The following is a 288,358-nucleotide window of genomic DNA, read 5'->3' as shown; positions in this document are numbered from 1 at the left end:
TGGCGGAGGTGCTGCCAGAGTGCCCGTTGGAGGTACGGGCCAAACTCGGCCAAGCCCTTGTGGAGGGCCGGGATGCAGCCAAGTATTCGATCAGGTGTGGGCTCGATACCACCGACTCGCTAGGCAGAGCGATGGCTACGACGGTGGCGGTGAGACGCCACGCCTGGCTGAGATCCGCCAATTTTTCGGCAGATGTCCAGAACACTCTGATGGACATGCCGTTCGATGGCTGTCGCCTCTTTGGCGACAAAGCGGACCACGCGCTTGAGCGCTTTAAGGACTCCAGGGCTACGGCCAAGTCCTTGGGCCTCTCGGACCGCACCAGCAAACGGGTTCCTTTCGCTCCTTTCATGGCCAAGGAAGGGGTGTCCCCACATGTGCCGCCAGCCACTCGCCGCAGACTAGCATCCAGCGCGGCGGCGGCCGTGGAAACCGCCGTGGAGGCGGTCGGGGAAACAGGCGAGGTCAGTCCACACCTTCCCCCGCAGCATCCACCTCTAAACCCTCCTAGTCCGTGCTTTTCGGCCCATGTGACACCAGTGGGAGGCAGGGTTCTCCATCACCACTCTCACTGGCGCACTGTCACTTCAGACAGATGGGTGCTGCAGATCGTCCGGAGGGGCTACTCCCTCCCCTTCGAGACGACTCCTCAAGCCATGCCACCGCAACACCACCGCGTATCGGGGGATCACTTGCGGCTCCTGCAGGAGGAAGTTTCGGCCCTCTTGGTCAAGGGGGCCATCGAGCGCGTTCCTGGGCCAGAAGTAGGACGTGGTTGCTACTCCCACTACTTTCTGGTACCCAAGAAGGGCAAAAGGGGCCTACGCCCTATCTTGGATCTGAGGAACGTCAACGGCTTCCTCCGGAAGGAGAAGTTCAAAATGCTGACTCTGGCTCAGGTCTTAGCTGCCCTAGACCCAGGAGACTGGATGTTAGCGTTGGACTTGCAGGACGCGTATTTCCACATCCCGGTTCTGCCGGCCCATCGGCGTTACCTGCGGTTCACGGTAGGCCACGAGCACTTTCAGTTTACCGTGCTCCCCTTTGGCCTTACCAGCGCCCCACGGGTGTTCACGAAGGTGATGGCGGTGGTCGCAGCTCATCTGCGCAGGTTGGGTATCTCAGTCTTCCCCTACCTCGACGACTGGTTGTTAAAGGCGGGCTCGCCCCAGACAGTCGTCAGCCACCTCCAGACTACGGCGGATCTCCTGCACCAGCTGGGGTTCTTCATCAATGTGCCGAAGTCACACCTGTGTCCCTCTCAGAAGCTCCTTTTCATCGGAGCGGTTCTCGACTCGGCGCAGTTTCGGGTTTACCCGCCCGAACAGCGGGTTCGGGATATACAGGCTCTGATTCCAATCTTCTGGCCTTTATCCCGAGTTTCGGTCAGGTTGACGCTGCTGCTTCTGGGGCTGATGGCCTCCTGCATCCTTCTGGTGCATCGCGCACGGTGTCGGATGCGGGCTCTGCAGTGGGACCTAAAGTTTCAGTGGGCCCAGCATCAGGGCAACCTGTCCGACCATGTCCTGATCTCGGAGGGCACTGCGAGACAGCTGCAGTGGTGGCTCACGGACCGCGATTGGGTCAACGGCAGATCCCTCTCCCTTTCCCAACCGGAGCACGTTGTTGTGACGAACGCGTCCCTCCAGGGCTGGGGAGGCCACATGGGAGAGTCGGAGATCAGAGGCCTCTGGTCTCCGGCGGAGTCCCGGCTCCATATCAACCTTTTGGAGCTGCGGGCGATTCGTCTAGCACTGAAGGCATTCCTCCCGTCTGTCCGAGGGAGTGTAGTGCAGGGGTTCACGGACAACACCACCGCCATGTGGTACTGCAACAAACAGGGCGGGGTGGGGTCGTGGACCCTCTGCCAGGAGGCTCTGCGCCTCTGGCAATGGCTGGAACATCAGGGCGTGACTCTGATGGTTCAACACCTGGCAGCTTCTCTGAACGCCAGGGCGGACGATCTCAGCCGCCGGTGCATGATGGATCATGAATGGCGTCTGAACTTGGACGTGGCGCAAGGTCTCTTTCAGCAGTGGGGAGAGCCTTGGTTAGATCTATTCGCCACCGAAGAGAACGCGCAATGTCATCAGTTCTGCGCGTTGGAATTTCCAAGGCGGCACTCGCTCGGAGACGCTTTTCGTCGCGAGTGGAGTTGCGGTCTGTTGTACGCATTTCCGCCTATACCACTTCTGCCCAGAGTGCTGAAGAAGATCAAGCGCGACCGGGCACAAGTCATCCTTGTGGCTCCGGACTGGGCACGAAGGTACTGGTATCCCGAGCTACTCAGTATGTCAGTCGATCCCCCGGTTCGTCTGCCTCTTCGGGAGGACCTTCTGTCGCAGCAGCAGGGGACGGTCCTCCACCCGAACCTGTCCAGTCTCTACCTCCATGCTTGGAGATTGAGCGGCGACAGTTGAGGCCATTTGACTTGCCTCCTGAAGTCTGTAACATCATTCTGGCAGCCAGGCGTCCCTCCACAAAGTCAGTATACGCCTGCAGGTGGAATAGATTTGTGGGATGGTGCACAGCAAAGGCTGTGGATCCCCTTAATGCCCCCCTTTCCGAGGTTCTCCTCTTTCCTCTCTCTCTTGCCCAGCAGGGCTCTGCTCTGGGCACTGTCAAGGGCTATCTCTCAGCTCTTTCAGCCTTTCTGAGGCTGCCTGATCAACCTTCTTTGTTCAAGTCCCCTATCGTTAATTGATTCCTGAAGGGCATCACCCATACGTTCCCTCCTGTTCCTTTCGTGATGCCTCAGTGGGACTTGAACCTGGTTCTTACGTTTCTGATGTGCGTTCCCTTTGAGCCACTTCACAACTGTCCTCTTCGCCTTCTTTCTTTGAAGACTGCCTTCCTGGTAGCTATCACCTCTGCCAGGAGAGTGAGTGAGCTCCAGGCTCTATCTTGTAAGCCTCCTTTCCTTTCAGTCCATCCGGACAAGGTTGTGTTACGAACAAGGCCCTCCTTCCTACCCAAGGTAGTCACGGCCTTCCACATTGGGCAATCCATCACCTTGCCCACCTTCTTTCCGCCTCCGCACCCCTCGAGAGAGGAAGAGAGGCTCCACCGTCTGGACCCAAAACGTGCCCTCTCATTTTACTTGAATCGCACACAACAGTTCCGGGTGGATGATCAACTCTTTGTTGGATACGCGGGCGCTAAGAAAAGGAAAGCGGTGCACAAGCGGACCATCTCCCGGTGGATCATCTTGTGCATCCAGGCGTGTTACTCCTTGGCTAAGAAGGAACCCCCTGTTGGGCTGAGGGCTCATTCCACTCGAGGCACAGCCACTACAACTGCCTTGGGCCGAGGTGTGCCCTTGCAGGACATTTGCCAGGCGGCTACGTGGGCCTCGCTGCACACGTTTGCAAGACATTATTGCCTGGATAGTCAAGTCCGGAGAGTTGGCTACTTTGGCCGTTCCGTCCTCCAGGACTTTCTGGTGTGATTATTGGTTCGCAGACCCACCACCACGGGGTTGGTATTGCTGGGGTATCTATTCTAAGGTAAGGAATCTATCACTAACGTGTCTCTTTCAGATGCACAAGTTACTACTTGTGTAACGATATATCTGTAAGAGACATTAGTTAGTGATAGATTCCTAACCGACCCACCCATCCTCCCCGTTCTGCGAACCGATATCTAGGGTTACGGTCATCCCCTTTCAGGCCCCTAGTTTCATGGCACCAGTGTTGGTTTTTTGGCATGGCTCTGCGCTTCTGGCGCGGAAAAGCTGTGTCTAAGAACTGACGTCAGCATGCGGAGGCGGCGTCTAAGTACTCCGACGACGTCATCACGGCGCCCACGACACCGACGACGGACGCGGAGCCGCAGACGACGCCTACCGACGCGCAAGGGTACTGCTACGCAAAAGTTTCCGGATCCAGTCTGACGCCTGGGGATATTCTAAGGTAAGGAATCTATCACTAACTAATGTCTCTTACAGATATATCGTTACACAAGTAGTAACTTGTGCGTTAGGGGAAGAGAGCACCTGCACCTAACACTGATAAGCAATGGGAAGGTGCCCAGAGCCCTAAAACCAACAAAAGTAGGTGGGAAAAATGAGGCGAAGGCAAAAAAAATAGGAAAGACCACCCTAAGGCTGACAGGTCTAACATGCGTCCCACCCAGCTGAAAGTGGGGAGAGCTACCCAACCTCTAGGAAGTTCTCATCACTAAGGCGGAAAAACCGGGAGAGACCGTCAGCATTAGCGTGGTCAACTCCGGGTCGATGTTCCACCCGAAAGTCCATCCCCTGTAGGGAAATGGACCACCTTAGCAATTTGGGGTTTTCGCCTCTCATCTGCATGAGCCAGCGAAGGGGTCGGTGGTCGGTCTAAATCAGGAAGTGAGAGCCAAAAAGGTATGGCCTCAACTTCTTCAAGGCCCAGACCACAGCGAAGGCTTCTCGCTCGATGGTACTCCATCGCCGTTCCCGAGGGAGGAGTCTTCTGGAGATGAAGGCCACAGGTTGATCTTGGCCGTCGTCGTTGAGTTGCGATAGCACGGCGCCTGCGCCATGCTGTGAGGCATCCGTCTGCACGATTATTTCTTTCTGGAAGTCAAGAGTGGCCAGCATCGGAGCGGTGCACATCGAGCGCTTCAGTGTTTCAAATGCCTCTTGGCAAGCAGCCACCCAGATCACCTTGCATTGCTGCTTTTTGGACGTCAACTCGGTCAAGGGGGCCACGATGGTGCCATATCCCTTGATGAACCTGCGGTAGTATCCAGTGAGGCTGAGGAAGGCTCGGACCTCAGTTTGGGTCTTGGGGGGCTCCCAGGCCATGATGGTCTCAATTTTGGCCTGGAGGGGTTGCACCTTACCCCCGCCCACCAGGTGTCCCAGGTAGACGACAGATTCCTGTCCAATCTGGCACTTGCTAGCCTTGATGGTCAGGCCAGCACGTTGCAAAGGCTGCAGCACCTCTTGGAGATGCTGCAGATGGGCCTCCCAGGTGCTACTGAAGACAGCTATGTCATCCAGGTACGCCTCTGAGAAGGACTCCAGGCCAGATAGCACTTGGTTCACCAACCGCTGGAAAGTAAAGTGGCCGGAGCATTCTTGAGCCCGAAGGGCATCACTCTGAATTGGAAGTGGCCCTCGGGGGTGGAGAACGCTGTCTTCTCCTTCGCTCCATCCGCCATGGCAATCTGCCAGTACCCTGATGTCAAGTCGATGGTGCTGAGGTACTTGGCTGCTCCCAGTCGGTCAATCAGCTCATCTGCCCGTGGGATCGGGTGAGCGTCTGTCTTGGTGACAGAATTCAACCCCCGATAGTCCACACAGAACCGAAGTTCTGGTGTGGTGCCCGGTGGGGCCGCTTTCGACACCAGCACGACCGGACTAGCCCACGGGCTGCTGGAAGGCTCGATCACTCCCAGCTCCAGCATTTTGGCCACCTCACCCGGGATGCTGTTCTTCACTTTCTCGGACAGCCGGTAAGACTTGGTTTTTACTGGCGGACTGTCCCCTGTGTCCACATCATGGGTACACAGATGTGTAATTCCAGGCGTGAGGGAGAACAACGAGGCGTGCTGCGCCAATACCTGGCGGCAGTCCCTCTGTTGCTCCGGGGTCAAGGATGGGGAGAGGACAACTCCCTCCACTGAACCATCCTTCTCCTGGGCCGCCAGAAGGTCAGGAAGAGGCTCACTCTCCTCCTCCTCGCTCCCATCCGTCACCATGAGGAGTGCAAGCTCCGATCGCTCATGGTGAGGCTTCACGCGGTTGACGTGAAGCACCCGATGGTTCTGACGGGGGTCTTCAAGTCAACGACGTAGGTGGTCTGGCCTCGACGCTCCACAATCTCGTACGGACCAGTCCACCGGTCTTGGAGGGCACTAAGCTCCCCAGGCTCCATGACCCACACCTTCTGTCCAGCGTCCAACTCCACCGTCTGAGCGTTGCGGTCATACCACTCCTTCATGACGGCTTGGCTAGCCTCCAAGTTGTCTGAGGCTTCCATCCACAGCTTGGCCATCTGTCTGCGGAATGCCAGCATGTAGCTGACAGCATCACGGGGAAGCTTCTTCGAAGACTTCTTCCACCCCTCCTTGACAAGACTGAGAAGCCCCCTAACGGGATGGCCATAGAGCAGTTCGAAGGGGCTGAACCCGACTCCCTTCTGTGGTAACTCGCGGTATGCAAACAGCAGGAAAGGGAGGAGGATGTCCCATTTCCGCCTCAAGTCCTCTGGCAGGCTCCGGATCAACCCCTTCAAGGTCTTATTGAAGCGCTCCACGAGCCCGTTAGTCTGGGGGTGGAGAACCGATAGGTCACTCCGCACTCCTTCCACATGGCCTGCATATAGGCCGACATGAAGTTTGTGCCCCTGTCCGACACCACGACCTTGGGGAATCCCACTCTGGTAAATATCCCCATTAGGGCCCGCGCCACCACAGGTGCAGTGACGGTCCTCAGAGGAATAGCCTCTGGGTACCGAGTGGCGTGGTCCACTAACACCAAGATAAACCGTTGTCCCGCAGAGGTCTGAGGGTCCATCGGCCCAACGATGTCGATACCGACCCACTCAAAAGGGGTCCCGACCACCGGGAGCGGTTCCAACGGGGCCTTCACTTTGGTCCCCGTCTTGCCACTTGCCTGGCAAGTCTTGCAGGTCTTGCAGAAGGTGTCAGAGGCAACTCTCATCCTGGGCCAATAAAAATGTGGGACTAGCCTCGCAAAGGTTCTTGTCCTGGCCCAGGTGTCCAGCCAGTTCCAATAAGAAGGCCCGGTAGCATTGGGGGACCACTAAGGCCCTCGAGGATCCATGCACCGGAACCTTAGGCTCACTGTAAAGGAGGCCATCCTCCCAGTACACATGAAAACTGCCGGTCTCCTGATCAGTTGCTTGGGCTTCGGCCTGTCGCCGCATGCCTTCAAGCGTGGGGCCCTCCTTCTGCGCCCGACAGAATTCCTTCCGGGTCGGCCCTCCTTCCACATACCACTCGGCAAGGGTCGGCAAGTCCCCCACGGGGACGACCTCCACCTCCACCGACTCCTGGGGTACCTCCGCAAGCTCACCATCCATCACACGGGGTGTGTACTCCACAACATTCTCAAGACCAGCACTGGGTTGGGCCGTTGTCTCAGGCTCCAACCTGGGTTGAGCTTCCTGCCGGGTAGCCATGGACTGCGTGACTACGCAAGTCCACCCTGGTAACCCCAGCATCTCCGTGTGGGCCTTAAACTCCACTTCCTTCCAGGCGATATGTTCTAGGTCGTTACCCAGCAGACAGTCCACAGGCAGGGCAGGGCAAATTGCAACTCTCAACGGGCCTTGAACTCCTCCCCACTCGAAGGGAACCTGAGCCACGGGATAGTAGCTCAGACTGCCGTCAGCCAACACGGCCGGATGGAACACATCAGGTACTACCTGCTCAGGGGACACCAGCCGCCTCACTACGGTGGTCGTGCTGGCACCTGTGTCCCCCAGAGCATCCACCTCCTCCCCATTGACCTTCACCCTCTGCTGGTACTTAGTAGTATTCGTTGGTAGGGGCGTCACTGAGACCATCTCTTTATCCCCAGGGTAAGTGGGCTTTGGGGTACTGGAATGAGGTGGGGTACCTACTCCTTTCCCAAACTGTCTAGGTTGTGGGCCTCGTGAGAACTCCTTCTTTTTATCTCCCCCCTCTTTCTTCTGGGGGACGCTCTGTCCGCCTTTCAGACCATCTCCCCCGGGGGTTGCCTTGTGCGACACCGGGTACTGACCAAAGTATCCGCCTCCTCCGCAAGCTCACAGGGATCAGTTAGCTTGTGGTCCACCAGATGTTGGCACAGCTCCGGAAAATATTTATCCAAGAGGTGCTCTCTCAGGAAAAGGTTGTACAAGCCCTCATAGTCGTGCACCTCGCTGCCACGCACCCAACCATCCAGAGCCTTGCGGGCGTAATCAAAGAAATCCTCCCAATTCTGTATGGACAGTTTATGGCTGCCACAAAACTTTTGGTGATACCGTTCACGGTTGAGGCCAAACTTTTTAATGAGCGCCTCCTTCATGGGGGAATACCTGAACTGGTCTGCCTTATCCAAGTACAGGAGGGTGTCCCTGACGTTGGGAGGTATATAACGGTACAAGACACCTCCCCAATGTTTCTCGGGCACCCCATGGGCGGTCAAGGCCACTTCATACGCCTCCAACCACCTAGCAATGTCATCCCCCTGGGTGTAGCTTGCTATCACCTCCTTAGGTAACCAAAACCTAGGCTCTTGTTGAGCCCCTGGTACGCTGCCACCATTGGGACTCGCTGGCGCACTCAATTGTAAAGCTCTCAGCTCCAACTCCTTTAGCTGAAGCTTGTGCGCCAACTTCCTTTCCTCCATAGCTAATCTCTCTCTCTCCCTCTCGTGCTCTAAAGTGGCAAGCTCCCACTTCTACTGCCTCTCCTCCCTCCTGTCCTCATACTCCTGCGACGACGCTCTCCCCCTAGATACACTACTCCCTGCCCCGGAACGTCTTCCCGGTAGCACATTGTCAGACACATCAATGTTGAGTAGACCTGGGTCTTCTGGTGTGCCCGCCACCCTAGGTGTACCCTGCCCCTCCTGTCCCCCATCCCCTCTCCCCTCTGGGTGGGCCCTTACCCATGCCCTCAAAGCAGTACTGAGCTCCTCCTTTGCGGCTGTCCGCCCAACAGGCACCCCCATCCCCTGACAAAATTCCCTTGGCTGCACTACTGTGTACTCTTCCAGATCGGCTAGCTGGAACTCCATTTTGCCAGGTGGGGACCCAAATAAATCAAGGGAAAGTTCCTAGGATGTAGGTGACAGGATGAGGTCAACAGGTCTCAATACACTCTGCAGGCTAGACAGTGGGGTCAATTGAGCAAGCTTGTGTGCTAGGTGTCTAGTCTAATTGCAGCGCACTCTGTCCCACTGGAGGGTGCTGTATAGTCACAGGTCCTTGATCCCACCGCTCAGCACCAAATGTAGGATCTGGGTTCGCCAGGTCCCCGGGGGTAGCTTGGCTCGAGCCGGAAGGCACCCGAAAACTTAGGTGTTAAGTGACTAAACAGCACACACATCCACCAGGACAACAAGTGCTCGCAATGAGAGAGACCACACCTTGAGGTTTGATTCAAATAAATAAGCTTTATCTGCATTCAAGCTCATAGGCATTAGAATCACAGTTGAAGTAACTTATGACGTTCTTTAGAAAAACACAACTTGACAGTACTCAGCTATAAATATTTAAATAAATATATATTAGATATTAAATACGGCTTATTAAATAACTGTAGGCCAAATAACAACCTGGCTCTTGGTTAGCACCTGCAAGTAAGCCCTGTTAAGACATTCAAATAACGTTTCTTTAGGCTGGGATGAACATTCTCCTTTAGTAGGAATAAGCAGTGCCTTGAATGAGGGTAAAACATCTCATTACATGTGAAAACATTTCCTTCCATTAACCAACTGTAGCCCCCTTTGTCTAGGAGTTACTCCACATTCCCTCAGGGCGGCAAACAGTACATTAGACCAGATTATTCACTGTAGGAACAGAATTAAACCCTTCAACTGATCAGGGCACATCAGCTAATAGCATTCCCTCTAGCAAGGGGTTACTCGTTTAACTGGGCGGCAGTCACTGAGCCCTCCCCGCGGGGTCTCCAATTAACACAGGGCACCTGCCCAGTCCCAGTACGTTAAGAGGCCCACTAGGGTCAATGAGGCACAATCACAGTCTTCCCTGGGGGGAGGGCGAACTCGGGGCCTCCTCCGGGCCTTCCGCCCTCCTTCCCAGGGGGTACCTTTCTATGTTCGGCCGCTCGGGGCCCTTGCATAGGCTCCATTGGCTGGGGGAGGGCGCCGACTTCTCTTGGAGCCCTCCGGTGGTTCTCAGGCTGAGAGGGCAGTCGGGCTTCCTCACGATGAGTTTTGGGCCGGGGCTTCTCCCGGGTCGGGCCAATCAGGAGCCTCACCGGAGGGGGTGCGGCCGGCCAACCAATCGTGCGGCAGCAGGGGCGCGGCTAATGGCGCGGCGCCCCCGTCAGGTGGGTCGAGATCGCAGTAAACAAAGAGTATTGTACAGAGTTCCCCGGTGGGAGCCAGTGGTTTAGCTCAGGTTAACTTTTCTCTCACTGATTATGAAAGGGTGAGTGCATGGTGTAGACCCTTTTCAGAATATAAGGATACCTCACACAGGTTACCGGCAGGACGACAACTGTCATCCCAACCGATGGCCGTCCAGCGTCATCATTGGTATCCTGCTCCTACGGCAGGCTGGCGGTGCAATGCCCGTCGGGCAGCAAGGGGAGCTGCACTTTGGCGGAGATCTTTTATTCCGAGCCAACGGGTGTATGCGTGTGAGGGGCCTAACAAAGTGCAATAGTGAGCGTGGAGGTGTGTGTATTAAAAAAAGTCAGTAGAGTCCTTGGGGAATATTTTAATGGTCAGGCTCACTGCTTTGTTAAAAGTAAAGGGGTATTAAGGAGTGATGGGCAATGGGACCAATCCTTATTCAACCCTTAGTGTGAATGCGGTCGACATGTTTCTTGCCATAAGGGCAATTCGTCAGGACCTTAGTGCTCATATGATTGCTGGGATCCTCTCAAGTAAGAGGACTCCGGTATACGACCTGGATAGTGTCGCACAGAAAATGGTTCCTTGCGGGGGACCTCCTGGGAACCGTTTGGTTCCTCCTAAAGGTCTCACGAGCTGTCCAGGTGGGGCCAGCAGCGAGTGAGGAGATCCTCAAAAGTCGCTGATGGCAGGCATCTAGGCACCTACCCCTCCCACGAGTACGCCGAAGTCAGGACAGCCAGCCGGGTCGAGATCGCAGCCTCAGGTTTCTTTGGCCTACCGGGGCCTAGCGTGGCCTTCTGGTACGATGCGGCGGCCCTCCTCTGACTCGGAGAGCCGCTGGGGTGATGCAGTTAGCTGTGGGGCCTGGACAGCCTAGCGCCGGGCAGTGGCAGGAATGCGGACGGCGTTCTGAGGGCAGGATCTCAGGCTGTGGCGCTGGCGGCGTCACAGCGGTGACCCGAGCTGATACAGAGAAGCAGGTATGCGACGCTTCCTTTGAGGCAGCGCTTGGGGGCTCGACAGTAGTCTCTGGCGGCGCAGCGCTTCCTTCATGGGCTCAGCCTTCCCCAGGGCTCCGACGGAGTGGACGGGCCAGGGCTTCTCAGGGGCCACAACAGCTCAGGGGGCTAGCGCTGGGATGTGAGAACGCTCAGCCGGCACTTCTCGTCAGACAGTTTTGGGCAGTACAGCGGGCTGAGAGGCACCGCGTAGGAGTGTAGCAGGGCAGTTCTGGCCACAGCGCTGGTAACGCTGCGCCTTGGGGGCGACAGCATTCTATGCAGGTCAGGGGGGAGATGAGGCAAGACCGCGCTGGAGCCACAGGGGCAGGCAGAGGGGGCAGAGATGGCAGAGATGGCACAGCACAGTACCTGGCTGGTCCCCAGTAGTCCTGATTAGCGCAGGGGAGTTTCTTCCTGGCGCTGGTGGGTTTCTGCGCCTTTTTTGGTTGAATATCCTTGGCTTCTTGAGGAGGGGGGGGGGTGAGTTGGAGGCTTTCCCTCAGCAGGTCACTTCAGATGGTTCCTGGGTTCCCCTCCCGCCAGACCAGATCAGTGGGCTAGTTCAGAGTTCCTCACTCTACTTAGAAGGCAGCACCTAAGCCCTGTCACTTCCAGTGGCATAGGTCCCTGACTAGGCCCTACCGCCTAAGTCTCCTGCGTAGGTTCCCCCCATGTCAGTGACGCCTCAACAACTGACTGGGGAAGGGAAAGGGGAAAAGAGCACCTGCACCTAACACTGATAAGCAATGGGAAGGTGCCCAGAGCCCTAAAACCAACAAAAAATAGGTGGGAAAAATGAGGCCAGGGCGAAAAAAAGTAGGAAAGACCACCCTAAGGCTGACAGGTCTAACATTGTCCAATTCAGGGTAAGTGTCAAGACCACTAGCTGATAAAATGCCTTGTAATGGTTGTCCTTGGTCACCATAATCACCTGCATATAAATAGGGGTGGGCGGAATTTGCGTAATCGCGTTACGCGAATCTCTGCGAAACTGTAAAAAATCTCTGCAAACATGCAGAAAGTCCACGAACACGTGGATTTGCTTGTTCGCGATGCTTTTTTACTGTTCGCAATCGCTGTTTGCGTGCTCGGGGGAAAATATCTTGCGAACATGCATTTTGAGAACGTGAACAAAAAATTTCGCGAAGTTGCGTAACGCAGGCTTTTGGGCAATTTTGCGTTATCCGCGGAACACGAAATTACCCAAATTCCGCAAATTACCTGAACGGAACGGAATTTACCACGCAGGCCTACATATGAATAAGGGTCAGGAGGATCCAAGTCCATCCCAAAAGTTCTGCCAACCTTTGGGCCTCCCTTCGTGACCTGTTCTGTTATGTGACTTGGGTTTCGATGCTGGTGGTGGAGGTGGCGACAGTGGATGTGTAAAAGTAACTGTCTGATGCGGTGAGAAGTGTAGTGCAGGGTCAAATGAGTTTGGATCCAGCATTGAGCAGCCCCAGAGCCATAAGCATGAAGTCATGGGTTCTGAAAGTGTGCCACATGATGCTAATGTGTTTAAAAAGATGTAATGCACAGCATTCAGAAAAGCCTCAGAGTGGGATCCTGGAATGGTATTTCGTGAAGGATGGAGCCGGCATCCAATACGCAAGCTGTGAAGGCTCCTCCTCTGACTGTTCTGGAAAAAGAATGGGAGCGTTGCAGGTGGGGGTTGAGATGGTTCCGGGACCAGGTCTGGTGGAGTATCCAGAGCAGAGCCACTCAGAGGGACATGAATTGACTCCATGACCACCAACTTCAGAAGATGAAGATCTTGTGGGAGTCGGAGGGCATCTCGATTTTCTTTTCACTTGAAGAGTGCGAGAAGTATGCCCTGGAGCGAGGTTATGATCACTGCTGAGTACATATTTCCACTCATGCTTGGGCCATGTAGAATGGTGCATGCTTTGGCAGGATTCGCAATTGCGAGATATATGGTGTGACCCAAAGCACCAGAGGCAGATAAATTAGTGGACTGTAATGAACATCTTTCCCTCATAGTCCCTACGTGGTTAAACCCTGATTTCTTTGGTTGAAACATGGTACTGCACAATTACATTTGTCTTTTCTGAGAAAAATTCTTCAGAGCGAGCTAGCTTAGGATCTGCATCAAAGGCTTGTCAAAAGAGAACTGACGTTGTTACACCAGGGTGGGCATTATGTGGCTTTGGTGAAGTCATCTGATGCCACTTCCGGGGCAATACGAAGACAGTTCCCTCCTATCGACGATATCAGAGCTTTGAGGTTTCCGTATCCAGTCTGACACCTTGGATTATTCTACAGGTGATGATTCTGCAGGTAGAAGTGTCCATCAGAAATATACTTTGATAATCTTCTAATATTATTTAATTTTCCAACCAGTTGCAGGCCCCCCAAGTGGGCTTTGCGGACCCTGGGTTAAGTACTGCTGCTGTAGATAGAACAAGTTGAATTATCTTTCAAAGTGTTATATCAAAAACAACAGTACAAGTGTTATATAAAACACAGTAAGAAAGTTACAAAAGCAAGTATTAGTGATCAAACCAAGTACAATTCAACCATAAGAATAATCACTCAAATATTGTTTTATGGGGTACTGGCGCAAGTCACATGTAGAATTTGAAAGCTAATCTCAGAAAATGGTGCAAAACACACAGAACTTGAGGGTGCACTGCGCAATGCCCAATCAGTTGTAGAAATGGGTCAGATACCTTCTCTGCAACCAATCACCCTAGAAAAATGTAATGGTGTTTTTATTTAAGAGGAGACAGTAGTGCTGATAATGACTAAAGTTTAGGGACCACCCGGGAATCCATAGAACTAGGTGGGACCCCTCCCCTGAGGTCCCCCACTCATCATGTAAATATGCATCTTCATGCACACACACAACTTACAATTTGGGTAATCTGAGAAGCAAGTCATAATTTACAACTAGCGTTGTCACCTGGCATTTTTTTACCGACATGAGCAGTATTTTAATGTCCCAACCAGTACAAAAATTAGGAAATCCCCTACAACCTACATATTTTTACCCTTACTTTGAGCATACTTAAACAGTAAATTTGAGCAAAAAAGCACTTTAAAATGTGTTCTAGAGCTGCCTTGATGATCCTTGGCTGATAACTGAAATAAACAACAATAGAGTGGCCACGTAAAAGAATAAAACAGACAATTTTATGTACAGTTGTATTTAAGTATCAAGACCAAGCCTTTGCGGAATCTTGAAACGTGAACAAATGGCTGGTATTTCTCTCTAACGGTGGCATCCCTTCTTACAATACTGACACATCTTCAAGAGACAATACGCAGTCTGCCAACCAAACGTTAGGCGGTATCTAAATGATGCGGTGAAAGAGCTCTCTCTATGTCCGGGTATGTTGTTGCCATTGTTTGATGCACCGCCTGACTTTTGAATTGGTTTTTGTTCTTTTTTTTTCTTTCTTTATAGTTTCATGTTTTCTTTTATTTTAGCATCAGCAAACATCACCACAGGCAGCAAAACAATTGTGTTCTTGTTATTTCGCATTTGTGGAACCTACGTCAAGGTCTTCGCTGTTTAATTTGTTTAGAGAACAAACAAAGATTGCACAAAAATACGGTTTTAATATGGAAATGGATCTCTCCTGTTCATTACTGTCTCAACAGGCAAAGGATAAAGTGTGCTTCTCACCACTGACCTCAATTCAAAGTAACATCACAAACTTCAAAGAAAATGGAAGCTACAACACTTCGAAGACACGAAAGGAGAATACACAGTTACCGGACGACAGCAACAACAACATAATTGAACCTCAGCAGCAGCTATGCTCACAAAACACTTCAACCCCACTATCGTGTCTGCTTACTTCAATCACGACAGGAGACCGCCGAACGTTCAAGGTACCGTTTACTATTATGTTCAAGTCACAGCGTCTATGCAATGTGTCCTATCATGTCCCTGGTCGTTCTCGTCTGCCCCCGCTTCCTTTCCCTGACCGGAGCTGGTGTCCGGTGTCGGCCCCCTCCCACACTCATGCTTAGGGTCCTAGTGCCCACAATCCAGGGCATGACATCTCCCCCTTTGTTGCAAACAAACATTGTCTGACATTACCTCTTTTCACTGACAGAGAATTTAGAGAGAGAGAGAGAGAGAGAGAGAGAGAGGGTGATTCTCTAGATAAACCTGTTCCCCTTTACATTTCTTCGATCAGTCTCTTTGGCCTCTTGCATTTCCTTCTCTGCCTTGTCTCTCCTTTGTCCATTCGTGCACCTTCATCTTGTCTTATTTCCTCTTGCACTGGCGTCTGCTCTTCTTCTTCTTTGACCTTCACTTCCTTGAAGTGTGAGCTGTTTCGTGTGATATTATAACGCCCTGCTGATGCTGTTATCATGGGCCCTTTCACTTCAGTCACCGTAAGCGGATCCTTTGAGAATGGGCTGTCTCACTTCCTCAGCCGCCTCTGCCGCACTACCACTGTGTCTCCTTCTTTTAGTTGCGCCGGGGTGGCATGCCTCCTTGCATCAGCGTATGCTTTAATTTCCACCTTTGCTTCTTCGTCTTTGGCAGCTATGCTGCTTTGCTCCTCTCTTGGTGTCTCTTACATCTGCAGTAGCCTTGACCTGCTCGAGCGTCCTAGCAAGAGCTCAGCGGGGCACCACCCTGTGGAGCTGTGAGGAGTGTTCCAGTAGTCCCTTAGTATCTGGCATAGTGCCTGCCCTACCGATATCTGTGTTATCTTAGCTCGTTGTACAGCCTTCTTGATCGTTCCTATGAATCTTTCTGCCATCCCATTGGTCTGTGTCCACAAAGGTGTTATTTTCCTGTGGTGGATCCCTAGGTATTCCATGAATTTTCTGAATTCCTCTCCAGAGAACGGTGGGCCATTGTCAGTCTTTAGCGTTTGCGGAGAGCCCCATGCTGCAAAAACATCATCCATGACTGGCAGCGTCGCATAAGCTGACTTTGACGCTACTTGCCTTACAATGGGGCGTGGCTTGGACGCCGATCGGGATGGGGGCGTGAGCTCGCAGCTCCGCGCGGAATCCCGCTAATTCTCCTGTTTTCGGTACCCTGGGCGACCCGGAGACGACGCTCCTGCCCTCTGAAGTGTAAGGGGACAGCCGGGCACGATCGGAGAGTCGCTGGGGGACTGCTGGCCCCGAGGAGATCGAGCCGAAGAGACGACCGAGGTGTTGCCGAGAGTGCGAACAAAATGGCGGCGAGGAGACCGGGCGGCCCCGTACTTTCGCTTTGAGCCGAGTTGTCACCAACTGGCAAGAGATCCTGCAATCGGCTGTTCGAAGCACTGGGATCAGCGGTGCTGTGCCCAGAGACCAGGGGACGTTGACCAGCCTCGCCCGGATCTTGGGGACCCTCGCTGGCCGCCGTCCCGGGACCCATCCTTCCCCCCTCAGGCTTCCGAGGGGGTCAGCTGAACGGAGTTCGTCAAGCTGGTCATTGCTTCCGAGGGCATCGGTGGCGACATTGAACACTGCCCGGTGTTAGGGGGCTGGCACTGCGCTAAGAGAGCGGACACCAACGGGCTCCTGGTCCTGTGACGCAGCACCCTGGAATGGCGGCGATCGGGGGGTCGATGGCCGAGGAGCGTGCTGAGGGGGACCCGGCGACATCAACCCGGATGGGCGAGACTCCCTCCCCAGAGCTGGGCCAGGAACAGCGGCTGAACCAGCGTTTGGATGCCATACTCGAGGCGATCACCTCGACTAAGGAGGCGCTACACCAAGACATCGCCCAAGTGGCCACGGGCCTGGGGCTGCTACGAGCGGACCACGCGAAGCTAGCGGACAGGGTCAAGGACCATGATCAACTGTTGCTGGACCTGAAGCCGTCGGTGGTGACCGCGGAACACAGAATCACGGATATATTGGCCCGGTTGGACTCGCTGGAGCGACGGGCGGAGGATGCCGAAGGCCGCAATAGACGGAACAACGTGCAGGTTGTAGGCCTGCCGGAAAAAATCGAGGGGGAGGATGCGGTGGCCTATATGGAGAACTGGTTCCGCACTGTGGTAGCGCCGGAGGGGCTTACTCCTTTTTTCACTCTGGAGCGAGCTCACCGGGTACCTGCTCGCCCGCCGGGGCTTGGCCGCCCCCCACGACCGATGGTGGTGCGGCTCCTCCACTACAAGGACCGGGATCTCCTCATCCAGCGGGCCAGGATGTCGGGCCCATATGAGGTGGAGAACAGTAAGGTCACGATATTCCCGGACTACACCCAGGCGGTCCAGAAGAACAGGGCATCGTTCCTAGCGGTGAAGAAGGAGCTCAGGGAGGAAGGCATCCAGTACTCCTTGCTCTACCCGGCCAAGCTGCGGATCATAATGGATGGCACCACACACTTTTTCCAGTCCCCGGATGAAGTTTGGCAATGGCTGGAGTCGTATAGAGCGGGGACAGACAGATCGCATAAAAGCAGGCGAGATCAACCTAAGCCGCCCCGGGTGAGGCAATCGCAGCGCATCAGGTCCCGCAACAGGCGCCAGCAGGAGAAGCGGGAGGCTCAAATGGCGGCGGAGAAGAGGGATGCACTCGCAGCGACGGCGGCCATTACAGGGTCGCAACAGACTAGTGAACTGGCAGAATCGGACTCTGGCGGGGAAGGCAGCAGGACGGGAGAAGAACTCTCAGAGGCGGAAAGCTCGAAGGGGCCGATAGTGACCCCACAGACATCGGATAGCATATTTTGCGGCTGAGACTGCCTTGGGACTTGATCGTGACTTCATGGTAGGGTGGTATCCTGTTGGTGGTGGGCGGGTTGCCGGGTGGGGGGGCTGAGTGCTTAGTAGGGGATGAAGACGCGGGGCGCGGGCTCCGCTAGCTGGGGTCGGCGGTGACTCACCCCCCTTGGGCCCTTAAGGCCGACTGTGGTGGAGACCACAGGGTAGGAGTGTGGGAAGATGGATCGAGGTTTGGATGGGGGCTGACATTGGGTTCGTCTGCTCTGTCCTGGGGAGTGGGGTTTGGGGAGTTTTTCTGTTCTGGGGGTGTTCGGGGGGGGCAACTGCATTGGGGGGGCTATGAACCTTCGTTATTTGAATCGGACTGCTCGAAGTTGGAATGGGGACATTACCTAATTTGAAATGCCTGACGTGGAATGTCCGGGGGCTGCGAACTATGATAAAACGCCACAAAGTTCATGCATACCTGGTGCGTAGGGGGGTTCAGATAGCTATGCTACAAGAGACTCATCTGACTAAAAAAGAGTGCACTGCCTTGCAGAAAAGATGGCGGGGCCAGGTGTTTGGCACCACTTACTCGGCGTATGCCAGGGGGGTGTTGATCTGGGTGAGGGCGGGGATACCCTTTCAAGTGTTGAATCAGGTGGTGGATCCAGATGGCCGGTTTGTGGCGGTGGAGGGGAGGTTATATGGAAGGGATGTGGTTCTCTGCTGTGTGTATGCACCGAACACTGATCAAGCTCGATATTTTGATGGCCTCTCGGGGTCCTTGGCCTCTTTCCTGGCGGGCCCGATAGTGCTAGGGGGGGACTTCAACTCGATCACGGATGTTGCTTTGGATAGGTCCCATCCCCCCCTGGTGGACTCCCCGGTGTGCAGGTTGGCCGCGCACAGGAAGGACTGGCAGGATAGATGGGGGTTGCTGGATGTCTGGCGGGAGCGGCACAGGGACGCCAGGGATTATTCCTTTTATTCTGCTCTCCATGATCTGCATGTCAGGATCGATTCGGTGCTCTGCGGTGGGTCCCTAGCCCCACTGATCTCTCATACGGAGTACCTGGCTAGGACCATCTCAGATCATAACCCCCTATTGGTGCACATTCAGTGGCAGCGGGAGCGCTCAGCGATACCAACATGGCGGCTTCGGCCAGAGACGCTTGAGGATTCTGTGTTCAGCGATGCGGTCCAGCAAGGCATTGATAGCTATTTCGGAGTGAATGAGGGCACGGCCACGAGTAGGTCCACTGAATGGGATGCAATGAAAGTGGTGGTGAGAGGGGTGTGTTTGGGTAGGTTTTCGAATGCTCGAACGACTGTGTTGAATGCACTCATGAAAGCGGAAGAGACTCTGAGGGACCTGGAGCGCCGCAGGCCGGCTAGGCCGGATTTGCAGACCCGGTTATTGGAAGCAAAGGAAGTGGTTGCCACCGAGACAGAACGTTTACGGTGCCATGACTACAGGCAGTATATCATCAGAGCACATGCGGAAAGGGACAAGGTGGGCACCCTCTTGGCCAGACTAGCTAACCCGGAACTTAGGGGCTGCCCGGTCCTCAGCATTAGTAATGCGCGGGGGGAGATGGTGTACTCCCAGGCAGCGGTACTGGAATATTTTAGGGGGTACTATGAGGAATTGTACCAGAGTCAGCTGGGGGTGGGGGTTCAGGACATTGCGGAATACCTAGGGGAGAGGCAGCTTCCGGTCCTGGACGAGGAAGACGCGAGGGAGTTGGGCGGCCCGATCACGCTTGCAGAAATACGGGTGGCCATCAAACATATGGCCCGTAACAAAACGCCTGGGGTGGACGGACTGCCGATTGAATTTTACCAACAGTATGTGGACAGCTTGGCTCCCAGGCTTCTGGTGGTATACACGGAAGCTTTTGAGGCTGGGGAATTGCCAGGGTCCATGCGAGAGGCCTTGATTGTACCGCTTCTAAAGCCTGGCCGGGATGCAACGGATGTAAGGTCCTATCGCCCGCTATCCATGTTGACGGTGGATTACAAGATTCTGAGCCAAATTCTAGCCACTAGGCTGGCCCCACACATGACGGGCCTGGTACACAGGGACCAGGCCGGGTTTATACCCACGAGGAGCACGGCGCTGAATATTCGCCGCCTAGTGGGAATAATGGACGCCATCTTGGACGGGGAGGGGGCTCCGGCGGCCCTGTCCGTGGACATCGAGAAGGCCTTTGATAGTTTAGAGTGGTCTTTCCTGGATGGAGTGTTGGAGAGGTTTGGCATGGGCGAGGGGTTCCGCAGGTGGACGAGGGTCTTATATACCTCGGCGATGGCGAGGGTGCGTTTGGGCGGTCTGGTGTCTGCGGCGTACCCGGTGGGCAGGGGCACGCGACAGGGGTGTTCCCTATCCCCACTATTGTTTGCTCTGGCGATGGAACCTTTGGCGGTCCATGCGAGGTCGGGTGACAGGTACGCGGGGATAGCCAGCGGCGGGCAGTGGCATTATATATCGCTATATGCGGATGACCTGCTCCTGTACCTCGCTGACACGGCGCGGGCACTGGACGGAGCGATGGACCTGTTGTCGGAGTTTGGCCGGCTATCGGGCCTTAAGGTCAATCGGGCGAAGACTTGTGTGTTTCCACTGAGAGCGGGATCGCCCGACCCCGGCGGCGATTTGGGCGTGATCTGGGAGCCATCTTGTTTCACCTATCTGGGAGTCCGCATCTACCACGCGACTGCGGACCTATTGGAGGGCAACATTGGTCGATGTGTCCGGGCACTGAGGGGCAGCTTGTCCTTCTGGTCGACCCTTCCGCTGACGGTGCTGGGCAGGGTCGCACTTCTAAAAATGGTGGCGCTCCCCCGCTTCCTCTACTATTTCCGGACGCTGCCTGTCTGGATTCCTCAGGGGGTCTTTAGAGACCTGAGGTCCATGATTATCGGCTTCCTATGGGGGCAAGGCCGCCGAAGAGTGGCCCTGAGCACGCTACTTCGCCCCAAGATAGAAGGGGGCATGGCTGTGCCCGATTTCGAGCTGTACTATCTAGCGGCGCAGTTACAGGTCCTTACGCAGAACGTGGCTAGGGTGTTTCGGGGTCCAGAGGAGGACCGGGATCGGGGGATACAACGCCATGTACTGTCCTATATTATCATGCAACAGAGGCTTGAGTTGCGGGGCCTCACTATGGAGGAACGGACACTCCGGCTGTGCTGGCAGAGGAGCCTTCGGAGAGCGAAGGCCTCGCGGCCTTATGCTCCGGAGATCCCGATCGGCATGCTGACGGCCTTGCCGCACGGGGGAGATTGGTCCCCATTGCTGGATTGGGAAGAGGTGGGACTACAGGTAATAGGCGACCTATACATAGACGGGGCTTTGGCGCCGTTCGAAGCGCTCCGGGACCAGTTTGGACTGCCCGACGGGGGGTTCCTCCTGCACGCGGCGGTGGTGGCTGCCATACAGAAGCACTGGAAAGGGGGACTCATGGAACCGACAACGACTATGGCGTGCCAGTATGTGGTAATGGCGGCAGGTACGTTCAAAGCTGTGACGTGCCTCCATAATAGGATGCTGAATGAGGGACTGGAACCGCTCCAGGGGCTCAAGTCTAAATGGGAAGAGAGTGTGGGCCGGCCCATACCGGACACGGCGTGGGGCCATATCCTGCGGCGCACGTGGAAGGGCACGAGAAATGCGCGTTTTCAGCAAGTACATTTCTATGTGCTTCATAGGGCCTACTTAACCCCTGAGAAATTACAGCGGTACTTTCAGGTACCGGATGCCCGATGCCCACGGTGTTCGTCTCTGGGAGCGGACATGGACCATTTGTTCTGGGGGTGCTCGCACTTGGAGGCCTACTGGACGGAGGTAGGGGACCTCCTGAACGATGTGACTGATAGGGAGGTGGAATTCGATATGGCGGCATGCCTGCTGCTCTGGTTCCCGCACACCAAACACACCAAGGTGACAAGCAAATTCATTGATCTGGGCCTGATATTGGCGCAAAGGGAAATATCGTGGCATTGGAAGTCCAGGGGGGGACCCTCACTGCGTAGTTGGAAGAATGAATTGCTGCGGTGGTCTGACTGCGAGAGTGTGCTCCGGATGAGGCAGGCCGTCAAGATGGGGAATGAGAAGGCATTGGATGCGGCACGTGCATGGGAGTTAGTGGTACAGGCCTTGCGTGATTCTATGGTGGAAGATGAGGACGGTGAGACTTAGGCCGATGGACACCGCGGGGCGAACACAAACAGTATCATAACCCGCACTGTGGTGGATCCATCCAACTTGTCGGGACAAGGCATACACCTTAGCAGTTGCCAGGGGGGGGGGGGGGGTTTGGGGGGGTTGGTTAATGGGAGTTTGGGGTGGGTCGGAAGCCACATAGATGGTGGCCCGCCAGGGCACCTTGGTATTAACAGGTTGGTGGGGTACTGCGTGGAGTGAGGAATGGCTGGGGGGAGCGGCCAGGCAGGATAGACATACAGCACCTGGGGCAGGTCCCGACAGGGGCGATACCACTGATTACCACTGGGATGGCTGACGGGAGCAATGTTGAGGGTGGGGGGGTAAAAGCAGATACGTAAAACGACATATCAACCATGGTCCCTATGGGACGTGCACCGTGATGTTTTCCTCTTGAGTGGAGTATTATGCCGCCCGGCCTCCGGGATGCGAGCTGAATGGCTGTGTACGATCTGTGTTTTATTACTGAACGGGGGGATGTCACGAGTGAACTGGCTGACTAATTGTATCCTGTGATTTATAACTCTGCAATAAAAATATATTTAAAAAAAAAAAAAAATACTTGCCTTACAATGTTAATTTGGAGAATTCGTCTATTATCACTAGCAGGTAATTTCCTGTCTCCAGGGGCCCATAGAAGTCGGCTGCCAATTCGGTCCACACCTCCTTCGGTAGTTCCGACATCTGTAATGGCTCCGGCTTGGACAGCTGCCCAGTCACTTGGCAGACATGGCAGTGAGTGACTGCGGCCTCAACCATGTTGTCTAGTCCCGGGAACCACACTTTTTCCCGTAGCATTTTCTTTGTTGCTACCATGCCTCTGTGTGATTCATGCACCAGGTCTACCATCTGTCTCCTCAGTGCCCGGGGCATTACTGTTCTTGTTCCTCTCATCATTATGCCATTTTTGGTGTCTGAGAGCTCTTCATGGATCTTCTTGAATGCCAACATTTTCTCTTTTATTACTCCTTCTTCCAAGATGCTGTTGTTGTTGACATGCCTCCACCTCTGTTGTCTTGTCACCTTCTGGATTGCTTGCATTGTGGGATCTCGTTTCGTTTCTTGCTCCAGTTCTTCCAACGTTATTGATGCCGGAGTGTTGTGCTTCAGTATGAAGTTCAGGTATTCCTCCGCCATTGAGGTTGCCTCAACTGCATGCGGCAGAGGATGTCTTGACATGTAGTCCGCCGGGTTGTGTTCCTTTCCTGGTTTATGTATGATCTTGAAGTTGTAGTCCATTATTCGTATTCCCCACCTCTCTATTCGGGACGGTATTTTTGCATTGGGATTTCCATAGATCGTTACCAGTGCCTGGTGATCTGCAATTATTGTGAACGGTTTCCCGTATATGAACATGTGATAGTACTCGCATGCCCATACTACTGCCAGACTCTCTTTCTCTGGCTGAGAGTATGCCCTTTCAATGTCGGACAGGCTCTTGCTTCCGTAGGCTACTACACACCTTGGTGATTCCTTGCCTGGTCTGTGTTGTGCTAGTATTGCACCCAACCCCACTGGGCTGGCGTCCACCGTCAATTTGGTACAAAGCAACGGATCAAAGTATGCAAGGTGATCTACTGCTGTCACTGCGTGCCTGATCGCTTCAAATTCTTTGCTGCATTCTTCCGTCCATAAAAAGGTCTGGACTTGTTTAGTTAGTTCTCTTAGTGGCGTGCTCATTGTGGCAAAGTCTTTTATGTACCTTGCGCAGTAGCTAGCAAGGCCGAGAAATGACCTCACTTCTACAACATCGCTTGGGTGTTTTGCTTTGTCTAGCGTGTCCACTTTGCTGCGATCTGGTCGCATTCCTTTTTTGGAGAAGATGTGTCCAAAGAACACCAGTTTGTCTCGCCCCAGTTCGCACTTGTCCTCATTTAGCGTCAGCCCTGCCTGCTCCAGTTGGGAGCACACATCTCGCAGTGCCTTGTCATGTTCATCATCTGACTTGCCGAACACCAGAATGTCGTCACTGTAGTTCAGACTGTTTTTCACTGGCCTTGTCATTTGCCGTATTGTTTCTTGGAATATTTCAGCAGCCGATGATATTCCAAAGCTCAGACGTTTGTATCAGAAAAGACCAAGGTGCGTGGAAAACGTTGTGATATATCTGGACTGAGGGTCGAGTTCTAGCTGATCATATCCTTTGCACAGGTCTAGTTTGGAGAAACGTCTTGTGCCTGTTAGGCAACTGATCATATCATCAAGGTGAGGTCTAGGGTGTCTTTCGCGTTCAATTGCTGTGTTCGGTCTTCTCATGTCAACGCAGATGCAAATCTTGGACGTGTTCTTCTTTGGCACTGCCACTATTGGTGACATCCATGGCGTTGGTCCCTAGGCTGGCTCTATGATGTCCTGCTTGAGCAGCGCTTCAATCTCTTCTTCTACCTGCGGTTGCAGGTGTATTGGCACTCGCCGGTGATGTTGAGCTACTGGCTTTACTGCTTCATTGATGTTCAGTGTTATTTGTCGTCCTTTTAACTTCCCTAGTCCCTGGAGGAGTTTGGGATATTCTTTCAGGATGCTTTTCTTCTGTGACATGTTGTATGTCATTTCGAGGAGGCCCATTACCTGCGCTGAGACATTGCTCAATAGGCACGGTGCCGGAATGTCACCTTTCAACACGTGTATTTCTTCCTTTAGCGTTTGGCCTTTGTATGTCAGATTTTCTGTGAATTTTCCCATGTTCGTCACCAGTTTTCTTGACCCCCATGTGAATACCTCAACTTTTGACGGCATCAACACTGGCTTTACTTCCATCTTCTCATATTCCGACACACACATGATATTACATGTTGCTCCGCTGTCTAGCATGAAGCGTGCTTTGTGTGGTCCCACCTCTATGGTCACGAACTCCGTTTTCTTTATTGTATTCTTGTTCACCAGGTGGATGCTTTCTCGATTCCTGCCTTCATCGGTGGGCTTGGCAGCAGTGTCGGACATGAGGTATAGTCGTTCTACCTTTTCTTCTTCCTCTTCTTCTCCTGGCAATATAGATGAGCTTCTGTTTGTTGTTTTGACATGTCTGACATGTCTGCTCGTCGTCATCCGCGGTCTTCCCGGTCTTCCTCTTTCACTTCTGAACTGCAGTCCCAGGCATGCACTGGCAAAATGGTTGCTCCTATTGCATTTCCTGCATGTTTGGCCCATTGCCGGGCACGTGCCATTGTGTGGGAATTCAAGTCCACATCTGTAGCAGGTTGATTCAGATTGCTTCTTTGTCGCCTCTTCATTGTGCCCTTTTTTCCAACTGCTTGTGCGGTTGTTCTCTGCCATGCGGTGTGCCTGTTTGATTCGCCGTTCCTTTCCCCTCTCCATTTGCTTCGCTTGCACTGTTGCTCTTGCCTTGGCCCTTGCCAGTGACAGGATCTTCTCCAGTGAGGTTGGTTCCGTCGGGATTCTCGCTCGGAAGTATGTGTCACGACATCCTTCAATGATGCGCAGGCAAATCGCTTGTTCGTTGTCGTACTTGTCGAATTTGCAGTGAGTTACTAGTTTTCACAGTCTCGTCGCAAAATCATCCAGCGATTCATCCGTGTGTTGAAATGCTATTGTGAAAGTATATCGCTCAAAATCAATGTTTCTCTGTGGATCAAATTTGCTTGTTAGGCATTTTATTAGCCCTTTGCACGTCGACGTCTCATCTTCTGGTAGTGTTACTAGTAGATCGTCTACTTCATCACCCACTAGATTTAGGAAAAGATCCAGTTGTTTAGCCTCTGTCACATCTGTGGCACGCATGTACCTCTCGAATTTTTTAATCCATCGCTCCCTTCGGATCCCTACTTGCGGTTCTGATAGATTGAATGGGAGAGGTCTGCGGTATTGGGCGCTTTGCTTTTCGCTCCTTTCTTCAGTCATCTCTCTTGGCAGACCTTCTACACTTCTTTGCTACGTCTTGCTTTTGTTTGCAGTGTTTTGTGCTTGTTTGTTTTCTCTGTGCTCTTATCGGCACTTTGCTTTTCTGCTCTGTTTGCAGTGTCTTGTGCTTGTTTTGTTTTTCTGTACTCATATTGGCTTTTCTGCTTTCCTTCTTTCTTTTCTTCTATTCTTATTTATATTTATTTCTTTCATCTTTTCTCTGCACTCTTGTTTTTTCCTTCTTTGTATTGCAGTGTCTTGTGCTTTTCTCAGAACTTTCCTTCGTTTTCCATTACACTGCCTGTTCTTAAGATGGCCACCGCAGTTTCCAGCTCTCCTATTGGCTGCTTTTGCCTGATTCTAAGATGGCCTCCGAAATCTCGCATGATTTCAGGGCCAATCCAGGCTTTGCCTTACTTAGAAATGGCCGCCTGATCTTTCTCAGCGTTGATTTGTCAGTTCGCCTGACCTAAAGATGACGGCTCTCGCGCGAATTCACGCATTGTTTCCAGTCTCTCGCACGCGTCTTTGCAAAGTCGGTTTTTCTTCCTACCGGCTCAGACGTTCGTCGCTGCTGTCCCGGGCAGGGTGGGCTCTCGCGCTGTGGCTTCTTTTCTTCTTTTCTTTGTCGGATGTGAACCAGAGTAGGCTCCTGGTCTCGCTTTTCCACCTCAGACGGGCACCGGACACACGTGTAATCTATATCCTGCACCTTCGTCACCAGATGTCGTGTCCACTTACTCCAATCGCGACAGGAGACTGCCGAACGTTCAAGGTACCGTTTATTATTATGTTCAAGTCACAGCGTCTAGGTAATGCATCCTATCATGTCCCTGGTCGTTCTCGTCTGCCCCCGCTTCCTTTCCCTGACCGGAACTGGTGTCCGGTGTCGGCCCCCTCCCACACTCGTACTTAGGGTCCTAGTGCCCATTATCCAAGGCATGACACCCACTGTATTATGAGTCCAGTATCTACTCGAGCTCGGCGGTTAGGGGTAGGTCTGCAAGCAGGGACTCGGAGCGCTGAAGCCAAATTTTAAGGGCTCAACTCTGGAGTACCAGACCGCCGATCCCTCATGTGGCCTCTTATAGAAGACCATTAGGCATAGGAGGATCCACTAAGGTAACTAAATACAACACATATGAGATTAGCATGTTGTTGTTTTCACTTTTGTCCTGAAGAATCGCGGTGACTATAGCCCTAGCGAGAAACATGTTGACCACATGCACCTCTAGCCTCTTCTAGGGTCACACAACCCTAACTAGTAGACACCTAGGAAGCTAGCCCCACCTTTTAACTGTAGCCAGAGGACCCCCAGAATAAAGGTAATTCAGGTACCCCTTGCTACATTTTTAACCAGTTCAATAGGAATACACCATCCTGCCCACATACCCCCACTTCACCAAAAGGCAGTTGGAAAAAGATCTCCGCCAAAGAGCCCCTCTTTGAGGTGAGCCCGTCGGGGGTTGCACCGCCTCCCCGATGAGGAGCAACCGCCGATGATGAAGCATGACACTCTTCGGGGTGTGTGAGGCAATTACATCCAACATAATGGATGCCCCAGGGTACCATTGTAACACCCTTGGTCACGCCAGGTAAATCTTTTCTTAAAAACCTTCCTTAAATTCTCATCTTTTTCCAGGAACAGTGCAGCACCCTCTCCTTTTGTTGGTATCTCTAGTACTTAGTACGGACACTGAGCTGCTACTGGACCTTCCACTACCTTGAGTGGTAAATAGTGTCCTTTCGCCTCCCTCCCTTTGAAAACCTCCAGTAAAACTGAAGCAGAATATTTGCCAGTGTCCATGGAAAAAAATCAGGGAATAAATCGAGGAGAGGCACAGCACATAGTAGATCGATCAGAAAATAGAGTGGGACTTTACAAGGCCCTGGAGGTCATCAATCTAAGAGACAAGCTGCCTAACAGCTCTTGGCAAATTGAAGGGGATGAGCAAAAAAATGGAAAGTCACAATGAAAGGGAACAACTAATCCCCACAGAAAGGCAGTTTGAGGAACAGGGTGCCATCCAAACACAGATGTAACGCAGAATGAGAGTCAGGTGAGTTCAGGAAGGGAGACTGGACTCAATCAGGATCAGGGAAGCACAGACAAATCTCTGAACACTATAACTTCCTTAGTAGAAGACAGGCTGTACACAACTAGAAGGTACACACAAGGCAAGGATAGGACGAAGTGATCAATACGGAGACTAGTGAAACAGATACATGGGCAGTTCTATTAAAAGATGCCCTCACCTATCATTCAAAAAAGCTAGACTTGCAAGTAGATCTTCTAAATACGCATGCAATATTTGTATCGGGGAAAACCACAAAACCTGATGTAAAATCAAAAAACTAGGTGACCTCAACAATATGGTAAAAAAAGTATGGGGAAGCATGGAGTTTCAGGAAGCAATGTGTCTGTGTTCATCAATAATTGACAATCTTGCTAACTTGCCAGCAGTCACGACTAAAATATGCAATGCTTGTGAATATAGCTTTTGAAAGAAGCTGGTGACACACAAAAGGTTTTTGATATGCAGAAGGATGGCGATACATTCCATGTTTTACAACTGCAGAAGCTTACTAACCAACCTGTCAACAAAGACATACAGCAGGACGCGGACATGCAGCTGGATCCTAACGTACAGCAAGACTTACAACTACATCAAACTGCTAAAGGAACCGCAAAACCTGATGTAAAATCAAAGAAGCTGCAATCGCTCCGAACCGCGCTACAAATAATCGATGAGTTCTCTACAAGAGACCAAAATGGAATAAGCCAAATGGCCATCCAAGCAGAAATTCATTGCAGTGCAACTCCAAGCGAAGGGAGTCTAAACATGAAACAGTTAAATAATATAAAAGTTTGGAGCTTATTTATCAATGAGAGACTTTTGCCAAGGTCCTGACAAAGAGAAAGTGAAAGAAACAAAATAAAGCCAGGCTTAAGAAATCAAACTATGCAGCAACCAAACAGCCAGCAGTAAAAAAAATTCCAATTTTAAAGAAAATGAGAAAGCCCGGAAACAGACAGCGACAAAGAGGATGATACCGAGTACAGGTTGAAAGAGGATCACTAAACAACAGGACTTGCCTCGGCAAGCCTGATTAAAGAAGAACTCGACCCGTAAACCTAAGAACGATGTATTAGAACCCATGACACCAAAAGACATTAAAAAGGGCCAAAATATTCCAAGAAACTGGAAGCCTCTGAAGACAATGTGAAACCCAAACAGGGCAGGCCAACCAGGCAATGGAAGAGCAGCAGGAGGATGTGTAAGGGAGGCAGATGCTTTTAATTCCTGAATATCAGGCAAGGGGCCCGCACTACATCCTAAACCATGAAAACATCTTAAGAATGTTGGAATCAAGGGAAATATCAAAGAACATTTCCTTGAACGGCATAGCCTCCCCAGAGACAAACATTACGGCACAACTCTAGTAACACAGACCAGCTAGGATGACAAAAGAAATCCATGCAGAGGGAAACAAATTCAAGAAATGGGGCATACAGCTAATCAAATATGAGGTACCAGGTTAACCACATATATTGGAAGACTGGCCAGTATTTGAAGAGACATTTTCATACTCCAAGGAGAGGGCAGTCTATTCAGTGTTACGGAATGATGTGACAAAAACAATTATAGCAAAAAGTTCAAGACATCAAAGGGCCTCTAACATATCCAACATTGAGGACAGCATGCATAAACTAGACTGGGGGTGGCTCGCAGCAGCATTTCAACAAACACCTAGGAATTGAAAAAAGGCAGTGGGGAGAGTTTCCAAAACAGCATGGATCTGCTGCTCCTGTTGTGCTCATGGAATATTAGAGGTCAAGGACACAAAATGCATAGTATGAGCATAGTAAATGACTGGAAGGGGCACCATATAATTATTCTGCAAGAAACACGGTAAGTAGAGTCTATTCCAATTCCCATCTTCATAGGATACACTAACCCGACACTAAAATTCAAACGGAAAGGTCGCCTGAAGGGAGGGCTGGCAACTTATATCAGTACATCGATCCAGCCTAAATGTGAATTAAGACCATTGGAAGGCCCGGTCATTTTGGTGTTAAGAATGGAAAATTGGAAGGTACCCCACTTGCACTGATAAATGCATACATTCACCCAAATCAGCCTTCAAAGCTAAATTTAGCGGAGAAATTATTAGCTCTAATGGTAGAACTGCAAAAACATCCGGGTACGATTCATCTTGCAATCACACAGAATTTCAATATGAACTTACTCCACTGCCCGCAGAAAGATGAACAACAACTGAACAAAGACCAAATGTATAATGTCCAACCACAGGGGAAGCAACTTCTAACCCGAGCAGATAAGATAGGAGAAAGCTCTCCAATTAAGGTAGCCCGGTTAAGAATACTGAATGGGAGATTTCAAACTGATGCTACACTTGCCGCATCCCACTACTCAGGATAAGCACACACAATATTAGGCTATACAATTACATTCCTCTCCTTTTTTATATATATAATATCAAATGCAATCCAGCAAAGATGTTAAAGTGATCACTTTCTCAAAGAATAGAACTACAAATTGTAAAAAGTCTAATGGGCACACCAGCCTCAATAGTAGGAACGATCTTTCCCATAGATTACAAATGGCTGAAATGTTCTGATAAAAACAATAATGGAATTAGGAATAAAAGCATAAAAACTGATCCAAGACAAGCATGAAGAACTTACCCCACTTGAATATTTGGAAGCCTTTTTGGGGAACTTCATTATAAAAAGCAAATCGAATGAAATAAGGATAACAAGTAACAAAAAACAGGGTACAGAGCAGGAATATCGCCGCAAAAATATCGCCTAACATAAATATCGCCGCAAAAATATCTACAGGAAGAAATATCGATGACAAAAATATCGTCTGACCAAAATATCGACAGACAGGTAAGTAATATCGTTAACATTAATATAGTTGTAATAAATATCGTTTACAAAAACATAGTTTACAATAATATCGTTTTTTAAATAATTATAAGTAATGTAGTGTTTTTAATGATTATTTTTAGTCAAAGTACTATTTTTAGTAGTATATTATTATTTAATAATGTATTTTCAGTTGAATTTAGTATTAATAGTTCCGTAGCGGGTTGTGGGTTTATAGGGGAGTAGGGTGGGAAGTAATTTAAATATAATGAAATAATACATTAATTAATGTTTTAAATGAATATAAATAGTGTAATAAATAATAGTTAATTAATTTCAATTAGTTAATTGAATAATAATTATGTAATTAATTATGTTAATTTTTTAATTATTTTTAGGTGTGTGTACAGGATTTTTTTAGTGAAAATGTTTTTGGGTAAAGGGGTATTTTTAGGGTTCAGGGTCAGTTTTCAGTTTTTGGGTAAAGGGGTATTTTTAGGGTTCAGGGTCAGTTTTCAGTTTTTGGGTAAAGGGGTATTTTTAGGGTTCAGGGTCAGTTTTCAGTTTTTGGGTAAAGGGGTATTTTTAGGGTTCAGGGTCAGTTTTTAGTTTTTGGGTAAAGGGGTATTTTTAGGGTTCAGGGTCAGTTTTCAGTTTTTGGGTAAAGGGGTATTTTTAGGGTTCAGGGTCAGTTTTCAGTTTTTGGGTAAAGGGGTATTTTTAGGGTTCAGGGTCAGTTTTCAGTTTTTGGGTAAAGGGGTATTTTTAGAGTTCAGGGTCAGTTTTTAGTTTTTGGGTAAAGGGGTATTTTTTGGGTTCAGGGTCAGTTTTCAGTTTTTGGGTAAAGGGGTATTTTTAGGGTTCAGGGTCAGTTTTCAGTTTTTGGGTAAAGGGGTATTTTTAGGGTTCAGGGTCAGTTTTCAGTTTTTGGGTAAAGGGGTATTTTTAGGGTTCAGGGTCAGTTTTTAGTTTTTGGGTAAAAGGGTATTTTTTGGGTTCAGGGTCAGTTTTCAGTTTTTGGGTAAAGGGGTTTTTAAATATAATGAAATAATAGATTAATTAATGTTTTAAATGAATATAAATAGTGTAATAAATAATAGTTAATTAATTTCAATTAGTTAATTGAATAATAATTATGTAATTAATTATGTTAATTTTTTAATTAATTTTAGGTGTGTGTACAGGATTTTTTTAGTGAAAATGTTTTTGGGTAAAGGGGTATTTTTAGGGTTCAGGGTCAGTTTTCAGTTTTTGGGTAAAGGGGTATTTTTAGGGTTCAGGGTCAGTTTTCAGTTTTTGGGTAAAGGGGTATTTTTAGGGTTCAGGGTCAGTTTTCAGTTTTTGGGTAAAGGGGTATTTTTAGTGTTCAGGGTCAGTTTTTAGTTTTTGGGTAAAGGGGTATTTTTAGGGTTCAGGGTCAGTTTTCAGTTTTTGGGTAAAGGGGTATTTTTAGGGTTCAGGGTCAGTTTTCAGTTTTTGGGTAAAGGGGTATTTTTAGGGTTCAGGGTCAGTTTTCAGTTTTTGGGTAAAGGGGTATTTTTAGAGTTCAGGGTCAGTTTTTAGTTTTTGGGTAAAGGGGTATTTTTTGGGTTCAGCGTCAGTTTTCAGTTTTTGGGTAAAGGGGTATTTTTAGGGTTCAGGGTCAGTTTTCAGTTTTTGGGTAAAGGGGTATTTTTAGGGTTCAGGGTCAGTTTTCAGTTTTTGGGTAAAGGGGTATTTTTAGGGTTCAGGGTCAGTTTTTAGTTTTTGGGTAAAGGGGTATTTTTTGGGTTCAGGGTCAGTTTTCAGTTTTTGGGTAAAGGGGTTTTTAAATATAATGAAATAATAGATTAATTAATGTTTTAAATAAATATAAATAGTGTAATAAATAATAGTTAATTAATTTTAATTAGTTAATTGAATAATAATTATGTCATTAATTATGTTAATTTTTTAATTAATTTTAGGTGTGTGTACAGGATTTTTTTAGTGAAAATGTTTTTGGGTAAAGGGGTATTTTTAGGGTTCAGGGTCAGTTTTGGGTTTTTGGGTAAAGGGGTATTTTAATTATATATATGTATTATTGTTGTTATATAAAGTAATGTGTAAAATTAATTTATATGTCCACATTTATTAATTTTATAATTAAAAAGTGTAGTAAATTTGTTTGAAATAGTTAAAAAATAAAAGTAATGTAATGTATTTTGTTAATAGTACTTATATTTATTTATTATTTAATGTAATTTTAATTATTTTAAAAAGTCGATATTTTTTACATCTATATTAATTACAACGATATTTTGGAGTCGATATTTATGTACTTACCTGTTTAAGTATAGGGTGTCGATATTTTTGTAAACGATATTTTTGCAACGATATTTATGTCAGCTATATTTTTGTTATCGATATTTTAACACCCTACCAAAAAACAGGCTTCAGCAAAAAATAGTAATGTACTATCACAAGCAGGGCAAACAGCGAAAAGAGAAGCAAACAGAATTTGGAGAACTCTTTGAACTGACCCGCAGATTGAAAACTCTTTCAGGTACAAAGGCAAAGACATAGGAAATTCATTTGGGAGTAAAGGAAACAGAGAGAAGAAATTTTTTGTGCCAAGCTGTTTCACCCCAGTCGAAACACAAACTCGCAAGAAGTTTGCAAGTCCGTCAACCATCTTCAACGGTGCCCAAACAGCCTAATTAATTCTTATATTTCAGAGAACAGCTGGACAAAGTTATTAACTAAACATTTCTTTCTTCATGAGAGTACTAAGGAACAAGACAAAAGCGGAAGAGAGGGGACCTTAAACAAGAATGCGGCCTTATTATGACCAAAACATCAGGGCATAACAACATGGAGCCTCAAGAGCAAGTACCCAAAAAAAGAGCACAATCCTCTGCTCGCAGACCAAACTTTTAAAAATAATTACAGAAGGTCACAGAGATGGGGCACCATGACCAAATAGAGTACCATAAATTGAGCCCCAAATTCAAGACAGGGCAATTGGAATGAGTCTACAATTACATACTACAAGACATAGTGTTACCTTTAGTTTTTTTACTTGCTCGATCAAGAGTTGAAATGTGTTGGCCTGAGCTGATCCATTCTGACTTAGTGGGTGGGATCGGTGTAACCCATTTAATACATATTTCCCGTCGTGCCAAGAGAATTAATACAAAAAGTAGTGCCCTCTGGTCCCTGGAAAGAACTTGATTTGCCGTCTCTTTTACGCATACCCCAAAAATCACTATTGATGTGGTTATCCCCACCATTCCGTCCATAATTTCAGAAATAATGCTACTTACATGATCCCAGAAAAGCTTGATTAAAGGACATTGCCAAAACATATGAACCTCGTTTGCGTTGATGTCACCACACTTCGGGCACTTCCTTGCCACTCCGTCCCCCATTTTAGAAAGTTTCGAAGGTGTCCAGTAAGCCTTGTGGACAGTAAAGAGATGGTTTCTTTTCAGTGGTGCAGCTTTCACACATAACCAAAGTGTAGACATTGATACTTGCCCGAGAGTGTCGATGTCTTCGTCCGGCATGTCCTTCTTCCAGCTTTCTGTAAACGGGATCGCTTTGTTATCTCCAGTTTCTACCAGAAGCCAGTACCAGGCAGCCACCTCCTTTTTGGTTGATCTAGTGGCAATTTGTTTTATTAGGTCCCCGTTTCCTTCTAGCTCCTGTCTGCTTGATCTTGACCAGCCAAGAATTTGCACGTATTTAAATCTTGAAACAGTGTTATTTGTTAGAACAGAAAAACACTGCCAAGGGATTAGATCTTTTTCCATTATTAGGTCTCCCCATTTAACTACGTAACGGTAGAGACAAAATATCCTGCAAACATGCCAGAGTGCCCCGGGAGTTCCAGTTTGGTGTTTCTTGGTTATTGTACGATATGTCCAGCAAAGTCCGTACTTGAAACCAAACTTTTAGAGCAGCAGTGAGAGTCTTCAGCCTAACTTTTTTGTAGAATTTTGGGTGGACAAATTTTAACAGGAATGAATCGGCTTGAGGGATGTAAGGCATAGTTAAAGCTGGAAAAAAAGGAGAGTATGTCTGGGAATTGTTGAGAAGTTGGCTAAGGTTTTTAAGGTGGAAGGCACAATAATAGAGATAAAGATCCGGTGTGGCTATGCCGCCCTTAGATTTTTTCCGCCTAAGTTTCCTTTGATAAATTCTAGAGGTCTTCCTTCCCCAAATAAATGAGGAGGAGAGCCCCTGTACTTTCGTGAACCATACTTTGTGGTATTCTAAGGGGATGGTGTCAAAGAGGAAAGTGAACCTAGGTAGGATCGACATTGTTAGTAGGTTAGACCTACCTATAAATGATAACGGAAATTTTTCCCATGCCTGCAGTTGCTGTTTTACACTGGATAGGGTTTTTTCAAAATTTAATTGAGCTATTTTATCTAATTCCTTTGTTGTTTGGATCCCGAGGTATCTTATTTGCTATTTTACAAGTGTGCTCTTATAGGGGGAATTCCACAACATCAGCTCTGCTGATTAATGGAGTACCTGGATACATTTCCAAAGTTAGTTAACTGTGCCCAAATGTCTGGGAGGGCTTTTTCCACATCTCCTATCAGAATCATTAAATCATCTGCATAGAGCCCTATCTTTTTTTCCCAGCCCATAAAAGTGAAATGTGGAATTGCTTGACATGGTCTTAGTTTACAGCCCAGGGGCTCTATGTAGAGATTAAAAAGGAGAGGCGAGAGGGGGCAACCCTGTCTGGTTCTCCGGAAGATTCTAAATTGCTTTGTTAAACTCCCATTAACAATTATCCTTGCCGAGGGTACCTTATAGAGAGCTTTAACTGCCTCCACAAAGCGGTCCCCCAAATTGAAGCGGTTAAGTACTTCTATTAAGAAGAGCCAATTGACCCTATCAAAGGCCTTGGCAGCGTCGAATGTTAATACTGCCAATGGCATGTTGGTAGGCGGTTGCCAGACCTATTGCCCCTATTCGTTCTTGTGTTAATTCTTTTAGTTGCCTTCTTTTTACAAAACCCTTTTGATCGGGATGAATCATTAGGCCTGCCACTTTATCCAATCTTTTTGTAATAATTTGGGTGTAAATTTTATGATCACTATTTAACAATGAAATAGGCCGATAGGATTCACAGTTTTCCAGATTTTTATTTGGCTTCAAAATTAATGTAATAGTTGCTACATTCCATGATGGTGGTATTTCCTGCTCTTCCTGAAACAATGAGTTAAAAAGTTGACATAAAAATGGTGGTAGCTCGTCTTTCAGAGCAATATAAATTTCATTTGGGATGGCGTCCGGGCTTGATGCTTTCCCCTTTTTTAAAGTTTTAATTGTTTGTATAACTTCCTCTATCATAATCTGGTTACTCAGTTTTTTCTTGTCTGCTGCGGATAAAATGGGAAGTCGGATATCCTAAAAAAAGGTCTCCAACATATCTGGCGAGGGGTTTAAATCTTCAGAGTATAAATCTGAAAAGAAATTTACAAATGCTTCCTCAATAGCCGCATCTTTATCTAAAACTCTCTTAGTAATGGGGCATTTAAGGTTCCTTACTGTGTTTCTGACCAGGTCTGATTTTGTTTTCCATGCCAGAAATTTTCCACACCCCTCCTCATAGTCATGATGGGCAAGTCTGCTTGCCTCCCATTTTTTCTTATTTATTGCTTCTAAGAAGTCTGTTAGCTCATTTTTAGCCAGGGAAAGCTGTTGCCGCGTGACCAGATCAGTTGGTACTTATTCTGCTTTTAAAGGTTTTTGGGCAATTTTAGCTTCTATTTCCCAAAGGCAGATTGGGAAATTAGTAATCCTCTAAAAAAGGCCTTATAAGTATTCCAAATAGTAGTAAGAGCTGCTGAATTATTATTAAGAAACTAGAAACTCTGCTGTGGCACGTCTTAGTGTGTCAATAGTTATGGGTTCAAGAAGTATGACCCGATTCAGAGTCCATCTCCCGGGGGTAACATACTGTGGTATCGTGATTTCTAATGAAATGGCTGAGTGGTCAGATAGGTGTTCAGGGAGGTGGATGATTTTATTTGTATCCCTACAGGTAATACGATCCACCAGAATTCTTGATTGGTGGCCGCATTATGAAAGGTATATTTATCCCCTACCAGCCCCGAAACTTGACGTTTTTCCCCCCAGATGTCTATAAGACCCCCTTCTGTCATTAGGTGTTTGAGTGTTTTGCGAGTTTTTGGGGTAGCCCTGCAGCTCCTGTGGATGTAGTGTCATTTGTGGGATTTAATACCAGATTAAAAACTCCTCCTATTATGATTTGGTTGTTTACGTCAGTCAGTTGAAGAAATAAGGATTGGAGATGGGACGGATCGTCGATGTTTGGTCCATAGTAACTGGCAAAAGTTATCCAGGTAGCTCTAATCTTAGCCCTGACCACTACCCATCTACCATGGGAATCTGCCACTACTTTTCCAATGGTTACCCAGTTGCTCTTCCTAAAGAAAATAGCTACACCTTTTATCGGGGCCGTTTGTGATGAGAAAAAACAATGCTCAATCCATTTATGGTTTTTAAGTATTTCTACCCACTCTTCTTTTAGGAGGTGCGATTCTTGGATTAAGATTATGTCATGGCTAGTGAGGCGCAAAGATTCTAAAATGTTCCTTCTTCTAGCTGGAAATCTGAGCCCATTCACGTTCCAGGATAGAATCCTTAACCCTTGAGAGATAGCCATGGATTACAGAGACAGAAACCAATTTCATGCACTGGCTCAGTCCCAAATATCTCATGTTTCCTGAGCGCACTTTTTAAAAATGAGGACATTTTTTTTTGTTTTTTTCCAAAATTCGCCCCCACCCAGTGAATATAATTTTATTTATGTTATTTATGTTTTGGTGCAAACCCTTAAAACCTCACCCCCCTCCCTCCCTGGGGAACCCTCCCTCTTCTCTAGAGGCGTACTAGACTCCTCTCTCCTTTGGGTTCTCCTCTCCTCGAGTCGAACAGGGAAAACTTAGAAAATATTATGTCTTAGTCTGACAAGCTGTTGATCTGCGAAATCCAGGAAATAACTTCTTCCGGATACTTAAAGTGGAACATTTTGTTCTTCCACATAACCTTCAGGGAGGCAGGGAATTGGAGTTTGGCGATCACACCTAGGCTCTTCAACTCCTGAATCTGCTTACCCAACTCCCACTGCCTATCCTGAGTGGTCCTTGAAATGTCCGATATAATTCGGAAAGACCAGTTCGATTTGGCATTTGCCCCCTTTTTTAACCCTTGTGAGAGAATACCTTCCTTTATAGAGTATGTTTTAAAATTTACTAGTATTTTTATTGGCATTTTCTTTCCCGGTCGTCTGTTAAAGGGGTCTCGGTGAACTCGCTGGATATCGTCTTGTAAAGTCGCTTTCTCAATTTCAGGATGTATGTCGCTTAGGAGATCTATTATGAAAAACCTTATGGCTCCACCTTCGAGATCTTCTGGGATATTTAAAATCCTAATTTTATTCCTCCTGGCACTATTTTCAAGACTCTCCAGTTTGTCAGCAAAAAGTTTGTCTTTTGATTTTAATCTCTTAATCTCCCCCATATTTTCTGGCACTTGCTTTGTGAGGCCCTCCACTGTCGCTTCCACTGCCTCTACTCTCCCCATAACATCATTTATTTTATCTTCCAAAGTCTCACAGGTCCCCTGGATCTTAAGTTGATTTGCCTCAGAGATTGTAAATTTTTCTCTCATCTCTGTGATCAGATTTAGGAGCAAATTCTCTGTCTTCGGGGTAGACCCTGTATCTTGCTCTGTGCAATCGCCCCCTTGATCTTGGACTGGAGGCCTAGGTTGTGAGCTATTTAACTTAGCGTTGAAATCTTGAGTATTATCAGGAGGGAGAGAGATGTTAACAGTTTTAGTGCTGGTGGAATTCTGCACTGCTCCAAGATTTTAATTACTCTGTGGAAAGACCTCGTCATTTTCTAGCCCTGCTAGGACGGAAAAGCTGTTTTCCGAAGATATCATGTTTTCAGTTTGCTCTACAGCCTCCAAATCTCTTCTTGCAGTCATTTTTTTCAGGGGATTTTACATTCAGCTTTGTGGCGTCTAGGTTTACCTGTATATTTTGAGTCTTTTGAGTGTGAGCTTGCACCTTAAAGTAAGTACGAAGGGAAGGAGTAACACGAGTACTTACAGTGCTGGCTCATTTAGTCTTTTTTTTTTACTTACTCTAACAGATTTGTGCACCTCTGTGGGGGTCACTTTTTTTGCTTGTATGGCTTTGGAAATATTTACTCATTGAGAGCTCTCTGTGGGGGACAGACCTTGCCCCCAAATGCCTTTACTTCTGAGGGTGTATCTATTCACAGTACTAATTTAGACAAACCTTTCTCCCCCCCCCACTGTTTAAATCTGCAGATTCTAGAGCTTCTACGGGACTCTTTGCTTTTGCCTGTAATAGAGTAGGAGCTCCAGGGTTACAATCACCAACCTTGATATCTCTCATGGTAGAGCTACAGCTCTCTCTCAGCGCTCAAGCCCCCTTTTTCCTCTTCCTTACCGGTTGCATCTGGGTGAGGGTTTCATTTCTTGGTACACTATTGTCTTGATTGTTCCCGCCTCTCGCTCTCCCCACAGGTTCCCCAAGCGTCAGAGGGCTTCCTGCGTTTGGGAAGCTGATCCTGGACGCGGCCTGACGGGCTCTAGCAATCCCCAATGCTGCCTGCTTCCAAATCCCGCTTTGCAGTGGCGGCTCAACAATCCCAGGAGCCACCGCTGCAGCTCAAACAAGGTTTTGGGATATTTGGGATCGTGGTTTATATCTTTTGCCTCTCTCTAAGCTGGTTTTTCATACTGCCCTTCACTGTTTCGGGCCGACTTTGTCTCTTTTTATTGTGCATGTTTAAGAATAGGAGACCTCTTTTTCCTATGGTCCAATGATTACAAATTGGCTTGTGTCGGCTGAAAGGATAGAAAACTAGACAAGGCTAGATGGAAGTTGCCTACATATAGGAGGAGCCTGGTATTTTTCTATTAAAAACTGCTTTCGTAAAATCATACCCGGGGTCAGACTAACCCTCTTCTTTGAGAAGTGACTGCGCATTTTTTCTTTTTCTTTGCTTCCACCTTGGATAGTGGATTGCAGTCTTTTGATTAAGCCGGCTATATCCTCCAAACCTATGAGCTTTCTTTGTTAAATGAGGACTAATAAAAAAAAAATATATACAAATTTAAAAAAAATTTAAAAAGACATAGTGATACCGGACTTTTGGAAAGGTCAGTTATTAACTCAATTTATAAAGGGGGGCGTTTGTTGGGATCCGAGCAGCAGGCAGAGTCAGCGCCGTGACGGCAACGGCATAGCCCCGTACCTGCCCACCACTCCTGCACCAGTCCGCCGAGCGCCGTGAGGGGAACGGCCAGCGGAAATTTCATTTCCCAGGTGCCCCAGTGGCAGAGGCGCACCTGGGACGTCATAGGCAGCACCCGGAGGCGCAAACAAAGAGCGGAGCGCCGAGCGCTCTGTGAGGGCGTTTGTTGGGATCCGAGCAGCAGGCAGAGTCAGCGCCGTGACGGCAACGGCATAGCCCCGTACCTGCCCACCACTCCTGCACCAGTCCGCCGAGCGCCATGAGGGGAACGGGCAGCGGAAACTTCATTTCCCAGGTGCCCCAGTGGCAGAGGCGTACCTGGGACGTCATAGGCAGCACCCGGAGGCGCAAACAAAGAGCGGAACGCCTCCCGTCCCGTGGGACGTGCGCGGGGGACGCCGGGCTGAGCCCGGGCAGAGGGTGGGCCGTCAGGGGACGACAAGGGACAGGACGGGCCACCCCCCTGAGAAGCATCGTTCAAAATGGGTAAACGCAAACTACAAACTTCTACTAATGGAGGCGATGTTAAAGCTAAAGTCCCACGAAAATCCACCACCTCTGCTAACATTCTGTCCTACCTTACTTCCGCTGTGGGCAAGCTAAATAAAGAAATTGCTAAGACAGAACGGGAGTTGGGATTAGAAAATTCCACCACAGAGATATCGGGGGCTCCCCTGAATGGAAGACAGACTATACCATTGGAGCCCGTGATTTATAATAACCCAAGTAAGGATATCTTACCTCTTCCCATTTCCTTATGCCCTGAGGAGGAAATCCCTGCCAACATTCCAACGGAGTATGGCCCCTCTGAGGAGGTCACAAAATTAGTCCAGAAACGTGGTAAGAGGCAGTCTAAAAGGTACAAAACGCCTATTTTACATCGTCAGAAAAAAGGTTTTTCTGCATCTAGACATTTTAAATCCTCTATGAGAGACATGGTTGAGAGTATACTCACAGAAAAACTGGAAACGATACTGACCCAGATATCAAGTGACATTATTGAAACTTTAAAGGAATGCGTGGCAGAAATTTTGAAAAAATGTGAGCGTATAAATGCATTTATAGCCTCAAAGGATCATTCTCCCCATCTACCTATGGTTTGCCCGACAAATAAACCCCGAGCTCTGCCAACACAGCCTACGGAGGTATCAGGTGAATGTATATCATCACTCCCTCTGATCCTACCCTCCTCACCGATGCTTCATAGTGGCCTAGCATCTAGAGACCAAGTTAAGGGCCCTACGAGTCAGGGGACGGGTATAGCTCCTCGTAGTTCCTCCTCTCCCCAAGACACTTGTATAACAGAGAGGGCTAATAATAAGGGCAGGGGTTTGGGCCACAAACACACTATTAATCATCCCCCAGAGGCCACACCGTATGTAGCTATACTAGTAAATGTACCCCCACTGAAACCTGGAGAGTCTGAGTCCCATGAAGCATTGCTAAGTAATATCAAGGAATGGTGTGATGAAAACTGCACGGGGGAAAAAATCTCTCTGCTAGTATAAACATGGGGAGACAAGTTGGTTGGCTGGGTAATACAAAAAAAAAACCTAAAAGGAGACTGCCTCATTGTGAATTTTAACAGACTTTATGAGGCGTCTCGCCTATTTTGGGATGCCACGGAAATGAATGTTAAGGAGGGAAAAATAAGAGCCCTACCACTTGGCTTCTTTTACCCCCGGCCAGAGCCATCCAGGAGCTGTCTAGGGGAGGGCTGCCCGCAGGCACCGGGAAGAAATCCAGCAAGACACCCGGTCCGCCTAACTACTTGGGCTACCCAAAAATCTGGACTTCTACCAAAAGCTCAAAATCATAGTACATCTGAGTCAAGGGGGGGACTGGCATTATCAAACAGGTTTTCACCCTTATCACACCTGGGTGATATTGATTGACTGACTCAAGAAAGCCCATTAAATCAGTCCAAATGTAACCTATTAAATAAAGAAGGAAGGGGGAAACCTGTAAAATTGATGAGCTGGAATATTGCAGGATTGCGCTCCAAGAGGGATGATAAGGTTTGGCTTGAACCTCTGAGGCAGTATGATGTCGTGGCAATACAAGAAACCTGGGATAGGGAGTGTAATTTTTGGATGAATGGGTTTACCTCATATTTTGTAGCTGCCCGTATATCCACATCAGGGAGAGACAGAGGAGGGCTTATGTTTCTAATCAAGGTCAATATAAAGGGTATAGTGAAGGAGCTTAACACCACCTCACCAAATTATTTAGCACTAGAAGTAACTCTGCCAAATAATAACAAAGCTTTATATATTAACTTCTATAATGCAATTCAGGGAGAGCATCTAAATGAGCACCTCCAATCTTTATCAAACATTTTAATTACAAATAAGGAAGCTCAAACCACTTTTGTTTACGTTATTTTGATGGGAGATTTTAATATTCATTTATGTGATTTAAATTGCCAGTATAGAGCCTATAATTACCCGGATCATTCATCCTACCAGCATTTTGAACACAGTGTAAAGGGGGCTTCCCTGGAAGATCTGCTCTCAGACACAGACCTGTTCGAGCCAGAGTTTGCTGATAAAAAGGAACGGGTTCCCACATATAGTGCTAGGGATAGTGAAACTATCATAGACTATATGTTTATATCTCCTGGCCTGTTAAGTTCAGTTATATTTTATAATGCTATCCAATCTACGTTTAGTGATCATAACCCAGTGGTGTTAGAAGTGGATAATAACTTACTTTGTTTTAACAAAACAGAGACCTCAGAAGCTGTAGATGAGGTTGTAACAAAGGATCAGGGGAGGAGATTAAATACAATCAGATCTAAGGTTGGGAAAGAAGTTGACATCTGTAGTGACCCGCTTAGATTTGGTGGGGATAGTATACCCTCCTATGAAACAATCTGTCAACAGGTCTCAAGAGACCTCACAGTGAAGGTACAACAGAAAACAAAAACGGTGCATGGATGGTTTGACCACAAATGCACAAAAACCCATAGTGAGCTTCTGAAGGCACTTAACAAGAATCCTAGAGATAAGCCTGAAGTATCTCTCTTAAAGAAAAAATATAAAACTACCGTAAAAAAAAAAAGAAAGAAAGATTAAAAAAGAGGCATGGGACTCGTTATACGAGAAAGCCACCCTGAGGAACAGTTCTAAATTTTGGTCAATCGTTAACTCTCCCTTGTTCAATGGTGAAGAAAATGCCCCGTTAGAAGTTAACATCACAGAAAGGGAATGGCTAAACCATTTTGAGAATATTTATGGAAGTAATCTAGAGCTTGATACTTACGTGCCACATTCCAGAGAGGTAATGGGGTTTTCCCCGAGCTTCACTATAAAGGAAGTGCAGAAAACAATAACAGATACGGCTGGACACAAAGCTCCGGGCCCCGACGGGGTACCTTTGGACATGTATAAGGCCAACTCTGACTTCTGGTCAATAATACTCACAAATGTTTTTTAATTTAGCAGCCTGCTCTACCCCTGCCACTTTCCCCACCTCTTGGTCCCGTTCCATTATAATCCCCGTTTTTAAAAAGGGCCAAAGGGGGGACCAAAGATGTTATCGGACAATCTCTTTGATTGATTCCTCAATTAAAATACTGGGGAACGTAATCCTGGCCAGGATAACAGCTTGGGCTACAGAAAATGACATCCTAAGTAACGCCCAAAACGGCTTTAGAGCTGGGAGAGGCACCGAAGATCAGTGCCTAAACCTACATCTTATAATTAATAAATACACAGTTGCGGCTAAAGGTTCAATATTTCTGGCATTTATGGACCTATCCACAGCTTTTGACTTAGTTAATAGGTCAAACCTGTGGATGATGCTTCTGGAGCTAGGACTTGACCAGGCCTTGGTGAATTTTTTGGCTGAACTGCATAGAGACCTGTCTGCATCTATTAGAATGACTCAAGCGGGTAGATGTACGGCTGAGTTTAAATCTTGTTGGGGGGTGCGCCAAGGGTGTATATTGGCGCCAATGCTGTTCACACTATACATAAACTCCCTGGAAGATGCCCTGGTAACTGCAACAGCTGATATTCCGCGTATGGGAGGAACGCCCATCCCTGTACTCCTATACGCGGACGATACAGTGTTATTGGCTAGAACACCAAACGCCCTACAACGACTCCTTAACTTTTTTGGGGAGTTTATGAAAAAATTGGACCTAGTTATTAACACGGAGAAATTGCATGTCATGTCACTAGGGAATAAGAGAAAGTGTTTTAAAACGGTCTCATGCAATGACTCTGTAATATCCAAAGAAAAAGTCTTCACTTACCTAGGGGTCGTGTTTGACGATGGCGGCACATGGGCTCCCCAAGTTCTGAATAAAGTAGCTGCCGTAAGAAGATCCTCGATTCAGAAAAGGGGGTGGTGATGGACAGAGTATCTGAATTAAACAGAACACTCGTCACCATCCCAGCTCAGAACCTGGCTATATGCAAATTAGTCTGTCCCTGGCCCAGGGCATCATGGGAACAGGGCAGACCAAACTACCTGGTGTCGGACTCTCACTTTAGCTAAAGTTAAAAAAATGTGTTTTAGGTGTGAAATTCTTTGCTCATTCGATAACATGCTAGTGTAGCAAAAATCACTTGAAAATAAGTTATGGCGGTGGGCAGGCTGTCAGGAGAAGATGTCATCCACCTTTCCTGCATCTGTATTGCTCTGTGAAAGTAGAAGGTCGCTTCTGCACCAGGGGCCTTCTTAGAAAGGAGCATACGCACATTCAGGGCAGCTGTAGTATCCTGCTTTAGTTCCAGGATCCAATAATGTCTTGTCAATTTGTTGAATTCCTGATGTTTGCAGAGACCACGTTAAGCTCACTCTGCATTGGCAGAGTAGGTGAAAGGTGAACACCTGCAATCTGGGCAATTGAGCCCTAAAAAGACCAATACCCACGTGACAGAACAATCACGGCCTTAATTCAAACTTTACGGTTGATGATTGATGGCTTTCGATACTAGACGTAAAAGGGTCACCTGAGAGATTTGGAATTTCTATCAAAAATCATGTCTCTTTAAAATACTCCTACTGATTGTCAAAAACAAAACTGCTAAATTATATTCTGTTTTAATAAACATAAATGTTTGAACATGTTAAGGACACTAAACACACATTGTTGACAACTTTTATTTTTTGAAAATATGTTTATTATGGTACATTTTTTATACACAGAAAGGTCAATGTTTGTAACAGTTTTAAAGAATTATACAAGTAAATTATTCTCATTCTCATTTGCAGAGCGCACAATATCCCATTGTTATGGCATCACAATGCTTTCATTCTGGGTGACGTTCAAACATTTCTGAGATTTCCATCGCAGAGCAGAGTCTTATACTTTTTTTGTTTGAGGAAACATGGTTACTATGTATGGTCAAGTTGATTTCTACTTCTACTTTGAGGTAAAAAGCAACTGTGTTACCCCTAAACATTTAAATATATATATTACCCCTCTTGTGTTTATGACATGTTTTACCTATTATTAGCGGCTTTGTTACTCTTTCGCATTACAATCCATTGCCAAGGACCGGCTCACACCATCCTCCTCACCCAACATCGTGACTGCATCGCCCCACGGATACAAGATGATACACAGGGACTGGGCCAACAAAAATGGAGGAGGCACCGGCATCATCCACAGGGTGATCTTCCAAATGCTCCACCACTGAGGACAATATCTCTTCTGTCATGGACCAACTCAACTTCCATATCCAAATCCATACGAACACTGCCGTCAGAGGAAGCCTTGCCGACAGACCCCCGGGCCATTGCCCCTGCCTCTGCAATGCCATTTCCGAATTCATCGTCCCCCTAGCAATGGACTGCAAACACTACATCTTCTGTGGTAGGGGATCTCTGAGTATAGTCATAATCTAGTGAATAGTCCCGCCCATGTGCGTGGACCACGGAGCAATCAAAAATAATCTCTTAAGCTGTCTTCTTTGCAGTCCTGCATAGACACTTAAGAGAGAATTCAGACAAATAATGCAGCCTAACATATACAAGGCTACAAAGGCCACCACTTCATCTAAACAGTGAAAAGGATAGCCCACCATGTCCGGTTTTATACTTCTTACCAAGTTTTCCTCACAGGGAAAAACTCCCCTTCACCAAAATTCTTGAAATGATAGAGAGGAAGGGTTGGACAGACAAGCCCCCATAGGCTGCCATTATATGTCTTGAAAAGGGATACCCTTCCTTTAAAAAACCCTCCAAAGACCCCCGGTATCCCAAGATGCACAGCAAAGTCCTTTTACTTTCAGTTCTTTTTTCCGGCTCCTGCTAGCAGGACCCTGGAGCATTGAGCTCTCCCTTTTTAGGGTTTGTCTTCAATTGTTTGCACTTTTAAAGTTTTTAGAGTGTTTCACTCGACGTCTGGGATCTTCCTCTTCCTTCTGCTGTGGTTTTTAGGCAGTTTTGCCCACTCTTTCTATCGAATATGCCTGCTTTATTCGATAAGTGTCCTGAGTGTGCCAGGAAGAAGGCTAAATCGGACCCCCACAGAGTATGCATACTCTGTCTCCCTTCTTCTCATGTCCCAGAAGCCTGTGAGATTTGCCAATCTTTCTCCAGGAGGACCCTGTGTGACAGGGAGAAGATTGGGCTCCAAGGACTGGAGCAGAGGAAACAACATGACCAAGATGGGTCTGGGCATGGAGGAACTTCGTCATCTGCCCGTGCTTCGGCCTCTGGGGGGCTCTCCAGTCAAGATAAGGCCACAAAAAGGCCCAGATCTCCGTCGACGTCGATAGCCTTGACATCGGCATCGAGAGGGATGATCACCATATGCTCTTTGTCAACCCAGGGCTCTGGGTCGAAGTGACGTCGCCGTTCAACGTTGAGGGGACTGGCATCGAGACCTCGGACGAGGTCGACGTCGAGGCCTTCATCGGCGTCGAGACATCAGCGGCATCAAGATGAGTCCAGGAGGCACCGGCACTCGCAGTCGAGGCGACACCGCCGTTCGCCATCGAGATCGACTTGACGTTCGCCGTCGAGGAGAAGAAAGTCGACGTCGAGGGATGTATCGACGTCGAGGAAGGTGACAATTGACGTTGAGGCGGCGATCAAGGGCCAGGACTGTGTCCTCTGCCTCAGTGGTCAGCCTGTCTACTGCATCCACGAGCCCCCGTTCGCGGCTGCGCCGGCGCTCTTATGGTAGGAGGTCGGCCTCAAGAACATCCTCGTCAAGGCCTGCGCAGAAGAAGAGGAGAGTAGTTAGGTCTTCGGACTCTGAATATTCTCAGACCTACTCGCCCTCTAGGCCTAGGACGCCTACACCTCCTCCATTACCTAAGGAGAATCCTCCTCCTACTCCTCCTCCTCCTCCTCATCTTCCGCCTCCTCCTCCACGGGGGCCGCCTCCAAGGTCTCTATCGCTGCCGCGCTTCCCGTCACCTCCTACGAGACCTCCACAGCCGAGGGTTCCGGTTCTGCCTCCGCAGCTTCCGCCCCGCAGATTCCGGCTACTGTACGCCCAGTGGATCGCCCAAGGCCTAGGAGATCTAGGTCACGGTCAAGACGGAGGCACCGATCTTCGACGCGGTCCCGGCATCGTCACCGGAGGGACAGGTCAAGGACCCGTCTTACGGACTCCTCCAGTGCCAGGGAATATTCACCCACCTTATCGGATTCCCCCCATACGAGAGTGTCACCAGTGGATGACATTGTATCGTTAGAGGAGGTGTTGTTGAGAGAGGCAGCAAAGCTAGGGATTACTCTAACGGTCCCCGCACCTTCTACATCGGTGATTTTCGAGACCTTGCATAAGCGGCAGCTGTCTCGACCCTTGTTGCCCTTGGTGCCAGGGCTGGAGGAACCGGCTATGGAGCTTTTCCTGACTCCGGCGTCAATGAAATCCGCTCCTTCCCGGCCGCAGAAAAAGTACAGGCCCCCGGACTCCGAACCAGCATTCCTTCGATCAGACCCGGTGCCGGATTCAATGATCGTCACTGTGGCCAGGAAGCAGCACGCTACTGCCCCATCTTCTACAGTGCCTCCGGATAAGGAGAGCCGTCAGATGGACTCCGCTGGGCGAAAAGTCTGCGGCACAGCTGCTACCTCCATGAAAGCCGCTAGTGCCGCGGCTCTCTTGGGTCGGTATGACCGTACAGCAGTTTCTGGAGCACCTTCCTAGGAGCAAGAGGGAGGACTTCTAGGAAATCATCAATGAAGGCATGATGGGATCCAATCAGGCTATCAGCTCAGCTGCAGATTCCTCTCTCTTGGCGGCTCATGGATACTGCCATGGGATTAATCTGAGACGCCATGCCTGGTTACGCCTGACACCGCTGAAACCATAGGCACAGCAGAGAGTTGCCAACTTGCCCTTCTCTGGGTCCACACTCTTTGGTAAGCATGCGGATGAGGAGATGACCCGCATGAACGCAGAGGCAGAAACCCTGATGGCTGTCGGGTTAGAGAAGCCGAAAGAGCAGAAGAAGACCTTCTGTCCCTTCCAGAGACATTTCGGTGCCCAGGGAAGAGGGCAAGGTCGTCAAGCTGGACAGCAGCACCAACAGCAGCAGCAGTACCAGCGGCGGCCATTCCAGAAGAGCCAGAGGGGCAGAGGCGGCCAACAGTCCTCCTCGACGCCCAAAGGCCCGGCCGGGTCTAGGCCCTGAGGGGTTACTTCCTCCTCGTCCATTACCCGCTCCGGTGAGGGGAAGCATACAACATTACTTGGCAGAGTGGAGAAAAATTACTCCGGACAAGTGGGTGCTGAATATTGTTTGCAATGGATACAGTGTTCGTTTCCTCAGCCCGCCTCCAGCGATTCCACCGGTTTGCTCACAGTTCCAACTGCGCGAGCTCCAAGTGGAGGCCGATACCCTGTTAAGAAAAAGGGTGATAGAAGACGTCCCTCTGTCTCAAAAGGGAAAGGGTCTTTACTTGCGGTTCTTTCTGGTATGCAAGAAGGACAAGAACGAATTCAGGCCCATTCTGGATTTCCGACAAGCAAACAAATGGATTTGCAGGGAAAAGTTTTGCATGCTGTCTTTGCACCAGATTTATCCTCAGCTGCAAAGGGGAGACTGGCTTTGCACAATAGATCTGCAAGATGCGTACTTCCATGTGCCCATTGCACGGAAACACCAAAAGTTCCTGCGCTTTCTAGTCGGCACCAATGACTATCAGAACACCGTACTACTGTTTGGACTGAAGTCTGCACCCAGGACTTTTTCGAAATGCATGGCAGTGGTGGCAGCGCACCTGCAAAAGAACAAGGTGTTTGTCTACCCGTACCTGGACGACTGGCTGATCAAAGCCTCCACCTTCCAGGAAGCGCAACTGCACTTCAACAGGACGGCTGTTCTGTTGAACCAGCTGTGGTTGCACATAAAAATGTCCAAGTCCGTTCCGACGCCTGTCCAGTGCCTGCAGTACTTGGGAGCCTCCATCGATGCTCTTTCAGCAAGCGTGTCTCCTTCGGAGGAGAGACGCTTATCGATCCTTCAGAAGGCTCAGGCTCTCATAGCTGTTCCATCTACAACAGTGAGGACGGTGTCTTCTCTACTGGGGTCGATGGCCTCTTGCATCTTCCTCATGCCACACGCACGCCTCCACATGAGGCCGTTGCAGGAATGTCTGGAGGATCAGTGGGAACAGAAGCGGGGGAGCCTGGACGACAGGATCAAGCTGTCCCTCCACGCTCAACAGTCCCTGAGATGGTGGTGCTCCGCAGAGAATCTCCTCAAGGGGGTTCCATTCCACAAGGACATTCCCATTCAGACTGTCATCATGGATGCTTCTCTCCACGGCTGGGGAGCGCATTCAGACCATCTACAGATCCAGGGAACGTGGTCCCCGGCGGAATCCACACATCACATCAATTTTCTGGAATTCAGAACTGTCCACTTGGCACTGAAGGCCTTTCATCAATCCTACCAGACCAACTCCTTGCTTGTGCAGACGGACAATACGACCACAATGTATTACCTCACCAAGCAGGGGGGCTCGAGATCGCGCACACTGTCACAGGAAGTGCAGGCGATCTGGCATTGGCTGTTAGCCAGGGGAGTGACGATAACGGCTACCCATCTGCCGGGTGTGCAGAATGCTCAGGCGGACGCCCTCAGCAGGCTGGTGCAAGAAAACCACTAGTGGGTTCTAAACGACGAAGTGCTAGGAGACATCTTCGACAGGTGGGGCACTCCGGACATAGATCTGTTTGCCACCGCCGAAAACAGAAAATGCAGAGACTTCGCCTCCAGGTATTACCAATCGGGGACTCTGGGGAAACGCTCTATGGATCAGCTGGTCGAACAGCTTTCTGTATGCTTTTCCACCCATTCCCCTGATTCCGGCGGTACTCATCAAGCTGTCTCAATCCAGAGCATGGATGATCCTCATTGCTCCGTAGTGGCCCCGACAGTGGTGGTTCACGGACCTGCTTCACCGGTCTCTCCTACCCCACGTGCGGCTGCTGTGTCAACCGGACCTTCTCACGAAGTTCGGGGGCAGATGGTGCACCCCATCCTGTCATCATTGAGTTTGGCGGCATGGCTCCTGAGTTAGTGCAATATGGGCACTTGAATCTTCTTGACGATTGCAGGACTATACTTAAGGAAGCTAAGAGACCTTCCACGAGGACTTCCTATGCCTACAAGTGGAAGAGGTTCTGCATCTGGTGTACTTCCAAGAACTATGATCCTACGACCTGCAAGGAAGATGTCATTCGTCCATACCTTCTACATTTGGCTCAGTCTGGCCTTAATGTTCATCTATTAAGGTTCACCTCGCAGCTTTGATTGTGTTTAGGAAATGACCTTCACAGAGATCCTTCTTCCAGATCCCTGTGATTAAAGATTTTCTGTAAGGATTGAAGAAAGTGTTTCCTCCTGTCTGGCGTCCCTTGCCATCATGGGAGCTGAATGCGGTGCTGTCCAGGTTGATGAAAGAGCCTTTTGACCCCATCCATAAGTCTTTTCTGCATCACTTAGACGGCCTTCCTTGTGGCCATTACATCGGCACGCAGGGTGAGTGAAATTCAGGCATTGTGTTGTCAAGAACCTTATACTGTATTTCATGCTGCTACGGTGTGATGCGTACTCACCCTAAGTTCCTTCCTAAGGTGATTTCTGATTTCCATGTCAATCAGACCATAACTTTACCTACATTTTTCCAGAATCCTTCCACTCCAGTGGAAAGGTCTCTTCCTTCCCTGGATGTCAGAAGGGTGTTGAAATTCTACTTGGATAAGGCCAAGGACATTCGTAGGTCAGACCAATTGTTTGTCAATTATGGGTCGGTCAGGACTGGTTTTGCAACCTCAAAACAGACCATCTCTAGGCGGATTGTGTCCTGTATCCAGTTATGTTACCAGAAGGCTAACAAGACCTTAGGAGGTAAGCCTAAGGCTCATTCGACCAGGGGCAAAGCAGCTACAACAGCTTTGCTTCATAATGTTCCGATTGCAGAGATCTGCAGGGCTGCCACTTGGAAGTCGGTTCACCCCTTTGCTAAGCATTACTGTCTGGACTCTGATGCCAGAGCAGATGCTCAGGTTGGGCAGGCTTCATTGAGAAATCTGTTTGCACCGTAGTGGTGTTGTCTGTTTTTCTCCACCGCCGGGATGGCTATTCACTAGATTTTGACTATACACAGAGATCCCCTACTACAGAAGGAGTAGTTTCTTACCTGTAACTCAAGTTCTGTAGTAGGGGTATCTCTGTTATAGTCATAAGCGCCTGCCCTTATCCCCGGTGGAGAAAATGGTACTGTAATGAATGCTACATGCCTTTCTTTATACAGCTTCAAAAATAACTGAAAGTAAAAGGACTTTGCTGTGCATCTTGGGATACCGAGGGTCTCTGTAGAGTTCCTTAAAGGCACGGTATCCCTTTTCAAGACACATAATTGCAGCCTATGGGGGCTTGCCTGTCCAACCCTTCCTCTCTATCATTTCAAGGATTTTGGTGAAGGGGAGTTTTTCCCTGTGAGGAAAACTTGGTAAGAAGTATAAAACCGGACATGGTGGGCTATCCTTTTCACTGTTTAGATGAAGTGGTGGCCTTTGTAGCCTTGTATATGTTAGGCTGCATTGTTGGTCTTAATTCTCTCTTAAGTGTCTATGCAGGACTGCAAAGAAGACAGCTCAAGAGATTATTTTTGATTGCTCCGGGGTCCACGCACATGGGCGGGACTATTCACTAGATTATGACTATAACAGAGATACCCCTACTACAGAACTGGAGTTACAGGTAAGAAACTACTCCTTCCTCTGCGACCTCAACTTCCACCTCGACTACCCCATTGACACCAAGTCCGCCAACCTCTTGGAAAGCATGAGCAACATCGGACTCACGCAACTGGTCACCAGCCCCACACACTGCACAGGACACACCCTGGACCCAATCTTCACAGCCAGTGGTAGTATCAGAATAAGCCACGTCACTGAACTCACCTGGAGTTCCACAGCATTGTCCACTTCTCCATCGCAGGCTCTTGCCTACCCACCCCTACCGTAAATGGAGCAATATGACAGAGACCCAATGGACTGCTGCACTCAACACCACCAGACCTCTCACCACCAGTAACCTATAGCTAGCTGTCCATAACTTCTCCGACTGGATTTCCAGCTGCCCCGACACTATCGCGCTGTGAAAATTACCAGCACCAGGAAACCTTCCAAACACGCCAGTTGGTTCACCCCCGAACTCCACACCTTTAAACTTGAGTATAAGCAACAGGACAGTGGTGCTCCAGTAGGAACCCACTCCGACCTCACCACCTTTACATCTGCCCTCAGCCACTATCACCACTGCCTCATGGAAGCTAAAAAATAAGGTTTAACTACCTGCATCGAATTCACCGCCGATCACATAAAAGCACTCATCTACATCGTCAGAGAATTCTCCTGCCCGTCAGCCACTGAGACCACAATCTGCCCTTCCCAAACCTTCTGCAACTCATTGGTGGACTTTTTCCACAACAAAATAGCAGCTATCTACAGCAACTTCCACCTGCAGCCAACAGACCTCACCCTCCTCCTGAATCACACCAGCAACTCCCACAGCCACCTCACCGAATAAACGCCGCTCATCATGCCAGTCACCACAGCGACCATAACCTGCATGTACCCCGGAGCACTAACAGACCCCTGCCCCACCATGCCTTCAACATGGGACAGAAGGAAATCAGCAGCACTCTTGCCTACGTCCTCAACCTATCCATCACCACAGTCACCTTCCCTGATTCCTGGAAACATGTGGAGGTGAAACACCTCCTGATGAAACCATCCACCAACTCCAACAAGTTCAAGAATTACCACCCCATCTTGCCGCTCCCTTCCCAGCCAAGATCGTGGAGAAAGCGATCAATCGCCACCTCAGAGAATACCTGGAAACATACACCCTTCTCGATGCCACCCAGTTCAGCTTCCACTCCAACCACAGCACTGAGACCGACTTAATAGTTGCAACTGATGACATCAGATCCATCCTCGGCAGTAGAGAGACGGCAGCCCTGATCCTCTTCGACCTATCAGCACTTTTTTACACTGTATCCCACCACACCCTCATCACCAGACTCTACCACATCGGCATCAGAGGAAATGCCCTCAAGAAAATCACCTCCTTCCTCACAGTACACACACACTGAATCTGCCTACCCCCTTTCACCTCAGAAGCCAAGAGCATAATTTGCAGAGTTTCCCAAGGATCCTCCCTCAGCCCCACGCTTTTCAACACCTACATGACTCCACTGGCCAACATCACCCAAGTACTCAACATCATCTCATACGTGGACGACACCCAACTCATCCTCTCACCCAAGGAAGACACCGCCACCACCAGAGTCAACTTTCAGAGCGCCATGACCATCTTTGCCGACTGGGGGAGATCCAACTGCCTGAAGCTGAACACGGATAAGACGGAAGTTCTAACTTCTGGAAGATCATCTCTCCTTGGGACCACACATGGTGGCCCACTGCACTTGGACCCTCACCTACCACCACCAGCCATGACCACAACCATGGCGTCATCCTGGACAGCGATCTCTCCATGAAGTGCTAGGCAAGTACAGTTGCCTCCTCCTGCTTCCACACCCTCTGCATGATGCGGAAGATTTTCAGATGAACCCATGTCATCACCAGGAAAACAGTGACTCATCAGCCAACTGGACTATGGAAATGCTTTTTATGCTGGAACAACTACAAACTATACAAAACGCCTTAACCAGACTCATCCCGACCTCCACAAATGGACCAGCATCACCCCCACCTCTGAAACTCCACTGCCCACCCCATCTTGAAGAGATACCAGTTCAAGCTGCTGACTCATGCCTACAAGGCCTTCCACAACTCCCGACCCTCCTGACTTTCAACCAGGCGACCGGACAACACCCCTTCCCACCTCCCTCGCCTGCGTCACTTGCATCCACCAGAGCTAATGCAGAGGTTTCTCCTCCTCTTGCCTTGTCGCCAAGTCCTGGAACGAACACCCGCTCCACCTCCGAACCTTCCCCTCACTCGCTAACTACCGGAAGGGACTCAAGTCCTGGCTTTTCAACTGAGGCTCTCCATTCCTCAGCACCTGGATACCTCCGGGGTGAGAAGCCGTGCTTTACAAATACAGATTGATTGATTAATTGATTCTTACTTCATGAGGACATAATCAGCAGTGCTCTGCCCCTTTACCTACCCCCCCAGATGGGTCATTGTCAAAATTAAAGCAACTTCTTTAAACCTGTTAAAAACAAATCACACAAACTTCTTGCTTTGGACTGGGGCTGATGTTGCTGTGATGAGTCATGACACACTGCCTGCAATGCTGTTGCACTCCCTAAACCTGCTGCCCATGGGCAGGCCGAGGGTCTACAGTATTTGCCGGGCTGACAATCTCATATCCCTGAAGTCTGTGAGGTCATCCGCTCAGCAAAGATATAGCTTTAAGGACACGTCTCCACCCCCTTATGATGTGGGGCTAAAATTGGCTCTAGGTGTTGTAGACTGTAGCCCTATAGCCCTGGGGGCTTCACATCAATCAGGGAGTGAAGAACATGGTTACCCCAACCTTTCCCAACTCTACCCCACCCTGTGACAAGTTGGGAAAGGGTGGGGCAGAGCTTACAGGCAGACTGGAAGCTGAGAAATCAAGTCCGCACAGGTTGCCATCAGGAATTTTGAAGACACACTGTGAAGACTCGAGGTGTCTCCTTCCCGCTCTGCAGTTATTGCAGGACCATGTGGATGCCATAATTTGCCCCCTGGTTTCTGTGTTTCAGTGGTACTGTCAGCCAGGAGCTGAGGAGCAGACAGGGTGGTACACGCTGCAGGTGCAGTGTCTATGTCGGTGACACCTTGAAGCTTCCCTTCAGTCCTGACAGTTCCCCACAGCCCCTAAACGTGTGAATGGACTTCCACCAAGTGAGGTACGTAAAATAAAAACTTAGCAGCTGGGCCCACCCAGCCACCATTATTTTGAAGTTATCCAGTTTAATAATGTTAATATATTTCTCGACCTCAGAGTGGTGACAGCTGTATTTGCACTGCTGGGGTAATATCCAGCACTTGAGTTACAGGTGACCCAGCAGTGTCCACGGAATCACCTCCTAAACAGTTACCTGTTCCATGCGCAACATAACATAAATGTTGCGGGTGCAGATTTGACCAATAACAATAAGTAAAATGCTTTTTTTTATGGAACAATTAATTGCCAGTGCAGGACCTGAAGTACTGCTTCAGTGATTCAGGAGCTTCAGGGGTTTGTGTTAATTACTGATTGAGTGGAAACTGATAGACATTGAGGAAATGTGAAGAGGAGGAGTCACTGAGCCGCTGTACAGTTGAGCGGTCCGCAAGGAAAGGGCGGCACGGCTGAGCTGCAGACATTCCTGTGGTACTGCCGCCTCTGCTGGTGCTTCAGTCTGGCGTGTGTTGTGTTGTGCGCTATGTCAGCGCCAACACTCCGGTGACTGTGAGGTGGGCCTAACGGGAGGAGCACACTAAATAAAACACGGGAGACAGGAGATAGGACTTACTGACGGGACACGCATCCGTCGCCCAACTGGCGTAAGTTTGCACGTGCCATGCTTTTATTACATGGAGGTGACATGGCCATCACATTATGGATGTGCCTGTTACGTCACAGGCACGACACCACATTCCTCCCCAACAAACATCAAAACAACATAGGCTTCAGACCCCTAACATCGGAGCAACAGTTATATCACGCAGGTTAGGACCATCACGCTTATATTCAGCCAACAACACATTAAGAACAGTCTTACGTGAAATAGTCCTTCAATCTGCTTGACGGTTTAGGATTTCTCCGCAGCAGATACTGGGGCAGGCCTCGATTTTGAGACTCAGTGACGTCAGCTCCGGAAGCAACTTCACAGCGACCAGTCTCAGGATGATCACACGAGAAATCCAGTCCCTCACTATGGACGCCATTTTGCGTAGAGGACCCAGGACTGCCGGATCTACCACTTTCCCCCAGTGGATCCATCTCTGTCACTTCCTCTTGACTCTCCCCATCCGACAATAGAGCACCCGGACTGAACTCAGGCTTAGCCGGGGATAGTGCTGACACCTCTGGATGATATCTCTTGAAGTGGGAGACATTCCTGGCCACAGTCTCTCTGCCTCTGGCTGCAATGATACGAGTGCCTTTGACATTAACCACAGTCCATGGTTTCTTTTCATAGGGCAACTGAAACTTGCCGGTGGCAAGACGATTCCTGAGTAACTCCAAGTCCCCCTTTTCAAACTGCCGGGGCATGGCCTTCCTCCGCTGGCTGACTTGGGCATATGCTTCTCGACGTCGGGCATCAATCCGGGTATCATTCGGCGTCTTCGGCTGCCACTGCGGGTGATGGGGTATTGAATCCATGACCACCCGACCCATGAGCACATGCGCCGGGTCAACACACGTTGTGGTGTGGGGCATTTGTCGGTAGCTTCGGAGAAAAGTAAATATCGCGAGTTCTATTGGCTGCCGCTTGTCGTGGGCAATTCGGATTACTTTATTTAGAGTCCTCATGAATCTCTCCCCTGCCCCATTGGCTTGGGGCCATCTGGGAGTAATTCGGCAGTGACGAATGCCAAGATCTTTGAGGTAGGTGGCCAGCTCTTGCCCCTGGAACAGAGGCCCGTTATTTGTTTGCAGCTCCTGTATTAAACCATGTGCGGCCATGATCTTTTCGATCTTCGGTATTACTTCGGTGGCACTGGGAGATGCTATGATTTTAACCTCAGGATACATAGAATGTTCGTCAATGGCCACAAATGTGTGACGGCCATCGGGAAGGCTGCCAAAATCCAGGCTGACGCAGGACTACGGAGTCGTCGGCCTAGATTCAGCAATGACGGGAACAGGACGGGGCATTTCTCCTGTCACTTGACATGCCGAGCACGAACGGACAGTGGCTTCCACCAGTTTGTCCATCAGGGGGAACCACACTTTTGTTCTGGCGCGGGGCTTAGTCTTCACCATGCCTTGGTGGCCTATGTGTGTGAGCTGTACACACCTATCCGTTAGCGACGTTGGGGTTACCTTTCGGTGTCCCCTCAGGAAACACCCCATCGTGTCTTCAGTGAGCTCCTCCCTGACGTGGTATAGACTCCTGGCCGTGCCAATTCTTATCGGTATATAGAAGATGCATAGAAGGGCAGAGGCTGCCACAACTTTCATACAACAGCTAAGGTACAGCTGTGGTCAAAGGAGCAAAGGAGCACAAAATCACAGGAGCCCAGTAAGAGAGGGGAAGAGGGGCTGCTTTTTGCGAGGCACTGATCGGCCTAAGAAAGGGCTAGGAAGGTTACTACTCTCTGCTGCTGTGAATCAGAAATGGAGCTACAGGAAGACCACTGGGCAAGTCAGAAACCTCGGGGCCCAGTACACCAGCAACTGGCCGGCACTGAGTACCTTGGGGTATTCTCTTCCTTGCTCTCCAGCATCTCTGCCTCCGTGGTGTGCAAGTATCCCCCTCTCTGCAGCTAGGCAAGGCGAACATTTCAGGAGAGGGTTGTGGTGGCGCTAGGAAAAAAATCAACTCTGACTGCCTCAAGTTGCATCAGAGCAGGTGAGGTCCTCTGCCGGTTTTCCTTTCTTATGGATCACTACTGTGAAGGCCACTCGTTGATCTCTTGGTATTGCCCACATGCGCTTTCTCTCGAGATACATATTCAGAAGGTGGGTGTGCTACTTTTGTGGCAGTCATTTTAAGGAGCTCTATTGGGAGGCTATTTGGTGGCTGTTGATCCTCCGAAGATAACGTCGGGACTAGTTGGTCCACTAATAATTCCCTTGATTCCTCTATTGTGGATGAGGCCACAGGGGAGTAGAGTTGTTTGAAGTATTCTGTGAACGCTTCTGTTATGGCCTGTGGATCCCTCCACCATACCCCATCTTCTCCACATATCACCATTATCCAACGATCTGCCCTTTCTGGTATACAAACAAGCTGAGGATGTTGTTTTCTTAAAACACGGAAAATCCCAACTTAATCGCCGAGGTCGAATCTTTGCGCACCCAGTACAAACAAGCACTGGCGTTGCCAATAGGTCTCGCAGTAGGAAAGTTGGAGCTATTACAATTGCAAATAGCAATGCCTTTTATTTTTGTTTTCATTTTAAAAACATAAAGGGCTTTGTCATTTACAAAACCAATAGCTCCAACTTTCCTACTGCGAGACCTATTGTGCACTACACAGTGTGGGTGAAAGTGGCACTGTGTGTGTGTGAGTGGCTTTGAGTGAGTTGCGTTGCATGGGTGAGTGGCGTTGCGTGTGTGAGTGGCGTTGCGTGTGTGAGTGGCGTTGCGTGTGTGAGTGCCGTTGTGTGTGTGAGTGGCGTTGCATGTGTGAGTGGCGTTGCATGTGTGAGTGGCGTTGTATGGGTGAGTGGCATTGCATGGGTGAGAGTGGGCTTGCGTGGGTGTGAGTGGGCTTGCGTGGGTGTGAGTGGCGTTGTGTGTCTGAAAGTGGTGCTGTGTGGGTAAAAGTGGTGCTGTGTGGCTAAAAGTGGCACTGCGTGGGTGTGAGTGACGTGTGGGTGAGTGGCGTTGTGTGGGTGAGTGGCATTCCGTGGGTGAGTAGCGTTGCGTGTGTGAGTGGCGTTGCGTGTGTGAGTGGCGTTGCGTGTGTGAGTGGTGTTGCGTGTGTGAGTGGCGTTGCATGTGTGAGTGGCGGTGCGTGTGTGAGTGGCGTTGCATGTGTGAGTGGCGTTGCATGTGTGAGTGGCATTGCGTGGGTGAGTGGCGTTGCGTGGGTGAGTGATGTTGCGTGGGTGAGTGGCGTTGCGTGTCTGAGTGGCGTTGCGTGTGTGAGTGGCATTGCGTGTGTGAGTGGCGTTGCGTGGATGAGTGGCATTGCGTGGATGAGTGGCGTTGCGTGGATGAGTTGCGTTGTGTGGATGAGTGGCGTTGCGTGGATGAGTGGGGTTGCGTGGATGAGTGGGGTTGCGTGGGTGAGTTGTGTTGCGTGTGTGAGTGGTGTTGCTTGGGTGAGTGGCGTTGCTTGGGTGAGTGTGGCATTGCGTGGGTGATAGTGGGCTTGCGTGGGTGTGAGTGGCGTTGCATGTCTGAAAGTGGTGCTGTGTGGGTGAAAGTGGCACTGCGTGGGTGTGAGTGGCTTTGCGTGAGTGAGTGAGTGAGTGGCGTTGCGTGGGTGAGTGTGGTGTTGCGTGGATGATAGTGGGCTTACGTGGGTGTGAGTGGCGTTGCGTGTCTGTAAGTGTTGCTGTGTGGGTGAAATTGGCACAGAGCCTTTGATGTGGCCTGGCGCAGGAGAAATGCTGCTGCTGCTAATTAAATATAAAAAGTGTTTAGGGACTCACGGCTGCCGAGAGTAACAAGGCAGTGCTGGGAGGGGGGCTGCACACCAACTGAAGTGCTCTGGTTGCACGGCCTGCGGCCGGCCGTGTGAAGTGATAAGACTTTGAAGTACACAGGCATGCTGTGACGGAGGTGTGAGAGGTCTGGCAGGGAACAAATGGCCTGGCTGTGAAGCAGGGGGCGGGGCAGCGCTGGAGAAGCCTGTGGGAGGGTGATTGATGCCTTTGATGTGGGGAGGGAGGAGAGCCTTTTGCGAGCCTGCAGGAGAAATGCTGCCGATGCGCGTACATGTTTAATCACGTGATTCACGTGAACTTAAAGAAAACCGCAGCTGAAAGCCCGTGGTTTGAAGAGGATTTTGCCGACTTGAATTCTCCCCATTTCCCATTCCTGCGGAATGGTAAAGGCGAGACCTAAAAACGAATTAGGCAAGCCAAACTAGACAATGAGGAACTGCGCCAAACCGAACTGTTTAGGGTTCTTAGGCACAAAAATGCAAGACGTTTCTAGATGATCATAAATAGGCTGAATAGTGACTCATCTCTCATTGCGACAAATGGGAACAATGTCACCGCAGAAAAATGGAAAAGAAAAGTTACCACATTATACAAGGTTACTCCCATAAAGTCCAATGAATTGCCAGCCGTAAGCAAACAAAACCTTGCACAACTCTCGTCAACACCAACTGTGGCCATAAACCATCAATATGCAATATCTTTTGACACTAGCAGAATAGCAACATTAATTCGAAAAAGTAGAGGAGACAGCGTGCCAGGCCCCAACGGCATCCCAGTATTAATCTATGAACATGAAATCGATTTTTGGTTGGGTATACTTCAAAATGTATTTAAGAGATGCATAGTTCAGCACACAGTGCCATCATCCTGGCAAGGCTAGATTTTCCATCCTATTTACAAAAAAGGCCCCATCTCCGTCCCAGACAGGTATTGACAAATCGTACTACTGGACATTCGTTACTGCCTGAGATTTACAAGATTGGGCAATTACAAACAACTTGTTCCCTTTTAACCAAACTGGGTTCAGAACACTGGCCGGCACAACAGACAACCTGGTGGCCATAAGGATGCTTGCAACCAGACAAATACAGAAAAAGGAAGAGCTGTTTTTCTGTTTTATAGAATACAGTAAAGCCTTTGACTGAGTCAACCGTCGCTTACTGTGGTCCATACCTACAGCCTGGAAAATCCCAGAGCCAATATTACAAGGTATCATGCTGCTCTACTCCAACACGTGGGCTAGAGTAACATTAGGATGGCACACTGTGGTTTCGGAAACAATCAGCATGGAACAAGAAGTTAAACAGGAGTGCATATTAGCACCCATCCATTTTAATCTGTAGATGAGTGTTTTGGTTCCCCGCATTAAACCAACTTAACAGTCATGCTCCTAAACTTGTCATCCAACACATCTCTTCCCTGCTGTTTGTGGAGGACGTCGTCCTGCTCAGCCAAATGCTGGCAGGGCTTCAAAGACTGCTAGATGCCTTAGATATGCATCGCCTGGCAAATGAGATGAAAATTAACTATGAAAAAACAATATTGTTATCTTCTGCTTGAAAAAGAAAAAACAACATCATTGGCATCTTGACAACTATCGCGAACAAATACAAATACTTGGGCTTATGGTTAGATAAAAAAAAGAAGGAGGTCATTTACTGCATCTGAACTCACTAAAACCAAAACTAGCAGTGTTGCAATGTGCCTTTCGAACAATCTTTAAGAGCACCAACAAGTTCTCTTTTGAAGCACTGTTGAAAATATTCTCTGCCAAATTAGCGCCAACATTGTCATACGGGTCAGCGGCCTACCTGGGGAAACTGGAGGCCTTCTTAAACAGGGCACAGAGTGCAGTGTTCAGGTCTTTATTTCAATCACCAGGCAATAACTCGCCAGCTCAGATCAGGATGGAATTTGCATTACAGGATCAACTGTTTGTACAGATGGACAGCATAATAAAATACCTGCACTCCACAAGATCTGCTGAGCAAGGATCATTGAAAAATCTTATCTGGCTCGAAGTTGCATGCTCCGACAGTGCAAGCCACACAAATGTATGGTCATACGCCCTCTTTGAAGCATTGGTGCAAACTCGCTCAGCGGAGCTGTAGAATTTAAAATGACCACACTTTCAGTTTAAAACAGCCCTGAACAGAAAGGTAAAAATGACATTTCTTAGATCTGACCAAAGAGCACTTACTAGAAGAGAACATGCCCACTGGTCCTTAGCAGTTAAAACAGAAAGGCCAAAAAATATATCAACAAACCATTCTCTTTCTATTACAAAATGAAATACCTGCAGCTTTGGATGGGCTCTTTTGAGTCTTTAGACCTGTAGCCACCATGGGCGGTTAAACCAGAGTCAAAAAGATACCAACTGTGCGGTCTGTTCCAAGAGTCAATAACTCACTTGCTCTGTATATGCCTTATATTCCTGGAAGACCACAGAAGATTGCTCGAATGTCTGTGGGCTAAGGAGGGGACAAAGACATTACCATCTGCCGTCAGTAAAACTGGTGATATTTTTGGAGAGTATTGAGAAGCAGTTAAGAATAAACCCAAAAGCCCAAAATGAAGAAGGGAAGAAACCTTGAATCACAGCAGCCTCAAAGACTACCTTCAAATAGACAGACAGTACTTCTTTTTTTAAGTACTGTTTTTTATCTGAACAGACATAACAGTAATAGTAAGCTAAACACATCTAAAATGTAACCAAAGACTATTTTACCAAGTTTTAATATGTCTGTTGAATTGTATTTTAAATATTTTTAACCGTTGAGGAAACCTATGGATGAACTATGAGATATCTGTTTTATTATCAACACTTATGAAAAATGGTGACAATTAATTTATAACCCCACCTGTTGAGTGCCTTACATGTTTTCCCCACTAGGTGGGTTTCCTGCAACAAGACAACATGTTTGATCCCAATCCACATATCGGTCTCCTGACAGAATCAGTCGGGACACGACGTTTCCAATAAAGTGAAATTAAGGATCTACATGCCTGACATCTGTTGTATGATTTTTAACTACTTGGATTAAGTCGAGGGTGGGTTACCCTACGGAGTGCTTTGTGGGAACGTTGTTTCAGTTCAGACAACACTACTTTGTACATTTAAGATTCACGCCCAGGATCAGAGGGCGATATCCACTTGCATCCTAAGAAGTATTGAAGTGATATAACCAGATAAATGTATAGATTAACTCCTAAGTGCCACAAACACGTGTTCGATTTCTTCATAATGGCAATGATTACCATTCTGCAAAAATGTACTTCTAAATGGAGATATTAAACAGCGTGGCCACCCATGTGGCTGGGATTGAAGGCAAGATTTCTGATTTAAATATTTTCATCAAAAGGGCCGAAAACGAAGCTAGAGCACTAACCCCAAGGTGTACATGCTCTTGAATCCTAGAAAAGCTGAGTACGCTACCAGCCACTCTTGCCAGCTCCTTCAATGATTCAAAAGCCTTTTTTAGGCACCAAACGGATAAAGGAATCACCCCTACATCATACAAGACAGTGTGTTATGGGGGTGGCCTGGAACAGACACAACCTGAAATAACAATGATTAGCTCAAGCATACTCGGTCCTCCTCCAGCAGCTAAACCTTTCCCTGGAACCCCACCACCTCTAAACCTTGGCCAAGAGTCCACAGTAACAGATCATGGGGCAGCCACAAACCAAAAAACAAAAGGAGATGTATGCAACACAAACTCCAGCAGCTGTGTGGACTCAAGTCAGCTTGCCTCAGCAGGCAGTCCCAAAAAGCATTATTGGTAAGCCCAATCAAAGACGACACAGGTACAAGACCTAAAAAAAGAAGACAAAAAAGGAAGTCAAGGATTAAACTCTTCCCTAAAACAAACTGGCTGAAGAACTATGCCATCTTTGGAAACACCACTCCGACACCAGAAAGATATGCAGCCAACTCCCCAGATGAGAAAAGGGGGAGTGCGGGTCATACAACTGTGGACAAACCTCCTTCAACAAAAGCAGCATTAACAGCAGTCGGCCGCTATCCGGCACCTCATGACCCAGAACATACCAGGATAGTGCATGTGGACACCAGCCCTCCCCACACGTTAGAGGGTCAAGATGCAAGGAAAGGGCCAACTACCAATCCCAATCCTCTGCCAGCTAACCAAGTTTAAGAAAACGTAAACAGGAAGACTCGTGGTCTGTTAACTCCAATTACAATGCACGGTGGTCCAAAACCCAAGAAAAGGGTTGCCCCCATCCATGAAATACCGCCAGTAAATCTAGTCAAAGAAATTAATGACGAGGTGGCCCTTGGGTTGCTCCCCTCAGAAATAACAACACCTAACATCTACCCTGGAAGCCTTAACAATGAAAGCTTGGTCCTGAAGAGAACCATTCAAACCAAATCAGTGGAACTATTGGTGGCGCAAAGGTGCAAAGGACTCGCTGGCTCAACTAATCTCCACCAGGGGTCTAAGAGCACACCCTGCGAGATCCCTGAAGCAAGAGACTACAGTGCAACCCTGTTCCACCCGCCTACTGCTCAATAGGAAACAACAATATCCTCAGTCGAGGATACATCATAACGCTGCTGAAGCAGATTCCAGATCCAGCCTGGACAACCTATGCCAACATTGAATAGGTTACAGAGAGACTCAACAAAGGTCACCTGGAGCACACCGAACATGGCGGAAAAGGTACAATGTGAAAGCAACCTCTTCCTAGTTTGTGGCATAAATGTGAAAAAATATCTAGACCCAGGCTACCCGCACCCACTTAGGAGGAAAGAAGGCACTGTGCCAGGGAAAGCAAGCATCCCACTAAAACCGTTCTCAGTGCTGGAAAACGCGCTAGGGGCAAGCCCACACAGCAAGGGAAAAGTGAGTGAATCAGATCCTGTATACCACTCCATGAGCCAGCACTGGAGAGGGTTAGCGACAAGCGAGTGAGAGTGAATTACAAGATCACTAAACAATTCACAACCAGCAAAGTGACATGGGGCAGCCCAAGGAGGCGCCACGGAAGCAGTAACACCTGTTCTCCAACTCTGCTGTTGGAACATACATGCTTCAGCAAGGAAACTCGAAGATCAGGACTTAATCTCCTATATCCAAATGTTTTCGGATGTTGCCTTACAGGGGACCTGGTCTCAAGAACCAATCTCCATCCCAGGATTCTCACATCACGTAACTCCTGCGACTACAAAAATCCAAATTAGAGGTAGCAAAGGGGCCTTGTAATTTACCCATCTACATCATTTAAGATTAGCACAAAGGAGCAAACAACAGACTCAGACAATATCCAAATAACATTTAAAAATGCGGACAGGACCTACAGCTAGCACACGCCTCACAGTGATATTAGTAAACCTGTATTCACCACCAAACTGCAAAGAACATGCAGACATGTTGAAGAAGTTGTGTGATAGCCTCCTCAGACTTGGGGCATCAGATTCGCACTCACTGATTATAGCTAAAGGCGAATTTAACACTCACTTACTAGGCTCCTGACCAACAAGAGATCATCAAGGCACAAGGGCGCCAATGGGACATTCCAGTATAGGCAGACCCAGAGCCTGGGAGGAAGGACCAACTTGAACATCTCGGTCTTCGGGCCCTGAACAGCCATTACTGAGGTGATTTTCCGCCTGCATGTTTTTTCATTCCACCAGCAGTAACTCCTTGATTGATTATTTGTTTGGTTCCCTGCCCTTACTACTACAAGTATGCTCTTTCAAAATGGGGAAAAGAAGAGAGTGGCCACCTGCGCCCAGGGGCTGGAACTCGCCCCTGCCGAGACCGAGATCCCACCAAATGCAGACTTTCTGGCATTAACCTACCTGCCCAAGTTAAGGAGGATGGAACCGGAAGCCGAAAACCTTTTCAAGGTGGGTCATAGCGACAGGAATTATCTGGGAGACATTCATAAAATCCTTCTCCCAACAACATGCCTCAAAAGTCTAGCCCCACATAGCTCCAACATCAGTAGGCCGCCCTGCACAAAATCATAATAAGTGTGTGAGCAGAGAAATCAAAATACTAAAAAGGGAGGTCAATAGAGCCTTGATAGCAGTACGACAGCTACCTCAAAATGAGAATCATTCAAATTGAGCTAAGGCGTAAGATAAAGGAGATAAAACAGGCCATCTGGGGCAAAAAGAGGGAAATCTCAGATTGCTTATGGGCCAAGTTCATCAGGGACACAAAGCTCTATAACACAAATGCATTCTGTCGACCTGTTAACACCCTAATAGACACAGCGCCACCACACCATGGATCAAATCTGTCTGAAGATGCCTGATCCTCCTTCCTTCCTTCTCACTCACTTCAACAACACTACAAATGTATCAGATACATTGGGTGGCCCTGGGGCAGCCTCCGTTGATGAGCATCACCCACCACATCACCCACCACATTCACGCCCATCGTCTCAGAGGAGGTGCGAACCCTAGATGAAACCACTGTTATGTTATGTTATGTTATAAAAATGTATAACATGCACAGCTGCTCAGGAGTGTCCCTGCGTAGAAGCCAAGTAAAAAACAGCAGAGAGCTGAAAGTACCTGCAAATTAAGTGAACAACAGACTTTTTAATCGCTTCCTGAACAATCTGGGGTTTTTAGTGCTCCGTAACTCGTATGGAAGGAAGTTCCAAGCTTCAGCCGCCTTGAAAGATAGGGAGCTGCCTCCTATTCTAAAAAGACGAAAGCGGGGGATCGCTGCCAAACACTGCGAGGCTCAGCGAAGATATCTTCATGGAGAATAGAAACTGAAACGTTTCCTCAGATAGAGCGGGCCAGATCCATGGAGGGCTGCATGGGCCAAAGTGAAGGCTTTAAATTTTACTCTTTGAGCCACTTGGAGCCAATGTAAATCATGCAAATGTTGTATTACGTTCGACCTGCCTGGGATGCCAAGCAAAGCTCTTGCAGCCACATTTTGTATGACTTGGTGTTTCTTAAGCTGGTATCCTGGAAGACCCATGAAAAGTGCATTGGCATAATCAAGGGGAGTGAGAATCAGGGCACGAGTAACCATCTCCTTAGCTGTCCTGGGTAATGGGCAGGAATTTCCTAAGAGATTTCATTGTGTCAAACCACTGACCTGCCAGTTTCTTTATTTGCGTAGAGAACCAAAGGTTCTCATTAAACCAGACCCCCAAGTTCTTGACTGCCTGACCCGTAGAACTGGGTAGGGGGTAGTCAATCGGCCAGAGAGCTTCCCTGAACTGCAGAGGAAAGGATCCAAATAGGAGAACCTCTGACTTATCTTTGTTGCAATTCAGCTGAGCTGATGGTCGCCATTTAAAGACTGCTGTAAGACAGTCTCTGGCTTGGATTGGGGATACATCAGTATCCTTCCAAGTAAAGAGGAGCTGGGTATCATCCGCGTAAGCGATGATCTTTTCTCCCCGGTCCTCTGCAATATAGATCAAGGGGGTAAGATATAGATTAATAAAAAGGAGGGGGCTCAGGGTAGAGCCCTGGGGCACTCCAGTAGTCACCTTTTGAGGGGCGGAGGAAAATTAAGGTAGCCCTACTTGCTGGGATCTATCCTCCAGAAATGAGTTAATCGAGTTCCACGCTAGGCCAGAGACTCCAACTCCACTGTGAAACAGCAGATAACTTAAGCCAGATTCACAGGCGCTCCTGGCCCGAATAGAATCCCCAGGCCATCTATAAAACTAACCCAGCCAAATGGGCTGAGTACATGACCCCTGTATTCACCCATGCTGTGTCAGGCGCCACAATCCCAGCCTCCTGGAAAGAGTCCATCATTTCACCAGTCTTTAAGGGTGACAAAAAGTCAAAACCGAAAAACGACATATTGATTGCCCTTATCAATGACAAGGCGAAGTACTACGCAGATGTTCTACTGGAACAGCTCCTCAACTGGGCTAAAGCTACCTCAATTATCCCGATCAATCATATAGGGTTAAAAAAAAACGGGACTCTAACAAACATCATGGCACTGACCTTTCTGCTTGAAGTCTCATAATCAACCAAACAACCAACCAATCGGTATCTATGCGACACAGATTACAAAGCAGCTTTTGACTGTCACACAAAATCTGCTTTGGGGCAAGCTAAAGAAATTGGATGCACCGCCAGTGCTTCGAAGAGCAATCGTAAGCCTATACACAGACACCTGGGTCAGAGTGAAGCTGAGCAACCGGACTAACCTTTTCAGGGCTATTCCAACATTCTGGAGGCTCAAACAGTGGTGTGTTCTGGCCTGAATGCTTTTTAATCTTTTCTTGGTGGGCCTTTCCTCATCCTTAGCTTCGATCAACTCTCACGCCTCGAAGCTTGGCACTATTCCTTTCTTAAACTTGCTGTATGCCAATGACTTGGTGTTGATCAGCCGGACTAAGGTGGGGATGCAGCGCCTTCTGATGCCACCTACAATTACTCACTAAGAAATGGCCTGACAATGGATACCATGAAAATCAAAATCATTAACTGTTCCAGAAGAACAAGCGGCAAAATCATCTGGTTCCTTGATTCCACAAAGGTCAAAGATGTCACCATTCACAAATATCTTGGTCTGACATTCGACAACAAAGGAAACTTTAAGCTGTATAGGAAGGAAATAAAAAGAAAAGGGCTCGATCAGGCCTCAGGATACTTTTTAGGAACCTGATTGGGTTATCATACAGCCCTATTTTAGAAATTGAAAGGGCGAAGATAGTCCTAACTCTGGCAAATGGAAGCAAATCTACTCTAGGAATGGCCTCAACTACTCTGGACAACACTGTCATCAGAATCTACAGGGTAATATTCCATCTATCCAGCTATACTTTGGCCGCACAGATCAGGCTAGAACTTGGTTTAGCCAAACAATAAATAGCTTGAAGCACATCATTCACCATCATGTGCTATAGGCTCTACTCCGCTGAAAGGAACACCATGAATTACAACATATGGTTGGAGATTAATAAACCTCACTCAGCGGCTGGAAAATATTTTAAATATTCCATTGACCTGCTTGGACTAGCTCAACTATGGTCCACAATGTCCACTCTTGAGTTGTTTCAAAAGACAACCAGTAAAATGTCGAAACTAATTTCATTCCTAGAGGACAAGGCTTCTCTTGAGAACCGCTCCCACACATGGATAGTACTAAATAGCTGCTCACTGCTAAAACTACAACCATACTTGGAGAAGCATTCATTAGTATGATCAAGGGAAGTTTCTAAATCTTCGCCTTGGTGTCGTACCTATTAACGTCCACGCAGCACCCTGGCTAAGGGCAGAAGTAGAAGCTCCATGTAGGTTGTGCGACCAACCAAAAAAAGATGTGATCCACACTTTCTGGCTTGGCAGGTCCAGCTTAAATCTGCACTGCTGCTGGTTTAGGGCCTTGTAGAACCAGGTTGGGGTGCACTCTATCATACTCTATCATACTATAATGGCATGTTTAAACTCTAGGAACCTTAATCAGTCTCTTGAACAGTAAAATATCTTCATTGAGTTGACAAAGCCTTATAGAAAGTACCCTACCAACCTACACAGCTTATTCAGCCATGATTTCTGGTCTCCATTGGAGATAAGGGTAACGTACATCCCTCATTAATCGTAGCACTGAACTTGAATCCCGGCTTACTGTACCTCAGTCACCACTTGCCAAGGTCTCTCCTTTTGCACAAAGCGCTTTGGACTACATGAACCGTCTGTGTGTCAGGTGGAATTAACCGCCAAACCTGTCACACATGTTAAGCCGCCTCTTGCTCATTTGCACAAAGTAGGACTCGATCTTTTAGCCGGGACATTGTTTAGCGAACACTGAGAATTCTCCGCCGCCTATATGCCAATCGAGCTTTTAACATTTTAATGAATTTTATTCATCACTGCATTTAATTTATATTGTAATGATTTTAATTAATCTAAGAAGTGTACTTGAACTTGCTTCAGTGACACAAAAAATATGCGTGATCTGAAAGTGATGTATTATTTTCAAAGTTTCAAGGGAGATTTATTGAGAGTATTATGCAATAGAACATCTACTCCTAACGTCAGAAAGTGAAAATGGCCATATGTACAACAACGTTCTAAGAACCTCGAGGCTATAAAGCTCTACTTCTAAGCCTATATTGAAGTGCTGCTTACATCGGGCGTAGATTGACGTCAAAAACGAGCGGAGAAAAGAATACGTAGCATATTTGAGAAATGTTGTTTTTTGGGACTAGTCGCAGTAACATGGACCAGCAGCTAATACAAGGGCCGCCATAGGGAATGAGATACTATACAGGACTCCCTACAGGTGCAAGTAGTGTAACATGAGCACAGGGGCTTGTATAATCACTCAATGGAGCATGGCACTACATGGGGATTTCGTGTCCCTGGACGCATTCGTGACACTGGATCAGGGCACGGCAGACGGTAATGAGATAGTGTGGGGGCATGTGGCACTTTTTGAGATCCTATAGAACTATACAAGGCACAGCATAGGAGTATTTAGCACTATAGGGGCATATGCCACTTTTGGGTAACATATGACACTCTCTAAGCACTTGACACAATATCTGGAAAAAATGGAAGTTAGTGCGGACATGTGGCATTGTACAGTGGTACTGTACATCATGTCACTTGTACAAAGTAAATGTGAACATGACACGGGACCGAGCTAAGGGCTGTCGAACTGTCGAGAGCAAGTGGAAAACTGCAAGGGTATACACAGCCAAAGAACACTGTTTGAGGTACCTGCCACTGCCAGGGAGCGTGGAGGCTGAGGGGTCTCATGCGGAGTACAACAAATCACCCTAGTATGCGTGGTACTCAAGAAAAGAAGTGTAGGTTGGTGCAGCAAGAAAGAATTTTGAACTGAGATCCAGACTAGGGGGCACTGGTGGTATTAGAAATCAGCAGCCTAGGCATGTGGCAGTGCTGGCGGCGGGCTCCTAAGAACATTTTGGGAGTCATACCCCTTTATTATAATAATAATATATTCAATGGTGTCCAATTCTCCGTAACATATGAGAGACAATATTGACTTTCAATGTACTTTTTGTGCGGCAGTGGGTGATGGTATATAATCCACCTTCATGGCGCTCCTCAGCACAGACAGTGGCATGGACCTGGGATCACTGACAGAATATCGAGGAATGGAATATCGAGCTGCCAAATTATTGAGGTAAAAATATCGAGTGACAGAATATCGACTTCCTATCTACAAACAGGTAAGTACAAACATATTGAATCCCAAATATCTTTGTTAATAATACAGTTTGCTGAAATATCAACTTTTTAAATGTCTTAAAAGTAATCTAAAATTAATTAAATAATAAATATAATTAGGTAAAACATACTTAAAAATAATTTTAAAAGATTACAATTATTAAATAATAAATGAAATGTAAAAAAATAAACATGCATTTTTAATCTTTTTATTTATATATGTATATAAACTTTAATATTAAAAATAGTTAATATTTTTAATTATAAAATGTTAAAAACATAATTTAAAAAAGAATTACACATATATATATAGAAACCTATAACATAAATATAAAATACATTTTATATAATAAGTTAAAACTTTAAAATACATTTTTTTTCAAAATAATATTTTACACTGCATTAAATATTACAATACTGAAAACATTACTATTCCCACTCCAGCGAGTGGTACAGTAGGGAAAGTGTTGGATAGCGGGTGGATACAAATTACTATTCCCACTCCAGCGAGTGGAACAGTAGGGAAAATGTTGGATAGCGGGTGGGTAAAAATTACTATTACTACTCCAGCGAGTGCAACATTAGGGAAAGTGTTGGATAGCGGGTGGGTAAAAATTACTATTCCCACTTCAGTGAGTGCAACAGTAGGGAAAGTGTTGGATAGCTGGTGGGTAAAAATTACTATTCCAACTCCAGTGAGTGCAACAGTCGGGAAAGTGTTGGATAGCCGGACGGTAAAAATTACTATTCCCACTCCAGTGGGTGCAACAGTAGGGAAAGTGTTGGATAGCGGGTGAATAAAAATTACTATTCCCTCTCCAGTGAGTCTAACAGTAAGGAAAGTGTTGGATAATGGGTGGGAATAATGTACTATTCCAACTCCACCAACTGTAACAGTAGAGAAAGTGTTGGAAAGCGGGATGGTGAAAATTAATATTCCCACTCCAGCTAGTGGAACAGTAGGGAAAGTTTTGGATAGCGGGAGGGTAAAAATTATTATTCCCACTCCAGCGAGTGGAACAGTAGGGAAAGTTTTGGATAGCAGGAGGGTAAAAATTACTATTCCCACTCCAGCGAATGCAACAGTAGGGAAAGTGTTGGATAGCAGGTGGGAATAATATAATATTCTCACTCCACCAAGTGTAACAGTAGAGAAAGTGTTGGAAAGTGTAGGGGAATCATTTAGTATACCCACCCCTGCAATATTCAATTCAATATTGCTTTATTCGATTTTGGTTGCAAATCATAAAAGCATACATTACAAACATACATATTTCATAAATACAAATTATTAATTAAACATTTATTATACATTTAAAATACATTATTTACAAGCTAAAAATGTAATTTGATTGGCAACCTGCAAATTGAATTTAGGTATCTAAGCATTATTTATTAAGTCTATAAAATTAGGGTTTCAGTTTGTTCTAATGAGTGCTCAAAGGTTAAGCGGTGGCAGACAACAGATTTAAGGAAATTTGCCACTAAGAAAACCAAACGTTCACCTCGTAACAGTTGTAGAAACAACAATGCTGGACGATATTGTTTAAAACCAGTAGTCCTTAGAAAGGGTACAAGCCATTTTTTTCTAAGGTTATGGTAAAATGTACAAAAAAATAAAATATGGGAAGTGGTTTGCAGTGAGTGCCCATCGCAAGGACAAGGCGGAAGTACTTTTGCCCAATTGTTTCTTGTAGGGTGTTTGACCAATCTATGAAAGGAATTCATTCTAAACCTTACCAGGAGATGTCGTTCGTAACTCGTGGTATTGTAGGTGAGGTATGGCTGTATTGAAGGTTCTGTTTGTATAAGAGGGCATGAGTAACAGAAGGTTTCATAATTTCGTTAGTTAATCTCAGAGCATCTAGGTGAGCCAAACATTTCTTTTTTAGAACCTTTCTCGGTACCTCACTAATTAGGGAAGGATTAGAATAGTATTGGGGCCAGCCCAAATCTCGAAAAAATCTTGCTACATATCGCAGCCACCTTGAGTTACTGGCGTCATCCATTTTTACACAGTCGGAAAGGATTTGTTGGGTAAAAATTGCTTTTTCTGAAGTCCATATCCTGTGCCACAGTAACAATGGTTCAATTCTTGCTAGGTCCGTGATGTATGGGAGACCTAGCTCAATGTGGCAGGCAAGAGTGCCCGTACTACCAGGTACACCAAGTAAATATCTGAGAAACGTGTTTTCCACCCGTTGGATGCTATCGAGTACAACAAAGCCCCAAAGGCCCGCCCCGTACAGAGCCACGGAAAGACATTTGGCTCTGTAAATCTTTAACATTTCCAAGGGTGCTCTCTTCCCCAGCTTTCTGGCAAAATTAGTTAGGGCTGCTGTGGTTCTTAGGAAAAGCAGCTTGCGGGTGTCAACAGCAGCTCTCCATGAGAGTTTGTGGTCAATAGTTATGCCTAGATAGCAGTATTTGTCAGTAGTCGCTATTCTTTCTTTATTGAGGTAAATCCCCCTCATTTTATTTTTGCGACTTGAACCCACCCTCATGACGAAGGTTTTGCTAATATTTATTTTTAAATCCAGACCTGCCATAAACTTTGAGTACCTTATCCAGGTTCTTTTGTAATTCAATTGGAGTGCGAGCTAGTATTACTGTATCGTCCGCATACAGTAATGCGGGGATTGGACGATTTTCCACCATTGGTAGGTCTTGGGAGTTTTCCAGCATCTCTCTTTCCAGCCCATTGGTGTATAGGGTAAAAAGGAGGGGAGCCAGGACACATCCCTGCCTCACGCCTCTTTCTATAGGGAAATCCTCCGTCAACTCTCCTCCTGCTCCATAGCGGACTTTAGCTGTGGCATTAGAGTAGAGTTCTCTCAGGAATTTCACTTCGTTTGGTGGTGCCCCCATATCGGTCAGCAAGGACCAAAGTTTAGAATGGGAGACACAATCAAACGCAGATGATAAATCCACGTAGATCATATACAAGTCACCGCCTTTAATGAAGACATATTTATCAATTAGGAGGGAAAGATTCAAGGCCTGCTCCGTGGTCCCTAGCCCTTGACGAAACCCATATTGTAGGTCTGAGATGATTCTTCCTTCCTCCGCCCAATCTAGCAATAATTCCAAAATGACTCGACCTGCCACTTTGCCAAGGGAGTCTAAAAGCGAGATTGGGCGGTAGCAGGATACAGACCCCCTGTCCCCTTTTTTAAATATGGGAACTAATATAGAACGTGACCAGGATTCCAATAAACCAGCATTACAAGTGGCATTCAGGACTCTTGTGAGAAGGGGGGTCCGTAAGTCCATTTGGGCTTTAAATAAGTCAAATGGAACGCCATCAGGACCTGGCGCCTTTCCACTTTTACTGGCTTTTAAGGCCTGTGCGACTTCTACCATTGTGAATTGGAGGTTAATAGGATAAGGAACCATTGTGAATTGGAGGTTAATAGAATAATTAACATTAATTAACAATTATTTTTTCAAAATTAATTTACCTCCCACCATTTTCACCTATAAATGTCACCTACAATATTGTAAAATATTAATAAATTAACATAATAAATTAACAATTAATTGATTACTAATTACATTTGACAATAACATTATTAACCATAAAATATAAATTAATGCACACAATTAACACTATAAAATAACTTTTGATAAATATTATTAAAAAATTATAGAAATTACATTTAAAAATAAATTACTTCCCACCCTACTCCCCTATCAACCCTTAACCCACTAGTAAAAAAAAGTACACAATCAAAAGATTTACAAATTAATTATTAATAATTAATATCTAAATAATTACTAATGGATTAAACATCCACACAATTAACATAAGTACCAAATAATTATCAATTGTTAATATTCCATTTATAATTAATTAATAATAAATTAATTGACTTAATTAACAATATAAATTATTACATGCTAAGTTATTAATTAATAAAGTAATTAATTAATTTCAATTAAATTACTTCGCACCCTATTCCCCTATAAACCCACAACCCCCTACAGAATTAAATTACGCAAAAAGTAATTAACATATAATTAATGAATTCAAAATAATTCTTAAAAAATATATTTTAATTAAATTACTTCCCACCCTATTCCCCTATAAACCCTCAACCCGCTACAGAATTAAATTACGCAAAAATTAAGTAACATAAAAGTCATTACTCTAAAAAACTTCAAACATACATTACAAAAATAATACATACTTGTAACACATATACTAACACACAGAACACAAAAAAATTGATATTATAAAAAACGATATTTCTTACATGCATGTCAATATTTTTAACCACTATATTTTTGCTAGTCGAGATCCTGTCCACTCGATAATAAAAACTCTATATTTTGTCCACTCGATATTTTAAATTCGATATTATGACTAGTTACCATGGACATGTACATGGATGACTGCGCTGTCAGAGGGAAGTGATAGAAGGCACACAGTGTGTGACGCAATTAATATACAGTGTATTGCCGTGTACTATAATGTTAAGTCATAGTGTAGCTCGCCAAACATTGGGGTTCACAGATACCGTTGATAGGATCCCTATATGTAGCAGATAAAACAAATCCCATATTACATACTCTATAGTGCTTGACATTGAACAGAAAGTGTACATATTGTAGGAAAAAGATACCTCTGCCTCTATGTAGTCTTGGAGAAGACCCACCAACCCATTGGAATTCCGCACCCCATCAGCCATAACTGTAGCGCAGTAGACCTTTTACATCCCTGGTGCCACAATACCTGCTGAACTGTTGGTGCTTACTGTTATGTATCACTGTATACATCAAATCTTTTTGTGTAGTCCTGACATTAGTAAGAGCTCTTTGTAAAGTTTAATGAAGATCTAATCTAAATTGATCATTCCAGACACAGGCTGCTCCCAGTGCTTCTTTCTGCATCCTTTTTAATATATTCATTTGTCTTTCAAAACCAGTTGCTGTCTGCATTTTTTTATATATTACTTTCTCGTTAAAATGTGCACACTAAAAATGCATACAGTGCTAGCAGAACAAATGCCACAAAGTGTTCGCCAGCAGAGCTTTCACCAATCCATTGAGTCATCAATAAATAAAGGACTGCTCTAAATTTGCAATCTGCTATTTATTCCTCTTATTTCAATCTACTAGCTTCCCAAAAAAGGATGTGCCACCCTAAGGTGAAACTCAGTGCCTTCTCCCACCCCATGCTCAATCCCTGTGCAATCCCTGCTCACCACTCTCAAGCTTCACCAGCCGCCACTTCCCAAGGCACTGCTTTGTGAGCTGCAGTGGAAGTAGAGAGAGAGAGAGATGCTCTATTGCCATCAAGTCTGCTCACAGGTCCAGATCATGCTAATGCTTCAAAGTGTTCTTTGTGAACCCACTCTTATATCAAAGTTAAAGTATAGCATGACAGAGTTGAAGTGTGTGGGTCTGGGGTGTAAAAAGAGGCATTATGGAGCGAGACACCAGAAAGGGAAGGAAAGGAGCTATTACAAAGGGAGGGAAATAGCTGGTGGGGGGAAGGAATGGAAGAATGAAGGAAGGCAAAAAAGAATTAAAGAAAGTTGAAGAAAGGAAGTGTGAAAATAAGAAGCAATGAAAGGTATAGAGAGGGTGGAGAAAATGAGGAAAGCATGATGGGAGAACGAAAAGAAAGAAAGTCAGAAAAATACTTAATACAAAGAAGGAAAGGGAAGGAAAAACGAAGACAGTAATGAGGAAGGAAAAGTGGAAGTATGAAGTGAGGTCAAAGAAAGATAAATAAACCGAAGGAAAGGCGAGGAGAGGAATACAGGAAGGCAGAAAGGAGGAATACAGAAGGCAAGGAAGGGGGAAGAAAAAATGAAAAAGGATGAAATAAGATAAGTAAAAAAGATGCACAAACATGTTGAAGGGAAGAAAGAGGAAACAAGAAAGTGTCAAGAGATAGGAAAGTGGTGGTGTAGGAAGATAGGATCCTTCTAGCATGGCTACCCACACTTTTTGCCTGGTGTCAGTGTGTATTAGACTAATCTGACTGTGATCCTGCTAATCAGGACCACAGTCATTGTGCTTGCTCACTAAATTTGTCAATGGTAAGTACTTTGGTACATTCCTAATTGGCAACTGGTGTACCCTTCCAAGTCCAAAGTATATGAAACTAAGGGACCCAGGCCATAGGTACACCAGAGGTCTCCCATGGGCTGCAGCATGTATTATGCCACTGTAGTAAGCTTTCCTGATATTCTTTAAATCCAAAGGGAGACTCAGACCAGAATGTGAAGAAATAAGATATTTATTTTCAGAGAAGGAAAACACACGACTAGCTCCAAAGGCTTCAATAGTTCCAGTGCCTTTTACAATTAAGATTCTGGAATTACTACGACATAACCGAAAATTCATAATATGACATTCTTTAAAAGTGTATACAATAACAACCATTGACAAATAAGTATACATACTACACATCCCCCTCTTTTCCAGAAAAGAAAAAAAATAACATATGAGAACAATGCCATATACAAAAATGAGAAATAAAAAGAAAATTGTCTACATAACTACATTGATTCATTATATAATCACGAAAACGTTGAGGTGCATTTCTAACTCTTGTACAACCATTCAATATATCTCTACCATCTCCTTCCCCTCCATGAGAAGCAAAAGAATGAGGTACAATAGGAGCAGAAATAGCACTTGAATCACCTTCACCAGATGAAGAAGTTGTAGAATTGGAATGACAATTTAAGTCTTGAGAGCTGGGTAAAATAATGTCCGCAACACCAAACCAATCTGAATTTGAACTATCATAACCCTTAGCATCATGTTTATTCTCACAAATGTGGCTGCTTGTTTGTCAGTAATCTTGATTAGAGCATTTTTATTCCACTAACCTCTAACCTCTGTCCTGCAGAGGTACAGCCATATGTGCTACTATAATGACTTACACGGGTGAAAAAAATGTAGATTGACCCTTATTTACTTTCACAGGCTTTCTGATGATGACCCAATTACCTGGAAATACATGTTTATCTGTGACATGCATGTGTTTGTCATAATTCTTTTTGTAACACTCTTGTTTTTTATAACAAAATCTCTAACTTTGTTTACATCAACGGAGTTGTGGGTGGTATTCTCAGTTAACCAAGTAGGACTAAGTTTAGAAGGTGGAGTACGACCTCTCAACAAAATAAAAGGTGATACACCTGTAGTACTATGCGGTGTACAATTGTAATTCCAAATTTTGTGAAACAAAAATGAAGGAATATTTAAACCATTAGCTACAGCTGTTTGTAAAGCATCCTTTAACAAACGGTTAGCTTGTTCCACTAGACAGTTCGAGGAAGGGCTGTACAAAGGGACCAATGTGTGCTTAACATCCAATTTTTTCGAAAACAAGTCTACTTCACGAGCAACAAAATGTGAGCCATTGTCCGTAACTAGCTCATCAGGTGTACCTTCCGTATAAAATAAACGTTGTAAAAATAAATCAACAGAAGTAGCATCAGCTGATTTCACAGAAGAAAAATAAATCAATTTCGAGAAATAATCAATTGCCACAATCAAGTATTTTATTTCTGAATCAAAAACAGAGAATGGACCAGAAAAGTCTACACCTATTTTTTTCCACGCTCTCGTAGGCCATTCTACTGGACAAAGAGGCGCATTGGATGACTTCCAATGTTTGTCTGAACAAAGACATTGAGGACATTGGTTGACATTAATTTTTACTTGATTGTCTATTCCTGGCACCAATAAGTTTGTTTTATTTTGTTCACAGTCGCAGTGGTACCAGGATGTCCCTCATGAGCTAAAGAAATAATGTGATCTCTAATACTTCTAGGAGGTATGAACTTATCTTGGTGCATTAATATATTATTAGAACATGACAACTCAGAAGCTACCTGAGCGAAATTTCTCTCCTCTACAGACAAACTTCTATCCATAGGCCATCCTTGCACTAAAAATTTCTTAACATTATGCAAACAGTCATCTTGTTTAAATTTGCAAATCCATTTATCTTTTGTAATTTTAAAATCTTGAACAGCATCATCGATAGAGAAAACACATTCAAATTCATCGTCTGGACTAACTGAATGTTGACTGGAAAGTGGAATGCGTGACAGATCAATCAATCAATCAAAGACATTTATAGAGCGCACTACCTACCCATAGGGTCTCAAGGCGCGCACGAATATTATTGCCCCCTGGAAGATATTTAATATCAAAATGGAATTCTTCAAGTCTTGCCAGTAATCTGACCAGACGAGAAGATGCCTTGTTAGAAGAACTGTCAGTTAACATATACACTAAAGGTTTATGTTCTGTGAAAAGCTGACATTTTGTACCCCAAATGTACATGAGGAACTTCTCTACAGACCAAGTGCAGGATAAAGCCTCACGCTCTATTGTGCTGTAGTTAAGTTCAGCCGATGATAAAGAACGAGATGCAAATGCTATAGTGCACACTTGTCCATTTACCATTTGACTCAGAACAGCACCAAGACCTTTGGCGCTGGCATCCACCGTTATGATGCTTTGAACACCATACACGAAGGGTCTGATTGCAGGGGCATTGATAATGAGTTTTTTAACAGAATTAAAAGCTTCTTGTTGCTCATCTGTCCATACAAATTTGGCATGTTTTTTCAACAGATTTCTAAAAGGTTGAAAAACCAAAGCATAACCTTTGACAAAGCGAGCATAATATTCACTAAGTCCAAGAAATGCTATTAATGAATCCTTATCTAGTGGAGAAGGAGCACTAATAATAGCATCCAATAATGAAGATTTAGGTTTGATGCCTTCTCATGATAAGTTATGACCTAAATAGTCAACATCTTGTGCCAGAATATTCAGATTTAATGTTAAACCTTCAGACTGTAATGTACTCAAAACGTTTTCTACTAAAACATAATGTTGCTCTTTTGTTTCAGAATGCACTAAAATGTCATCCTGGAAAGCTTGAATACCAGGGCAATTATCAAACATTTTATCCATGAGCCTTTGAAAAATATTAGCAGCCGATGCTAGACCAAAAGGAAGCCTTTTATACATGTAAACACCAAAGGGTGTAATGAAGGTGGTTAATGGTTGAGATTTTACAGACAGAGGAATCTGGTGATAGGCAGAGCATAAGTCAAAGGTGGAAAAAAATGTACTGCTTACCTATTCTGGCTAGCGTGTCATGAATCTTAGGCAAAGGATGAGCATCAATGAAAATAGTACGGTTTAAAACCCTCAAATCCGCACATAGACAAATTTCTCCTGAGCTTTTACGAGCTACCACGGCAGCTGAAACCCATTCTGATGACTCAACTGGACAAATAATATCTTGAGAACGCAACATATCAAGATGCTTCTTAAGGTCATGCAGGTAAACACCAAAGGGTGTAATGAAGGTGGTTAATGGTTGAGATTTTACAGACAGAGGAATCTGGTGATAGGCAGAGCATAAGTCAAAGGTGGAAAAAAATGTACTGCTTACCTGTTCTGGCTAGCATGTCATGAATCTTAGGCAAAGGATGAGCATCAATGAAAATAGTACGGTTTAAAACCCTCAAATCCGCACAAGACAAATTTCTCCTGAGCTTTTACGAGCTACCACAGCAGCTGAAACCCATTCTGATGACTCAACTGGACAAATAATATCTTGAGAACGCAACATATCAAGATGCTTCTTAAGGTCATACAGGACGTACTTTCTGAACGATTGGAAAAACTTTCTCCTTCAACTTTATAACATGTTCAAAAATTTTAACTAACACAATGTTGTCAGTAAACTCTCCTTTGTATTTGTCAAATAATTTACATAATGTAGCATCTTGTGTTTTACTGACACTAATAGATAATATAGGAAAGTCACCAAGAACCACAGGTTCAGGATGGCCAGGTTTCAGCATTATACCTAAACCACCTTGATCACGCCATCCTAGAATATCTCTTCCGTTCAATGCTACATATATTTTAGTGTCGATAATCCTGCCTTTGAAATTGATAGAATCAGGAAAATACCCCTCCATAATAATGTCGTATTCACCAAAAGCCTTGGGGTTAACATCAGTAGGTAGTAACCTAATATTTTGCCACAAGTTGTTAAAAGTTTTTACATCCAGGATTGTGATCGGGGAACCCGAATCTGCCGTAACATCCAAAGAGATAGAGCCAACTAACACATTACAAATGGGCCCCTTAATCTTATTACTCTCGAGAGAATTAATGTGAACAGACAAAGACCAGGATGTGAAGAAATTAGATATTTATTTTCAGAGAAGGAAAACCCACGACTAGCTCCAAAGGCTTCAATAGTTCCAGTGCCTTTTACAATTAAGATTCTGGAATTACTACGACATAACAGAACACTCATAATATGACATTCTTTAAAGGTATATACAATAACAACCATTGACAAATAAGTATACATACTACAGCCACCCATGAGAGACCACTCAAACTGTGACTACAGGCCTGCCATTGCAGCCTGTGTGAGCTGGTGCTAGCACCACTCACAACAGTTATACGTTTCCTTATTTATGAGGTCACTGCACTTAAAACTTATAAGTTACCCCTAAGGTAGGCCTTTTAAATCGTGAAGGTAGTGTGCTTGGTTATAAGTATGAGAGTGCCCTGCATGAGCAGGACACCCCCTACAAACCCCAGAGTCGATCCTTCAGGCTTTGTTGTGCGGTTAGCCATTTTATAAATATAGTGAACATCAACTATATATTAAATGCACCAAAACCGTTTATGTTTGGTATCAAACATGTTGGAATCCTACCCCAACACTGATTCCAGTTTTAGATATAGGATCCCATGTACTGGGGGGATCCTCCTGTATTCCCGGTACCAGCCTTTCAGGGTCTAACAGCACGCTAGTGCTGCTGCCGACCACAGACACAATTCTGCCCTCCTGCTGCTGAGCCAGGCTCGAGCAGGGGAAGGTAGAGCAATAGGTGTCCTGTCACAGGGAGGTGTGACCATCGCCCAGACAGGACTGAGTGTATTGGCCTGGGGTGGGGTGCTTGCCAGCACCCCTAGACTGTTTTGAATGGCACATTAGGTGCCCTCCTTGCATAATCCAGTTGAAACCAGTTCGGGGAGCTGTTGGGTCTCGCTCTGGTGTGAAACTAGACAGAGGACATGGGACTATCCTCCCCTATGTTCAACCCCTCCTCTGGGAGGGATCCCTGAATTGCCCCAACCCATTCCTTTGGGTACTTAAAGGCTTACCTGTGGGCGGTTATTCATATTCATTGTGGGACAAGATTAAGATCCCAAACCACTACTACTTCTACCACTATCTGGGCAGTTTGGACTTCGCTGGACTTCGCTTTGGGAACTGAGACTGCATCTGAGGAGACTCCGGATGCTCCTGGTCTTGTTGTTTTGACAGTCTTCTGCGTTGTCTGTGCCTGTGCTCCATCTAGGTTCTTCTCCTGGTCTGTGGGCATCAAAGACACTGAAGGAATCTCCTTTGGAATGAAGGGGTAATATCCCTGCATCTGCAGGCTCTGCAAGCAAGCTGACCGGTCTGCTGCTCCTGATGTCCTCCAGACTTCGAAAGGCCCAGCAGCACAGGTGTTGGTTCTACAACTCTCTTGAGGCCTGCACTGTCTTCTCGCCGGGTTTGAGGCCAGTATCCCTCATCAGAACCGCTGGAACAGCACCCAAAATTGGACCTTCATCGTTTTCCATGTCTGTTGCTGCTGTCAAGGCTTGTTGGTGCTCCCGCCAGACACCGACCCACTGGTTCTTGACTTCTGACGGGGAACAGCTCGTGAACTGTTCCTGGTCTCCCACAGCATTGCTTGGTCCTCACAGCTGCAGCGACAAGGTCACTGTTAACTCTCTTGCATCTTCCGCCATCAGTGGCCATTGATCATCTGTGCCTTCTGGTCACTCCAGAGTGACATAGACTCTGTCTCCTCTCCTTGCAGATGCTTCTCTCCAAGAATCTATATTTGGATTCCACTGAACTCTTTCACCTTCGTCGCCAGCGGCATCTTCACTGAAGACCTTCATTGTGGTCTATGGTGTTTTCCGGCTTCACTTCGCACCTTTGCACCTGGCTTCCCTGATTTAGATAGCCTGGTTCTTGGGGTATCCACGGGCGGGGTGACTCTCCAACCTTCCATCTTCCACTGGGATTCTTCAGGGTCCTCTGGGAAGATTCCTTCTTCTTCAAAACTGCAACTTGCATTGCGTATGCAGCTGTGTTTCCACTGTGCACATGGCCTCTGTGTGCTTCCTGGGTACTTCCCTTGGGTGGTTCCTTGGGTCCCCAGCTCTTCTAAGCCTTCTGGGTCAAGTGTCGACTTCAGCTGCAGTCCGCATTCCACTTTATTAGTATATGGTTTGGTCTTCCCTTGGAGACCACAGAGTATTTGTGCTACTTAACTGTTCTCTTTTTGAAATATTGGTTGTTTTTTGTTTATATCTCTTCGGGTAGGAGATCTACCAATGTGTTAGTGTGTATAATAAATAGTACTATTTTTGTAACTACACTGTGTTTTTTTTCCTTCATTTTACCTACACTACATTATTAAATGTAAATGTATGTGTCTTGTAAAGCGCACTGCTGCCCTGAGGCATTGTGGCGCTGTAGACCGCTGGGGAACCCGTCCTGGCTATCCCTGTGAGATGGTCCCTACTGGGTATCTCCAAGGTGAAACCAGGCATCCCCGGCGAATGTGGGGGGCCGTTGTAGAGATGAGGCAAGCTAATGCCCAGAGTTGCCGAGTGTGATCCCTGGTTAGAGTAGGCACAGAGGCGAGAATTATCGAGTCCGCTGACCCTGGTCCACGGCCCTGCCGCGTCTGGAATTGAACCCTGGTCCCGGGCCGTTCTCTGCTTCCGGGTCTGCCGCCTCTAACCAGTGAGCCACACCACTTAGTACTGGTAAAACCAGATGCTTGACGCTACTGGACTAAGCCTGAAGGCTGTTCTCCACAGCCACCACTTAGAGTTTTCTATGATTGTATAAGACTACTAAAATCACCATAAGGGTTGTCTAGATTACTGTAGGGTGCTTTACTTACATAAGTGTGCGCCATATACTAAGCCAACCTCCTACATTTGGGAAGCAAAGAATAAGAAAAACTGAGAAGCCAAAGCAAAGAACAAAAGAAGTAGTAGTCAGGAGAAATGAAGCATAGAGAGAGAAGGAGTGAGAAGAAAGAAAAGATAATATGAAGAATTATACTGGCCATCTCTGTTATAATGGTGTCCACAGGAAATGGTGGCCATTTTAGGGATAGCCTCAGAATCCTTGCCTTTATCCAGGCCAACTCAAACTTAGGGGTGATCATCTCTGGTGTCCACCCAAGCATAATAGGGAGATTTATTACATTTATTAGCTTTGAGAAGCATTTGATAAACATTTCTGGCATGTGTTTGCAGTACATGGACATGGACAGTAGAACATGCAAGAATTTGGTCACGTGTGTGGCCAAATGCTGGCATGAGACAATGTTATTTTAAAAATCTACAAGCTTTTGTCTGGGGAGTTTATTTGCCTAGAGTAAAAAGCTGGCATTTGTGGCCAAAAAGTGTCTTCTTTCAGTAAGTGTGAAGCTGATGCTTACACTTTCTTAATATATTTAAAGCTACAAAAATGATTGCACTTTCTTAGTGGAGTGGTGTCGCTCACTGGTTAGAGGTGGCAGACCCGGAAGCAGAGGTCGGCCCGGGACCAGGGTTCGATTCCCGACGCGGCAGGGTCTTGGGCCATGGTCAGCGGACTCGATAGTTCTCGCCTCGGTGTCTACTCCAACCATGGGTCCCACTCAGCAACTCTGGGCAATAGCTTGCTTAATCTCTACTAACAGCCCCATCAGCGCCGGGGATGCTTGTCATCACCTTAGAGATGCCCAGGAGGAACCATCTCACAAGGAAAGCCAGGATGGGTTCCCCAGCGGTATACAGCGCCGGGACGCCCCTTTGCTGGGGCAGCTGTGCGCTTTACAAGTATACGACATTTAACGACATTTAATATATGTAAAGCTGATTTTTGATTGATAGTTACTTTTGAATTAAGGGGGCATTTATTACTGGTAATGTTTCCTTTTTGGTAATGGCCTGTTGCTGTTAGATACCCGGTTACCAGTGAGTCTGCTTTACTTACGTTCATGAATACCACAACGGTTGAATTATCGTGTCCTGCTGGTATCCTCACATTTACACCTGGCTATTCTGAGGTACATTGACTGGAATGGGAATAACATGTGAATTCATTTATATAGCCTGCAAATCCCCATTTTGACTCTTTTCCGCTCCCATTTCCCGCCTATCTTAGCACATAGTAGACACCAGCTGGGTATTGTTGCGAGGCATGGGGGCGGGGAAGGTTTCCAGGGTAAAGCAGGCTGCAGCAAGGCTGTGTGGAGACATCTCTGCTCCCCCATGCCATTGGAAGGGGTTGAGTGGAGACCAGGCCAGCAGACCTTAATCCTGGGTGCAGACACACTCGGCGCCTCCTAATGGTGTGGAGTAGTATCCCTGGATGAGCCCTGCACAGAAGTTACATTTTTGTTTATGAGGCAGTTTAGCACTTTGTCTTGATACACTTACATGGGTGACTCAGGCACAGAGCTCTGGAGATGTACACTTAGAGTTGCAGGAACCAGCATCCTGTTTCCTGTGATCTCAAACAAACTGTGGTCTGCATTTAATTTATTATTTAATTCTGATTGTCCTCGTTGAATGTTCATGGAAAACGAAATCCACTCAAGGTGCCCAAAAATTCTGCTTAATAGTATCAGGCTGTCAAATTATGCATACACCAGAGGAAATGGGACCATGTGAGAGGAGCCCTGAAAGCATTCCATTGGCTCACCTTTACGTCAAAGATCGAGTCCCCAACTCTATGCTTCAGTCATAAATACTTTTTGGTCAAAGCTCCAGGATGACTGAAACGGAGCACCAGCCAGGGAAATGTGGTCAGTCATTACCTCTTCAACCCTTCTTCAATCCAGTACTTATTAGATGAGAAGTATCCACCCAAGCACCACCTGACCTAATTAAAAAAAATCTGGAGGAAACTGGCCTCTGTTCCATAGGGCTCCATGCGGTTTCGCTGACCCACAGATTGGACGCAAAGTCCGGACTTGCCTTCTCTGCTTCTGCTATCATATTTAGACGTCTGAAGGCAGCCGCTCCACAAATATTCCAGCATGTTTTATTTTGACAGGGAAGTGACTCAGTTTCAAAACAAGGAAACTTCACTCATTTATGAGGCCCCCATCCCCAACATGCCTGAGGAAATTTACTTCTACCGGAGCTACGACTCCTGCATCCTCTAATGCCCTCAGGCTCTGAGCTGTCAGCTTAGGACAGCACACGCTTAATTTATATGCTTGAAAGTCACTATTTACAGCAGCAACACAGCTTTATGAGCTTATTTCTCTTTAAAATTCTCGCCCACTAATACCTTCTCTGGCCTCCTGCTCTACCGCCCTCCAGGCCCTCTAGGCCAATTTATGAACGCGCTCCCTACCACCGTCACCAATTTAGCCCTCTCCCCTCCCAACTACACGATTTTAAGTGATCTTAATATTCATTTCGATGACCCCGCAGATAACCAAGCCAATGAACTCGTATCTAATTTATCAGCCTTACAAATTACCCTGCAGGGTAACGCTCCCACTCATATTAAAGGTCATCTTCTGGATGCCGTGTTTAGCAACTCTCGGCTTCTCCAGAGTAACCCCCCGGTATCTCTCACTTGGACCGACCACTCACTAATTCCATTCACCTGGCCCTCCTCCGTCAGTACGTCCTCCTTTAACATCGCAAAGTCACATAACAGGAAATGGCTGAACCTCTGTGCTGGCCAATGGTCCAACCTCCTAGAGACCACCCTACCACCTTTCAATCCAGACCCAGAGAGAGCGAACCTCAACTTCAACCTCTGGATTCTAAACTCCTTAGATACTCTAGCCCCAATGAGAACCACTTATAAGAGATCAAACCGAAGGCCCGCACCATGGTTTTCCCCAAAACTTAAAGAGCTTAAACAAAATTGTAGGAAGCTAGAAAGGAACTGGAGACTGAATACCACAGAAAAAACTAAAGTTAGCCACTGTGAGGCAATAAGGAAATATAAGGAAGAAATAAAAACTGCAGAAGACGCTTTCTATGAAAAAAAGATCTGTGCTGCAGAAAACTCCCCTAAGGAGATTTTCCGGATAGCCAAATCTTTGATCACCTTACCTCAAGAAATCCCTAATCAGGAAGATGCTCCTCCTAGATGCAACAGCCTTGCGGAATTCTTCCATCATAAAAATGAACTTATTACCCGCCCTTTCCATCCTTCCCTGGATGTCGCCGGTAAAACTAACACCAGGAGCCCTCCCTGCTGCTCCCTTGCTGAGTTCCCTCTATTAGATGAGGACTCTTTGAAAGCAATTATACCTAAAGTAACCTCGGGCTCTCCATTGAATCCTGCCCCTCCCCGATTTCTCTCCTTGGTTACTAATACATAAGCCCAGCCATCCTGACCACTATAAATGCCTCAATCTCGGCGGCCACGGTTCCTCTTGCATGGAAACGGGCCTCAGTGAAGACCCTGCTGAAAAAAACCAAACTTGGACCCCACCAACCTGTCTAACTATCGACCCATATCCCTCCTTCCCTGGCTTAGCAAGATAACCGAGAAACACATTAACTTGGTCCTAGTCCAATATCTTGAAACTAACAACCTACTCCATAAGTCTCATACAGGCTTCCGGCCTCGTCAAGGGACAGAGACGGCTCTTCTGGCCGTGACTGAAGAGGCTCGAAGACTTATGGACCAAGGCGGCTCAGCTGCCATCATGTTGTTGGACCTCAGTGCCGCTTTCGATACTGTGGACCACAAGATCCTGCTGAGTCGGTTGGAAAGTCTGGGAGTTAACCAGTCAGCGCTCTCCTGGCTACAATCATTCCTTAAAAACCGGGTTTTTTAGGTGTTTGAAGATAATGTCTTTTCGGACTGCTCCTCCCTGAGCCCCACACTTTTTAATGCCTATATGGCACCTCTGGCCGAGGTTATCCTACCATGTGGAATACAAATAATAACCTATGCCGACGACACCCAACTGGTGGTATCCCTGAACCACCCAGAGGGTTCATCGTGCTCCCTCGGCAGTTGCTTAGAGGCTGTAGCCGATTGGATGAAACTTTCCCATCTAAATCTAAACAACGATAAGACCGAGCTCATGTTTTTGAGCAAATCACTATCCCCCCTATCTTCTCAGGTATGACCGACCTGTTTGAATCCAATGCCCAACCCAAAACAGCATATTAAGAGCCTCGGCATATGGCTTGATAGCTCCCTGTGCTTCAGTCATCAGGCCACCATGTTAGCAGCAATTTGCTATGGCTTGCTTAGGATGCTCAGGAAGATCCTGCCCCTACTTTCCTTCGCCGCCAGAAGAATTATGGTACAGGCCCTGATTTTATCACGCCCTGATTATGGGAATGCACTGTACCTGGGCGCCCCACAGTCCACCCTTCAAAAACTCCAGGTGGCTCAGAATAGTGCAGCCCGCCTTCTGCTCCAAATCCCGTGTAGACAATCCGCCAAACCCGCTTTGAGGACGCTGCACTGGCTCCCCATCCGTGCCAGAGTCCAGTTCAAATTCTTGTGTCACGTCCACAGAGCCATGTGGAAAACCGGCCCAGCCATCTTACATTCTCTTATTACGCCCTATAAACCCCTCAGGAACCTCCGGTCTAGCTCAGCCTTTCTCGCCACTACCAGGAAGGTTCGCCGGGCCAGATGGGGCAGTCGTTCTTTCTCCCTGAATGCTTCCAATTTGTGGAACTCTTTGCCTTTTCCTCTGCGCAGCGAACCCAACATTTTGATCTTTCGCAAGCTCCTCAAGACTCATCTTTTCTGCAATCTCCCTTGATTCCTTCGTCCCTCTTCCGGTAATCCATAAGCACTACGGGGCCTTAGGGTAGAATGCGCTTTATAAATATAATTTTCATTTCATTTCATTTTCATTCCAATTTTCTCTTGTGTGACATTCTTAACTGGAGGCTGAATTCTTACTGTGTACTTTCCAGAGTAGAGTGATAAACGTGGCTCAAATCCACCTGAGCGACTTACCTCACTTATCTATCATTCTCATATAATAATAGCCAGCCGGACAGTGGAGAAGAATTAGTCATGTATTTATTTGGCCATAAGATGGGCCCCGTCAGGTCTACACCCCAGGGAGTGCGCCGAGAGGACTGACCCATCCCATCATGACAATACATTATAACATAGTATGGCAGGGTAAAGCTACGCCCAGACTGGAAAAGTACTGGGCTCAGCAGAGGGTGAACAATGAACTCACACACCAGGCATCTGCACCTGCAAGGGCAACATTATTATCTGTACTCCAAGGCCACGGAGCTGAGACTCTGCTTCTCCAGAGCATGGACACATTTCTGCTCATAAAGGAGGGGGAAAACTGTACCATGAGACATTGGGCTGCAGAGCAAATGTGCGCATCAGAAGTCTCTCTGCCATTGAAAAGCTTCTCTCTCTTATAGAAGAGTGTACAGAAATATCTATTCTGTAAACTTAACCAAGGGAAAGCAATGTACTACAACAGGTCTTCTAACTTAGAAGGCAAAAATAAGACAAAAGCTTACACATTACAGAAACAATTCTATCCAGCTGAAGCTTGCATATTACAAAAATAGCTCAGTGGGTTGCAGCACATGAATAATAAGCTGTAACGGCATATTGGTTAGACACATTAGGCTAACACATTCACAACATCATTAGAACATTCTGCAACCGGAAAATTACTATCTATCAAGTGCAGTACCTGTTTCTGTACCAATTTCATTGCTACCATTGCCTCTCTATTCCAGTCCACATTTAATCAACTGGACACTTTTCTTTTTTACTATCCTGCCTCTCTGGGCTGGAATGGGGAGAACTCACAAAACGCAAAGCGGTAGCAAGTCATTCTCTTTTTCTGAGTCTGTGACTCCACTTCATGTTTTGCGCACACATCAAACAAAGTATTTTCTAACATCAACGGTCACTATCAAACATGCTTCAGAATTTATAAGAGAACGTTTTTCCTCCTCCCATTCTTCTGGCGTCATAGCAAAAAAAAGACTTTGACTCCCTGTGGTTCTGAAATTCTGGACCCTGCTCTAATATGGTTCAGAGGCCCAACGCTCGTGTCACAAAATATCATCGTACCATGATGAATTTGGTGTCTACAGACCGGTAATGATTAGGACATTATCCCTATGCATTTGCGTCTTGATTGAGTGATGCTGTCACCCTTAAATCGTGGTTTCCGTCCCGAACTCTCAGACTCCATTTTGTGAACGGCATCCATCTTGTGGCTTGCCCTCATATAGTCAATTGATTAAGGCCGAGTTTGATCTGAAAGGACACGTCCACCTTAGCTGACTTCCCCATGACCTGGCCGAGCTGACTCCACTGCCTCCAGCTGAACCTGTTCAGGCAGTCCCTCGCCCAGTGGCCGAGTAAGATAGCATCAAGGCACGACATGCCATAAACCATTCACTACATACAAACCATGTTATCCACACGCATACACCTGTCCATGTCTCTTGTTTATGGCCAATTTTACGATGAGGAGGTGCCCGAGTTTATTGGGGTTTCATCGATATCTGATGGTAGTTCTAGGCCGAGCTGGGTAATCTATCACTAACTGTACACACGAAATTATAGGCTGACCGTCATGACTGTGCTTTTCCTTTTGTTTAACAAATATGTATATGGTTGCATCATAAAACAAAGAATTCTTGCCTGAAGTGTAATATTTTGTATAAAAGGAGATGGCTGGTTCTGTAAAAACGAACAGTCTCCTGAGAATCAAGACCCGTGCTGTTGTACTTCTAGGACACTTGTTACTTGGTTGCAGCCAATAAAACTCGATCTCTGACTTCACCTAAAAGACTCTGTGTTTCTGTGGTCCGGAACAGGGAGAACTCAGAGGTCTTCGGGTGTTATCCCATAGCACCACCGGGTTCCTAAAAACCCGGCACCTCAGTTGGCGCCCAACTCGGGGCGGTATCAAGCGGTATCGGTCCAAGCCAGATGTTTGTGAGGAGCTTCGTGTGAAAATTCCAGAGGACGGCCAGCCACTTCAGCGACCCCTGTATGTCGACGTGGTTCCGAAGGTCTTTGCTGCGAGGTTCCCCGCGTCCCGACGGCTACGAAGGACTGCTGCCCTGACTATCGCCCTGTTTTGGACCCAGTGATCCTTGGTAGAGCGAAACGATAGACGAGTCTTCTAGTGACGTCATCGATCTTCAATACTTCAGTTAAGTATAAGTGGAGCGTCTCCCAGTCCTTAGTTTTGTTCTTAGTTTTGGTATCTTTGAGATACACCTTGTTTGGAACTTGCAAGCGCCAAAACCGAGAGATTCGTGCATTCACGAGAACATCGTAATCGATAATCCTTTGAAGTTTGAAGCTAGACTAGTGAGCCAAGATGCCTGGTCTTAGCAGACTTGGAAACTTGTTTTGTCTTGCTTCTAGTAAGGACTCCCGATTAGAGGATTCGTGTCCGGTTCCTCCGATTGAAACTCCAACATATGAGCTCTATATAAAGCACGGAGTAGGTCCTATCACATATAATGAAGTATGGATGAAATACACCAGAAAGGATGGTGTTTTAAAATGGCCCCAATATGGTAGCTTTGACGCAGAAGTTTTAGATAACCTCAAGGTCGAACTTTTTAAGAAGAAAGCCCGGCCGGCGATGTTTGACTCTTTTCGCTTGTGGCGCAAAGAAGCCAAACAGAAAGAAATGAAATTAGCTAAGAAAAATTGAAGAGGTATGTCAATGGTGCAAGCTGCCGTTGCATACAGGGATAATGAGGAAGAGCAAGAGAGTGAACAAATGCTCAGAAGCAAGAAATTAGCAGTAGATAAATGCTACCCAATGTTGCCCCATGAAGGACAAGGTCAAAGGGAACATCCGAGAAAGATCCATTAATGTCCCATTTACTGAATTCACCACCCCCATATACATCGAGTATTACTGCACCCCCGAAGCGTTTTGTTATACCGCGCCCCGGCGCACGAAATGCAGCTCTTGCACAAGCACCAGCTCCTCTTCAGCTGGTTCCTACTTCTCCGGCGCAGCCTTCTCAAGGGCCGCCGCCTTTGCTACATACTCCATCTACTGTTTCTGCGACTTTGCCTACTGCTCCGACTGTTTATCATGATGCTACTTCTGCCACTGCCTCGACTTCCTCTGCCATTGCCTCAACTTCCTCTTTACATCAGCCTGTCTTTTCTGGCACATATGCCTCTCCACAAGCTTCTCCTTCTGTTCAACAGAGGGTGGCAAGTACTGTCACTGGTCTGTTCTCGCCTAAAACGACCCCTAAAACAGGACGTAGACAGTTGCGTAGTCAACTGCCTGATTACGAGGAAAGAGAAGTGCTGAATGAGTTAGCACGCAAATGGGTTACTGATACTGTAAAATATGATGTTCAGTCTGTTATGGAAGTCTTCCGTCAGTGGGATGCACCCACTCAGAGATACGTATTCGAAGAGATGTGTGTATATCTTTGCGAAGATTTGGAGACAAATGATCCAAAACGCAAAATGAAGGAATTATTCTGTATGCGTTTCAAGTTTTATGAAGGCATGATTGTAGGTGCCGATGTTGAACGAGCAATAGATTTGTTGTTATCTTATAGGAGCAAGGGAAACGTTTCTAGATCACTGTATGAGGATGACATGTCAGGTAGGAAAAAGCCGCGACAGTACCCCATGAGAGAGGTTCCTCCAGTTTGGAGGGAAGGTGACGCGAATGCAAATCCACCAATTCCACCACATTTCCAGCATGTATGGGTACATGTCCCCTGGAAAAGATCTGAAGTTTTAGCACTCAAACAAACATTGCCTGATCCCCGTAAAAATCCTGCAGGGTATTATAAGGAGTTATCACAGACTGCAAGCTCATGTATAATGAATTTAGCAGATGTAGACATGTTGTTCGGGAATATTGTCCCACAACCCTTATGGAGCAAGATTCGTCATGCAAATCATGATCAAGAACTAGGTGACACATGGGCTACTATTGCTGCTGCTGATGCTAGACAAGTTGGTGGTTCTAAACGCGAGCCTTTGGTAGCTGAACTTCCTGGTAGAATTATTACCTATATGAAGACTTTAATGCCTGAATTGCGTGTGAATTAGGATAAGTTATCTGCGTGCAAGCAGAAAAAAGATGAGAATGTGTCTGACTTTTTCACGTGATTTGAAGAGACTTTCGTCGATCATAGTGGTCAGGATATGGCTACCGAGGGTGGCCAAAGATTGTTTGTAGACACATTTGTGCATAATCTGCTTCCTGAACTGTGTAACAAATTGAAAGATTCAGAGAGTGCTTTGGCTGTTTCCACGTCAACGCAGATTTTGGCCACAGCCCAGTACTATGAAAATAGGCGCAAAGACGAGCTAGATAAGGCAGACAAAAAGACTAAAGATTTGAAAACTAAAGCCCTTCTCCAGCAAGCCTATCCGCCTCGCACAGCTAGTCAGCCCGATTATCAGCAACCTCAGCAGTATTCGAGAAACTCACAAAGATATGAGTCTTCTCAACAGCGTTTGCCTTATGGTTCGAATCAGTGTGCGTATTGCAAAGAAGAGGGTCATTTCAAGAATAGTTGTCCAGCTCTATCGCGACGTTTGAATGGTGTCTCTGGTTCAAGAGGTAGAGGTGTTCAACAGGCTCCTAGGGGTAGGGGCCGTGGAAATTTCCCCCAGAATACTACTCCTTTCCCGCCTCAGAATTCTATGAACAGCTTTGACCAACAGAATAATGCGTCTTCTAGGACAACTCAGTACTATGCTGATGACTATTACGCAGAAAACGAGAATGAGGGTAATAATTGCTAGGATAGCCATGGACAAAGAGAGGGAGTTGTTTCAGTTCCAGTAGATCAGAATGGACCTTATGTTGAGGTGATTACATCAGGAGTGTCAGAACCTTTTCTGCTGGATACTGGTGCTACGAAAAGTTCTATTATGCACTCAAAACTTCCTGGCGCACCTTTGTCTGGCGAAATGAATGTTTCCGTAGGTTTTTCTGGCGCCCCGGTTAGAAACCCGATTTCTAGTCCTATGCCCCTTTCTGTTGGGCCATGTGAATTAGAAGCACCCCTCATTCTTACAACAGGTTGTGGCAAAAATTTGTTAGGTTTGGATTTGTTGAAGAGATTATATGCGACTTTGTACTGTTCTCCTTCGGGAGTACAACTTACCCTAGGTAAGAAAGTGATTTCCCCAATGTATTTGTCAAAAGAAAATATTCCAACTGAATTGTCATCTCTTCCAGATATACTTTGGGCTACTGGTTCTAATGATGTGGGTCTTTTGGAGATAGCACCATATGTCATAACATTGAGAGCTAACGTTAGGTTGCCACGTATTCCCCAATACAAGATCTCTAGCGAATGTGAAAAAGCTTTGTTAGCGATCGTTTACGATCTGATTGTGAAAGATGTCATTGAAGAGACGACAGGAAACATTTGTAACAGTCCTATATTGCCAGTTTTAAAGCGTACTGATCCGTATCAGCCACCTGTGTACAGATTTGTAATTGATCTCAGAGAAGTGAACAAAATCGTTGTGCCACAGTTTCCAGTTGTTCCCGACATTACTGCCCTATTGACAATGGTTCCAGCTTCAGCCACTTGGTTTTCAGTGATTGATTTGAAGAACGCTTTTTTCAGCATCCCGATTGCTGAGGAGAGCAGGGATATTTTTGGCTTCAATTTAGGAGGACGAAGCTTCCGCTTCAAACGCGCTCCTCAGGGCTACTGTGAAAGTCCATCTATATTTAGTCAAGCTCTGAAATCACAACTTGACACGATTGTTCTACATGATGGTGCAACTCTGATTCAGTATGTAGACGATCTAGTGATCGCTGCAGATACTGAAGAGATTTGCAAGGAAGCCACATTGTCGTTGCTGCGTCATTTATGTGACATGAAGCACAAAGTCTCCCTTTTAAAATTCCAATTTTGTCGACAAGAAGTGACTTACTTAGGTCACATCTTATCGAAGGAGGGAAGGAGACTAACCCCCGAGAGAATACAGGCAATTACGAAATTAGGTGTCCCTAGGACACAGAGAGAAGTGCGTGCTTTTTTTGGCATTACATCATATTGCAGACAATGGATACCAAATTTCTCATTGTTAGCCAAACCTTTGCTGGCACTAATCTGTAAGGATACACCCAATCCTGTGCCTTGGTCTGAAGATTGTCAGAAGAGTTTTCACGAGTTGCGTGATGCGTTGTGTTCGGCTCCTGTGTTGGGCAACCCCGACTACAGTAAACCTTTCACATTATACGTCCATGAGAGGGAAGGTTGTGCATTATCAGTCTTGACACAATCCTTTGGGGCCAAACAGCGTCCATGTGCGTATTTCTCAGCGACTCTAGATCCTGTAGCTAAGGCATTACCAAGTTGCTTGAGGGCCACTGCTGCAGGAGCTGTCTGTATTCGACAGTCTGCTGGGTTAGTAATGAATAACACTCTGATCGTTGAGGTCCCACATGCAGTAGACATTTTACTAAACAGAACGAAGACACAGCACTTAACTAGTGCTCGACTGTCAAGTTATGAACTGACACTATTAGCGAGTCACATTCACATAAAGAGGTGCGATACACTCAACCCCGCCACGTTATTGCCCATTCCAACAGAGACAGATGAGGTCGAAATGCATGATTGCTGTTTTAGGACAGAAGAAGAGACAAAAGGGAGAGTAGACTTATTGGACACTCCCCTTCCTGAATGTTATGATGCTTTATGGGTTGATGGTTCATGTTTCAAGTTGCCAAATGGTGATACGACTGCAGCATATGCGGTGACAACATTACACACGATTGTAGAGACTGAACGCATTCCCCATAATTCCGCGCAAGCAGCCGAGTTAATTGCACTTACAAGAGCGTGTGTGTTGGCAAAAGGAAAGCGAGTGAATGTGTATACTGATAGCCAATACGCCTTTGGCGTGGCTCACAGTTTCGGACGATTGTGGCGTGAACGTGGGTTCCTGACATCGCATGGTGCAAAAATACAGCACGGTCAGTTAGTTAACGAGCTTCTCGAGTCACTGACCTTGCCACTACAAGTTGCGATTGTAAAATGCAGTGCACACAGAAAGATTCAAGATGATGTTGGTCGTGGGAATGCATTTGCAGATGAAGTTGCGAAAGAGACTGCAAGGAACACAATGAGTCGAATATATGTTGTGGGTCCCGCGAGATGGATTGCTGATGTGGGTATGTGTGAGGCGACTGAGAAAGAGGTGAATGAATGGAGAGAAAGCAAGGGTAGATTGGATGCGAATGGTTGTTGGGTCGAATTGTCAGAACATCAAAGATGGCTGTTACCCGATGCATATGTACTTGCAGTGGTAACGATGGCTCATGGGATGGCTCACATCAGTATGAAAGGAATCTGTAAGTTGTTGGCCCCAGTATGGCAGAATAGTGGAATCCCGAAATGCGCAGAGAATGTGGTCAAGAACTGTATGGTGTGTTTAAAATAGAATCCCGGTAGGGGAACTCCAACTCCAGCTGGTCATTTTGCGCCTCCAATGTACCCGTTCGAGGTTTTGCAGCTCGATTTCACCCACATGGAGAGGTGCAACAATCTGAAATACGTGCTTGTTGTTGTTTGCGCCTTCTCCAGGTGGGTGGAAGCGTATCCCCTTAAGGACAACACTGCCTTGTTAACTGCCAAAGCCCTGGTCAAAGAATTCTTCGCTAGGTATGGTATGCCTAGAATTGTCTGGAGTGATAATGGAAGTGAATTCGTGGGACGAGTGATGAAGAGAGTGTGTGAATGTCTAGGCATACACCAGAAGTTCCACGCTGCAAATCACCCCCAATCAGCTGGTTTAGTAGAATGCTACAACGGCACCCTAAAACTCAAACTAGCCAAGATCCAAGCCAGCACAGGTCTTAAATGGCCTGACGCCCTGCCTTTAGCACTCCTATCTACAAGAATGACTGTCCATTCTAGACTGGGACTTAGCCCCCACGAAATCGTGTTCGGGCGCCCAGCAAACATATGGGGAGTGCCAAGGCCCAAGAAACTAAGTGAGATCGAGCACCCTGTACTGCTCGACTATTTGCACGAATTGACAACTAAATTGCGTGTTTTACACCAACAGGTCCACAGCTCCTCTCCACCGGCGTCTGACGATCCAGGCCACGCCATCGAACTTGGTTCCTGGGTCCTAGTCCGGAACTTCAGGCGAACCAAGAACGAGGAGCCTCGCTGGACTGGACCCTTCCAAGTCCTGCTAACTACCCGCTCTGCAGTACGTGTCCACGGAAAAAAACATTGGGTGCACGGCGCCCACTGTAAACGGGTCCCGCTGCCCCTTCCATATGATCGGTGGGTCCAGGACGGCGTCGCCGACTCGGAGTCAGAGCCCGTACCACGCTTTGCACCCTTCAGCGATGCACGTTCGAAAGGAACTGGTACGGAAAAAAAGAGCGACCGAATTCTGCAAGGATCTGTGCCACCGTCAATGCAATTGGACACTACTGAGCCCGAACTACTGTTTGCAGATCACACAGCACCTGGCCGAAACCGCTATAACTTGAGGCCAAGACCTATGACTATGGACAAATAAAAACATTTTTTCCTTTTGATTATACAGCTCTCTCGCCCCAGGAACTTGCTCATTTTTGATTTTTGAACCGCCATCCGGTTCTGCTGCTAGGGTCGCGGTTGACAGTCTGTGGAGTGCAGCTGGAGACGTTTGGGTCAACGGTTCTGGTTGGTCCAAGGGAATTACCCTGGGCTGAACAGAAAGCACTCCTTGGCAGAATAAATCTCCCACCGCGGGCAGCAACTAGAGGATGGAGTTTCTGAGGGTAGAGAGACCTGCTAGATCTACGAACTTCAAAAAAAGACTATGCGCTATAATGGCAAGAAAACAATTCTTAGTCATATGCATTTTAATGTTGTGTAGCATAATAATGTTTTTTATTGGCTATGCTCTGTTCATCTTTCGAGTTACCTTCGTATACAACACTCAGCCCACACCTCCTCCTACTGTTTCCCCGCATTCTTTTCACCCCCTACCTGAACACGAGTCTGCCAGAAGATTAGAATTTGTAAATAATTCATTCGTCCAACTCCTACACCAGCACCAATCTGTAATGAACACTACAAACTGTTGGATATGTGGACTCATGTCACACACCACTGATAAGAGTATCCCGTATTTTGTCCTGCCATTTAGTTATTTTAGTTCTCTGTGGGCTTTCCAGGCCATGTTCCTGTTTTCCCTTGAACCATATGTTCCAGGGAAAAATTCAAACAACAAGGGACTAGTGGCAGGAATCAGAAATATGAGTAGAGATATCGACACAGTTAGAACGACTCCCAAAGATGAATTGATGCCTTACAGCAGATGGAATATAACTCAATCTGGAATTTCCTTGGCTGAGAGTCTGAAAGCAAAGAAATCCTCCCCAGTCTGGATAGTACCCCACCAAGGTCACCTATGTCTGCAGGGAAATGGCAACAACCCTAGAGCCCAGTTAGGGAAAAGTGTCTGTACTGAGACTTATGTTTTCTCCTCTCAGACATCCCCTTCATTCTTAGCGGCTAAGGGTACTTACTTTGTCTGCCATGACAAAGCGTATACATGGTTGCCCCCTGACTTCTCAGGGACATGTTTTATCGCGTTTCTGCTGCCACCCACCTACACGGCCGAGGCAGATTACCATCGGACAAGGACAGTTAGGGGTGTCGTGATTCAAGACGACACTGCGGGTCAAGAGTTTGGAGACTTCGCAAAGGGTTTTCTGCCGTTTTGGGGGCCTATGGTGAACAGCAGGAACCTCCGCCAATTGACGGGGGTAGTTGAATCGGCCGTGATTGAAACGGCTGGTGCCCTTAGCAACTTGACTGCAGAGCTCCAGTCAGACCAACTTATGACTCTTCAAAATAGTGTTGCCCTAGATGTCATACTTGCAGACCGCGGTGGTGTATGTAGAGTGATCCAATGCAGTTGCTGCATTTTCATCCCTGATAATGCCCCGACTGTGTACCAGGCCATCTCCAAACTGCACAAAATCTCTGGTTCCATTCATGTGGACAAAGGGGACTGGTCCTTACTGGGGTGGTTCTGGGAACTGATATCTGCCTGGGGATGGAAAACACTGATATTCGTTGGGATGATCTTAGCCATTCTGTTCCTGTTCTGCCTGTCTGTACAGTGCGCTCCTGCAATATGTGGCCTCTGTGCTACATCATGTGTTGGGAAGCCTGATCAAGGGACGAATTGAGTAACAGGATGATGCTACAGCAGCATCTCCATGACTTCATGAATACAGATTTGGACTCAGATTAGCATGAGTTATTGCCTAATATGAGGGCAAAAGGAGGGTCTGTCGTTCTGAAATTCTGGACCCTGCTCTAATATGGTTCAGAGGCCCAACGCTTGTGTCACAAAATATCATTGTACCATGATGAATTTGGTGTCTACAGACCGGTAATGATTAGGACATTATCCCTATGCATTTGCATTTTGATTGAGTGATACTGTCACCCTTAAATCGTGGTTTCCGTCCCGAACTCTCAGACTCCATTTTGTGAACGGCATCCATCTTGTGGCTTGCCCTCATATAGTCAATTGATTAAGGCCGAGTTTGATCTGAAAGGACACGTCCACCTTAGCTGACTTCCCCATGACCTGGCCGAGCTGACTCCACTGCCTCCAGCTGAACCTGTTCAGGCAGTCCCTCGCCCAGTGGCCGAGTAAGATAGCATCAAGGCACGACATGCCATAAACCATTCACTACATACAAACCATGTTATCCACACGCATACACCTGTCCATGTCTCTTGTTTATGGCCAATTTTACGATGAGGAGGTGTCCGAGTTTATTGGGGTTTCATCGATATCTGATGGTAGTTCTGGGCCGAGCTGGGTAATCTATCACTAACTGTACACACGAAATTATAGGCTGACCGTCATGACTGTGCTTTTCCTTTTGTTTAACAAATATGTATATGGTTGCATCATAAAACAAAGAATTCTTGCCTGAAGTGTAATATTTTGTATAAAAGGAGATGGCTGGTTCTGTAAAAACGAACAGTCTCCTGAGAATCTACGACCCGTGCTCTTCTAGGACACTTGTTACTTGGTTGCAGCCAATAAAACTCGATCTCTGACTTCACCTAGAAGACTCTGTGTTTCTGTGGTCCGGAACAGGGAGAACTCAGAGGTCTTCGGGTGTTATCCCCTGGCACCTCCGGGTTCCTAAAATCCCGGCACCTCATCCCTCACTTAATCACCCACTCATTAGAACCTAGAGGGGGTTATGGAGGAATTACGAGGCTTAAAACCTTTTATGGTTGAAACCGATGCCTCATTACAATGTATTGAGGAAAAATGGTCCTCTCACTACCAACACAACTCAACTTTGGAACAAGGAGTCAGCAATCTTGAAGACTCCACTCCAGACAACTCTCAAATAACTAAAGACACTGCTCACCTTAAAAGACTTACCGAAATAATCTCTGCCTTTTTGGTATTCCAGAAGGTACAGAAATCTCCAACATGGTCACCTTTCTGCAAACGGTGATATCTTCAATTCTACGTCTGTCTTCTGCTTCTCCTCTATCAATTCAACAAGCACACCAATTTGGTCCGCGGACTACATCAGGCCATAACTCTCAGCCCAAAGGGATTGATATCCTTTTCCTTCAAAAAGGTGGGTTCTCTACAATTGTCAGGTCATAAGGTGTTTGTTACACACAACTTTTCTCTCACCAAAGCAGCTCATCAGAAGCAATTCCTGGATCTACACCTTCAACTGCAATCTTTGACCAATATATACAGACTACTTCATCCATGTCTCTTTAAAATCACTTTTAAGGATAAATCCTACTCCTTCAAAGAACGTGCAGACTTACTAATCTACATCAATCAACACAAAACTGAAGCTGTAAATTTAGGGTCTTCTTCTGTTACATGCTGTTCTTTTATAATGTGGTTCTAATGTATATTTGTTTCTATCTTCAATTTAATGTTTGCTCCTATTCAATTATGTATTTACTGTTTCCCCTGTTTTCTCCTTTTTCTAGATAGAATCTTTTGTATATTCCTCGTGTAATAACCCCCATCTTATGTTCCTTCCATACCACCTCAGTCGTCTTCCACAATGTTCCCACTATTGAGTTCAGTTTTCCTTTCTAAAATTCTAATGCCTCATGCACGTATGTGATCAGTGTTGCTTGTATGTTAGCTGGTTCATCATGAATGTTTGCATGTTTTGTATGTATTGTTTTTCGTCTTCTGATCTCGTTTCTACATGTTTTAATATTATTATTAAACTACTTATGTGCCAAAGATGCTTACCCTGTCTCCCAGATGCTCTGCTGTCCCTCCTCCCTCTGGGGATTTTCAGCATTCATGGACCTAGGTCCTTGGAATGCCATATATATGCTTATACAATATCCGGAGGTTATATTCCTCCACCTCTTTTCTTCCATCCTCTTCTTTTTCTCCTTTTTTTACTTGTTTTTCTTTTATCCCCCTACTACCTTGATATGCCTTGCATTTTTCATGAATCAGCAGTTGAATAGGGATTCTCATTGCAATGCAACTTAGAACAGTTAAATGAAATATCAAAGGGCTCAAAAATCTATCAAACCTCAGTGTGTTTTATCTCGCTTAGCTTGATTGAAATGTCACACAGCTTTGTTACAAGAGACACATCTTAATGAATTGGAGGTTTCTAAACAAAAAAAAACAATGGGTTGGTAAAATCTTATTCTCTCCCTCTAGCACAAACAAAAACGGGGCCATTTTTCTTTGCCATAAATCTCTTATAATCACTGCACACTCACAGCATCAAGACACAGAGGGTCGTTAGTTACTAGTCACACTTACAATTGATATTACTTCTCTTACTATCCTCAATCTCTACAGCCCAACTCATCTGTATCCAATTTTTAAGGCAGAACCTTTCTCACACTATATTTGAGCACAACCCGGATAATTTAATAAGGGGAGGTGACTGTAATCAAGTTCCTGACCCTTTTTTGGACAGACATTCCACCTCATGTATTGTTCCCCATGAATCCCACAAGGCTGTCAAAAACCTCCTTTCTCAACACTCTCTCTCAAATTCCTAGAGACTATACAAGCCTGACCTCTTGGTATACTTATTTTGCTCCCCCACTCTCAATCTAGACTTGATTATATTTTCCTTAGTAAAGATGTACTGCAACACATGGCTAATTTAGAGACTGGTTGTATCTTAAATTTGGACCATGTACCAGTGCTAACTGATTTATGCATCCTGTTTAATCGAACTAACACACCCTCCTGAACGATCAATAATTCCTTACTTCCAGATGCATCTTTGCCTGCCTCCTATACTGCTTTCATTGAGGAATACTTGCAATTTAATGACAATGATTAATCACCATTTTCCTCTATTTGGGATGCCTTTGGCTGCCTCAAGAGGATTTATCATAGGTTATGGTCACTCCAAATGGAAGACTGTGCGATAATAATTTGCTGCTATTCTCACACAAATTTGGGGGCCCATTACGATGTCGGGCGGATCGCCACCGCCATGGTGGCGGTGGCGATCCGCCCGACATTCATGCCCACCCGCCACCCATTTCCCCCCTGCCATATTACTCTGGCGGGGGGGACCGCGGCAGACATAAACACCGTCTGCCGCTTTTCCGCCCCAGTCGCCTTGCGGCCGGGGCAGAAAATGTTTAATATGGCGGCGGTGTCTATTAGACATCGTCAGCCATATTATGATTTGCCGCATTGCCGCCACGGAAAGGCATGCGGAGACTCCCTGCAGGGGCCCGTTGCGGGCCCCCTGGGACTCCGGGGGGTGGGGGTGCACATGGGGTACCTATGGTATCCCCCGCATTTCAAAGTGCAACATGGCAGGCACTGCGCGGTGCCTGTCATGTTGTGCTTTGAAATGCACAACGTGCATTTTTACCATTGCGGCGGGCAGCGCTTTCAGCACCGCACGCCGCAATGGTAAAAATACAGGATGCGCCCACCAGTGTGGCGTGTGCATCCTAATGGCCAAGGCGGGACCACCTCTCCTATGGAAGGCGGTCCCGTTTTGCACGGGGATGGCGGGCGGGCAAAGTACACCCGCCATCCTAATGGACCCCTAAGTGCCTCGAACATAATTATTATACTCATAAATCCAGCAAACCAGATCTTGATGCCTTGATTATAGCTAAAGTAGAATTCAATTAGTATACAACCAAAAAAGCTTGTGGTACACTTCTTAAAGTTAACGACAAACATTGCAGTGGTAATAACAGAGTGGTTCTCTTTTAGCGCGTTATTTAAAATGCAGAAGGGAAAAGAGTACTATAAAATCTATTATTGACAACAATGGCGTAAAGATGTTCAGGGAAGCAGCTACTGCAACAGGCTTTGCTTCTCATTATAAGGACGTGCATACTCCAGAATACTCACCATCAGAAGACTCCCTCAATAGTTATTTCTCAAACCTTAAACCTAGAGCATTGCCACTGGCTGATCACACATCAGTAGAACAACTGTTTCAAATGGCAGAACTTTATACAGCCTTACTTTCCCTTTCTAAGGGCAAAGCACCAGGTCCAGATGGCTTCACAGTCAAATCTTATCTCCACTTTGCTAAACTCCTTTTCCTCAAGCTCTTAAAACCACTTAATTATTACAGAACTTCAAACTCCATTTCTGGCTCATTTGCAGAAGCTATGATATGATGAATTTCTTAATAGGGTTGTGTTCTGGACAATTGCAAAAACTATAAAACCATTCCTTAATCAAACAGATTGTAGAATATTTGCCAAAGCTTTAGATCTTTGCTTGATCCCCTTTAAACCTGATCTCATAGATGTACACCAATCTGGCTTCCTTCCCAATAGAAATGTTGCAGATAATTCTCAACTTTTTAAAACATTATTAATAAAGCTTATAAGATCAATGATCATGTAGTCTCACTATCTATAGATGCAGAAAAGGCATGTAATAGGGTAACTGGTGTATCAAAGGCTTTGGAACTAGAACAGCCTTGGTCCGGAATGTTGACACCTTATATCATTGTTATACTGAGTTATAACAAATGGTATTCAATCTCCCTTCTTTCCTCTTTATAAGGGAAGTCGTCAGGGCTGCCCCTTATCTCTCTTATTATTCTTTTTAGCTCTAGAACCTTTTCTTCACATACTAAGGACTTTCCAGTGCATTTATAGGATCCAAAGTTAACAATATGCACATTAAATTTACTGAAAATGCTGACAATATTATTTTATTTATGTCACATCCACATCATTTCCTTCCTGCTTTCTTACACAAACTCAATCTCTACTCTGCTATATCAGGCTATAAACATAATGTAAATAAAACAGAAGTATTACCACTTAATAAATACTGCTCTAAATCTATTATTCTCATGGCAGGCCTCTCCTGGAGTTCTTCCAAAATTAAATGCTTGGGTATATGGTACAGAAACACTCTAAGGACACCCTGAATATTAATTCAAATGTCGTAACAGACAAATTCCTTATTTTCTCAGAGAAATAGTCTCTGTTGCATCTCTTTTTGTAGGGTTCAAGGGTCAAAACACTTCTAAAGACACTGCGGGAATCGGATCTTGGTGTTGTTTTGCCAACCCTTGTGTGGGATAGACTTTGGAGCAAAATACATTCTACCGCTCGCAAAGCCAGTCTCACACAAACAAACTCAAACATTATACTTTTTTTGCGCTAGACTTTTCTATACTCCTGCTCGTCTTTTTAAACTCAAATTTACCCGTCAATATACTTGCTGACGCTACCATACCCAATAATCAAAAGAAGAATGGACACTTGATACTACTTAACCTTTGGTTAAGATGGAACACTCTCATAAACGCGGTGTTGTACGTGCGGTGTATATCTTTCTTCCGCCCCTCACTCGCGTTGAGGCATTTATCATCGAGTGCTCCAACAACGTGCTATATGCCAAGCCTCACCCAGAGGCAACCTCTGGCGCAAGTAGCAGTGTCCAGAGATAAAAAGGGGAAAAGGGGCACCCAGAAAAAACTGATAAAAAACATATACTGCACCAGTGGGGGAATTTTAATGAAAAAGGTGAAGTATTGTTGTTTAAAAAATTGCGGTATTACTGGAGGTCGAGTTAATGGATCTCCTTATACCTTATTAACTACAGCGTCAACATGTTTCTGCTCCATGTCGCCCAGCCGGGTCTACGGAGCATTCGTCAGGACAGTACATAACAAAAATACAAATAACGAAGAAATTACTTGCACAATTTGTGTAGTAATGTGGTTTCAAAATGTTGTTTCAAATGTCGCTTTTTCGGAATTTTTCTGAAAAAAGCTGAAAAGTATTAAGTATTATGGGTGCGTATATAGCACTTTTACAATTTCTCAGCTTTGTGGAGGATTCTATGAAAGAATTAAGTGCAAAAAAAGGGAACTGGGATTGTACTCTGTGGACAAACGTGAATGAAGAACTTCACTCGGAGGACAGTGTCTGGAAACTAGCTCTTAAGTGGCTTATTCTGTCTATTTCGACTGTACGTCTGTATTCTAGTAACAGACTATAATTTGCATATCAAAGATGTAGACAAAAACGGTAAAAAGCTAAGGACTTTGGAAGCAATTAACACGTAAGGGTAAATGGGGCTTTATCCAATATTCATGTGTCTACAAAGTTGTGGCTCGAGAAAGGCTAGTGATTGCCTAAAACAGATGGTGATGTAATTGTTTTTAGAGACAGGTTATTATCTCGCAATGTTCTTACCTCTTTAGATAGCTGTATTAAGCTTCAACAGGCGGCAATAGGACTCTCTGGTCCCAGACTGAAATGAAAAGGTACAAGATGGTATTAAGACGTTCGTCTTACCCGGTAATGTAGAACGCTAAACAGGACAATCGTCCGCCATTCTTACCAGCACGAGGGGAGTTCCCGGGACTTGTGCTGTCTCTGCCCCTGGATGTTAGGTGCTGGTTTCCTGTTGTTGTTATGTGGGAAAGAATAATGAAGCTAGAGAACAGACTACGCGTTCAGTATTCAAAAATCGGCAAATTCAGTTTGCGTTGGAACTTAGTAATTGAAATTAAGTTATTTTCTTTGCCGCGTAGTTTTTAGAAAATATGATGTATAAATCTAAATGTATTGAAAATTACATTTTGTTTGTGTCCAACTAAAAAGTTAGTATGCAGAGGGAAAATTTGAGATGCTCACAATTATTCACTCTTAGAGGGTCAGAAGTAATTCGACTTTTAAAGCCCTTTTGAAGTGTAAACCCGAACCCTTGGATATTAGATTTCTGTTCATTTGATATTTCTGTTTATCATGAAAAATGGTGCCACAGGATATTATCATTAAGCCCAAAAAGGTGAGTTTTTAAACGGTCCACCCATCTCTGCTCCTTTTCAAATAGGATTTTTTCGGCATTCCAAGGTCTGTCTATTAATTTTTCGAGGACTGTCCATCTCAATTCTTCACAATCATGTCCCAAATCGACAAAATGGGAACACAGCTTCGTATTGTTTTTCTTCAGTCTAATGTTACTTTTGTGCTCCCCTATGCGAGTCTTGACTTTTCTACAGGTCATTCCTATGTATTTTTTCTCGCATGGGCACCTGATCATGTATATAACATGGGTCGAATTGCAATTCGTATGTTGTTTTTGAGTCCAATTGAAGGAATCTGTCAATTGGAGGGATTGTGTTGTGGTTGTTAATTTACATACTAGGCATGAGCCACAGGGATGGTGGCCGGTAATAGGTGTCATTTCCATATTTCTCGCGTTAGTAGATTTGGACCTCGGTACAGCAGGGCGGGTATGTACAAGTAAGTCTTTTAAATTTTTTGTTCACTTATTTGCAAAGCGAGGTTTTGGCCAATTGTGTTTTCCGGTACTTAAGATAGACCAATTCTTGTTGATGAGTTTTTGGACTTCATATGTTGCTGGGCAGAAAGTTGTTACGCATGTAACCAGTTCCCGGTTTGGTTCTTTATTATTGATTTGTAAAAGGCAATCCCTGGGCTGTTTTTTTGCTCTTTTGCAACATTTTGAGATAGTGGAAGGTGTGTAGTCTCTTGATTTCAGTTTTGTACACAATTCCTTTGCTTGGACTTTGTAGTCAGTTTTTTTGCTACAATTTCGCTTAAGCCTTAAGAACTGGCTATAAGGTAAATTGTCCCGTAGGGCTTTCGGGTGGTGGCTTTTGTAAGATAAAAGACTGTTTTTTGCTGTGGGCTTTGTGTACGTCTTTGTTTCCAGCTTTCCATTTTCTACAAAAATCGTGAGGTCAAGGAAGTCCAGATGAGTTTTACTCATAGTATAACTGAATTTTAACCACTTGTCCCTCTCGTTTAGCCATTCCATGAAAAGTCTCAGGTCTTGATTAGTGTGCCAAATTAATAGAATATCATCTATGTAACGTTTCCAGTATAAGATACTGGAAACGAACGGGTTGGTCTCATTAAGAACAAACTTGCTCTCAAATTGGCTCACATAAAGGCCCGCAACTGATGGAGCAAAAGCACTGCCCATAGATGTACCATGGCATTGAAGGTATAGGTCGCCGTTGTATTCGAAAAAGTTTTCAGTAAGTGCTAGGCGACAGCACTCCAAGACGAAGTGTCTAGGTGTATTGTGGGTCCTGGACCCACAATACACCTAGACACTTCGTCTTGGAGTGCTTTCCATTTTCTACAAAAATCGTGAGGTCAAGGAAGTCCAGATGAGTTTTACTCATAGTATAAGTGAATTTTAACCACTTGTCCCTCTCGTTTAGCCATTCCATGAAAAGTCTCAGGTCTTGATTAGTGTGCCAAATTAATAGAATATCATCTATGTAACGTTTCCAGTATAAGATACTGGAAACGAACGGGTTGGTCTCATTAAGAACAAACTTGCTCTCAAATTGGCTCACATAAAGGCCCGCAACTGATGGAGCAAAAGCACTGCCCATAGATGTACCATGGCATTGAAGGTATAGGTCGCCGTTGTATTCAAAAAAGTTTTCAGTAAGTGCTAGGCGACAGCACTCCAAGACGAAGTGTCTAGGTGTATTGTGGGTCCAGGACCCACAATACACCTAGACACTTCGTCTTGGAGTGCTGTCGCCTAGCACTTACTGAAAACTTTTTCGAATACAACGGCGACCTATACCTTCAATGCCATGGTACATCTATGGGCAGTGCTTTTGCTCCATCAGTTGCGGGCCTTTATGCTAGCAAATTTGAGAGCAAGTTTGTTCTTAATGAGACCAAGCCGTTCGTTTCCAGTATCTTATACTGGAAACGTTACATAGATGATATTCTATTAATTTGGCACACTAATCAAGACCTGAGACTTTTCATGGAATGGCTAAACGAGAGGGACAAGTGGTTAAAATTCACTTATACTATGAGTAAAACTCATCTGGACTTCCTTGACCTCACGATTTTTGTAGAAAATGGAAAGCACTCCAAGACGAAGTGTCTAGGTGTATTGTGGGTCCAGGACCCACAATACACCTAGACACTTCGTCTTGGAGTGCTGTCGCCTAGCACTTACTGAAAACTTTTTCGAATACAACGGCGACCTATACCTTCAATGCCATGGTACATCTATGGGCAGTGCTTTTGCTCCATCAGTTGCGGGCCTTTATGTGAGCCAATTTGAGAGCAAGTTTGTTCTTAATGAGACCAACCCGTTCGTTTCCAGTATCTTATACTGGAAACGTTACATAGATGATATTCTATTAATTTGGCACACTAATCAAGACCTGAGACTTTTCATGGAATGGCTAAACGAGAGGGACAAGTGGTTAAAATTCACTTATACTATGAGTAAAACTCATCTGGACTTCCTTGACCTCACGATTTTTGTAGAAAATGGAAAGCTGGAAACAAAGACGTACACAAAGCCCACAGCAAAAAACAGTCTTTTATCTTACAAAAGCCACCACCCGAAAGCCCTACGGGACAATTTACCTTATAGCCAGTTCTTAAGGCTTAAGCGAAATTGTAGCAAAAAAACTGACTACAAAGTCCAAGCAAAGGAATTGTGTACAAAACTGAAATCAAGAGACTACACACCTTCCACTATCTCAAAATGTTGCAAAAGAGCAAAAAAACAGCCCAGGGATTGCCTTTTACAAATCAATAATAAAGAACCAAACCGGGAACTGGTTACATGCGTAACAACTTTCTGCCCAGCAACATATGAAGTCCAAAAACTCATCAACAAGAATTGGTCTATCTTAAGTACCGGAAAACACAATTGGCCAAAACCTCGCTTTGCAAATAAGCGAACAAAAAATGTAAAAGACTTACTTGTACATACCCGCCCTGCTGTACCGAGGTCCAAATCTACTAACGCGAGAAATATGGAAATGACACCTATTACCGGCCACCATCCCTGTGGCTCATGCCTAGTATGTAAATTAACAACCACAACACAATCCCTCCAATTGACAGATTCCTTCAATTGGACTCAAAAACAACATACGAATTGCAATTCGACCCATGTTATATACATGATCAGGTGCCCATGCGAGAAAAAATACATAGGAATGACCTGTAGAAAAGTCAAGACTCGCATAGGGGAGCACAAAAGTAACATTAGACTGAAGAAAAACAATACGAAGCTGTGTTCCCATTTTGTCGATTTGGGACATGATTGTGAAGAATTGAGATGGACAGTCCTCGAAAAATTAATAGACAGACCTTGGAATGCCGAAAAAATCCTATTTGAAAAGGAGCAGAGATGGGTGGACCGTTTAAAAACTCACCTTTTTGGGCTTAATGATAATATCCCGTGGCACCATTTTTCATGATAAACAGAAATATCAAATGAACAGAAATCTAATATCCAAGGGTTCGGGTTTACACTTCAAAAGGGCTTTAAAAGTCGAATTACTTCTGACCCTCTAAGAGTGAATAATTGTGAGCATCTCAAATTTTCCCTCTGAATACTAACTTTTTAGTTGGACACAAACAAAATGTAATTTTCAATACATTTAGATTCATACATCATATTTTCTAAAAAATACGCGGCAAAGAAAATAACTTAATTTCAATTACTAAGTTCCAACGCAAACTGAATTTGCCGATTTTTGAATACTGAACGCGTAGTCTGTTCTCTAGCTTCATTATTCTTTCCCACATAACAACAACAGGAAACCAGCACCTAACATCCAGGGGCAGAGACAGCACAAGTCCCGGGAACTCCCCTCGTGCTGGTAAGAATGGCGGACGATTGTCCTGTTTAGCGTTCTACATTACCGGGTAAGACGAACGTCTTAATACCATCTTGTACCTTTCCATTTCAGTCTGGGACCAGAGAGTCCTATTGCCGCCTGTTGAAGCTTAATACAGCTATCTAAAGAGGTAAGAACATTGCGAGATAATAACCTGTCTCTAAAAACAATTACATCACCATCTGTTTTAGGCAATCACTAGCCTTTCTCGAGCCACAACTTTGTAGACACATGAATATTGGATAAAGCCCCATTTACCCTTACGTGTTAATTGCTTCCAAAGTCCTTAGCTTTTTACCGTTTTTGTCTACATCTTTGATATGCAAATTATAGTCTGTTACTAGAATACAGACGTACAGTCGAAATAGACAGAATAAGCCACTTAAGAGCTAGTTTCCAGACACTGTCCTCCGAGTGAAGTTCTTCATTCACGTTTGTCCACAGAGTACAATCCCAGTTCCCTTTTTTTGCACTTAATTCTTTCATAGAATCCTCCACAAAGCTGAGAAATTGTAAAAGTGCTATATACGCACCCATAATACTTAATACTTTTCAGCTTTTTTCAGAAAAATTCCGAAAAAGCGACATTTGAAACAACATTTTGAAACCACATTACTACACAAATTGTGCAAGTAATTTCTTCGTTATTTGTATTTTTGTTATGTACTGTCCTGACGAATGCTCCGTAGACCCGGCTGGGCGACATGGAGCAGAAACATGTTGACGCTGTAGTTAATAAGGTATAAGGAGATCCATTAACTCGACCTCCAGTAATACCGCAATTTTTTAAACAACAATACTTCACCTTTTTCATTAAAATTCCCCCACTGGTGCAGTATATGTTTTTTATCAGTTTTTTCTGGGTGCCCCTTTTCCCCTTTTTATCTCTGGACACTGCTACTTGCGCCAGAGGTTGCCTCTGGGTGAGGCTTGGCATATAGCACGTTGTTGGAGCACTCGATGATAAATGCCTCAACGCGAGTGAGGGGCGGAAGAAAGATATACACCGCACGTACAACACCGCGTTTATGAGAGTGTTCCATCTTAACCAAAGGTTAAGTAGTATCAAGTGTCCATTCTTCTTTTTATTATTGGATTACTGTTACTGGGGTGATGAATGGACCGTCTACCCTCCTCCCTACCTTTTGATTATTGGCTACCATACACAAACATGCATGAATTTTCACATGCTCTTTTCCTGTCCAGTACTGTCCATTTTCTGGGCATCGATATGGAGTCACTTCGGAGGTATCATCCAGGTTTCCATACCTCTTTTGCATGATTTACTGTTTTTGGGTGGTTTGCATGAAATCTGCAGTCCACACAGAATGATTGGAAAACCAGTGGATCTCCTGCTTTCTGTAGGTATTTCTGTTATTACCTATAATTGGAAATCTACAGATAATATCACCCTTCTGTGATGGTGGAATTCAGTCTGTTACCATCGAAGACTGGACATTTATAAAATTGCCTCAATGCAATTATACATCAAGCGTCATCAGGTATGGATGCCACTCAGTAAATATTAGTCTTCACACTGCTAAGGGAATTAATTTTACCCATCTAACCTAGCTGTATAACTGCATAATTTACCCTTTAATGCATATCTTTACAATTTGGCAACCCTTTTTACTGAATATAGTTTGTTACTATGTTTGCTGTAATAAACTGTCATTCATTCTACATACCCATAAGGCTATAACTGATTTTACTCTTTATAGCTTCTCCCTCTTAACTTCCTTCCAATCTCCATTCTTTTTCTTCACTTTTCTCTTATTCAAAACTCATGCTTTGATCTCACATAACCATCCTTGGACATACTTTTGTATTTTCCATTGTGAAACAGGTGCGATATACCGCCTAAACTGGTAAAGTTCACAACTTACATGTTTGCATTTGCAATGTGTTTCTAATGTATGTTGTTACATGCTCAATAAAATATCTTAAAAAAACAGAATCTGGGTCCTTCCTTTTTAGGGACAATGAAAGTGAGGGCAGCCGTGACCCAGAGTACTATTTATTCTCTGCTCTTCAGAGACAGTGCTGCATGGCCCAGATTGGACCAGGACCACAGATATATCCTGATTATTTGTTCTCCTGGTAGAGTTCAGAGGTAAAGGGAGGAACCCTCTGCTAGTGCAAGGTTTGGTTCTTTATTGTTTTGAAGGTGTTAAAGACTCAGATCAGGCGCTGGAACGAGTATTAAGACGGGACTGATGATCAAGATGTTGAGCATTTCTTTGGCTGTTCTGCAGACTGCATCGACTTTTTTGCACACTGCTGCCTCATTTCACCATTTTTAGAATGTCTAACGAACTGCTTCAAAAGAGGTAGCAGCAATATAAGACGTGGTCTGCAGGTGTGAAGACTGGCGATAAACTCAAGAATGACTGGAACAGCCCCCACCACACCCATTCCCCATCTCAGCTGCTCTTTCTGACTTTCTCCTGAGCAACAGCAACTAGTCAACAACTCAAAACAGTAACAACATCAGAGTAAAAGCCGCGAGTGCCTGTGAAAGACAGTACACGGTGAGGAGGACGCAGCTGAATAATGTACATTGGCAAACCAAATTATGTACTTAATTGATGAACCCCACAGTGGTAGTCCTTGACCCTTGTGTACAATGCTATACCTGGCAACACGCACAAAGAGGGGAGCGCAGCAAGGACAGAAATTGTCGATCACTGCACGGCTTAACAATAAAGCCATAAAGTGATTGGTCATGCTCTGTGGACAGAAAGCTCCCACACTGCCTCAAGTGTAGACCCTGCACCAGAGGCTTAGTTACTGCCTCTCTTCCCTCTTTAGCCAATTTAGACACTTCTCCCATACTGTCATGTTACCAACACAGCATGAGAGCAGTGTCAGGATTAGCTCGGGCAGGGAACCTCACCGCTCATTCGTTGACTTGGGGATTGTGGGTGTGTTTCCCCTGGGCTCACTAATTAAAATTGAGCAGCTGGAGAGGTCCCTAGTGAGCATGTCGGGGTGTCAGGAGGAATGGAGCTGTCCAAACTGACATGCGCACTTTAGGCTCAGGTGCCCTGAGCATTGTGTCTGCTGTGCTGCTGTCAATATAATGAAGCCCCTCCCCCCCCAAACCCCTTAGGCCTACATCATTGTGCACTGGCTTCCTGACTCAGGCATACCGGCCCACGGCTGAAAGCTAACTGCCGCAGGCATTTTAATTAAAAATAAAGACGAATGTTTTACACATTTATCAAATTATTCATGTTTAATAGGAGAGGTCAGGGGGCCTAAAATATTAGTGGCGCAACAACCTAACGTCCTAAAGGACGCACTTGCCCCACCCTCCTAACTCTTTTGAACAACAAAATTAAAGTTTAGCAAAGTAACAACATCTGCTATTCTTGTCTGTGTCGGCAGGCAGGCAGATAAGCCCACTGAACGAAGGTTAGATGTTCCTCTGGGTAGCCTTTGTCAAAGGAAGATAATTACTGCTCAATATGGCATTTGTCATGAGTCTCTGATGCGAAGTTCCTCTCTATCTTATTACACTCTGTTCTTAGTTTATATAATACTAGCAGCCCGTCCCAACGTTGTCCTGGGATGAAATCGAATGTCTGCAATGCTTTTAATTTGCAAGACAATTTATTTTTAAAACTTACTCTGAATTGCCCCATCACCGGGCTCAGGCCCCGTGTTTTTTTTAAAACTTACTCTGAATCGCCCCATCACCGGGCTCAGGTCAGCGTTTTTTAAAAAACGTACTCAGAATCGCCACATCACCCTGCTCAGGCCCCGCGTTTTTTTAAAAAACTTACTTTGAATCGCCCCATCACCCGGCTCAGGCCACGCCTTTTAAAAAAAAACTTACTCTGAATCGCCCCATCTCCCGGCTCAGGCCCCGCGACTCAGAATCGCCTCATCACCCGGCTCAGCCCCCGCAGAAGAATGCGTCCACTGTGAAGCCGTGTCCTCAATACAACATGGGAACGTTTGTGTCGCTGCAGACGCAAACGTGTTTGTGCGCTCCACCTGACGCTCCGCTCCAGCTGACGGCAATTAGACGCCCCACATCACGTCAACATGCAACGCCCACAACAATGGTAAATGCAACACCCACTTGTTTTGGGACGACGCCCACTCGTATTGGGATGGCTCGGCTCCATCCGACGGAAATTACACGCCCCACATCGCGTCAACGGCCAACGCCCACAACAATGGTAAATGCAACGCCCCCTCGTAGTCCCAGCAGCAGCGCCCATCGCTATATGCACATGCCCAAATGGGAAATGCAACTCGTTTCAGGACGGCAGTCCCAGCATGCCGCACCCATCTCTCTAAGCACACACCCATGGCTTTCCAGCAGAACGCCCACGCCCACAACGGACTACTTTTCCCCTAACGTTCTTTCTTTGGCCCACTGTTGCAGTAAATGCCACCCCCTCTCACTTAGCGCAGGGACACGCCGAGATGGCGTAACCATGCGCTTTATTAAAAAGAAAAAAAAATGTATATGGTGGCCAGCTGTATAGCCTATGCCCATCTGCTGCAACTGTCCTTTCCTATGCTGTATTGGGTGTTGTGATTGGTGCTGTGGCTCCTGAGATTACCCGCCTAAAAGGTTTGGGCTCTCTCTTTATTATATTAGTATAGATAGTTGAACATTGCTTAACAATTTCATAATAAACAATAAGCAGAAAGGCCCTGCACGCTTTCACTTACTTACATTCTTTGAAAGATTAACATTTGTTTCAAAACAAATGAGAAAGAAAGTTATCAGCTTCTTTGAAACCTTGTACGTTATTTAAAACTAATCACTGGAAAAAGGATTTCAATCTATACTTAAAGCAGAAATATATTCAAGAAGACTTAATAGTCTTATTGCAATGAATAATAACATGAATAAATGTGCGTTTAATCTTGATATTTATATACCTAAACAAACAACATATATAATTCATAAAGAGGGATACGTAAAAGAAAAAATTATTGTAATAGTACCAGGAAGGTTGCTCTATGCAAAGATGAAGCGTCAAATATACTTAACTTATATTCTGACAATATTGTTAAGTGAATGATCCAAAAAGCTTTAGAGTATAATATGGTTTAGTAGTATTTGCCAAAACCAGGCTAGGCAGCAGTCATTAGTGACCATTAGTTAACATATGTGAGAAGGTGGATTATTAGTTGGGGTGGATAATAGCCTGGCACAGAGCAAAAAGGCTTAACTTAAAAAATATGTAAAACATTTAGAAGGACAAAAACAGTTAAAAAGCCGCAAACACAACACAATAAATATCCCACTTCAAATCTTAAGAACACAGAATAATTTAATTAACAGTTAACAAAGTGAGACCAAAATGACAAAGATCCAATAAGTGGAACCGAAATTATGAACGTTTACATTTTCAAATACAAATAGCACTAAAAAGAACCAACTTCTGTCATCTGGTCATCACGTTGTGCTTCATCGGGATCTAGGCATGAGTTAAGGCTGACTGAAATGGAGCGCAGGTTGGATAAAGAAAGTAGGGTAGTCCCGGTCGGAAGTTTTACATTCTGAAGTATTCTCTGAAATGGAAGTCAAAAATCACACTTTGGGATTTTCTTTTTAAAAATGGGAAAAAAAAGTTTGATGCATGGATTTGTTATGTTGACAGAACCTTGTGTCAAATTAAACAAATAACCACTACTGTGACTTTGGTTCTCCCCAATGCTTAAAAAAATGACCAGTCGGCTTAGTGGTAATTTCTAAATTTAGCAGGCTGGGACTCCATCGCCCTGATGGCCTTCTCCTACACCGCAAAAATATAAATTGGTCACTGTTTTGTGAGCTCAGATTTCTCCAGCAGGGTAAGGCTAGAAGCTGCAGCCAAACAGGGCTTTACAAGGCCAAAGACCCTCTTCGCAACATCCCTAAGGAACAGATTTGCTGCTGTTGAAAAATTCAGAGCGTGAGCAAGCCCAATCTTTGGTCCTGTGGCAATGCACCTTCATCATACTGACTTGGCAGGCTTATCTCAGTCCTGCAGAGGTCTTTAAAACAAAATAATTTTTTCATCAGACTGACTTGGCAGGATTATCTCAGTCCTCCAGAGGTCTTTAAAACCAAAACGTTTCTAGGAGGAGCACACTTTGGCACAACCAAGGGCTGGAGGACCCCAGGAACAGCACTTGGGGCCATGACTCATTCTAGCAGATGCTATCAACAGTGTCTGTGTCAGGTCCAGTTCCAACTGGTCAGCCGGGCTCTTAAGGGAAAGAACCATGCCACCAACTCTGATTCCGACTCCAGCGCCGTGGTCCATGCGGGTTCCTGGAACTTTGAAACTGCATGAGCAGATACCTATAGTACTTTCTGATGCTGAGTGGCGCTATTCTGACCTTGGCTAAAGCTGTGCCCCACCACTTTTGGGGCACCACTACACCTACTTGATCTGCCGCCTCCACAAGGGAGAACACACACCTTGCACTCCCTATTCGACAAAGTCTCAGACAACGATTATGAAACGGTTGATGCATTTGCTCAGCCCTATCATGACAACAGCAGCAGCCTCAATACTGCCCCTGAATCAGGTCCCCTCTCCCCATGTCAAACATTAAAACACCATCGCCCGGCACAGGGTGACCCAGCGTTCCTGTCTCAGCATCCTTTTCCCAAATGTTTAGTTGTTCAGGCATCCAGAAGCAGATCAAACCCACACAATTTCCCCCCTACTATCCCTGATAGGGAGTTGAAACGGATAATGATGTTTGGGAAGTGAGTTTTCTCTTCAACCAGTCTGGCTCTCTGCTCAGTAAATGCCAGCTCTTTCCTGGGATGCTACTCCCACACCCTTTGGGACTCGGTGGCTCAAGTCCTCCCAGGTATCCATGAAGATCTCGGACCTGTCCTTGCCAAGGCCATTCAAGACAGACAGGAGGTGGGCAATTTCTAATTTTTTTTGTGACTTGGACACCACAGATTTCATCAGGCGAGCCATTGACACCAATATTGCCATTCCCTGCCATGCGTGGCTGTAATCAAACAGGTTTTCAGGCGATGTCCAGTCCCCACTTATTGACATGCCCTTTGGCAAGATTTGCCTGTTTGGGGACAAAGCTGATTCTGCTTTAGAGTGATTCAAAGAGAGCAGGGCCATGGTCCACTCTGTGGGCTTATCCGCCTGCCTCACCAGCGGCACCAACCATCCGTCCCTTTCTCAGCTTTGGTAGAGCTGTTCTTTATCTCCAACCAGCCTAGCCTCATCAAGGAACCCAGCAATTTTGTGGTTGAGGTTGTGGTCAGTATGAAAGGGTTGCTCGGTCCACTGCCCATTCCACCTGCAGCCCTATCTGCAAAACCCATTTATTGTGTACGCAATGGAGCACAGCCAGCCTGTATGAGGCAAAGAAAGTAGGGTAGTCCCGGTCAGAAGTATTACATTCTGAAGTATTCTCTGAAATGGAAGTCAAAAATCACACTTTGGGATTTTCTTTTTAAAAATGGGAAAAAAAAGTTTGATGCATGGATTTGTTATGTTGACAGAACCTTGTGTCAAATTAAAAAAATAACCACTACTGTAACTGTGGTTCTCCCCAATGCTTAAGAAATGACCAGTCGGCTTGGTGGTAATTTCTAAATTTAGCAGTTTGGGACTCCATCGCCCTGATGGACTTCTCCTACACTGCAAAAATATAAATTGGTCACTGTTTTGTGAGCTCAGATTTCTCCAGCAGGGTAAGGCTACAAGCTGCAGCCAAACAGGGCTTTACGAGGCCAAAGACCCTCTTCACAACATCCCTAAGGAACAGATTTGCTGCTGTTGAAAAATTCAGTGCTTGAGCAAGCCCAATCTTTGGTCCTGTGGCAATGCACCTTCATCATACTGACTTGGCAGGCTTATCTCAATCCTGCAGAGGTCTTTAAAACAAAATAGTTTTTCCTTCAGACTGACTTGGCAGGTTTATCTCAGTCCTCCAGAGGTCTTTAAAACCAAAAAGTTTCTAGGAGCAGCACAATTTGGCACAACCAAGGGCTGGAGGACCTCAGGAACAGCACTTGGGGTCATGACTCATTCCAGCAGATGCTACCAACAATGTCTGTGTCAGGTCCAGTTCCAACTGGTCAGCCGGGCTCTTAAGGGAAAGAACCATGCCACCAACTCTGATTCCGACTCCAGCGCCGTGGTCCATGCCGGTTCCTGGAACTTTGAAACTGCATGAGCTGATACCTATAGTACTTTCTGATGCTGAGTGGCGCTAGTCTGACCTTGGCTAAAGCTGTGCCCTACACCTTTTTGGGCACCACTACACCTACTTGATCTACCTCCTCCACAAGGTAGAACACACACCTTGCACTCCCTTTTCGACACAGCCTCAGACAACGATTATGAAATGGTTGATGCATTTGCTCAGCCCTATCATGACAACAGCAGCAGCCTCAATACTGCCCCTGAATCAGGTCCCCTCACCCCATGTCAAACATTGAAACACCATCGCCCTGCACAGGGTGACCCAGCGTTCCTGTCTCAGCACCCTTTTCCCAAAGGTTTAGTTGTTCAGGCATCCACAAGCAGATCTAACCCACACAATTTTCCCCCTACTATCCCTGATAGGGAGTTGAAACGGGTAAAGTTGTTTGGGAAGTGAGTTTTCTCTTCAACCAGTCTGGCTCTCTGCTCAGTAAATGCCAGCTCTTTCCTGGGATGCTACTCCCACACCCTTTGGGACTCGGTTGCTCAAGTCCTCGCAGGTATCCATGAAGATCTCGGACCTGTCCTTGCCAAGGCCATTCAAGACAGACAGGAGGTGGGCAATTTCAATTTTTTTGTGTGACTTGGACACCACAGATTTCATCAGGCGAGCCATTGACACCAATATTGCCATTCCCTGCCATGCGTGGCTGTAATCAAACAGGTTTTCAGGCGATGTCCAGTCCCCACTTATTGACATGCCCTTTGGCAAGATTTGCCTGTTTGGGGACAAAGCTGATTCTGCTTTAGAGTGATTCAAAGAGAGCAGGGCCATGGTCCACTCTGTGGGCTTATCCGCCCGCCTCACCAGCCGCACCAACCATCCGTCCCTTTCTCAGCTTTGGTAGAGCTGTTCTTTATCTCCAACCAGCCTAGCCTCATCAAGGAACCCAGCAATTTTGTGGTTGAGGTTGTGGTCAGTATGAAAGGGTTGCTCTGTCCACTGCCCATTCCACCTGCAGCCCTATCTGCAAAACCCATTTATTGTGTACGCAATGGAGCACAGCCAGCCTGTATGAGGCAAAGAAAGTAGGGTAGTCCCGGTCGGAAGTATTACATTCTGAAGTATTCTCTGAAATGGAAGTCAAAAATCACACTTTGGGATTTTCTTTTTAAAAATGGGAAAAAAAAGTTTGATGCATGGATTTGTTATGTTGACAGAACCTTGTGTCAAATTAAAAAAATAACCACTACTGTAACTGTGGTTCTCCCCAATGCTTAAGAAATGACCAGTCGGCTTTGTGGTAATTTCTAAATTTAGCAGTCTGGGACTCCATCGCCCTGATGGGCTTCTCCTACATCGCAAAAATATAAATTGGTCACTGTTTTGTGAGCTCAGATTTCTCCAGCAGGGTAAGGCTACAAGCTGCAGCCAAACAGGGCTTTACGAGGCCAAAGACCCTCTTCACAACATCCCTAAGGAACAGATTTGCTGCTGTTGAAAAATTCAGAGCGTGAGCAAGCCCAATCTTTGGTCCTGAGGCAATGCACCTTCATCATACTGACTTGGCAGGCTTATCTCAATCCTGCAGAGGTCTTTAAAACAAAATAGTTTTTCCTTCAGACTGACTTGGCAGGTTTATCTCAGTCCTCCAGAGGTCTTTAAAACCAAAAAGTTTCTAGGAGGAGCACAATTTGGCACAACCAAGGGCTGGAGGACCTCAGGAACAGCACTTGGGGTCATGACTCATTCCAGCAGATGCTACCAACAATGTCTGTGTCAGGTCCAGTTCCAACTGGTCAGCCGGGCTCTTAAGGGAAAGAACCATGCCACCAACTCTGATTCCGACTCCAGCGCCGTGGTCCATGCCGGTTCCTGGAACTTTGGAACTGCATGAGCCGATACCTATAGTACTTTCTGATGCTGAGTGGCGCTAGTCTGACCTTGGCTAAAGCTGTGCCCCACCACTTTTGGGGCACCACTATACCTACTTGATCTACCTCCTCCACAAGGTAGAACACACACCTTGCACTCCCTTTTCGACACAGTCTCAGACAACGATTATGAAATGGTTGATGCATTTGCTCAGCCCTATCATGACAACAGCAGCAGCCTCAATACTGCCCCTGAATCAGGTCCCCTCACCCCATGTGAAACATTGAAACACCATCGCCCTGCACAGGGTGACCCAGCGTTCCTGTCTCAGCACCCTTTTCCCAAATATTTAGTTGTTCAGGCATCCACAAGCAGATCTAACCCACACAATTTTCCCCCTACTATCCCTGATAGGGAGTTGAAACGGGTAAAGATGTTTGGGAAGTGAGTTTTCTCTTCAACCAGTCTGGGTCTCTGCTCAGTAAATGCCAGCTCTTTCCTGGGATGCTACTCCCACACCCTTTGGGACTCAGTGGCTCAAGTCCTCGCAGGTATCCATGAAGATCTCGGACCTGTCCTTGCCAAGGCCATTCAAGACAGACAGGAGGTGGGCAATTTCAATTTTTTTTTGTGACTTGGACACCACAGATTTCATCAGGCGAGCCTTTGACACCAATATTGCCATTCCCTGCCATGCGTGGCTGTAATCAAACAGGTTTTCAGGCGATGTCCAGTCCCCACTTATTGACATGCCCTTTGGCAAGATTTGCCTGTTTGGGGACAAAGCTGATTCTGCTTTAGAGTGATTCAAAGAGAGCAGGGCCATGGTCCACTCTGTGGGCTTATCCGCCCGCCTCACCAGCCGCACCAACCATCCGTCCCTTTCTCTGGTAAGGCAGAGCTGTTCTTTATCTCCAACCAGCCTAGCCTCATCAAGGAACCCAGCAATTTTGTGGTTGAGGTTGTGGTCAGTATGAAAGGGTTGCTCGGTCCACTGCCCATTCCACCTGCAGCCCTATCTGCAAAACCCATTTATTGTGTACGCAATGGAGCACAGCTAGCCTGTATGAGGCAGGATCCAACGATTCTTCCTCATCCTTCCGATTTGCCAAACCATAACTTCAGACAAGTGGGTCCTGCAGAACCTTTGCAAGGGATACGCCTTGCCCTTCATCTCTTCTCTGCCACACATTCCCAACATCCACCTGGCGACTGACGGAGAACCATTACTTCATTTTGTGACAGGAAGTGAAAGCCCTTTCGGCCAAAGGGGCTGTCATGAGGGTGCCATCACCAGAAGTAGGAAGTGGTTGTTACATTACTATTTCTGGTGTTCAAGAAGGATGGATGTCTTTGTCCTATCTTAAACGTGTGCCCACTCAAACCTTCCTCCAGAAGGCGGAATTCAAGATGCTTACCCTAGCCCAGGGTCGTGACTGCCCTTGATCCTGCAGACTGGATAGTGGCATTGAACTTGCAGGACACCTATTTCCATATACACTTCCTATAGGCCCATTGGCTGTACTCGTAGTTCATGGTGGGGAAGTAGCATTTTTACTTTACTGTGCTTCCCTTTGGTCTTACCACCCCCCTTCGGGTGTTCACAAAGGTGATGGCGGTGGTGACAGCACACCTTCAGAGGTCAAGGGTGCCAGTTTTCTCCCACATCGACGACTGCCCATTGGAGGCAGGCTTGTCCAAGGCAGTTAGCGTTTTTTCGAAACACGGCAACACTGACTCTGGTGCTTGACCCAACGGTATATGGAGGTTGCACCCGGCTGTGGAGCGCTTATCTGTATCTCCAGTGACTCCAGCGTGGGACCTTCCTTATTTCACCTCCCGCGGACTGATTTACATTAACTAGAGGTTTTTATTGCTTTCCATGCTAACTTGTTCGCTGTATTTTAACTAATATATCAAGTTGTCACCACTAATACCAGTTCATATTACCTACCATTCAGCCATCTACTTGTTTAGCTTGCAGTGATTCTTTGCTTGTTGTTTCCATCAGCTTGTCAACATGCGAACACAATAACAATCTGGATATCCAGAGAAAATAATCAGTTTCTTAATAGGACTGCCAGTTAGTACCATATGAGAAGCCCTTTCTGAAATTATCGTCTTTCATTGATCTTACCCGTCATTTTCTTATTGGACGATATACCACATCTATTTCACTACATCAGACTCAAATCAATATGGCTACCTGATGAAGGCGCAACACCAATGTGAGAAGTTGGCCTGGTATATGATGTTCACTATTCTAGTGAGCACCTTGCACCAGTCCAAACAACCCTTATGGTGATGGTTGTAAAGTCAACCTTATAGACCAGCTATCCTAAAGGTAGCATGGACAAAGCAGTCTTAGGCTAAACTCAAGAGGGCATGTGAAGCCAGCTGTTTTACCTTATGAAATCCTTTTAATACCAAATGAAAGGACACCACACAGGATATATATTCAAAATATATATGTATTTATTTATAAAGAAATCCCCTGAACTCTTTATGAGCACAGAAGCACAAGCGCATAACAAGTAACTTAATATAACATACAAAAGTTGCACAAATATGGATAGGGCCGGGTGGCCCGCTAAACCATATACTAAAAAAGTGGTATAAGTACCACGTCACGAACAATGGTAAGGCCTAGGGCCTTGGGAATCGCTGGGGCTACACTTGGCTAACGATGGTTAGGGAGCAGGAGGCCCACGGGATGCGTGTGCAGTGTCTAAAGGCACACGTGTGCACACATAGAAGTCAATGGGTGCGTAAAAATAGAAAGTTAAAGGTTTGGGAGTCTTCCGACTGGACTAGAAGCTAACCACTTGAAACTAGGACACTAGGAGAGTTACTCTTTACAGGAGCACCGCAGTACTCGTGTTACCTAACCCACAGGAAGCGGGTGCATAGGTCCCAAAGTGTGTCGGGTTTCCTCGTGGAGTTCTATGGAGCCTTGGAGAAAAGATGCTGCAGGCGGCCAGGAGAGAAGAGTCCGGGTGGATCCAAGGGTGGATCGAAGATGTAGAGGACCTGAAAGCAGAGGGGGCAGAGTCTTGGTCACTAGCCAGTGACCAGGAAGGAACCAGGAAGGAACCAGGCGATGTCGCGAAGCAATCAGGTGCTGATGGGAAGCTTGTCTCTGCAGCCACGTGGACCAGGAGGCGTCGACGACGACCAGGAGTCAGACACAGACTGTCCCACGAAGGCTCTCGCCGTTGGCGGTGCCGGCTTCAGGATTGGAGTCAACAAGCCTTGGCAAAGGCAACCCATGCAGGATACAATGTAGGCTTCTTACTCAGACCAGCAAGGTCTGAGGGGCTGCTTCTTTTGAGGGAAGCAAGGGCCAGTCTGGAGCAACCAGACCAGTGGTGTAGATTCAAAGGATAGCTACCAAGATGGCAAGTGACCGGGCAGACGCGTCGAACAGGAAAATGCAAAAGGGCCCCACGCAGAACTCGTGGAGAGTGCAGGGCTGATCTTTGGTGCAGATGCTGCTCCGGGCTGGGGCTTCTCAATCCCCAATGCACAGCTTCGAGAAGGCCTCGGGGGCTGCACAGTTAGTAGGTCGCAGACTTTTCAAGATGGCCGGTCCCACGTCTCTTGTCGCCTCCACGGTTCTCAGCTTTGCAGGGACTGTGGATCGGGCTGTTGGATGTCTGGGAATCTGGTTCTTGTCAGGCTCTATGCTCGGGCTCCGGCAGGAGGCGGCGACAAAGCAAGCCGTTGATCGCTGGATGGTGCCTGCTTGTGCAGGGTGGTCACTCCTTGACCACAATGGAGATTCTTCAGTCGTCTTTTTCAAGTAGATCGTCGAAGGTCCAGAGTTTTGTTTCAAAGTTTCAGTCAGGATTAATCTAAAGTCTCTAGACTCAGCTCCTACCTATATACCAATCTTAGGGGCTGGATTACCTGCTAGGTCCCTCCTATGGGTGGGACCAGGGAAGAGGGTGGTTACACCCCTTTCATTTTGTCCAGTTTCGCACCAGAGCTGGGGCTGGAGTGCCCCAGCACCCGTTTGAACAGGCCCATGCATGGGACACCTTGTGTGCCCCAGGCAGTGTCTCAATCCTTTCAGCCCTCCCTGTCCCAATACACAAAATCCTGTGTGGGGTGGTGCTAGCACCTCCCAAGGCAGGAAACCTATTGTCCAAGCCTCCGTCGCTGTAAGGACTCCCAGCAGCAGGAGGTCAGACTTGTGTCTGTGGCAGCAGCATCCATTTTGTGATGCTGAGGCTCTGGTTAACTTTAACCGGGAATAGTAGGAACAACATGTCTTCTCCCGCTAGAAGGGTGGAATGCTACCCCCGTCACCAGAACTGGTGAGGGGGTAGTATTCCAAATCGTATGACACCTTACTCGACATGTTTTGATAAAGCCAAACCAGAGTTAGCATTTAACCGCGAGGTTCATAATGCACTTAAGAGTATATGGTATGGCAATATCCTAGAACAGCTATAAGGACATGGGTCCGAAAGCTGCAGACAGGCTCAGCTCATGCTAGAGCACCATCTCACATAAAACCAAGCACTATGCCTCCAGGACTGTTAAGGCCTGCCATAGGAGTGACTTATAGGTGTATATGTGTCTAGATATAAGGTTAGATATAGGTATACTATATCTAAAGCAAAGGGTGATTACACCACCTTACCCCAGCTGAGTGATCAGCCAGTTGTGTCAATTTGGGTGGCCAGCCAAGGGTGGCATAATACATGCTGCAGCCCCTGGTAGGCCTTGGATGTACCTACGCCCTGGGTACCTATAGTACACTGTACAGGGGCTCATAAGGTGACCCAGTATCCAATTGGAGATGTACCTAGGGTACATGGAGTCCATTTTAAAGAAAGAGCAGATAGTCTGGGGTCCTTATTAGCAGGATCCCAGGCCAACTAAGTTGAAAACCAGCTAAACTCTAGGCAGAAAATCTGGGGTAACCATAGTCAGGTATCCACCTTCCTACAGCCGAAACATGAGTAGGAGACAAATTATGTTATCCATAAACATATTGTTGAATTTTGTATCAATTTTGATGGTTTGAATGTAATTGTTTGTATCATTTTATGTCTAATAGTACAACATCATGTCAATACATATTTATGATGCATCATTAGGCCATGTATGAATAGATCAATAAGTGTGAACAAATACTATTCTTATATCCAAATTGTGTCACATACAGAGGCAAAGAAACAAACTGTATATACAACAAATTTATTATTACTATTATATTAATTCAATCTTTTTTCTCAATTTAAAAGGAAAACATATTTAGAAAACTTCTGTAGAAAACAAAAATAAAATATCATATCATTTTTGATAACCAATTCTTTCTGGTCACTTATTGGTTCTGTTTAACAAAGGTCCACCCTTTTATCCATTTCCTGAATGTTTATTGGCATCCAATAATTTCACCCTGATTTAGGAAATTAATTCAGGGGTAACCCTTTTCACACATAATTGTCCCAGGCATTCATCAAGCATCTCCAGACTACGGTGAACTTTCTGTGATCTTCTGTGGGGTTTACTACCAAAGTGTGTTAGTCATACCTCACTCCTTCTCAGATGCTCCCCTTCATTGAAATTGTTCTGGACATATTCGGTTTCATGCCTTTCCCTCAGGAAAGAGAGTTCAAGGCACATGCAGGCTATGATCCTGATCTTCCAGCCTCGATGCTGGATTTCAGTGAGGTTGACTCTGAAGCTCAAGGGGCTGAACGCCACCTGCATTCTGCGGGTCCAGCACGCCAGCCCGCATATGCAGTCTCTGCAGTAGGATTTGAAGTCTCAGCAGACTCAACATTAAGGGGACCTTTCCGATCATGTTTAGGTTTTGGAGAAGATTGAAAAAGATCTGTAGTGGTAGTTATTGGACTAAAACTGGGTCTGCGGCAAACCCCTCTCCCTTTACCATCCATAGATCACGATGGTGGTTGATGATGCTTCAGTGCTGGAGTGGCAATCTGGGAGAGGTAGAGATCAAAGGTCTCTGGTCTCTGCCAGAATCCTGGCTCCATATCAACGTTCTAGAGCTGAGAGCCAACCGCTTGGCATTGAAAGCCTTCCTTCCTTCCTTCCATTCGTCAAGGTGAGACTGGCTCAGGTGCCCACAAAGGAATTTTCCTGGTGGTGAATCACTTGGCAGGCTCTTTGAATGCCAGGCAGACAAACTCAGCCATCGACAACTAGCAGATCACGAGTGACGATTACACCCGGAAGTGGCGCAAGGTCTCTTCCGTGAATGGGGAGAACCATGCCCTAGTTCGATCTCTTTGCCTCTGCTGAGTAGTGCAAAGTCAGTGCTTTTGCACGTTGGAGTTTCCAAAGCATAACTCGCTTGGAGACGTGCTGGCTCAAGTGGAACTTAGGACTTCTGTATGCCTTTCTGTCAAACCACTCATGCGACGAGCTCTCAAAAAGATCATACCAAATTGAGCCCAACTCATCCTAATGGCTCTGGATTGGGCACAGAGAGTAGGGTTTCCATCACACATGGGCTTCAGCGTCTGTCCTCCGATCAGGCTGCCCCTCTGGTCGGCTCTACTGTCGCAACAAGGGCACCTGAGCCTTTGCAATTTCCAACCTCATGCTTGAAAATTGAACTATAATTAAACAACAGGGGGTGGTGGTTGTTTAATTATTGAAAATTTAACTATGACAGCAGTTTACCTTTAACCTTCCTCCGGTTGATATCATCCTGGCAGCCAGGCACCCCTCGACAAAAGCTGTATACGCTTGCCTTTGGGGAAAGTTTGTGAGTTGGTGCACCAAGATTGACTCCCTCCAGGCCAAGTTATGTGACGTTCTGTTGTTTGTTTTGTCCTAGACACGGCAAGGCTTTGCTATTGACACTGTTAAAGAGTGCCTTTCCTTTCTGTTTGTTGAAAACTAATAAAGAGAGTTAAACCATAAAGAGTGTCTTTCGTCTCTTAAACGTTTTGCTGTTCAAAAATGGAGGAATCTGTGGCTAGATAGAGTCTCTACCAGAAAGAGCTTTACCAAAGGCAACTAACTTGCAGCTGCGGTCCCTGCTGGTAACAGCGGTGGGGCCGCATGGGGGGGATTTCGAGGGATGATGCAGAGGGAAAATTACTTATTTATTTAATTTTCCTACTGCATCGTCCCTCGAAATAACCCCCACGCTGCCCCACCGCCTCACTGCTGTTACCTGCACAGACCACAACTGCTAACTTGTTTGTTCGTCCAGGCTTGGTCATAATGTGCTGTTGTGTATCCTTTTAATGGCAACAACTTGAAATGATGGCACTTTGACTGCTACATAAATAAATATTTCATATATTAAACACCCTCAATCATGTTCAGAAATGATGAATCTCCGATGTGCATTGCTCCAATCACTATAAAGTACTTAGTGAGCAATTTACAGCTGTTGCACAATTTACACACTGTAAATCATGAACTTTAGACGTTGCCGAGAAAATATTTAGTTAATCGAATTGCACCAGCACAAAGGATCCTGTGAGCGGTGTTCACCAATTTGTGAGTAACTTATAGGTGTTCTGAAATCTGTCTTTATTCAGCGCTGCAACCTGTGCTTCCTTTCGTCTCACATGCCTTGCTTTCAAGTTGTTCATCTTGGGAGGTGTGGGAAGCAAACCAGTAAAGTTCTTTTATTTTTTCAGATCTCCATTCAAATGTTCCTCTTTCGTCGGAGAACAGCACCATATGGGAGGTTTAGGCCTGGTCACCAGCACTGACAGGAGGACAAAGTTGTTTTTTTCTGCCCCTCTCGGATTGCAAAGTTTGACTTTGGTTCCTATGCGGAGGTTTGTTTGCATGGAGCGAAAGTGTGCTCGGTCTGGGTAAATATTTGAGGTTATGGATTAACCAGGAGCCCACTGGAGCCGGCGGACAGAAGACTTTGGAGCTGTCCTACAACTACAGGAGCAGCAAGTGAGTAAAAAATCTATTTTTTATTAATTTGTGTTTCAAAAAGTAAGTGGTTGGTACTAAGCCCCTGAGTGGCTTATAGTGAAGTGGATGGGGAAGGCAGACTGTCCAGTGCGCCTACCTAGTGGTAGGCTGTGCGCCTATGCGATGCTTGGTTCAAATTTGGCAGGCTGCTTGGATTTCAAAGCTAGAGTTTAGCTGGCCCAGAATGCAGGCACATGAAGTCAGACCAGTCTTTACAGATTACGTTCCTACTGCCCTGGTCCCAATGTTGTTCAAGACAAACTGCCTTGTTGGGCTAAGACAAGCAGAGAGCTTCTAGAGGTTACATTTGCAGAGCCTCGCACTGCTTCTGTGTGGATTGATGAACATGCCCAATTCCGTCCTTTGGTTTAAAGGAGAAAGGAGAGAAAACTAGGAAGCGGGAAAGAGCGATCGGAGAATAATATACAGATTTATTAATTTACCATATTAAATAACCTAGTACTTGCATGCTCATCCATATTTCTTATTTGTTTTGGTATTTGTTCGTCTTTGACGATGTTGGAGTTTGCCAACAGAATGTATAGTGTCAATGTACATCAAAATTAAAAAATGGCATTTGTTCTAATTCACTTCGCACAAGCAACTAAAATTGTCAGTTTTGTATGTTAAAGTTCATGTTAAGATGTCTTATTTTTGTCTTATTTCTTGCCCAAAATCACTTCCGTAGAAAACTTTATTTCACGCCCCACGGTGAATATACAATTGAAAAAGCTACAATTACGACTAATATGTGAGTTTTGGAGAAGAAAAATCTTTAGTACGTTGGGCTTTTTTCTTTTCTTTTTCATTTATTGCAGTATTTTTCTATTTCAGAAATCGTTGTTTTTTCACAACCCACAATGAGTGCCAAATTTGCAAGGCTAATAATTAACGAAATATGCCTGTTTAAAGACTAAAATTCACATTCAGAATTCAGATATTCAGAATATAAAACAAATTACAGATTTAAATTTTTGATGCAAACAGTACTTTCTGCTTCAGAAATAAATACAGCGTTATACACACGCAAATAAAATTGGATGTGTAATAAATAGTGTCTCAATGTTAATTAGGCGTATTCAGGCAATTTATATGATCTTGTCTCTGAAGGAAGGCATTGTTGTGTATCCTAATCTCAAATTCTATGTTGAGAGAAGGCAGTGGATTAGCTAGTTTTCCAATTGGCGAATAAAGGAGTGGATTTCATATCCTTGGTGTTGAGTGTGAGTGGTGAAACATCTTTTACCACTGTCTTATGAAAGATGGATTTTAAAGACAGCAGTGTGTGATAAAAATGTTTGCCCATATTTGTTACGTGATATTTTGTTTTAGTGGTGATGTTGTCTGTTTTTGTGCTATTGTGTTTTTGTATTGCATTTTTAAATTGTCATATTGTTGCGCTGTGGTTGTGGTGCTGCATTGTGTTTTGACTGTTTTGTTGTGTTGGGCCCTGTTATGTTTCAATTGTGTTGCCATGTTGCTTTGTTTATGTTATTGTGCTATATTTTGTAGTTTATTTTAGATATCTCAACAAATGATAATATCAAGCCAAAAGCATCATGTGCCGCTAAAGTTCCAGTAAGAAACAGCATTTACCACTGTTTATGGTGTTAAAATAACACGGGTCCAGCTCTTCAACTATTTGAGACAATAGCCAGTCCAAAAGTGTGGAAAAAATTGGGAGGCCTATTCACAAACTGCATTTTGTAGTACATTTAGTAATACTACAATAGTACAGTTTGCATATTGCAAACTGTTTTTCACTAACATGCACACACCTCTCCCATCCTTTCTATGTGAAGATCTCCTTCCCAAATGTAGAGATCTACACACACACACACACACACACATGTGGAGTGGGAGAGACACAGGAATTGGCTGTAAAATGGGGAATACTACAAAATGGGAGGGGTTCAGGGAGGAGTAAGTAAAGGTTTTGGCCAGGAGGCTTACTCATAAAGTGTAAGCCCATTGCTTTTCACAAACTGCACTTCTATAATTAATACAGCCAAAAAGGAACCAAAACAGTCATACATGTACTTCAGCTCTGGTTTGAAGTAAGTCTAGCACCACACAGGGCCAATGAATGATTCTGCAAAATAATGTAGGTACTTAAGTTGAACCACGCATGAAATAATGTATAAATAACTTTATTTACACCTTTTTTAAAGGTGTACATACATTTGAATTAACATAAAAAGTATATCTAAATAATAAAGAGATATCATATTTTACAATATATGTATTAGCATTTTAATAAATGTAACTTTATTTTTTAAATAATGGTTATAATATTTGAAATTCTATCTATATATACATTTTGATGACGTTTAATAAATAATAAATAAACAATTTAATTTAGGTGGGTATTTCTTGATAAATAAATCATTAGAAAACTAATACTATTTAATATACTTTAATTGAATATATAATGCAAAATTATATTTTTAGTGCTGTAACATTGCTTTTCCTTTGTTCTACACTTAGAATATATAAAATTAATTTAAGGTAATATTTATCATAAAAATATTTTTACTTTTTTATGATTTAATGATCTTATTTACTTTCCCCTATGCTTTAGTGATGGGGAAATCTCTGCCAGGTGGTGGGGACCTCCGCCTGTGTGTGAAAAATTAGTAACTTTATATATATAAATTAAGATATGCAATGAATTCAGGGGTTGGAGCCACTTAAGTGTACCCTTAGGCGTAGATTTACACTGATAAATGGTGGTTTGCCAAAAGTAGTAAATTTACTACAAAGTGTAAGTGTAAATGTACCCATGTAGATTTGCTCACATATATGTTTACATTTGTAAATATGCTACTGTGACTTAAATTAGTGATCAATTTATGTGAAGCAGCCCATACTGTTTGAGAGCTGATTTCTAGGTGGTGGGGTAACAAGTTTAATTATTTGTAGAGCCCTCTGATAAAATTATTATTTGTTTGTGTGCTTATTATTCTCATCTAGCAAAGTGGTATATTGGATTATGAAGTGGCACTGGCTACAACTGTGTGGAAAACGGAAAAGTTGTTTCAGGTATGGAACATTTATGGAAAGAAAGGCAATGAATTAACTTGTTGAGACAGGAAGATTGAGTAGTTGCTAGAGACCAGGGAGAGGGTAATATATCAGGAGGCTAAAGAGAAGGATAGAAAATCTTTTTTTTTTAAATTATTTTTATTGAAGCTGGAGTTTGTCAAATATAAACATTTACATATTGCAGTATTATATCGTACAAAAAAAGAGATGAAAGTCTATTTTTGACAATATAAATCGCATACACAGTCACTAATAAATATCCCACGTCCAAAACCTATTTTACATTCTATGAAAGAGTTAGCCAAAAAGCAAGTAGTACACCACAAACCCCACTGTAAACATTTACACAATACTCTAATCTAATGATCTAAAATCTCCTTCCACCCACCGCAGTGTAGCAACAGCTTCAGTCATCACCTCTGCTATTAATCAAAGTTAGTCCCCATATTTTATTAAATTTCTTAAGCCCCCCAATTCTTGCCGCATAGGTGTATTCACTTTTCTTCACCCTTCCCATCTTCTGACCCCACTCCAAGGCCAACGGAATTGAATGTGAACGCCATTTTTGTAATAACAGTGACCTTGCAATTGCCATAGCTATATATAAAAATCTAGTCACTGAATCTGTGAAAGGGAGATCAGGATCAAAGCCAAATAAAATTAATCTGTCGTTCACTTCCAGCTGTATATTACATTCTTTGTCCAGATACAGAAATACCTCTACCCAATACACATTGATTTTTGGACAGCAGAGCATGATTTATGACCAGTTGGCAAATGGAGAATTCAAGCAACGAAAGCATTGAGAGGACTGATTGGAATACATTTTTGCAACGGCGGCAGGAGTTCGATATAACAGCCATTTACTAAAGAATAGCATACTGCGCCAATTTGCCCCTCTTAAAGAACTAAAATTTAGTCAATTAATGATGGTCCAAATATGGGGAGAGATTTCAGAATTCTCATGCTCTGACCATTTCCTTATGGCTTTTGGCTCAAGATCTACCCCCCTTGCAGAGGCTAAATATTTCTTCCAGGGGGGCTTGGCTTCGGAGCAACCAAGATGGCTGCATCCGAATAGAGCTCGGCCGTTCGGGCGATTCTAGCTGCCCTGATCCGCGTTGCTAGAGCCCTCACAGCCGCCAATATGCTCCCCCGATGATCTCAGGGCACTGAGCCCCAGCCTGATGCCGCTGCCGAGGCAAAAGTACACCCGGGGGCGACGTTGGGGCCGGATGCCGCCGGGCCTCGCATTGAGCCTTCCTGTCTGATCCCCATTCGTGCCGGAGTTGAGGTGAGCCCTCGCCCGGCTGCCTTTCCCTGCGCCCGCCTACCCCGGAGCCTGCTCCCGCGTCCCGCTACTCAGTCTCCTCTTCCATGCCGGGCCCCCGTAGTCAGCGCGGCACTGCGGGCCTTAGGGCCTACTGCGCTGCAGAAGCCGGGGCCTGGATTTGGGGAGCAGGCCGGACTTGGGTGCGGGCGGCGGGCGAGGAGTCCTGGGGCTGGGGTGGGGGTGGAGGTTTGGCGGTGGGCCCGGGATGGTGGGCGTTTGAGCTCCCCCCCCTCTTAGCGCCAGAGGGGATGCTCTATGACCGGCTGGACTGGGGGCTCTATTGATCTCCCTTTTCTCCCGGTGCTGGGGCCCCCCCTTGTTTGAGCCAGAGGGTTGGGCCCGGGATGACTGAGCCTGCAGTACGGACGGCAGCCCTTGCTATTTTGCCCACTCTGAGCCTCGGATCCTGCTAGTGAAACAGCTGCACGACGGCCCTTCCTACACGTGGGTGGGATTTGGGCTGCCATAGAGGACTGCCACGCGACCTTCCCTTCGCTGCTATACACAGTGGTGACGGCCCCTCCTGGTGCTGTGCTGACCCTGCCTGCTGCTTTTTCCGGTGGGGCATCTGCCACCGTTGACACGTTGTTGATTCCCTCAGCGGGTCCTGCTCTCCTGTCCGCGTGGGTGTTTTTGCTCCGGACCTAGGGACCAGAGGTTCTCCACCAATCCTGCCACCTGGCCTGGTGGTAGGCCTTTAGGTTGTTTCCTTCAACGCAACTTGGCTGTAGCGGACTCGCCACGATGGTCAAGAAGGACCCCAGGGAGTCCAAACTCCAGTTCGACAAACCTCCAGATCCCACCTCGGACTTGGCGGCGGGCTTGACTGCGGAGGCCTCCCTTCAGCAGGTGGAGATGGACTCGTACCCCCTGGCTGCTGCCATGATAGCTGAAATGAGGGCTGGATTCAAGGCCCTTGACACCGCTTTGACGACCTGGATAAGAAGCTGGCTGATATGAACGCGAAGATCCAAGGCCATGATCGCAGGTTAGACGTGGTGGAGTCCAGAGTTTCTGAAGCGACTGGAGAGAGTCGAGAAAATCCTAAAGGAAGTGGCTATTAGTGTGCCGGAGACGACAGCCACGGGCCGACTAGACACATTCATAGAACAGCTTCTATCCGACTTGTTCGGACGAGAATCCTTCACCCAAGGCTTTGTTGTTGAGCGAGCTCATCGATCCTTGGGCCCTCGCCCCAAGCCCGGCCTGCCTCTCAGACCAATTGTTGCAAGACTCATGAACTTCCGAAATCGAGACATTGCCCTCCCCGTGGCCCGCGAAAAGGGCGAGATCCAGTGGCAGGGATCCAATCTCTCCTTCTTCCCAGACTTCACAGTAATAGTGCAGGAGGCCAGGCGAAAGTTACACAGTGTCAAGTCAATGCTTCGCAACCAGGGGCTCCGATATGGCATGTTGTGTCCGGCTCATCTCAGAGTTGACATCGATGGCAGGCCAAGGATCTTTGACATCCCACATGCTGCACAGGAATTTTTCCGAGACTATAAGAACAATAAAAATGGGGCGTCTGGCAGTCCTCGGTCCTGCTCTCCTCCGTCGCAGTCCTCACAAGCCAGCGTGGACCTCTTCTCCCCGACGGGGAACGGCTGAGCTCAGTCTTGCTTTGTTCATCGGCTCGAATAGTACTTTGTATACTTTGGCTCGTTGGCATATTTATCCACTATTGTTAGTTCTGATGCTCGGTTGCTGGTTTGCCCGACTGGCGTGGTGTTGCGATGCCCTATGGTGAATGCCTCCATGGTTTGCTTTTTGGGATGTAATGTTAGGGTGTTCCTCTTTATGGGTAGTGAGAGGGTGGGCGGGGGTGGTGGGGGTGTTGTGTTTTGTTTTTGGTTGAACATTTTAGTTTATTGAATAGGATGATTGTTTTTCATGATGTGGTACGTTATTGCGCAGATGCCCCTTCTTTGGTACTGCATACATGGTACAGTTAGGTAATGTTTCCGGTCCTTCCGGAGTAATGTTATTAATGTGGAATGTTCGTGGCCTAAATAATAATAGGAAATGTCGTCAAGTTTTGAATTATGTAGCTAGACATAAGGCTGATATCCTCTTCATGCAAGAAACCCACTTGGCCGACACCGGCACCAACTCTGTGGCCTCCAGTTGGGGTCCACACAGGTATTTCTCTGCTTATAGTTCATATTCATGTGGCGTCGCTATTTTTGTACATAAAATAATTCAGTTTACATACTATGCCACACAGCGAGACCCCGAGGGCCGGTTTCTGGTTGTCACTGGTCAACTGATTGGTCATAGGGTTTCACTTGTGTGTGTGTCTGGCCCGAACACTGATTCTCCCTCGTTCTATCATTCCTTGTTGACCCAACTCCTCGCTGTCAACACGGGGCTGCTGATAATGGGAGGGGACTTAACCTTCTCCTGGACTATTCTAGGGACAGCACTGCCTCCACTCCCGACTCCAAGCCCCATTCTCGTCTGGCCCTTCGTGAGATCTGCACGCAATATTCCCTAGTGGACATTGAATCCCACCTGCATACACAACATCCTTACACTCACTACTCTGGGTTCCACAACACCTGGACCAGGATCGATTACTGGCTGGTCTCCCCTGTAGTTGCTGGCTGGTTGGGATCGTTACAGACTCTCCCCCGTACTCTTTCCGATCACTGCCCGGTTCTTCTTCAACTATTTATTCCCCGGGAAGGGGGTTATGAGAGACAGAGGCGCTTCCCCGGGAGGGCTTTGCTGGACCCCGTTTTCAATGAAGAGGTAAGACGAGCCATAGAAGATTATTTCAAACCTAACACGGGCACTGTCGACACGTGGGCGGTCTTGTGAGAGGGATTTAATGCGTACATCAGGGGAGTCTGCATCTCTAATCATTCCGGAGTCCTTCGCGATCTGTGCACCACTTTGGATCAGATCGAAAAGAAAATTGTCGTGGCTGACCGTGAGCTACTCGTTTCTCCCTCTGACTCGCTCTCTGCTCTCCGCCTGGAGCTGTGCGTTGAGTTCCGGGATGCGGCTGATTGGGAGCTGTCGTTTCTTGATAAACATTGCGTGACTCGGTGGTATGGGGAGGGCAAGCGACCCGGTCGCCTCTTGGCCAATACGCTACGCCCCCCCCAGAGGCCCCACATGCATCGTCTCGATGATGGGACTTGACGACTCGCCGGTTTATTCTACCCCGCGATCTGTGACTTGTTTCTTACATATTACAAGACCCTTTATACTTCACGCCTTTCCGGAGATCTTCGTATTCAGGAAGATTATCTATCTGAAGTGGCTCTGGTGTATCTGGAACGATACATGCAGGAGTTCCTTCTGACCCCCATTACCTCCGACGGTATCGTTGAGGCGATCGATACCCTTCGTGCATCTTCTGCCCCCGGTATGGACGGCTTTTCGGACGATTTTTATAAAACGTACAAGGACCTTCTGGTCCCGCGCTTGGTCGAGGTTTATGCGGAGTCCCTAGAGACTGGCATCCTCCCCCCGACATTTCGTGAAGCTGTAATAATTTTATTGCCAAAACCTGGGAAAGACCCCATGCAATGTTGATCGTACAGACCACTGTCACTGTTAAGTGTTGATTACAAGATCTTAGCCAAAGTCATCACTATTAGACTGTCGCTCCTGATGGAATCCATCCTCTCCTCGGTGCAATCTGGTTTCGTCCCGCATAGGTCCACTTCCCTTAACCTCCATACTTTATTCACGGTGTTGCAGGGTTCTGATCATTCTTCCCCGCCGCCGCGATCCTTTTGGATGCGGAAAAAGCCTTCGACTCCCTCGAATGGCCATTTTTTTTTTCAGTCATGCGCTGAATGGGAATGCCAGAGTGTTTTGTAGCCACGGTCACTCTGTTATACACTAAGCCCATGCCCGGTTGCGTCTTAATGGTACGTTATCTGACCCTTTCCCCCTATCAAGAGGCACTAGGCAGGGATGCCCCCTCTCCCCTCTCCTATTCATTTTGTCCATGGACCCCTTGGCTAGGAAGTTTCAAGAGAACCACCTCCAGCGCGGGTTGCAATTTCGCACCGGTCCGCTGTTGATGTCCATGTACGCGGATGACATAGTATTATACGTCCAACAGCCCCAAGATAATTTGGCATCATTGATTCGTGAAATTATACGTTTTGGCACGTTTTCTGGGCTCCATATCAATTGGCACAAATCAGTCATTTTCCCGATCACGGCCTGCACTACGCCTTGGTCATTTGAATTTCTGTTAGAATGGTGTGCTGATTCCACTAAGTACCTGGGTATCCACATCCATTTAGACACTGCATCATTGATCCGTCTCAACTATGGCTCCGCTATTGACACATTGGAATCACAGATCTTCCGATGGCTTCGCTTGCCCTTGTCAATGGCGGGTAGAATCACTATTATTAAGATGATAGTGTTGCCCCGCTTCTTATATTATTTTAATAATATCCCCGTTCCTTTTACGAAGGCATTTTTCACGCAACTTCGCGCTCTGCTGCTTCACCTGGTATGGGGAGATAGAACACCCCGGGTCGGCTGGAAGGTATTGACTCTGCCACCAGACAGAGGACGGCTAGGTGTGCCAGATTTTTATTTGTATTATTTGGTTGTGCATTGTGCCTACGCCTATGCCTGGTTCCACCCAGATGTACGCATTCCATATTTACGGCCAGAGGCGGATCTGGTCCTCCCGAGAAACCTCCTTACATTGCTCCCCACTGGTTTTCCCCGTGATCCCTGTGACATCCAAACTGTCTCTACTACATGCTGGGCCTGGATTAGGCTGCGCAAATATTTGGGGCTTGATCTGCTATATTCACTGGCCCTCCCCTTCCCAATGCCTCTCTTTTCCCCATTACGGGGGAAGTTTTGTTTGAGTGCACCTTGGTGAAATTAAGCGTACACACTCTTGGGGATTTATTCCCAGATGGACATGTATTCTCCGCGTCAGAGGAGGCACGGTTTGGCGACTGCTCCTTCATGAACACATTCATTCTCTCCTGGATCCGCTCTGCTTTGAGAGCGGGCTATCCCTCTTTTCCTTTGGCACCTGATGAGACACCTCCCCTCACTTTGGTTATTCAGAGCCCCTCCAACGCACACCTGATCTCTAAATTGTACAAACAATGTGGGGAACTCATACCAATCAATGACACTAGGCTTAGGGCGGCTTGGGAGGAGGATCTGGGTGGGCCCATCTCTGATGATCAATGGGCATATTGCTGTAAAACCACAACAGACGTTTCATTGAATAGCCACCACAAACTGCTTCAGTTCAAATTCCTTCACAGGATGTATTTCACCCCAGCCCGAGCGCACAGAATTGACAAATCCCGCCCTCACCATTGCCTGAAATGTCTTGCCCCTTTTGCTGATTTCCCACATTTGTCATGGACCTGCCTCAAAATACACCAGTACTGGTTGCACATCCATTCCACTCTTGGGGATATACTGTCCATGCCACTCCTTCCTACACCTAAGATAGTGCTGTTGGGGTATGTTGAACACTTCCTAAAGAAGGTTAGTAAATTAGCAGCTCTACGCTTCCTGTTAGCCAAAAGGGAGATAGCAATGCTATGGGGTTCCAAGCGCGCACCTACCCTTCGCGCCTGGCTGAATAGCTTAGCATTCTGCAACGTGATCTGTGTGGAATACAGCACCTTACTCCCCACTTCCTCCAGGCCTATTGACATCTGGGGCCCATATAGGTATTACGTCTCCCGACTCCGGCTGACCCCGGAATCTCAGTTACAGTCCAGCATTACCCCTTCCGGTGTAGGTTAGCACCCCTTGGAGTTGGGGGTGGTTACAGCGGGGTAGAGGTTGCCCATACACCTATTTGATTTTTGGTCTTCGTGTTTAATAGTGCTTATGTTCTGAAGTATGGTATTGTTATTGCTTTTTTCTTTGAGTATTGTATAATTGGTGTGGTTGGTGTCCACGTATCGCATAATATTTTTTTTTCATTAATCTCCGGTCCTCAAGATTTGTAATTATGTTTTATGAATATGGTTTTCAGATTTTGGGTAAATGTCATTTATTGTTTTCATATTACAATTACATTGTATGTTTTCCTTTTTTATTTTTTTTTGTTTAGAAAATGGAAAATAAAGTTAAAAAATATATATATATATTTCTTCCAGGCACCTGGCTTCCTATCTGATGCTATAACTAGAAGATCCTCCACAAACTGATTTGGAGCCAAAAAGAAGGTAACATTTATTTTAGCAAAGTATTTATATAAAGTGCCATAGTAATTTATTAGAATAAAATCATTGATCATTCATTGACGTATTTCTTTGACGGACACCCAGTTACCATTCCTTAGAAAATCTGAAATTTTAACATACCCAGCTTCCGCCTATTTTGATGCCAGGTATGTGGGTTGTCTAACACTTATAAAGGGGAGGATTTCTTCTAATAAGGATGCTGAGTTAATCGCCGGAATGGAATATTTTTTTTTAAAAGCCTGCCGTCTTTTAAAAAGCCATTGCAAACTCTTATATTGAACCAACTTCGGCGATCTAAACATTAGCAGAGGAGAATGAATTTGACTATCATTACACATAAGATTCATAAAAATGGTCCAAATCTTCATACAAAGTGTTAAGTGCTAGGCATGGTTTTTTTTTTGCCCCGATAAAGGCTGTAAACATTGACTCGACCTGAGAAAAGAAAGAGCCTGATAAAGTGCACGGAATTGAGGAAAACAGGAACTTAAATAACGGTAAGACAGACATTTTAATTAAAGCCATGCGTCCAACTATAGACAAAGGGAGCAAGTTCCATCGGGAAAACAGCCCTTCAACTTTCTTTATTAGAGGAACAAAATTCAATTTATATAAATCATCAATCAAATTGGAGAAAAATATCCCAAAGTATCTCTTTGGGTTGGAGTTAAGAGAGCACTGAATATCGGGTGCAGATTTATAGCCACCCTCCCACATTGTATCACTTCTGTCTTGGCTTTATTTATTCGATATTCCCCTAAAGCTTCAAAGTCCTCAAACAACTTGAAGACCTTAGTTTGTACCTCCACTGTTGGCTTAATTAAAAGCATGATGTCATCCGCGTAAAGTTTTAACTTGGGCATTGCTGGAATTGGAGGGTGGATATCGGTGCAGTTCAGAATAGCTGTTGCCAGGGGTTCGATAAAAAAAGCAAATAACACGGGCAACAAAGGGGCACCCTTGCCTTGTGCCTCGCTTGAGATTTATAGATCCTACCACTTCAGAATTAATAATAACATTAGCCACAGCATTCTCGTACGAGCTCTGAACTAAAAGTATCAATGACCGTGGGATATTAAAGGAATGTAAAATCGAGAATAATGTCTCCCAAACCACAAGGTCAAAGGCCTTCTCCGTGTCTAATAATAACACGAGTGCCGGAAACTTCTGAACCTCAAAATAGTCAAGAGCTTTTACAAGAAAGTGGGTGTTAGTGGCCAATTGTCTACCAGCCAAAAACCCGTTTTAGTCAGCGAGGATCAGCTGTGCTGCGTATCTATTAAACCTGAGCGCTAACAATTTTGTGACAATTTTATAGTCCGAATTCAACAACGTGATCAGACGGTAAGAATTAGGGTCCATCTTATCCTTGCCTTTCTTTGGAAAGCTGACGATATTACCCTGCCTAAAAGATTCTGGGACTAACCCTCCTTCTAATAAAGAATTAATCAGGGCTAAAATGCATTAAAAAAAAACCTTAAAATTCTGCGGGTAGTCCGTCTCGACCACAGGCCTTACCATTCGCCAAACTCTTTACAACTTCCTCCAAGTCTATCAATGAAAAAGTGCTTGCCATGGATTGTTTATCTATTTCTGACAGAGTTGGAGATGGATTTTCTCGGAGGAAATTTGCAAGTAGTTGGTCATCAACCCTTTGGAGTTTGCCGTAAATAGACTCGTAATGGGACATCATGATGTCCCCAATTTTTCCTGTATCCTCCTTGGGAACTGCTGTCAAGGGGCACTTTAATGCTATAATTTGATTTGCTTTCAACTATAGGGGTTACGTCCTTTTCAGGGGCCCAGTAAGACGTGCAATATTTTTTCAAAAAAAGGGTTACTTGGCCACCAACTTTGGACTGCTAATTACTCATGCAGATTTGGAAATACAATGCATCACGTCATTGCATTTTACATTCACAGTTGTATTGATTCAACTTGATTTCAAACATCCTTTCATTTTTTTAGAGCATGGAAAGAATACACATTTCATTCATTTATACATTCCTCATGAATAAATGTTAATAAACACATAAAAAACTGGACAATTCAAAAACTTAAACATGACGACAGTCAATTCAAATCAAACGATTAATTCAAACAATTACACCAGTCGGTGATTCAAACAATGCCTGTAAGCGCTATGACATTTAGTATTGTTCAGTTCGTTGAGCGCTTCGAACAGGTATACTGCGGGGACAACTTTCTCTGGAAGTGATTTGCTCTCGGGGTATATTTCATGTAGTGGCACCCTCTCTAGAGCTTCAATTAATGTGGATCCCTTGCAGGCAAAATATTTCCAATCCCCCTCTGCCTTAGGGGATTATCATCAGGGCTTAGACCACGGTGTAATCTTATCTTCTTTGCTGAAATTCAATCTCCTAATAGTATCCTCTTAGACACTGCAGTCTTCGTGTTTACTTGCGATGACTCCCACCTTGTATCCTTATTTGTGATTTAAATTGAGCCAAAATACTTCATTGAGGGCTTTACATTCCACCTTGTGAATGTTGTAATCCTTTTTCAGGGGATTTCTGGCTCTTCTTAATGGGTTATGACTTCCTGATCGAAATTTAGGCGATATTCTTCAAGCTTCACTTGGCAAATGGCATCTCTCCACAAACATATGTTTGAATTGATTGTCATCATGTTTAAGATTTTGAATTGTCCAGTTTTTTATGTGTTTATTAACATTTATTCATGAGGAATGTATAAATGAACAAAATGTGTATTGTTTCCATGCTCTAAAAAACATATGTATGGATGGATCCCTAATGCTGTATTTTTTGTTATAGGCAAACACGGATCATGCATGTGCGCCATGACATAGGACTATCTCACATATTGCGTTATTGTTGGTCCCAGGAGGGGCACCCAAGGGCTACATTCATAGTGGTGGAAGGCCACTGCCTTCACCAGGAGTTAAACAGCACAAGTACCGTGGTGGCAGCATACTGTTTAGTCATCAGTAATAGTGAACAGGCCCTTTTCATCCTGTGTCACTGGCGTGAGGCCTACATGCTCACTCACATTTTTAACTTCTGCTTCTGTGTTCTTAACTGACCTTTGGCCTACATAAGGTAGATGTGAAGTGTTGTACAGCCCAGGAGTGGTGATTCTGTGTTTGATGTGTGTGTGAGCCTGAAAAGGGTGCAGTACTGTGCAGTAAGTGCATGTACTGAATGTATGTATGCCTAGTGGGACTACATTTCATGAGAGATGAAGTGCTGTGCCGAGCATGCTCAATGAAGGCATGTGTTGGGTGTATGTGTGCTTGCATGAAGTACAATACATGAAGGGTGAAATGTTGGGGTACAGTATAGAAAAGCTCCAGTGCTGAACAGTGTGTGCAGACTGAATGTGTGTGCTGAATACGGTGTACTTGTAATGATACAATGCATGGAGGTAATAGTGCTGTACAGTAAATGTGCTATGAATGTACACTGAATAAGTGTGCCTGCAGTGGTACATTATATGGAGGACTCTGTGTTATATTTTGAGAAGCCTCGCCCTGCCCGGTGAAGACATGAGGAGTAGAGGAATCTCCCCAAGCAGATTTGTGTAGTGCTGCATTCCTGTGAACTGGATGGGACAAACACCGGCGGTAAAGACTTCCTTTACACTTCAAAAGGTTCCTCTTTGATTCAGTGATAGGTCACTGGGGCCTGGACACTTCTGAGGAATGGAGATGAGCCTGATAATGGAATCATAAATAGTAGAGCTGGGAGTTTGGGATTAACCTTTCCATGCACATATCACTGTGGTTACTTCCATGAATTGTGTTGTGGGAAAATCAGTTTCAGAGTCTTGCCTGCTGTGGCCGACCGCTTCCATATGGCAAGAAGAAAAAGAGGTGTCTACTTCAAAAGGGGCAGAGCCCCAATAAAAACCTACAAAGACTCAGACTCTAAATTACATTTTAGTGACTCCAAATGGACCATAAGAAGGGGAGGTGAGACCTCAAACCTTGTTTCCTCCAAACAGCCTGTGTGAGACGAGGAAGCTCTGTAAGACTTGTACATATGATCAGGACTAGGGGGAAAGGCCTGCTAGCCTCCCTGCATGGTGACAGGGCAACACCCAGGGAAAAACCAAGATCACTTGACCTGGAGCCTGAAGAAACCGCACCAGGCTGCTTGCCAAGACCAGTATGCCCTATGAGGAAGAGGAGAGTGCTAGAGGGAGTGAGGTCCAGTAGGGAGCCCTAAGGAGAGAACTTCCTGAGCGAGGTGTGAGGAGAACAGCTGTGCACTGATTGGGTCGTTGCTTTTATGCAGGAATGGTTCAGCAACCCCTGTATGCCAGGTGAGGGACGCTGTGAACTGAGCCATGTGAAAAGTGCCATGCGGGAAGAGCCAGGCCTGCACTGCCAGGCTGCAGTGGCCCTGTATGCCAGAGGGGGCCATCGCCTAACGTATTTAGGCCAGGAGCATGAGACTTGTTTCCACCAAGATCAGCGACCCTGTAAGCCTGGAGGGGGCCACTGTAGATGAGGGCAATCATGCCAGAATGGGCATAATGCAGGAACCCTGTATCCCAGTAAGGACTTCCGATACCTCTCTGGCAAGTGTTTGGGTCATGGCCCAGACGATAAGATTGCTGCTGTGACCGGCAGGTCAATGCTGGCAGCCACACCAGACTGCTTCCCCAAGGAATCCAGGACAACGCCAAAGACATCACACCCTTGCCAGAGCTTCAGGCAGGAGTCGGAGAATTCCCGCCCCTGTTGGGAGAAGACTGACTTACCTTGTGTTGGCCAAGCGGGAGCAGCTCCAACCAGCGGGCGAGCTAGCAGCGCTGCTCAAGAAAAGAGCCTCTGCCTCCTGGGTGCTGCTACCTGTCCTGCGTGCAGCTTGTCTTCCCTGAACAGTATCTGGACTCAGGGCACCCATGGAGAGGGCACTCACTGCAATGCTGAACACTTCCATACTGCCAGAGCGGGTAACAACGGAACTGGGCTTGTGTGACCACAGAGGACTCACTGCTAAGAGTGCTGTGGAAACATAGATACTTCTATAGAGTCAAAGAGGAACTCATGAGTACAGCCTACTAGTACTCATTCCTTGGATGGAGCCACAAGTGAATGGGCAATAACCCAGAACATGTGTCAAGCTAGAGGGTGGGACCGGAATTTGCCTGACAACTACTAAAGCCCCGACCTAAAGGGGAGTGTGCTATTTGATGAGTATTGCTATTCCTTTGCATTTGTCGCATTAGAAATACCATTAGAAAGTCATACAAAGCCAAGTATTTTGACAGGACAGTGATTTGTTTGTACTATGTGCATCATACGTTATGACTCATGTTCAGTTACCTATAGCTCCACTCCCCCATCCCCCCTTCCCCAAGAGATTGACTGGCCCACTGAAAGGGGTGTTTACAATAATGTAATTGTTTTTTAATGGTTTACATATTTTTTTATTTTTTATAATACATATTGTTTATTTTTTTTACTATGATTATTTCAATAATTTTATGTGTACTTTTAATTAATATTTTAAACCCTAATGTTTAAAATAAATTAAATGTAAAGGCAGATAGATAGATAGATAGATAGGTAGATAGGTAGATAGATAGATAGATAGATAGATAGATAGATAGATAGATAGATAGATAGATAGATAGATAGATAGATAGATAGATAGATAGATAGATACTTTTATTCTTTATTCCATTCCGCCCGCAATATATTGTTTTGATATTTTTGTAGTTTACATACAAAGTATGCTAGCTTGATTTTTTGGTTACAGGTATTTTTGTTGCAATATTTGTGCATTACAATATTTTTTTCCTGGTATTTTGTCATACAAGCAATAACTCAGATGTATCCTTCTCCTACTGTGTGGCAACTGATAGTCAACAGTGGGTTGGTATGGGAACGTATGCGCCAGTGAGAGGTCCACCTTTTTAAAGCCCTTTAAGGATCTTCCTGAAACAAAGGCTTGTCTGTAGTCTCTATCTGGGAAATATATGTCATATTGACAAGACTGTGGATCAGGCCCACCACTGGGTGGTGGCGTGGAATCCCTCTTGGTGCTCTATTTCTTCCAGTGGTGATTTTCTCCATGTCACGCGGCACATCATCTACTTACTGCCTAGCTAGAGATCTTTGGGTCGCAGGCTCCTCTAAATTCTCTTTGTCATTTGTTGCTTTCAAGGTTCTCTCTAAAGGAAATCTTCACCTACGTCTTCCTTACCAACAAAGGAAGATCAAGCAGCCTTGGATCTCACCCAAGGGCAGCTCATTTATCTACTCCTTGTTTTATCTCTCACTGAGATGTAATGGGACTGAATATCAGAAATCTACATATTTTCCTTCCTCATCCGTACGGGAGCACACATAATCACCTTAACGCAGATACTGTCGCTCACAGCAGACTTGATTAAGACATTCCTGATGACTTCAAGCTTTTTTCCCGATAAGCATACACTGATTGTGCTTCTTTTTGGGTGCACCTGTGGAGGCTACTGAAGGACTGCAAACCAGTGCACCTGCTGGAAACACTATCTGCACACCTCCCCACTTTGTATGGTGACATTCCTATGCACTGTAAGACGTGTTAACTTGACATTTCTACATGTCCTACTTTTAAATACCATGCACCCTTCCCCGTGGGCAACACATCCTACATTGGGGTAACTTATTAACATTTACAATGAAGATTTGACCTGTCACAAGGGTTTATTATAGTATAACAGTTCTTATACTGCTACAGGCAGGCTATACTGGTAGGCCTAAAGCCATATTTTACACTGTCACTGTGGTGTACGGCACAATAGGTGCACTACTGCCATGTAACTTACAGGCCCTGGGGACACGTTGTGGAATATGCTAGGGACTGATAGGTAAGTTAAATATACCAGTTAGGAATATGCCAATTGAACAGTTTTTAAAGGGGGAGCACTGGCCCTTTACTTCTGGTTAGCAAAGATAAAGTGGATTGAGGTCTAACACCAGCAAAATGGGCCCAGCCAATGATACAAAAACGAAGGTAAGCACACACAATAGGAGGATTTTCTACATGAAAGATATGACTTAAAGGTGCCTGATGGAGATTTACATAGTCTGGAACAATATTTAATGAACACTGGGTTTAAAACAGAAGCCATATTAGGCCAAGCTCTAGTCTTGACTAGCTGACCGAATGGGAAGTTAGAAGGAAAAATTATGTTTAAGGCCTTTGCCCAGCGTGACACTCAACGACTCGACAAAACCCCCATAGGAAATTGCGTGCAGGTAAGTTGGCTTTTTACTAGCTAAGTTCGTGTCAGCGGTCAAACGCTACAGACTCATTTTCCATAATGAATATTGAAGGTAGGTCAATTACATGTTTATGATTGAATTTTGCTGTATTTGAGCAACCTCTTGACCAAGAGAAAAAACAATAAATAATGCCCATCACTGCTCATGTGCCAGTTGAGAGTCCAACACTTTCTCTGCTGCTGGCATTAGGATGCTAAATGTCCCATCCTGCCAGGCGTGCCTCCCCAGGATGCCATGCCAAAGTATATCACTAAATTGCAAAGTTAAGGGATGACCAATGATGCTGAACAAAGTCAGTTTGTTTCCTTGTAACAGGAGGCAACACATTGTGTCGGGGTGATAATCAGGGTAGCAGGCTGTTGTAAAGGGTGCTAGAATTTGTGCTGGTTGCATGTTATACAGGCTCATGGCCCCTATGTTACAGTTATCCTTTTGGCTACAGAGTCTGCCCTGAGGCCATTGTCTAAATTGCCCCATTATAAAAAAAAGAAAAATTCTCTATTTAAAGGGCCACACCTGTGCCAGTAACCACATGGCACTGGTATGAAGAGCAGGACTGTCGTGCCCAAAAACAAATTGCCCCTGTCTGTGAAGCACCATCGAAATGAAAGCATGGCTCAGCTCTGAAAGACAATTAGTCAGAATGAGCTTGCCCGGTATGGACATGCTGTGAACTGTCAAAACCCACATCCCTATGGTATGAACATCACCACTATTATGCCAGAAATTGAACTTCTATGAAAAGCATATTTCAATGGAAACCTCATCGCCATCAGCAACATTTGAAGCGGGGATGTGAAATTATAAGAAGAAAAATTTCCCAATTTGTGTTTAAAAAATAGATTTATTTGATTACTGGGATGGCCACAATCGACACTCACCTTCCGAATGAAAATATTTCTCCGTAGGAACGAAGACTGTAACGCTTCCTCCTTTCCTTCCACGTATACCACTCTTCTGTAATTGTACTGTACGATTGCACTAGATGTTCTGAAACAAAAGAAGGCAGAAAAAATATTATGAATAAAATATATCAATAATACATTTTTATCAATGGGCGGACTAGATCTCTGTACTTGCATCTGATTGATAACAAACCGACACAAATAATAGAATTCTACATTTAAAATATAAAACTTGCTGCCAGATGAACAAAAAAATAAAGATAACTGGTTTGTAGGGTCGAAGGCTGACCCTCGAGGCTCACACTACTATGTAATTACGGTCCCTAGCTTGTAATATTGTTAGTGTGAATGGTAGAGTTCACTGAGTGCAACCTTGCAATTCAGCCCAATTACATTTATTGAAGTTTAGGAGTCCTCGCATACCCTCACTGGCCACATATTCAATAAAGCATAGTTGTGCAGTTCGATATGATATTAGATTTTTTTTAATGAATCTGCATATAGACACGTGTTTTGCTCCAGCAAATTAGCCAGTTAACTTTCTCCAAGCTTCTTGGGCATATCAGATTTGTTTACGGTATACAGCTGAACAGCTGCCTGGATTAAAGTGTTGGCACACATCTTGTTTTTATCAGTGCAGAATATCCTGTTTGTCTAAGGAGCACCAAAGTCCTGGACAGACACTTGGTCTAGGAAAAATTTAGCCCATTGAGATGACTGATGACGTGAGTTTGTGTGGGTCTTTCTGTCAGTTTGTATGCTCTAGTCTGGAAATCCGATGATGTATGCTAACCGCACCCTTGCAACAAAGTATCCTTATAACCCACTAGGCATTTTATGCTCTTTGTCTAATTTATAAGGGTATTGGGAACAAATATTTGATACTAGCGGTACAATTGAGTAGTTAGAGGTCCTTTCTGAATTGAGGCAGTGATGGTGATTGCCTGAGGGGCAGAGGTAGGGAGTTCCAGGTCTTCGCAGCTAGGTAGAAGAAGGATCTTCCTCCAGCTGATGTATTGCGGATCTGTGGGATCAGGGGTGGCCTTAGGCATGTGCAAGCTGTGCACCTGCACAGGGCCACCAAACCCCAGGGGCCACCACGCCAATATATATCCTTAATATAATAATCCTCTGAGGATGGATACATATTTGCGTGGCGCCCCCTGGCAGGGATTTGGTGGCCTCCGGCTCTGTTCCACTTCCAAACACCCTGACCCTCTTCCCTCTTCATTGGCCTTGGCGCTCCGCCCCGCCCGGACCCCTCTTCCGGGGCCCCCCACCTACGCTCCCTGCCCAGGGCCACCTTGAGCCTAAAGCCGCCTTTGGTGGGATAGTGGCCTGGGCCAGATGGGCGGAGCGGAGGTGTCTGGTTGGTGTGTAGGAGAGGTGGTGGTTGAGGTATTCTGGTTCAGCGTTGTGCTTTGTAAGCATGCATGCGGAGCTTGAAGGTGATTCTTTTGTTGATCAGGAGCCAGTGTGGATCTCTCAGGTGACAGTAGATGTGGTTTTGGAGGGGAAGTCCAGGATAAGTCTGGCAGAGGCATTCTGAGGTTGCTGCAATTTCTTTTAGAGTTTTTGGGTTCTGCTTGCATACAGTACATTGCCGTAGTCGAGCTTGCTGCTGATGAGCGCCTAGGTGACAGAACTCCTGTACTCTGTGGAGATTCATTTGAAGATTTTTTAAATTAGACACAGCATGTGGAAGCAGGAGGACAATAGGAGTTGATTTGGCGGCTCATAAAGAGCGAGGATGATGCAGAGGTTGCGTGTGTGGTCGGTGGGTGTTGGGGGAGGGGGTCCAAGTGCTGCTTGCCACCAGGAGTCACCCCAAGTGGAGGGGTTGAAGCCCAGAATGAGGACTTTGGTTTTGTCAGTGTTGAGTTTTAGGCAGCTCTCCTTCGTCCAGGCGGCTACTGCTTTCATCCTGTCGTGGAAGTTGCTCTTAGTGGCTGTAGTTTGTGATTAGAGAGAGGATCAGCTGAGTCTCATCGATGAAGGAGACGATGTTGAGTCTGTGGATTCTGACGATGGCTGCGAGCAGGCCAATGTATATGGTGAAGGCGGTGGGGCTCAGGGAGGAGCCCTCAGGGACCATGCAGCTGATTGCTGTAGGATTTGAGGAGAAAGGTGGGAGCCTGACTTTCTGGGTTCGGCTGGTAAGGAAGTAATGGATCTACTCTAGCGCTTTGCCGCAGATGCCAGCGTCTTGTTGTCTTGTGCAGCGGGTGTGGTGGGAGATGGTGTTGAATGCAGCAGAGAAGTCCAGGAGGATGAGGGCTGCAATTTTACTTTGGTCGAGGACAGTATGGATGTCGTTGGTTGCAGCGGGGAGTGCAGTCTCCGTGCTGTGGTGCTCCTGAAGCCAGAGTGAGAGGGGACCAGGGTGTGGTTTGTTTAGATGAATTCTGTGAGCTGGGCGTTGATGGCCTTGTCACTGACTTAGGCTGGGAAGGGGAGCAGGGGGTCAGTCGGGTCAGCAGAGGGTTTCCTCATCAGGCGGTTGATCTCTATGTGTTTTCCAGTCTTCAGGGAAGGTGGCGGATTTGATGGAGCAGTTGATGGTGCAGCAATGTTCGGTGTGATGATGACACCTGCTCGGTTGAAAATGTGGGAGTGAACATGGTCTGAGAAGGCCCCAGAGTGTATGGTTTTCATGATCCTTAGGGTGTCATTAGCGACAAGGGCGGTCCAGTTGAGCAGTTCAGTTCAGTTCAGTTCAACTTTATTCGGATACAATAGTACCCATAAAAGCACAGAAAACACAAATTCATCACAATAGTTAATACAAAGATTAACATCCAATATACAAATAGCCAAAGTGCCTTGTGCAAAAATAACCATCCTGTTGATATATACAGTTATTAAAACAATTCACAGATTATGTCATACCGGATCAGGGGTCCATCATAGATCTCCGTGCCTTCATTGCGGATTTTAGAAAAGTGCCAGTGCGGAAAATTAGTTCAACATCATCTAAGTCTAGTATTGATCGGTACGCTACCTCCAGAGCAATTAGTCTTCTTTTGTTAAAATATGGATATAAAAACTGCTTAGAGTATTTGATATAATGTTTATAGAAGAATATAAAGTGCATGATAGTTTGCTCACTCCTCCCATCACAGGAACACATGTTAAAGATTTGGGTTATAACCAAGTGGAAAAAAAGTGCAAATCGAATTGTGCCAGCTCTTAGTCGAAACAAAAGACTTGTTTGCCAATGGCTCATCGATAAAGCCAAATACATGTGAATCGGATAACAGTACTGTTCAATAGCCATGTTGTTATGCACAGTTGATTTCCTAGACTCTACCACCTCCCGCTCGTTATTATATAGGGAGTACAAAGCATTCTGCAGTTCCTTTTTTGCAACTGAAGCTGCTAATATGGGATCCCGGAAGATGTTTTCTCTGTTTATACTGCGTAAACTACTCAGCACACCACTTAGCCCTGGAATTTCTAAGCCCCTGTCACAATGTAAGCAGTCCTTGATAATCAGCTGTGTCAAGGATGCCGCTTCGTTCTTCCACACTGATACCCACATAAGTGCCGGTCGTGCCCGGATAAAATCAGTTATAAAATTAATATTGAGCTCTTTGTGACATATATATTGTGGGGTAGAGATTGGGGTGCTCAGTAATTTTCTGCAAAACCTATTTTCTTCCTGCTGAATTACTGAGCAATTAACCGTTTGTGGCCACCGGGGTGCACTGAAGTTTATATATTTTCTGTACTGCTAAAAGAGCGCCGTGGTCTTAGGACGAGGTAGACTTAAAATTGAATTGGTGGCCTTTGAGAACTTGCTCCTGGCGTGAGCTAAATGCTCACTCCATGAGCCGTTCGCAGCAAAGGCCAATCCTAAATAAACAAAAGATCTTACCAAAGTCAATTTTTGGCCATCTATTGTAATCAAGCCTATTTCACGCTTCCCCGGGCCACTACTCATCAAAAAGGATTTCTTAAAATTAACCCGCAGGTCTAACTTTTTCATATAAATATAAAAATTTTGTACAAGAAGACGCAATGAGTTTGGAGTACGGCCTATAAGAACCGCATCGTCTGCGTAAAGAAGCACAGGAATGGGCTTTTTATTAATATATGGAACATCTTGGGTAGCCGTTTTCAGAGAGGTATTGAGCCCATTAATATATATGATAAAAAACAGGGGGGCCAACACGCATCCTTGTCTGACCCCCCCTGCCAATATCAATGGACCCCGAATCCTCTCCTCCCGTCCCAATCCTTACTTGGGCCTTGAGGTCTCCATGTAAATATGCTAAAAAGTTTACCAGTGTTTCATCCAATCCACCAGCCAAAAGGATTGCCCACAGCTTTGACCTATTCACTAGGTCAAAGGCTGTGGACAAATCCATAAAAGCCATGTAAATTGGGGACCTCTTTGCATCAGCATATTTATCAATGATTAAGTTTAGGTTGAGGCATTGTTCCGTGGTTCCTACCTTGCCCCTAAAGCCCAACTGGCATGGGTCCAGGATGTCATTTGCTTCTGTCCAATCCACAATTTTATTGTACAGGACTCTTCCTAGGATTTTAAGGGTGTATTAGGGAGATAGGTCGATAATTGAATGGAAGAGATCTATCTCCCTTCTTGAAAATCGGGACTATTATACTTCTTTCCCAAGTCTCAGGTATTTTTGCCAAAGTTAAATTATTAAAAATATTCAAGAGCAGCGGGGCCCAGAAGGCCGGGTTCCACCTAATTAAATCGATAGGGAGCACGTCTGGGTCCGGCGCTTTATTGCCTGAACTCTGATTAATCGCTTCCATGACTTCCGAGATGCTTATTTCTATGGGTACTGGGCTACCTGGATTGAAGGTTGATTCACGTGGAGGTGGAGGGGAATATGTAGGAGAGTAGGGTCTGCTTTCCTATGGTCACCCCACTTTTTGCTTCACTAGTTTTGGACTTAATGTGGCTGTGGGCCTGCTAATCAGACCCACAGCCCTGCTGTTCTCTCTCTAAATTTCACACCATGTACTTTAGGTACATCACCAATTGGGATTTGGGTCACTCTTGTGAGTGCCTGTACAGAGTACCATAGGTACCCAGGGCATAGGTGCACCCAAGGCCTACCAGGGGCTGCAGCATATCTTTTGCCACCCCTGGCTGGCCATCCAATCTGACACAACTGGCTGATCACTCAGCTGGGGCAAGGTGGTGTAATCACCCCTTGCTTGGATATAGTATTCCAACATCTACCCTTATATATAGACACATATACACCTATAAGTCACTCCTATGGCAACCCTTAACAATCCTGAAGGCAGAGTGCTTGGTTTTATGTGAGATGGTGCTCTAGCATGAGCTGAGCCTGTCTGCAGCTTTTGGAACCATGTCCTTATAGCTGTTCTATGATATTGCCATACCATATACTCTTAAGTGCATTATGAACCTCACGGTTAAATGCTAACTTTGGTTTGGCTTTATCAAAACATTTCGTGTAAGGTGTCATATGCTTTGGAATACTACCCCCGCGCCAGTTCTGGTGACGGGGGTAGCATTCCACCCTTCTAGAGGGAGAAGACATGTTGTTCCTACTAACCCCGGTTAAAGTTAACCAGAGCCTCAGCATCACAAAATGGATGCTGCTGCCACAGACACGTCTGACCTCCTGCTGCTGGGAGCTCTTCCAGCGAGGGAGGCTTGGACAATAGGTTTCCTGTCTTGGGAGGTGCTAGCACCACCCCAGACAGGCCATAGTGTATTGGGGCAGGGAGGGCTGAATGAAATGAGACACTGCCTGGGGCACACAAGGTGTCCCATGCATAAGCCAGTTCAAACCAGTGCTGAGGCACTCCAGCCCCAGCTCTGGCTCGAAACTGGACAAAGGGAAAGTGGTGTAACCACCCCCTTCCCTGGTCAAGTCAAGTCAAGTCAGAGAATTTATATAGCGCACTACATACCCAGAGGGTCTCAAGGCGCTTAGGAAGGGGAGGAGGATTACTTGTCAAATATCCACGTTTTAAGTTGCTTTCTGAATGCTAGGTGGTTCTGGGTAAGGCGGAGGTAAGTGGGGAGTGAGTTCCAAGTTTTAGCAGCCAGGTATGAGAAGGATCTGCCTCCCATGGTGGTCTTGTTGATGCGGGGTACAGTGGCGAGGGCTTGGCTGGAAGAACGTAGTTGGCGGGAGGGGGTGTAGAAGGACAGTCGTGAGTTGAGGCATTCTGGTCCGATGTCGTAGAGTGATTTGTGTGCGTGGGTTAGCAGTCGGAAAGTGATTCTCTTATTGACGGGTAGCCAGTGGAGGTCTTTCAGGTGACCAGAGATGTGTTCGTTGCGCGGGATGTCTAATATGATCCTGGCTGAGGCGTTTTGGATTCGTTGGAGTTTCTTCTGGAGTTTAGCGGTAGCACCTGCGTAGAGGGTGTTTCCGTAGTCCAGTCGGCTCGTGACCAGAGCATGGGTGACTGTTTTCCTGGTTTCGGTGGGGATCCAGCGAAATGTTTTTTTGAGCATGCGAAGAATGTTGAAGCAGGATGAGGATACGGCGCTGACTTGTCTGTTCATTGAAAGTGAAGAATCCAGGATAACGCCTAGGTTCCGTGCGTGGTCTGTCGGGATGGGTGCTTTTCCAAGGGCTTCCGGCCACCAAGAGTCGTCCCATGCAGATGGGGATGTACCTAGGATGAGGACTTCTGTTTTATCTGAGTTCAGTTTCAGACGGCTGTGTTTCATCCATTCGGCAACTTCTTTCATGCCTTCGTGTAGGTTAGTTTTGGCGGTGCTGGGGTCCTTGGTGAGAGAAAGGATTAGTTGAGTGTCATCCGCGTAAGAGATGATGTTGAGGTTGTGTTGGCGGGCGATGGCCGCGAGGGGGCTCATGTATATGTTGAAGAGGGTGGGGCTGAGTGAGGATCCTTGTGGTACGCCACAGATGACTTCAGTGGCCTCGGACTTGAATGGTGGAAGGCGGACTCTCTGGGTTCTTCCGGTGAGGAACGAGGTGATCCATTCAAGTGCTTTTCCTTGTATTCCGATGTTACTGAGGCGTTGTAAAAGGGTGCTGTGGCAGACTGTGTCGAATGCTGCAGAGAGGTCGAGGAGGATGAGGGCGACTGACAAGGTAGCTGCTGCTGCGAGAGCGCTTGCGCGTTTTTGCAGTAAAACTGCTGTTTTAAAAATGTTATATATTCTTTTTGTTTGTTTTGGTCATTTTGACCCTTTTTTAAATTGCCCCTTACCTGCACCATAAATTGTGCCCCTTCACCGCCGTTTTGGCGGGTCTGGTCCTGGGGTGGGTGCCTGGTTCGTTTTTGGCGGACATCTTGGAGTGGGGTGAGTGGAGTGAGGCTTTTCCAGCTGACAGCGCTTGAATGCACATGTGACGCCTGGGAACACCTATTTAGGGCGAGCCCCTCCTGCTTTCAGCCCCTGACAAGGTAGCTGCTGCTGCGAGAGCGCTTGCGCGTTTTTGCAGTAAAACTGCTGTTTTAAAAACGTTATATATTCTTTTTGTTTGTTTTGGTCATTTTGACCCTTTTTTAAATTGCCCCTTACCTGCACTATAAATTGTGCCCCTTCACCGCCGTTTTGGCGGGTCTGGTCCTGGGGTGGGTGCCTGGTTCGTTTTTGGCGGACATCTTGGAGTGGGGTGAGTGGAGTGAGGCTTTTCCAGCTGACAGCGCTTGAATGTGCATGTGACGCCTGGGAACACCTATTTAGGGCGAGTCCCTCCTGCTTTCAGCCCCTGACAAGGTAGCTGCTGCTGCGAGAGCGCTTGCGCGTTTTTGCAGTAAAACTGCTGTTTTAAAAACGTTATATATTCTTTTTGTTTGTTTTGGTCATTTTGACCCTTTTTTAAATTGCCCCTTACCTGCACCATAAATTGTGCCCCTTCACCGCCGTTTTGGCCGGTCTGGTCCTGGGGTGGGTGCCTGGTTCGTTTTTGGCGGACATCTTGGAGTGGGGTGAGTGGAGTGAGGCTTTTCCAACTGACAGCGCTTGAATGTGCATGTGACGCCTGGGAACACCTATTTAAGGCTCATCCCCTAGCGCAGCGGGATCGCGCAGCGGGCGTGTCCTCGCGTGGCCGGAGTCGTGCCAGAGTCCTGCCCGTCTGCGCCCGTCCACGCTCGGTTGCGCTGGCTTCGCGGCGATACTTACATCAGGTGCATCTCCAACCATGCTTATGTATACCAGGGATAGGCTCCTGGCATTTAACACCTGTCTGCCCTCCTGCGCCGAAGTCCGCGTTGACCCTTTGTGTGGCCCCCATTGCTGTGCTTGTGGCGGCTGGCTACTCGAAGCCCCTTCCTGTTTGGGGTCTTGTATAGTGCAACCTGCCATAAGCAGTAAGGTCTCTCCGCGACATCTCACCATCTGGAATTTAAACGTCAGATCGGCGGTCAAGCATTATCAGGATATTGCTGATCTTGTGGACAATGACCCCCCTGACATCTTTTGTCTGACAGAGACATGGCTGCAAGACACCGATTCTACGGTATTGAATCTGGCGTTCCCCGTTGAGTATTCCATCTACACGCTCAACCGCTCTTCGAGAGGGGGTGGCGTCGCTCTTGCTGTTAAATCGTGCTATTCTTGCGCCTGGAGTGTGCAGAACATCACGGGCTGCGAAAGCGCCCTGTTCAAGGTCGCGGTTACTCCGCATTTTACCTTGTCAGGATTGCTGATTTACCGTCCACCTGGTAGTTCAGTGGCATTTCGAGAGGCTCTTCCTGAGGCGGTTAGTTCACTAGCAGTAGGGTCTGCCAATTTTTCTATCATTGGTGACTTGAATCTCCATTTTGACACTCCGTGTCTTTCTTCTGTGGGAGGGATGGTGGCGGACCTTGAGGCCCTTCAATTGTTCCAGCTGGTCTCGGACCCCACTCATAGTGGTGGCCACACTCTGGACCCCTTTTTTTCTAACTTAGAAGGGGTCACAGTGGCCCCCCCCGTCCCCCTGACCTGGTCAGACCACTCACTCGTGACCATCCACTGTCCTCTTGACGAAGCCCCACTTAAGGTGCCACTGCGAGCCATGCCCAGACGGCGCTGGAGCAAACTAAAGGCGGAAGATCTCCACCGTCTTCTCACTGACGACCCACTGGGTGCAGTGGAGAACGTGGAGTCTGGTTATGACCATTTCTGCGGATGGGTAACCAGGGCCCTCGACTCCCTTATCCCGATGGTTTCCAGCAAGTGTGGCTCCCGCGCCCCCAGTCCCTGGTATGATGGCAATCTGAGGGCTCTGAAAAGTGTCTGCAGACGTGCAGAGAGAGACTGGAGGAAGAGGTACGACAGCAGCAAAAAAAACATGTATATGGCTGCGGTCAAGTCTTATCACCGCGCGGTTTGTAGAACCCGGGCTGAATACTACGCTCTGGAGTTTCGCAATAGTGGGAATCCTGTTAAAACCATCTTTAAGGCCCTTAAAGACCTTGTGGCAAGGAAGCCGGCCGGTAACTCCATCAGCTCCAATATTCATTGTGAAGCGCTGGCGGCTTTCTTCCTGGAGAAGGTCCAGACCATATATAGGGCCTTCCCCTCCTCCACTGCTCAAACCAGTATGGGGCCTCCCATCCGGCTGGATCAGGTGGTGCTAGACTCTCTCCCCTCCCTCTCTTTGGAGACTTACACGGCCTTGGCTCTCCGAGTTAAGTCGGGGTCGCCGGACGACCCGCTCAAGCCACCTATGTTCAGAGACCAGGTTTTTGCTCGCCCGGTTTGCGACTTAATCAACACGTCGCTAGCATCAGGCCAGGTGCCTTTGAAATGGAAGCATGCGGTAGTAATGCCCATTTTGAAAAAACCATCTCTCGACCCTACAAAATCGGAGAACTACCGCCCGATTTCGCTTCTCCCATGGCCAGCCAAACTTGCGGAGGCGCATGTCAATACCGCCCTCACTGGTCATCTGTCGCGTGCTAACATTCTGGACGACACCCAGAATGGTTTTCGGGCTGGCCACAGTACGGAGACAGCACTGTTATCTATGGTCGAGCACCTTCGGGTAGTTCTGGATGCAGGTCAAACGGCGGCGCTTGTTTTGTTAGACCTTAGCGCCGCCTTTGACACGGTCTCCCATGACATTCTCCTTCAACGTCTTGAGGAGATAGGGGTGATCGGCACTGCACACCAGTGGTTCCGTTCGTTTCTCAGGGATCGTTCCTTCTGTGTGGCGTCCCCGCCCTACCAGTCCAAATGTCATCCTCTGTCTCTTGGGGTCCCACAGGGCTCCTCACTGAGCCCCACGTTGTTTAACATCTACGTGAGGCCGCTGGCTGAGGTTGTGAAGCTCTGTGGTATGACCATGGTGTCATACGCAGATGACACCCAGCTAGCGGTCACGATCAGTGGGGACTCTTGGGTGGATGCCCCAAGATTCAGAGAAGGACTCAGGGCGGTGGCTGGTTGGATGACGTCCAACTGTCTCCAACTAAACGCCAAAAAAACGGAGGTGATGATCTTTGGGAAGCGGACGGACCTTTGGGGAGATACTTGGTGGCCCTCTGAGCTGGGGCCGACCCCCACTCCGGTTGCGGAGATCAAAAACCTTGGTGTTTGGCTGGACCCTTCCCTCAACTTCGTTGGCCACACCAAAAGGACGGCGGCTTGCTGCTTCGGCATCCTGCGCAATCTGCGCCCTGCCCTCAAATACTTCGATGCCGCAACTCGCCAACTGGTGGTGCAAGCAACGGTTTTGGTGCGGTTGGACTATGCCAGCTCCCTTTTTATAGGATTAAACCAGGCTGAGTTAACTCGACTTCAAAGAGTGCAGAACGCTGCGGCCAGAGCGATCGTAGGTCTTCCTAGGTTTTGCTCGGCCGGTCCATCTTTGCGAGCCTTGCATTGGTTACCCGTTAGGCAGCGGATCCACTTTAAAGTTTTGTGCCTTTCCTTCAAAATTCTGAAGGGCCTATCACCTCCCTTACTGCACCAACTTTTGCGCCCTTACATCCCGGGCCGCACTCTGCGCTCGCTAGACCAAGAATTAGCGGTAGCCCCTCGGTTTAAACTCAGTCGGGTGGGGGGCCGCTCTTTTAAGGTGCGGGCAGCCGCACTCTGGAACGCTCTCCCTTTGAAACTCCGGACCTTTGGTGACCTGCTCTCCTTCCGCAAGGCCGCTAAAACTCATTTATTTTCTGAGCTTTGTTAAATCCTTCACTCCCCAATTTCTTAATAATTATTTCTGTTCCCCAGTTGTGTTGTGTTCGCCACCTTGTCGGTGCGCCGGGACGCTCCTTCGCTGGAGCAGCCGTGCGCAATACAAATAGCACTAACATAACATAACATAACATAACATAACTGTGTCTCCATTGTCCAGTAGAGTTCGAATGTCGTCTGTTGCTGCGATGAGGGCGGTCTCAGTGCTGTGTTTTGCTCGGAAGCCAGATTGTGAGGAGTCGAGGGATTTGTTGTCTTCGAGGAAAGCGGCGAGCTGGTTGTTGACAGCTTTCTCGATTACTTTGGCCGGGAATGGAAGGAGCGAAATGGGGCGGTAATTTTTGAGTTCGGTGGGGTCCGCTGTGGGTTTTTTCAGAAGGGCGGTGAGTTCAGCGTGTTTCCAGTTTTCCGGGAAGGTGGCGGAGTTGAAGGAGCAGTTGATGACGTCTCGGAGGTGCGGTGCTATGACGGAGTCTGCTTTGTTGAAGATGTGGTGAGGACATGGGTCTGTGGGGGATCCTGAGTGGATGGAGTTCATCAGGCGGATGGTGTCCTCAGTGGAGATTGGGTTCCAGTCGTTTAGGGTGTTCAAGGGGGGAGAATGTTCAACATATGGTTGGGTGGGTTGGTCTCCGGGTTGGTTGTCGAAGCTGTTGTGGATGTCTGCAATCTTGTTGTGGAAGAATGAGGCAAGGGAGTCGCAGAGGGCTTGAGAGGGGGTGATGTCGTTGGAGTTGGCCGAGGGATTGGAGAATTCCTTGACGATGTTGAAAAGTTCCTTGCTGTTGTGGGCGTTGTTGTCAAGTCGATCTTTGAATGCTGTTTTCTTGGCCTTTCGGATTAGTTGGTGGTGAGTGCGGGTGGCGTTTTTGAAGGCGTCCTTGGTGCTGGTGGTTGGGTCTCTTTTCCAGGCCTTTTCAAGGGAGCGGCAGAGTTTCTTGGACTTCTTAAGATCATCGTTGAACCATGAGGCCTTCTTGTTGCCAGGTTTGCTTTGACGTTTTTTCAGTGGTGCTAAGGTGTCGGCGGTGTTGGATAACCATAGGGTGAAGTTGGCGGCGGCTTGGTTTGGGTTAGAGGAGTGGGCTGGGGTGTTTAGAAGAAGCGATGAGGAGATCTGGTCGGTGGTGATTTTGTTCCAGTTTCTTTGCAGAGTTGGTTGCTAGGTCCCACCCATAGGAGGGACCTAGCAGGTAATCCAGCCCCTGAAATTTGTATATAGGTAGGAGCTGAGTCCCAAGACTTTAGATTTATCCTGACTGAAACTTGAAATGAAACTCTGGACCTTCGACGTTCTACCTGAAGATAGAAGACAGAAGAATCTCCTTTGTGGTCAAGGAGTGACCACCCTGTGCAAGCAGGCACCGTCAAGCGATCAACGGTTTGCTTTGTCAACGCTCCCGCCGGAGCCTGAGCACAGAGCCTGACAAGACCCAGACTTCCAGACTTCCTTCAGCCCAATCCACAGCCACAGTAAAGCTGAGACCCGTAGAGGCGACGTGAGACGTGGGACCGGCCATCTTGGAAAGCCAGCGAATTGCTTTCCGTGCAACTTCTGAGGCACCCTCGAAGTTGTGCATTGGGGATTGAGAAGCCCCAGCCCCGAGCACCAACTGCACCGAAGATCAGCCCTCCACACTCCACGAGTTCTGCGTGGGGCCCTTCTGCATTTTCCTGCTCGACGCATCTGTCCAGTCACTTGCCTGTTGGCTAGTGGGCCTCTGTAATGATGACTCTTTGAATTTCCAACACTGGTCTGGTTGCTCCAGACTGGCCCCTGCTTCCCTGAAAAGGAGAAGCCCATCAGACCTTGCTGGTCTGATTAAGAAGCCATCTTCACATCCTGCGTGGGTTGCCTTTGCTAAGGCTTGTTGACTCCAATCCGGAAGCCGACAGCGAGATCCTTCGTGGGACAGTCTGTGTTTAGCTCCTGGTCGTCGTCGACACCTCCTGGTCCACGTGGCAACGGAGACAAGCTTCACGACATCACCTGATTGCTTCACGACATCGCCTGGTTCCGTCCTGGTGCCATCCTGGTCACTAGCTACTGACCCAGACTCTGTCCCCTCTGCTTTCAAGTACTCTTCATCCTTGATCCGCCCTTGGATCCAACCGGACACTTCTCTCCTGGTCGCCTGCAGCATCTTTCTCCAAGGCTCCATAGGAATCAGCGACGAAACCGGACACACTTTGACACCTATGCACCCGCTTCCTGTGGGTGAGGTAACACGAGTACTTCAGTGCTCCTGTAGAGATTAACTCTCCTAGTGTCCTAGTTTCAAGTAGCTTTCTCCTACTCCAGTCGGAAGTGACCTAAAAGAAATAGTTTCCAATTCTTACGTTCCCATTATAACTCAACGGTAACCCTTGTGTGTGTTAAGACACTGCACACGCATATCATGGGCCTCCTGCTCTCTAACTCTGGTTAGTACATCGTAGCCCCAGCAATTCTCTAGGCCCTAGGCCTATTCTTTGTCCGTGACATGGTTCTTATACCACTATTTTAGTATATGGTTTTACGTGCCCATAGGGCCCAACTGTATATTGTGCAACTTTTGTATGATCATTGATATCTTGTTATGTGCTAATGCCTCTGTTCTCATAAAGAGCTCAGAGGAGTTGTGTTTAGAATAAATACATATATTTTTTTGATATAACCTGTGTGGTGTCCTTTCATTTGGTATTGACGGGGTTACATATGGTAAAACAGCTGGCTTCACATGCCCTCTGAAGTTTTAGCCTAAGACTGCTTTGTCCATGCTACCACTAGGATAGCTGGTCTATAAGGTTGACTTTACAACCATCACCATAAGGGTTGTTTGGACTGGTGCAAGGTACTCACTAGAATAGTGAACATCATATACCAGGCCAACTTCTCACAGAATAGATAGCTGAAAAATGATTGACCCATTCATCGCTAGTGATGTTGCAACTGATCGGCGTCAGAGACTGGCCCATGGAATGGACTTCCCTGATAGCTGCCCAAAAGATGTTACCATTTTTCAAACTAGCGGCCTCGGACAATTTGTCCCATCGTTCCCTCAGAAGTTCATTCTTACTACATCTGATTACCTCCATATATTCCTTTCTGGCCAGTTTAACTCCTGTTATACACCTAAGAGTGGCAGCAAGTGCCCTGCGTAGGTTCCTGTTTGCTTGGGAGCATTTGGGGTTAAACCATCTGGGAATGAGTGCCACCTGAGGGGACCTTTTAGAGAGGATGGTTTTAACCGTCTGACAAATCTTCCTGAAGTCCTCGATTATCTGTACTGGTGGTGATTCTAATGAAAGGCAAGAAACAATGAGAGGCATATTGTCCTTTGCCAATTTCCTGAAAATTTCAGAGTTTTCGGCCCCCTTCCAGCACAATCTTAGATTGTCAGTTGATACCGCTAAGTTTGTGGCCCCGCATTCGATCTGAAAGGACGGTCGATGGGCTGTGTGTATCATTATCTTAATGGGGTTGTGGTCTCCGAAGTCAGAGGGTACGACTGCGGCAAAAACCAACTGTTTTTCGATCAGAGGACATACGAAAATGTAATCTATAATAGATCTGCACCCCCTTGCCCTATAAGTTGGGTGATTGGTCGTAATTGACCCGTCAACCAAGTCCATAACATTGGACAAGTTATGTGATTTAATCAACCGTTCGAGTTCTCTGCCTCTACTTATAGATTGGGCAAAATAGGCTGTTTCCTTATTAGGTCCTGTATCATTGATTTTAGCATTAAAATCACCCCCCACTAATATACCCAGGAGGACCCCGTTATTGGATTAATTATCCAAATCAGAAATAAAATCAAAGAGCTTTATAAAACTCTTGTTTGGAACTGACTGAAAATCATTATTATAAAAATTTATCAAATAAAAATGAATCCCTCTTTTAAACAGTACTACCTGATAGTCTGAGCTGTAAATTGGGATTGCCTTAAAAATTCCCCCGGTAGCCACATTAATCCCCATAAACAGTCCTCCCGATGGTCTTCCCATCCTTGGTGTTTGTGATAGCACGCTGAAACAGTGAAACCCCCCTTTCCTGGAACATGACAATGTCATATTCCTTTATCAAATTTACCCAGTCTATATTGTCAAGTTTTGATCGAAGGCCTGCCACGTTCCAGCTAGCTCAATACACTCAAACTAATTACATTGCCACTTTTTACTATGTTTGTCCTCCTTTAGGCGCGGTTAGGTCTAATGAATGCATTTTGGATTGGCGTGTCACTTGCATCTACATTAAGTATCATGTCTAATGGTCAATCTTGCATGTCCAAACTGGACAAAACATGATAATTATTCGATAGGGGCATAACTGCTCTGGTGCCTCTGTTTGGGGTTAGGGGTGGCTTATAAAAGTAGCCCAGAGGGAGTGTGCTGATGTTAGTCAGGGGGTTAAATGTTTCATCAGTAATAGATAGAAGCTGGCGGACCTGCTGGGGCCTTCTAAAATTTATAACAATGCAGTCTCCATCTATACATTTATATGAAGGTCCGACCCACTCTACTCTCCTGGCCATGATTATATCCTCCCTTCTATGTGGGTCAAAATTTTTATGTTTGTGAAGCCAGTCTACTGACTTATTTTGGAGATCGGGCCAGGACTCTCTCTGTCCCTCTCTTAGCGCTGGGACACCAGTTAAAACAAGCACATATGGGGCGGAGGCGGGTGGGAGATGTAAAACCTCCGAATTAAAATTGGAGCTAGACTCACTAAACTCTCTATTTACATCATTGCTGCCCTGGCCTTGAGCCCTGCTTGGATAACCTGCCTTGGTTATTGCCCCCCTTGTGAGTAACCTTACCATAATTCCCTGTTATTAACCTGCTGCTTCTGTTAGTATAGGCATCACTTTTTACCGATGAAGCCCCCCCATTCTCGCGTGATTCGCCAGAGACACCTTGGGATGGCGCCGTGGAGTCAGATGTGCTTCGGGATTGCGGGGTCCTATCACAATTAGTTTGGCCGCTTGTTTGACCAATCAACACTGAGTGCAAAGCATTATCCCCACCCCCATCCCTGTTTATATTTGCTGCCACAGTATTTATCTTGGACAAATCTTTCCATAAGACGTCAAGTTTCTTTACAAAAATCCCCATTAGATTGTCCAGCCTGGACTCGAATCCTTCCATCAAAGTATCCAAAATTTCAATACCCATATCGGTGGTGTTGGGGCCATTAGCCGGAGGGTCTTCAGTCACGGTGGAGATAGAGTTAGTCATCCTGGCCTCAGCAGTTCCGTTGCCACTCCCTCCATCATCTGTATTAGAATCAGTTATTTTTTGCCTGGATTTTAGCTGATTTGGTTTTGTTGCATTTTTCTTTCCACCAGGTACTATAGTAGCCAGTGTCCGCCCTCTGGCTATCTTACTCAGCGTTCCTCGTGTATTCCTTGTGGGGGCGCTTAGGTCCTGGTTGGCAGGAGAGGATGTAGATGGAATGTTTATAACTTCTATATCCGGGCTTAAAGGCACAGGGGAAGATCTCGGATTGTCAACAGAGATTAGGTCCAGAGTGCCTCCAGTTGACAGACGTAATTGGGGCAGGGCAAGATCTAAAGATAAACATCTCTCTGTTGCCTGTATCTCGTGTATAAGCACCGATTCGGCCCTCATAATAAAGTCATCTAATGTTCCAACTACCCCCTTCCGTTTGCTCATTTTGACAGTGGGGTCAATTGGTAACTTAATATCAATCAATACGTAATGGTCTTGGAAAAGATAAATATATCAGCTTAACTTTGTATAGTTAACGCATTACCTTACTTCCGTGAGTCGGTAGTCCTTGAACAAGACGCCAAGGGAGGTGGTCCGACCCGGCCTCTTCCGGCCCCTGACGGCCACAGACGGCCCGCCCTTTGCCCGGCACCTGTTGCGCTCATCCCGCGAGGCGGGAAAGGCTTGTTGGTTAAATCCCCCCTGTGTCAAGGGGGAGGGGCTGCAACTCCGCTCGTCGCCCTGCTGCCTCCTGGGGCGCCGAGTCTTTGATGCGCTGGCCCCCGCCTGCTTCCAGACCACAGCACCACTACAAAGCTTCGCGGGAGGCGCGAGAAGTTTTTCTAAGCCCCCGATGTCAAGGGGGAGGTGCTGCAACTCCGCTCGTCGCCCTGCTGCCTACTGGGGCGGCGAGTCTTTGGTGCGCTGGCCTCCGCTTGCTTCCAGACCACAGCACCACCACAAAGCGTCAATTTAACTTTGGTCGAGGACAGTATGGGTGTCGTTGGTTGCAGCAGGGGAGTGCAGTCTCCGTGTTGTGGTGCTCCTGAAGCCAGAGTGAGAGGGGACCAGGGTGTGGTTTGTTTAGATGAATTCTGTGAGCTGGGCGTTGATGGCCTTGTCAATGACTTTGGCTGGGAAGGGGAGCAGGGGGTCAGTCTGGTCAGCAGAGGGTTTCTTCAGCAGGGGGTTGATCTCTATGTGTTTCTAGTCTTCAGGGAAGGTGGCGGATTTGATGGAGCTGTTGATGGTGCAGCAGTGTTCGGTGTAATGATGACACATGCTCGGTTAAAAATGTGACAGTGAGCATGGTCTGAGAAGGCCCCAGAGTGCATGGTTTTCATGATCCTTAGGGTGTCATTAGAGACAAGGTCGGTCCAGTTGAGCAGTGTTTCTGGGATCTGTAGACTTGGGATGCGGTGGTTGTTTTTGGGGTGGGTGGGTCCTGGATTGCGAAGCTGTTGTAGATGTCTAAAATCTTGCAGTGGAAAAAGGTAGCGAGGTTGTCACAGAGATCTTGGGAGGGAGTATGTCTGTGGTGTCCTTGCAGAGTTTACCAAATTATCATGATGAAGAGTTCTTTGCTGTTGTGTGCATTGGTGTTGATGCGTTCCTGTATGGCAGTTTTCTTGGTGGTTCAGATGTGGTGGTGGTGTGCAATGATGGCAGTCTTGAGGGCTGTGTGGTCCGCTGAGGTCCTGCTGCTCCTCCATCTCCTTTCGAGCCGTCTGCAGGTGCGACTGGACTCTTGGAGTACAGGGAAGACCAGCCGTCTTTCCTAGAGGGCTGCCTGCCGGAGGGTTATTTAAGGGCGTCAGCTTGCCGGCCCAGTTGGATATCCATCTGTGGAGGTTGCATGCTGAGTCATTGGGCTCCATGGGGGTCAGTGGTGGGGTTTTGCTGAGGGAGGTGGTGAGATGGTCTTTGGAGATCGTGTTCCAGCTTCTGTGCTGGTCAGAGTCAGTGTGGTGGTTTTCGGTGTGTTTAATGAAGGAGAAGTGTACACAGTGGTGGTCTGTCCAATGTAGTTTGTAGGAGTGGCTGATGGAAATGTTGTTGCCTGCGGCAAACATGGGGTTGAGCGTTTGTCCTGCTGAGTGGGTTGGGTAGGAGACCAGTTTTTTAAGTCCGATGGTGATGAGGTTTCCCACTAGGGATGATGTGTTGTGGTCATCAAGGTTGTGCAGGCGGAAATCGAGGTAGCCAAGGAGGATGTAGTCCATTGAGGCGAGAGTGTGGTGAGCCTTGAAGTTGGCATTGGTCAAGCTGAATGGGGGACTGAAGGTCTGTAGATGAGGGTGCTGTGGAGGGTCGCATTTGGGTTTGTCTGGGACTGGAAGTAGAAGCGTTCCTTGTTGGGTGAGTGGTTATCAGAGCTAGTTGTGAGGCAGAGGGTGTTTTTGTGTACAATGGTAATGCCTTCTCTCAACCAGTTAGCGTGGTGCTGATGAATGATCTTGTAGCTTTCGGGGATGGCGGTTTAGATGTCTGGGGTTGAGGTGAGGTTCAGCCAGGTTTCTGTGAAGAAGGCGACATCGGGGAGATGCAGTCGAGCATGTCCCAGATCTCCACCACCTGAGTGTTGAGAGAGCAGGTGTTGAGTAGGATGCAGCTGTGGTGGTTGGACTTGTTCTTGTGGGTCATGCGGACAGTGGGTCTGGTGGGCGGAGAAAGGAGAAGGTGTAGTTGTGGCAGGTGCAGGGGCCTTGGTTGACCTTTGGTGACATGAGGTGGCAGGTAGTGGAACATCCAGTGTTGAGTGCGAGGAGGATGCTGGCATCATAGCGGTGGTGGCTGCGGGGACTAGGGTCCATGGCGCTGGCGTGGTCCCGACACAGAAGATCGCAGACAGACTTGCATTTGGCATGCCTTCAGTGTGCTGGTGGCACGTCCCTCAATAAGTAGTATTGGGGATGCACGTGGGCTGGTCAGCTGGGAGACGGGAGGCAGGAAACAGTGCTGGAAGGGGTGGGGCTGTGGGTAATGAGCTGCGGTGAGGGCAGGAAAAGGGGACATAGAAGGGGTAAGGGAAAGAAAGAAAAGCAAAGTAGAGCAAAATTAAAAGGACAGCAAGAGTAAAAGACTACAAATAAAAACAGGAAAATGAGAGACAGAAAAAGGCTATGAAAAAGAAACAACAGCAGAACAGAAATGAGACAGGCTCACCATTGGGCCACCAGGGATGAGGCGCTGGTGGGAGCCTGCTGTTGGAGGTGGGCCTCAAACACAGAACCTAGAGCTCAAGAGGGCAGACCACTACCTACCAGGTGGAACTGCAGGGTAGTAACGCACGCTAAAATGGTCTGGGATTGACATGAAAGATATGATTGTGTAATGGCGGTTACTATAAGTGCAAGAATATCAATCGTAGTAGAAGAAAGGTATGCCACGTTTGTGTGTTGTGACATAGGCAGTAATATTTATTAGTAGAAGACCTGGGCAAGCGACAAGCCGTAGATGAAGTTTCTAGTTATACCTTTTTAAAATCTGCACTATCTGTTGATAGTAATGTGATGGATTATGTAATGTTAACATGATGAACTATGAGATGTCATGTTTTACTTGTTTACAAGTGTACATGTGAGTTTATAATTGTTTCGCTTCAATCGAATAATTAAGCCTTTTCCCTTTGATCATTACCAACATGAAACCCATCCTAACTCCAATCCACAACACTGCCCTGCTCTCCTCATGCTCTTACTCACAGGGAGTGTCCACCCGCAACTGGTCCGAGTGTCAGGTACCTATGGCTTCTGCCATAGAAATGAGCAAAGCCCTTATCCCCCTTACATTGTTTTCTGCTGTGGTAGAACTGGTATTTCAGTATAACCTAATAGCCTGCTGTAGCCAGCTATACCAGCCATTAAAGACCCGCTCCAGCGTTAAAAGCCCAAGCCGAAACATTCAATGAGAATGTGTATTGACTTGACATAGCTGGTCACTTGTTTCCACATCTGGATGAATAAGCAATGTGAAAAAGAGTCCTGTTTTCAGACAAAAGAGCAAAAGGAAGTGGAAAATGTAATTCAGTTATAAATACACGTTATGAGAAAACAAGCTAATGTGTTGTTTAGCCTTCACCATCAAATAGCTTTTCCACTAAATATATTCTGAAACTGATGTGAACATTCTCTTGCTGCTCTGTATAAGGAAAGCCTACATTGTCCTCTGGTGTCTCTTCTTTCTGATTCTATAGGTAACTTCCATCAACATGAGGAAATACTGCTTTGTACTGGTGTTTGCAGTTGCTTGGTGCTTCCCATCCTCAGGTGAGATTGAGAAAAAAAATATCCATTATTGGTTTTTGTCAAGACTTACTTCATGACAAGCATCTGCTAAAGTCTCCGCGCCCTTGTGAGCCCAGTGCCATGTCTTCTTTTCTTTAAACAATATGCATTGTGTCGATGAACTCCCCCCTCACCGTATTCCTTTGCACATGACCAATCTTGCTTCATATCTAGTAGCCTCAATAAAGTGCCCTTTGGGTCTCTGTGTTTAAGGTAAACTTTTATCTGTTTTGCTCAAATTTATTGACAGCAGACTTGATAGTAGAATGTGTGAATAGCACCCATAGAAATTTGCCAATATCTAGTACTCCAGAAGAATAGACAGCAACAAGAGAGATTAGACAACATTTACAGTAAACACATGTTTTAATGTGTTAGCTTTATTGCTTTAAAAAAAAGATATGGCAAGTTAGCATCTGCAAAGCAATACTATAAATGTACTCCATATTGCAATAAGCAGTTCACACACACATTTCTCTTTCACTATGCTTCACAAAGGCAATAATTACCCATGGTACGTTTTGCTAGTACTTTGTCCTGGTACATTTTATCAGCATTAAGTCCACAATGTGCATTCCAGGTCAGGGTGGTCTATTATTTGTAGGAATCCGTTAATGTCCTGAGTATCTCTGCCCATATGACCAGATCTTTAGTTTGTCCGAGGCCATACGCAAAAAGCCTGCACCATAAATGCCCCACCTTGGATATGTCAATGATCGACCATGTTGCATATACTAACCAAGGCCAAGATTAAATATGTACCTTGACTGTTCGTATGTGAGGCATTGTTTATTGATAGATATGCCCCCAGTGTGGCAGCCACCCTTTCGTCATCTACTTAGAGACATAACCTTAATAATATTTTTAAATGGCTTTAGTATCTGCAATGGCATATTGGGGTCATATGGTGGTTGTTTTAGGACCACTCTAACCAACTTTTCCCAGATCTTACCCATTTATTTGACCGACTGTGGTAATATTTGCAGTGTAGTTTTCCCCACCATAAAGACCTCAGTCAGTGTACCTGGGGTGCATCCCTTCTATTAGACAGTTTTCCTAGTTGTCATGCTCATCAAACCAGTGTGTTTTATGTTGTAGCTGAGCTCCTGCATAGTAATGAAAAAGATCAAGTAGACCAAGCTACCCTCAGATTCATGGTAACTTCAAGGTATTCAGCTTCACTTGGTTTCGTTTTCCTACCCAAACGAAGGAACCCATCAGTCTATCTAGTTCATTAAATATCTTCCAAGGCAGAGGTCACGCTAAGTTTAGTAACATGTATATGCACCTGGGCAAGAACCGCATCTCCACGAAGGCTATCCTACTCATAATGGAAAGCATCAGCATTTTACAGATGTAACTAAGCCTGCTTGACCCGTCAGCAGATCTTTAAGGTAAGAGAACACTTTGTCAGCATAAAGAGACACCATATGGGTAGTTGAACCAAATCGCATTCCGCGTCTCTCCATGAAGATGTGAAGCCTGCATGCCAGAGGCTTCATGGCAATGTCTAACAACATGAGAGAAATTAGGCCCAACCCCCATACATTCCACCACTGCTCATAAATATTGGGAAGACGCTGGATCGAATGCCCATTCTATATCCAATACTACCAGGAGTTAATGGGATCGCATAATAGAGCTCATGACGTGTCAGGATTCTAATGTTGTGTATAGTTCTTCTGCCCATGATAAAACCTGATTGATCTATGTGGACCAAGGTGTTCATGACGCTAAGAATTCTGTCAGTTAGGGCTATCCTGAGCACCTACATATATGTATTTAACTTGGAGAGGGGATGATACAATGACAATTTCGTTGGGTCTATATCACCTATCTGAAAGAGACACGTTAGTGATAGATTCCTTACCTTAGAATAACCCCAGGCGTCAGACTGGATCCGGAAAATTTTGCGTAGCAGTACCCTTGCGCGTCGGTAGGCGTCGTCTGCGGCTCCGCGTCCGTCGTCGGCGTCGTGGGCGCCGTGATGACGTCGTCGGAGTATATAGACGCCGCCTCCGCGTGCTGACGTCAGTTCTTCTTTTTTCCGCGCCAGCCAGCGCAGATCTGGAAAAAGCAGTTCCCTGGTCATTTTTTGACTAACTTTTGGATCTTTTTGATCTCTTTCGAAGTCTTCACGACTCCGACGGTGCCGTTAGGGATGCCCGGCTTCAAGCACTGCGGCGGTTGCGAGCGTCTCATGTCGGTTACGGATCCGCACCGACTGTGCCTGACGTGTTTGGGCGTCGACCATGACGACGAGGCCTGCTCCGACTGTCGGGCCCTCTCGAGGAAGGCCAGGCGGGAGCGGTCCCGCAGGCGACTCGAGATCCGCCAGTCGGCCCCGCGCCAAGTGAGGTCCCGGTCCCGGTCCCACGGGAGGTCGAGGGACAGGTCGCGGGGGCGGAGCCGTCACAGCTCCGGGAGTCGGCGCCACTCCTCCGGGTCCAAGTCGTCAGGTAAGAAGCATAAGAAGTCGAAGAGACATCATCGCTCTTCCGACTCCCCCCGACGCTCGCGCGATGCGGCCGGGGGTTCGGGTGACACCGCCCACGCGGCTCCTCAGGAGTCGCGGGCGCCGCGTTCGGCTCCATACCCCCCGGTCCCTGGGCTGAACGCGACGCCGGGGGAGATAGAGCGCTTCCTCATGGCCATGAGGTCCCTTTCTTCCCTGACGGGTTCCGCGGCGCCTTCGGGCCCAGTGAATCCGTCTGGGGTCCCTAGTGGGTCGGGTACAACCCCAACGCCGTCGGGTGCTTCGGCCTCGACGCCGCCGGCGTCTTCGACGCCGGCGCCGCAGGGCTCTGCGATCCCGACGCCGCCGCTGCCCTCGGGCTCGGCGCCGCAGGGTTCGGCGGTCCCGGCGTCGTCGGTGCCTTCGGGTCCGACGCCGCAGGGTGCCGTTCGGCCCTCGTCGGGCGATGGAGCGTCCCCGGTGGACCTTACGACCCCCCCGGGGTCGGTCCGTGTGGTGTCCCCGCCGGCGTCGGTCCCGGCCGACGCCGTCCCCAATTCCTCCTCTCTATGGGTTCCGGCGTCGGGACGGGGCCTGTCGGCGCCGATCTCGACGCCGGTCGGGGATTTCCATCCCTATGACCCATCCTCATTCACTTACGACCCTGAGTCTCAGGAGATGGGGGATGAGGAGGATTGGGAGGGGTCTGAGGACCCTCTGACAAGGGAATGTCAGTCTAGCATGGACTGGACAGGAGACCTTGGGGAGGCCAGTGGCCTGGACACCTCTCCAGACACTGGATTTGTCTCTCCTCCTTCCGTGGCTTCGGAGGAGGGCGCTACATATAGTGTGGTGTTGATGAGGGCTGCTAAGGCCTTGGGCCTTGAGCTCCCCGTCGCGGCCGTGAGGACTAATCTCCTCACTGAGGTCCTTAAGCCGCAGTCATGCTCCATGGAGCCAATGCTGCCGTTTAATGAGGCCTTGTCGGACGTTCTGTTGGACACTTGGTCCAGGCCCGCTACAGGTTCGCCTGTAGATAGGAACGTGGCCAGACGCCACCGCCCGGCTCCGGGCGACCCATGTTTCCTGTCCACCCACCCCACCCCCGAGAGTCTGGTTATCCAGGCCTCTAACTCCCAGACCGCCTTTCCGTCAGCACCCCCTGATCGGGAATCCAAGAGGTACGAGGCCTTTGGCAAAAAGGTCTTCTCGTCCCTTAGCTGTGGACTGCGGTCTTCCAACACCGCATGCCTCTTGGGCCGTTACACCCATTCTATATGGGAAACGGTGGCGGAATTGCTGCCAGAGTGCCCGTTGGAGGTACGGGCCAAACTCGGCCAAGCCCTTGTGGAGGGCCGGGACGCAGCGAAATATTCGATCAGGTGCGGACTGGACACCACTGACTCGCTGGGCAGAGCGATGGCTACGACGGTGGCGATTCGACGCCACGCCTGGCTTAGGTCCGCCAACTTCTCGGCTGATGTCCAGAATACACTCATGGACATGCCGTTCGATGGCCGTCGCCTCTTTGGCGACAAGGCAGACCACGCGCTCGAGCGCTTTAAGGACTCCAGGGCTACGGCCAAGTCCTTGGGCCTCTCGGCCCCGCGCCAGCAAGTGGCTGCTTTTCGCTCCTTTCGTGGCCACGGAAGGGGCGTCCCCACACGTGCCGCCAGCCACTCGCCGCAAACTGTCGTCCAGCGCGGCGGCGGCCGTGGAAACCGCCGTGGAGGCGGTAGGGGAGGCAAGCGGAGCCAGTCCACACCTGCCCCCGCAGCATCCGCCTCTAAACCCTCCTAGTCCGTGCTTTTCGGCCCATGTGACGCCAGTGGGAGGCAGGGTTCGCCATCACCACTCTCACTGGCGCGCAGTCACTTCGGACAGGTGGGTGCTGCAGATCGTCCGGAGGGGCTACTCCCTCCCCTTCGAGACGACCCCTCAAGCCATGCCACCGCAACACCACCGCGTATCGGGGGATCATTTGCGGCTCCTGCAGGAGGAAGTTTCGGCCCTCTTGGCCAAGGGGGCCATCGAGCGCGTTCCTGGGCCAGAAGTAGGACGTGGTTGCTACTCCCACTACTTCCTGGTACCCAAGAAGGGCAAAGGAGGCCTACGCCCTATCTTGGATCTGAGGAGCGTCAACGGCTTCCTCCGGAAGGAGAAGTTCAAAATGCTGACACTGGCTCAGGTCTTGACTGCCCTAGACCCAGGAGACTGGATGGTAGCGTTGGACTTGCAGGATGCGTATTTCCACATCCCCGTCCTGCCGGCCCACCGGCGTTACCTGCGGTTCACGGTAGGCCACGAGCACTTTCAGTTTACCGTGCTCCCCTTCGGCCTTACCAGCGCCCCACGGGTGTTCACGAAGGTGATGGCGGTGGTCGCAGCTCACCTGCGCAGGTTAGGGGTTTCGGTCTTCCCCTACCTAGACGACTGGTTGTTGAAGGCGGGCTCGCCCCAGGCAGTCGTCACCCACCTCCAGACTACGGCGGATCTCCTGCACAGGCTGGGATTTTCCATCAATGTGCCGAAGTCACACCTGTGCCCCTCTCAGAAGCTCCTTTTCATCGGAGCGGTTCTTGACTCGGCGCAGTTTCGGGTTTACCCGCCCGAACAGCGGGTCCGGGATATTCAGGCCCTGATCCCGGTCTTCGGGCCGTTATCCCGGGTTTCGGTCAGGTTGACGCTGCGGCTTCTGGGGCTGATGGCCTCCTGCATCCTTCTGGTGCATCACGCACGGTGGCGGATGCGGGCTCTGCAGTGGGACCTGAAGTTTCAGTGGGCCCAGCACCGGGGCAACCTTTCCGACCATGTCCTGATCTCGGAGGGCACTGCGAGACAGCTGCAGTGGTGGCTCACGGACCGCGATTGGGTCAACGGCAGATCCCTCTCCCTTCCCCAACCGGAGCACGTGGTTGTGACGGACGCGTCCCTCCAGGGCTGGGGTGGCCACTTGGGAGAGGCGGAGATCAGAGGACTCTGGTCTCCGGCGGAATCCCGGCTTCATATCAATCTGTTGGAGCTGCGGGCGATTCGTCTGGCACTGAAAGCATTCCTCCCGTCTGTCCGAGGGAGTGCAGTGCAGGTGTTCACGGACAACACCACCGCCATGTGGTACTGCAACAAACAGGGCGGTGTGGGGTCGTGGACCCTCTGCCAGGAGGCTCTGCGCCTCTGGCAGTGGCTGGAACATCAGGGCGTGACTCTAGTGGTTCAACACCTGGCAGGTTCTCTGAACGCCAGGGCGGACGAACTCAGCCGTCGGTGCTCGATGGATCACGAATGGCGTCTGAACTCGGACGTGGCGCAAGGCCTCTTTCTGCGTTGGGGAGAGCCTTGGTTAGATCTATTCGCCACCGAAGAGAACGCGCAATGTCATCAGTTCTGCGCGTTGGAATTTCCAAGGCGGCACTCGCTCGGAGACGCTTTTCGTCGCGAGTGGAGCTGCGGTCTGTTGTACGCCCTTCCGCCTATACCTCTTCTGCCCAGAGTGCTGAAGAAGATCAAGCGCGACCGGGCACAAGTCATCCTTGTGGCTCCGGACTGGGCACGAAGGTTCTGGTATCCCGAGATACTCAGTATGTCAGTCGATCCCCCGGTTCGTCTGCCTCTTCAGGAGGACCTTCTGTCGCAGCAGCAGGGGACGGTCCTCCACCCGAACCTGTCCAGTCTCCACCTCCATGCATGGAGATTGAGCGGCGGCAGTTGAGGCCATTTGACTTGCCTCCTGAAGTTTGCAACATCATTCTGGCAGCCAGGCGTCCCTCCACAAAAACGGTATACGCCTGCAGGTGGAACAGATTTGTGGCATGGTGCACAGCAAAGGCTGTGGATCCTCTCAATGCCCCTCTCTCTGAGATTCTTCTCTTCCTTCTTTCTCTTGCCCAGCAGGGCTCTGCTCTGGGCACTATCAAGGGCTATCTTTCGGCTCTTTCGGCCTTTCTGAGGCTGCCTGACCAACCTTCTTTGTTCAAGTCCCCTATAGTTAACAGATTTCTGAAAGGCATCACTCATACCTTTCCTCCTGTTCCTTTCGTGATGCCTCAGTGGGACTTGAATCTGGTTCTAACGTTTCTGATGTGCGCTCCCTTTGAGCCACTTCATAACTGTCCGCTTCGCCTTCTTTCTTTGAAGACTGCATTCCTGGTAGCCATCACCTCTGCCAGGAGAGTGAGTGAGCTCCAGGCTCTTTCTTGTAAGCCTCCTTTCCTTTCAGTCCATCCGGACAAGGTTGTTTTGAGGACTAGGCCCTCCTTCTTGCCTAAGGTGGTCACGGCCTTCCACATTGTGCAGTCCATCACATTGCCCACCTTCTTTCCACCTCCGCACCCCTCGAGAGAGGAGGAGAGGCTCCACCGTCTGGACCCAAAACGTGCGCTCTCATTCTATCTGGATCGCACACGCCAGTTCCGGGTGGATGATCAACTCTTTGTTGGGTACGCGGGCGCTAAGAAAGGGAAAGCGGTGCACAAGAGGACCATTTCTAGATGGATTATCATGTGCATCCAGGCGTGTTACTCCTTGGCTAAGAAGGAACCACCTGTTGGGCTGCGGGCTCATTCCACTCGAGCCACGGCCACTACAACTGCCTTGGGCCGAGGTGTGCCCCTGCAGGACATTTGCCAGGCTGCTACGTGGGCTTCGTTGCACACGTTTGCGAGGCACTACTGCCTGGACAGTCAAGTCCGGAGAGATGGCTACTTCGGCCGTTCCGTTCTCCAGGACTTTCTGGTGTGAATATTGGTTCGCAGACCCACCACCACGGGGATGGTATTGCTGGGGTATCTATTCTAAGGTAAGGAATCTATCACTAACGTGTCTCTTTCAGATGCACAAGTTACTACTTGTGTAACGATATATCTGTAAGAGACATTAGTTAGTGATAGATTCCTTACCGACCCACCCATCCTCCCCGTTCTGCGAACCGATATCTAGGGTTAAGGTCATCCCCTTTCAGGGCCCTAGTTTCTTGGCACCAGTGTCGGTTTTTGTCATGGCTCTGCGCTTCTGGCGCGGAAAAGCTGTGGCTAAGAACTGACGTCAGCACGCGGAGGCGGCGTCTATATACTCCGACGACGTCATCACGGCGCCCACGACGCCGACGACGGACGCGGAGCCGCAGACGACGCCTACCGACGCGCAAGGGTACTGCTACGCAAAATTTTCCGGATCCAGTCTGACGCCTGGGGTTATTCTAAGGTAAGGAATCTATCACTAACTAATGTCTCTTACAGATATATCATTACACAAGTAGTAACTTGTGCTTCAGGATCAAAATGATCAGTACTTGTCTCATAGGTGCAGGTAATAGACCAGTCTATTTAGCTTCCACAAAAATAAAGTGGCAGCTTCTTTATCACTAGATCATGATTCAGCTGAAACAGATCGGCCGGCATGCCATCTGCCTCAGGTGATTTATGATTATGCATTCTGCCAAATGCATCATTGAGCTCTTCAGCAGTCAGTGGAGCCTCTAATTAATTTCGATGTTACCAGGACAATATTGGTAGTTGTAAAAAGTACTTTTTTATCACGTTGATGGGGGGTGTCTTTCACCTATGTATAAGTAGACTCTAGGCAATCTCTGCACTTGTCATTCAAGCCTTCTCTAGAGACAATGTCTGCATCTCCATCTTGTTTGAGCTGCAGTATGTGTATTTGGGGCCTTTGTTTTAACACAGCCTGGCAAACAGGGTGCTGGATTTGTCGCCCTCTCTGTGTTGTCTTTGTCTATATTGGGTATGTGTGAATTTCCCAATACCATGTGTAGCTAGGTGTCTATTTGCCTTAAGAAGACCTGGTGCCTTTTTTTGACTAAACTCTAACTCTCTTTCCAGCCTCGCTAGCTCCAATTCCGTGTCATTAAGCTCACAGTCTAGTGTCAATCTCAACCCAGCAATTTGGGAGATGTATTCCCCTCTCTAAGCAACTTTGTAAGCTTCCCATTCTATTGCCCACGTGTTTGTACTAATGTGGGTATTTTAAAAGAATTGTGACATGAACTCTCTCACATGGGACATGAACAGCATATTCCTGAGGAGGAAACACATTTCAAAGAGAAATCAACACTAAAACATGCTATACCTACAGGGAGATGGCAACAACTCTGAGCACAAAAAAACTTCTAACAGACAGCACAGCATTTGCTGCATAAAAACACTTGCACCCCAGAAAACACAGTAGAAAAGGCAACAACGACAGTGGGAAGTCTGCACTCATAGCACAGACTACCCCGCTAAAATTATTAGAAACCGCAAAGAACAGAACAAATCTCAACAGCATTAACAACACCAGTAGAAAACACTTGATACTTAGAAAATCAATAGGGATGGCAATTCCCAGAGTGCAAAACTAACACCAAAAGCAATTACAACATCCACATTACATAGATCATGAATAGATTGGGGAGAACTCACTATAAACAGAGAATATCATATAACCTGAGCAAATGCAGGAGTTCTTTATTTCTGAAGGGTATATGCTCTTTTATGTCTATGCAGGTGCATATGTTTACCCTGGCAGATCACTTCGCACTTCCAGCTATGGGTAACCCTATGCTGAGAATAAGGGCAAGAACTCACCAAAAATATCCACTGTCATTAAGGGAAGAATGCACCTAGCCCCCCTGTAGGCCTGCATGTTCGAGGATACAGCGCTCTACGAAAGGCTGAGTTTCTCCATTGCCCTTGAAGCACTAGTCCTGGACTAGTCTTTGTCTCCCCTCTTAGCACCACTCAACTGTCTGTGTTGCCTGAACAGGCTTATGGTCACCCGGAGCGTTGTTCCATACGCTGCCTGGAGCACCAGGCACATAGATCTATGGCGGGACTCAAGAATATAGCATGAATCAAAGGATGTCAAACTGTCTTATTCTTCCAATACCTAATGAACGGAACACCACAACGATCCAGAAAAGGGCATGGACAAGATATGGGACCATTCCTTCCTAGGATGGTGGTCTGTTCATCAGATGGTATTCAGGGTTTCCCCTCACAAAGCATTTGTTCCTTTAGTCTTTTATCATGTATGTTGCTGTCTTGCTGGGAAACATCCTTTACGACGCAACTATTACCCCGCACTACCATTACAATGCAGGGATTACAACGAAAGTCGTTACAACGACTTTCGCTGGAGGGCGCTGTTGAATAGGGAATAGTTTAATTTTCTATCCAACACCTTCCCTACTATCCACGGGGACTGGAGTTGGAATAGAAAATTAAACGATTCCACTATCCAGCGCCCCCCAACGCAAGTCGTTGTAACGACTTGCGTTGTAATCCCCGTGTTGGACCGGGCCCAGGGCCATACCCCTGGTCTGGCTCAACCATCCCCTAATCCTCCAAGGATCACGTACACCTCAGCTGATCTATTAGCACCCTCCAATATACCACACAGCCCTCCACTCGCCCTCTATTTCGATCCTGTTGGAGGCCCTTTCAAATGCACCTCATGCAAAAATAGTCCCCCCTCACAAGCTCCGCCCAAGCCACTTCAAGCCGCGCTTGTCGACGCGCGCTCTCTCCCAAAACACAAACTAGATATATTAGAACTGATCTCCCCCCATTCCCTTGACGTACTGTTCATCACAGAAACTTGGGGTGACAACTCTCAGGGCCGGACTTTAGGGCCACCTTACCGGATGGCTTCTGTGTAAGGCGTCAAGACAGAACGGTCAAAAAAGGCGGCGGCATAGCCATTATTCATAGAGACCACTTCCGCATAAAAACCGTAGCCCTTAACCACATAGGCTGCGAATCATTCTCCTTTTCCATTGCCCTTTCCAATAACCAGTCCTTTACTGGCATCCTGCTATACCGCCCACCAGGTTCTCGAACCAACTTCCACACAAACCTTAATAATCTACTTGAAACTGCGGCCGGAAACCCTCACTATACCATACTAGGGGATTTTCATTTTCATTTAGAATCCCTCACCGATAATGACACTTCCCTTCTCACCAGTGACTTTCTGGCAGCCGGTCTCTGCCAGCTTGTCACCTCACCCACGCACAAAGCAGGCCACACCCTTGACGGGATATTTTCCAACAATCCAGACATCGCGGTATGTACTCCAATTCCTCTTACTTGGACAGATCCTTCCGCTGTCCTTTTTAACATCAAATCTAGAAGGCCTTCCCCCACTCAGGCCAAATCCGCCTCCCTGTCAACTACCAAGGATTGGAAAAACATTGACATTCCCCTTCTTACCACCACTCTGACAAATTCCCTCAATAACGCTGAGTCTAACCCAGAACTAGCATCTAACAACTATCTTACCCACCTGGACACGGCTTTCAGTACCTTGGCCCCCTAAGCCCACTTTCCATAACCGAAGGACTCCTTCTGCCCCGTGGTTCTCTGAACTCCTTTGGCTACAAAGACAATATTGCAGAAACCTTAAAAGACATTGGAGAAAACACTACAACCTGCAGGATAAACAAACGTACAAGAACACGTTGGCTAACTACAAACACCTCATATTCTCCGAAAAGAGCAACTATTACGTTACCCAAATCAACTCAGCAAACAATTCGGTAAAAAAACTCTTTCAGGTGGTCAACCATCTTTCTAATCCCCCTGACCCTCCGCCTGACACATCCCAAGCCCTTTGTAACTCCCTGGCCAATTTCTTCTCGGACAAAGTCACCTCCATCTTCTCTGCCTTCGTTCCCCAATCTTGCCCTGCCAAGAACGCCTCCATAGAAGATTCCACCTCTGATTCCCCTACCTTCCCCAAATTTCGTCAAGCCCCCCTTGAACAAATTTCTCATCTAATCTCCACAATAAAATCAGGCTCACCCTTGGATCCGTGTCCACCGTCCATTCTCAACCTCATTCCAGAGGTCATCGCCCCGGCCATAGCAAACATCTGTAATGCCATATTCCACACAGGCTCTTACCCTTCTGTATGGAAAAAGCTATCATCAAGCCACTCCTAAAGAAACCCACTCTGGACCCCGCATCTCCAGCCAGTTATAGACCTATTGCATGTCTGCCATTTCCGACCAAGATCTTTGAAAACATAATGCATACACAATTATCTGAATTCATTGACACTAACCACTTGCTGGATGACACTCAATTTGGCTTCAGGCAAGGACACGTAACCGAGACGGCCCTCATTAAAGCTGCTGACGAGATCAGGATGACCTTGGACAAAGGCGGGGCGGCAGTCCTGATACTGCTTGATTTATCCGCCGCCTTCGACACGGTCGATCACACCACCTTGATCGACCGTGTCTCAGCTATGGGCATTACACACAAAGCCAAAGATCTCCTCGCCTCCTTCCTGGCCAATCGCACCCAAGCTATAAAACTCGGTTCATTTGTTTCCCCCATCTTTTCCCTTCCGTGTGGAGTGCCGCAAGGCTCCTCGCTAAGTCCGACCTTATTTAACATCTATGTTTCGGACATAGCGAGGGTGATCAAGTCATATGGCATTAGCCTTACAACTTATGCCGATGACACCCAGCTGGTCCTGTCAGTTCACCACGATGGAACGACAGTTGCAGCCAATTTCCGTCAGGGAATGCTAGCCTTCAGCGCCTGGATGCCTTCCAACTGTCTAAAATAAAATTCTGGAAAAAAGGAGATCATGCCCTCAGTGGTGGCCAAGTGAGATGGGCCCTCCACCTCAACCTGTAACAAAAGTCAGGAACCTTGGGGTCATCTTCGACGACAAACTGCTCTTCAACCACCATGTTAATACGGTGGTATCCACCTCCTTTTTCACACTGAGGAAAATCAAGAAACTCCTCCCCTACCTCCTTACCTCAGCAGGAAAAACCCTGATCACCACCCTCATCTTTTCCAGAATAGATTATTGCAATGCCCTCCTCCTCAACGCTCGTCAAAAGATTCTAAACAAACTCCAGTTAATACAGAACGCCTCAGCAAGAATCCTCTTAGGGATCCCTAAATTCAGCTCCATCTCTCCTTTCATCCGCCAGCTCCACTGACTGCCTATCAAAAGCAGGACCAAGTTCAAGGCACTGTGTATCGCTTACAAGGCCATTAATAACTCTGGCCCGCAGTTCCTCAAACATGCCTTCCGTCCACTTTCATCATCTAGGACTCTTCGCTCAGCCTCAGCACACCTCCTTAACATCCCACGAACAAATAAAGCTAATTGGGGCGACAGGTGCTTTGTTATCTCCACAGCAAGACTATGGAACACCCTCCCCCTCAGCATTAAAACCAGTCCCACCCTCCTCAGCTTCAGGAAGCAACAAAAATTCTGGTTGTTCACTTGCTAACTGCGCTCTGCTTGTCCATTTTCAATCCTTTAAGCGCCGAGACACCCCCGGGTAATTGCGCGCTATACAAATTGCCAAAACATAAACATAAACATGGCATGCGGGGTAAAAGCATGCGTTGCACTGACATGCAACCGTCTTGCTAGTATTTATGTCTTAGATTATTTCTTCTGGTAGTATGTATCTTCTCCTTGATTATTCACCTTGGTTCTTTTTTCCATCCTGAAGTCAGGGTGTGTTTGGTGCGTAACATATTTCTTCAGTATTAATCTACATCTTCAATCGAGAGCGGAAAGATCGCAGAAAAGGTTTTTTCTCGTTTATGGATTTTTCCTTCTAACTGGGAACCTCTTAAAGAGACAGTTAATACCTTTCACATATACTGTTCTGTGCAGGCTGGCACTATTGCACTGGGAGGGGACACTCTTTCCTCTGGCAATCAAGAAGTGGACTCCATATACCTTTTCAGTGTCTAGTCCTTGACACTATGTTCTTCACCTTTTATATGTATTTGCCAATGTCTGTGGTAGTCTACTAGTCTGTGGATACATTTACCTGAGCCCTTTCCACATAGAAAGAACGATGACAAGAATGCCCCTCTAGGCATATGCGTCAGTGGACATAAATGAACAGTTTAATTAGATTGCATTAATCTTGCTTTTGTGCTTCCCTCCACACTAATGTGGTCCTAAGATCATTGGAGAAACCTATTTGTACTATAAATTTCCAAACTCTGTAAAACTGTAGTTTGTAAAACGATAGCATAACATGATCGGAATGCATTAGAAACTCTAGTGGCTAAAATAAAATACTGCATTTAATTAACAGTCTATTAATACTGTGATGAACAGAAATTACCAGTTTCCGACAATAAATATTGCTGTAATTCTTCATGTGCTACCCATTTACTTTACAATACATAAACAAATGCATAGCTTAGTTAATGGGAACAATTATATGGGTTAAAAAAAACTTAGGGTATTACTTAAGGGTGGTAGGTGCCCACCTCATTTAATAATCACAATCCTTGTCAGGGTCAGTTGTCATACTCACTAAATTAACCTGAGCTCAACCCCCTGGCAGCTATGACACAGACCAGCTTAACTTAGAGGCAATGTGTCAAGTGTTTATGCAGTACTAAAATAGTAACAAATTCAAACTAATTAAAATCTCAAAGCAATTTGAAAAATAGACTAAAATGTAATAAATTGACAAAAATGCAATTAGGAGAACCGCAGACATGAATTCTTAAAGTTTTAAGTAGAATTCTTAAAGTTTTAGTACATGATAGTCAATGGTCACGGTAGAAGAGGACCTAGACCTAATTTGATGCTGCCCGTGATGGAGTGCGGGCCAGATACACTAACTAGGTTTTCCCTGGTCAAAGTTTTTACCTTCTGACTTAAGTTGTTTAAGTCCCAATCCACAGCAGGAGTACACTTTGACCCCACGCCCCCGCCCCTACTACCCCCAAAGGCCACAGCGGAGGCACTTAGAGACCCACAGGGTCTCGTACAGACACCACAGAAGGGGTCAGTACAGGTTCAGTTACCACTAGCCAGCTGGGCATTTGCAGAAAAAGAAGAAAGTTGACAATGCACTCCTCTGTACTCCGAAGGGTACCAGGTCGTTAATTACTCTTTTCTTGAAACACAATTTTATTGATTTTGTTACAATTCTTATACTATTTTTGTTACAGTAGTTCGGCAGTGGAAAAATATGTACAGTATCTCACATTCTGATGGATTCATATCAAGTACAGCAGTGGCGTAACGAAAGATGAAGGGGCCCCCCTGCAAGGTACACAGAGGGGCCCCCACTTCAGATTTAATCCGTAGCTATCAGGCCTGAGTACTGTGCTGAGGGGGCCCCATTCAGCTCAGGGGCCCCCGCAATGCGGGGGCTGCAGGGGCCTGTGTTACTTACGCCCCTGAAGTACGATAAGTATTAGCCATTATCACATATAAAAGCCATATAAAACGTGCTTCTATTCTAGAAAAAAAAAGGAAACAACTATAATCTAACAATTACTACTTTAAAGAATCTCTCTTCCCACCCACTTCCCGGCTTCTCCACATATATAGCATCTTATTTAAAAGTTGTGTATTCTCGTTTATGATTGCATCATACTTGCTGTGATATACATCTATTTCTTCTAAGGTCTTGAACGTTTTGCAATATATGGTGTTGGCTAAATAGTGTCTGCTAGTGTGGTTGGGGGGAATGTTGTTTCAGTTTGTGGAGGTGCAGTTTCTAGCCGGTCCGTAGCCTTCAGTGTTTCTAGCATCTGATCCCACTCCATAGATATGGGTATTTTACGCAATCCACAGAGTTCTTCCCTCCTAATAATAGCACTCTCAGTCCCGCCCCAGCGAGTCATTTCTGCATGTCATGTAAGTAGAGTAGGGGGAAAGGCTGATTGACATCACATCGTAATGGCAATTTTCACTATGAGAACAGCCATGTCTGCGAAACTCTACTGCACTTTCTGTCCTTTCGTACAGCGGTGTAAACCTAGTAGGCAACTTTCAGCTGTTGTCCAGCAGTCCCAGTTATTTCCTGTACCAGATACCCTACTGCATGCCAAAATTCCAGCAGGCGCGGGCAGTCCCATAACATATGCAGTATATCCGCATCAGTCTTCTGGCACCGGGGGCAATAAATTTGTGTGTCCGGGTACATGCAGTTGAGGTGGTGTGGCATAAGATAAGCCCTATGTCGAATCATATTCTGTATATATTTAAATTTAGCGTTTCTGGACACTTTTTGGGGGAATTCTAGTATAGATGCCATTCCTTATCCTTATGATCTTTGTCCAGGTCTCTCGTCCATTTTTCTCAGAGGTGTGAGTGGTATTCCTGAGTGTGTCCGATGCCGCTATACAACCAGTGGGTAAGAAGACTTCCTTCGCCCATCTATACTACTATTATAAAGAGAGAACACAAACCTTTGAGCCAGGTAAACTCGGGAACCACAGCGCCAATCCAAACACCTGATACATCGTTGTAATCTTCAGGGTGTGCAGATGGACATAGGCTATATAATTTACAAATAAATACGTTATTTAAAAAATAAGTTTTTTTTAAAAAGTAGTCCCTTCAAAGTAGCGCCGGCCGGCCGCGACGTGCGTCCTGACATCAGGAGGAGTGGCGTACACGAACGCAAGGAGAGGCGGAGATCAGCGCGGGGAGGAGCAGTGACGATCAGCGCGGGGAGCAGCGGACATGAGCGGCGATCGGAGGGCAGGCAGTGAGGAGCGGCGGCGGGGAGGAGCGCTGAGTGGCGGATGAGTTAGGGCGAAAGCGGAGGCAGAGAGGAGCGGTGAGCGAGCCACAGGAAAAAGAAACGTGTGCAGGTAAGTGGAGCGGGAAGCAAACAGCCCATTTCAGGAGGAAAAAGTGACAGAAACGTGTGCAGGTCAAAAAAAGTGATGTGGGCAGTGAGGAGCGGTGAGCGAGCCACGGAAAAAGAAACGTGTGCAGGTTAAGAAACGTGTGCAGGGCGCCAGCGGCGACGGGGAGGAGCGGTGAGCGAGCCACAGAAAAAGAAACATGGAGCGGGTAGCAAACAGCCCATTACAGGAGGAAAAAGTGACAGAAACGTGTGCAGGTCAGAAAAAGTGACGTGGGCAGTGAGGAGCGGTGAGCGAGCCACGGAAAAAGAAACGTGTGCAGGTTAGGAAATGTGTGCAGGTTACAAAAGCATCCAAAAGTAAACTTACAGCCATAACACTGCACTACGTCAGGGCGGGCGAGGGCCCTAAGCTATGATTGCTCCCGGGCAACGTCGGGATGGGCTGCTAGTTAAGTATACAGCATGTACTAAAGCGTGGGTAGAGGGTTCTTTCCCATCAGGGGACCAGTACCGTTTAGTATAATGGGAAATGGTAGCGTGTACCATGAATAAAGTCTGAGGGACACCTTGAGTGCCGGGAAAGTTTTTGTGATCTGCCAATGTTCCGTCTATAAACAGCGAATCTATTGTCGTCACTTCTTCTTGCAGCCATTGGGAAACCTTGTGTCAAGTAATCACTCTAGTCGCAGTGGGAATCCCGAGCAAGGGGATATTAGGAGACTAAGGGGAATTTCGTTTAGTATATTGTAACGTCCGTCTCCAATTTAATAAACCTGTTTTAAGCAAAGCGGGAGTAGTGGGCGGTAGTCTAGCAGTCAGTAACAGTAATGTATGGAGTGTTCCCTGATTAAGGATTTGTGGTGTACAGCCGATCTAGTGTGTGTTACGTCCTGCTAGCCAATATGACAGCCACTGTAATTGACTAGCCATACAATATGCACGTAAGTCAGGGACATCCAGTCCACCCTCTTCAGGTCTCAATTGCAGTTTTGTTAGGCTCACCCTCTTACGTCCTTTTCCCCAGATAAGTTCGATAGTTGGGTGTCTAGTGTTCGAACGTTTTTGGCTGGGATCAATATTGGCAAATTAGTGAAAAAATATGAAAGTCTTGTGAGTAACACCATCTTAGAGAGGGCTGTTCTGCCCACACTGATAGGGGTAATAAGACCCAAAACGAGATCTGTGCTCATAATGATCTGATGGTCTTCAACAGACTTCCTTCTAACAGATCTTGCGGTGATCAATATATTTGTATACCTAAATATTAAAAGGTTTATGGGCGGTGGATAAAGTAAGATCTCCGAATTTGATAGGGTCTGGGTATTCTTTGGATTGCATGAAAAATGCATGTGATTTGTTAGGATTGAGGTACAGTCCGAAAACTCGCTCAAACTGTATAAATATATGTGGGATAGGTTCAATGTCTTTGATCAGATCATTCATATAAAGTATAGGGTCATCGGCATATGCCGACACCGGTAATAATGAAAGCAGACGATACCCTGACATATCTTGTGGGTCTCTGATTGGCTTTGGAAAGGAAGTGACCAGTGCTTGCATAGTGGTCAATGGAAAGATGCGTGCCTCATGAGCTATCTTATATAAGTTTTCCAGTTGTGGGGCCAGTTCATCAGCATAGATAGAATAGAATTCTGACGGTAGACCATCCAGTCCCGTGGTCTTGCTGTTTGGGAGCCATTTAATGACCTCTTTTATTTCAGCTCGTGTTATAGGATTTTCGAATTCTTTTTGGACGCCCTTTGTCAGTTTGGGACAGGTTAAAGTACCCTAAAAAGCCTCTACAAGTTCCGGTGAGTCGGCGACAGGAGCTATACAGTGTTGCGTAGTAAGCACTGTAACCAAGGTTTATTTCTGCCTGGGTGCGTACAATAGGCGTGCTAATAGGGTGCCTGATTTATCTGCCTCTGGTTGTCTATGCTGGGTGTATGCTCTGTAGTCTATCAGCTGAAGTTGTGCGAGGAGTTCATCATGTTTTATTCTTGCCTCTTGTAAATGCTCATGTTTAGTGGGGTCAGTCTTCGCATCTCGTTCTAGGTCATTCAAGGAGCCCTAGACTATGGTAAGCTTTTTATGTGTTTCCTGACAGACGCCCACCGTTGCACCTCTTGCTATACCTCGAATTACTGATTTAAAAGCGTCCCATTCTGTCAGGCAAGACGATGTAGAATTATCATTCTCATTAAAATAATTGGTTATGGCTGTGCCTAATTTATCATGAAACACCGAGTCTTCTAGCCTCTGCTGCCACAGTCTCCAGGTTGGGACCGGGGTGGGTACCCTTCCCCACGCCAGAATAATTCCAAGTGGGTTCTGATCAGAAAGTGTTTTCCCAATGTACGTAGACTGGGAGATCTGGTATACAAGAGATAGGGAGCAGAATATTCTGTCCAATCTGGTGTGCAGTTAGTGCGGTGGGGAGTTTTTATTATTATTATTAAAATTTTATATAGCGCGCAGTTACCCTTGGGCATCCCAGCGCTTTTCCAGACCCATTTAAAAACGGTACGTGTAGTACAGTCAAACAGGGAAAAGGTAGGTTTTAAGACCTTTACGGAATCGCAGTGTACAAGTCTCAGCGCGCATTTCAAAAGGAAGCGAGTTCCAGAGCTTTGCTGTGTGAACTGAAAACCTTCTCCCACCCGTCCTGGCTCTTTTAATTCTGGGGACTACGAGAAGATGTTTTTGGTCGGACCGCAGTGTTCTGCTGGCTTTATATGGGACCACTAGGTTCCTCAATATTGGAGGGCCCTTACCCAAGAGGATTTTATGGGCAGTGCAGAGTGCCTTAAATTTCACTCGTTCTCGCACTGGCAACCAGTGCAGCGCCTTCAGGGCAGGTCGGGCGGACTGTGATCTAGGAATGCCCATGAGCAACCTTGCCGCCGCATTCTGGACCTGCTGGAGTTTGTCCAGGGAAGATTCCGGAGCGCCCAGGAAGATGGAATTGCTGAAATCTAATCTAGATATAATCAGTCCCTGGATCAGCAGCTTCCTTGATGTTACAGTCAAAAGGGGGAGAATTTTACGCGCTGACCGTAACAGGGCGAAGCACACTCCCGCGATTTTCTTGGCGTGAGTCCTAAATGACAGATCTTGCTCTATCCAAACCCCTAAACTCTTGATCACCTCTTTAGAGGTAGGAGGATCTCCCATACAACTTGGCCAGCTGGTCAGAGGGAGCAGGGGATTTTTACTCCCTAACAGCATTACCTCTGTCTTTGAGCCATTCAACTTCAGGGCTGACTCGTTCAGCCAGGTATGGACTGCCTACAAGCAGGAGTGAAGTAAGTCGGGATTCTCTACCAGTTGGGATAAGGTGACCACCAACTGCGTATCGTCCGCGTAACTGACGATCTTAATGTCATAGGGGGCCACCACATCCTCCAGGGGGGCCATATAGACATTAAATAATGTCGGGCTGAGAGAAGAGCCCTGTGGCACACCACACTGGAGGGGGATAGATTTGGAGCGATGTTTGCCCTCCCAAACCTAGTACGACCGTCCGGTAAGAAATTACCTCAGCCATTTCAATGCGACACCTGACACACCAACCTCAGACAGCCGTTGTATCAACACCTGGTGGTTCACGGTGTCGAACGCCGCACTCAGGTCCAGGAGGATCACTGCCACTGAACCTCCTGAATCTAAGATGCGTCTAGTTTCATCGACGACTGCCAGGAGGGCAGTGTCGGTGCCCTGGCCAGGACGGAAACCGGTTTGTGAGTCTCAGAGCAGACCATTAGCCTCCAGGAAACCCGACAGTTGTTCATTCACTAACCTTTCGGCAATTTTGCCAATACCCGGCAACCGAGAGATGGGCCTAAAGTTCGAGAGGTCCCCGGGATCTAAGTGAGGCTTCTTTATCAATGCCTTTACCACTGCTGTTTTCCAACTTGGTGGCACCGAACCTAGGGCAAAGGAGGCATTCATTAGATCAGTAACAGGGGCCACAATGGAGGCTGCTGCTTGTTTAAGGAACTTCATAGGCACAGGATCCATGGGAGAACCACTTTTCATGGATCTAAGGACCTTTAACACCTCCTCCACCGCTACTGGGCCAAAAGTATCTAGATAGGGAAAAATCCCATTTGGCCGAGACGTTATATTAACGTTCTCATTATGAAGCGGCGTCCGGGGCTGAGGCAGGGAAATTAAAATCTTTTCAATTTTAGATTGAAAGAAGTCTGCGAGCTCCAAACACTTATGTTCGTCATAGATGACCACAGGCTCGGGGACTTTAAGAAGTTCCTTAACCACTTTAAAAGTCTCTTTGGCAGAACTTGAGGCAGATTTTATGCGCTCTTCAAAAAATTGTGTTGTAGCCTGCCGAAGAGCCAATTTATAACCCCTCATCGCGGCACGGTACTTCTCCTGACTAGTTGTCTCCCAATTCTTTCTCCACAATCTTTCCAGCTTTTTACATCCCTTCCTTAAGGCTCGAAGCTGGGCATTGTACCATGGGGCGGAACCAATTCTCTTTTCCCTCTTTTGGACTCTCTTATTAGGAATAAGAGCGTCAAGCGAGGCCGTCAGCCATTGATTAAGACTGGCATCTCCCTTAATAGGGTCACCATCGAGGAAAAGAGGGATCTCTTCCAGCTTAGTGGTCCAGTCGTTTAATGATAACCTGGACCAAGCTCGATCCACCAAATAAGCCTGTTTCGCAGTAATAGGTGGTGAGTCAACTAGCCAGCGTGCTGATACTAAAAAGTGGTCGGACCACGGGAGAGGAAGTGCTGGCCTCACCGCCAAGCGGAGAATATTAGAGAACAGAGGGTCAAGTAAATGCCCTTTCTCATGCGTAGGCCCAATGTTGGATAAGGCCAACTCACAGGCTTTCAGATCGCCCTGAAGATCACGGGCTACTGAGTCAGTAGGGTCGTTGAAATGTAAATTGAGATCGCCCAATAATAAAAAGTTGGTTGTAGCTGACGCCAAGGACGTCACGGATTCCACCAGGGAGCTGGCAAAGTTGCCTATAGATCCCGGAGGGCGGTAAATCAATAAGCCCGATAACGATACTGTAGAGCATATCCGTAAAGAGAAGTGGCAGCTCTCACAGTCTGAGATTAGACCGTTCTGGGCTTTACAGGCATATGTATCCTTATATAGGATAGCTATGCCACCCCCTCGTCCCGCCACTCGGTCAAGATGGTATAGGAGAAAACCCGGCGGGAGGGCCTGCACTATGTCGGCCTCGGAGCTGGGGGTTATCCAAGTTTCCATTAGGAACAGGATATCTAACTCCTGCTCCTGTATAAGAAGATTAATTTCTATAGCATGCCGCGGAAGGGAACGTCAGTTCAACAATCCCAGCAACATGGTATTCTTGCCTTTATTGGAGGGAGTGGGCTTACTCAGCATGGAAGCTGCTGACGACAGCTGGTTGACATCGACCGATTTACAACGAATAGTATGTGGATGGCGCAGTTCAATAAGCTCGTCTCGAGCATATGTACGCCTGGCGCTAGAATTTATGGCCAGAGTGCCAGGCCCCTGGCCCGTCTGGGCCCGGACGGGCTGGACTCTGGCGTGACTCCGGCGCTAAGCCGGCGCTTTCGCTGTGCATCACCGCTGCGCGACACCATGGTGGCTTTAAGTAGTGGCGGCGCCTCCTATGCCTAACACTGAAACGCTCACGGGGATGGCGGCTGTAGAGCGTCCCTAAACTACCCCTAAGATGGCGGCGGTAGATTCAAGCTGCCTGAGGACCCGCGAAAAGCACGGTGGAGGACACAATTACAGTGTAAGTAAGTGCTACACTAATATTTTAAAAGCAGGGAATAATAACAGATAAAAAAAATAAATACCAAAAAACGGGATGCTTAATTTAAAACGCGCAGCTAAGTCAATGCGCAGTGCACATTAAAAAGGTTGCTCCTCACGAATGTTCACAGGGAGCCGATAGCGCTTTCCCAGTTACAACACACAAACCTTAGTCCAGGGCCCGCCTGCCTGCAGCCGTCGTCTTAAGTAGTGGCGGCGCCTAATATGCCTAACACTGAAACGCTCACGGGGATGGCGGCTGTTGAGCGTCCCTAAACTACCCCTAAGATGGCGGCGGTAGATTCAAGCTGCCTGAGGACCCGCGAAAAGCACGGTGGAGGACACAATTACAGTGTAAGTAAGTGCTACACTAATATTTTAAAAGCAGGGAATAATAACAGATAGAAAAAATAAATACCAAAAAACGGGATGCTTAATTTAAAACGCGCAGCTAAGTCAATGCGCAGTGCACATTAAAAAGGTTGCTCCTCACGAAAGTTCACAGGGAGCCGATAGCGCTTTCCCAGTTACAACACACAAACCTTAGTCCAGGGCCCGCCTGCCTGCAGCCGTCGTCTTAAGTAGTGGCGGCGCCTCCTATGCCTAACACTGAAACGCTCACGGGGATGGCGGCTGTAGAGCGTCCCTAAACTACCCCTAAGAAGGCGACGGTAGATTCAAGCTGCCCGAGGACCCGCGAAAAGCGCGGTGGAGGACACAATTACAGTGTAAGTAAGTGCTACACTAATATTTTAAAAGCAGGGAATAATAACAGATAGAAAAAATAAATACCAAAAAACGGGATGCTTAATTTAAAACGCGCAGCTAAGTCAATGCGCAGTGCACATTAAAAAGGTTGCTCCTCACGAAAGTTCACAGGGAGCCGATAGCGCTTTCCCAGTTACAAGGAGTATTCACAGCTAGTAGGATTCTGAAGGCGCCATATGTCTTTTAAAGCCCAACCCGTATCCTAAGATTGTAGAAAGTCCGCTTGTTTAAAGCAGCACCACGGACCGGGGGGAATGTGAGCGATCTAAGTGGACATCCCGAATGGAGTTGTAATCCCCATCAAGAGTTCGTTAATTACTCTTATCGAGTGCATGGGTTATCACCTCCTGATCTTAGGTGTAAGTCAATGAAAAAATTTGCTCTCTCACAGCCCGGGAACAGCGTCCCCTAAACGCACTACAATTGGTCCCAAATGGGATTGGTATTCAGGTTAATCTGAATTTAATTTAATTTAAATTTGCAAATCAGATTGGTTACTACAATTCTTATTCAATGAATCAAGGATTCATTGAATAAGAATCAGGGGAGGGGACAAGGACATTCAGAGGACGACCAGCAGAGCAAGGGGTCAGAGGACATACATGCTGTACCAAACGATCTAAATAAAGGTACCTTATAATCAGCCACCGCGTCCTGTGATCTCTGGGGTTTGAGGACACGACAACTGGCGACAAAGACGGCGAAGATTCATCGTGTCTGATGCCCAGCGAGACCAGGAGCCCACCCTGATTCACGCCGAGGATCGAGTGACGATTTCGGCGAGACCAGGAGCCCACCCTGGGTTGCGTTTGAGCAAAAGAAGCGGTGCGGAAGCCCACCCCGACTGCCACGGAAGAAGAAAAAGGAGCAGTGTGAGAGAGCCGGTGAGCCAATTGAATGACCCGGGTGAGCGCAATCATAAAGAAATTCGAGCGCGTCCTCTCGCGTGAATACCGTCAGCCATTTTGAAGTCAGGCGACCAGGACCAATCAGCGCGAGAGAAGACTGGGCGGCCATTTTGAAGTCAGGCAGTGCTCCGATTAGTCACGAAGTCTCGCGAGACTGCCGGTGGCCATTTTAGAGTCAGGAAATTGGACCAATAAGGGGGCAGAACAGCGCGGTGGCCATTTTTAAGTCAGGCAGCAAGGAAAAAGCCTTGAGAGTGCCGAAAAGAGCACCCAAAAGAGAAAAAAGAAGCACAAGGCAATGCAAATGCCTAAATAAGGACAAAAGAAGCTTAAAAGGTGAAAAAAAAGCACAAACAGATGCAAAGATAGGCACCTTAAAGGAAAGAAAATATAATAGATAGATATAAAAGAAGTAACAGAAAACAACAGTGAAAAACATAGAAGCAAGTGCCAAAAAGAGCACAAAGAACAGCAATAATGGCGGATGAAAGGGGCAAAAGGCAGAGCGCCCAATATCGCAGACCTCTCCCATTCAACTTGTCCGAGCACCAAGTGGGTATACGATGGGAGAAATGGATAAGGAGATTTGAAAGGTACATGGAAGCCACGGATGTGACAGAGGCCAAACAACTGGTCCTATTCCTCAACTTAGTAGGCGATGAAGTAGAGGATCTATTAGTGACCCTACCAGGAGAAGAGGCTTCCACATGCAAGGGACTAATAAAGTGCCTAACGAACAAATTTGATCCACAGAGGAACGTAGATTTTGAGCGATACACCTTCACAATCGCGTTTCAGCATGAGGACGAATCACTGGATGATTTTGCAACGTGACTGCGGAAGCTAGTAACTCACTGCAAGTTTGACAAATACGACAATGAACAAGCGATTCGCCTGTGCATCCTTGAAGGATGCCGTGACACAAACTTCTTCTGGGCGAGAATCCTGAAGGAAGCAACATCCCTGGAAAAGATCCTGTCACTAGCATGAGCTGAGACAAGAGCGACAGCGCAAGCGAAGGAGATGGAGCGAAAGGAAAGGCGAGTCGAACAGGCCCACCGCATGATGGACAGCAGCCGCACGAGCAACTGGAAAAAAGGGCAAAATGAACAGGTGACAAGGAAGCACCCGGAATCGAGCTGCTACAGATGTGGCCTTGAGTTTCCACACAGGGGCACGTGCCCAGCATTTGGGCAAACACGCAGGAAATGCAACAGAAACAACCACTTTGCCAGCGTATGCCATGGACTGCAATTCAGAAATGAAAGAGGAAGAGAGGTAGGACCGCGAATGATGACAAGCTGAAATGTAAGACATGTCGAAACAGCGAACAGAAGCTCCTCAATAGAGTCAGGAGAAGAAAGGGAAGAGGAAAAAGTAGAACAACTCTACCTCATGTCAGACGCTGCTGCCATGTCCGCTGATGAAAGCAGAAAGCAAGAAAGCATCCGCCTGGTGGACCAGAACACGATAAAGAAAACGGAGTCTGTGACCATAGGCGTAGGACCACACAGGGCAAGGTTTGTTTTGGACAGCGGCGCAACATGTAACATCATGTGCGTGTCGGAATACGAGAAGATGGAGGTGAAACCAACGTTGAAGCCGTCCAAAGTAGAAGTCTTCACATGGGGGTCAAGAAAACCAGTGACAAACATGGGAAAATTTACAGAAAACCTAACATACAAAGGTCAAACGATAAAGGAAGAGATTCACTTGCTGAAGGGTGACATTCCAGCACCATGCTTACTGAGCAATGTCACAGCACAGATAATGGGCCTCATCGAAATGACATACAACATGTCAGAAAAAAAAAAGCATCTTGAAGGAATACCCCAAGTTACTTCAAGGACTAGGGAAGCTAAAGGGGTGTCAAATAATGATGCACATCGATGAAGCAGTGAAGCCGATAGCTCAGCACCACCGGCGAGTGCCAATACACCTGCAACCGCAAGTAGAAGAAGAGCTTGAAGCGCTGCTCAAGCAGGACATCATAGAACCAGCGGAAGGACCGACGCCCTGGGTGTCACCAATAGTGGCGGTACCGAAGAAAGACACGTCCAAAATAAGAATCTGTGTTGACATGAGAATACCAAACACAGCGATCGAACGTGAGAGACACCCTGGACCTCACCTTGATGATATGATCAGCTGCCTAACAGGCACAAGACGGTTCTCCAAGCTAGATTTGTGCAAGGGATATTACCAGCTAGAGCTCGACCCTCAGTCCAGATACATCACTACGTTTTCCACGCACCTAGGTCTGTTCCGATACAAAAGGCTGAGCTTTGGAATATCGTCCACTGCCGAGATATTCCAGGAAACAATTAGGCAAGTGATAAGGCCGGTGAAAAATAGCTTAAACTACAGTGATGATATTCTGGTGTTTGGCAAGTCAGACAAAGTGCACGACAAGGCATTGCGAGAGGTGGGATCCCAGTTGGAACAGGCGGGGTTGACCCTGAATGAGGACAAGTGTGAACTAGGGTGAGACAAACTACTATTCTTCGGCCACATTTTTTCCAAGAAAGGAATGCGGCCAGATCGCAGCAAAGTGGACACGCTGGAAAGAGCGAAACAACCAAGTGACATTGCAGAAGTGAGGTCATTCCTCGGCCTTGCCAGCTACTGTGCAAGATATATCAAAGACTTTGCCACAGTGAATGCACCCTTGAGAGAACTGACAAAACAGGGCCAGAGTTTCATGTGGACTGAAGACTGCAGCAGAGCTTTTAAAGAGATAAGACATGCCGTGAAGGCGTATTTTGACCCGCTGCTGTGCACTGAACTGACAGTAGATGCCAGCCCAGTGGGTTTGGGGGCCATACTGGCACAACACAGACCAGGCAAAGACTCACCGAGATGCGTAGTAGCCTACGGAAGCAAGAGCCTATCAGATGTTGAAAGAGCATATTCCCAACCGGAGAAAGAGAGCCTGGCAGAAGTGTGGGCATGTGAACACTATCACATGTTCATCTATGGAAAACCTTTCACAATAATAACGGATCACCAAACACTGATAACAATTCATGGAAATCCCAATGCAAAAATACCGCCCCGGATTGAGAGGTGGGGAATACGGCTAATTGACTACAATTTCAAAATAATACACAAGCCCGGAAAGGAACACAACCTGGCTGACTACATGTCAAGACACCCCCTGCCACGTGCAGTGGAGGTGACCACAATGGCGGAGGAATACCTAAACTTTGTGCTGAAACACAACACACCAGCATCAATAAAGATGGAAGAACTGGAACGGGAAACAAAACAAGACCCTACCTTGCGAGCCATACAGAAGGTGACAAGACAACAACGGTGGAGGCATGTCAACAACAACAGCATTCTGGAAGAAGGGGGTAGTAAAAGAGGAACTTCTGGCGTTCAAAAAGATCCATTCAGAGCTCTCAGAAAGTGAAAAGGAAATCATGTTGAGAGGCACCACGATAGTGATGCCCCGCACACTGCAGAGACAGACGGTAGAGCTGGCCCATGAGTCACATTGAGGAATGGTAGCAACCAAGAAAATGCTACGAGAAAAAGTATGGTTTCCGGGACTTGACAGCATGGTCGAAGCAGCTATCATGCACTGCCAAATCTGCCAAGTGACGGGGCCGCCGTCCAAGCCAGAGCCACTTCAGATGTCTGAACTACCGAAGGCAGTGTGGACCGAACTGACGGCTGACTTCTATGGGCCCCTGGAGACAGGAAATTACCTGTTGGTGATAATAGATGAGTTCTCCAGGTTTCCAATTATAAGGCAGGTAGCGTCAACATTGGCAAAAGCAACGTTGCTGGTCCTGGACGATGTGTTTGCAGCATGGGACTCACCGCAGACATTAAAGATTGACAATGGCCCCCCATTCTCAGGCGAAGAGCTCAGAAGATTTATGGAATACCTAGGGATCCATCATCGGAAAATAACACCTCTGTGGCCACAAGCAAATGGAATGGCTGAACGAATTATGGAAACAATCAAAAAGGCGATACAGCGAGCAAAGATAACGCAAATATCGATAGGGCAAGCCCTATGTCAAATTCTGCGGGACTACAGGAACACTCCTCACAGCTCCACAGGACGGTGCCCCGCAGAAAGGGTGCTGGGGCGCTCGAGCAGGACCAGGCTACCACAAATAGAAGCAATGAAAAGTGTGGAGTGAAGCAACATAGCTGTCAGAGACAATGCAGCGAAGGCAAAAATAAAGGAGTACGCTGATCGGAGGAGGCACGCCACACCAACAAAAGTAAAAGATGGAGATACCGTGGTAGTGCGGCAAAGACAACTGTGGAAGTCGGACAGCGCGTTCTCAAGGGATCCTCTGACGATGACAGAAGTTAGGGGACCAATGATAACAGCATCAGCAGGGCGATATCACATCACGAGAAACAGTTCGCATTTCAAGGAATTAAAGACAAAGGACGAAGAACCGCAAGCACCAGTGCTGGAGGAAGTTAAACAGGAGGAAGAGGCACCAGTGGACAACTGAGAGACACTGCCGAGAAGGGAGTGCAAGAAACTACAGAGACTGATTCAAGAGATGGGAGATGACAGAGGCCTGTGAAGATCTCTCTCTCTCTCCCTCTCTCCCTCTATCTCTCTTTCTCTCTCTCTCTCTCTCTCTCTCTCTCTCTCTCTCTCTCCCTCTCTCTTTTTTTGTGACATATTTGTTTTGCAACAAGGGGGGAGATGTCGTGCCCAGACAGTGGGCACTAGGACCCTGAGTTGGAGCCAAGGGCAAGGGGACACCGGACACCACTTCCGGTCAGGGGAGGGGACAAGGACATTCAGAGGATGTCAAGCAGAGAAAAGGGTCAGGGGACATACATGCTGTACCACACGATCTAAATAAAGGTACCTTATAATCAGCCACCGCATCCTGTGTTCTCTAGGGGTTTGACGACACGACACCAACATATAAGATCTGAAGCAATCTCAAAAGTCTAAGCTTTTGTCCAAATGGACAACACGCTGCTTATCATCAGTGTAAGCATAGACATGGAATCCAAAGGACATTAAACGCCCTTCAAAAGGTGGCACATAAAGGATAAACAATGTGGGGCTGAGGGACGACTCTGAGGGAAAACACAGCTATGGGTTATGAAGGAGGAGTGCTATGGACCGAGAAGAACTGACTGAAATCGGGGGCCTACGAAAGATTGAAACCAGTCCAAAACTTCACCCCCTGGCCCTGCATGGTGATGTATGGTCAGAAGGATGTTGTGGGACACTGTGTCGAAGGCCGCAATCAGATCTAATAGGACCAGGGCCACAGAGCCTCCGAGAGCAACATTTTCTGCAAAGGAAGAAGAGGGCCCCTGGAAAAAGGGGAATAGGAAGAGGCAGAGGCAGTGGAAACTAACTCAAACTAAAGAACAAAAACCGCCAACCCTATATGTTTATATTCGTATACACCCAATGATATTACCTTATTCACAACAAAAACATTGAGCCAAAGAACATAATAGTCAAAAAATCTTAGTATCGTTTCTTGCCGTATTTTTTATTATTTTTTCTTTTTCAGTATATTTCTCTATATAATCCACAAATGTACTACTTATTTATGGAGAATTGTATATAGTACCACAGAAATACTCCTAAATCCAAATATAAACACATTTTGTACAGTAAAGTTGAACCAACGCTTCTCCACAGAACATACCAAAACTTCAACACACATTCATGCATATCCCAATCATTCCACACACATATATCAATTGATCCAACCTTTCAAACATACTAAACAACAAAACAGAGTACCACAGGAAGGAAATAAACACATCAAAGTATTTAAATTGTAAATCTAATCACATCATGAGAAGAATGTACCCATTTCATTACATTGCAGCAAATTATATACTCTCTTGTGGCAAACAATCAATGTATTCTGATTTATACTTTACAGGATTGGAATCTACCCATAGAACTGGAAATATTCAACTCTTTAAATAAGAAAATCTTCTTGGTGTTTCTTGTATTTTCTTTTGATGCAAATAATCTTCTGGACCCCACTTTAATAACACCAGCGCCTTTCGATGCCACACCAAATATAGTCAGCAACCTCCTTCATGGTGCAATGGATATAAGATTACAAAACAGAGAAAATACTGCGAGAAAATATACTAAGATTTTTTGACGATCATGTTCTTTGGCTCAGTTTATGCTGTGAATAAGGTTATATCGTTGGATACCAATATAAAGATATAGGGTTGGCGTTGTTTGTTCTTTAGTTTGAGAGATCAACTTGGTCTCCATGTTCAAAGATCTTTAAATCCAGATTGAAAAGAATTGAGGAAATTAGGCTTTTAATGTGACGATAGTTGTCTATGGACCCAACTTTCACGAATTTTTGGCGTGACAGGCAGGAGGAAAATCTGGAGGTAATTGGACAGGATATCTGGAATCCAAAGTAGACTTCTTCAACAAAGGGACAACAAGCGCTGTCTTGAAAAAAACGAAGGAGCCCTGCCAGAAATTAGGAATTGGGTGCAGATAAATGTGATTACTGATGTGATCAATACGGTAATGGGTCCCGAACTCATGGGTATCCAAATGTCTAGGGTTCTGGGCCCTGGGCATGGAGCTGGTGCAGATGGGCTTGTCTTTGTAGTGCCAGCGGTGTGCCTGCTGTGCGAATGCGAGGTAGCCATTTTTACCTGGTGTGAATAGTCTGCTAATTAAATTGCTTCCCAACAACTAGAGTGGGTACATCCAGTACTTTTGTGAAGTGGTACCTTTTTCATCTCTTACCCTCCAATAGCAATATGGTTTTCCAAAATTAGTTTTTAGTCTTGTTGGAGTAAAGTACCACCTCAGTTATTTTATAATTTTGCATGCTTTTTCTTTACATTGCAAACATGTTGCAGCCCTTTACCAACTTATATCTCGTGCTTTCCGGTATGGCCACATTGAGTTCCCACTTCTCCACATATGTGTTAATGCTCATAGGAAGCACCTCCAAGCAGTTTATAAAGTATTGCAATGCCCTTTTTCAGATTAGGTTCAGACCAAAGGACTTTAATCTGTGTTTTGCCTCTAGTTCCTCGACTTTGGTTTGGTCTTTCTGAGCCCATGTGGTAGTTGAGCCATTCTGTGTTATCTAATGGGGCTTCGTCGAAGTCCTCACACACTCCTCACCACCTCTGATCACCCCTCTGGTAAATAGATGGGGCAAACTGCCTCCAACTACGAAATCAAGGATTTGCCACCTCCCTGGTGGGAAATCTGTGTTATGCACTCTGGGGGTCATAGGAAATGAATAAGTCATGATGACTCCCACCGCAACCCATCACTACTGTGTCCAAGTATTCTAACAGAGTTGTGATTGATTCCAGTGTTTTGTTATTTGTGGGCCCATGTCTAAGACTGTACCCACAGTAAGCATTCAGAGGTATAGGTGAGCAGCCTCCTCTACCTATATCCAGGGCTTTGAGTGAGGCTTCAAAGACCATTTCGATGCCAACCTTTTCGGGGTGGCTTGGATATACATCCCAATATTCGGGAATTCCAGTCCTCCGTCATCTACAAGTCTAAAAAGTGTAGTTTTAGAGATGCTCATTGATTTATTGAACCATGTAAAGGCCATTAACTTCTTTAGAATATTGCAAATAGTTGCTTTCGAGAACTTCAGACTGTGCTATATACAAGAGCCTTGGGATGAACTCAGTTTTTATAGAGGAGATATGCCTAAACCACGATATTTCGAGTTTGCCCTATCTGTACAAATCTCTGTAGAGCGTGTCTTGGAAGTGAAGAACATTAAAAACATTCGGGTCTGAAATTGTTCGAGGAAGATACATTTCTTGAAACTTAACTCTTTAGTGCATTAAATTCCTAATTGTAGCTTGGCTGCACATTGCCATCTGTTGGGTCTGTGCAGTTCACCCCTTTTGACGTTGCCTGGCTAATTTTGAACCCTGTGACCCAAGAACCCGCTGCATTTCCACCACCAGAGCTGTGAGTCCGGTCTTGATTTAGGTTATGAAGCTTAACGTATCTTTAGTACTTGTTTGTACTGGTTGCTTCGGGTAGAGAGACCCCCAATGTCAGGGTTATCCTGTATCTTTCTGAGCAGAGGTTCCATTTTTAGGGCGCATAAGAGGAGTAAATGGGGCATCCATGGACGTCAATTCACCAAAAGGCCAGGGGTATAAGAAGTGACATTGCACTCCATTTGATCTTTACTGTGACTCTCTCACACATGCTTACACATGCAAACACATTCACACACTCGCACACATAAGCACACTCACACCCGCAAGCATGAATACAACATACATTTAACAGCATTTTTTACTTATCTTAACTTCCAGATAGGGTAATAGTCCAGCTTATGTTCTCCAATGTCAGGGTTATCCTGTATCTTTCTGAGCAGAGGTTCCATTTTTAGGGCGCATAAGAGGAGTAAATGGGGCATCCATGGACGTCAATTCACCAAAAGGCCAGGGGTATAAGAAGTGACATTGCACTCCATTTGACCTTTACTGTGACTCTCTCACACATGCTTACACATGAAACACATTCACACACTCGCACACATAAGCACACTTTCACCCGCAAGAATGCATACAACATACATTTAACAGCATTTTTTGCTTATCTTAACTTCCAGATAGGGTCATATGCCAGCTTATGTTCTCCATTTTTTATTATACCATTAGTGAATAATATTATTCACTATTTGTATAGTAAAACAATTGACAGAAACCAGGCAAGTGAAGCTCCAACCAGCGTCCCTGTGTTTCAGGCACTGATTTTGCCAGCTCTGAGGCCAGGGGTCGCAAATGCAGTGCCAGGGCTAGCACGGGTCAAGCCAGGGGCTATATAAAACTTTATAAATAAATAAAATAAATAAAGCTGCAACCCTTAAATGACGTACATTGGGACATCTCAAGACTCTCTAATCAATGGTATCCTGTCTGAGAGTTTGCCATTCTCTGTATGCCTAATGTTTGGGGTGATATAATTAGCTACGGTGAATGTTTTCATAGTTGCTCCCACTCCTGTCTTATCCAAAGATCAAAGAAAGATCCCCTCCAACTTATCAATCTCTGTTCCAGAGTCTGTGGTAAGGAGGATCTGCTTAGTGTGTGTTTGTTTGGCTGTATGAGTCTGGTCTATAACCAAGTGTATGTTAGCCTGCGTGGTTCTGACAAAGCGGATATTAAGTTTGGCCACACAATATTTAGTTGAGTGAGGGCTCTGATGACAATTTTAACATCAGTATTCAGCAGCACAATAGGCCTATACTAGGCACTATTGGTTGGGCCTCTGTCTGGTTTAAAACTCCTTTACTTTCCCTGCGTGAAGTAAATAGTTAAACACTTTTGCCAGTGGTTTTATCAGTATGTCTGTAAAAGATCTTTAAAATGAGGCTCATGTCTTTGTTCTCTGGCATGCTACTTATAGCCATCTTAACCTCAGAAGGCGATACAGGTTATTCCAGCTGTTTTAGGACTCCAAGTTTTACAGATGGTATTTGGAAGTCCCTCAAGTAAAATCTGAGTTATGCACTATCAATGCCTTGTGATATTCAGATAGAAGGAAACATCCCAGAACAGGTGCAAGATGCCTGTCATCGCACAAGCCTCTACTTTTTTGTTCACTAGGAAGTGATGTAGTTTCTAGTAGGTGAATTTTTGAATCTGTACACTAATAATTGGTCAGTCTCATCTTCCCACTTATGTTTCTGATTGATAAAGGGTAAGTTTTTGAGCACCTTCAGTGGTTTGAAGGATTTCAAATTCCCCTCTTTACTCGCACATGAATTTGAAAGTCACGTGCACCTCATCTCTCTTGTGTTGATGTTTCAGTTGACAAATCTTAACTCCTAACTCAGGTTTTCTTTCTTTTGCCAGGCATAGATAGGGGGTTGGGAGTGAGATTATCTACCTCTTATTATTGCCTTAGCTGAGTCTCAAATCATATCCCAAGTCACCCTATTTTGTGTGTATCTTGAAAATAATGTTCTAGTGCTTCTCTTTTTGAGACCTCCACTCTCGGATCTCGTACTGCAGTTCATAAAACTGCCATAATTGGTCTTTCTTCTGGATTTTTGGCAGACAGCCACACAATATGGCGACTGGGCAGTGATCCAAAAATATTCGAATCCCTATCTGTTCCTCTTGTACTAATAAGATGAAGGGAAAGTTCACCAGAGTAAAGTCTATTCTAGTATGAGTTGTCTAAGTGTCTAACGCATAATCCCTTTCTTTTGAGGTGTTGTGCCCTCCAGATATCTATTAAGGCCAGATCTTGTAAAGTTGGTTTCAGCAAGGTTGGTGTGACTTGCAGACAGGTTCCGAAGGATAAGCACTCTATCGTTGGGTGTCACATCAAAATGAAATCCCTTCTGATTATTATATCCCTACCAATGAAGTCAGGAATATGTAGAGGCAAAACATTTCTTCACATGTGTTTCGAGCAGACTAGGGTATGAGCGTAAGTTTGTTGTTTCTCAATATGCCTCTGACCACTCTACCTTATGTGTCTTTATATTGTCCTTCTTTTTCAGTGGGACATCCCTTTTTGACCAATGTGGCCACACTTTTGGTCTTGGTTGGTGCGGATGCATGGATCAGCCATGGGTACAAGTGCAAGCGCATACTTTCAGTGTCACCCTTCAATAAATAGAGTTCCTAGAACAATGGTATTTCTTTCGTATGTAACCATTCAAGCAGAACTAAGGCCCTGCTTGGTCAGAGTGATAATCCTTACTTTGGTCATGATAATGATAGAGACAGGTACTTCAGCAATGGGATGATCCACCTCAACGACATCATCACATCTTTGATAGGTTGGCAGGGTAACATTGGCCCCTCCCCCTCACAGTTTTGTACAAGTGTCACCACTTCATCATCACTGACACCCCGCCGCTGTCCAAACCTGCCATGGCTCCGTCCCTTCAATGCAACCATGTGCTAGGCGCCATGGAAGAGATGCATGAAGCTGAACTTATAGCCTGTTAGATAATGCTGTGATATGTTTAGTTTTATGACATTTTTCTATTTTTAAGATCTTTTGCAACCTCTTAGTTTTGGAGTGACTATCATTCTGATTCGTATGACCCCCCACCTGTGGTATTGTGTACACCGTACCATTAGCAAACAATATGAAAATTAAGCAAGTGTGAAAAACAAGTAGTTAAGTTGTACTTAATGTTGCCGACCAACTGGCAGCCAACCTGTGCCATAGTGACAAAACTGAGAAGTAGAAAACCGATAGACATTTATAAGCATTACCAACAATAACAGAGCGGTTGCAGGCCCTCGGTCTGTGGAACAGTTATAGTCAGAGGCTGTCAGCCAAATCATACAAACTAACATTCTGCCTTTGCTTCCAAATTCTAATATCGTTACCACAGTCAAATGTATACCATGTCACCACCATACCTGGATGAATGAATGAAATGAAAGCCTTCGTGAGGCTCACTGGTCGATACGGATGCCCCATTAGCCCTAATCGAAGGAGTGGTTGATTAAGACTCTCTCCAACTTGCTGTTATCGGAGGTATCGAGCCGTCCTATATTCTTTTTCTCCTGTATTCGAGCCTCCAATGACTTTCATGGAAATTGAGGACAATGCAACCTTGCAATCATTCCATTTCAGCTATGCAGTAATCACTTTTTCTGTGGTTCACTGATGCCCCACAAGCCACTCCAAACAATGGAGCTGAAGGCCTAGATTTACAAAATGACAAAAATGCTTATATCATGAACTATGCTAATCCTGTTAACTCCTGAGTCAGAATTACAACTAGTGTGCCGTTTTTACACACTTACCATGCACACATTTTACCAGCTAATACCCAGCAGGAATTTGTTCAGAGAAATACCTCAAGATTCTGAGTTTTGCAGCTAATAAGGGTAAAACATGCTGTATTACTGCATTATCCTCCACTTTAAGGCACAGAACAGGAAAGTAATGTTGTACCCAAGAAATACTGTACGTTGAGGTATGAGTTTTTATTGGGTCCGGTATTACTTCTGAAAGTACCAGGGCACCCAAATGTGTCCCTACAACAGCAGGACTGGAAAGGGTGACAAGGAGTAAAAAATGGTTGTAAGGTATATGGGAGTCATCCTGCTTGACTAAAAATGAGGGAATATCAAGTGGCTGCCATTCACTCATAGGCTTCAGATAGAAAATAGTGTACTATAGTTTTAGAGCCCGACAGATCAGGCACAACCGGCTATAAAAGGCCAGCTCCTTCGGCTCGGCCCTTTAAGAAGGGAGAGGGCCCTTAATGACCGGTAGAGCCCGCTATGCAGGGGTCTAGGGCTATTTGAAAATTCTGCCCTCTCTGGGTGAAATGTTCTCATAGCCCCTCGGGCTCCACAAGGCCTTTTGTTCACAGCAACAGCTGTGAACGCACATTGGAATGTTGAAGCTCCAGGCTTCTACTGGCCGCTTGTCTTCAATGGAGTGCTCAACATTCCAATATTCTAATAAACAATACAAGTAATGTTTGTGGGACTAAAGGACAACTAAGGAAAATTAAAGAGGAAGATTTGAATGTAGTGAGGAAAATTACTTCTGTATTTTCTGCATTTAATTTACAGTGCTTGGATTTTGCACTTTATTAAATTTCACATAAATGTCATAAAAAGATGTCTACGTTTGCAAAACAGTGTTTATAATATATAGAAGGGGCATGTGGTGTAGAATTTTGACAGTATCATATTGAGTAGATGTTGCAGTACTTATGATCCTTCTAAAATGGCACTGCCTACTACATGTACATATGTTGAAGTATGTAGGGGTCACCTTTTTATAAAGATTTGACATATTGGTGGTCACTTATGTCTTAAAGAATTTTGGCTCCACTATTTTATAGTCTTTTACAGCAGCCAAGAGGCAAACCGGGTTCTGAAGATTAGGAAGCGGGCCAACTCTTTCCTGGAGGAGCTAATGGCAGGTTCTCTCGAACGAGAATGCATAGAAGAGCAATGTAACCTGGAAGAGGCCAGTGAAATTTTTGAAACTCGGGCAGACACGGTAAGGATTAAAAGCAAGAACAATTTTCCATGTGCAGCAAGAATGTGTAGATTTCACTGGATTTTATTCACTGTTATAATTTGAAGGACTCTTAGATCTGTTGCTCGTAGTCTTGTAGCAGGCACTGGCTCATGTCTTTCAATTTTTAAGGTCACACGTGTGGTTATACACCAAATGTGACATTTTTTTCTCAGCTGTAACTATTGACATGAGATCTAAGCTTTTCCTAGGGACTGATCTGGCAAAGTTCTGGAAATTGATTGTCATAGTACACACGTTACCCCTATAATGAAGCGAGTTTGCCATCTTTCTGAAATCAAACAAAACCTAACACATTGTCGTGTTCTAATCTAGGACCCCGATCGATACTGTGACCTTATGCCCCTATACGGCTATAATCCATTCATACCCCTATCATTTAGGACCTCACAACCACTTTTCTGGGTTCACACTGTGAATCTCCCTCCGAAGATGAATCTTGCAAAGATGATTTCATTTTTTTTAATTTATTTACTTTGTGTATGACAAGCATGGCACACAGCTAGTGGCCTTTTCAGGAATCTTTGCATTGGTTGAGGGTTGAAAGGGGACTTCTGCTGACTTTTGCGGGATCATAATATCCAAATGTTCTTGATCCAGCTTTTCCTTGGGAGTTAGGTGTTGTGTGATAACACTAGTGATTTCAGAAAGTAGTCGGGTGGATACAGTTAGAATCCTCTGATGTTTTGCAGTTGACCAAACTGGTTGGCTCATAAGAAGTGTTTGTACTATTCATTGGGATCCACTTGTGAAAAATGGAGGTAGTTAAAATGGCTTAATCAAGTAGTGGGTACATCACCCCACTTACCAGTTAAAACCTGGCTGGCACCATAAACAATTTCAGCTATCTTCATTCACAACCGCATTACCAACTTCTTCCAACATACACTGCTCCAACTTTTGTAGTATCTTTCACCAGCTCATCCTCAGACATATATGCACAAGCATAAAGTATTATTTTAAATGAGGAGCCTTACAGAAGCACTTGAGCTAGTCTTCAGGTCCCTCTGCTTTAGACATTTATACATGCTTTCTCATGTTCCTTTCTCACAACCGTTTCTTCAGCAAATTAGCAACAACCTTGTTTACGGGGACACCTGATATTAGAGTGGAGGAGACCTGGGTCGAGGCAGAAGGAATGGGAGGTCTAGTCATTTCTCTCACCATAGGTTTAGACATTCTGAATTGTTTTCACATTGTGTCCTGAACTCATAAAATAATTGCAAAGATTCAGTGGTTCCACCCTATTGTTCTCGATGGAGGGAACAGGGCAACACTATCGAACATTCTCATGTTGTTTAATGGGATAGAGGCAAACCCAAAGCCACGTTTGAATGGCACACCTTCTGGCTACCTCAACTCAAAGGAAATACATTTAGTTATTGTTTCCAGAGCCCCACGTTTTTTAGGATTTTTTCTAAGTAATAAATAGCTGAAGGGGTGTTGGTCATGGCAGCATAAACTCGCCTCGAGCGGAACATGCCAGGAGAATACTAAATCTCACTCTCCAAGAAGAGAAATTGGTGGTTTTACACTGGCACTCTGTATGACCTATTTGGGAATTAATAATATGATAATTAACCTGGTTGTTTAAAGTAATCTACCTCTAGCGATAAAGACTTGAACAAGATGTTCCCTTGCCATGATTCCAATTTTTCGCAGCTTTCATCTTCCTACCGAAAGCACACACTGCTTCTCCAACTGTTCCTTATTGTTTAGGGGTTTTAGGTCTGAATAGGGCCAAAGTTGTGCCTCGGCCGACAGCTGTCACTCTCTTAGGCGCTCTTTACCTATTAATATGTACCACAAAAACACTAGCCTCAGAAGAATAGGATACACCAGGAATTGCTTGTATTCTAAGCTCTCCTCATGAAATATTTTATATTTTCTGCAAAAAGATCAAGACACCAAGGGCAGATTTACTTAAAAGTATGACTACACAGCGTTGTAATTATATTACTCTGTGCTGTCTTGTCACCTTATTGATGCTCCTCTAAAGCACAGATATGGCCCACATGTTAGGCTATTATCTTCCCAGTGGGTGAGATGGCACCAGTTCAGGTATTTGTTCAGTAACTGACTCTTATCTGTGCCAAGCGTATCCCTCGAAGGATTTACCGCCAGTTTTTGTAAAGTTTTTTTGCTTGTTGGTGAGTGAGGAGGGACACTACAGCAGGTTAAACCCCAACTGGGGTATATTTTTCCTTCTTGGATTATGTCATGTTATGAGTTATATACCACTTCATTTCCTACCACATCAGACTTAACCGTAGGATGATACAAAGATGGCTTGGTGAGTTAAACTCTCACTACAGGCATCTGCAGTGATCTGACAATCAAGCATTTAAATCCCTTCGATTCCAATTCAGAATACCATCTCTCTGGTTAAGGTAAACTTAGAACCTTTAAAATAGGTGATAGTGACCCAGTACTTACAGTGCTGTCAAACGGCGAAAGGTGCTATATAAAAACATATTATTAGTAGTAACAACAGATTATACCATTTAGAACTATAATTGAAGCATTATCAGATGCTACTACATCATGTTGTTTCTCAATTTTACCCTCAGTGAGACATGACGTGTCAACTTTTGTCTTCACAGCTCAGCTTCTGGTCTAAGTATTTTGGTAAGTAACTTATTTGTGCTCTATACTTTGATTTTATACTTCATTACAGTTTTTTGTTTGTCCCTCTTTAACTGATAATATTGATGCGGTAGCCGATACGCGCTGCTGCTCCCCGCTAGGATGTGTGCAGGTTGTGTGGCTGCTAAGTCTGAGGGCAACAGCTCAGTGGATCAACCTAGGTGTATACAAAGAGAAACACACGAGCTACACACTGGTTGTAAAAACAGATTTTATTCAAGCCAGGATAGAGTTATGAATAAAAGATTAATCCTGTGGCACTGTGGTGTTTGTCATTTGTCCATCCTGCTTGTCTGCACCTTAGACAATTGATGCCTTACCTTAACACATCCTCTATTCTAACAAGCATTTGCAATGCAATAGGTCTCGCATTAGGACAGTTTGAGCTATTGGTATTGTAAATGACACATTTTTTATTTATGTGTTGGTTTTGAAAATAGCGAAATTAATAGCTTTGTCATTTACAATGCCAATAGTTATAACTATTGCAGGTGACACCTATAGCATTTGTAATGTAATATTTGTTGTATTTACGTGACTTCGATGTATTGATATTACAAATAACAATGGCTTTTAATTTTTTTAATAATTAATACTTAAATAAAAGTTATTGTAATTTATAATGGCAATAGCTTAAACTTTTGTAAATCATTTTTGTGAAGATTAATTTTTTTAATAAATTGCATTCAAAATTAAATGGATAAAGTTACCGTGTTAGGTAAAGATAACAGAATGCATATGCTGTATAATATAGTGAACTGTAAGATGTGTTTATAAACCACGTTCAATGCCAAATCTACTGCCACACTTGTAATAACGTCCACACAGTCCATTGCAGTAATGTGGGATAATATAATTCATGGCTAAACACTTATAAGGTCCCAAAGGCAAGACCTATTGCATTGCAAATACTTGTTATTGTTGTGTTGTTTGATCCCTGGGATCTAATGTAGTTTATAGAGGTCTATCAAAGTTATTTTCTCCGACTTTAAATTGTAAGTTCTTTCAGCATGTCTAAGATGTCTGACTGTGTATTATGCTTTACCTAGTTTTCACAAATGACTTTGTTGCAGTCGGGAGTCAGGAATGTACTTTATAAAACCCTTAATCAACATATTAATATATAAAAATGGCACTGATGTTCTTTTCTACTGTCCTCTACTAACTAGCCATATGGGCAAGTTTGCCAGTGGAACAGCTGGACTGCGATGGCCAAATTCTAAACCAGCTTCTGATAGCCAAGTAGCACTCTGCAAGCCAACAAGTAGGATGTAGAAATGGGGAGAGGATGTGGCTAGAGCGTCGGCCTCGAGGCTGGGGAGCAGGGGTCTAGCCTCGGCAAGGGATACTCAACATCTATGATTCTGGGCAAATTATTTAATATCCCCATGCTTCTAACAAAATGAATGAGTCAGTTTGTAATGCAAACGTAAAGCTCTCTGACTGGGTCAAGTTCCCGCTATATAAAACTCCGAAAAAAAGTCAAACATACACAAAAGGATCTTATTAACAAAAGTGCCAAATCCCAACATTTAATCTAATTTTTGAATGGGAAAGAACAAAGCACGCACAAGTGTAATCTCTGTTATCAAATGGAGAGTACACCTTAAAATGGAAAGTGTGTCTTAAAATGTTCTTCATCAGTCTATTCTCGTATATATTTTTATTGCGGCGCGTGTTTATTTCTTTGGCCAGTAAGCATATGGTAGAATTAAAGATGTCACTGAGATGTGCGAATCCCTCACATGTTATTACACATTTCTGAGCTCCACACTCACACAGGAAAAGTAGGCCAACAGAAATTCGCTGTATTAACACTTATTTTCAGTGCAAAAATACAGACGAGTATTCTCCATAACAAAGCAAGGTTCTTACCAGAGAATGCGACTCCTTCAGCCCGCGCTGCTGTGTGATGGAGGCGAGTGACACTGACACGGGCCAGGACGGGCGCCAGCTCATCTCCGTCTGCCACCCCCTGCACTGCTGCCCACGGCTCGCGCTGACTCCCACACCGACTGCAGGGTGGGACGGGGCTGTCCAAGAATGTTCCAGCCATTAAAAACAAGTTGCTAGGACTGAAACCGAAACCTTCCATTGGGCGGGACTTCCGTCTTCGGAAGCCCGTGCACGCGCCCACGGAGAGAAGCAGTGCTGGTGACGCGGGGCTCCCATGCCCGAGGGAGAGCCCCGCGGAGGCTGCAAGAGTTTACAATGGCGGTAAGTGGGGCTTGGGGGCGCTTGTATGTAGGCGGCTGGGGCCGGGGGGGGGGGCGATTGTTTGTATGCGGCGGTGGCAGCGGTGGCGGGGGGGGTCTCTGTATGTGTTTGTGCGTGCGTGTGTGTAGGTGCGCTCCTGTGTGTGTGCGGCGGGGGGTGACTTAGGGGGGGTGTGCGCGCGCGCGTGTGTGTGTGTGCCTTCCTGCCTGTGTGTGCATGTGTGTATGTGTGTGTTCAGGGAATCTGTGGCAGGGGACGTGCATGGCGCCGGGCTGGGCGTGCGCGCCCACGAGGTCAAATCTCCGGCAGGAGAAGCGCGTGACAGTCTTCTGTCCACATTCCCCCAAAAGTGACAACATAAGTTGTCTCGCCCTAGACAGCAAAAGCTTCGCTTTTGCTTTCGTCTAGGCGAGACCTAAAAACGAAATCGCCCTTGCCATTGTTTCTTGCCATTCAAATAACTCTCCTCAGAAGGACATATGGATCCCATCTTGCTGAAACAAATTAACAACTTTAGGGGCATAGTCACAAACTGCATTTGTTTTGCAGTATGTTTAATGATACTACAATAGTACTACAGAATGCGATTCACAGACCCACATGCATGCAATGGTTTCCACTTCACCCTCTCCTGTCCTGTCTGTGCGTACATTTCCTCTCTATTACGGAGATCTCCAACCACATACATCTATGCTTAAATAGCAAATGTGGGAGGGACGAGGAAGTGGCTGGAAATGGGGTATACTTACTACCAAATTGGAGGGGTTTTGGGAGGATTAAGGAGGGTTAAGGGAGTAATCGGGGTAATAGGGAGGGTGCTTTTTTAAAGCATTTTTCTACATTTAAAAGAAATATATAAAATTAATTTACTTTAATATTTATCACAAAATATGTTAACTGTTTTGTTAAAAAGTGTAATACACTTTTTTTTACCTTTTCTTATAGTTTTCCACATGGAGATGAAAAATTACAAGTAGTAACATTACATTTGTAAATTAGGCTCATCCCCCTGAATAGATGAGGTTGAAACATTCAAGTCTACACTTTGTAGTAAATCTGCACTCATAACTAGTGAATAGCCCAAACTAGTAAATTTGCTATAAACTGTGAGAGAACATTTACACATGCTAATTTATTTATGTGTAAATGTACCTTTTTGAATAGCACCATTAGAGGTTTAACTGCTGCCACGAGTTTCCTGGTGACCCTTCCTTTTTATGTTAATAACTGTATTTATTTTATGTTTACTCTTGACCACTCCTATTTAATAACCATCAACGCTATCTTGATTGGTTTATTTAAACTAGTCCACTGTTACCTGACCACTTTACCACGGATTGGGTACAGATCCATTCTTCTTTCGGACACCTTGTCCTGATCACAGACTACAATGGTTCCATATCACTGCCAATATCCGAACACTTTTTACCAAGTAAATGTCCTTATGTTTGAAATACCCCCCCCCCCCCAACCACTGTGTCGTACCTTGCTAATGCATTCACAACACTGTTTCACTTGATGCAGTCAGTTGTGCAGGAGTTCCCTTATATTCCTGATCTGTTTTGCACTTTCCCATCCACAACCTCATGCTTTCCTCACTGAGACCACTTTACCCTCTCCCAGACCCTGCAACCATTTTTCCCTACCATCAAAAAGACCACAAAAGCCCTGAAACAAATCCTAGTTCAAGGAGCCCAGTATAAAGTGATTTTCCATCTCCATGAAAATACACCCCTCACTGTCACTACTTGAATTCCAGTTGAAAGTCATATGTTTGCCGCTTGGGGCCCTACTTTGGGTTAGTAAACCACCTGGCGGGTAGACCCTTGAAGGGGTTTTGTAAATGTTAGGATTAACAAACAGCTTGCAAGATTGGTGCCATTCTCGGCACTCACTAGAGGATCATCCAAGCATGAGGGACCTAAATTCTTCAATCATAACTAGAGTTTCCCATTTTATGGTATTTATTTTTTTGTTCTTCTCATCTGTATTTATTCTGTGTACATTATAAAAATTAAGTTGCGGTGGTTATATGTCCTCATTTATTTCACTGATAAATATATGCTCATGTTTGAATATTTAACAGGTTTTAGCCATATATAGTACAATACAGTAATCTGAAAACATTTGCATTGTAGGAAAGGTTTAACAGCTGTACATTCTTGGTTATTTACATTTCATAAAGCTGGCCTGGTATATGATGTCCACTTATGTAAGTGGGCACCCTACACCAGTCCAGACAACCCTTGTGGTGGTTTAAGAGGTCTTAGACAACCTTAGAAAGCTCTCTAAGCGGTAATTGTGGAGAGCAGCCTTCAGGATTAGTCCACACCAAGTATTTATAAAAATATGTATTTATTATATAATACGCTCTAGTACGTTCCAATATCTCCAACACAGAGATAAACACAATGCACACAATACTTCAGCAAAGAAAGACAGTAAATAGCACAGAATACACCATGTACCCAGGGGGGATGCAAACCATATTCTAAGAAAGTGGTATAAGAACCACGACTCGGGTCAAGACAATGTCGAGAGGACGTAGAAGTGCTGGGGGCCCACAGAACCACCCAAGGTAAGTTGAGAGGGACCCAACGGAGAGCATGTGTAGTGTGGAAACACACATCGTGCTCCATACAAGTCTACGTGTAAGTCACTGTTGTATTTTTAAAGATTAGGAACCGCTGAGTGGACCCTGAAGAAACCCCATGGAAGACAGAAAATTGGAGAGCCACCCCACCCATGGAAACCCTAGTACCTATGGTACCTAAACCAGGGAAGCCGGGAGCATACGTGTGAAGTGGTGTTGGAAACTGCTGTTGAACCCAATGGAAGACTTCAGGAAAGTGCTGCTTTTGCAGAAGGAGAAAGTGTCCGGTGGAATCTGGAGGTGGATTCTAGATGAGAGGTACCTTCAAGCAGAGGGGACAGAGTCTATGTCACTCAGGAAGGACCAGGAGACTTGGAAGACGAATGCCCTCCGATGTCGGTCGTTGAAGGATAGGTGACGATGACCTTGACTCTGCAGCTGTGAAGACCAGGCAATGCTGAGTAGGACCAGGAGCCATGCACGAGCTGTACCACAAAGGATGTCGAATGCTAAAGGGTCAGTGCCCAGCAGGAGCACCAACAAGCCTTGGCAAATGCAACCAATGCAAGAAGTGAAGAAGGAGCAACGTCGGGACCAGCAAGGTTCAGGGGACTCACCACAATCAGGGAAGTCAGGGCAGGCCCAGAACAATCAGGGGAGCCCAAAAGAAACAAGTGTGACCCTCAAGTGGACCCACAGGCCGGAGGCACTGGAGTCACTAGAGGACCTCAAGCAGCTCACCTGAATATGCAGGCCACGATGCACACAAGGTGGAGTGGCTGAAGATTCTGGACACTGGAGGCGCTTGAGGTTGTGGCTACTTGGAGCCCAAAGACCTTCTTGGAAGGAAGCTAACAAGCCTTTGCAACTGCAAGTTGACGCGAAGCACAGAGGTTCGGTTATTGCAACCCCCATGAGAGATACTGGCCTCATAATTGGGGGGAGGGAAGAGCATGCCACAGGAGCTGTGGAAAACCACAACTTGTGTTGCAGAACCTTATGGAGCCCGGAGGAGCTCAGGATCAGCAGACGGGTTGACTTAGTTGCAGTGCCTGCAAATGCAGGGGAGTGACTCTTTCACTCCAAGGAAGATTACCTCAAGTGTCTTCGATGCTTCACAGGCCTCAGAAGGTTTCTATATGATGCACAGCCACAGACGATGCAGCAGACTAAAAGGGAGTCAGGCCCAAACGAAGTCCAGCAAAGTCCAGAGTGCCCAGACGGTAAAAGAAGTGGTGTCTGATCTGAATGTTATCCCACAACGATTCTAGGGACCTACACCCAGGGTAAGCCCTTAAGTACCCGAGGGAAAGGGTTGGGAAGAATCAGGGAAACCTCCCATGGGAGGGTCTGGACAGGGGGGAAGTTACTCCCATGTCCTTTTTCCAGTTTCGTGCCAGAGCAGGAGCCAACAGTTCCCAGGACTGGTTTGTACTAGACTATGCACGGGGATACCAAATGTGCCCCCCATGCAGACTTTGTGGCGCTGGCAAGCTCACCCATTCGGTCCCAATACACAAAATCCTGTCTGGGAGGTGGTCACACTCTCCCTGTGACTGGATAGCTATTGTTCTGCCTGCGCCTGCTCGAGCTTGGCTCAGCAGCTGGAGGGCAGAAATGTGTCTCTGCTCGGCGGCAACCATTTTGTGCAGCCCGGGCCTAGAAGATGGGCAATGGGAACACTGAGAACCTAATAGAGAGCTCTTCCAGTGCTTGGAATCACATCTCCCACATGGTGAGGGGGTATGATGCTAACATGGTTGATGCCAAACATGATAGGATTCCTGCAGCCAGTTTTGAGATTGATGTTGTGTAATTACGCGGTGCCCCTCTACATAGTGTATGGCTGCTTCACTGACAACCCGGGAGAATGGTCTCCGTAGGCTGTAGGGGTGTCCTGCTCATGCAGGGGCACCCTCTCACTTAGAACCATGCACCCTGCCTTCAGGATTGCAAAGGCCTGCTAGAGGGGTGACTTTTAGGTTTTAGGTGCAGTGACCCTAGATATAGGAAACTTATATCTTTAGTAAGTAGTGCAAGCACCAATTTACACAGGCTGCAATGGCATGCCTGTAGTTCCATTTTGAATGGTCTCTCATGGGTGGCATAATGCATGCTTCAGCCCATGGGAGACCTCTGAGGTACCTATGCCCTGGGTACATGGGTACCATATACTAATGACTGGGACCCCAGTATCCAATCTAGGGTGTACCTAAGTGCTGAAAATAACAATTTAGGGAGAAAGCAGATCGACTGGGGTCCGAATTAGCTGGAACCCAGTCATACAAATCAAATACAGCTTTTCACCAGGCAAAAAGTGGGGGTAACCATAAAAGCAGATCCTACTTTCCTACAATTAGCAAATCGTTTTCTTGAATTTTACCTCTCCTCCCTGTCAATCTACACAGTGACTGACTTGGCCCACATGACTGACAGTAGAGCTAATCATCCATAGGAAGACCTATTTTCCATATTAGTTCATATATTTTTTTATGTTAATATTTTTTTATTGGCATTTTTCAATGCAAAGCAGCACAACAACAGCAGCAGTGAGGTAGAAGGAGAATCAATGAGGAAAGGTAAAGAGGAATATAGCCACGAAATACACCATCCTGAGCACTACACCATACACTTGATGTTGTCCTAATTGCCACACATTTGGAACAGGAAATGCTCCGGCACTTGGGTATCATTACAGTGGTAACATGGACACATTAGGATAACGATCAGGCAAAATGCAGAAGGAGTGTCTGGCAGATGATTTAGCCAATCATATAAGGCCGTAGCTAACAACACAGTGTCTTGGCTAAATGTGGCGTTCATGACGTTGGAGCCATTGGAAGTAAGCCCTCCTGACCCTAGTTACCCCCTCATTGGCACCACTCGTCACCGGCGAATTACAGTTCCTGTGGTGGAGAAAGGAGGTGAAAGGCTCCCATATATCTTTGGGTCGGGTTCGTATCGGCATTAGCTCCCAGCAATTGGTTAACTGCTCCTGACAGTATGTCACATCGCCCAACCATGCTTTCATGGTGGGAGTGGGTTACCTGCCCCAGTGCATGGACACCCTGCATTTAGTTAGCAGAATTAAAATGGCGGTGAATCCATGTTTGTCCATATTTAAAAACTAAATACAAAACAGGAAAATACATGGGTTTCTGTCTTTATCTAGCTGTAAAAATCAGTAAAAAATGGTAAACTAGGAGCCTTATTCACAAAGTAATAATGCCATTCCACCAAAGTTTCTATGGCCCTGCAAACTTATTTGAACATTGATACATGCTTTTTGAGAACTTTCACAAGTCACTCTTGTGCATATAGAAAATGCTGAAGCTCATCTTTCAACATTGGCTAATATCCTTGGTTACCAGGGCAATTTCCTCTTGTTTTCTATTGATCACTCTCCAAGCCTAACTCCCATCTGTAAAAGTTTCAAAACATCTGCGAAATCTTTTCCTCTGTCATTACCATTGTATGTGACACCACAGCCTTAGTCACACTTATTTTCAGCAACCACTGATTATCCCCTTGTGCCTTATTTTCTTCCCAATTGCCACTTCCATCAATGCGTCTCCCATATTTGCATAGTCCAAATGTCTTACCTCTCTCTTAGTTAGCTTCTTTTTCTGTGTCTCAGCTCGGTGTGCCACTTCTTGTAGCTTTAGCATCACCCGTGCTATAGCGTTACTATTTCCCCTGCCAATGATTTATGCCACTCTCTTGGCCCTCCAATGAATCTTGCTTAGTGCAGAGAGAGGTTGGACAAAAAAGGTTTAAACAGACATCCAATGAGGACAAGGAAATGGATAATTGAACTATAGACTAGAAATCAGACTCGTGTAAATTAGCCTTAAAACAATACAATGAAGATAAAAGATTATCACGGCCAGCCCAAATCTTCTGAAAAAACGTAGGCGAGCCAAAATCATACACACTAAGATTTCAGTCAAAGCTACACAGGGTAATAAAATTAGTATTTGATGTTCCGAGATCTCTCTTAGAGGATCTCCTCTAGTCATTAGTAACCCCCAATTAGGAATGCACATTAATTTTGGGATGAATAAATAATTATAGCTGAGTCAAAATAGTAATTTAGTGCATCAATAAATAAATCCGGTATTAGACAAGTTAGTGGAATTCTAATAAAACATTGAAATAAGATACCAAAGCTTAAGAGTTCAAAAAGGGACATGAAACATGCCAGTTCAGGTAGTCTCCCAAGAAGGATGAGACCACTCGGTGCATACAGCGTATGTGTCAGTTTGTAAAGAAGCCTGGTGAGTCCACAATTGGGCAAGTTGAGATTGCCAGGAAAGTTCTGCAAAGAATACATCACCATTAAGAGCTCTAATTCTAGTCAGGCAGCAAGGAAAAAACAGCAGTCCCCTCATTTGTTAAATCGGGCAATATTATGTTCTAGAAGTTTCGGGGGTGACACATCCTAGAATCACCTCATCTGGTCAGACCACTCAGTCCCTTGGTCAGTTCATATAGGATGGGTATCAGGCAAAAAAATGAAGACACAAATTTCAGAGAAATAGGTGGGACAATTACGCAGTCCTTAAGCAATCCAATATGTGAAGTATTAGGACAATGCTCCTTCAGCATGAGCACATAAGCGAGTTCAAGAGGACAGTTTCCCAGGCAGCTGTTCGGGATTGTGTCAAAAAATGTAGCTAAGTATCTTGTTCAAAACATGAGAACTCAGGAAAGGAAAACACTGTTTCAAGGTTTTTGTTATACTGAAGAATTCTCTCACGAGCAGTAGACTCGGCAAGTCAAGGGTCTTCACATTTTAACTCAGGCTTACATTAAATCAAGCTAATTTAACGTGAAATATGCACACACGTATATATATATAATTATTAAGCATACATTCCTAAGAAATATAAGGACATTATGATTCTAGCATAACTTTGATGCACTTTAAATCATTTAGAATGGTTACAAATAATTTGTGTCAGTATGATAGACTTCTGCTTTCTGAATGTAACAACAGGTAAATAAATAAAAAAATGCTAATGAATTAAATTAGTTCTAAGTGCATGATATTAGTACATATATAAAATAGAATCTTTGAAAGTTTCATGAAGGCATCATTAATTTGGAATCTGTAACACATATTGGTTTTTGTTATTTTGTTGCACACGTATACACAGAAACAATACATTTAAATTGAATTTGTCATCATATTCAGGTTAAAGCTTGATGATTAACTAGTTCCCATTAGTTATACACACGTATGAATGATAATAAAATATAGTTAGAGATAAAACTTCATAACGTGAGAGTTCACCACTTACACATTTCTAGTACACGTTAATGAAAAATAGCACTTACAATTAATTAAATCACGGTCTATGGTATTTATACGATTTACATCATCTACTCAACTTTTTCTGCATACTTTTATGATGCAATACCTAACTTTCTCTTGTCTTGTCATGTAGTTGGTGCACGTTTATTAATTTTCTCTCAAAAATTGTCATTAATTAAAAGTTTGAATGTACTTTCCTCTCCAATTCCCATTTCTAAACTTACACCTCCATCGTCCTCAGTGATGCATCCAATCATCCCCTGTGCTGCTTCCTCATCAGATCTTGGTATTTTCTATGTTTTTTTTCTACATCCCTTTAGATATATTTTCCCAGTTCTCCAACCACATTTTCTTCTTTCTTTTTTTAAGTGTTTTTATTGAATATTTCAAAGGCATTACAACCAGGCATATATTTGAACAAGATAGTGATTTAACCTGGCGAAAGCCAGCAGTAACCAACATGTTGAATAAAGAAATCTCATTACAAACAACATCAAACAAAGAACTAATACAAAGGAGTATATTCTTCAAATCAAAGAAGTAGAAAGAGCAAAAGGAAATAGCATGCAGCAGTCTTGTGAAGCACAATCAAGTTAATATTACCGGTGCAGGGGTGCAGTCTCTCCCCTTACAAAAAAATATCATGGAATGTACATTAACTATGGCTAGCATGCGGGACAGCCCAGTTAATTATGTACAGGTGTAAGTCGTTCGATCAGGGGTCAATGGTGTGGGACTGTAAATCATTTTTCTGTGGTTGCCAAATGTCACAAAGGCCTGATGAGGCAGGTAAACGTGTGGCGTACATATTACACATAGTGTCACAGTATGTAAGATCTCTGATCCATGTGCTTACTAATGGAGATGGTTGCATGCCCCACTGCAATGATACCTGGCATTTAGCTATCAATAGGGCCACCGCAGCAAACCTTCTAATGCTCCTCTTCAATGGTTTTACATATCCCAGAAGGGCCATCAAGGGGAAGGATGTATAGAATATTCCACCATAATGGACAGTTGTTGAAAAACATCTTCCCAATATGCGTACACTGCCATGCACTGACATGCCAAATGCATGAAGTCTGCTACAGGAGCACCACAACGCATACAAATGCTGGAGACTGTGGGGCTCATCTTCACAAGCAGCTTGGTGTCATATAGGCCCTGTGGAGATACTTAAAATGTAATGATTTGTGCCTGTAGTTTCCTGAAATATAGCGTAGCTGGGAACAACAGTATTTTCAAATGTCGTCAGTAATAATGGCACCTAGATCCTGCTCCCAAGTTGCACGCACTTTAGAGCCCACAGAGGGGCGAAGCGTAATCGATAAATGCTCATCTATACCCGTATATATCTGTGAAGGACCTATATGAAGAGTGGGCCGCACCTTGACTTGCTACATACAATGATATACTCCTAAAAAAATGTAAACTGTTATCTAACCGTAAACAAAAACAAATAGCCCCTGTAAAACCCCCCCACCACTCCCATTGGATACACAAATAAGCGGCACCCAGTGAATCCCCACAAAGGTACAGCAAACAACTGGGTATGAGAAAGGGGGAGGAGAGGGAAAAGGGGAGGGTAAGAAGACAGGAACTTATCCTGGGGCGGGGGAAAGGCAATGCTCCAAGGGAGCCATCGTTAGGACAAGTAGTCACTGGCATAAATGTGGTCACCCGACCTGGCAACTACGAGTGGTCGCAGTTCAACATCTCCAGTAAAGGAGTTGGTCTAAGGTTCCCAGATCCCAATGTTAATCTAGTGTTCTGAAAAAGAAAAATGTACAGCATGATTTCACTGTGTCTCAGAATATCGGAAGTCAGTGCTCTAAATGTGTCCGTGTTAGATCATTACAAGCAGTCTAGGTGGATATTTCCAAGAAAGAAATTCCCTGCGGCGCCATCATTCCTCTTCCTGCCGTTGTGGCGGCTGTTGATGACTTTTCCAAACTTTGTCAACTACATCCGGAGTGTCAAAAATATGTGACTTATTTCCAATCTGTACCTCAAGTTCACCTTTTGAAGCATACGCCTCAGATCAGTGTATTTGTATCTGACATCCTGCACTAGGGGGGTGAAGTCAGGGAACAGGGAAATGATTGATCCCTGATAAGAAAGTGATTCCTTCTCTTTCGAGAGTCGGAGTGCCATGTCCCTATCAGCGTAATTAAGGAGCCTAACAACAATAATCCTAGGTGTCGCCTAGGTGGGGAGGCGGTCCCAATGAATTGTGCGCCCACTCGACGGCAAATGAAGTTGAAAATGATTCCCTGCCGAAAAGATCAGTAAGGAGGGTTTCGATAAATTTAGGCATTGGGCCTGTATTGGTGGTTTCCGCTATGCTGTGATGTGTAGGTTATTTCTATGCGAAAGCGCTTCCAAATCCTCAGCTTTTGTCCCCTGCTTCTTCAGGATGTCCTCAGCCCTGTCCAATCACTTTTGAACCATTGGTTGACTGTCCTCAAGTTCCAAAATCCGATGCTCTGCACTGTCAAGCCTGGTAATGTCATTGAGGCGGCTATTAAGGGTGTCTAATCGGGCGTCGATGGACTGGAAGCCTGCGTTCAGTTCTGACATAATGGCTGCAGCACCCTCCATCTGGGCTTGGTCCTGGTCGTGGTCCCTTCACTATCCTCCCTTACCCGCATTGAAATTCAGCTGGCGCTGTTTGGGGTCCGAGTGACCCATCTTTGCTATCAACGATTATCAAGTAGCAGATTGGCGGGAGTAATACACTGCAAATTTGCAGGCAGTGCTCAATTAGTGTACGCAGCGAGGTATCGTGTCAGTACAAGGGGCTGGGGAAGAGATGCGTTGTGGTGCGCTAGTGCACTCCGGGCCTCGCCCTCAGGCTCACCCGAGTCCCCTGTCGACTCGGGGCCTCCGAGGGCCGCGTCAGGCCTGGCGGTGCAGCGCGCAAGTCTACACTTCTCGGGCACATCTAACTGTAGTTGTTGGGGATACTGATGCACGTTGGTTTCAGGACATCCACCGTGGGGACTAGAGCGCCATACCTTGCACTAGAGAGAGGTCTGGCGATTTAAACACTGCTACGGCTCCGGAGCTCTCGAGTTAGGCAGCTATCTTCGTCGCCTGCTTGGCCACGCCCGCTCTCCAACCACATTTTCTGATACCAACTAGTATCTGCATCTGTTCTTACATTACAATCTTCTGTGCCCTTCTTCCAACTGGCCACTTTCCAGTTTTGGTCTTCTATTGCCAGACCCTTCTTTTATACTCAGTCTCTGCCACCTTTCTTCTTCGTTTAACTGGCTTCTCCTTCCACCGCCAAGGTCACTCTCCATGTGGCATTTCTCTCCTCTTTTCTTGCTGCACCTATCACCCTTGTGTTACTGTCTCTGGTTGGGCTTCATGAACTTCATGTGTCATCTCTCCCACTCTCTCATCTAGCAAAGGACTGCAGTCCTATCTTCTAGTCTGGTGTCTATTCTGGAAGGACCCTTTCTTTCCACTGCTATCTCCCTCTATCCCTGCCCTCAACACCAGTCCTTCTCTACCCCCGCTCGTCAACCCATTCCCCTTCCTCTCCCTGCGTCTCTACCTTTATGTTTGCTGAGCCTCATTTCATGTCACCTTATCTCTGGTTGCACAGCATGTCATTTGCATTAACTGTCTTCCCTCTATAAAGTTTCACCTCATTCAAGGTCATTCAAGGTCGACCAGAAGCCCTACCCCACTTTAGAGTATCGTCCTGATGCGTCCCATCTATCCTATGCTTTTCTGCCCTACCAATGATTCTTGCCTTTGCCGGGGTACATAGCCTTTTCCACACTTTCACCCTTTCACCAGTACACAGTGATGGGTTGGAAGTCCTTACCTCACTGCTGTGCTTTTCCTGTGCCCCTTTCCTCGGGCCAGGTGATCTAGAATAGCTGCTGTTCTCCAGCCGCAAATCCCACATTCAGGGCTCTGCCTCACCTCTTTGTCCCTTTAGGCTAGACCAGATCTTGAATCTGTATCAACTGGCAGGGCTACCCATCTGTAACCCCTCCTTGGCCCATGGTACCCTTGCTTTCGTTGAGACAGCCCCTGAAGCGACACAGTTTCTTCGGAATCCTTCCTCTCTTTGCTGCCACTATGCATTTTATGTACCAACGTACTACCACATTTTCGAATGATCATTGTTCAAGTCTGTGGCAGGCCTCCCCATCACCTGCGTCTTTTCATCTTCATATTGTTTTCACTTGCAGCACCTTTCCCTACCCGATTCCATGTCCACCCACTGCTTTCTGTTCGCCGTCTGGCTGCGTGCCCCCAGGCCCTGCTGATGTGGCACTATCCTGAGTCATTGGTGATCATAAGCCCTGAGCTTCCATTTAACTCAATCCTCTACCCTTTACCACTGCGCCTTACATCCGTCTTCCTTGCTCTGCAGTGGGGAGCAGTCCAGCACTATTGATGGATACCTGATATTGCCTCCCTCAGCTGTTGCTGGGGGCACACAGTTTAACACAGAGTTTTCCAAACTCTGTGTCGCCTGCCATGTGTGGGTGTGTCGCTGCATGATGCATAGCTGCCAAGGTTTCAGATTGCCATTATGGTTCCCTCTACAATAAGCCCGCACTAAAAAGGATTCCACTGCATTCAGTAAATACTTCACGGGAGCCTACGAAGTGCGGCTGATGGTGATGCTGCATGTTTTTTGTCTTTAGAAATGCTAATGGGGGACGTTTAAATACATACAGGGCTGTCATTAAAGAGCAGGAGACAATTCCCATAGCTTTTTCTGCAGCCCAAGTCCCGTTTGCTAAGTCCACGGACCTCTGGCTCCTCCACCTTTTGTTTTCTCCTTCTCTGTCTGGCTGTGGCGCTTGTCTGAGGCCTTACCAGTCGGTATGCTGGTTGGTCTCATTTCAGCAGCCTCTGCTATTTTTGCTGGTCATTCACATATGCAGTACTTGTTAAACTTTTCTGTACTATTATTTTTAAATAAAATATTTGGAAACAAAAATAAGTAAAAGGCACAGCTAGAAGTATGTGCTGATCTTGGAGGCTGGCGCTTTTTACCTGAAATGTTAGCTTTAGAAACAAGCATTTGCAAAAGGGTAACCTGATTAAGTCCTTACTAGACTGTACCTCACCTGTAACATCTGTACTTTGAGAACCCCCCGAACCTCCTTAGGTGCATCATTCTCGCTCGCTATGCTCGCTACACTGCTTTACCGTGTCGCGAAATGATGCATGTCTAGAAAGTTTGCCACCAACATGAAAAGTTTGGAAAGCTGTGGTTTAACACATGCTGTCTGCTCTGCATGCCATTTCTTCTACCCTCAGTATTTGCATCACCCGGTAATTGCATCAAGTGGCCTCCAAGACATGATCCCTATGCAAGCAACTGCCATTGTCCCTCTTAAACATGACATTTGTGGCCACCACAGAAACTTCAGTTGGAGTCGCTGAGGAGGGAAACGTCCTTTTCGCTCAGCTGCTTGTTGATTAGTGACAAAAGTGTCTTTCTCCCAAAAGGAAATTGGGTGTATACCCCAATTCTATCCCAGCTTTTCCTGCACAACCTAGAGCCCCAGCTGGACAGGATGGAGCCCATCTCCACCATTTGGTCCCTCATAGACTGAGAGGGACTGACTACTAATGCCCTATGCAGTACAAACTCTTTTAGTTGATAGTCCAGCCTTCAGTGTTTTGGTGCTCCCAAGCATGGACTTCTTTTTCCAGAGAAGAAGCATACCAAACATTTATCCCAAAAGATTTGGAAATGTTTTTCCAGATTTTCGTTTTATAATTATCCTTTCTGAATCTGGGTGAACAGCTTAAACCTTTACTTCAAAATACATTTAGTTAGAATCACTTAATAAAAAACTATTAACTTTCTATGTATTTTGTATTTTATTTGGAAACATTTGTGATGAATTCTGTAAACTGATGGTAATGGTGTAGCTCATAATAAATCTAGCATTCGGGTAGCCACACATTTTTAGGTCGAGGACCGAAGACTGGCCTGCCAGCCGGAAGTCGGAGATTTAATGATCTTCAGTAGGGCAGTTTAACCCACCTCTCTCCTCTGTCTCTCCTCCATTGGCTGGCTTCCTAAACGGAGGCCAGCCATTAGAGGAGAGAGGCGTCCCTCGAAAGAAGCTCCGTCTCTTTCAGATTCGGGGGCGTGTTGGTTCTGTTCTTCCCACTTTTAAGCCCCGCCCCTTTTGGGGACAGCCAAACACGCCCCCGAATCTGAAATTTGCCGAGCTTTGCGCCGCCATTTCTGCCCGACCACCTGACGCGACAGACCGTTTCCCTGCCCCTGCTCTCTCCCTCCGTTGTTTAATCCTCGCTCTCTCTGCCTGCCTCCCTCCCTCCCCGCTTGAGTGGTGACGCGCCCCCTTTGCCTGCTCTGCCCCTGCTCCGGCTCAGTGTGCTCGGCTTGGGGTTTGGGCCTCTCCCTGCTCTGTCGGGATCTCCGCTCCGAGCGTGCCTCCTCCCTAGAGCCTGGAGAGATGCGGCGCTGGAAGCCCCGTGCAGTGGCTGTCCATGTGAAAGCAGGCAAATGAACGAGTGATTAATCACACCCGTACTGGATTCCAGGCTGCAGCCTAGCCGATGAAGACTTGCCGGAAATATATAGAGCCGAAGGAGAGTGCAAAAGAAAATAAAACTGTGATTGTTAGTTTGACAAATGCAGACCTTGTAGGCGTGTGCTGTGTGTATCAGATCGGATGAGCTTGCTGGAGGAGGGGCCAACAGGCAGGGACACTGATCGTCTGTTTGTTGGAGGGCGGTGATTCTAGGGTGGAGGGACGGGGCAAAGATGCAAGTTACAGAACATCCAGTGTTGTTTTCTATTCAGTCCCGATCAGCTGAACTCTTGTACCGTAAGGTACACCCCGCTGACAGAGTAGGCAGTTCGCGCACATGAAAACGCCCATTCCGTACTGAAAGACCCACAATTGCCTGTTACAGGCGGGATGCTGCTGCTCCATGAGTGGTGAGACTGCACTCCTTCTGGCGGCCCCTGCTCTCCGTGGCTGCACCCATGCTTCTGGCCGGTCTCTCCGCTTGCGCAGCAGCGATGATGGCCCTGCACCTCGTGCTGCGGCTCTTCTTTCCCTACTTCTGGCTGGACCTGGGCTACTTGCTGAAGGTGCTCTGCAGTGGGTTGCGCGTGGAGCTCTACAAGCATCGAGGTCGCGTGGAGACGGTCCTGGACCGCTTTCTGGCCGTGGCAGAGAGCGTGCCCGACAAGACCTTCCTGATTTTCGAAGGGCAAAGCCACACCTATTGGCAATCAATCAATCAATCAATCAATCAATCAAAGACATTTATAGAGCGCACTACTTACCCGTGGGGTCTCAAGGCGCTTGGGGGGGGGGGGGGGGGGTGCCGTTACTGCTCGAACAGCCAGGACTTCAGCTTCTTCCTGAAGGAGAGGTGGTCTTGGGTCAGGCGCAGGTCGGGAGGGAGGGAGTTCCAGGTCTTGGCGGCCAGGTAGGAGAAGGACCTTCCTCCTGTTGTCGCTCTTCGGATGCGGGGGACGGCGGCGAGGGCATGGCTGGCTGATCGGAGGTGGCGTTTGGGAGCGTAGAAGTTGATTCGGTTGTTGAGGTAGCTCGGGCCTTGGTCGTGAAGGGCTTTGTGGGTGGGTGAGGAGACGGAAGGTGATTCTTTTGTTGACGGGGAGCCAATGCAGGTCTCTCAGGTGTCCGGAGATGTGGCTGTTCCGCGGGATGTCGAGGATGAGTCTGGCTGAGGCGTTCTGGATCCGCTGGAGTCTCTTCTGGAGCTTGGCGGTGGTACCGGCGTAGAGGGAGTTGCCGTAGTCCAGTCGGCTGGTGACGAGGGCCTGGGTGACGGTCTTCCTGGTCTCGGTGGGGATCCACCAGAAGATCTTCCGTAGCATGCGTAGGATGTTGAAGCACGCCGAGGAGACGGCGTTGACTTGCCTGGTCATGGAGAGGGAGGAGTCCAGGATGAAGCCCAGGTTGCGTGCGTGGTCTGTTGGTTTGGGTGCGGTGCCCAGGGCGGGGGGCCACCAGGAGTCGTCCCAGGCGGAGGGCGAGGGGCCCAGGATGAGGACCTCCGTCTTGTCTGAGTTCAGTTTCAGGCGGCTGGTCGTCATCCACTCGGCTACATCTTTCATCCCTTCTTGCAGATTGGCTCTGGCGGCGGCCGGGTCGTTGGTCAGGGAGAGGATCAGCTGGGTGTCGTCGGCATAGGAGATTATGTTGAGGTTGTGTTGGCGTGCGATGGCCGCGAGGGGGCTCATGTAGACGTTGAAGAGGGTGGGGCTCAGCGAGGATCCTTGAGGGACGCCGCAGATGACTTTGGTGGCCTCTGACTTGTACGGTGGTAGGCGGACTCTCTGTGTTCTTCCGTCGAGGAAGGAGATGATCCATTCCAGTGCCTTCTCCTGGATTCCGACGTTGCTGAGGCGCTGCACTAGGGTGCGGTGGCAGACCGTGTTGAATGCCGCGGAGAGGTCTAGGAGGATGAGGGCCGCTGTGTCTCCGTTGTCCATCAGGGCTCGGATGTCATCGGTGGCAGCGATGAGGGCGGTCTCGTGCTGTGGTTGGCTCGGAAGCCAGACTGTGAGGGGTCGAGGGATCCATTCGTCTCGAGGAAGGCGGCCAGCTGCTTGTTGACGGTCTTCTCGATGACTTTGGCTGGAAACGGGAGGAGCGAGATGGGGCGGTAATTCTTGAGTTCGGTGGGGTCCGCTGTGGGTTTCTTGAGTAGAGCGCTGAGTTTGGCGTGCTTCCAGCTCTCAGGGAAGGTGGCGGTGTCGAAGGAGGTGTTGATAATGTCCCGCAGGTGGGGTGCGATGACAGCGTCTGCCTTGTTGAAGACGTGGTGAGGGCAGGGGTCGGTCGGAGATCCGGAGTGGACGGAGTTCATCATGCGGACGGTGTCTTCGGTGCTGATCGGAGTCCAGGCGCGGAGGGTGGTGGTGGGCGGCGTTGCTGTGGTCGTGGCGAGCGTTGGATGAATGCTGAAGCTGTTGTGTATGTCTGCGATCTTGTTGTGGAAGTAGGAGGCGAGGGAGTTGCAGAGGTCTTGCGATGGGGTGATGTCGTTGTTTCCTGCGCTGGGGTTGGAGAGCTCTTTCACGATGTTGAAGAGTTCCTTGCAGGTGTGTGCGTTGTTGTCCAGCCGGTCCTTGAATGCAGTTTTCTTGGCGGCGCGGATCAGTTGGTGGTGCTTTCGGGTGGCGAGCTCGAGGGTGGTCATGTTGTCCGGTGTTGGATCTCTTCTCCAGACTTTCTCGAGGGCTCGGCAGTTCTTCTTGGAGCTCTTGAGTTCGTCGGTGAACCATGGGGCTTTCTTGCTGCCGGGTCTGCTGGGCGGGGTCCTCAGAGGGGCAAGTTCGTCCGCGCAGTTGCTGATCCACTTCGTGAGGTTGTCGGCGGCCTGGCTGGGGTTCGCTGAGCTGGCGGGAGGGTTCTGGCTCAGGGAGGCGGCGAGCTGGTCGGCTGTGATCTTGTTCCAACTTCTACGGGCAACCTGTTGCTGGTGGTGGTGGATCGTCGTTCTTTTGAAGGTGAAGTGGACACAGCTGTGGTCCGTCCAGTGAAGTTCTGTGGCGTGGCTGAAGGCGATGTCTGTGCTGGATGAGAAGACGGCGTCGAGTGTGTGTCCGGCGAGGTGGGTGGGGGTGGACACCAGCTGCTTGAGTCCAAGGTTGGCGAGGTTGTCGAGCAGGGTTCTGGTGTTGCGGTCGTTGTCGTTCTCCAGGTGGAAGTTGAGGTCCCCCAGGAGGATGTAGTCAGTGGAGGGGAGGGCATGCGGGCTGACGAAGTCGGCGATGTCCTCGCTGAATTGGGTGCGTGGTCCCGGGGGTCGGTAGATCAGGGTGCCTCTGAGGGTGGTCTTCGGGTCGGTGTGGATCTGGAAGTGCAGGTGTTTGGCGGTGGTTAGGAAGTTGTCGGTGCTAGTCGTGATACGGATGGTGTTCCTGTGGATGATGGCGATGCCTCCTCCCATCTGGTTGGCGGTGCGGTCCCTCCGGGTGATCTTGTAGCCCTCAGGGATGGCGATGGCGATGTCGGGCGCTGAAGAGGCGTTCATCCAGGTCTCCGTGAGGAAGGCAACATCCGGGGCTGTGGTGTCTAGGAGGTTCCAGAGTTCCATGGCGTGTCTGTGGACGGAGCGGGTGTTGAGGAGGATGCACTTGAGGTGGTTGCTGCTGGTGTTCGGCTTGCCAGGTGCTGGTGGCGGGCAGGTCCGGATGCAGGTGAACTTGCAGGCGTGACAGCTGAAGGGTCCGTGGGAGCGTCGTGGGGTGGCTCGGTAGCATCCTGGGAATCGGTCGGTGTTGAGTGCGATGAGGGTGGCGGCGGTGTACGTCAGGCGGGTCGGCCGGGGTCCTCGTGGGCCAGGGGTCCTGGCGCTGGGCGCGGTCCGGTCGCGGACGGGCGCAGACGGGCTTACCTTTGGCGCGCCTTCGGCGCACAATCGGCGCGCCCGCTGCACGTGACCGCTGCGCGTTCGCACAGTCGCCATATATGGCGAAGTGCGCGGGGGCGGAGCAGCTGGGAGGCGGGAGCGGGGAGGGTACAGAAGGAAAAAAGGGGCGGGGTTAGCGGCGTTGGCGGGAAGCGGGGAGCGGGGAGGGAAGACGGAGGGCGGCTACTGACAGCAAAACAGGCAATACAGAAGGAAAAATAAAACAATTCAAAACAATTCTAAACAACAATGACACCAGGGGCACAGGGTGAGAAGCGGCGAGCACGGACCACGCCGCTCGAAGGAGGGGGCGTGGTCACGAGGCGGCAGCCGGGCAGCGAGGCAGTTAGGCGGGGAGGCACACGCAGCAGCTGGTGGCCGTGCGGCGCGGGGGTGTCCTAGAACTAGGTCACACTCACCTGCGTCGCACGGTCGCCATATATGGCCAAGTGCGCGGGGGGCGGAGCAGCTGGGAGGCGGGAGCGGGGAGGGTACAGAAGGAAAAAAGGGGCGGGGTTAGCGGCGTTGGCGGGAAGCGGGGAGCGGGGAGGGAAGATGGAGGGCGGCTACTGACCGCAAAACAGGCAATACAGAAGGAAAAATAAAACAATTCAAAACAATTCTAAACAACAATGACACCAGGGGCACAGGGTGAGAAGCGGCGAGCACGGACCACGCCGCTCGAAGGAGGGGGCGTAGTCACGAGGCGGCAGCCGGGCAGCGAGGCAGTTAGGCGGGGAGGCACACGCAGCAGCTAGTGGCCGTGCGGCGCGGGGGTGTCCTAGAACTAGTGGACTGCAGGAGCAGCCGGGTGGCCCAGGTCTTTCTCCGCCATGCTTCGTTCAAGAAAGGGGACACGTGGCCCTGCTCATGAGCAATGAGCCCGACTTTGTGGACGTCTGGCTGGGGCTGGCCAAACTGGGCTGCCGGGTGGCCTTCCTCAATGTAAACGTTCGCTCCAGGTCACTGCTGCATTGTTTCAACAGCTGTGGTGCCTTTGCGCTTGTGGCGGGGGCAGGTACGTATGATGTAACTTCCGCAAGTGACTTCAAAGCGATAAAGCTAGTTTAAGAAATCGGAGGTTTCTTTATACAAAGTAATAGAGATGTTAAGTAACTTTAATGCCATGTGAAACCGTCAGTTAGCCCAGACGCTTTGCCAATGCACTTCGCACCCCCTTCCCTCCGCCCGCAGCTTTCCTTCGTCTCGCACCCACCTTCCCTCCGCCCGCAGCTCTCCTTCGTCCCACTCTCGCCCCCCCTTCCCTCCACCCGCCACCCCTTCCCTCCGCCCGCAGCTCTCCTTCGTCTGTCTTCGTCCCAACAAAAGCACATCTGTAAACACTGCCTTTCCTCTGATGCACCACGTGAAACTAGGCAACAACGACCACTCACCCCCAACTTTCGGGGCAGAGTCTACTTGGTTTTATTGTCCCCTAAAAAGCTTCATCTGACCTGTACTTTCCTCTCAGCTAACTGTTTCACATCTCCCCCTTGGCACCTTACTCGCCCCCATCCTCACAGGTTCCTCCCACCCCTCAGCTCTCGCTCCCCCTGGCTTCACTCCCTCTCCATGGCTCACTTGACGGATGCACATCTCTACGCGCGCGGACCCGGCAAAATAACAACTGGAAAGCACGGCCGAGCTCGGCAGGAACTGGGGCTCACACAGTGTGGGACCCCGGGCCTCGTGCCAACCAACACCAGTCACATGGGTGGGACGGGAGGGGAGCAGGACGAGAAAGACAAGGGAACCACGGAGCCATTGCCTGGCACCGTCACACCTCAGGACAGGCAGGCTCGCGTCTCACGCGAGATGTGTGGGAGTTGGTAGGACCATTGCCGATAGCCGTACCGAGGCGCTCTAGAGCGCTGTGCTTGCTCCGCTACCCCCTGGCTGTTTGCTCCCCTGCTCCCTGGCTGTGCTTGCTCCCCTGCCCCCTGACTGTGCTTGCTCCCCTGACCCCTGGCTGTGTTTGCTCCCTTGCCGCCTGGCTGTGCTTGCTCCCCTGCCCCCTGGCTGTGCTTGCTCCCCTGCCCCGTGGCTGTGTTTGCTGCCCTGCCCCCTGGCTGTGTTTGCTCCCCTGCCCCCTGGCTGTGCTTGCTCCCCTTCCCCCTGGCTGTGCTTGCTCCCCTGCCCCCTGGCTGTGCTTGCTTCCCTGCCCCCTGGCTGTACTTGCTTCCCTGCCCCCTGGCTGTGCTTGCTTTCCTGCCCCATGGCTGTGCTTGCTTCCCTGCCCCCTCGCTGTTCTTGCTTCCCTGCCCCCTCACTGTGCTTGCTCTCCTGTGTGTGTATGTGGCTCTGGGTGTGTGTATGTGGCTCTGGGTGTGTGTGTGCGGCTCTGGGTGTGTTGTGTGGCTCTGGGTGTGTGTGTGACTCTGGGTGTGTGTGTGGGGCTCTGGGTGTGTGTGTGTGGCTCTGGGTCAGTGTGTGTGTGGCTCTGGGTGTGTGTGTGTGGGTGTGTGTGTGTGTGTGTGGCTCTGGGTGGGTGTGGGTGTGGCTCTGGGTGGGTGTGTGCGTGGCTCTGGGTGGGTGTGTGTGTGGCTCTGGGTGTGTGTGTGCGTGGCTCTGGGTGTGTGTGTGCGTGGCTCTGGGTGTGTGTGTGTGGCTCTGGGTGTGTGTGTGTGTGGCTCTGGGTGTGTGTGGCTCTGGGTGTGTGTGTGTGTGGCTCTGTGTGTGTGTGGCTCTGGGTGTGTGTGTGTGTGTGGCTCTGGGTGTGTGTGTGTGGCTCTGGGTGTTTGTGGCTCTGGGTGTGTGTGTGTGTGGCTCTGGGTGTGTGTGCGTGTGGCTCTGGGTGTGTGTGTGTGGGGCTCTGTGTGTGTGCGGGGCTCTGTGTGTGTGCGGGGCTCTGTGTGTGTGTGTGGCTCTGTGTGTGTGTGTGTGGCTCTGTGTGTGTGTGTGTGGCTCTGTGTGGGTGGCTCTGTATGTGTGTGGGTGGCTTTGTGTGTGTGGGTCTGTGTGGGTGTAAATGCAATAGGTCATGCATTTGCGAGCTATTAAGCTATTGGCATTGTAAATGGCAATGCCATTTATTTTACGATTAAGCTATTGGCAATGTAAATGACAATGCCATTTATTTATGATTAAAAAAAAATGTCATGAGCAATGCCAATAGCTCTACCTTTAATAATGCCGAGACCATTGCATTGTAAATGCTTGCTTCTGTGTGCCACCATTAACTGTAACGTTACTACTGCACTTTCATTTTAATCAGAAATGCTTCTGTCAACCTTTTGCTGACTGAGAAAACCCTCAGAAATGACTGCAGAAAGTTGTATTTCTCCTGGTTGTTGCCCATGTTCTGCAAACATCTCCTAAATATTGTTCAAATTGGTACCTTTAAAGTCACAGTACTTCTAAGTGATGGTAGAGGGAAAGAGCCTGATCTAGAAGTTGATGGCTAGTACTCCGTCCGTAGGTTTTCAGAGGACATAACTTCTACCACCCTTACAGACTTCAAATTTAGAGATTACCACCAGCTCAGTGGTGATCTCTGTACCTTGAGATGAACTGCCATTATGATAGTTCCAGTCAAGGTACACAAGGTTTGGTAGGCGGCTGCTGTCGCTTTAAACTTCCGTCCACCAAAAATTAACAAAGTTTTAGTTTTTCAAAAACAAACTCCTAAATTGGAAGTTTGTTATTGAAAACAAAAATCTTCCCACATGCAGGGAGTTTCTCCCATGATGGGTGTCAATATCTATTGTTTTTATCTCCTTCGTGTACAGAAATAAAGGGCATCTCACAGTCTCCCCTAAATAGTGTGGGCAGTGTAATGCCCTTCCTCAGACGGTACCCTCCCCATCATGCCATCAGAGGACGCTGTCCATCAACAGAGCCAATTGAGCCTCTGGTGGTACTACCGACCCAAAATATGGCGGGCACTACTTGTCTGCCAAACCAAAAAAAAAATTCTAAACTAAGCGCATGATTTATGGTTTGATGGATGGTACTACGTCTGTTGAGGTCGCAGAAGAAATTGTACAAAATGTTTGTTGAATGGTTGCTGTTGGTTTTGATGGCCATTCACCAAACTTTTTCAAAGCTATTATTTTTCACAAAAAAAACTCCCATATCTCCCAAGCAGAAGTTCTCCCAAGGTGTTTGGGTCATTATTTTTTCTTTCTGTGATAGAAAAAAAGACATTGCACCACCCACCCTAAATAGGATGGGCAGTGTCATGTTCTCCCTATGATGGCCGCTATTCCGTCAAAGTGCCGGTGGAAGTTTTGTCGACTGAGCCACAAGAGGTGAAATCAACAAAAAACTTAAAGTCCAGCCATCTCCTAATATGGCGGACGTGCCTAGTATTTGGCAGACAAGAGTACTCTACTGCATGTCAGCCAAACTCTAAATCAGACCCTAAATAGGTTTTCAAAGTAAATGTTTTTCAAACCCACAAATTCCAATGTATATGCATTAACACCATATGTTTCAAACAATTTGCCTAAGACCGTTCGTTCCATATCCCTCATGATAACTTCACCTTTCCATACTGTTTTCTCCTGATCAAATGCTACATGTTCAGCTAGTTGTACTCCCCTGTCTCCAAAGATAAGCCTGTCTGTGTTTTGAAGGTGAGATGGTTTGTTGCTGACAATGGAGCCCTCAGAAGTCCTCACTTGTTTCTCGTTCCCTTGCAGATGGAGACCAGTGCTTGTCCAACCCCTGTGTTAATGGAACCTGCAAGGATAACATAGGAAGGTTTGACTGCATCTGTCACCGAGGCTGGGAGGGACGTCTCTGCACTTACGGTGAGCATGGTTCCGAATCAGTTTGCTTGAGACACGGTTTCTTTGTGTTTAATTCATGAACCCGGTCTTGCCTACATGTTTACACAAAGAAGCAGGAACGGTTATGGTATATATTCCTCACTCTGTATAGTTTCAAAAGAATCCAAAAGGTGCTCACTCCCTGGGCCAACCATCTTAAAAAGACCCACATCAGGAAGAATAAGAAATATTGGTGGAAGAAGCACACTTGAAACGTAAATACTTGATTTCAAAATGAGTCACAAAGTGTCTGTGTTTGCTGGACGAAACGCGTTGGCTGTGGTTGTTGCTTCACATGAAATTAGAAAATAAAGAACAAGTCTTTAAAAATGAGACCGTCTAATTTGTGTTTTCTTGTTTTGTAAAAATATAATAAAGTTCTTTCTTCTTCTCAAGTTTGGTATGAACTAAGGAGCTTATATTACCTTTTTGTGACTCATTTTGAAGTCAAGTATTTATGTTTAAAGTGTGCTTCTTCCACCTATATTTCTTATTCATGCCTTGCCTACATACATCACCATACTAACATCACCTCCATCTCCATCCATCTCACTGCAGAATGCCCTGCGTATATGCTTTCCCAGAACTCCAATCTAACTCACCACAATGCATAGCAATATGTCGACTCTACTCATGATCATACTAACATGCTTCACCTTAGTCTCTTCATTATGCATCTCCAAAGCCCCCGTGAGACATGAGGAAGTACTAGTCATCATAGCAGCATATCCCATCTCTGTGTACCACCAACCGAACACGCCTTACTTCTACCATCTTCATTGTCACGCGTGTATCACTTGCTCAAAGATCCTCTCTTTTATTGCGTGGTTTTGCTCATAGTGAGACTGTACAAGAGAATGTCAACATCAGTATGCATTAGTCTTTACAAAACACCAGATCACATATTCTTTCCCAATTTGGGTTTTCAGAGGCCCTCTACTCCAACTGCTCCATCGACCACGGGGGTTGTGACCAGTTCTGTGCGGAGGACCTAGCGGGTGAGAGTCGCATGTGCAGTTGCGCCTCAGGATACCAGCTCATGGACGACCAGCGTACATGTCAACCTGTTGGTATGTATCCATGTCTACGTACCTGTCCAATTCTGTTTAGCAATCAAAAGGTCTTCAACAGAGAATGGCAGGTCCATGCAAGATAGCTCAGTCATCTGCCTTGAGCTGCTTTTGTAGTGCACTGCCTATTGCCAAAGGGGAACCACAGTGGAGTTGTTGGTGCCCCTCTTCCATTGAATAACTTTAGATCAGGTTTCTGATAGGGCTAGCCGCTATATTTTTCTTTGCCGTGACTTGTTATTTATACAAAGATCTTATAAAAACGTACATTCTTGAAAGTAGCTCCATACATTTGAATGAGCTGAATATAAAATATGCGAGTGGCAGTGTTGCTGCTTTACATTAATTTACATATGGCTAAATACTCCCAAGTACTTGTGAAATGAATGCTTCTATTCATCTACCTAAGATAAAGCCTGCAGCGTTTACCATTCCCCAGTCATGCGTGGTCAGTGTGCACACACACACACACTGATCATGCAGGTAGGCAAGCTAATATTCTGTTGCATGCTTGGTTACCAGCACCATATTAGTCTATTTAGGCTATTTTCCAAAATGTTAGCAGAAGCTTTCTCTGATATATGGACAATAAACCAACATGGATTTTACGGATGTTCATGACAAGTACTGCACTGTGCTGATAAAGTGAGATTAGAGATAGGGCGCACCAGAGAATTCACTTGGGTCATGTTTGGTGCTATACATATGTAACACTAACCTAAACATAACTCATAACAAATTACAACCAAAGTGAGCATAAAACAATACAATACAAAACACGACAGCAATGCTATACGGAGAGACATGCCGAATGGGTAGTTGGACACCAAACAATTTGCGAGAGCAAAAACGATAAACAAACCAAACATGAAAGCAATTTTTTGCAAGAAATTGGAATTGGAAAATGGATTGACCAATAGGAGCTATAATACACCCGTTGTGTCCCATAAAACTCCATCACAGATAAGAATCCAAGAAAGCCAAACAGATACATTTCTGTCTTGGTCCTGAAGAGAATCCCAGGATTTAAGGGATTCGAAATGCGTCGACCTTTTTGTATATACCCTTGAATATCTGATTTTGTGATTTTATGTCTTTTCGCTCTATTTGTATTGACCTCATTGTATTTGACTTTGTGAAGTTGTGTTTCCATGAAGAGGAATTTGATTCCCTTGTTTTCTTAGACCAACAGTGGTTGTAAATATAAGATGGCCTAAATCTTTATGGCGATTATAAGAGAAATATCTTATCATCTTCCTTTGAACCCTAGATTGTGAAAAGATTGATTCAGGGATTTTACCTCCCCATTTTACTCTCACACACTTTGACCTTACTTTTCTCTTTTCACTTTTTTGTGTTTTGCACATTGAATATATGAGATATAAATGACGTTGTATGATGTGGATGAATGAGTCCGCTAACCTACTTGTGTAGGTTGTTTATTTGGGAATTGTTTCCACACACTTTCTTAAACACCCCTATGTACATATTCATAGATCTCTTTTTAACTATCTGATTTCTTTCCGTACAAAAAGTATGATTAATTGACTTTGTAACACATCAATGTCGGATGTTTAAAAGTAAAAAGAAAAACAAAATATTCCTTCGAATAATTCAATAATAAAAAATCTTTGGAGATACAGTCTGAGACTGAAAGAGTGGTCTATGAACCTGAGAATGAGTTACTCAGCTTTCTTTCGTTCTTTGATATAATAATTGAGCAGTATTGGCGATTGTTTTGTTGTCTATGAATGTGGCGTAGCCTTACTGCGCTTAAGCCAAACCCTTCTTTGTTCAAGAATACAAATAATGGCAACACAACCCACTTCTCCTGCTGCGTCACTGGCCTTTCTGGAAGTTGGCTGATGACAAACATCCCTCCGTTGAAGCCTCCACCACTCCGCCATAAGGTCCCACATTGGGTGGGGGGGGCAGCACTTTCAGAAAGGATGGTTACAGCTACCTAAATGAGGGTGCCCATGATTGGCACTGTTCACATCGTGAAAGACTGCAGTGGAAAGAATGACAGCCTTTCACTGAAAGCACTTCACGCATTCATAATATGATATCATTCTAAATATTTCTAGGTAAAACGTAAATCTTTAGTTCCGTCACTGCAATCACACCAACGTACCTTTTGGTCCTCTCAGGTATGATAATTTGTGATGACTCTTCCTGTACAAAATACGATGCCCAGACAGATGCAAAGGTTTCCCACTTTGTATGCGTGCTTCAAGTGCAGCACGCATGAAAAGTCGGAAAAGGAAGGAGAAAGTAAAGCATTTCTCCTTCCTTGCGCCTACTTGAAAAGGACACTGTTTTCTCACGCTATACCCAATCTACTTTATTTAGTAAATTGGGTTTAGCGTGAGAAACCTTGGGTGGTTGCATAGGAAAACCCGTGCTCCGACCTTGGTACGCCCCATGGCGCAAAGAAATGAGAACCAGTATCTACCTTTTTGTGAAGCAAGCACAGCGCAAAATCTTATTAAATCTCTACCAAAGTTCGCTATGAATTGAAATTGAAGCAGATGATTTACAACTGAATAGTAACAGTTGCTTAGTACAGATCTGGTAAGTGTTATGGTTCTTCCCTTGAATTCTAATCTGCAGATTACAAGCTGCATGCGAGAGATCTAACAATGCTCCATGTACTCGTGCATGCCTTTATGAGAACCTCTAGTTTGGCCCGAGAATTCGACCTGGATCTCAGCAAATCATAAACGAGCACCAGAAACCTAGAAGTCTAGTGGGAGGCTTAGAATGAAGAGATGAAAGGCGTGTCATGATTTGTCCAGCGAGCAAGAGCTTTCAGGAAAACACCTGTTGGCAACATTAATTTTAGATCAATGTGGCATCCGCCCAAAAGTCCTCGAGAAGGAGTGTTTGGCAAATCCTTGTGACACAAGTGTAGAAACACAAGCTTTACCTGCAATCAGAAAAAGGCCAAGCTGAAGAAAATGGAAAGGTGGCGCTTGGAAGTTCCTGCAAGAAAATGTGACCTAGTACTGCTCTATGCAGACTACAAATAAAGGAAAACTAAAAGGGCCCAATCACAGGAAGAGCCTCCAGTAACCCGATTATTGTTTCCAGGGTCTACTAAGCAAAGATTAGATTTAGAGGTGGTATTTTTCCCCTTCTTTTTAACCAGTTATAAGTATTGCAATATAATTTGTCACCGGTTGACCTAATTACCCAGTGTAATATCATTTTTGTTTTGTTACAAGTTGAACAAAACGCAGCCCGAGGGCACAATGTATAAAGAAAATACAAGCTATTTAGAAAAATTAAAGTAGATAAAGGATAAATGATAAAAAACTATTTTTGAGGTGGGACTCAAAGCAAGACTCGGTGGGCTGATTACATTGTGCACAGTAGTGGGGTAATGGTAAACTCCTAGACGATTTTTCCATTAATGTGTGCCAGTGCTGTGAAATTATGGAAAAAAAACATTGAATGGGAAATTGGCATGTGGGTCTGATTTTTCCTGTTGTAAAACCATACAGAAATTCCAATTACATGCCTACTCTGAGCAGGTGGTAAATGTATGCTGGATTTGGTTGGTGCAGTAGGGGGAGACAGAGGGTGAAGAGGTCTAGGGAAGGTAAGGGAAATATTTTTTGTGGTGGGAGTGGGGTAAAACAATGGCAAGACTCATGCAATGTTTTTTGCTGGAATTAACAGCCAGAAGAAGGAGGTATGGTTCTCACACATTCGGAAAAAACGACCTACTCCGATTCAGAAGGAGCAACATTCGATCTGGTAATTTCCCGCCACCTGACTCATGGCACCAATATGTATATCTAGTCTGGTGGGATAAAGTCCCATACCTCCGGTGCAGCGCTGATACTCTCCCAGGGTTGAGCGCACTAATCGGTCGCACGCATAACACCATCGAAGCATACAGTATGTATAAACATAAATCAATAAGTCAGAAAAGCAGTACATCCCGTTGGCCCACTGACAACAAATGTTTTATTTGTTGTGAAAGACTTTGCAAGACATAGGATGGGTACTTCCTAAAGAGGAGAACGGGGCAGCTTATCCCCTATTTTTTTCGTCTACGAAACTCGTTAAAACTGGGCCTGGGAATACTGCATCAGATTCCCACTCCCGAAATTACCCATACCACTGGTAACAGAAAAGTTTGGATACGGGACTCTCATAATGTTCAAACTAGGACGCTGAGTGCCACTTTGAAATGGGAAATATCCATGGAAATTTGCATCACAGCAATCGATGCCCACAGAAATTTCCAATTGGTTTTATTCAAGAGAATTTCACAAGGTTTCAACTTGTCAATCTTTCGGGTAGGAAACACCAAAAATGTAGTATAGGAGGTCATTAAAATGTATTTGCTTTTACTTAACGCTATGCTTTGGATGGCGGTGTGTGAAAGTAAAATCATTTGTCCTCCAACTCTGAATAGGGCGTGTGGTCAAATGACCAAACCTCCAACGGATCTTGCTCCATTGGGCCTTTGGAAGAGTATTTCAATAGACAGAAGCAGAGTTGTGGGCATCTCTGAGACTTAAATTCGGCCCGCCTCTAAATGAGGCAGGCGAAACTTCAGTTTGGCGGAGAGTGTACTCCATCTCTATAGTGACAGAGTACCCTCTCCAGCAAACTAAATCAGGCCCTTGGTCTGTAAACATTTGTGGGCAGGTCTTGTTGCAGTAATGAGAGAGTAAGGGAGACAGATATGATTCCTTTGGAATTCCATCCAGGGCTAAGTACAATTCATCCAATGTTTTTCTTATGATTTTTAGCTAAAGCACAACTGGGGATGAATAATCATCTCTCAGACTGGGTTGACAGCCTGATTGGCTTAAAGTTGAAATGTATTTTAGCAGCTCTGCATTTTGATTTATATGTATCATAACGATTCAAGGTATTCTCATGAGCTAAGTTATTTCGACCGAAAGCGGATGGGAAGCATATAAATGTGTTGCTATATCCAGATGATCTCATACTATAATATCTAACCAAATAAGGGTCCCACCACCAGCTTTCTTACTTGGTCAGCTATTGCAAAACGACCAAACTGGCAATTAATATATGGAAAATGTAGATTGGTAGTGCCCACTTGACTGAAATAAGTTCAGGTGTAGATTAGGCACAGGAGGACAAAACATGAAAAAGGGGTGTTCCCTTGAATTACAGAGATCAAAGTTCAACTCACATCAACAGTAAGCCCACATACCACAACAAGAATAAATTTATTCAAAAAAGTTTTTAATTTTCATTTTATATATATATAAATATCAACATGATTTTGTTAAATAGAAAATCCCATTTGGGCAGTAAAAAACATTTAGGAAGATGTTACATAATCAAAAACGTGCAAAAACAGTCTAAAAACTAGGACACGCAATGAAAATTCAAGAAAGGCACCAAATAAATCCACTCATACATCCAGACATCCCTTTTATACAGTCCAATTCATACACAGGCATTCACATCCATATCACTACACACAAGGACAAGAAAAGCGCCGACGCGCGTTTCGGACAAGTGCCAATAGAGGCTTCCTTCATCAGGGCGCACTTGGGATATTGCACAGGCAGACAAGATGAATAATGTCTGAGACACGGTCCTGAGAAGCGGTCCTAGTAACAGCAAGGCTGAGAGAGGGTATTCTGTGGGCAAAAAAGGGCAAATTAGGGACAACTCAGGATAAAATTTCAAAAACAAGAACAAAGTGGCCTGTAAATAGAATCAGCAAGATCAGAGGGTTCCAATCAACCAGGTACATACATGTCAATAGAGATAAGCTCTCCTTATATCCCCAAAGTATATAAACAACGAAAAAAGTGGTCAAGAATTAAAAAAGGGTGTAAAGAATATCAGGAAATACATAGATCGATCACCACATCGATGGTGCACCTATAACCAGAGCCAGATTTCAAGAAATGGCAGCCTACCTACAAACCCTACAATAACGGAGCCCCTTTAGGTATGTAGAAGGGTCAGCAAATATGTAAACTCATGGAAACTTGGAGAATTTTCAGGGTTCCACAGGTTAAGATTTCACATTTTTAGATAAGCTCACAGGAGATCCAGGCGTTCAAAAGGTGCCAGGTTTAAAGGCAATTAAGTGGTAACATTCCAGGTATCTGATAGGGACATGAAAATAAAGACAGGGATAACACATCTATACAAGTTACACTAGAAGTAAGCAGGGTAAAAATGAGTGTATTCAAAAAAAAAAAAAAAAAAAAAAGAGAGAAGGGGGGAGCTACCTCAAAAGGAATGACAGGCGCTGATAAAGTACAGGAAGTAGCACCGGAGTCAGGAATGAAAAAACGACCTAAAAAGCAATAAAGCAGAGATAAACTTCACAGCACATGAGAAGGTCGTGCTTCTAAAACGGAACACAATTGACGTGCATCGAACTGGAACATACCTTAATGCAAAAGAAATGAGCATAGCTTTATTTGCAGTGAGTTGAAAACGGGCAACATCAAGGTCTTGAAACACTTCAGACCCGGGGAATAGGGGTCCTAAAACAAACAATGAAAAAAAGTTCTATTATAGAAAGAACTTTCAGTCGGGTTAGAAAAAAGATGTTGCATGAAAAGGAATCTCGGGAGAATGGAGCACACGAGGAACACAAAAGGTAAACACAAGATTCGGTGAAACTGACCTGAAGCGACCCGAAGGTCAAAGTTTAACTGGTGTCCTGGATAGAAGAGAACGCGGGGCTCCTTCTCCCTCCGGCGTAAGGGATTGTCGGTAGGGGAAAACGGAGGAGACAGTGAGATTATATACAGGTGCTGGTAAAAGAAAATGCCGAGCACCTGAACGCAATGAAAATCGAAAATGGACAACGCCGAATGTTCAGGGAAGGGAAAATAGACAAAGGGCTAAAAGATAAACAACACCACAATGGAAAACAATGAAGACAGACTATCAGAACCAACTATCGGGAAGAAATACATGTCGATAAACCCAAGACACGATCCAAAACAAAGAATACCAAAATTGGGGCATACAAAAGCCACGGAATAAAGCTTTGCTCATTTCTTTTGCATTAAGGTATGTTCCAGTTCGATGCACGTCAATTGTGTTCCGTTTTAGAAGCACGACCTTCTCATGTGCTGTGAAGTTTATCTCTGCTTTATTGCTTTTTAGGTCGTTTTTTCATTCCTGACTCCGGTGCTACTTCCTGTACTTTATCAGCGCCTGTCATTCCTTTTGAGGTAGCTCCCCCCTTCTCTCTTTTTTTTTTTTTTTTTTGAATACACTCATTTTTACCCTGCTTACTTCTAGTGTAACTTGTATAGATGTGTTATCCCTGTCTTTATTTTCATGTCCCTATCAGATACCTGGAATGTTACCACTTAATTGCCTTTAAACCTGGCACCTTTTGAACGCCTGGATCTCCTGTGAGCTTATCTAAAAATGTGAAATCTTAACCTGTGGAACCCTGAAAATTCTCTCCAAGTTTCCATGAGTTTACATATTTGCTGACCCTTCTACATACCTAAAGGGGCTCCGTTATTGTAGGGTTTGTAGGTAGGCTGCCATTTCTTGAAATCTGGCTCTGGTTATAGGTGCACCATCGATGTGGTGATCGATCTATGTATTTCCTGATATTCTTTACACCCTTTTTTAATTCTTGACCACTTTTTTCGTTGTTTATATACTTTGGGGATATAAGGAGAGCTTATCTCTATTGACATGTATGTACCTGGTTGATTGGAACCCTCTGATCTTGCTGATTCTATTTACAGGCCACTTTGTTCTTGTTTTTGAAATTTTATCCTGAGTTGTCCCTAATTTGCCCTTTTTTGCCCACAGAATACCCTCTCTCAGCCTTGCTGTTACTAGGACCGCTTCTCAGGACCGTGTCTCAGACATTATTCATCTTGTCTGCCTGTGCAATATCCCAAGTGCGCCCTGATGAAGGAAGCCTCTATTGGCACTTGTCCGAAACGCGCGTCGGCGCTTTTCTTGTCCTTGTGTGTAGTGATATGGATGTGAATGCCTGTGTATGAATTGGACTGTATAAAAGGGATGTCTGGATGTATGAGTGGATTTATTTGGTGCCTTTCTTGAATTTTCATTGCGTGTCCTAGTTTTTAGACTGTTTTTGCACGTTTTTGATTATGTAACATCTTCCTAAATGTTTTTTACTGCCCAAATGGGATTTTCTATTTAACAAAATCATGTTGATATTTATATATATATAAAATGAAAATTAAAAACTTTTTTGAATAAATTTATTCTTGTTGTGGTATGTGGGCTTACTGTTGATGTGAGTTGAACTTTGATCTCTGTAATTCAAGGGAACACCCCTTTTTCATGTTTTGTCCTCTTGTTCTCGCCCTGGCGGGTTGTTCCCCATTTGTAGTTTTTTCTTAGATTCAGGGTCCCTCTTCTGTTTTACAGTAGATTAGGCACAGACCATCTTTTACATGTTGGATCCCATTTATGCCTTTGGGTAAAATTAAGAGCAGTATTAGCTGGATGGCCCAAAGGGACATCACACAGGACACTACATACACAGAGATCAATGGCCTGGTCCAGTTTATCTTTCACTCCTTCATTAAGAGCCTACACGCAAACATTTTTACAAATGCCCTATGAGGTAAATCTCTGCAAACTCCGCGGCGGAGCGGAGTTGGCCGCCACCCATCTCCCACCCCCCATTAACAATTGATGTAAAATTAAATAAAAACACTTTAAAGTAAATTAAAAGCACTTACCTGAGCTGCAGCGTTCCTGGGCTGTCCTCCTCTTCATGGCCATCCATGGAAAACTGTACATGCAAGCGCATGCGCATTTCTGGCGATGAAGAGGAGGAGGGCAGCCCGGGGATGCCACAGCTCAGGTACGTGCTTTTAATTTACTTTAAACTTTTCTCCGCAGCGCAAATTCGGCCATGGCATGGGTGGGGCTAGGGGGTGGGCTTGGCGCTCCCTTACTAATGACGGCTCCTCGCTGTCATAAGTCCCGGGCGGCGTGTGCTCATGACGGTGTGGAGCTGTCATGACCCCGCCCACTCCCTAATTCGCCCGCAGAGGCAGGGAATTAGTGCTGCGTAGGCGGAGCGTGGGTGAGCGGCAGTTGTATGACGGCTCCACGCTGTCATGAGCACACGCTGCCCATGGCTCATGATGGCGTGGAGCCGTTATGAGCATGGAAAGGGGGAAAGTGTTTTTATTTTATTTTAAATAAATTGTTATTAGGGGGGATGGGAGGTGGGTGGCGTAGCGGAGCTAGACTGAGTTTTACAGAGTTTCTTTCTACTCCGTGGCCCTCTGCTTAGGCCCACAATTCCCAAGCTTAATATCAACCATATCACCATATCAGAAGGAGACCACCTCTCATTGGACCATACTCTGCATCAAGATCTACTACACTTTGGCCAAAATACAGCCCCCATAAGGTCTGGAAGCCCATTCCACAAGTGCCAAAGATGTTACCACTACAAGTGGTTTCTGTCCTAGACATCTGCCAGGCGGCTACATGGGAATTGCTCCATACATTCATGAAGCAATGCACTTTGGACAGCCATATTGGGGAAGAAGGGCTTTTTGCCTGCTGACTTCCAAAGGACCTTATGGTTTGAAGCAATACACAGACCCATCTCCTAATGGGTAATACTTTGGTATCTATTCAGAAGGTGAGGAATCTCTGGAAAAAAGTCTCTATCAGAAGAACAAGTTATTTACCTTCAGTAAAGCTCTTTCTGGCAGAGACTTTAACTGAAGATTCATCACCGACTCTCCCATCCTCTCTGTTCTGGGAATAGGCCTCTCCCCATTAATAAGATCCCAAGTCTAGGAATCTGCACACTGGTCTAAGTCAATTTACTGTTGGTATTGTGTGTCTGAAGGCACAGATAGCCTTAAAAGCAACTGACATCAGCTCACGTAAGTAGCGCCTACATAGGCCTCAGCCTAAGAGGCTCCTTGAGCACACCATTTTCTTTATCCCAATTTGTTGCAAGATTACAGAAGCTGTGTTTGCATGGAGGAACAACATTATATGCTTAGTGGGGCTCCTGAAGAGGATCTCCCTTTTTGCCAGGTCCCTGCTTGAAGGATCCTGATTGCCATGAGGATTCCACAAAGCTCAGAGCCATATGAAAGCATCTATGCCTGAAGGTGTGTAGCTGCATGAGATCTTGAAGGATGCCAATAGAACAGGTCTTTGGACCTGCCAAACAAAGGTATGAGCATGTTGTCTTTAGTATCATGATGCATTTATTTGTCCTGTAGGCTATCCTGGCAAATAGGTTATCCAGTATTATGTGTATCTTTCATAGATTCACATGCCTGAATCATTCCCCGTCGTCGGGGTGGGAGTCACCGGTATATAAAGAAAGTAATGTCATAAAGACATATACATAACAATAGGCCAGAGGCCTCACATTAGTAACATATCCATGTGCTTTTGTAAAAAGGACTAAACTTTGGCCAGGAGCCAATCAGATCTCACCACCCTCTATATTCCTGGAAGGAGCCCTAGTCCCTCAGATTTTCTACCGCATGTTGTGCTAAGGGAGTCTCCTCTGAGCTCTGCTCAGTTTCTTTCTATTTCTGGATTTATTTCCATAATTTTGTCTCAGAACTTTAATCCTGTGAGGAATCTTCTGCTTAGCCATGACTGATACTCCAAAGACGAAGCCGTCGACGATGAAGCCGTCGACGACGAGGCCGTCGACAACATCATCAGCGTCGACGAAGCCGTCTACGACAACATCAACGTCGACGAAGCCGTCGACGACAACATCAGCGTCGACGAAGTCGTCCACGAAGCACACATCGTCGACGAGCCTGCTTTCGACGAGGTCGTCGATGAAGAAGACACCGTAGACGACTCAGTCTCTGTCGACTGTCAACGAATCCCCGTCGACAACCATTCCATCGACGGCTGAATCACCTCCATTGGAGTGTACCTATACACACTTCAGGATGACTACGCGTACTCTTACGCCAGAATTAACCTCGCCGAGCAGGGTACAACCTTTTCCCCCGGCTCATATCCTGGACACTGAGGACTCAGATGAGGGCTCTATGTTTCAGCAAGCAACAAGCCCATCTGAACTACAAGTCAAGCTTCACGAAAGCTCAGACTATGAGGAACAGGAACAGGACGTGGAGTACCAGGAGGAAATCCAACCTCCACCGCTACCACAACAACCTATGGTATGTCTGCCAGCTTCTATTGTAACAGACCTGCAGTTTCTCATTGCGGACTATAAACAGAGGTTCACGGCCACTGCTCCACCTCAGCCAGTGGTGACACACTCACCTGTGACACCTACAGTGGTCACACCGCCTCCTAAATCTCAACCGGCTCCTTTAGTTCTCCAACAAGAGCCATCTCATTCACGTCCTCTGCCTTCCTCTGATGAGGAAGAGGAAGAAGAGGAAGAGGAGCAGCAACGTGAGGAAGGGGAGCTTCAGGAGGACGAATGGGATGAATATGTAATTTCAGGTCCCGCATCCCCTGTGCAGGCGCAGTCGGATTCTCCCCAGGAAGACATTGGGGGCTTCCACAACATCGTAGAGAGGGCGGCGTTACGCTTCAGCCTCAAAATCACGGCAACACCACAAGATTGCTTCCTTTATGATTTTAAAGACCCATACCAAAAAACGGTACGATCTATTCCCATCATTGATCACATCTGGGACCAAGGGGAGAAGATAATGCAGACCCCTGCATCTCTAATGCCAGTGCTGCCCAGACTGGATAAAAAATATAAAGCTCCGGACTCTGCCCCAGCTTGCCTTATCGGCCATCCGAAGCCGGACTCAGTAATAACCCAAGCGGCACAACGTAAGTCAAAAAATCCTTCAGAAGCATTGACTGCGCCGCCAGATAAGGAGGGCCGAAAGCTAGACAATATAGGAAAAAGGTTTTCGTCCATGTCAGCTTTACAAGTGCGTGCAGCAAACTCTTTGGCTCTACTGGGGCGTTATAACCGCCAAATGTGGGCAGACGTAGCTCCATACTTGGGTTCTCTTCAAGAGGAGCAGCAAGAAGAGGTGAGGAAGATTCTCCTCGAAGGCGAGCGCTCCGCCTCGGAGATGATTGATGTGGCACTGGATATCGCATCCACAGGTTTCCGACAGCTGGCAGGAGTTGCAGTCCTGAGGCGCCAAGGTTGGCTTAAGGCAACGTCTTTTCGGCCTGAAGTTCAAGCCAAGGTTTTAGACATGCCTTATGACGGTAAACTTCTGTTTGGTCAACACATCGATGACATGCTTCAAGGTATCAAAAAAGACACAGATACCGCAAGGGCTCTAGGTACTCTTCAATACAAAAACCCCTCCTTTCGAGGCTCCAGAGGAAGAGGTCAGTCCTTCAGAGGCAACAATCAAGGATACAAATCCACTTACAACTCAGGCCAATAATATAAAACCCAGTACCAGCAAAGACAGCAGCAAAACCAGTCGTCCTATAATAAGTCTTCCTTTCGCGGACGGGGAGGGAAGAAGGACACAGGCAGGAGACAATGACTTCTCTCTGCCACAGGTCTCCAGTTTCTCTCCACCTTACAAAGTTGGCGGGAGAATTACATCCTTCCTTCACAATTGGCAGCAAATTACGACAGATCAGTGGGTCCTCCAACTTGTTCAATTCGGACATTCTCTGGAGTTTGTGGAAACTCCTCCTCAAACGCCTCCAATCCCAATGCAACACAAGAATCTAAAGTTACTACAATTGGAAATCTCCCTTATGCTCAGAAAAGGAGCGATAGAAAAAGTTCCCCGAAATCAGAGAAACAAGGTGTTCTATTCCCGATTCTTCTTAATTCGAAAAAAGGTGAAAAAATGGAGACCTATATTGGACTTGAGAAACCTCAACCAATACTTCAAAAAACAGTCATTTTGCATGGTGTCCATCCAGGAGGTGCTGCAACTCCTCAATGCAAACGACTTTATGGTGTCTCTCGACCTTCAAGACGCTTCTTTTCATATTCCGATCCACAAGAACCACAAACAATTTCTCAGGTTCAAGGTGGTGGGCAAGCACTACCAGTTTCGAGTTTTGCCCTTCGGCCTAAAGTCGGCCCCACGCATCTTCACCAAGTGTCTGTCTCCAGTAGCAGCATACCTTCGCCAACAACATCACCAGGTATTTCCGTACTTAAACGACTAGCTAGTCAAAGCACCTACTTACGCAGGCGTGACCAAGTCCTCCGACGCCTGTCTACAGCTCTTCAATGCTCTGGGGCTCACACTCAACGAAGAAAAATCTGTCCTTCAACGGTCTCAGTGTCTCACGTTCCTCGGAGCTGTCCTAGATACTGCTCGAAGGAAGGCCTTACCTTCACTAGAACGGCAAGTGAAACTAAGGACCTTGGCCACCCGGATTCAGTCCAAAAGATCTATCACCGTGCACCTTTACAAGTCCATGTTAGGGATGATGTCCTCGAACATCCTGTTGATCCCTCACTGCCGCCTTCACATGCGCCCACTTCAGGAGGCGCTTTCTGCTCAGTGGACTCAATGCAGGGGGTCCTTCGACGACGTCGTCCGGATAACTCCTGCCATAGTCCAGGCTCTGGACTGGTGGCTTCAGTCTCAAAATCTACGACGAGGCCTATCCTTCATACTTCCAATCTCGCCACACGTAATAACTACGGATGCGTCCCTAGAAGGATGGGGGCGTTCCTTCAGGACCTCCAAATCAATGGGCAGTGGTCCCTGGCAGAGAAACAACTGCACATAAATCTCCTCGAGTTGAGAGCGGTATACCTGGCACAAAAAGCGTTTCTACCCAGGATCAGGAATTCCCTAGTGCTTGTGAGAACAGACAACACCACCACAATGCACTATCTAAACAAACAGGGGGGAACACGCTCTCTATCGTTGTCTCAAGAATCTCAAGAGATTTGGAATTGGCTTCTACAACACAACATTTCCCTTCGGGCGGAGAACGTCCCAGGGACGGACAATGTCCTGGCGGACTCTCTGAGCAGGCAACGTACCATATGCCACGAGTGGGAGCTAGATCGTCATCTTCTCAACTCGGTATTCGCCCGATGGGGCACGCCACCTGTGGATCTGTTTGCGACTCGCCACAACGCAAAATGCCAACATTACGCAAGCTGGCATCCCCAACAGGGATCCTTGGGGAATGCATTTTCGATCGGATGGTGCAACAGCTTTGCTTACGCATTTCCGCCATTTCCCCTGATTCCCAGGGTTCTTCGGAAACTGAAGGCGGAGCATTGCACCCTGATCCTAATAGCTCCAGCGTGGCCGCGCCAACATTGGTTCACAGAGCTTCATCTCCTATCACTGGAACCGCCAATCCTATTCAAACCTTGCCCGACTCTCCTAACAATGAACCAAGGTCAAGTCCAGCATCCGGATCCAGCATCTCTCAGATTGTCGGCTTGGCTCCTGAGTTCAAAGAGTTTCAGAACCTAGACATTTCTCAAGAATGCAGGACAATCTTAGCCCGGGCTCGGGCGGAGAGTACCAACAAAACGTATTCTCTTAAGTGGAAGAGATTCTGTGTATGGTGTAAAGCAAATAAGATACACCTCTTTTCTTCCACTTCAGCACAAATTCTTCCTTACCTGCTCCATTTGGCGCACTCAGGACTGGCGCATGCCTCTATTACGGTTCACCTGGCTGCGATTTCTCGCTTCAGGTGTTCATCGACTGGTTCTTCCCTCTGGTCCGAGAGACTAGTTAAACAGTTTCTAAAAGGCCTTTTCAGGACACCCTCTGGTGAGAGCTTTACCACCCACCTGGCAATTGAACATCGTCCTTGCTCAACTGATGAAACATCCATTCGAGCCAATACACAAAGCTGACATCAAATACCTGTCCTGGAAAACCGCTCTCTTGCTAGCGCTTACATCTGCAAGACGTGTTGGTGAGCTGCAAGCTTTCTCCATTCAGGATCCTTTCTTGCAATTCAAACAGGACAGAGTTATCCTACGAACCAACCCTAAATTCATCCCTAAGGTTCCATCTAGTTTTCACTTGAATGAACCTATAATTTTGCGGACTTTTTTCCCAAATCCACTTTCTGCAGCGGAGAAGTCTCTCCACTCTTTAGACCTCAAGCGTTGTCTAAAATTCTACATTCATCGAACAGAACAGTTTCGGAAATCCAACCAACTGTTTGTTGCTTTCAGTAGGCTTAGAAAGGGCCTCCCTCTGACAAAACAGAGCATTTCCCGTTGGATCTCGGCAGCAATAACTTTCTGCCATCAGCAGGCAAATCATCCTCTGCATTCTAGAGTGAGAGCTCATTCTACCAGAGCTGTCTCTACTTAAATGGCGCTCTTTGCAGGAGTACCCATTATCGACATATGCAGAGCAGCGACGTGGAAGACACCACATACGTTCACCAAGCACTACTGCTTGGATTCTGAACTCATGAAGGATGCAGCTGTGGGTCAAGCAGTACTTCGTCATCTATTTCACTAGATGTGAGCCTTCTCTTTCATCCCACCTTCCTACTGCATACTTGCACATTTCTTTATTTCATTGTTTTTGAGGTACTTGTTCTATTTCACAGATGGTATTCTTATACCGTGTGACTTTACATGTTGTACCTTACGAAATGTGCTGGATATTGCTTGTTACTCTGATTCAGGCATGTGAATCTATGAAAGATACCCATAATACTGGATAAGAAATGCGTTACTTACCTGTAACTGCAGTTATCCAGTATTGGTATCGTTCATAGATTCACATGCAACCCACCCACCTCCCCTGGAAGGGCTCACCTTAGTTCTCTCAGTAGGTACTTTTTAGCACTGTGTTTACGAAAATATGAGGGACTAGGGCTCCTTCCAGGAAGGTTCTAGAGGGTGGTGAGATCTGATTGACTCCTGGCCAAAGTTTAGTCCTTTTTACAAAAGGACATGGATATGTTACTAATGTGAGGCCTCTGGCCTATTGTTATGTATATGTATTTATGACATTACTTTCTTTATATACCGGGGACTCCCACCCAGACGACGGGGAATGATTCAGGCATGTGAATCTATGAAAGATACCAATACTGGATAACTGCAGTTACAGGTAAGTAACACATTTCTTCCCTACAGATCTATTGAGAAAGGTATACAACTTGAATCATCAAAGTACTATATGTCCATCACAGTTTACCCAACTAATTAGCAAGGCAGAAAGTTTCACCAGTTATTTTTTAGATACAATCGTACACACCACTGCTGCTATCCATATCCATAGACAGACTGAGCCAATGCAGTCTGATCATACTAATAAAACTGGAGATCATATAATCTCATCTGAACTCCCTTCTGGCTTGAGAATGAGTTGATGTGAACACATGAAACTTAGCTAGATGGATCCAGTTGCCCAAATGACAAAACTTTGATATAGTTGATTAATATCTGGAGGACATTAAAGAATTTCTGGCACATTTCACTTCTAAAGAAGCAGACCTGCTCTTCTGGGTCGCGCATGTACTGCGTCTTTGCAGAACAGCTCATACTGCACGGTAAAAGTGACCTATGTTCAGATAGAAGGTCTCAAGTGGGTGGGTTTCATTAATGTTCTCTAGTGTGGTTCACAGCAGGTTTAGTAAGAGAATCTGCTATATTCCTTGTGATGAATGATTCATTTCTAACTATGGACAGTGGCAGCAACTACTAGGATAGTTGACCTATCATCAACCTTAACTACCGAGACCACGAATGGATTGCTGATGGAAAACTGTGGGTATTGGGAGCTTTGGAATGGATTCCTTGCTAAGTAAATCTTTATTTTGCCCGGGTCGACCCAGCAGTTAGCCAAGGATTCCTATAAATTCAACCCCACCCCACATTGAAATCACCAAGTGTGTCTGTTTTGTTGGCCCTTTTGTTTAATATTTCATTAAACAAATAGGGTATCTTTTACAAACAGATTTACTAGAGTATCAGAAGTATGATGCTTAGACACAGATCCAAACTTAATGCTGCTTTAAAATAGCCACTGATTCCTCACCACCGTGGATGGCTGAAGTTCCTACTTAAGTAGAGATTAAGTGGTTGAAGCTCAGTCTGGACAAAATAGAACAACCAATTTGATTAACCCATTGGCTGCGGCGGCAGTTCCAACGCGGTGCTGGGGGGGAGTGTGGGCCACGCGGCACCGCCATGCTCGTGACGGTACCACTTCGTCACGAGCCACGGGCGCGCTGTGCTAGTGACGGAGTGGTTCCGTCACGGCCCCGCCCGCTCAATAGAACGGCCGCGCAGTAGCGGAATTCCTGCAGCATGGGCAGGGCAGCATCGCCGTAACGGAACCACTCCGTCATTAGGACTGCGCGTCCGTGGCTCGTGACTGAGTGGTTCCGTCACGAGCACGGAAGGGGTTAAACACTTTTTCGTGATTTTTTTTCAAAGTGCATAACAGAATTGGTTTAAGCTTCTGTGCTTTTTGTCGATCACTGTCTGTCTCAGTTGAGGCGCTTCTCAAGCTGGGAAATATACTGAAAAACGAGTGGCTCCTCCGGGGAGCCAACGGCTTTCTCACCGGGGCCGCTTTGGCTCTGGTGGCGTCTTGTGCGACAATCATTTTTGGCACCCCTACACCTCATGACCGTCTCCTCGGATTCTCTCACTACCACTGGACATAAGTTCCCCTCATCTCTCCAATCATAAGTTATTGCTAAACACAGTACGCCCCCACCCCTTGAGGTCGGCACCCCCTCCACAGTTCAGCATCCAGTGCTGTCACAAAAGTCGCACTGCCCTAAAGCTGGCCTTGCCTTCACTCAAGATGCTTGCAATGCCCATCTCACTCAACAGTCACAAGGAAATCTTAAGATGTCTCCCCACAAATATATGGCTGTGCTAATCTTAAACACTCTTTTCTGATTATTATAAAATACCAGACTTTGTGATGATGTCACATCAAATCAAAATAAGGCTTTATTCGATTGTTATATCAGACAATCATAAAAGCTGGTTAAAAAAAAAGATTTTTTTTTTCATTACATACAGTATAAAATTCAGTTAAAATTTTGATTAAAACAGTATTAAACTAACATAGCCCTCTTTTATATAAAACAATTAAATTAGCATACATTTCCTTTGGCTCATCATTTTCCTCATAGCTAACAATCTTAAAAACACATTACGGAAAGACAAAATACGTTTTTTCGTTGATGTCAAATGCAATAATTGGAACGGGAATTCTGTTGCACTAGAATACACTACAAATTATAAATCACATAAATACATATATGTGTGCAATCGATGCCCTAAGAACCTACTGTAAACCAGCACTGTATATGTTATACATGTGCAATTAATATTAAAGGATACACTCACCTATAAATGTCAAATGTGTGCTTGAATACATGAATATATTAAATGGAATTGAAACAAGAAGAAAATGAAAGCAAAAGTAAGGCAGATGTACCAATTGTTTAGAGCTTATACAGGAAGCATGGAGGGAGCTAGAGGACGGAGTAAAAGTTCTTACATATATATACTTGGTTTGATTGTATTTGTTGTTTTTTTTACATCACTCAAAGTAGCTAGGAGCCACATCTTATGTTTGTTTTTTCTAGTGGAGTATGCTTGTGGACGAGATAAGTTTTCAAGGACGATAAACATAACACGACTCATTGGTGGTAAACAAGGGAAGAAAGGAGATAGCCCCTGGCAGGTGAGGAACAGGTCTGTGGAAAGTCTGTCACTGGGAAGGTAAGATTACACTTGAGCAGATGCCTCATGGTAGGAAAGGAGGTAAAAGGAAGTTCATAAATGGAGCAGTGCTTGAAATGCACGAGGTATCTGTGACAGGTGATGGACACTAAAAAAAGACTTTCAGGAGGGAAGAATTCTGAGGTAAGGATGACCAGTAGGAGTCTGCGCTAGGGCGATGAGTATGCAATTATGTCAGGTGTAGAATCAGCTGCGATCATATCACCCCTGTCCAGCCATCCCAGATGCTGGGCCATGCAGTCCATGGGACTCGTATCCTCAGTAGTGGTGATGGACTTCGTGGCATAACATGTGTCAGGGGTTTCAAAAGCATAACATTCTGTATCGCACGAGACAACCCAAAATGGAGGGACACCTTTCCAAATACAGGCTCCTACTTTATACCAATCCCTGTGTGCAGGTGTGCTCCCATCCAGCCTTGCCCTCCATACTCCATTTATCTTTACAGTGAGATCAGGGCCGGCTTTAGGGTTGGTGGTGCCTGGTGCGGAAAGGTTTGTTGGCGCCCCTCTCATGACCTACTTCTGCCCGGATTCCCACATCATCACGCTCCAAGGGTGCCATCATATCTTCATAGCCCCTTCTTACATTTATTCTTTTATTTCTTTGTTGGTGCTACTCATCCCACGTTGGGTGTCAGAGCACAATACGTGACACACACGTGTATTATGCTGAGACAATGATTTACACATGTGTAAATCAATGTATAGGAAATGTTGCATAAGACAATAAGAGATACTAGGGGTTGTAGTCACATGTAGTCCGTACCCAATGTTACTGAAACATCTGTTGTCTCCAGAATGGATCCCAGCTCCTCCTGTGGCAGAATACTTACAATTGTGGCTAAGAAAGCACATTCCAAAGGATGTAAGAATGAGGCTCCGTTCAGAATGTCCTAGACCCAATTTAGCGAATAAAATTGACATGACTCTTAAACTCGGTGCAAAGATAATATCGTTCATTGGTAAAGGAGGTTTAGATCCTAAAAACGTTTACAGAAGGGACTAAGGATGTGCCAGGACAAACTTCTGGACTTAACCGGCCCGCTCACGAAGATATTTGATATGGCCGAAGAGGCATATATTGGAAAGAAAGATTTGGATGTCGAGGAGCTTAGGAAATGGATTCAGAGAGCGGTAGGCTTTGTATGCTGTGAATGCTGAGTGTGGAAAATGACAAACTCAGGTTTCAGAACATAACAAAGTGGTTGGGGTTGTGCATATTAATAAGAATGTATCACTACCCAAAGGACAGTATTTACTACCTTAGAATGAGGAAAGCTTGAGGTAAAAAAGAACTTTCTAAACTCCCCCCTTGCAGTTTGCATGCAGTGGTTCATAACTCACTGTGTTATATTCCAAGGATTGTAACTTATGAACTGCTAGTAACCAAAAGTTTCTCTATGACAAAACCCACTGACCTATCTACAAATAAATACAAATCTGTGATAGGCATGTTACATGTTGTGCTTTGCGGGAGGCACCTTAATTGACTATGCTACTTTATGATAAGTGAAAACTGTCACTAGACAAAACACAGTCCTCTTCACCAAGTACATTAACCACTGGACATATCATGCCAATATTAAATCACTGGGCACACAAAGATCTCTTTAGCGGATGATTTAACACTGCAAGATATTTTAAAATGCACCACCTTTGTGATCCAATTAAGTAAAACCAGGAAACACATTCTATACCAAAGGGTTCCCCTCAACTTACAGGAGCTCACTCATGGCTGGGATGCACCACAAAAAGTTTGTGCAGTTAATTCCGTGATGGCCTGGGTTGGGTCGCAGGTGGTGGCCATTGCAGCCCTTAGGGGCGTTGGATGACAGGCTGTAGTGTGGACGAGATCCATAATCTTGTCTAGTAGCTCAAACTTTCATTCTTCTAATGTTAGTAAAGCAAAGGCTGCTGGTCAATAAGTGGCCCTATTTATAGTTGCAGTTTTACAGTGTCAGCTATAAACCCATTTATTATTATATAAATAATGGTAATAATAATAGCAGCTGGCAGCTAAGCTATCTCACAATGCTCTCCAAGTTCCCAGATCATGAGGGTGTAAAATCTCTCTCATTCCACACTCAAGGGGTAGCATTTTCAAACCCATAAAGCACCAAATGATACAGCAAAACTAAAAGAGTAGACTAGAGGGCCTCATGTGGTTGCCATAGTCGCTATACACTTAGCGTGGTAAAAATTATTAAATAGCTCTTTTTATTCAAGTGAAATGCTCAAAGTGCAAGTTCATGAAAACTTTTCACATGTGCAAAGCATAGAACTGCTTTTAGCTATATGTGTGATAGGGCACTGGTCAAATTCCCTCAAGATAACTCAGAGGGTTAATGCTCTTTCGTGACAGAGTCCAGGTCCACTAAGTGTATTAGACATGGTACAACTCACAAAAGGATCCGTTAATAGGCCTCAATCCAGGAAGAGTTAATTCAGCAAAAGGTTAGGCAATCACTACTGCTATGATTTAAAGCACCAAGAAACTATACCGTTCACGTTTTATTTTATAGGAGGAAGGGAACTCTTCTTCAGCCAGGAGTGCTGCAAGGATGCGAGTGATGTGGGTGGGGCGGGCTGGTACAATGCCAGGGAGGGATGTGGATGCTTCAGGTGCAAGCAGAGGGTGGTCTGAGTTACTGGGCATCAGAGCACGGGTGGTCACGATGCAAGTTGTTCGTGATGCATGATGTAACGGCGCTACAGCACTCCTTCCTCCGTTATCAAGTCCAGAGAAGTAGGTTCTAGATCATGGAGGGGACCAAAATGACGGGAGATGGGGCGGCTCTCTTTGTAACATGAAAGAAGCTCAGGTTTGAACACTAAAAAAGGATAAAAAAATAATAAAAACGCATCAAGGGATCTGTTTGAACATATCGAGAAATCGCATGTAAAGTGTAAGAACAACTGGTAAAATTGCAAGATTGAATGCAGCTATTCTCCCTGCTCTGCGAGCCCTGTCTTTGTGCAGCAAAAGGATGATACAGCAGCTTCCAACGAAAATGAAATTGTCTTTTGGAACTTTAGCAATAAAAGTGCACTTTTTTGTTGAGACTTGAAAAATGAAGGCAGACGAAGCCCTGTCAATGCGCACCGCCAGCGCGTGAGCAGCCGCGTTTGTCTTCTTTCGTTTCCAAGACCCTGTGAAAATCAAAATTAGTAACGGCACTCAGTTCCATGCAAATGGCGCCCCCCTGGAACTTGGCACCCGGTGCGGCAGCACCGGTCGCCCCACCCTAAAGCCGGCACTGAGGGAGAACTCTTGGTGTGGGCAAACCCTAGTTTCATTGTCCTTCATAGCTTTCTGTGCCATTTGTGTGTCACCCCCGCTGAGGTTTCAGAACGAAGATTCTATGGCATTTCATGAACAGCAATCAACCAATCAGGGTTTGTAAAGCGCACTACTCGCCCATGAGGGTCTTATACCAAGCGGGGGCGTCTATGTTGCTCAGTCGAAGAGCCAGGTCTTAAGGTCCTTCCTGACTTTGGTCAGCCACAGGGATTGTCTTCGGTGGTGGGCAGGGTGTTCCAGGAACATTATAGCCTGCTCTTCGAGTAAATGAGTGATTTTGAATTGGTTTGCCTATGATAGTTCCGGCCTGCCATTCCCACATTGCCCTTTACATTCACGAAGCAGTCCCTAAAGGGACTCTCTCTAAGGGGGGAGCGTACATCTTCTCAGGAGAGGTAACTGTCTGAAAGGTGTTGCCAGGAGCCTCCGATATTGACTGAGAAACCTAAAAGGAAAACCTAAAAGGAAAACATTTAAGAGAAATATCCACTTAACAGAAATACTGAAAGTCCAGCAGGAAATAAAATAAAAAGAAAGTACGGTGATGGTGCTTGAGTGTTTGAGGACTGTGCCTTTGGAATGCAGTGAGGAGAACATCTTTGAGAGAGGATAGAACCTCTGTAAACCATCGTATTCTCTTTTCCTCTCTGATCCCTCTGTTGTAGGTCACTGCCTCTTTTTGAGTGCGCCCACCCACTAAGATCCTTAGTGAAGCCTTTCTTCGCCTTTTTCTGTCGTCTTATGTATTTTGTCTTGTATGCACAATAACATTTTACTCTCTCTCTGTTGCCTCTTACTGTTTCAGGCCCTTTTGCTGTTTGAGAAGAAGATGAAGTGTGGGGGAGTCCTCATTAACCCATCCTGGGTGCTCACTGCGGCCCACTGCGTAGAGGTTCGTGGGAGGTACATGGTGAGACTGGGTATGGAAAAGACCATGATGACTTTATATTCTCTTCCATGGCGCCATCTTCGTCACTATGCTCTTTTTCTCGGGGCTTAATTGCTTTACTGCACTCTTTTACCCGTCTGTCTCAAGTCTCCTTTTTCAGGCGTACTAGTTCCTCTTGCAGCTCATGTAGTGTCCTTGTGGTCCCTCCCATTGCTCCCTGCACACAAAGACCGAAGCTGAATGTATTTCTTGTCGCCAGGAAACCACACTGCAGCCAAGACTTTTATCTAATGCATACTGGGAGTTGCAGTCTTTAGTCACTTAAACTGAATCAGTTGGACTAATGCTTCAGATTACAATGGTTCGCTATAAGAAAGTATCTAAAACACAATAAGGCCTGGTGGAAAAATGGAGAGAGGTTATGTACTTGGGAGGAAATTACAGTAGCTTACTTTGAATTTCCACAGGTCTGCATTACCTTAGTCTCAGTCAATGGGTCTCTGCAATAGAAGAATAGGATAACCCATAGGCACACACAGTGGTGTAGCAATGGGGGGCAGACAGGCTGGGGCGGCACGAGTTGGTGACCCATCCCGTCCTGCTATTACCTGCGGCCATCACGGGGCAGCAATGCAGCGATAGCCAACAAACCCCTCCGTTCTTACCTGTGGTTGTTGCGGCGCATCAAAAGCAGGGACCGCCATGGGCGGCCACAAGTCTTGCTACGCCACTGGGCACACAGAGGGGCAAACACAGTAATGCTGTAACAATTTTCAGAGTGAGGGCGCTACCATCAAAGTTACTTTACTGAACTCATAGGTATTGTGAAAAATCCAAATGTCACACAAAGAAAAAAGTGTAGCAAATGAGCCACGCCTATTCAGCAAGAGGGTGGTAAGGGTGTGGTGTGTCTCTGGTGATGCACTTGGACCCCACTGTCACAAATATATCACTAAAGCATGGTGTGGTAGCACACTTTCATTTACAGACAGCACATTTTCCATTGAAATGGCTACTAAATGTGCACAGGTGTAGTTTTATTGAGAAAACTATATAGTGCACAAATGATATTGTGTGTAAAAATGGTTTCAGCAAATATTTATCATTCGCTCATCAGCAAAGAAAGTTTGTTGATTTGTTCTGATCCTAGTAAAATCATTGTTTCCATCACATTTCAGAATTAAAAATAAGCCTCATGTGTGCTTTCTCTGCTGCTGATACATTTTGAAATATTTGTACAATTCATTTAAGTTATCTACATTTTGTTGTGTTAGAAAAACCCTCAAACTACAGCCTTCACCTTCACACTCCTGTACCACGGCAAAAAGTTCATAGTTCACTGCACAAAATCCCCTAACTTTTCAGACAAAATAAAAAGTAAGGACTAATATTCCTTTTAAAGGGATAAGGAGAAATGTGCTGGAAGACATAGCCTGACATTTGACCCCTGTCTTTGAATGAATTGCTATTATGACGAGATATGAATAAACTTTAATAGGTACCTTTATTGCTCTTTCACCTTCTGAACTACAGCATGGTTATTTTGGGAGTGGAGTAACACCCCCCACACCGCTACCTTCAGTGCCTATGGGCAACCAGCCCCTGCCCCAAGGCGTGGAGATGAGGAAACATTTTTATTACAGGAAGCTTCATGCTCTAGTTCAGCACTCATAGGTGTTAACATATGACTGAGTTATTTAGTTTTTTCCACTCAGGATTACCTATGGTCTGAATAGGTCTCATTTACAATTCTATATTATGCACTGGTGTGCTAGTTTTATACTGACCAGTCCCAGCTAGCACAGGTCACATCCCAGTTGTGACTGCAATAACTGAGGAGATGTGTGACGAGGCAAACATTGCATACTTCTATGACATTTTTTTTTATTGTGTCATGGTTGAAGATTAAAGCTAAGTAAGTTCAACTTTACTCTCACAATAACGCATACTTCAAAGTTCTGTCTGTAGTGGTTGGGAGGTTTAAAACGTTTCTCTGTGCTTCCAAATGGCACGGAGCAGGGACTCCTTTGGTAATGCACTATAGCATAGTGTCTGGCAGATTGAATTCTCTGTCACAGAATGGAGTAGAAAAAAAATATACCCTCCACTTTGAACCAAAGCGGAACCAAGAAAACTAAAGCAAGTTAGCGCAGCCCGCCCTACAAGAGCTCCCTTGATCCTTCAATTCAAACATCTTTTCATGTACCCACCATTTCACCTTTACATCAATTATTCAGTATTTCACAATTTCATCCATCCACCCTTTCACCCATCCACCTTTTTGTCCATGCTTTCACCCATCTATTCTGGCACCCATTTACTCACCCCTGCATCCTTTCACTCATTCACCCAGCCTTGCATCATTTCATCCACCTACGCATCCTTTCCCCAGGTGTCCTTTCACTCATCCAATCATCCCTTAATCCAGCTGCCATTTCTCCCATCCTTTCACCTCTCTCCCCTTTCACCCATGGATTCTTTCACCATCCACCCTTTCACACATCCCTTCACTCACCCATGCATCCTTTCACCCATTATTTCACCCATCGTTTTTCGCACTCACGAATCCTTTGACCCATGCTCTAAATTCACATGTCCTGGTAGTGAAAAGCCGCTAAATTCGCTTCTCACTACAACAAGGCCTATCTCTCCTATACATTAGCATTGGAGCTGCCCTGTAGCATTTTACACAGGACAGAAAATTGCTGTTTGGTGTCTCTGGGCTCACAGTTTAAAAACACATCTCTTAGTGAAGTTGTTTTTTAAATAGCATGTCTGAAATTGCCCCTTATCGGAAGTTAGCATTTTAACCGTTCGCTGCCTCTGCCTGTCCCTAGAATACATGTCTGGGTTGGATTACAGTTGGGCTTTGTGAATTCATTTTAGACAGTCACACCCAAAGGGAGCTGAGGGGTGCCCTGCATATCCCGATGACCCATCACCAGGCGGATAGGTCTTTCTCAGCTAGGGTGGTGGAAGGGGTTGACACTTGCACCTGAGTAGGGTTGTGCCTGTCCCCACACAAAGAACTGCATACCTCCCTGTATTGTGTCTGGAACCAGGGCCACGAAGAGCAGGGTCTTATGCACAACAAATACCTTTCTTTGAAGTTTCCCTATTTCAAAAGACAGAATGGGTATATAAGTACCGAATCTCATACACCCTAACAGTAAAAATAGAAAAACTTCTGAACTGAGGACATTCTGCTAGGAGACCATTCAAAGTAGCCAATAAGTTCATATGCAACATTATTCCATATAACTGCAAGCATGACCACATCTAGAACATAAAAATAGACTCATCTGCTGCAACGTTTATTAAAAAGAGCAACATGTATCTGCAGCAAAATAATGAAAAATGCACCTTTAATCCGTGACCTCACTGGCAAGAGCAACACTAAGAGATTTTTTTTTAATTAAATTCATAAAATGGTGCAAAGAATGTAAACACAGTTTAGCATATTTCGGAAAATGACTCCCTTTAGATTCAAAGTATGAATCTTACAGGTTTGAAGTCGCCATTACTCTAGAGTCAAATAGTAAGGGTCTACAATGTTACTTATTATCTTAAGCAGATTTTGCAGTCACTACAGCACATCATTATTTTTTGTCTGAAAATAAATTCAATAAATTGTCTCATTATGCACGCAAATCTAAATTAACAGCTCTCAAGTGGTCATTAAAATCACTTCCTTTGTGTTAAAAGAAAAGGCATCAAAGTTAATCCACTTTTGACCAGTGAGAGGCATATATATATAAGCAGCAATTTTGATCTTGAAAAAGTAAAAATCTAAGTCTCAAGCTGGTTAATTTTAACATACAGAGAAAAACAAATAGAAATCAAGTTTCTCATTACACACGACTAGCAAGTAAGTTAAATAGTGAACAGGATTGAAACCCGTACTCACCAGGAACTCGCAACACAAGCATTGACATAGCCAATCAGTTGTGACAATGGAAGAGCCTAATTACAGAGACGGAGAAAGGATCATTGCTTTTGCACAGCAGAGTTTTTATTTCTGACTTTTTAAAGAACGGATGTGTGCATTGGTGAGCCAAGTTTCTGATTTGCAGAATGAGATGAGCTTTATATTTGCTTGCAGGGCTCTTCTGTTGAAAGCACTGACATAGTGAACCTTGACGTATTGTTAACAAACAGGCAGCAAAGAGCTTATTCAGTGCTAAGCACGGATATATAATGCTGCTCGGTGGATACAGGCGGGGCCAGAGTCCCTAAACACACCACCCATGGTTGCAGAGACAGTGACTTTTTAATGAGCGGATGTGTGCATTGATGAGAAAACATTGTGATTTGCAGGTGTTGTAAATGCTTAAGGTATTAAGATGTAAAACATACCCACACTCCAAATATGGAAATAACACCAAAAATGTTTGCTTGTATTACATGCACGTCTTGATTTTGATAACTTGAAAACATTACTGATATCAGTCCGTGCCTATAATCCTTTGAGGCGATATGGCTTGAACGATGTATGCATCACATCACAACTCACATATTTAAAGTGAAAAAACGAATAACTTTGGGAAAGACTATTTTCCAGGGACGACTGGACATGAAAGTTTGAACACCGCCACCTCTATACTGAACAGCGGGCATGTGCCAATATCGGTGTCTTCTGAGGCCATGTTGGAATCAGTCAATCCTCAGTTGGTGAACATTAGGTTTCCGCTTATTAATAATAACAATTTGCCTAGCCTTAAGATGGTGATACAAAAAATACTGGCCTTTGCGGGAGCACGCGTGGCACCAAACAAGATGGTTGCCTAGCCTGGGAGCTCCGTGTCATGGAGGGAATGTCGCGCTGATTTCTACAACTTTTAATCTCCTTAGACTCTTTATTCTTTCATTTTTATTTGCCTGGCTTTGCAATCCTCTGTAGCTGCGTTAGGTGCTTCTTTTATATACTGTGAATTGAATGCTAGTTTATTACTATTTCTTTCCTTCCCACGTAATTTTCTCCTCCCCTACTTTATAGGTAGGAATAAGAAGCTATTGCTTACGCACAGAAGATCTACGCCTCCTTCTCAAGAGTTGCTCTCTCTTCATTCTATCTCCTCAACTCAAGTTACCAACGTTATCGCGCATTCTGGGTCTGCAAGGTCAACGTCTTCGTTGCCCACTTCTACTAAGTCGCAGGTCCCAGCTCCTGCCAACAAACATCACAAGCAGGACCCTCCCTCTCCTCTTTAGACATAATTTTAGAGGAAATCTTGGCCATCTATCAGGTATTCATATAAACTGGAGTAAGTCTTGCTTCTTTCCGATCACGGATGCAGTGGTGCGTTTCCCATTGGACTACCCATTGCAATAGTGTGACGAGGACTTACGCTACTTGGGCATCAAAATCACCAGAGACAGGGACGAACTCATGTGACTAAATTATGGTGTAGCTATCTCACGTCTTGCGGATAAAATTGACCGTTGGATTACACTCCCGCTTTCCATGGCCGGTAGAGCCTCGCTTATCAAAATGGTGGTGCTTCCACAATTATTGTATCTGTTCCTGCATATTCCCTATTATCCTGGGAGGCATTTTTTTCCACCCTCAGATCCGAACTGTGTAGATTGGTGTGGGGCGGGAAAAGAGCTAGGCTGAAGTCGTCCATACTTACTAAACCTTATGCAGCAGGTGGGTTCGGAATCCCTGATTTTGAACTTTACTACCTTAGTGCCCAGGCACACTATTTATACTACTGGATTAGACAGCCCAAGTACATGGTACAGGTTGCAGCAGAACATTGGTTGTTACACCCTATCCCGATAGAAGGTGCAGTCTATCTGAATCTAAACGTTTGGGAAACGCACGCATACTACTGTAAATGCCACAATTTCTGCGTGGCAACGCATAAAGTATATGTTCGACCATCCCTGCTCTATTCGCCGCTGCTTCCTTTGGCCTACCATCCGGACATGCCGCTGCTACAGGAAACTATCTTCCACAGACTGCAGCGCAGACTGTCCATCCCATTGTGGGGAAACCTCTATTCGAATGGTGTGTTCAGAGACTTTAGTGATTTGCTTGGGGATGCACAACATACTCCATTAGATAGCTTTCTATATATCAGACTCAAGCAGGGAATGAGAGCACTTCACACTGACTTTCCATCTGAGCCTCCTTTGCTCCCACCACTTCAAGCTGTACTACAACAATCCTCACCAAGGCGGTTAGTTTCGCTCATTTACCGAGCCATACACACCAGACCTCTGCCGCTGAACTCGCCATCTCGTACTAAATGGGAGACCAAACTAGGCGCACCCATAACGGACGATCAGTGGGAGTACTGCTGCTCACAAACTGAACGAGTGTCGGCCAGCAGTCGCTTTTGGATAATACACTATAAATATCTTCATAGATTGTATTGCACCCCTGCTAGTATGCATAGACGCCAACTGCGCGATAATGACCACTGCGATAGATGCCGTGCGCCGCAGGCTGACTTGTTGCATTTGGCCTGGGAGTGCCCCGCCGTCTCCGAGTATTGGACACAGATCTTTGCGGCCCTTAACCAGATGATTAATACAAACCTTGAGGCTACTCCATTGACCGCATTATTGAGCATGTTCAGCATGTCTCCACAGCGCACTGTAGACTTGTAGCCCCAGCCCTGCTGATAGCCAAGCGTCGCATTGCCTGTAGATGGGGAAGGGGAAGAGCGCCTAAATTTAAGGACTGGCTTGCAGACATGATACACTGTCAAGAACACCTCACCCTTTACGCAGAACTTCTCCCTGCCAAATCACGACCCAGAGACATATGGGTGCCATTTGCAGCTTACTTGCTGTCCCGCGCAGAGGCACACAATCAACCTATTGCTAATATTCCATTTTAAGACCTGTCGGTAAGTACACTGAGCCATGTGAAAGATCATCCTGCAAGATGCTTTCTGAATGATATTCTCGCTATACTGATAGCCCCAGGGGAATCGTAGCAAACAAAGAAGGCCCTTGGTCACTCCCTTACGTCTCTTTTTCATGTTCCATGTTAGCCTTCCACTATGTTCACCTGTGAAATGCTATGGAATTATTGTGTGCTACACTCTTAGCTATTACTAGTTGATTACTGTTGTTGGACCGAACTCACAAGAGAACCACTGTACCTATCGCACCTTTTTCATTTTGTTATGGGTTCCATCATGCACATGGACGCTTCAAAGATGTTTAAATGTTGTGACGCGGCCGGCCCTGAGTGGTTGTAGGCGGCTTGCTGTGTTAGAAATCTTGTAATAATCTTCTGTTGCCACTGAGGATACATTCTGAGTGAAAGCGCTGCCGGCCACATGAATGGTTGTAGGCATGGAGCTGTGTAACCCACTTAATCTCCCAATAAAATGTTTAAAAAAAAAAAAAAGTTTTTTTAGAGGAAATCTGTGCTCTGCGTCCCTATATCGAGAAGACCAATTCTCTTTTGCAAACTATGGACGCTAAATGGGCCTCTATGGATTCTCGCATTTCCACGGTGGAACAGTAAGTTGACGACCTACAACATGTTTATACAAAACTGGTCACTCTGAAGAGGGAGGTCCTATCGTTGAAGAGATCGGTAGAAGATTTGGAAAATAGAAATAGGCATAATAACTTGCGTTTATGTGGCCTTCCTTAAAATTTGGACGGGGATGATCCAGTCGCTTTTTCAACAACTTTCCTATAAAACTTCTGGATCTTCCTGCGTCTACAAATCTAAGCATCCAAAGAGCCCACAGATTGGGTCCTCGTCTGTCCTCGTCATTTGCTCTCTCCAAACCAAGAGGTGTAATCTTTCTATTTTTGAAATTCACAGACTTGCTTCTGGTTTTAAATGTGGCTAAACATAAAAAAACAATTCGTCTGGTCAGGTTCAAGCTGTTTCTTTCTCAAGATGTCTCCCCAGCAACAGCTAAACGGCAGAAATAATTCTTTGAACTTCGCTCAGCTTTATGCTCGCTTGGAGCTCAATATGGATTGTTTGATCCATGTTTCTTCAAGGTTACCTACCTGAACAAAACTTCTACTTTTGAGGAACCGGAAGAACTGAGAAAAATACATCCAATCCTGCTCCCCTTCGTCGATGGAAATCTCTTGTTCTCTTCCTTCCGCATCCTCTTCCTCCACTATTCTTTATTACAGGAATTATCTTGCTTGATTTGATTAACAACTTTTTTTCTTCCCACAGGTTAATGTTGATATCTGTATTCTACTGTACTAAGATATTCTTCTCTCTTCTTTTTGACTCTTCTCCTTTTACACTTTAGCTGTTTTTTTATCTGTTTTAATATGTTCTCTGTTTCCCTTTTTATTACATATGTTTCCCGATGCGATCCCCCTCCCTGGTTGGTTGTGCCGTCTTCTCCCTTGTGTCGCCACTCCTCGTTTTTCTCTTTGTCTCCCCTTGACAGGTACGTATCACAGTCGTCATCCCCCTTGTTTTCTCAATTGGTATTCCTATATTGCATTCACAGGTTGTCATGTACTGTTTTCTTTTACTATCTTTTTTCACTCTTCCTCCCCCTCTTCTCCTCCTTTTCTCTAATATTGTGCTCATATATGACTTGCCAGTTTGATTGTAATATTCTTTGCATCTTCATTAGTATTGCTTGTTCTTTAACTATTTTAAACTTTTTTAAATTCGGAGTTATTTCTTGGAATGTGAAAGGTTTCATTAATCCTATTAAGAGACAGAACATTTTATCACATCCTGCCTCTTACAATCCTGACTTGTTCCTCCTCCAAGAGACTCATCTAACAGAAATTGAGGCATTAAAATTGAAGAGAGGTTGGGTGGGATCAGTTTTATTCTCTCCCACTTCTAATAAGAAAAATGGTGTTATAATTCTATGTCACAAGAGACTGAATTGTAAAATTATTTCCCAAGAAATTGATACGGAGGGTAGATGGTTGTTAGCTAAGCTGTTTCTTTGACTGTTTTTAACGTTTATGGTTCTACTCATCCTGATTGTTCTTTCTGGCCCTTGATCACACAAAAATGTATCCAATTTAGAGATGGTTATTTTATTTTAGGAGGTGACTGTAATCAAGTTGTGGGCCCATTTCTAGAACACCAATCACAGACAAGTTTCACTCCTCATAAATCTCATAAACACATCTTTTTGACTCTTGGAGACTCACCCATCCCGACTCTCTTGACTTTTCTTTCTTTTCTCCTCCTCACAATTCCCTCTCTTGCCTAGACTATATTTTTCTCTCTCAATGTTTATCTCAAAACTTGTTATCCTCCTCGATTGAACTTATCGTTATCTCTGATCATGCCCCAATCATAACTGATCTTGACTTACATCCACCACATCCCAGGTCCTCCCGCTGGTGTTTCAACAACTCTCTTTTACTTGACCCTTTTTTCTCCTCTTCTTTCAATACCTTCGCTGATGATTTTTTTAAACTTAATAATGACCCTAACTCTTCCCCCTACATCATTTGGGACTCCTTTAACCCCACTGCAAGAGGTTTCATTATAGATTTTGTTTTTAAAAAAAGAAACTTTTTCTTCAGCAACATAAAGCTACTTTGGCCCACATCAAAGCTTTAGAACTTACTTCATCAGATGACAATATCTTACCAGCTCTGATTTGCGTTAAATTGGCATTCAATAAAACTTCGACTGATAATGCTTCCTCCATTCTTCTCCGTAATAGTGCTCATTACTACGGAGGCCGTAATAAAGTTGGTAAACTTTTAGCAAATTACCTTAAATCCCGTAAAGATCGTACGCTGATTGACTTTATTTACTCTTCAAACAGTTCCCTTTTACACAAGGATCAAGATATTCTTAACTAATTTAAAATGTTCTATAAGGATCTTTACACTCCGGACTCTCCTCCCTCTAATTCTCTCATTCAGTCCTATCTTGATAAATTACCATCCCCATCCAACTTGCATCTTAATCTCTCTGACCTTGAGGTTGACCTCTTCCATAAGGAGCTATCTTCTGCTTTAACCGCCTTAATAAAAGGGAAAACACGTGGCACAGATGGTTTTTCAGTTGAATTTTATTTGGACTTTTCTAAGTTACTTCTTCATAAACTCTTAAATCTTTTTCACTCCTTTTTTCTTACCGGTAAAACAGAAGGTACTTTTCAGGAGGCCACAATTTGTCTTATCCATAAAGAGGGACGAGACCCTAAGTTTTGAAAAAACTATAAACCAATTTCCCTAGTTAATGTAGAATATAGCTTTTTGCCAACACACTTGCCTTACGTTTGGATCCTCTTTTACCTAATTTAGTTGGTAAGGAGCAATGTGGTTTTGTTAAAGGCAGATTGACCTCAGATAATTCAAGTATTTTTCTTAATGTTTTAAACAAAGTTCCTTTCCTCTCTACCTCCTTAGCAGCCATTTCTGTCGATGCTGAAAAAGCATTCGATAGAATAGATTGGCCCTTTTTATTTGCATCTTTGAAGTGACATGGTTTTGCCCCCAAATTTATTTCTCTGATATCTTTATTATATTCTGCCCCCAGAGCTTCAGTACTAGTTAACTGAGGTATCTCATCATAATTTCACCTACAACGCGGAGTCCGTCAAGGTTGTCCCCTCTCTCCTCTTCTTTTTGTCCTTGCTCTTGAGCCTTTCCTATCCTCTATTCGTAATAATCTCTCCATTTCTGGCTTTTTATATGGTGACCAGCATTTAAAAATCCCTAATTTCATTTCTGACCCTGAAACTTCTATCCCCCCCTTATTACATGAATTTACCTCCTTTTCCCTTGTCTCTGGATATAAAATCAATTCTGATAAAACAGAAATCCTCCCTCTTACCAAATTTTGTCTTTCACATTACTTTTCTTCTATTGGGTTTGCTTGGAACAGTTCTAAAATAAAATGCCTAGGTATTTGGTTCTCCAGCTCTATTGCTTTTTCTGTTAAATTAGTCATGAAGATGATCCTCTCTCAGATTGACAAATGATTTTCCTCTTGGAATCCTCTCTTTCTTTCGTGGTGGGGTGGGTTGGACTCTATTATAATGATGATTACCCCTATTTTGATTTACACTCTTTCTATACTTCCTGTACACATTCCCGCCTGTTATTTTAAACACATTGATTCTTGTCTCTCTAAATTCATTTGGCAAAATAAAAACCCAGAATCTCTCTCTTCTTTGTAGGACAAAATCTAATGGAGGTGTACATTTCTCTAATTTTCGCTTGTATCATAAATCATTTTGTCTTTGCCAGACCTCCAAGTGGTTCTTATCTGACCTTTCCCTCTTCTCTCCCCTCTGGCTCTCCATTGAGCATACCCTTGCATTACCCTTCTCTTTAAAAGAAACTTTAGCCTTTTCTGCTGAATCTCCTCTTACCTCCCTTCCCTTGTTTAATCACACTTGTTCTCTATTGAAACCTTTAATACATCTCAAACTTGTCTCTAGAGAATCCTTTCTAGACTCTCCAATTTGTTACAACTCTCTTATTACTATTAATGGCAGAACTATCTTTTGGAACTCTTGGAGATCACAAAGCATAATCTGGGTCAACTACCTTTTTGATGGTCTTTCTTCTTGTATACTTCCCCAATTTCAGATCACTTTTTAATATCCCCGTTCCTTCCTTCAGAAGTTTACTACTCTAATGACGGTCATTCTTGATATTTCTTACTCTCTCCTGACCTCATCTCTCCCCCTATTCCTAATCCTCTTCTTAAGATTCTTCACTTGCTACCTAAAGCTACTCCTATATATAAATACTTCTTAGCTCCTAATCCAGATCATGCTTAAACTACGTTGGAACTTTCATGGGAATATGACCAGGGATGTGAATGGTCTATCATTTTCTGGGACAAATGTTGGTCCTGTTCTCTCAAAATCTCTTGCTCTGCTTCTCTTACTCAATCTATGTTCTTCCTCTATCATAGACCCTATTTTACTCCCACTTCTATCGCCACTAACTCGAACTGTTGGACCTGTGGCTCCTCTAATGCCAACCTCCTTCACCTCCTCGTTCTCTGTTTCTCGGTCATTACTTTCTGGAAGAAAGTTTGGTCTTATATCTCCCACTTATTCAATATTTCTATCCCTTATTCCATCCCCCTTCTTTTTTTCTGGAAGTCTCTCTGACTCTTTAGACCTTCTTCCTCACGAAAATGGTCTCTTCGACCTTATGCTTGCTTTAGCTGTCCAGCACATCACTCTAAATTGGAAAACACTCATGAAACTCTCCATCCAACACTGGTGGAACAGCCTATGTCATATACACCGACTTGATATTGCTTTTGTCTCCTCCTGTAAACCATTGGTCAACAGAGATCTTTTTTGGTTACCTCTAACTACTTATTTAGATCACTTAGTATTAACAGATAATTCTCGTGCACATGCTGAAAAGTTTAAACCTCCTTCAATGTCTAATATTCCTTGTTCTTTACCCCTACTTATTGTTCTTGAATTACTGTATGTATTAGTTTGATTAGCATATTCTCTTATTCCGTTGTAAGATGCAATTTCTAATTTCGTCAATTTTTGGAGCTTTTACCCTCCTCTCATCCCCCTTGTTACCCCTTGTTCTCCCTTGTTACCCTTCTTCCCTCCTTTCCCTTAAGAATCGAAAAATAGTGCTCTCTTCTCTTCTATATTACACATTCGTCTGATATAGTTTTCATCTTGTAATGCAGTTTATTGTATCATTGGTTATTTGCATGGTTTATTATTCAAATAAAGCTTTTAAACTAAAAAAAAAATACTAGCCTTTGATGTCAGTTTGTGTAAGTTTGCTATGAAGCCAAGCCCGTCACATGATGGCCCCCAATAGTAAGGCTTAGTCTGATGGTGATGAAAGTGCATCACTGACAGTTGTGCAAAGGCTACCTTTGCTTGCACTGGTGCCTGTCCCCCGGCTGGCTCATGATTGCCCGGCCAGGTCTCTCTTGGCGCGGGCCTGCTTCAGCGCAGACTCTCTGAGGTGAGTGGCCTACCACTCAAGCTCACCCTCCAGAGCCGGTGCAGTTGCAGCACTGGCCTAATGAGTGGCTATATACCATAACATCCATGAGCCGGGCTCAGTATCCCTTGCTAGGCACTGTTCAAAAAGGAGGAGGGTGGGCTGTAGAGACCAGGAGGGAGGTGATCCAGCGGACAACTAACCTGAGAACATCTATCACTATATACTCATCTGGGCCCATAAACACACTCACTCATATAGGCTGGTGAACATCGCTGGGGGTCAATTTTACAGGGCTAAATTTGTAGATTCATTTGTTTATCAATTCTCTAATCTATTACTAATCTGAAGCCCTCACTTATATCAATGAATCTATTTTAGTTGAGAAGTAATTGATGATATGACCTAAGTTCATTTACCCTATTATTTATTAAATAATAACAGACAGGAAAGTTTTAAATGTTTATCCAATTAATCATATGAGCAAAACAAATTACAGTGATAACTCCATCATATCCGAGGAAGTAAGATCATTATATTAATTTTAGTATTCTGTTAAATGAGAATTCTCAACGACAAGTGCCTCGGGAATAAGAGGATAGAAAGAGAAGTACATTGACTCAAAACACAGAGTTATATTTACCTAGGATGGTGTGAAAATCAGACCCCTCTGACCAAGAGTTAATGGGCCTCTTAGAAAATTCAAGTGACAGTTACTTCAGGACAGGATAGATGACCTCTTCTCGATTCGACACCTGTGTCTCAACCCTCTCTGATACTAACTTCCTCCTCGATTCTTCTGTGATCTTCTTCTAATTCTATTACCTCCTCGATTCTTCTGGGATCTTCTTCTAATTCTAATTTGCTTTGAAATGCTAAGTCTGCTTCTTCGGGTATTCGATCAGCATTCAGACAGCATCTCGGTTCTCAGCATTCTTGCTGCGCCTGCTTTAACTGATCTAACTAACTTCCCCAATTATAGTCTCTTAATGCCATAAACCACCCCTAAATATTTCAACTTTCTGAAACTCCTATTTCTGATTGGATGAGCTGAGGGGATGATCATCGCACCATGCTAAGTTTTAATAATTTTCTTTAATTCATTGTTTTAAGTTCCCGCCCATTAATTTGTTCTCCCAGGCTTTATTTCCCACCCGTATTTGCAAATTATATCAACAACAATGTATACATTTCACAGTTGTCCATTGAATCTTCAGGATGTTTAGCTGGTTCCGAGGACATATACTGAGAACGTCCTGGACGAGTTTCAAAACTTGACCTCACTGTTTCTGAGTTGTCATCTATGTGCATACGGAAGGAGTCATGTGGGTGTCAGACTTTAGCATCCCTCAGAGGCCCAAATACGAACTAATAGAGAGGTCAAAAGAATAAGTATTACATTCAAAATAAAATGACTTCACTGTATACCACCTATCTCTACTCTAACCCCATTTATTTATAAAGACTTCATGCAGTAGCATTTAGTATATAACTCGATTTAGTTTCAGCAAAGCAGATGCTTAGCACGTGAATTTTCAAGTGGCCATATTAGATGCTATTGCGCAGAAGCAGAATTTGCCCTCCAAGCGTAAATACGTCATGCAGCTGACTCATGCGCAATACAATTTCCCGCTTTAGCAGCCATCTTTAATCACACTTGGGTTACTTGTTAGTATAACACATAGGCAAGATTCCTCTATTTGGGTTACTTGATAGTATAACACATAGGCAAGCTTCCTCTATTCTAAAAATATATGAAATGTGGTGTATATTAGTATAACATACATCGTTCATACTTCGTTACGGGATTATATGAGAGGATTGCTACTGAACAAGTCTCTTTTATACGAGTCCTTGCTCCATCAGAGGGGTAGGTGGGAACAATAATAGGAGAGGACCTAGAAGTGGGAGGGCATACTGTGTCTTTTGGGGATCGTGGGATGAGACATGGACGCCCTCCTGCGTGATGGTGAGCAGGGTCATGGGTAGTTACTGAGGCACCATCACAGACTGAGTGGGAAATCTTTAAGCTGAGGGTATGGACAAAGCCCAGTGTAGTGGATACATGAGAACGGTGACTAAATATACATGGGTGAGGGCAGCATCAACTGTGTACAATTTTGGGGATAAAAAAAACAGAGCTTAGAGCGAATAAAAAGGCCGGCGCTCCTGAGAAGGCTGGTAAACCTAGAAAAAAGAAATTCCTGAAACAGTCATAAAATGAGGGATAATGGAGTGATAGTGTACTTGGTCCCTGCTCTCGGGGAGGGGTAAACGCAGGAAGAGGCATGACAAATGCATGCCGTGGACAAATGTGAAGAAAGAATAGGAGAATGATGATGGAGCCAGCAAATGGAAAGCCTATGAGCGGGCTGAAGCCAACAAAGCAGATACAGCATGTCTCATCTAGATAGTGCATGCGCTGGCTGCAGTCGAGACCTTAAAAAAGCGAACCACCTGTGCTTCCAGACCAAAAGCTACTGTTGGGTGCTGCCTGCAAATGAATGCCTTGTGCGCATTTTAGTAAGACACTGAACCACTAGCTTCTGATCAAGAAGTGGGTTGCCCCACTGCATTGCAAAAGGGTAGGAAAGGAAAAATAAAATGATAATAACTTGATGTTATTATCATTTGATTTGCTCCTACTGCTGTAGCATGGGAGCAGGACGGGCTGCTCTGCTCACAGAGCAGGGGAGCAGTGGTGGGCAGGCTGAAGTGCGCATGATGCTTTGGCCGGTCGTCTTGAGCTGGCCAGTCATGCGCATTTAGCATGTTCTCCACCCAGGCTGCATTACTGCCTGGGTGGAGAACATGCCCAGACCACAGTCCCCGTCTGAGCGCCGAACTACAGCGCTCAGACCAATAACAATGCTGCATTGCAGCATTGTGTTTGACTTAGGGGAAAACATCACAATGCTGCATTGTAGTGTTGTGATTGGCTCAGGGGTGCCTGGTTGCTTCCTATTCAGGCAACAGAGGAGAGGCGACGTGGGAGAGATCGGCGAGGAGGTAAGTGTATTTTTCTTTTTTTACATTCCCTAACCCCCTCGCTCACCATTCTAGATCGGTGCCGGCCGCCACTGAGTACAAGGTTAAACTGCACACCATACTGAAGTATAAAGGGACCTAGATCTCTACAAAGGGAAACAAACATATCACAGTGTTTATTAAATATAGAAAAGAAGTCACACTGTGACACCTCATTTTATGAAAAAATAAGACATGGATCCGACAAAGTATGTGAATCGCATGTTTAAGAAAAGTAAGCAAATAACAGTGTATTATGATAAATACAGTACGGAATGCCCAGTTATTGTAAATCGATTTATTACTTTCATGATATGCACTGATGACTAAAAACACTAAAGCTGTGATACTAAAAAAACGCCGATGCTTCACACAAGTCCAAGTATAGATGTCAAAATTGCACTATACTGATATGTGCTCCTAGTTGAAGACACATATAGATCACCAAATATACCAATAACGAAAAATTAGGTAGTCAAAGACTGCAAATTGGAGACTAATGGAAAAGTATTTCGCAAGACATCGAAAAAAAGGTTTGAAGCAATATGCCTTATTCGACATAAAGGTAATCAAGGAATTGCTAAGGTGTACCATTCCACAGTTAAATTTAAACCACACTGCACAGTATTCAATTTCCAAATCCATTGGTTTTCTTTCAGTGCGAGTACTTTGTTCACATTTATTCTATGTGTTGAGGGTTTTACCACATCATTAACGTACCATAACATATCCATTCTCTGTTCTTTTTTCACAAAGTATTCAACCAGTGGCTCAATCACCTTATTTCCGATTTGAGACTGATAGTGCAAATATCCAAACCCTCACCTCTTGTGGGATCTGACAAATATAATGGAGCCCACAAGAGCAATCAATGCAGTATCCCACATTTTGGAAGTAGCTTGAAGAAAAGCTTGAAATATTACAGATGTTTTAATTGCAGAGCAGTGGCCACGTTTAAGTGTCCCACTCTATTGTCTTGCCTCCAGTAATCTGCCTCAAGGGAAAGATTTTTAGGTTCAGAATATGCCTTAACCAGTTTATCACAAATATTAGGGGGCCTCTTAAAGGCAAAAAAGGTTCTGCAATGTAAAAAGGTGCCAATGTCTTTTAAATATATGTCTAGCAAGGTGTGTTGTGCTGTTCCTCAAATAAGGGAGAGTTGGGGGGGGGGGTCAAACAAAGACTCGAAACAACAGAGTCTCAAAGAGATCTACAGTTGGGCATCCATTTGTTGGATTTTCATGCCCTCACACACCCTTTCAGGTGTCATGCTTCATCATATGGGCTGCTCCTCATTGGGTCGGCGGTGCAATACCCAACGGGCTCACCTCAAAGAAGGGCACTTTAACGGAGATCTTTTCTCCAACAGCCATATGGTGAAGTGCGGGTGTGGGCCAGAAAGGTGTACATGTATAGTGGGTTAAAAATAGGGCTGGGAGTACCTGTACTGGATTAATTTTATTCTGGAGGTCTCCTGCCCTAGTTAAGTAAAACCGGCACTCATTTGAGTGTAATGTCTCCCACTTTTGTGTCAGTTTGTGAAAATATCGGTCAACATGTTTCTCGCGTTAGTGTCAATTAACTCTCAATTCTTCAGGACCATGAGATCGAACACTATCTACACTATGAAAACTAAGAAGGTTCAACAAAAGCAAAGTAGAAAAAGTGTCTCGTGTGTCAGTATACCTGTGGTGAACTGGATCTACCTAAATGTGCCAAGTATCCAGGCTTCTACAGTACCCGGTTGTCAACACATCATGCTTAAACTCCCATGTATGTTGGGGTTTTAGCTTCTTAACCTACCCAAGCCACCAGGTCCGGGAGGTGGTGGGTTGCCGGGCGGTCATGTTTTTCTGCATTAGGGAGTGTCACGTGACCGGGCCTCATGTTGTTACACACATAGGCCTTGACAAAGGATCTTTCATTTTGCTTCACAAGATACATCTTGGTTATTATACCAGGCTCTCTTTAGTGCTCTGCGTACCGTTGACTCGGTTTTGAAAATGTACTGTATTTAACATATATCAATTGATTTGCTCGATTATTGCGATACATTGTGATATCTCCTTTATTAAATAGTGTGCTTGGCTTACACAGACCTCATGACGGTCCTGTTAAACAGCTGAAGGGACTGAGAAGTCGACATTTTTACCGCTGTTTGGTCTACAACATTTTCAATCACTTTGGGTATATTGCCTAGTGATAATACTCTGCAGAGTTGCACTTTCAGTGCATTTCATTGATCCGAGACTCTGTCTGGTTGGTCTTGTGTGATGAATTTAGAATCGGTAGAGAGATTTCCAATCATTGTCTTGTTCTTTCTTTAGGTGAATACGATCGTCGGTGGATGGAAAATACAGAGCAACAAATTCCAGTTGACCAGGTCATCAGCCACAAAAACTACAGCAAAGTGGACTCTAATAATGACATTGCCCTTCTCCATCTGACTAAGCCTGCTAGCTTCAACAAGTTTGTGCTGCCCATCTGTCTGCCCAGCAAGGAGTTGGCTGAGAAGGAGCTGATGGCCGATGGCAGAGAAATGATGGTGACGGGCTGGGGGAACCAGGATGAGACAGCCATGAACCGCTCATCTGTGCTAAACTACATTCAGATCCCTGTGGCCCCACGCAATGAATGCATGCAGGCTATGCATAGTGCCCTTTCTGACAGCATGATATGTGCTGGGAAACTGGGAGATAAGCATGATTCCTGCAAAGGGGACAGCGGAGGTCCGATGGTCACAAAGTTCCGGGACACTTGGTTCCTGGTGGGGCTTGTGAGCTGGGGAGAGGGCTGTGGGAGACTGGATAGCTTTGGAGTTTATACCAAAGTCAGTAAGTTTCTGGAATGGATAAATGAGCATCTGCAGGCAAAAGAGACTCCACCCAAGCTTTAGCCTTGAGGGTGGGAGGAGGTCTACTATTGGTTACCAATAGTATAGTAGAGGAATTTGTCAGGATGAAGTGTAGAATATTTAATGGATAACCACAGGGGAGATGATTAAATCTTTCGTGTTGTGACCTGTTTTCTTCTCCTGTACAAAACTGTGGTTTAAGTACCACAAACCTGTGCAAAAATGTTGTACTTCGCCAGATCCCTCTATACTTTGTCTCTTCTGAAAAACAAAAACAAATAAAAAAATTAGAACATTCAAGATGAGTTACTGATCAAATGTAGTCAAATGCAAACAAATAATAAAGGCATAAACCTGTGGAGTGCACATATTATTTGTGTGATTTGTGAAGATGTGGGTGATTTCTTTAATGTGAAGATCAGTTTTTTAAATTCATCATCTTGTCTTATGTTAGTGCCATTTATATAGCGTACAGTGTGGCAAGAGTATGACTTTGTAGCAGTGTTGACTCTGGGGGGTAAACTACAGGGCCTTTACCAATTGCTTATGCCCCTCTTAGGGCAATAATATTAGCTTTCCCCCCACAGATTAGACATAGTCAAGAGATAGTGGTACAGGATTGTGGCATCTTAGAGCTGTCTTTCTGTATCTGAAATGTTTTGCACATACAGTGAAACCTTTGAATTATAATAAAAAACACTAAGGGGCCTATTATGAGTTTTGGCAGTTTGAGGGCAGGTGTATTCTACCGCCACTCCCTCGTACTGCGCCCACCTCAATTACAAGTTATTTGGAGTCTGGTGGGCGGGCGGAGTGGCATATCCCAGAGCAGAGCCTTGTTCAAAGGCTACAGTGCCTTTGAAAAAGGCACCACAATGGGAACACCTCACAAGGTTTCTGCTTGGCTTGGGCGGAAAAGTCCATGCTGTGAAGGAACTGTTGTGCACATGTTATGCCCCCAATGTGCATGTACAAGCATAGGAGGCACAAGAGGACTTCTTTGTTTCCTCTACCAGTGTTGACAGGGAGGAGGAACCTCCATGTCACCACCAGCAAAGACTAAGGGCCGGATGTAGGTCGGTCGGTAACGGCCGAAAATCTGTATTTTCGGCCGTTACCGATCGGTAAATAGGCGAATGGTATGTAGGGGGCATTATTTTAACGAATCGGTAAAATTACCGATTCGGTAATTTTACCGAATTGGTAAAATAAGTAATCGGTAAAATTACCGATTCGGAGCCACCCATATGTAGCTGGGGGCCCGATGTAGGTGGCCGTTTCAGGCCATTTACCGACCGGTAACGGCCGATTTCGGCCGTTACCGACCGGTAAATGGCCAATCGGTATGTAGGGGCCTAAATCCAAGGCCACATGTAGGTAAATCTACATTTACAGAATCGGTAAAATTACCGATTCGGTAAAATACCGAATCGTTAATTTTACCGATTCTGTAAATTCCATATGTAGGTGGGACTCTTCTGAGTCCCAAAGGCCTTAACGAATCGGTATTTTACCATGAAATCCAACTTCATGGTAAAATACTGATTCCGGTGTGCATGCACATGTGTGCATGCACACCTATGCCATGTGGCAGGCAGACCTGCCCCTAGGGCTTGTATGCCTGCCACATGGCACCCAATCCTGTTTAGGGGGTCCCAGGGGGTGTCAAAGTGACACCCCCTGCACCCTTGTGAAATTCGGTATTTACCGATTCGGTAAATACCGAATCGGTAAAGCCTATTGATTCCTATGGGCTTTGAAGCCCATAGGAATCAATAGGCTTTACCGATTCGGTATTTACCGAATCAGTAAATACCGACTTTTACCGATTCGGTAAAAGGGAACATCTGGATTCCCTACATACCCACCCCTCACATTTACCGATTCTTAATTACCGAATCGGTAAAATTCGGTAATTTTCGGTAATTAAGAATCGGTAAATGTTACTTACCTACATCTGGCCCTGGGACTCTTCAGAGTCCCAGGAGCCTCAACGAATCGGTATTTTACCATCAAATCCAATTTGATGGTAAAATACCGATTCCGGTGTGCATGCACATGTGTGCATGCACACCTATGCCATGTGACAGGCAGACCTGCCCTTAGGGCAGGTATGCCTGCCACATGGCACCCGTGCCTGTTTTGGGGGTGCAAGAGGGTGTCAAAGTGACACCCCCTGCACCCTTGTGTGAATCGGTATTTACCGATTCGGTAAATACCGAATCGGTAATGCCCATTTATTCCTATGGGCTTCAAAGCCCATAGGAATGAATGGGCATTACCGATTCGGTATTTACCGAATCGGTAAATACCGAATTCATCCGATTCGGTATTCCAGCACATCTGGAATACCTACATGTCGGACCCATAGATTTACCGATTTTAAATTACCGAATCGGTAAAATTCGGTAATTTAAAATCGGTAAATCTTTCCTACCTACATCTAGCCCATAATTCGTAATATGCTTGCCCGAACTGCGGCGTCCCACCAAGCATATTGGAGCCTCCGAACAGCCATGCCAACTCCAGGGAATGGCAGTTCCCTGGCAGCAGTCCTAGGGAGGTCTGACCGGCCAACTCTTAATGAGATGGTTTGACCGACGGTGCATCGGTGGCTGGATCGCCACCGCCGCACCCACAAGAGTCTGCCAGTCAGACTCGTAATCGGCCCCTAAGCCTCTACTTCTCAATTGCTCTCCGTTGTTCTGTTGTTTTTGAAGAGAGAAAGTGAGAGTATGGCCGGAAGAGATTGGGCATAAGACAGTGTTTGTGCCCCTGCCAGGATTCATTTCGTGCTCCAGCTTCTCGATGCCAGCCACTTTGTGAAAAAAGAGTAGCCTCTCAGGTAACTCTGCTCAGCTCTTGATCAGTGTGCAAACCGCTCCAGGCTTCTCAGGCCGCACCTGGTAGGGAATGCTAGGAATGAGTTGATTGACAAGGCTATGAAAGGTTGTCAATAGTGTAAAGTCTGAGGGGTCTATTCACAAAAGGAAATTTAAACATGTAGGTTGATTCACATGTAAGCTTACTACTGCTCTTAATAGCAGCTTTACCCTTTATTGCTTTCAACAGTTTCTGAGTGTAAATCTACAACTACGTGAAAAACTACGTCTCCCTCATTTGAAATGGGGTGAAGCCTGCTAAAACAGAATTGGCAAATGTAAAAATACTATTAGTAACTTTTCGCACATAAGAAGAGGTTCCTACTAAAGGGGCAAAAATCTCCCTATGGTAATGTATAGAAAAAAATATTTTAACATAAAATAAAAACATGAAATTACCTAAAACAATTATTATTACCTAGAACGAAAAAAAGAATTCGTACTGCACATTAACTCATCAAGATAAATGTTTAGTAACGAATTATATAAATGTAATATATTAATTAAATTAATAATTATTATTGGGGAAAAACAACCTTATTGTCATTTGTGTATTTATTATGTAGTGCATTATATAAGTTTAATATATTATTTAATTTACATTTTTATTAAAACTTTGAAAGTTTAAATTATTTGAAAAATGTTTTTAATTTAATGTAAAAAAATTATAGTGAATATAACATTTAGCACCTAAAAAATATATATGCAATTTAAAATTGAAAATATTATTTTCTATTTAACAATATTCGCTTGAGAGTTATTTAAAGTCTCTGCCTCAATTATTTTCTATGGAAGTGTTTTGCAGTACTTGTGAGTGGCTATGTTTTAGGCAGCAGTAACTTTCAAAGTATAGATTGGGTGGGTGTTTGTATTTGCCTGTCCCTCCCTAAACCCCTTCTTTATCCCTACCTAATTTCCTCGCATTTGATAGTACTTACCATTTTCCTGCCGCTCCCCACGATTTGTCCAACATTTACTATTGAAACAAATCTACGGGTGTGGAGTTCTCTGAAACCAGAGCAGGGAAGTCTGCATACAATGATAGGAGAGGCAAAGGTCTCTCTGCACTTAGGTGTGTGAAAAGGATTTTGTAGTACATAGGTACTACTAATATAGTAGTACTAAACATACTACAAAGTGCAGTTTGTGAAACGTCACTGAGCTACGGCAGAGCTGCGACAGAAGAGCTAAAAGTTGTATCGACTGGACGTTGAAAATGTCCTTGTTGAGGTGCTTAGCCAGAGTTGTGTTAAGGGTTCTACCCATGTAAATGCAGGATGTTTGACACGTAAGTATATAGGACCATCAGCAGTGCTCGTCGAGGATCCTAGTGCTGTAAAACTATAGTACCCTACATGTCAAAATGGGGGAAGGGGGTGAAAAGCTTTGTAAAGGCAAACAGTGTAATTAGCAGAGCATTATGCTGTAGATTGGGGAGCACTGGTAGATCTCAGTTAGGTATCCCAGTTGTGTTATAGCAACTGATGTGCTTTAACCGAGATGTGTTGGAACCTACACCGCCAGATACAGCGAGCTGGAGAAAACACTTTCTTGCTGCTAGAGGCATGTGTTTATTTTGTTCTCCAATAAAAAATTGGTAAGTCCACCATTTTCAGGGAAAACAAAAGGAAAGCCATAGTCGCAAAACATCTAATCATTGTTTGCTACTCGCACACTGCCAACAACGTGTGTTTTTTCTTTTGGCTGGTGAAAGAGGTGACAACTAGCAACCACAGTTTGACTAGAAATACAGACTGCATGACCTGTTGCTCAAATGGCTGCAAACATAACTCATGACACTACATTAAAAAAAATTCAAGTCACTTGCTTCAGTGACTTCTGATTCGCCTGTATCAGCGAGGGGGGTTGGCTCATAAGTGTCAAGCAAGGTGAAACGTAGATATGACCTTGAAGTGGTCAAGTTATTCTTTACTGATCAGCAGTAAAAAGTCTGCTATTTTTTTAAGATGGCAGAAGGAGAAAAAATAACACCTGTCAGCCAGCATGGGTTAGATTCAACTCGTGATTTCTAAATGCTTTATTAGTTTCAGAAAATGCACAATAAAGTCATACACAGTGTAATAAACCTCGATGTCCGAACACATATAGGCATCGATATTGCAGATGGATATTGCCGCCATGACAGAACCTGCAGCACGTTCCTGCACCATGTGGCATGCATGTCACACTGTATGGGGGTTGCAATTACAGGGTGACCCATTCTGAGCCCCCTGCATGCACCCCCAGGCTCAGATCCAGCAGGAGGTCCTGGTAGAGCCCCTTGAGTTGCCTCCCCTCTACCCTTTTCATGTCGGGCTCACTGCCATGAAAAGGGAAGTGAAAAGGCAACTCATAATATGCTCGGCAGTGCCGGCAGCAGCTCCGCCAGCATATTCAGACCGGTTGTGGACTGCCGGCCCAGTAGGATCCTTGATCCCAAAGGAGCTGGCAATTTTCTGGCAGTCCGACTGCCACGAAACAAATACTGCGGGCGGACTCACAGTGTGGCCGTGGTTGAACCGCGACCACGAGTACGGTGGACTTTAGGACCGCCGTACTTGTAATAAAGCCCAAAGTGACGGTGAGAGTGGGCAATCTTTTCTTGCAAACTTTTTTAAATCAAAATATTCTGAGAGGGAGCCATGAAGTCTAGGTCTTGCTCTAGGGTGGCTATCACCATTTTGATAACATTTTCTCCAAGGTTAAATTTAATATGAACCGCCATGAGAAAGGGCCAAGAAACTTTGTCAAATGCATTTTCGGCATCAAGAGCTATCGCTACCATGGAGGAGGTTAGCTGAGATGCTTTCTCAATAACGTGGCAAAATAGTCTAGTGTTGTCGCTAGAGCCTATTTTTCACGAATCCCACTTCAGTGGGGTGAATTAATTCTGGAAAACAAAATTCTAGGCATCTTTTCTTCTTCTGGTATGATGGCAATAACAACTTCAGCTGGTGTACCAGTAATTTCACCTGAGGAGAATGAGTGGTACAAGTCTAACAGAGGGGCATTCAGCTGAGACCCAAAAAGTTTATAAAAAGCTTGCAGTTTATCTGTCGGAACCCAGGACCTTGGAGATTTTTAGTTGTCGTCGGTGATAGTCTGTAGTCCTACTCTGTTTAGGAATTTAGTACATTGTTCAGCGTCAAATTGTTTATTATCATTATAGAGGTCCATGTTGAAGTTTAAAAAAATGTCTGCTATGCATTCAGACATACCCTCCACGTCACTTATACTCTTAATCGAGGACTTATTTCCCTTCCATTTTAAATAGGCAGCCAGCATTTTGCCTATTCTATTAGCTTCACACAGGCAGATTCTATTTTGTTTTTGGACCCAGGCACCTGCACCTCTCACTCACTAGCCAATTATATAAGTACTTTTTGTTAGTTAGATTTGTCAGCAGCTGTGTACTAGTCACATCTTTTCTGAATTGAAGTTCCCGTGATTTTATTTCTTTTTCCAATATATTCTGTGATTCATTAGTTTGTTTGTTCATGAAGGATCTAATGCTAATAAGTGTGTTTCTGATATCCGCTTTCCTTGCTTCCCATCTTGTAAGAGGGTAGATATTAGAGTTTGATGTGCCTCTAGGAAAATTCTAATTCCGTTGCTGATTTTTGTCTTATGTTCGCTATTTGTAAGGCTCTCATCATTCAGTCTCCAGAGATTACATTTGGTTGACGGCGCACCCCATGTAAAGAGAAGGGTGATAAAGGAATGGCCCGAGACAAGCCTGAACTCGATACTGGTGAAGTTTATGTGCTGAGAATGAGAACCATGAATAATTAAGTAGTCAATTCTGGAGTGGGAAGACTGTGGTGGAGAGAAAAAATTAAAATCTAGTGTGCCTCTAGGAAAATTCTAATCCGTTGCTGATTTTTGCCTTATATTCGCTATTTGTAAGGCTGTCATCATTCAGTCTCCAGAGATTACATTTGGTTGAAGGCGCACCCCATGTAAAGAGAAAGGTGATAAAGGAATGGCCCGAGACAAGCCTGAACTCAATATTGGTAAAGTTTATGTGCTGAGAATGAGAACCATGATTCATTAAGTAGTCAGTTCTGGAATGGGAAGACTGTGGTGGAGAGAAACATTTAAAATCTAGTGTGCCTGGATGTTGAGGTCTACATGCATCTTTTAAATTAAACCTTTAGCATACATTTACAAGGCTCTGTGAGCCTTAGGAGGCCTAAAGGTATATTTAGAGGATCTGTCAATTGTACAATTCATAGGGAGATTGAAATCTCCTCCGCAAAGTACCAGAGTATCATCAGATATAAAGGTAGTATTCAAAAAAAGATCCTCAACAAAAACCTTGTTGGTCCCCAATTTGAGCATAAACATTTATGGCATTAAAGGATTTCCTCTCTTTACTCATTTCAGAGATAGTCCATCTACCTTCTTTGTCAAATTTCCTATTTATTATACAGAGATTGGATTTTTGGTAAACTAAAGTTGAGACAAAAATGTTTTCACCCGGAGCAGGTGAAAATGCCACATTGCTTATCCATTTATTCTTTTTTTTAAAAAAATCTTTATTGCAGCATTCATAAGGTACAAGTATGGGCCTACAACCACGGGGCCAGCCGCTAAACAGAAGTGAAACCAGATTTATCAGAATTTAACACAGCTCCTCAGCCGACACCCCTGAGGTACGGCAGCGATTCAGAATGGATCTTGTACTAGAACACATTGATACATTACATGAAATAATAAAGGTTTCATTTTATATTATTTAAATGAGCGGATCAGGTGCCATACAATATGAACAATAGGACACGGGGGACAGGCCAAGAAATCAGGATATGCAGATGAAAGAACCATTCATGGGACTCTGGCGTTAAGACTTACGATTCAGAGAACACAACAGTGCAATATACATTACCGTAGACGCCAGTACTCAGGGCCTGCCTACCCAAGGTTCGACTGAACGTTAATCAAGGGCACTAAATACCAGATCTGGATGAGTTAAAATAAAGCCCAAACCATACTGATCCAAAGGAATAAAGGGAAGGGAGAAAAGAAAGGCCATAGAAAATAAAAAAGTCAAAATAAACCCCCCCCCCCTCCAACTCCCCACCCTGCACCCCTGCCGATGGCTATAGCCTAACCCCACTAGCAGCGTGCCTGTTGCCCACTAACCTAAACCCTAAAAGAAGGAAGAGAAGAAAAAGAGTGGAGGAGGGCATAATCATACGATGTTTCTGACCTCTTAGTCCCCCCGCCCAACACAGATCCCCCCTGTCGCAAAGGACGGATGAAAAGCTACTCCTACAAAGGACCACAGGGGATACCGCGATACACCGCTCAGCCTCATTAATCAAACAGTTGCAATTCAGGCGCCAATAACAGTAGTTCCAAATCATCCCAATGCAATGAACTTAACCCTGACCCTTCCGAACCAGCACACGGACCCTCCCCAGTGAGACCCATGAGCACACATACAAGTCATAAATGAGACGGAAGCCATCGAAAGTCAAGCCATTACCACTTGTAGCTGATAACTCTACCAAAAGTTCAAGCACTGAAAGTGTCCTTCCCCGGGCTGGACCGTCTCGTTGTTTCTCGCCCCAGGATCGTAGAATCTCAGATGGAGGAAGAGACCACCACACGATGAGGGGAGAGTCTACGGCACAGGTCTCCGGGGGGGAACGCCACACGATACTTCCACAGTCAATGCCGATGGAAGGTACATTGACACACTCACGGCCTCGGGGACACAATCTTCCAGAGCGCCATCCGTTGGTTCTGATATTCGCTTCTCTACTCGTTCCCTCACGGGGTCCTCACGCAAAGGCAAAATGGCCGCTGCTTGAACGGCTGTAGATTGCTGATTCAACCGTAGGGCAGGGTCCGGGACCTCGAGCAGAATCCCAGTTAGGCATGCATCCATTTTAGTCAAGGACACATCCATTTGCGAGTGAAACGCCCAAAGTTCCTACAGTATCGATCTTAACGTTAGCCCTGTTGTCGTTTGATCCATGTTATCAAGTTCAGTACCAGTCTCGATCAGCTCCCCGAGTGAAACTGGCATTTTCAGGAGGGGCGAACAGGATCACGAGAGGGCTGGCATAAACGGTGACCCGCCGTTATCCACAGCCGCGGTGACCCGGCGGAACACCGCGGGCCGGAGTCCCGACCCGCCGAGACCGCGCAGAAATCTATGCCGGGTCCGCGGGACGGGGATCCCCACCTTCAGGCAGCAAGCAGGTCACTTCTCTCTCGATGTTGGGATAGGAAAACAATCACCACCAAATTCGGGCATAGATGAAGTTTCCACTGAGATCGACCGGACCCTGCCAAGGTCCCCAGCCGATGTTGTTGCACTGCAGCCTGACCTTGCGGACACTCGAGGCCCCGGCTTCACCATCGGAACAGGCCACAATCTTCAACACGGTGTAAGTTTGTTAAATAAGCAGATAAAAACGTCGGGATTTCGCCATCGGAGTGAGGAACAATTCATACAAGCAGAGGCTGGGCGTAAGGTCAGGATATTGTACAGGATCTTGCGGCGGAGTACGGAGATCAGCAGAGCCTGGAACCTAAGCAGCCATCTTGTTTCCCGTCGTAGCTCCTCCCCATTTATTCTTAATAGAGGTCTTTCACTCTTTTGGCGCTTAGTCTCTGGGAGCAGAAAAATATCCCCTTTAATTTATAGAGATAGTCAGATATTTTGCACCATTTGATAGGGTGGTTGAGACTTTTGAGTTTATGTTGATACTGTTTAAAGTGAGTGCTATGTTTTCTTGTTACAAGGGTAGTGAAGGAGTTGTTCAGAATAAGGGCTCTAAAGTGAGTATTAGAAAGCAACAGATAATGAACATCCCTCCAAGTATTAGAGAGTATGCTGTATAAATGAACCAATGATATCAGATCATAAAACAGCAAACATCTCCCAGAAAAGGTGAGCTAAAAAGGATTAAAGAGACAAACTGTCAAGAAATCCAGAGGTTTCCACAAAGGTGAGGAAAAGTTTCCTCCAAATAGATTCATATTTAGAGCTAAACAATTGATCAAACCTACATACCCCAAAAGCGGTACCCCCTTACCCCCACCCCACAAAACCATGTAACACCAGCATGGAAGAGAGGACAAGATACTCTTCCCACAAAGGAGAGATCCATGGAACAGTGAGTGCCCAAAAACATAGATAACAACAAGCAATGGTCATATTAAATGCGCATTCACAGCATGTTTTTGAAAGAAAAGAATAACTTTATGGCACTTGGGAGCTACTCGAGTTTGGGCTATTCTTGGGCTATTATGGACTATGTTATTTAGTAGACAGCATGTAATGATATGACGTAAGACAATGAGTGATCTGAACACCTAACACTCATCAGAGGGCTTGTTTTAATGCCAGGGCTCTGTTTGACGTTGTAAGGAGGTCAGCTGGCTCTTCCTCAGTGACAGCAGTGCTCCGATTCCTGTACGCATTGGATGGGTGATCAGCGCGTCTCCGACATGGAATGATGCAACAGTGCGACATGCTGGAAGGAGTAAGCCACACTGCTGAGAGTCGCAAGAGGGCTTCCCATTGCTTTTCCTATTAGTTTGCTGACATTCTTGAAAGAAAAGATTCAACTTAGGACACTTGGGATCTATTCGAGTTTGGTCTACTCTTGGGCTATTTTAGGCTACACAATCAACTAGATTGAATGTCATGATAGAACATACAAATATGATTGATCTTTACACCTAATACTCGTAAGAGGTCTTGTTATAATGCCTACAGCTCTGGGTGCTGTTGAAAAGAGGTCGTTTGCCAGGTAATTTGTGAGCCTACGACTTTGGGCTACTTTTGGTTTAATTGAGACTACGCATCCCATATATAATCCAAAGGTCCTACTCCACATGGGGCCATTCCTAACTCTGTGTTCCGCTTTGTTGTCTTCCACCTGTGGGTGAGACTCCTGATCCTTTTAGTACTCTGGAGTCATACCACTAATATAGTCAGTTCCGCGCCCTCTGGCTCCTCTGGGCTACCACCTTTTCGTTTGGGCTATGATTGCCTACCAAATACAAAAGGTTGTGATTTTAATACCATGAGTGCTTCGTTCTCACGGGGACGTGGCTTGGAAGCCGATGGGGCTGGGTGTGTGAGCGCCGAGCTCCGCTTCCATCCCCGTGTAATCCTGTAAATGCTTGGCCTCCAGGACTGCCCCCGATCAATGTGTGGCTGCGGGTGGGCGCGGATCTGCCCAGGTTCCTGATTCTCGACCGATGACCCGGGTGTTGCGGGATTTCGGCAGGATTCGCCCCAGAACAGTCTGCCGTGGTGAAAATTAAAATGGCGGCGGGTCGGCCAGGGAACAAAGGCCATCGCTATGGGACTAGCTGGAGCTGTTAGCCGGAGACACACAGAGAGAACCGGCAGTTCAGAGAAGCGGAGGGCCGGCGGAGGGACTGCCTGCTGCGGAGCCCAAAAACCCTGACGGCCTGATAGGCTCGAGATCCAGTAGGCGGGTGTCAAGACCTGCCTGGCTGCCACCAAACATGACAAGAAAAGGTCTAAAAATACGTTTGGAGAGCAAGCGCGATGTAAATACTCACGTTTGAAAAGACGACATGTGGTGTCCGTGATGTTCCTCAAACAGTGTCTGACGGTGCTCCAGGATAGCAGAGCACACATGGCTGGAGCTTCGGGACGCGGCAACGTTCCGGGTTGCCGGTCTAGTGTTTCTCAGCTCCGATTGATACCGCAGGTGAGGCGCGCGTTCCGATAACGAACTGCGCACTTCAACTGAAGTCGTTCGTCGAGTCAGAGTGATTTCCTGAGAGCTCCGTGAGTCAGAGAAGTTTCTTTCAATTATCTACTAGTTTCCTGTTATCGCATGCTCAATGTGGGATACACGAAGTAAGAATTCCAATCTCCGATACAAAGACTGTTTAAAACTTAGTTAATGCTGCGTTTAAGCGACGTTTTCATTTCTTCTTGAATTCCAGAGTGAATTAACTCTTCACAATCAGTCATTGACCTTCCCCCTCCTTAGTTTACTCATAGTTAGGTTTCCTTTACTCCATGTGAAGCACAGAACTCTCCAATTTACGTGCTATTTTTGTTGAAGAAGTTACTGAGGATTCTTCAAATGCGACAGGTATACATTCATCTATAGGAAGGTACAATTAGAGTTAAACCCATGTAATTAAAGAATAACTAATTGTGTTGTGCTTACATAGGTCTTAAAGATACCTGTGATAACAGTTGATAATCCAGAGAGGGAGAAGCAATTGCCTAGAGTCCTAGGGTAAGCGTTACTGTAGCATAAGGGGTTAATTAATTGCTAGTCAGTGTTGCATGTGTTATATTTTGGTGTTTTCCTGCAGGTTATCGTACAGAAGGCCCAGTGGACCTACTTGAAGTGTGTAACGCTACCACTCGGAGGAAGTCTCTCTTTTTTTTTTTCTTCCACTTCGCCTTTCCCCCCCACTTTAAGGGTTACCTGGACATTTATTGTCGGGTGGCTACTGAGGTGGTGGGGCGTTGGGACTAGCGTCGACTCCTGTGGAACTGCCAGGCATTCTTGACAGCAGGCTGCACAGGTGGAATTGATAGCAACACAGGGTACAAAGTTCCCCAAGGAAAACGAAAAATAAAGACTGCAAAGTGTGTGTTCGGAGTGGAGGGTATCTGCACAGGGAACTGGGGGGTTCCCTTATTGGAACTAGAAAGCCTCACACACCCAGCAAGCTAGATGTCATGCTTCATCATTGGCCTTCTGCTCCTCGTCAGACTGGCGCTGCAATGTCTGACGGGCACCTTATAGGTGCTCTTTGGCAGAGTTCTTCTGTTCTGGCCAGTTGGTGAGTGCGTGTAAGAGGTTCAAAGATAGTGTAGTCGTGCGGGAGTGGTGAATTTAAAAAAGGTGAAACAGTCCACAGTGACCTTTATTATTGTGGCTGGTTCCCTTACTTAAAAAAGTGGGAGGGGAGATAGAGAGACAGGGCGGGTAATGGCTAGCTATCTCGACCCTCTGGTCAGGTCGACATGTTTCTTGCCTATCGGGCAATTCTTCAGTGCCTATAGTGACAGTACTACACAGTGAACAAATAAATGTGAGAAAGGAAAAGAAAAATTACAACCTCACTAGGTCGGTAATTGGTAGATTAAAGATCCTACTCTGGTATGGTGACCCTAGAGGGATGAAATAAAACATGTTCAGGGTAATGTTGGCAGACGGCCAGGGTCAACAGACTCCACAAAAAACACACACATATATTTACATAATTACAATAGTTGAAGCCAACACAAGGATAGTTGACACAATCAACCAAGGATACATCCCAATGTGATGGACCCTAATAGTGGCCCAGAACTGCTTACAATAAAATGTCGCACCAGCACGGGAAACGGGGATGCAGCCTAATTAAAATGCTGAAGACATAGCCAAAGTGAATTCAACGGGTGGGTTCTTACCCTAGGAAAACCCTATCGGGCCCGCAGACTGTTCCTGTGGGACCTGCACGGTCTGGTTAGGTACCTAGAGAAAAGAGTAAGACATAGTAGGTGCCAAGTTCAGGAGGGTATAATGCGCCATCAGGTGTTGTGCTGAGTCAAGACAGGCCGGGTGGTAAGAGTCACAGATCAATGTCCCAACCCCCCCGAACACACAGCAGAAGAAACAAAATACTAGCAGCCAAAGTACACTGTGGAGGCTTCCACCAGTGGTTGGTCACTACCAATGCGGCGGCTGCGCCGTGTGCCCTCAAACTATACAGTGCAAAGAGGTGAGGTTGACTGACACCTTCACATGGCACCTCCGCAAACACACCAACTGTAATAGTAGCAAGTGCATCTACCTACTCATCTGCCCCTGCGGCACATA

At 45.8% G+C, this 288,358-nt stretch overlaps 1 protein-coding gene across 3 annotated transcripts; it reads left to right on the top strand.

Annotated features, from left to right (window-relative positions):
- The first annotated feature begins 127,575 nt into the window (after positions 1–127,575).
- PROC (protein C, inactivator of coagulation factors Va and VIIIa) lies at positions 127,576–275,013 on the top strand. 3 transcript variants are annotated; one of them, XM_086943819.1, is made up of 11 exons: positions 127,576–127,624; positions 127,768–128,038; positions 138,557–138,625; positions 167,347–167,419; positions 203,795–203,955; positions 206,598–206,622; positions 231,827–231,937; positions 232,885–233,025; positions 251,539–251,636; positions 255,804–255,918; positions 274,121–275,013. In XM_086943819.1, the coding sequence occupies exons 4-11, from the start codon at positions 167,362–167,364 to the stop codon at positions 274,687–274,689; spliced, it is 1,278 nt and encodes a 425-aa protein (XP_086799945.1). In that variant the 5' UTR covers positions 127,576–127,624; positions 127,768–128,038; positions 138,557–138,625; positions 167,347–167,361; the 3' UTR covers positions 274,690–275,013. The 3 variants fall into 3 exon arrangements, with proteins under 3 accessions (XP_086799945.1, XP_086799946.1, XP_086799947.1); XM_086943820.1 differs by lacking the exons at positions 127,576–127,624; positions 127,768–128,038 and adding an exon at positions 128,748–128,810; XM_086943821.1 differs by lacking the exons at positions 127,576–127,624; positions 127,768–128,038; positions 138,557–138,625 and adding an exon at positions 139,051–139,140.
- The last annotated feature ends 13,345 nt before the right edge of the window (positions 275,014–288,358 follow it).

This window comes from Lissotriton vulgaris, chromosome 11 (genome assembly GCF_964263255.1).
Source record: "Lissotriton vulgaris chromosome 11, aLisVul1.2, whole genome shotgun sequence".
In the NCBI taxonomy this organism is placed as follows: Eukaryota; Metazoa; Chordata; class Amphibia; order Caudata; family Salamandridae; genus Lissotriton; species Lissotriton vulgaris.
Note: the sequence above shows the minus strand (reverse complement) of the source record. Positions and strands in the feature narration are given on the sequence as shown.

Bases quoted from the DNA above. Each gene is read 5' to 3' on its own strand.
- PROC (XM_086943819.1), top strand. From the start codon at position 167,362: ATGAGGAAATACTGCTTTGTACTGGTGTTTGCAGTTGCTTGGTGCTTC. The intron at 206,623-231,826 runs GTAAGTAACTTA...GTTCCCTTGCAG, and splicing joins CTTCTGGTCTAAGTATTTTG to ATGGAGACCAGTGCTTGTCC. The intron at 233,026-251,538 runs GTATGTATCCAT...TGTTTTTTCTAG, and splicing joins GCGTACATGTCAACCTGTTG to TGGAGTATGCTTGTGGACGA.